At 45.0% G+C, this 286,159-nt stretch overlaps 3 protein-coding genes, 4 long non-coding RNA genes and 5 pseudogenes across 17 annotated transcripts, besides 18 other annotated features; 5 read left to right on the top strand and 7 right to left on the bottom strand.

The window, feature by feature from the left end:
- Window positions 1-50,574: 50,574 nt before the first annotated feature.
- ZKSCAN2-DT (ZKSCAN2 divergent transcript) lies at window positions 50,575-54,064 on the bottom strand. The gene has a single exon (NR_170220.1). It is a non-coding gene; the product is annotated as a ZKSCAN2 divergent transcript (long non-coding RNA).
- Window positions 52,935-53,014: an enhancer, noted in NCBI's record as "active region_10608". NCBI's record gives its function as "activates an Ori minimal core promoter by ATAC-STARR-seq in GM12878 lymphoblastoid cells {active_cell/tissue: GM12878}" and the evidence as "EXISTENCE:reporter gene assay evidence [ECO:0000049][PMID:35858748]".
- Window positions 53,135-53,454: an enhancer, noted in NCBI's record as "active region_10607". NCBI's record gives its function as "activates an Ori minimal core promoter by ATAC-STARR-seq in GM12878 lymphoblastoid cells {active_cell/tissue: GM12878}" and the evidence as "EXISTENCE:reporter gene assay evidence [ECO:0000049][PMID:35858748]".
- Window positions 53,665-53,864: a silencer, noted in NCBI's record as "silent region_7296". NCBI's record gives its function as "represses an Ori minimal core promoter by ATAC-STARR-seq in GM12878 lymphoblastoid cells {active_cell/tissue: GM12878}" and the evidence as "EXISTENCE:reporter gene assay evidence [ECO:0000049][PMID:35858748]".
- On the top strand, window positions 53,796-75,640 carry ZKSCAN2 (zinc finger with KRAB and SCAN domains 2). 2 transcript variants are annotated; one of them, NM_001012981.5, is made up of 7 exons: window positions 53,796-54,912; window positions 56,249-56,435; window positions 58,604-58,695; window positions 59,606-59,732; window positions 64,251-64,934; window positions 67,365-67,856; window positions 70,903-75,640. In NM_001012981.5, exons 1-7 carry the CDS (start codon window positions 54,514-54,516, stop codon window positions 71,823-71,825), a joined length of 2,904 nt encoding a protein of 967 aa, NP_001012999.3. In that variant the 5' UTR covers window positions 53,796-54,513; the 3' UTR covers window positions 71,826-75,640. The 2 variants fall into 2 exon arrangements, with proteins under 2 accessions (NP_001012999.3, XP_016878689.1); XM_017023200.3 differs by lacking the exon at window positions 53,796-54,912 and having other exon boundaries at window positions 56,334-56,435; window positions 59,595-59,732.
- Window positions 53,870-54,430: an enhancer, noted in NCBI's record as "H3K27ac hESC enhancer chr16:25268532-25269092 (GRCh37/hg19 assembly coordinates)". NCBI's record gives its function as "activates a minimal SCP1, AML or CMV promoter by ChIP-STARR-seq in primed H9 embryonic stem cells {active_cell/tissue: H9 hESC(primed)}" and the evidence as "EXISTENCE:reporter gene assay evidence [ECO:0000049][PMID:30033119]".
- Window positions 53,945-54,184: a silencer, noted in NCBI's record as "silent region_7295". NCBI's record gives its function as "represses an Ori minimal core promoter by ATAC-STARR-seq in GM12878 lymphoblastoid cells {active_cell/tissue: GM12878}" and the evidence as "EXISTENCE:reporter gene assay evidence [ECO:0000049][PMID:35858748]".
- Window positions 77,675-77,794: an enhancer, noted in NCBI's record as "active region_10606". NCBI's record gives its function as "activates an Ori minimal core promoter by ATAC-STARR-seq in GM12878 lymphoblastoid cells {active_cell/tissue: GM12878}" and the evidence as "EXISTENCE:reporter gene assay evidence [ECO:0000049][PMID:35858748]".
- On the bottom strand, window positions 82,709-94,694 carry AQP8 (aquaporin 8). Of its 3 annotated transcripts, none has more exons than XM_011545822.3 (6): window positions 94,584-94,694; window positions 94,196-94,446; window positions 90,058-90,184; window positions 87,065-87,279; window positions 84,439-84,573; window positions 82,709-83,197 (listed from the first exon to the last, which is right to left on the bottom strand). In XM_011545822.3, exons 1-6 carry the CDS (start codon window positions 94,593-94,595, stop codon window positions 83,149-83,151), a joined length of 789 nt encoding a protein of 262 aa, XP_011544124.1. In that variant the 5' UTR covers window positions 94,596-94,694; the 3' UTR covers window positions 82,709-83,148. The 3 variants fall into 3 exon arrangements, with proteins under 3 accessions (XP_011544124.1, NP_001160.2, XP_011544125.1); NM_001169.3 differs by having other exon boundaries at window positions 94,196-94,443; XM_011545823.3 differs by lacking the exons at window positions 87,065-87,279; window positions 90,058-90,184.
- Window positions 126,103-126,388, top strand: RN7SL557P (RNA, 7SL, cytoplasmic 557, pseudogene; annotated as a pseudogene).
- On the bottom strand, window positions 133,413-199,899 carry LCMT1 (leucine carboxyl methyltransferase 1). 6 transcript variants are annotated; one of them, XM_011545864.2, is made up of 12 exons: window positions 199,645-199,899; window positions 185,515-185,677; window positions 183,075-183,166; window positions 179,118-179,239; window positions 171,394-171,470; window positions 160,026-160,087; window positions 150,437-150,539; window positions 146,923-147,043; window positions 142,428-142,529; window positions 140,836-140,927; window positions 136,607-136,704; window positions 133,413-133,640 (listed from the first exon to the last, which is right to left on the bottom strand). In XM_011545864.2, exons 1-12 carry the CDS (start codon window positions 199,661-199,663, stop codon window positions 133,618-133,620), a joined length of 1,074 nt encoding a protein of 357 aa, XP_011544166.1. In that variant the 5' UTR covers window positions 199,664-199,899; the 3' UTR covers window positions 133,413-133,617. The 6 variants fall into 6 exon arrangements, with proteins under 6 accessions (XP_011544166.1, XP_047290153.1, NP_057393.2 ...); XM_047434197.1 differs by having other exon boundaries at window positions 199,873-199,899; NM_016309.3 differs by lacking the exon at window positions 185,515-185,677.
- LCMT1-AS2 (LCMT1 antisense RNA 2) lies at window positions 162,609-171,070 on the top strand. Its single transcript, NR_039998.1, has 3 exons — window positions 162,609-162,935; window positions 163,402-165,393; window positions 170,783-171,070. It is a non-coding gene; the product is annotated as an LCMT1 antisense RNA 2 (long non-coding RNA).
- Window positions 185,250-185,492: a silencer, noted in NCBI's record as "fragment chr16:25137470-25137712 (GRCh37/hg19 assembly coordinates)". NCBI's record gives its function as "represses an EF-1alpha promoter that drives an FKBP-Casp9 reporter gene in an ReSE screen in HepG2 liver carcinoma cells {active_cell/tissue: HepG2}" and the evidence as "EXISTENCE:reporter gene assay evidence [ECO:0000049][PMID:32094911]".
- Window positions 199,592-199,751: an enhancer, noted in NCBI's record as "active region_10605". NCBI's record gives its function as "activates an Ori minimal core promoter by ATAC-STARR-seq in GM12878 lymphoblastoid cells {active_cell/tissue: GM12878}" and the evidence as "EXISTENCE:reporter gene assay evidence [ECO:0000049][PMID:35858748]".
- Window positions 199,842-200,171: an enhancer, noted in NCBI's record as "active region_10604". NCBI's record gives its function as "activates an Ori minimal core promoter by ATAC-STARR-seq in GM12878 lymphoblastoid cells {active_cell/tissue: GM12878}" and the evidence as "EXISTENCE:reporter gene assay evidence [ECO:0000049][PMID:35858748]".
- Window positions 199,842-200,476: a biological region, named in NCBI's record as "H3K27ac-H3K4me1 hESC enhancer GRCh37_chr16:25122486-25123013".
- Window positions 199,949-200,476: an enhancer, noted in NCBI's record as "H3K27ac-H3K4me1 hESC enhancer chr16:25122486-25123013 (GRCh37/hg19 assembly coordinates)". NCBI's record gives its function as "activates a minimal SCP1, AML or CMV promoter by ChIP-STARR-seq in naive H9 embryonic stem cells {active_cell/tissue: H9 hESC(naive)}" and the evidence as "EXISTENCE:reporter gene assay evidence [ECO:0000049][PMID:30033119]".
- Window positions 200,086-211,077, top strand: LCMT1-AS1 (LCMT1 antisense RNA 1). Its single transcript, NR_120306.1, has 3 exons — window positions 200,086-200,245; window positions 208,000-208,290; window positions 210,956-211,077. It is a non-coding gene; the product is annotated as an LCMT1 antisense RNA 1 (long non-coding RNA).
- Window positions 204,120-204,619: an enhancer, noted in NCBI's record as "H3K27ac hESC enhancer chr16:25118343-25118842 (GRCh37/hg19 assembly coordinates)". NCBI's record gives its function as "activates a minimal SCP1, AML or CMV promoter by ChIP-STARR-seq in naive H9 embryonic stem cells {active_cell/tissue: H9 hESC(naive)}" and the evidence as "EXISTENCE:reporter gene assay evidence [ECO:0000049][PMID:30033119]".
- Window positions 204,416-204,615: an enhancer, noted in NCBI's record as "active region_10603". NCBI's record gives its function as "activates an Ori minimal core promoter by ATAC-STARR-seq in GM12878 lymphoblastoid cells {active_cell/tissue: GM12878}" and the evidence as "EXISTENCE:reporter gene assay evidence [ECO:0000049][PMID:35858748]".
- Window positions 204,620-205,121: an enhancer, noted in NCBI's record as "H3K27ac hESC enhancer chr16:25117841-25118342 (GRCh37/hg19 assembly coordinates)". NCBI's record gives its function as "activates a minimal SCP1, AML or CMV promoter by ChIP-STARR-seq in primed H9 embryonic stem cells {active_cell/tissue: H9 hESC(primed)}" and the evidence as "EXISTENCE:reporter gene assay evidence [ECO:0000049][PMID:30033119]".
- On the bottom strand, window positions 216,461-218,230 carry LOC100421173 (thyroid hormone receptor interactor 11 pseudogene; annotated as a pseudogene).
- Window positions 239,617-240,120, top strand: LOC100421169 (thyroid hormone receptor interactor 11 pseudogene; annotated as a pseudogene).
- On the bottom strand, window positions 241,340-242,069 carry SCML2P2 (SCML2 pseudogene 2; annotated as a pseudogene).
- On the bottom strand, window positions 242,686-244,754 carry LINC02175 (long intergenic non-protein coding RNA 2175). 2 transcript variants are annotated; one of them, NR_135196.1, is made up of 2 exons: window positions 243,981-244,754; window positions 242,686-243,862 (listed from the first exon to the last, which is right to left on the bottom strand). It is a non-coding gene; the product is annotated as a long intergenic non-protein coding RNA 2175 (long non-coding RNA). The 2 variants fall into 2 exon arrangements; NR_135197.1 differs by having other exon boundaries at window positions 243,995-244,754.
- Window positions 244,462-244,851: a silencer, noted in NCBI's record as "silent region_7294". NCBI's record gives its function as "represses an Ori minimal core promoter by ATAC-STARR-seq in GM12878 lymphoblastoid cells {active_cell/tissue: GM12878}" and the evidence as "EXISTENCE:reporter gene assay evidence [ECO:0000049][PMID:35858748]".
- Window positions 255,799-255,928: a silencer, noted in NCBI's record as "silent region_7293". NCBI's record gives its function as "represses an Ori minimal core promoter by ATAC-STARR-seq in GM12878 lymphoblastoid cells {active_cell/tissue: GM12878}" and the evidence as "EXISTENCE:reporter gene assay evidence [ECO:0000049][PMID:35858748]".
- Window positions 261,819-262,113: a silencer, noted in NCBI's record as "tiled region #2109; HepG2 Repressive DNase matched - State 3:PromF, and K562 Repressive non-DNase unmatched - State 2:TssF". NCBI's record gives its function as "represses a minimal TATA promoter and a strong SV40 promoter by Sharpr-MPRA in HepG2 and K562 cells {active_cell/tissue: HepG2 | K562}" and the evidence as "EXISTENCE:reporter gene assay evidence [ECO:0000049][PMID:27701403]".
- LCMT1P1 (LCMT1 pseudogene 1) lies at window positions 278,864-279,900 on the bottom strand (annotated as a pseudogene). The gene has a single exon (NR_038379.1). The product of NR_038379.1 is annotated as an LCMT1 pseudogene 1 (transcript).
- Window positions 279,995-280,174: an enhancer, noted in NCBI's record as "active region_10602". NCBI's record gives its function as "activates an Ori minimal core promoter by ATAC-STARR-seq in GM12878 lymphoblastoid cells {active_cell/tissue: GM12878}" and the evidence as "EXISTENCE:reporter gene assay evidence [ECO:0000049][PMID:35858748]".

Below are 286,159 nucleotides of genomic sequence, written 5' to 3'. Positions count from 1 at the left end.
CTGTGTGGATGTTGCCAATAGAGATTAACATTTGAGTCAGTGGGCTGGGGAAGGCAGATTCACTCTTAATCTGGTGGGCACAATCTAATCAGCTTCCGGTGAATATACAGTAGGTGGAAAAAAGTGAAAAGGAGAGACAGGCCTAGCCTGGGTGTGGTGCTGGGTATGGTGGGTGTGGTGACTCATGCCTATAATCCCAGCACTTTGGCAGGCTCACTTCAGGCCAGAAATTCAAAACCAGCTTGGCCAACATGGCAAAACCCCAGTTCTACTAAAAATACAAAATTCAGCTGGGTGTGGTGGTGGGTGCCTGTAATCCCAGCTATTCTGGAGGCTGAGGCATGAGAATCATTTGGACCCAGGAGCCGGAGGTTGTAATGAGCCAAGATCACGTGACTGCACCCCAACCTGGGTGACACAGCAAGACTCTGTCTCAAACAAAAAAGAAAAAGAAAAAGTAAGAGGAGAAGTTAAAGTGTAGATTATTTTTATGCAGTTGAAGAAAAATGCTATTAGTTTAAAATAGACTACTATAAGAGGTTTTATACAAGCTTTATGGTAACCACAAAGTAAAACCTGTGGTAGATACATCAAAGATAAACAGAAAGGAATAAAAGCATACAAAAATAAAAGTCATAAAGGAAAATAGCAAGAGAGAAAGAAACTACAAAACTGTCAGAAAACAACAAAATTGCAATAGTAAATCCTTACTGATCAATAGTTAATTTAAATGTAAATGGATTCAAAGCAAAGGCAGAATGGCTGAAATGGCTGAATGGATTAAAAAAAAAATTCCAACTACATGCTGCCTACAAGAGACTCACTTTAGCTTTGAGAACACACATAGGTTGAAGGTGAAGGGACAGAAAAAGATATTTCATACAAATGGTATCCAAAAGAGAACGAGGGTGGTTAAGCTTATATCAGACAAAATAGACTTTAAGTCAAACTGTCATAAGAGACAAAAAGGTCATTATATAATGATGAAGGGGTCAATTCAACAAGATAATATAACAATTGTAAATTTATATGCACCCAACATCAAAACATCTAAATACATAGAGAAAATATTAACAGAAATAGAGAGTAATACAACAATAGTTGGGAACTTCAATATCCCACTTTTCCTAATGAACAGATCATCCAGACAAAAATTCATTAAGGAAACAGCAGACTTGAATGACACTATAGAACAAATACCTAACAGATATACATAGAATATTCCATACAATGGCTACAGGATACACATTATTTTCATGTACATAAAGAACACTCCAGGATAGATAATATGTTAGGCTGCAAATCAAATCTTAAATTTAGGAAGATTGAAATTATATCAGTTATCTTCCCAACCATAATGGTATGAAACTAGAAATCAATAACAAGAGGAAAAAATGCAAAACTCACAAATACATGAAAATTAAACAACACACTCCTGAACAACCAGTAGGTCTAAGAAGAAATCAAAAGGGAAATCAAAAAATATCTTGGTACAAAGGAAGATGGAAAAACAACGTATCAAAACTTACGGGATACAGCAAAAGAAGTTCTGTGTGTGTGTGTGTGTGTGTGTGTGTGTGTGTGTGTGACGGAGTCTCACTCTGTCGCCCAGGCTTGAGTGCAGTGGCGCAATCTTGGCTCACTGCAACCTCCACCTCGCAGGTTCAAGCAATTCTCCTGACTCGGCCTGCCGAGTAGCTGGGATTACAAGCACATGTCACCATGCCCAGTTAATTTTTATAATTTTAGTAGAGACAGGGTTTCAACATGTTGGCCAGGCTGGTCTCGAACTCCTGACCTCAGGTGATCCACCCACCTTGGCTTCCCAAAGTGCTGGGATAACAGGCATTAGCAACTGCTCCCAACCAGCAAAAGCAGTTCTAAGAGGTAAGTTTATAGCAAAAAAAAAAAAAAAAAAAGGCTATGTTAAGAAAACAATATATCTCAAATTAACAACCTAACAACCTAACTTTATATTTCAAGGACCTAGCAAAAGAAAAACAAACTAAGCTCAAAGTTGGCAGATGGAAAGGAATAAATATTAGAGAACAAATAAATGAAATAGACTGGAAAAGCAATAGAAAAGATTAATGAAACTAAGAGTTTGTTTTTTGGAAATAAAACAAAATTGACAAAAGTTTGGCTAGACTAAGAAAGAAAGAGAAGATAAACAAAATTATAAATGAAAGAGGAGACATTACAAGTGATACCACAGAAATACAAAGGATCATAAGGAATATAAGAAGCAATTATATACCAACAAATTGGATAACCTGGAAGAAATGGGTAAATTCCTAGAAGTATAACTTAACAGGACTGAATCATGAATTGAAAATCTGAACAGATCAATAATGAGTAAGGAGATTAAAGCAGTAATCAAAAACCTCCCACAAAAGAAAAGCCCAGGATCTGATGGCTCCACTGATAAATTCTACCAAATATTTAAATAAGAATTAGGCCGGCCGCAGTGGCTCACACTTGCAATCCCAGCACTTTGGGAGGCCGAGGCAGGCGGATCACTTGAGGTCAGGAGTTTGAGACCAGCCTGACCAACATGGTGAAACCCCGTCTCTTCTAAAAAGACAAAAATTGGCTGGGCATGGTGGCTGGTGCCTATAATCCCAGCTACTGGGGAGGCTGAGGCAGGAGAATCACTTGAACCAGGAGGCGGAGGTTGCAGTGAGCTGAGATCATGCCACTGCGCTCCAGCCTGGGAGACAGAGCAAGACCCTGTCAAAAAAAAAAAAAAAAGAAGGAAGGAAGGGAGGGAGGGAGGGAGGGAGGGAGGGAAGGAAGGAAGGAATTGATCTTTCTCAAACTCCTCCAAAAGTTTGAAGATGACAAAACACTTCCAAACTCATTTTATGAGACCAGTATTACCCTGATTCCAAAGCCAGGGGAGGACACTACAAGAAAAGAAAACTGTAGCCCAATATCCCTGATGAACATGGTGTAAAACTTTTCAACAAAATACTAGCAAATTTATTTCAACAGCACATTAAAAAGATCTTACACTTGATCAAGTGGGATTTATTTCTAAGATGCAAGGATGATTCAACATATGCAAACTAATAAATGTGATAAGCCACATGAACAGAATGAAGGATAATAGTCCTTTGTTAAAATATCTATACTGCCACTTTGGTCTACAATTTCAATGTAGTCTCTATCAAAATTCCAATGGCATTTTTCACTTGAAATAGAAAAAAAAAAAAAAACCTTAAAAGTTATATGGAACCACAAAAGTCCCCAAAAAGCCAAAGCAATTCTTGAGGAAGAAGAACAAATCTTATTATTCTCAGTGAAAAGAAAATTTTATCACTTAAATATGTTAAATAAGTGAAATAATACAGTATGTAACATTTTGGGGGGTTTGAGGGTATGTTTGTTTTGTTCATTTATTTGTTTGTTTCTTTGTTTGTTGAAACAGGGTCTCACTCTGTCTCCCAGGCTGGAGTGCAGTGGCGCAATCTCGGCTCACTACAACCTCCGCTTCCTGGGATCCAGTGATTCTCCCACCTCAGCCTCCCAAGTAGCTGGGACTACAGGCACCTGCCACCATGCCCAGCTAATTTTTGTATTTTTTGGTAGAAACAGGGTTTCATCATGTTGGCCAGGCTGGTCTCGAACTCCTGACCTCAAGTGATCCACCCACCTTGGCCTCCCAAAATGCTGGGATTACAGGCATTAGCCACCACATCTGGCCTCTCACAATATATACATATATCAAAACATCATATTGTACACCTTAAGAATATACAATTTGTATTTGTCAATTATAGCTCAGTATAGCAGTGGCAGAAGGAGAAGGAAAAAAGAAAATTTTGTCGCTTAAAAATGTTAAATAAATGAAATGATATAGCACGTATATCATACTTTTTGAATTAGCTTTTTTCACTCAACATAATTCCCTAGATTCATCCAAGTTGTAGTGTGTACCACTAGTCTGTTCCTTTTTATGGCTGATGTGAATTCCATGATTTGGAATACAAAGCAAATCATGGTTTGCTTAGTCATTCACCTGTTGAAGGACATCTGCGCTGTTTTAAATCTAGCAATTCAAGATCTGGAAATTTATCCTTCAAATACAGTACACAAAGGCAAGGAAATGTTTACAATAGTAAAGAACAAAAGAAATGCAAAGTTTATCAATGGGGGCCTGGTTAAACAATGTGCATTAATTCACACAACGTGTATTTATATATAGAGAGAGAGATTCCATATACATACACGATATATATGTAAAAGTAATTTCATATATATGTTGTATATAACTGAGTTACAAAAGAGTAAATGCAGTATGACTGGAAGCAAGGAAGGCAGAGAACAATGTTTTCATGTTTCAGTTAATAAAATTCTGCAAATTCTATATTCCTGTCCAATATTTATCTCTCACATATTTCCTCTTATTGCATTGGCTAGGCCCTCATTAGAATTGTGATTATTGGTAGTCAAAGCAAACATCCATGTGTTGCTTCTCATTTGAATGACAATGTTTCTAAAAAATTCAGCATTAAGTGCAACATTTGCTGTATATTTATGGCAGACCCCTTTACAGTTATTTCTAGTGTGTCTAATTATGAAAGGATGTTGCATTTTAATAAATGTCTTCCTAGTATCCATTGAATGATTTTCTCCTTTGATCTGTAAATACAGTGAGTTACACTGATATTTACATTGATTCCCAAACTTGAATTTATTAGATAAATCCACTTGATCAAGATATATTATTCTTTTAATGTACCACTAGATTCAATTATCTAGTACTTTTTACAGTTTTTTGCCTCTATATTCAAAAGTGCCTGTAATTTTATTTTGTCTTGATGTTGGAAATAAATTTGCCTTATAAAATAAGATTGGTTGTTCCCCATATTTTTCAATGCTCTGGCATGTAAAATAGAGTGGGCTCTTCCCTGGAATTTGGTAGAACTTACCTATGTAACTACAAAGGGCTTGTGTCCTGGATGACAGACAGGGAGGGGCACATTGGTAGATGGGCCTTTAACTGCCATTTCTAATTTTTTTTTTAATGAGTGTTTTCTATTGCTTTTCTTGGACCAATTTTGGTAATTTATATTTTCCTTGACATTTTTGTCCATTTCATCTAAGGATTTCAAATGGATTGGTATAAAGTTACATAGTTGAATCACATCATCCATACATTTATTATATGTGGATTCAACTGTACATGCCCTATTAAATTTTTTATATATTTTTAAAGAAAGGAAAAAAGGAGGGAGGGAAGCCAAACAATGTAAACCACATGGGCAATTCCTCCTGTTATTCCAATTAAAGAGGCTATGCCTCACATGAGCAAGATGTGAATCTGCTGCTCAGGCTGTTAGTTTCTGTCAAGCATCTCACCTCTCCAAAGGTGATCGTATGGTTTAGAAGTAAACTATACAATCATATAAGTTGGCCACTAATTTAAAAACAATGATGATGTTTTTCATATAAGTTGGCCACTACTTTCAAAACAATGATGAGATGCAAAGATGAATTTAAAAAAAAATAGTTTTTGCAAGAATATATCCACCTTTGATATAGGTATGACTTACAAAGTAATTTCAATGGCATTTTTTTATTATAAGCAGTTACTGTTTTAACCTCTGACTTTAGCAAAAGTGCTGTACAAAGTAGCCTCCTAATTTTAAAAATCTCTTCTGTATCCATACTCTATCTCCTTCATCATTCCTAATACCATTTGGATCCTCTCTCTTTGCCTTGATTAGGCTAGCAGAAACTTTGTGTGTTTTATCATTCTTTTAAAAAAAAATCCAGTTTTGGGTTTTATTGATCATCTTTACTCTTGTTTTTTCTGTTTCATTTATTTCTGCTTTGGTTTTTATTAACTTGATCCATCTATTTTATTTGGGTTTCTTTTGTTTTTCTCTTCTTGCCCAGTGCTGCTGGAGTGTAGTTTGAGGTTTCAAAGGGAAATTTAGCAGTGCTTTTTTTAGAGAAGCACATACTTTCTGACCCAGCAAATTCACATCTCGGAATCTATCCTGGAGAAGGATTCACACATTTGTCCAAGGATGCTATATTAAAATTTCCTTTTCACACTATTGTTTGTAACCCAAAAAAAGCTAAAAGTACATCAATATGAATATAAGTTATGCTATACTGAAACTATGGAACAGTATATAGCCAATAAGAAGGAAGAGTAAATTTTCCTAAATAACCTACAAATGCTGTTTCACTTCTTTTTTCTCCATATAGCTATCCAGTTGTCCTTAAACCACTTACAAATAACCTGTCTTTTCTCCCACTTAGATATGTTCAATCTTTTTAATACACTAAATCCCCATCTATTCTTGGATATATTTCTATACTTCATTACATGCCATTGATCTAACAGTCTGTTCCTGCATCAGTAGTCTGGTGTTATAAATTTCATTATTTTATAATGCATTATACTACATGGTGAAGCTGGTTATTTCTCATTACTCTTCTTTTTAGAGAAGGTTCCTGGTAATTGTGACAAGTTCCAAGAAAAAGGTACTATTGAAATTTGATTGAAATTGCATTGAATTTATAGATTTATCTAGTAAGAATTGACATCTTTACAATTTTGTCTTCTTATCCAAGTGCAAGGTTTGACACGCCATTGATTCAAATCTTCTTTTATGTCCCTCAATAGAGGTTTATAGTTTTATTCATATAGATCCTCCACATTGCTTGTTAAGCTTGTCCCCAGATATTATATGAGTAGTGTCTCACAAGCATATGGATTTCAGTATGCCTAAAACTAAACTTTTAATCTATCTCCTCAAATCTGTTCCTTTGCCAGACACCACTTCCCCAGCCCCTATTGCAAGTAAGGTATCTGTATTCACCCTAGTGCGATTGTCAGGAATCTGAATCATTCCTGAGTCCTCTTTCAAACTTACATCCAACTCGTGACTAAGTCTGACCGTCTTCAAAACATACCTCAAACACACTGGCTTCTCTTCCTTTCTACTACTACTACCCTCCTTGTCTAAGCCATACTGCTATCTGAACTTATTGCAACAGATTTCATTGGTCTATGTCTTCTCTTTTCTTCTTCCAATTCACCCTTTCTACAACAGGATCTTTTTAAACATGTAAATTGATCATATCACCTCCATGCTTAAAATCTTCCAATGGCTTTGTATTCCATTTAGATGTAATTCAACATCTTCAGTGAGACCAGCAAGGCCCTAAATGATCTATCCCCTCTGTCTTTGGCCTTATACCCCACCACTGTCCTTCTTGTTCATGACACCCAAGCCCCATAGGAATTAGTTCTTCAGATTTCTGACTATGTTTTATTAGATTATTTTTTCTAATTCTTCATTTCCTCCATGTTATAGAATTACACATCTTTATCTCATCAAATTGGACTTGGCCATGTGATTTGCTCTTACCAATGGAATGTAAACAAACAATGCAAAGAGAGGCTTTAAATGTGCTTGCATGGTTTGGTTTAGCTGCCTGCACTTCTGCCATCTGGGAGAAGAGCATGCTGATTTGCTGCTGGTCCAGACTGAGAGATACGTGGAACAGGCCTGAACCCAACCCATAGCCTAAAGCAGCACTGTCCCCAAGCAACTTGCACACTGTTGAGCAGAACAATAGATATTTATTGCTTTAAACTACTAAGATTTAAAACAATTAAGGGATTGTTTGTTACACAGCATTCATCAAAGCAATAGCTCACTGATGCACTAAATTCCCTCCATCAGGGATTTTGTTTAATGTATGCCCACTTCTTTAGACTATAAGTTTCATGAGGGTAAAGCCTCTGTCTGTTCTGTATACCTCTATTTAGCTGTGGCCTAGCATAATACTTGCTATGTGGTAGTGGCCAAAATAAATATTAATGAAATAAATTATTGTTGGGGCCAGGCACAGTGGCTCACGGCTGTAATCCCAGCACTTTGGGAGGCAAGGCAGACAGATTGCTTGAGGTCAGGAGCTTGAGACCAGCCTGGTCAATATAATGAAACCCCATCTCTACTAAAAATATAAAATTTAGCCGGGCATGGTGGCATGTGCCTGTAGTCCCAGCTACTCGGGAGGCTGAGGCATGAGAATCATTTAAACCCGGGAGGTGGAGGTTGCAGTGAACCAAGAACGTGCCACTGCACTCCAGCCTGGGTGACAGAGCAAGACTTTGTCTCAAAATATATATATATATAATTGGTATTATAAATGCTGTCTTTGATTTCATTAACCTTCACAAGTAACATTGTAGGTACAATTAGATATATAATCTATAATATCTAATTATATGTATAATATATATGAAAATATATCTAAATATATATGGTAATATATAGTTAACAATTTGTTGTTTTTAATCTATTCTGTTATCCATTATTTAACTAAATGCTCTTATCATTCCTAATCATTTTGTGGTTGATTCTGTTATGAATCTATAACTAAAGTCTTATTATCTATCATGGTAATTTGTTAAATTGTTGTCCCAATAAACCACACCTCCTGGTGTTCGCACCCTTGTGTAGTCTCTTGCCCTTGGTTCTAGGCTGGGTCTGTGGCTTGCTTTTGATTAATAGAAAGGAATCGAAGTGACGTTGCGCCTAATCCTTAAGAAGCCCAGCAGTTTATGCTTTTGTGCTGTTGGGAACCCTAATCCACCTTGCAAAAAGTCTGATTCTATTGCGGGAAAGACCACGTGCAAAGGCCATAAAGAGAGAAAGATGGAAAAACCCATCCAAACTGGCAGAATCATGAGCAAATAAAATGGCTGTTATCTTAAGCCACTCAGTTTTGGGGTAGTTTGTTACACATCAATAGATAGTTGAAACATCTACAAATAACAACAATTTTGGGTCCTCAATTAAGATTGTTATTCTACTTTATATTCTTTTCTAAGTGTGTTGACTAGTTCTTTGATCCCATTTTGTGACCCATCCAAAAAAATGTAATAAATCTTAGTATTTTCTTAGGAAAATAAAATTAGGAGAAAAGGCATCAAACGATTGAATTGATATTTTAAGAGCATGCAATTATAGGGAGGGCTTTCACTTTTTATTATGTTTTTCTGAGAAGTTTAAATTTTATAGTATAATATGCTTTACTTGTATAATTAAAAAGATATTAATAATTGTGATTGCAGCCCTCATTTAATTTCTTGCTTTAGTAGGAAATGTTTCAACATTTCACCCTTAAGCAAAACCCTGGCTTTTTTTGTTTTTCTTTTTTCTATGTGTATAAATGAGTGTGAATTTTATATTTTTATATGAAGTACATAAATGTATATTTATATATTATATATTTTAATATCTTTTGTCATGTTAAGTATGTGTCCACCTATTATTATGTAACTAAATGTTTAAAATCAGCATGGGACTTTAAAATGTATTGAATATCTGTTTTTGCATTTATTTAAATGATATAGTTTTTTCTTTTTTGGCCTACTAATATGAAAATTTACATTACAAAATATTAAATCATACTGGCATTACCGATTGTCTTTTTTTTTTTTTTTTGAGGCAGAGTCTCACTCTGTCACCCAGGCTGGAGTGCAGTGGCGCAATCCCAGCTCACTGCAACCTCCATCTCCCAGGTTCAGGTGATTCTCTTATCTCAGCCTCCCGAGTAGATGGGATTACAGACACGTGTCACCTGCCCAGATAATTTTTGTATTTTTAGTAGAGATGGGGTTTTGCCATGTTAGCCAGAGCTGGTCTTGAACTTCTGACCTCAGGTGATCTGCCTGCCTTGGCCTCCCAAAGTGCTGGGATTACACGTGTGAACCTCTGCGCCCAGCCTGACTGTCTTGATGGAAGAACGATGCTCTTAATACAGTAGGGGCTCTGCCACAGGAGAAATTCATGAGGAAGAATTGAGGCTTCAGAGAGAAACAGACCAATGTCCCCAAATCCCTCCCACAAGCTAAGCACTGTCTACATTCTTTAAGGGAAAACTCAGTTACACTGCATATTCCCCACACCAAATTCCCTGTCACCATAATCCACATTCACTGCCTGAGCCACATTGATTTTCAATTATGCTGAAAGAACCACACTTCAATCCAGACAACCAAATAGTTGAGGCAAACAGCATGAAACAGAAGGTAGTAGGCTGAATAAACAGAGGAGCTAACACCAAATGAAGTACAGTTAATACAAAAATCAGAAGAGACTTCTCAAAGAAGTATGGTTAATATAAAGAGATATTTGAGTAGATATCACATTCTTAAATCGAAATGAGGATGCCAACAACACAAAGGAACCGAGTCCTTGTAAATTTAAAGAAATAGTTGCCAAAATTAAAAGTCCAACAACAACAAATAAAGCAAAGGGCAGGACAAACACATATGAAGATAAATTTCGTGAGCCAGAAAATCGATATCATTTATTGTCCAGATTGCAGTGTTAAAGTAAAAGAATTTTTCTATCCTTTAGGCACTCCCTCTCTTTCTGATGCAGCTTTGGAGAATTTGGAGGCAGCTGGATGAGTAAGGCAAGAGGAGGAGAAGCCTTGCCAGGCGTGGTGGCTCACGCTTGTAATCCCAGCACTTTGGGAGGCCAAGGCAGGCGGATCACCTGAGGTCAGGAGTTCAAGACCAGCCTAGCCAACATGGTGGAACCCCATCTCTATGAAAAACACAAAAATTAGCCAGAAGGAGTGGTGGTCACCTATAGTCTCAGCTACTCTGGAGGCTGAGGCACACGAATCACTTGAACCCAGGAGGAGATGGTTGCAGTGAGCTGAGATTGTACCACTGCACTCCAACATGGGCGACAGAGCCAGACCCTGTCTCAAAAAAAAAAGAAAAGGAGAAACCTGGACCAGGAAACAGAAAGAGATGCCCAAGCCCTTCTTTCCCATCGTGGGCTGCCAGCCCAAAGCATGCACTACCACAGGACGAGAGAGGCTTTCATTCCCTTTCAAACCTCTTTAAATGAAATTTAAGGCCTTACATACATTTGCCGAAATGAGACTTTTCTATGTACAGCTTGAGGTGCCTGGAGAACCGAGTGACTAATAACAGCCGAGAAAGGCATTGGGGCTTCCCAGGAATTTTTCTCAGGGCTGCATAACAGGTTTGAACACACAGTGAGAAACAAAAATAAAATTGCTGAATGATTATCCCTACAGTCCTGATGGTTCCAGCAAATGGCTCCATTTGGTTTTCAAACTATATAGGATAATAAAATCAGAAACTCCAGGGGAGCTTGTTAAAAATAGATCCTGAGGCCCCAGGTCCCAGAAAGTCACACTCACGAGGTCTGCAGAGGATCCCAGCAATCAGCATTTTAAACAAGACCTCCCAGATGATACCAATTAAGTTAACCCACTCCCCACACCTTCAATAATTCTCTTCAAACCCACAGCCCAACCTCTAATCATTTTCCTCTGTGACTTAAGGCAAGCTTTTTATGTCTCCTGAAAATCTCCGCCTCCATTTCAACAGCCAGAAATTACTTTTTTTTTTTTTTTTTTTGCAAAGCTCTCCTGGATTTCTTCCAAGCTTCTGTGCTCCCATTTCCTTCCCTTACTTGGGATACTTGCAATATCCCCCCAATTTTAGCAAAATTAAAAAAATTAAAAGTGTGGACTTTGGAGTGAAATAGACTGGGGTTCATGTCCCAGCTTTGCCACTTGCTAGCTATGTAACCTTGACTCTGAGCCTCACTTTTCTAATCTGTGAAATGGGGGTAGTGTGGATGGAATTATATGATGTCTGGAATTTTCTTCTTAACAATCCAGGTGAGAGAAGCAGACAGGGGTATGAATGAATCAAAAGTGGCCATAGGTTGATAATTGGTGAATGTATTAGTCCGTTTTCACAATGCTAGAAAGAACTTCCTTGAGACTGAGTAATTAAAGGAAAGAGATTTAATTAACTCGCAGTTCCACATGGCTGGGGAAGCCTCAGGAAACTTACAATAATGGTGGAAGGGGAAAGAGAAGCAGACACCTTCTTCACAAGGTGGCAGGACAGAGAGAGAGCACACAGGAAAAACTACCTTTTATAAAACCATCAGATCTAGTGAGAATTCATTCGGTATCATGAGAACAGCAGGAGGGAAACCGACCCCATAATCCAATCACTTTCCTCCCTTGACACGTGGGAATTACAATTTGAGATGAGATTTTGGTGGGGACACAGAGCCAAACCATATTAATGCAGTTAGATGATGGATATCTAGAGGTGTATTATATCATTGGCTCTATTTTGTATGTTTGAAGTTTCCATAGTATAAAACTTAGGAAAGTTAATTTAAACAGACAAATACCCCATCATGAAAATGGATAATCAAAAGGAACTCTTGATAATGAAAGAACTAAAAGTGGCCAGATGTTTTCAAATGCTTAGCTTTACTACTAATTCTTCAATGTTAGTTTTACAAACAAAGATGATACCTCTTGCTGGGCACAGTGGCTCACGCCTGTAATCCCAGCACTTTGGGAGGCCGAGGTGGGCAGAGCACTTGAGGTCAGGAGTTTGAGACAACCTGCCCAACATGGTGAAACTCCGTCTCTACCAAAAATACAAAAATTAGCTGGGTGTGGTGGCTGTAATCCCAGCTACTCAGGAGGCTGAGGCAGGAGAATTGTTGAACCCAGGAGGCGGGGGTTGCAGTGAGCCGAGATTGCGCCACCACACTCCAGCCTGGGCAACAGAGTGAGACTCCATCTGAAAACAAAAAAACAAAACAAAACAAAACAAAAAGAGATCTCTTAAGTGATGACCAAATGGAAATAAATAAAATAATGTATATTAAGTACTTATCGAAGTATCTGCCACATAATTCTCAATAAAAGTTAGATGTTTTCATTTCTTCTTTACATCAGGCAATGTGTGTGCATTACCTCTCCCCTGCTACACTACACGCTGAACTCCTAAGGGGAGAAACTGTGTTTCCGTCTCTGTCACATCCATAAGGCTTAGTGACTGCACTTGGCCCAAACTAGGTACTCAGTAAATATTTGTGGACTGAGTCTTATTTATTCAACAAACATTTGCATGACACACACTGTGATTGACACTACTTTTAGCACTTTACAAATATAAGTCCATTTAAGTCCATAGGCTATTCCAATGAGGCCCTCTGCTTTCAAGTTAAGATAGAAACAGCGAGATAAGTAACATGTCCAGGACGATACAATAGTTAATGGCAGAGCTGAGATCTGAACTACATATGCACTTGACATGGACCAGAATCCACATGCCTGATAATTACATTAGGCTGTTTCTCACTCAGCTATGAATGCCACCTTCACCTCAACCCTGAACTCCTCTTATGGGAGCTGCAGATGGCCCACGTAAGAATGAGGTAATGAAATCAGCAAGGGGGTGGAGATGTGGGTGCAGATCACATCCACTGGGTCCTGGAGCTGGCTCATGATTTCTGAGAGCCACTGTGCACACCTGCAGTGACTTCATATTGGTGACTTCTAATCAACTGTGGTAGGAGTATTTATACCAGAGAAATCAGCAAATAAAACATTTGTAGTGATCAGAAATCACTACAAATAAAACATTTCTTCATTTTTTTGGCAAGCTGATTGTCAAGCACTTCCCAGCACACCCCTGGGTCTATTTCCGGTGATCAGGTAATCTTTTTTTTTTTTTTAAGACAGAGTCTCTCTCGGCAGGCTGGAGTGTACTAGCATGATCTCCACTCACTGTAACCTCCGTCTCCTGGGTTCAAGCGATTCTCCTGCCTCAGCCTCTCGAGTAGGTGGGATTACAGGTGCATGCCACCACACCAGCTAATTTTTGTATTTTTAGGAGGGACAAGGTTGCCCTGTCTGGTCTCGAATTCCTGGGCTCAAGCAATCCGTCACCTGGGCCTCCCTCGTGCTGGGATTACAGGTGTGAGCCACCGCGCCCAGCCGTGATCAGGTAATCTTGAACATCAAAATTTGTGAGTCGTGTTTGTTGATAGACAGGTTCACGGTACATGGGTAGAACAAGCTTGCTTTTAGGGCCTAGGGGGAGAGAGATGAATGAATGCATGCATGCATGAATGCATGAATGAATTCTCCTGAAGGGATTCCTAATGTGAACTCCTAAAGTAGAGGCATTATAAGCAATTTTGGTAATTGCACCTTTTCAGGTGGCAAACGAGAGAGGCATCCCCTACAGACTGAAGTCATCTAAGTACTCAAACCTCATTATTCAATCATAGACATCTTTTCATGAAGCATAGTAAATAGACATTTTCAGGCATCAAGCCAATTTTGCAACATCCTTCCCCCTTCAGCAAGGAGAGTGGTAAAGTTCATGATGGAAGTTTCTCCACTGAAAGAAACAAACATGGATTGGACTCTACCAGCGGATGCAGATTCACCAGCTGCTTCAAGATCAAATACACAAACAGGAAGCTAGCACATCTCAGACCTCAACTGTCTCTCCATCAAAACTGTTGCAGTTGATCAAGGAATGCGTTAGTAATTGTTAACATCTACACAGGAAGTGATGTTTTGGTGTACAGTTAACTTGGACCAACGCTGGATTACAAATTAGCTGTGAGAGCTAACAACATACTCTCTGCCTCTTTACCTAATCTGTAACAGTGTAGTCAACCAAAAGCAATGAAAAAGCATAGCCTGGCTGGGTACAATGGCTCACTCCTGTAATCCCAGCACTTTGGGAGGCCAAGATGGGCAGACTACTAGGTCAGGAGTTCGAGACCAGCCTGGCAAACATGGTGAAACCCCGACTCTACTAAAAATACAAAAATTAGCTGGACAGGGTGGCAGGTACCTGTAGTCACAGCTACTTGGGAGGCTGAGGCAGGAGAATTGCTTGAACCCAGGAGGCGGAGGTTGCAGTGAGCCAAGATCATACCACTGCACTCCAGCCTGGGCGACAGAGCGAGACTTGGTCAAAACAAAAAAAAAACAACAAAAAAAAAAACATAGTCTGAACAAGTTCTGGCATATGCTTTAAAAAAAAAAAAAAAAAAAGGAAAGACTGAGGGACCTACATAGACTCCTTGACTTACTTTGAACTTTCCAGATTTCACATTTGGAGAAGTCGCTGTATAACCATGATGAGTATTTTTACTAGGTACTTTAGAAGCCCTGAGAAAATGTGACTATGTCATTTAAGATATCTATTATCAGAGCAACAAGGTAGTAAGATAGCTGCTAACAGAGCATGACTAATTGCAATACTCAGCACTTAATAGGTGCTCAATGAATACTTGACTAGATGCAAGGGAGTTATTAGGAGAAAGGCAGGGAGTTTATAGGAACATGCCTCTTAACCTTTTCCAGCTTACAAGAAAAAGAAAATTTGATTAGTGAGGAATGAGACATTCTCCTTCTCAGAAATAAGACTTGAAAAGGTAAAATGAGCAGCATGCTATTGGCACTGATACTATTAGTAATAAGGAAACTAGGAAGCAAAATAAGCCCTTCTCATCAATAAATGAAAGCAGACCATGGAGGCTTCTTGTGAAATGTGAAGACACTCTGCTGTAAGTACTGTGGACTTTAGAGATACTCTGAAGTGCAAAACCACAGGAGCTGAGCCCCATTTGGGGAAGAACTCCTGAAAGTTTTGGAATTACCCTTCTCCTGAGCCCTAGCAGAAGAATGAGGACCAAATTAGATGCCGACTATGGCCAGACATGGTGGTTCACACCTGCAATCCCAACACTTTGGGAGGCAGAGGTGGGAGGATCACTTGAGGTCAAGAGTTCAAGACCAGCCTGGGCAACATAGTGAGACCCTATCGCTACAAAAAAATTTAAAAATCAGCCAGGCGTGATGTTGTACCTACAGTCCCAGCACCTCAGGAGGCTGAGGTGGGAGAATCACTTAAGCCCAGGTTTTTGAAGCTGCAGTGAGCTGTGATCGTGCCACTGTACTCTAACCTGGGCAACAGAGTGAGACCCCATCTCAAAAAAAAAAAGATAACAATGTTGACTACGAACAGTTGTACTTTACAAAGAAATGTGCTAAACCATATTTAGATGTTTATATTTCTTAAAATTTTGCTCATTTAAAAAAAATTTTAGTGCTTCTATTAGTGGTCAGTTGATTATGATTTACTTTATTTAGTCTTTTTTTTTTTGAGATGCATTCTCGCTCTGTCGCCAGGCTGGAGTGCATTGCTGTGATCTCAGCTCACTGCAACTTCCGCCTCCCAGATTCAAGCGATTCTCCCATCTCAGCCTCCTGAGTAGCTGGGACTACAGGCGTACACCACCATACCCAGCTAATTTTTGTATTTTTAGTAGAGACGGGGTTTCGCCATGTTAGTCAGGCTGGTCTGGAACTCCTGACCTCAGGTGATCCACCTGCCTTGGTCTCCCAATGTGCTGGGATTACAGGCATGAGCCACCACACCCAGCCCAGAGATAGTTTTTGTTTTTTGTTTTTGAGACAGGGTCTCACTCTGTCACCCAGGCTGGAGTGCAGTGGGGCAATCATGTCTCACTACAGCCTGGACCTCCCAGATTCAAGTGCTCCTCCCACTTCAGCCTCCAGAGTAGCTGGAACTACAGGCACACACCACCACACTCAGCTATTTTTTTATTTTTTGTAGAGACCGGGTCTCACTATGTTGCCCAAGCTGGTCTCAAACTCCTAGACTCAAGCGATCCTCCTACCTCAGCCTCCCGAAGTGCTGGGATTACAGCCATGAGCCAACACACCCAGCCAGTTTTTGTACTTTTGCTCTGGCTCAGCAATTTCTCAGAAAGCAAGCCCACGGGGAAATGAATTGCTTTGTCTCATCCAAGTATAAAGTACAGCTGGACTTTAAGTGCCTTGTTCAAGTCCTGCCTCCATCTCTTGCTGGCTGTGGGATCTTTTTTTTTTTTTTTTTTTTTAAATTTTTTTTTTTTATTATACTCTAAGTTTTAGGGTACATGTGCACATTGTGCAGGTTAGTTACATATGTATACATGTGCCATGCTGGTGCGCTGCACCCACTAACGTGTCATCTAGCATTAGGTATATCTCCCAATGCTATCCCTCCCCCCTCCCCCGACCCCACCACAGTCCCCAGAGTGTGATATTCCCCTTCCTGTGTCCATGTGATCTCATTGTTCAATTCCCACCTATGAGTGAGAATATGCGGTGTTTGGTTTTTTGTTCTTGCGATAGTTTACTGAGAATGATGGTTTCCAATTTCATCCATGTCCCTACAAAGGACATGAACTCATCATTTTTACTATGCAGCCATAAAAAATGGCTGTGGGATCTTAGACAAGCTCCTTCACGCCTGTAGGATCAGTCTCCTCCTCTGTAAAATAAGTCAGTTCCTTCCTGTAAGAGATAGCTATGTATACGAGAAGCACTTAGGAAAATGCCTAGCACGTAGGGAACACTCAAAAACTGTTAGGTATTAAGGGAAGCATCTGCTTACCTGCCTTCCCTGGCATGAATGGCATCCTTCACTTTCAATCAGATCTATAATTTTATTCATTTTTTCCTTCACTTCATAAACACTTTTTTGTTTTCTTTTTTTGAGACAGAGTCTCGCTCTGTGCCCAGGCTGGAGTGCAGTGGCACGGTCTCGGCTCACTGCAAGCTCTGCCTCCTGGGTTCACGCCATTCCCCTGCCTCAGCCTCCGGAGTAGCTGGGACTACAGGCGCCCACCACCACGCCCAGCTAATTTTTTGTATTTTTAGTAGAGACGGGGTTTCACCACTTTAGCCAGGATGGTCTCGATCTCTTGACCTCGTGATCCACCCACCTCGGCCTCCCAAAGTGCTGGGATTACGATCATGAGCCACCGCGCCCGGCCAACACTTTTTTTTTTTTTTTTTTTTTGAGATATAGTCTTGTTCTGTTTCCAGGCTGGAGTGTAGTGGTGCAATCTCAGCTCACTGCAACCTCCACCTCCCAGGTTCAAGCAATTCTCCTGCCTCAGCCTTTGGAGTAGCTGGGATTACAGGTGCATGCCACCACGCCCAGCTAATTTTTGTATTTTTAGTAGAGATGAGGTTTCACCATGTTGGCCAGGCTGGTCTCAAACTCCTGACCTCAGGTGATCTGCCTGCCTTGGCCTCCCAAAATGCTGGGATTACAGGTGTGAGCCACCATGCCTGACCCAGTAGTTCATTTCTAAAATGTAAGTCAGAGCACATCACTCTTAGGTTCAGAAAAATCCAGTGGTTTTCCATCTCTGCTTCAGCCACACTCACTTTTTTACCAATCCTTGAAATAACCTCAGGGCCCTTGCACATACTGTTCCCTCCTCTAGATCCCACGTGGCTTGCTCCCTCAATTCCTTCAAGTCGGGATTCAAACATAACCTCCTCAGTGAGGTTTTCCCTGAACACTCTCCTTTAAGAATCCTCCCTTTCAAGAGAGAGCCCCCCCACCTCCTGACTCCCTTCTTGCTTTGTTTCTCTCCGCTGTATTTACTGCCTTCTGCTATGTTCTGTCTCCCCAATGAGAATGAAGTTCCATGCGGTGGGGGCTTTTGTTTCTGTTCACTACTCTATTCCCAGTGCCAGGAAAGAACAGTGTCAGGCCTTTGATCAATGTTTAGTAAATGAATGAATGTGGTGGCACACCAAACAGCTAAAGCAGAAGAGAAGTTGTCACAAGACTGATTACAAGGGTCCTGTGGGTTAAGAAGACTGAACCAAAGCCTAAATCCTGTGAGGAGCCCCAGAGGCACTCAACAGAGCACTTTCTGATCAGATTCGTGCTTTAGAACCATCTCACTGGGTGAAACATGGATTCGAGACTGAGGGAGACCAGGAAGTGCAGCAAGACCACTTCAGAGATTAACGCTGTGATCCAGATGAGATGTTATGAAGGCCCTAATGAGGACAGTGGCCATGGGGTAGGGCAGAGGAACAGAGCAACAAGTGTCTAGAGCAGGGGTGTCCAATCTTTTGGCTTCCCTGGGCCACATCAGAAGAAGAATTGTCTTGGGCCACAGCAGCCAAGGGACCACCATTGGCAGCAGCACCAATAAAACAGGAGCTGGGCCAGGTGCAGTGGCTCACACCTGTAATCCCAGCACTTTGGGAGGCTGAGGCGGGCGGATCACCTGAGGTCGGGAGTTTGAGACCAGCCTGGCTAACATGGTGAAACCCCATGTCTACTAAAAATACAAAATTAGCTGGGCATGGTGCTGCGCACCTGTAATACCAGCTACTTGGGATGCTGAGGCAGGAGAAGAATTACTTGAACCCAGTAGGCAGAGGTTGCAGTGAGCTGGGATCGTGCCACCACACTCCAGCCTGAGCTGTGAGTGAGATTCCGTCTCAAAAAAAAAAAAAAAAAAAAAAACAAAGAAAAACAGGTGCTGCAGCAGCAGTTCCCACTCAAGCTGCACAGGTCCCAGGAAGGGTCTGAGATGAGAGAGACAAAGTCCTAGCCAATACTAGATACCCAGAGAGGGCAAATAGAAAGCCTACTTTCTTGGCTGGGCGCAGTGGCTCATGCCTGTAATCCCAGCACTTTGAGAGGCTGAGGTGGGCAGATCACAAGGTCAGGAGATCGAGACCATCCTGGCCAACATGGTGAAACCCCGTCTCTACTGAAATACAAAAAATTAGCTGGGCATGGTGGTGCATGCCTGGGGTCCCAGCTACTCGGGAGGCTGAGGCAGGGGAATCATTCGAACCCCGGAGGCGGAGATTGGAGTGAGCCGAGATTGTACCACTGCACTCCAGCCTGGTGACAGAGTAAGTCTCTGTCAAAAAATAAAGAAACAGAAAGAAAGAAGAAAAGAAAGGAAGGAAGGAAGGAAGGAAGGAAGGAAGGAAGGAAGGAAGGAAGGAAGGAAGGAAGGAAGGAAGGGAGGGAGGGAGGGAGGGAAGGAGGGAAGGAGAGAAAGAGAGGAAGGAAGGAAGGGTCCAAACCCACTGCCTGAAGCAACACCTGCTGCCTGCTGCAGGGTCCATCATTCAATCGTTTTAACAGTGACACTAAAACTAGATGGGGAAAGTGTGACAGTCAGTATGTAGAGGTAATTCAAACTCAAACGCAACAGCTCAAATTGATGAGCAGAGAAAGCACACCAAGTAGGTACACAGGTGGTCTCAATGAATTCATTTAGATAATATACGGGACTTTGGAACAGGTCCAAGGTCATGATGCTTGCACATTGCTCCATGAGTCTTAAAGATGTAGCCTTCTAAGTTGAACATCTGATATCAACCTATAATATGTTCCAAAACCTTCCCAAGACCTACTCTTCTGGGGCCAACTTTATCACCTAGTGTTGAAATAGTGTTTTTCAATGAATTCTTTATTAAACTTGTTTCTTGACATATGACCTGTCAACCAAGCGGGCTGCTGTCTCCTAAAATATAGATCTGGCTTTTCTAAGTCCCACACCTTGACTGGGCACTGCTTTGGGAAAGGTTTCTCTTTTGATGGATATTTTTTTGCTGAAATAGATCAAGTCCTTTCAGTCTGTCTTCTTGTCATCCCTGAAGCATTTATGCCTTGCTTAAGCCCTTCATTATAATCAGCTGTCCTTAGCTTGCTATTTCCTGCAAGGGCTTTGCCTCAATCATAGATGCATTAGAACAATTGCCCTTTTAGCTGTGGACCAAGTTATCTTTGGGGTGCCCTATGTAAATGAGAACACTTGAAAATGCTAATTTATAATGAGCCAAAAATTGATAACAATATCTCTATGAGTGAACTGGTGAGAAGGCCAAATGGATGGACGAGAGAGAACGTGGCTGGGAAAAAGGAGTGAGCTCATCAAAAGCACGGACAGGAAAAAAGTGAAGACAGAGAAACATGGGCAGGTCATGATTGCCACTGGGGGGTGGTTCGAGGCAGGAGAGCAAGAGAAAAAGAATAATGTTTTGTTACTGTCCTGACAGCCATGTAACGAATATAAGACTTGAAGTCCCCAAGGGGAAAAAGTGGATCTGATTAGAATAACTGATGTGATAAAGGATGGGGAAAAATTGTGTACATAAGAAAAGCACAGCCGAGCGTGGTGGCTTGCACCTATAATCCCAGCACTTTAGGAGGCCGAGGTGGGTGAATCACCTGAGGTCAGAAGTTTGAGACCAGCCTGGCCAACATGGTGAAACCCTGTCTCTACTAAAAATGTAAAAATTAGCTGGGCATGGTGGTGTGCCCCTGTAATCCTAGCTACTTGGGAGGCTGAGGTGGGAGAATTGCTTGAACCTGGGAGGTGAGCCTGCAGTGAGCTGAGCCTGGGCGACACAGCAAGACCCTGTCTCAAAAAAAAAAAAAAAGAAAAAGAAAAGCAGGCCAGGTGCAGTGGCTCACTCCAGTAATTCCAACACTTTGGGAGGTTGAGGCAGGTGGATAGCCTAAGGCCAGGAGTTCGAGACCAGCCTGGCCCACATGGTGAAACCCCATCTCTACTAAAAATACAAAAATAAAAAATAAAATTAGTCGGCCATGGTGGCAGATGCCTGTAATCCCAGCTTCTTGGGAGGCTGAGACACGAGAATCACTTGAACCCAGGAGGCAGAGGCTGCAGTGAGCCAAGATCATACCACTGCACTTCAGTCTGGGCAACAGAGCAAGCCTCTATCTCAAAAAAAAGAAGAAAAGAAAATAGTACAAAATTAAAAGGAAGAAGACATTAAGGCAATTAGAAATCCTGGGGAGTGTGAGAGAAGGAAAGCTTTCAAGAAAAAAATATAATCATAATACATCTGTTGGCTCTTCGGTGAACAATATTTACCAGTGACATAATTATAAATAACCGTATCATTGTATGAGAAGGATGGGAGACAGGCAGTATAAGAGAGCTAAATCCACCACCATTGTTTCAGAATGTAAATAGATAATATCTGAAACTGATGCATCTAGAAATACATGGCCAGGCACGGTGGCTCATTGCTGTAATCTGAGCACTTTGGGAGGCCAAGGTGAGTGGATCACTTGAGCCAAAGAGTTAAAGACCAGCCTGGGCAACATGGCAAGACCCTAACTCTATAAAAAATTTTTTTAAAAAATTAGCTAGGCCTGCTGGCATGCGCCTGTGGTCCCAGCTACTTGGGAGACTGCAGTGGGAGGATCGCTTGATCCTGAGAGCGCAAAGCTGCAGTGAGCCTGTTTGTGCTACTGTGCTCCAGCCTGGGTAATGGTTGGAGACCCTGTCTCCAAAAAGAAAAGAAAGGAAGGGAGGGAGGGAAAGAAGGAAGGAAGGAGGGAAGGAAGGAAGGAGGGAAGGAAGGAAGGAAGGAAGGAAGGAAGGAAGGAAGGAAGGAAGGAAGGAAACATAAGAAAGAAAGAAGGAAGGAAGGAAGGAAGGAAGGAAAGAAGGAAGGAAGGAAGGAAGGAAAGAAAGAAAGAAGAGAGAGAAAGGGAGAAAGAGGTAAAGAAGCTTGTGATTTATTCTTTTAACTGATCAAAGAGTTTAAAATTTTTACCTCCGCTGGTCATCCCAGCTAGTCAGGAGGCAGAGGCAGGAGAATCGCTTGAACCTGGAAGGCGGAGGTTGCAGTGACCCGAGATGGCGCCACTGCACTCCAGGTGGGCAACAGAGCGAGACTCCGTCTCAGAAAAAAAAAAAAAATTTTTACCTCCAGAGAGCAGGAAAGGAGGGGAAACAAGACATTGTTGCTTTTATTACAAGGTTTTTGGTGCCGCTTAATTTTTTTTTTTTTTTTTTTTTTTTTAGTTAGCATAGAATTTAGTGTCAGAAAAAAATTTTACTGAGCATTTGCACCATGCTAGGTATTTTCTACACATTCATTTAAATCTCACAACCACAACAACAAAAACACTTCCCTAGTGCTTACTATGTGCCAAGTACTGTTCTAAAAGCTTAACATTTATTATCTCATTCCATCTTTGCAATAACTTTATGTTAGTCTTATTTTGCCCACTGAACCAATGAGGAAACTGAAGCACAGAGGGAACAAGTAACTTGCCCAAGGTCATGAGATTGAGAGTCGCGGTGCTGGGACCTGAGCCTGGGTAACCTGGCTCCAAAGTCTGTGTTCCTAACCTCTACACGCTGTTGTGTTGTCTAGCAAAGCCAAGGCATAGATATTATTGTTGGTTTGTTGTTGTTGTTGTTGTTGTTGTTTGAGACAGAGTTTTGCTGTGTCGCCCAGGCTGGAGTGCAATGGCGCAACCTCGGCTCACTTCAACCTCCAACTCCCAGATTCAAGAGATTCTCTTGCCTCAGCCTCCTGAGTAGCTGGGATGACAGGCGCCCGCCACCACGCCTGGCTAATTTTTTGTATTTTTAGTGGAGACGGGATTTCACCATGTTGGTCAGGCTGGTCTCGAATTCCTGAACTCAGGTGATCCACCTGCCTTGGCCTTCCAAAGTGCTGGGATTACAGGCATGAGCCACCACGCCCAGCCCGGGCATAGATAGTATTATCTAATCCTTGAAGGTGAGGAAACATACAGAGAGAAAGCCACTTTTCTAAGATCACATAGATAGTATGTTGTGAGATCTGGTTTGACCATGGGTTAGATTGATTTTGACACCCATGCTTAGTCTCTCCATTGCATCATACACAACTGTGTTTACAAGAATGAGCTAATTGGGAAGAAAAGGAGGCCATCCACCCTCACCACTGCTATTCAACATAGTGCTGGAAGTTCTAGCCAGTGAAATAAGGTTAAAAAAAAGAGAGAGAGAATAAAAAGCACACTAATAAGAAGGGAAGGAAAAAAATGGTCCATATTTGCCAATGGCATAGCAGTCTACACAGAAAATTCCAAGGAATCTATAGAAAAACAACTGGAACTGGCTGGGCACAGTGGCTCACACCTGTAATCCCAGCACTTTGGGAGGCCGAGGTGGGCGGACCACCTGAGGTCAGGAGTTCGAGACCAACCTAGCCAACATGGGGAAACCCTGTCTCTACTAAAAATACAAAAATTAGCCAGGTGTGGTGGTGGGCACCTGTAATCCCAGCTACTTGGGAGGCTGAGACAGGAGAATCACTTGAACCCGGGAGGTGGAGGTTGCAGTGAGCCGAGACTGCACCATTGCACTCCAGCCTGTGCAAGAAGAGCAAAACTCCATCTCAAAAATAAATAAATAAATAAGTTCAGCAGGTTTACAGGATACAAGAGAAAGATACAAAATTATTTGTGTATTTATGTATTAACAATGAACACATGAAAACTGAAATTAAAAATATAATGCCTTTTATAATTGCTCAAAAGATGAAACAATTATGTGTAAATCTAACTAAATATGTATATGAATTACAGGCCAAAAACTATTAAATCAAAGATCTAAATATACAGAGAAACATAACATGTTCATGAGTAGAAGACTCAGTAAAGATGCCGATTCCCCCCAAATTGAGATGCAAATGTAACAGAATTCCTGTCAAAATTTCAGCAAAATTTTCTACAGATACAGACAAAATTATTCTGAAATTTATATGGAAAGGCCAGGCGCTAGAATAACCAAAACAATTTTCAAAAGACATTGATAAACGTAGAGGAATCACTCTACCTCATATCAGGACTTATTAGATGTAACTACAGTAAGGCCAGGCATAGGGACTCACACCTGTAACCCCAGCACTTTGGAGGCTGAGGAGGCTGGATTGCTTGAGGCCAGGAGTTCAAGACAGGCTTGGCAACATGGTGAAATCCCGTCTCTAAAATCTTGTATCTAAAAATAAAAGAAGAAAAATTAGCCATGTGCAGTGGCGTGCACCTGTAGTCCCAGCTACTTGGGAGGCTGAGGCAAGAGGATCACTTGAGCCTGGGAGGCAGAGGTTGCAGTGAGCCGAGATTGCACCATTGCACTCCAGCCTGAGTGACATAAATAAAACCCTGTCTCAAAATATATATATGAATAAATAAATAAATAAATATTAATAGAGGTAGCTACAGTAATAAAGACTATGTGATAATGGCAGAGGGAGAGACACAGAGATCAATGGAAATGAATAAAAAACCTAGAAATAGTGCCACATGAGTGCAACCAACTGATTTTTTAACACCCCTCTGCTTTTGCATCAACCAACTGATGTTTTACAAGATGCAAAAGCAACTCAATATAAGAAGTGTAATATTTTCTCCAAATGGTGCTGAAGCAAAAAAAAATTTTTAAGTACTCTGACCTACATCTCACACCTTATATAAAAACTAACTGAAAATGGATCATAGACTTCAACATAAAATGTAAAACTATAAATATTTTAGAAGATAACAAAAGGGGAAATCTTTGGAGCACATGAAGAACTCTTAAACATGACACCAGAAGTGTAATTCATAAAAGAATAAATTGATAAATTGGACTTCAAAATGAAAAACTTTTACTCTGTAAAAGACTTCATTAAAAGGATAAAAAGATAAGCTATAAACTGGAAGAAATTATTTGCAAATCACATATCTAACAAAAGGCCACTTTGGAATAAAGAACTCTCAAAACTGAACATTAAACAAATAATAATAATTCAATTAGAAAATGGGCAGCCGGGTGCAGTGGCTCACGCCTGTAATCCCAGCACTTTGGGAGGCTGAGACAGGCAGATCACAAGGTCAAGAGATTGAGACCATCCTGGCCAACATGGTGAAACCCCGTATCTACTAAAAACACAAAAATTAGCCGGGCGTGGTGGTGCGTGCCTATAGTCCCAGGTACTCAGGAGGCTGAGGCAGGAGAATCGCTTGAGCCCGGGAGGTGGAGGGTGCAGTGAGCCGAGATTGCACTGCTGCACTCCAGCCTGGTGATAGACCGAGACTCCTTCTCAAAAGAAAAAAAAAAAAAGAAAATGGGCAAAAGGCGCATTTCACCAAAGAGGATATACAAATGGCAAACAAGCACAGGAAAAATGTTCAACATAATTTGCCATTAGGAAAATGCAAATCAAGACCACAATGAGCTATCAATACTCATCTATTAGAACATTTGAAATAAAAAACAGTGACAGTATCAAATGCCAGCAAGGATGTGGAGAAACTAGATTTTTTGTATATTTCTGGAGTGTAAAAATGGTATAGCCACCATGGAAAAATAGATTGCCACTTTCTTTAAAAAAAAAAAAAAAATACACTTACTATATGACCCAGCAATTGTACCCACCCCTGGGCATTTACCCCAAAGAAATGAAAACCTATGCCCACACAAAAACTGATCTGTGATTGTTCGTAGCAACTTTATTTGTAGTAGCCATCTTTACATCTATGAGCATATTTATCTCCCACTTGTAAGTGAGAATATGTAGTCTTTGGTCTTCTGTTCTTGCATTAATTTGCTTAGGATAATGGCCTCCAGCTGTACCCATGTTGCTGCAAAGGATGTGATTTTGTTTGTTTGTATGGCTGCACAGTATTCCATGGTGTATACATCTTCTTCATTCAGTCCACCACTGATGGGCACCTACACTGATTCCATGACTTTGCTGTTGTGAATAGTGCTGTGATGAACCCATGCGTGCATGTGTCTTTTTGATAGAACAATTTATTTTCCTTTGGGTATATACCCAGTAATGAGATTGCTGGGTCGAATGGTAGTTCTGTTTTAAGTTCTTTGAGAAATCTCCAAACTGCTTTCCATGGTGGCTAAACTAACTTACATTTCCACCAAAAGTGTACAAGCATTCCCTTTTCTCCACAGCCTCACCAACATCTATTATCTTTTCACTTTTAACAAAAGCCATTCTGACGGGTGTGAGCTATTAATTGGTCTCACTGTGGTCTTGATTTGTATTTCTCTGATGATTGGCAATGTTGAGCATTTTTTTACGTCTGTTGGCTGCTTGTATGTCTGTTTTGTTTTGTTTTAGATAGAGTTTCACTCTTGTTGCCCAGGCTGGAGTGCAATGGTGTGATCTTGGCTCACTGCAACCTCCGACTCCCAGATTCAAGCGATTCTCCTGCCTCAGCCTCCTGAGTAGCTAGGATTACAGGCGCCTGCCACCATACCTGGCTAATTTTTTGTATTTTTAGTGGAGACGGGGTTTCACAACGTTGGCCAGGCTGGTCTCAAACTCCTGACTTCAGGTGATCTACCCACCTCTTTTGAGAAGTGTCTGTTCATGTCTTTTGCCCACTTTTTAATAGGGTCATTTGTTTTTTTGCTGGTTGAATTGTTTAAGTTTCATATTACACTTCTTTTGGATGCATAGTTTGTTAATATTTTCTGCTGTTCTCCAGGTTGTCTGTTTACTCTGTTGATAGTTTCTTTTCCTGTGCAGAAGCTCTTTCATTTAATTAGGTCCCATTTGTCAATTTTTGTTTTTGTTGCAAATTTTTTGAGGACTTAGTCATAAATTATTTCCCAAGACCAACATCGAAAATGGTGTTTCCTAGATTTTCTTCTAGAATTTTTAGTTTTAGGTCTTACATGTAAGTCTTTAACCCATCTTGAGTTAATTTTTGTATGTGGTGATAGAGGTCCAGTTTTATTCTTCTGCATATGGCTAGCCAGTTATCCCAACACCATTTATTGAATAAAGGGTCCTTTCTCGATTGCTTATTTTTGTCAACGATCAGTTGGTTGTAAACGTGTGGCTTTATTTCTGGGTTCTATATTCTGTTCCATTGGTCCATGTTTCTATTTTCATACCACTTCCATGCTGTTTTTGTTACCGTAGCCTTAGAGTATAGTTTTAGGTCAGGTACTATGATGCCTCCAGCTTTGTTCTGTTTTGCTGAGGATTGCTTTGGCTATTGGGGCTTTTTTTTTTTTTTTTTTGGTTCCATATGAGCTGTAGAATAGTTTCTTCTAGTTCTGTGAAGAATGGCTTTGATAGTTTGATAGAAATAACATTGAATCCATAGACTGTTTTGGGCAGTATGGCCATTTTAACAATATTGATTCTTCTAGTCCATAAGCATGGAATATTTTTCCATTTGTGTGTCATTTATGGTTTCTTTCAGCAGTATTTTGTAGTTCACCTTCTAGAGATCTTTCTCCTCCTTGGTTAGAGGTATTCCCAGATAGATATTTTGTTTTTGGTGTGGCTACTGTAAATGGGGTTGCATTCTTGATTTGGATCTCAGCTTGATCATTATTGATGTGTAGAAATGCTACTGATGTTTGCACATTGATTTTTGTATCCTGAAACTTTACTGAGGTCATTTATCCATTCTAGGAGCCTTTTGGTAGAGACTTTAGGATTTTCTAGATATAGAATTATATCATCAGGGAAGAGACATAATTTGACATATTCTTTCCCTGTTTGGATGACTTTTTTTTTTCTCTTGCCTGATTGCTCTGGTTAGGATTTCCAGTACTATTGTTATTGGAAAGTGGTCCCAATCCATATCCCAAGAGAAGGTTTTTGGATCTTGCGCAAGAAGGAACTCAGGGCAAGTGCATAAAGTGAAAGCAAGTTTAATAGGAAAGTGAAAGAATAAAAGAATGGCTACTCCATAGACAGAGCAGCCCTGGAGGCTGCTGGTTGTCCATTTTTATGGTTATTTCTTGATGATATGCTAAACGAGGGGTGGATTATTCATGCCTCCCCTTTTTAGACCATATAGGGTAACTTTCTCACATTGCCATAGAGTTTGTAAAATGTCATGGCGCTGTTGGGAGTGTAGCAGTGAGGACAACCAGAGGTCACCCTCGTGGGCATCTTGGTTTCGGTGGATTTTAGCTGACTTCTTTGCTGCAAATTGTGTTATCAGCAAGGTCTTTATGATCTGTACTTTGTGCCAACCTCCTACCTCATCCTGTGACTTAAATGCGTTAACTGTCTGGGAATGCAGCCCAGTTGGACTCAGCCTCATTCTACACAGCTCCTATTTAAGATGGAGTTACTCTGGTTCAAATACCTCTGACACTATGTTGAATCGGAGTGGTGAGAGTGTTGGCCCATAAATTTGTACAAATAAATGTTCACACTGCTCTGTGAAAAATAATAATAATAATAATTTGCACCCACCAAAAAAGTGCTGCTGCCTAAGCCTTAACAGCAAATCAACTCTTAATAAGCTAGAATCTCTGCGCATGGAACTCATGCATCAGATCCTCTAAGAAACGCTTACATGTGGAGATCGGGGGGAAAAGGAGGATCAAGCAAAAGAAGATTGGAAAGAAGTGGACCATGATAGAGGAAGGAAACCAGGATATGTGGCTCCTGGAAGCTGAGAGGGGGCTGTTTCAAAAGGGAGATAAGATACTCCTGCACTAGGATTTTGTGAGGACTGAAAGAATGCATGCCTATGGAAGCACTTTGTAAGCTGTTAATTGATGAACAAATACTACATGAAGTATTACTATCATCTTAAGGAAAAAAAATCATTCCCCCCTAGTCCAACATCTCTGTGCTTAGAGAAAGAACTTAGAAAAGCGCTGGGAGGGGTGTCCATCCCCAGCACTTATACTTATGAGAATTAACCAAAAATCTTTACAGTTATGAGGCTTAAACAAATTAATGTCCATTATGCTTAACTCAGTGCCTAGTACATCATCATCATCACCATGTAATAATAATAATGATGATAGCTAACACTTACATAGTGCTTCCTATGTGTTAGGCAATGTTCTAAGTGCTTTATATCTATTCAGGTAGCATTCAAGAATGATGAGCTATTGTTGTTTCTTTTGTTATTATTACTAATTCCAAATGGTTTGGTTTCCTTAGTGGGCATTAAGGGAGGGTATAGATGCTGGTTTGGCATTCCAGAGCCACTACTGTTCCGATGTGAGGTTAATGATGTCCCATGAGACCTCTCTGGAAGTAGCAGAGAAAGTGGGGAGGGGGCTTCCCTAGAACAGTCTACGGGTCTCCAGAACTGTGTGTCAGTTCTAGGGCCACCTGGCAGACAGCAGAACCGTCCTATGGGAGGGCTGTGCCCCACTGTGATAGCTGAATTCCTTCATGGAGGCTGTGCTATAGATCCGTTCAGAGCTATATGTGAAGGCATCTGGACATGGTGAGAACTTTATCTGGGCTCTTCAACTCAACTGTTATTTACTGACCACTCATAGGCACCAGTGTATTTAAGCCTGTCATTGACTTTGAGAAGTAGAGATGGTTATCACCATTCTCCAGGTGAGGAAGCTGAGGTTTACAGAGGTTAAATAACTTGCCCAAATTCACACAGCCAGTTAGCATCAGAGCCAGGACTGAAACTGGAATACCCTAAATTCAAGTTCTGACTTCGTCTCCCATGCATGCCACTTTTTTTTTTTTTACCAAGTTTTGAGGAGGTAGGGCTATGGCCAAATTTTAAAAACCAAAACCAAGACCTAGAAAGACTTCACCTTCAATATGCTAGTAGGGGAAGGGAAATAGGCAAAGGACATAGGAAATTTGCAGAAGAGGCACACAAACGCCAAAAAAAAAAAGTGAATAAATGCAAATATAACACACATTTAAAAATATACACACATCATTTTAAGCCCATCAGATTCATTTTTTAAATGTATAAAAGTCAGAAAATAACAAGCCTTGAAAAGGACGTGGGTAACACAACCCCAAGACACTACTGTAGATTTGTGCAATGACCCCAGAGAGCAAGGTAATTGTATCTTAAAATGTTCAAGAACTGCTCACTCCTGAATCGTTTGAACGCAAGAGGTGGAGGTTGCAGTGAGCCGAGATCACACCACTGCACTCCAGCCTGGGCCACAGAGCAAGACTCCGTCTCAAAAAAAAAAAACCCTCACTCCCTACAACCCAGCAATTCCACTCTAAGAAAAGTCCACAGAGAAACTTCTCTCACTTGTGCGCAAGGAGAAATATACAAGGATATTTCCAAAGGTAACGGGAAACAGGAAACTATTTAAATGTCCAATATTAGAAAATGGATACATAAAATGAGGTAAATTCCTACCACATACTCTCTAGCAGTTAAAGTGAATAGACTACATCAAAATATACCATATATGAATAGATATGAAATAGGCAGACTTGATGGGAAAAGGCAGGTTTGCAGAACGATACATGGACTATGATATCATTGACTAAGAGAAGTGATTTGTAGGAAAAGTATAGGTTCTTGAACTAGCACAGAGTGAAGAGGGGGCAGAGGATCTGTGGTTCAAACTTCTCAACACGTTTGTTTCAAAACTCTCCCCATTTTTTTCCAACTCCCTCCTCACTACTGTCTCCCCCTCCCTCCCTTCCTCTTTTCTTCTCTTAGAATCTCCTAATCTAGGTTCCATGAGTGGGTTTCAGAGAAACTGTAAATCCCCTAACATTTTAAGTAAAAATTTGTGTTTATGAGTATTTTTCTGGGGAATGGGTCCATGTCTTTCATCAGATTCTCAGAGAGGTTACAGTCCCACAAGAAGATTAAAATTCATGGAAAAAAATGTTCAGAGCATAAATGTAGCTTTGATGCAGTTTTACTAGTCTATCATGCCTTGGGAGTAGGAGTTATTTCTCATCAGAAGGAAAAAAAAATAGAGAGAGAGAAAAAAAATGTAAAGTGATTTGTTCTGACCCTGTTTCCACTCATCCTGTGCCCTGGGAGAAAATGCCCTGCCTTAAGAAATAGAAACATCTCCATCCTTCCTGGCCTGCCGGGCCGCTCATCCATCATCTCAGGCAGGCTCTGGGCAAATTCAGCCAGCTTCCTTTTCTGCCATTCGTGACCCTTTCCATCAGATGTCGGGGTCTGACTCTGGCCAGAGTGTTGATAATTATTAAGATTTTTCTAACCCAGCCCAACAGCCTCTGCACCATCAGAACACTCCAGCTAAGGAAACTACAGGAGATCAGGAAAGGGTTAATAGTTTTATAAAGGATGTCCCAGGAGCGTGTCCAAATTCATAGGTCCAAGCACAACAACAGGGAGTCCCCAGGGCCTGAGGATGCTGGGATTGAATTAGGCTCCTCCATCATCTAAGAGTTGTGGGATGCCATTTCTCTGCTCTAAACTCACAGGTCCTCTGGGGAGACCAGTGAGATGAAAGCAATCAATGCACAGATCTTGGGGCAGCTGATGGTCAGCCAGGTGGCTCTGCTGATCCTGGCTGGCTTGCTCTCGTGTCCAGGTGTCAGCTGGCTATCCAGGCACCTGGACTGGCCTCTGCAGGGTGGCTGGGCTGCTTCAGCTCTCCTCGTGTCTCTCATGCTCCAGCACACTAGTCTGGGCATGTTCTCATGGTGATGGCAGAGGGACAAGAGACAGCAAGCGCCAGCGCGCAAGCCTATTTCAAGCTTCTGCTTGCATCACATCTGTGAATACCATATTGGCCGAAGCAAGTCACAGGACGCAGCCTGGAGTCAAGGACAGGTCTTGATGCCCTGCCTACAGTGAGAAAGCATGGCAAGCCAAGTGAGAATTTGCAATATTTTTAAAATAATTTCACCTTTTATTTTAGTTTCAGGGGCTACATTTGCAGCCTTGTTACATGAGTACATTGCATGATGCTGAGGGTTGGGGTATGCTTGATCCCATCACCCAGGTAGTGAGCATAGTACTCAATAGCTAGTTTTTCAACCCCTCCCCTCATCTCTTCCTCCCCACTATAGTACCCCCAGTGTCTGTTGTTCTCATCTTTATGTCCATGAGTACCCAACGTTTAGCTTCCACTTATAGGTGAGAATATGTAGTCTTTGGTTTTCTATTCCTGCATTAATTCGCTTAGGATAATGGCCTCCAGCAGTATCCATGTTGCCGCAAACGAAATGATTGGGTTATTTTTTTATGGCTGTGTAGTATTCCATGGTGTATATACACCATAACTTATTTATCCAATCCACCACTGATGGGCACCTAGGTTGATTCCATGTCTTTGCTATTGTGGATAGCGCTGCAATCAACATTTCAGTCCATGTGCCTTTTTGGTAGAATGATTTATTTTCTTTTGGATACATACCCAGTAATGGATTGCTGAGTCAAATGGTAGTTCTGTTTTAAGTTCTTTGAGAAATCTCCAAGCTACTTTCTACAGTGGCTGAACTAGTTTACATTCCCAACAACAGTGTATAAGCAAGAACCTGCATTTTGAGGTCAAGCTCTACTTCTTACCAGCTACACTGATGTCTTTCAAGTTCTCTGAGCAAATAAGACACTATTTTTCATCTATCTGATTAGTGAAGTTTTGTTAAATGTAATAATACACAGTGCATAATACAGCAAAGAAACAGGCAACTGAATATGTTCTTGGTGGGATTTTATTCTATTTTTCCAAGGGCAACTGAATCATACTTATGATGGTGGGTTGCAAAAATACCCCCTAATTCTTCTCATCTTTGTATGCACTCCTGTTTGCAATGTTACTTAGCAGCTCCTACCTCCATGAATCTGGGTTAGTCATGGGCCTTGCTTAGGCCAAGGAGAGAATGGGAAATATAATGCAAACGGGGGCTTGTACATTGGAATTGCCTCCCTTGCTGTGCTTGGAAGCCTGAGGCCACCATGTGAATGAGCCCAAGCCAGCCTGCTATAGAATGAGAGGCCACGTGGAGGAAAACTGAGGTGCCTCAGCTGACCTTAGAAGCTTGAGCATGCCCAGTTAAGATCAGCTAAGCCTGGTCTAGAACAGAAAAGCCAACCACCTGAGCCCACCCCTAATTGCCAAATCCCAGAATTATGCATGAGGTAGTAAAAGATGCCAATTCATTTTATCACATTCTCATAAAGGTCAGCATCTTTCATAAGCAGAGCTGTGTTGTAGCTTCATTTGACAAATATTTATTAAGCCTATTATTACATGCTAGGATTGTCTAGGCACTGATGAAATAAAATGAAAAAAATAAAAATAAAAAAAAGTTTCTGCCCTCATGAAGCTTACATTCTAGAGGTAAGAGACAGAATGTTATTTTGTTTTTTTGAGATAGGGTCTTGCATTGTCACCCAGGCTGGAGTGCAATGGCACAATCATAGCTCACTGCAGCCCCCACCTCCCAGGCTCAGGTGATTTTCCCAGCTCAGCCTCCTGAGTAGCTGGAAGTGCAGGCCCACTCCACTGTGCCCAGCTGATTTTTTATTTGTTTGTGGTAGAGATGAGGTCTTGCTATGTTGCCCAGGCTGGTCTCCAACTCCTGTGCTCAAATAATCCTCCCACCTCCACCTCCCAAAGTGCTGGAATGACAGGCATGAGCCACCATGCCCAACCACAGAATTTTTTTTTTTTTAATTACTAAGTGTAACAGATTGAGCAAGAGTGATGAGTGCTCTGGAGAAAAAGAATAACACTATGTATAACCCTATGATCCAGGAACTTTTCAAATGAGGGTGTAGAGTGTTGAGAGGGGCTGTAATAGTAAATGAGAAGACCAGATAAAACCTCTATAAGGAGATGATCAAGTGAAGATCTGAAGCAGGTAAGGGAATGAGCCTCATTGATATCTGGGGAGGAGTCTTCCAGGGCAAGGGAACAGCGAGAACAGTTTCTGAGGATGCGCTGGGGCCAACAAGTGTATAGGATTCAAAGACAGAGAAGTAAAAGGGGGGCCTGATTGCGTAGGGTCGTGTGGTGACTCTAAGGAATCTTTTGTAAATTCTTGTGTAGATTTAATATTTTAACGACGCGTGTGGTTGATAATTTTAAAAAACATATACAGATCAAAAACAGGCTGGGCACAGTGACTCACGCCTGTGATACCAGCACTTTGGGAGGCCCAGGTGGGTGGATCACCTGAGGTCAGGAGTTCGAGACCAGCCTGGGCAACATAGTGAAACCCCGTCTCTACTAAAAGTACAAAAATTAGCCAGGCATGGTGGCGGGCATCTGTAATCCCAGCTATTCAGGAGGCTGAGGCAGTAGAATCGCCTGAACCCGGGAAGCAGAGGTTGCAGTGAGCTGAGATCGCGCCGTTGCACTCTAGCCTGGGTGTCAGAGGGAGACTCTGTCTCAAAAATATATATATACGTGTGTGTGTGTGTGTGTGTGTGTGTGTGTGTGTGTCAAAAACAAATAGCAATCCTGAGCTGCACCCGTGGATTGCAGTATTAGTGGACTCTACATGAATTTTATTATAATCCCTGGCCCCATATTCACAGAGCTTGCTGGAGACAGCAAGAGTGATGTCATTTTTGGGCACAAACTGCCCTCTGCTGTTCACTTTTGGATTAACAGCCACCATTATCACCTGAAGAAGCAAACGCTGTCCTGGTAGAAAACAGATAATCAGTTATCAGGACACCCCGTCTTCCTTGCCAATAAGTTTGACTATTTCCAGAAGCTCTTAAAAAACAATATAAGAGGAAAGGATATCTCCCAAATCTTCGTCATTCATTTCTATCCAAATATTACATTATCTCTTTCTTTTCTTTCTTCTTTCTTTTTTGTCTTGTCTTTTGCCTTGCCTTGCCCTGCCCTGCCCTGCCCTGCCCTGCCCTGCCCTGCCCTGCCCTGCCTTGCCTTACGGGTCTTGCTATCTCACTCAGGCCAGAGTGCAGTGGCGTGATCATAGCTCACTGCAGCCTCAAACTCCCAGGCTCAAGCGATCCTCCTGCTTTAACTTTCCAGGTAGCTGGGACTACAGGTGCACACCACCCTGCCTGCCTAATTTTTTGATTTTTTGTAGACAGGGTCTCACTATATTGCCCAGGCTGGTCTTGAACTCCTGGGCTCAAGGGATCCTCCCGCCTCAGCCTCCCAAAGTGCTGAGATTACAGTAATGAACCACCAGCCCAGGCCTATATTTTTTTATTTTTATTTTTTTGAGATGGAGTCTCACTCTGTCGCCCGGGCTGGAGTGCAGTGGCACAATCTCAGCTCACTGCAACCTCCACCTCACAGGTTCAAGCAATTCTCCTGCCTCAGCCTCCTGAGTAGCTGGGATTACAGGTGCCCACCACCATGACCAGCTAATTTTTTTCTATTTTTAGTAGAAACAGAGTTTCACTATGTTGGCCAGGCTGGTCTCGAACGTCTGACCTCGTGATCCACCTGCCTCAGCCTCCCAAAGTGCTGGGATTACAGGCATGAGCCACCACACCCGGCCTTATTTTTTATTTTTTTAAGATTTTTTTAAAAACAGTTTTAGGGTCATAGCAACATTGTGAGGAAGGCAGAGAGAATTCCCATTCACCCCCTTCCCTACACATGCACAGCCTCCCCCATGATCGACATCCCCCACCAGAGTGGTACAGTTGTTGCAACTGAGGCACCTACCAGTACTGATGCGTCATTATCACCAAAGTCCCTAATTTACATTAGGGTTCACACTTGACATTGCATATTCCGTGGGTCTGGACAAATGTATAATGCCATGTATCCACCATTACAGTATCACACAGAGTATTTTCACTGCCCTAAAACCCTCTGTGTTCTGCCTATTCATCCCTACCCACCCACCCCTAAACCCTGGCAATCACTAACCTTTTTGTTGTCTCCATGGTTTTGCCTGAAAATCTGAAAAGGCTGCATACTGTATGATTCCAACTATATGACCTCCTGGAAAAGGCAAAACTGTTTAAAGATCTAAAATATTCACCAACTTGTTCATGTGATGCTCTGCAAATGCCTGTGAGGTGAGCTGTGTGGGCATTGTTAGCCCTTTTTGCAGATGAGAGAACTGAGACTTTGGAAACTTGTAGAACTTGCATTTAGTCTCATTAGCCAGTGCATGGTAAAACCAGGATGACAGTCAGAACCTTCCAACTCAGCTGGGTGCGGTGGCTCACACCTGTAACCCCAACACTTTGGGAGGCCAAGGTTGGAGGATCGCTTGAGGCCAGGAGCTTGAGACCAGCCTGGGAAATATAGTGAGTCCCTCATCTCAACAACAACAAAAAAATTTAATTGGCTGGGCATGGAAGCACACAGCTGTAGTCCCAGCTACTCAAGAGGATGAGGCTGGAGGATTGCTTAACCATTGAGTCTGCAGTGAGCTATGATTGCATCACTGTATTCTGGCCTGGGCGATAGAGCAAGACCCTACCTCTTAAAAAAATAAAATATGGCCGGAAATGATGGCTCATGCCTGTAATCCCAATACATTTGGAGGCCAAGGCAGGTGGATACTAAAAATACAAAAATTAGCCAGGCATGGTGGCAGACACCTGTAGTCCCAGCTACTCAGGAGGCTGAGGCAGGAGAATGGCTTGAATCCGGAAGGCGGAAGTTGCAGTGAGCCAAGATCACACCACTGCACTCCCGCCTGGACAACAGAGTGAGACTCCATCTAAAAAATAAATAAATAAATAAGAACCTTCCAACCCACTTTGGTACAACTGAAGTGCAAAGAGTGTAGACGACTTGCTCAACATCACACAAATTTTAAGCAACAAATCCAAGATAACAAGCCATGAGTTTTCATCACTTTAACCACAGACATGTCCAAGGAAAAGCCCAGATAAAGACCCAGGGAGGAGACGGCCATCTACAAGTCAAGGAGACCTCAGAATCAGCCCTGCCAATACCTCGATCTCAGGCTTCTAGCCTCCCGAATTGTGAAAAAATACATTTATATTGTTTAAGCCACCCAGTTTGTAGGACTTTGTTATAGCAAATTACTACAAAGGGTCTCCTCTTCTTGATAATGATATGATCATTATGATATTAGAAAAGTCATACAAATGAAGTGAACAGAGCAAACAGTAATTACAGTCAGAACAGCATATGCGCCAACCAGTTCTACCTCGGCGGAAGTTCTGGGAGGTTGTTCTGGAGGCTTTTGAACAGTGGACTGAGTTTAAGAGTGAGTGATGGGCTTAGGGTGTAAATTCAAGGGATTGGGCTGCAGCTGGGAGCTCGGGACATTCTTGGCTACTGCAGCCCTACTTTGCCTTTCACTGGCATGGTCATAACTTAGGTAGAAAATGTTGATTATTTAATCGTGTTGCCTTGCTTTTTGACCTGATAACCATTGATCAGTGGAAAGAAACACCTGCACAAGTCAAAGCAGGGCTCATTCCTCTGACGGCTTTTTGAATTGGCTTAGCAGCACTCAGCTCACTGCCTTCTTTGCTTTCTTTATCCCTTGCTGTTACTGAGAAAGATTTGGCCTGATTAGAGAAATTAGGATATACAGAAGGAGTCAACAAACTGCATCAATAATCTCCAATTAAAAGACAAGGACTCAACGTAAGGATAGACAAACCGATCAATGGAACAGAATAGAATACAGGAATAGACCCATACATATTGAATCCACTTATTTTTCACAAAGGTACCAGGTCAATGCAATGGAGAAAGAGAATTTTTTAACAAAATGATGCTGGAACCATTCGATATCCATATAGAAAAAATATAAAAGAATTTTCACCTCTACTTCATATAAAAAAATGAATTAGGGCACATGTTCTCAGGGTTTCCTGAGGGCTGTGTCATGGGCAAAAAATTTTTTCCAATAAAAAAATTTAAAGGCCGGGCACGGTGGCTCACACCTGTAATCCCAACACTTTGGGAAGCTGAGGCAGGTGGATCACCTGAGGTCAGGAGTTGGAGACTAGCCTGGCCAACATGGTGAAACCCCGTCTCTACTAAAAATACAAAAATTAGTCGGGCGTGTTGGCAGGTGCCTGTAATCCCAGCTACTCAGGAGGCTGAGGCAGAAGAATCACTTGAACCCAGGAGGTGGAGGTTGTAGTGAGCCGAGATCGTGCCACTGCACTCCAGTCTGGGCGACAGAGCGAGACTCCATCTCAAAAGAAAAAAGTAATGAATATTAATTATTAATGGAACTAACATTTACAGGGTTAGGTCCCACATTGTGATAAAAAGCCTCATGTACATTGTGTTATGTAATCCTGGGAGATGGGTGTTTGTACTGATTACATGGGAACATGAAGCTTAGTAAATTTAAGTTAGTGGCTCTCAATGGCATGCTAATATCATCTTGGGAGATTTTATTTTTTTAAAAATTCTGATGATTGGGCTTCATCCCAAGTCTACTGGATTAGAATCTCTGTGGATGGTGTCCAAGCATCTGTATTTTGTAAGTGCTCTCAGAGGTGACACTGATGTGCAACCAGGGCTGAGAACCAATGTGAATGTTAGAGAGACTGGAATTCAGGGCTTTACTGCCACTTCATTTACAGAAGACGATATAGATATAGATGTTGATAGTGATATCAATATATGTAGACATAAGTACAGATATACATATACCTAGTGTATTAGTCCATTTCACACTGCTATAAGGAACTAACTGAGACTACATCATTTATAAAGAAAAGAGGTTTAACTGATTCATGGTTCCACATGGCTGGAGAAGCCTCAGGAAACTTACAATAATGGTGGAAGGAGAAGGGGAAGCAAGGCACATCATACGTGGTGGCAGGAGAGAGAGAGAGCTAGGAGGGAAGTGCCACACTTTTTCTTTTTCTTTTTTTTTTTTTTTGAGACAGGGTCTTGCTGTGTCACCCAGGTTGGCATGCAGTGGTGTGATCTTGGCTCACTGTAATCTCCGCCTCCCAGGTTCAAGTGATTCTTGTGCCTCAGCCTCCCAAGTAGCTGGGATTATAGGTGTGCACCACCACACCCAATTAATTTTTGTATTTTTAGTAGACACAGGGTTTTGCCATGTTGGCCAGGCTGGACTCGAACTCCTGATCTCAAGTGATCTGCCTGCCTCAGCCTCGCAAAGTGCTGGGATTACAAGCATGAGCCACCGAACCCGGCCTACACTTTTAAACCATCAGATCTCATGAGAACTCACTCACTATCACAAGAACAGCTTTGGGGCTGGGCGTGGTGGCTCACACCTGTAATCCCATCACTTTGGGAGGCTAAGGCAGGTGGATCACCTAAGGTCAGGCGTTCGAGACCAGCCTGGCCAACATGGTGAAACCCCGTCTCTACTAAAAATACAAAAAAAATTAGGCAGGTGTGGTCGTGGACACCTGTAATCCCAGCTACTTGGGAGGCTGAGGCAGAATAATTGCTTGAACCCAGGAGGTGGAGGTTGCAATGAGCTGAGCTCGTGCCACTGCACTCCAGCCTGGGCAACAAGAGTAAAACTGTCTCAAAAAACAAAAACAGCTTTGGGAAAACTGCCCCCACGATCCAATTACCTCCCAAGTCCCTCCCTCAACATGTGGGGATTGCAGTTTGAGATGAGATTTGGGTGGGGACACAGAGCCAAACCATACCAACTAGCATTGAATTTGTTTTCAATTATTGATGAAGAACATCTCATGTATAAAACAGACTGGCACTGTTTCCTCTCCTCACTCCTTTCAGTACATCCATCCTCGTGTTGCTGCTTTCTCTTGTGGTCACTGAAACTCCTGAGCAGTAAGAGTCCTGACAGCACAGAAACTGACCAATCAGAATGGACACTGGACTTATCGCTGGAGCAGGATTGAGACGTTAACGTTTTGATCACTGGATCCGGAAGAGTGTGGCTCCCAAGGGAGGGCAGCAGTGGGGAGCCACTCAGAGGGTTCAAGAAAGCAGCTGTTTTCCAACTGATATGGAAATAGCTTAATATTTTAACAAGTGTTACAGTAATGCCAGTGTCTGCCTGTGCCTTGATCTAAATAATAATTGAAAATACCTACTATTTATTGAGAATTATGTGGCAGATACTGTGATACATACTGAATAAACATTATTTCATTCCATTTGGTCATTGTTGAAAACATTTCCTTTTTTTTTTAGACAGGGTCTCACTCTGCCACCTAGGCTGGAGTGCAGTGGTGCAATCAGCTCACTGTAGCCTCAAACTCCTGGTCTCAAGCAATCTTCCCATCTCAGCCTCTTGTGTAGCTAGGACTACAGACATGCCCCACCACACCTGGGTAATTTTTTTTTTTGGGGGGTGGGGGGGCACTGACAGGGTCTCACTATGTTGCCCAGGCTGGTCTTGAACTCATGGCTTTGCCTCAGCCTCCCAAAGTTCTGGGATTACAGACATAAACCACCATGTCCAGCCAGGTCTGAGCATCTATTACATGTCTCTACTCAAGGATTGCTTCTTACGCGTTGGGAAGAAAAGGAAGAAGCTAGCAGGCAGTCTGCAGTCCACACCGGGCTGCCCCCACCAGCTGTTGTGTGCCTGGCAGCGCTTTCAGCCCCATTCATTTCCAACTCCAAGGGGTTTGTCACTTTGCCGGTTGTTGCCACATTTCCATCCTGAAGTGGCAGCTCCAGTTGTGTTTCCCAGATAATTTCCAAGATGCTAATTGCCACCTGCTGATTTCCTGTAAACACTGTACTGTACACATGTGATTAATCAGAGAGCTGTGGACTGTTCCAAGGAAGTGTGTGTGCATGTGTGTGTGTGCGTTTCATTACGGTGGTGGATTTAAATCACAGGCAATGTTTGCTCACAAAGCTGCATTAGCAGAACGGCAGGGAAAACAAAATTATAAAATACCATAAACTGCAAGTTCACAGACTGTATACACAACAACTCAAGTCAGCCCAATAATTCCCTGACTAAATTCTGGAAGTGAGCAGCAGGAAGGTAGCATCTCTAAAGGAGACTTTGAACCATTTCTTCTTCAGATTCAAGATCAACCTTGTGCCAGACCTTAGCTTTTCACTGCAAGTTACCTGCACCTTTAAAACTCCAACTCCTCATCTGTAAAAATGGATAATAATTTCTGAGTCACAGAAGATAACATGTAATATGTTTATTTTGTATATCAGTCAGAACTGTGTGGGTTGCAAGTGACAGAAATTGAATTCAAAGTGGCTTAAGCAAAGCAAAGGAATATATTGGCTCAAAAACCTAGAGACAGGGGTCTAGTTTCAGGTGCAGTTGCATCTAGGAGCTCAAATAATGACTTCAAACTCTGTGGCACCCTCTGCTTTTTTATCTTGCCTCATTCTTGGAAGACTCTCCTTACAGCAACCTAGTAGACTAACAACAGGTCCAGGCATATATTTTATCTTCTCAGCAACCATGGTAAACTAGTGTAGATAGCATCACACTTGGGAAATGACCCACTAGTGTAAGAGTTAAAGAGCAAAGAAACATGAAAAGCAGCTTAACATTCAAAGTCAGTTTCTTTTGGAGAATAAACCTGAGGGGTTTCTGACCAGTTTTGATCGGGGGCACTCTCTCTTACAGACTAAAGATGTTTAAGGATATAGGAAGTGGGGAGCTTATCGTAGGTTCGCAATGTTTCGATGTGAGGGAAAGTTTATCATGGGGTTGGAAAGTCTCTGGTTGGAGGTGAAGCTATCTTGGGGTCGGCATGTTTCTGGTTGGAGTGGCGTTTATCTTAGGGTTGGAATGTTTCTGGTTATGCTAACATTAGCCATTAGGCTGATGTTTGGGGGCTGGATTTAGGCAGGTTTTTTTTAATCAAGGGGAATTTAAAATGGTGGGGTTTGTCCAAGATAGCAATGCTCCTGCTCTGTCCACTAGCCCATTCTCAGACCTCCTGATTTGGGTAGTTAATTGCCTACTTGCTTACACCTACCCAAACTCCCAAGACATGCACAGAATCAGCCACATACATGAAGACACTGCCAGACCTCTGACCCCCAAACCAAACCAGATGGCTGGAGGGACAGCCTGGCACCATCTGACAGTGTTCATAAGAGAAAAAAATCGGGGATTCCAACATCAGGATATGGATTTCACGAATGATACTCAACCTCCCATACGAACTCATGTGCTGAGCGACAAGAGGGAGAAGTTTACTTAACTTGGAAATAACCGGTCAGCCCCTTTTACACATGCTTGTTTCAGTCCTGGGCCAACAGTGGAAAATGGGCAGTTCACAGACTCAAATCCAGGCACATCTGGCCAAGGTCGCTATTTGCCATTTTCTGTTTCTAAGCCACTCCAAGTCTCTATGGCTTTTTTTTTTTTTTTTTTTTTTTTTGATGGAATCTTGCTCTGTTGCCCAGGCTGGAGTGCAATGGCGCGATTTCAGCTCACTGCAACCTCCGCCTCCTGGGTTCAAGCGATTCTGCTGCCTCAGCCTCCCGAGTAGCTGGGATTACAGGCAAGCACCGCCACATCCAGCTAATTTTTGTATTTTTCATAGAGACGAGGTTTCATCATGTTGGCCAGGCTGGTTTCAAACTCCTGACCTCAGGTGATCCACTCGCCTCGGCCTCCCAAAGTGCTGGGATTACACGCATGAGCCACTGCACCTGGCCTCTATAGCATTTCTTATAGGAAATACTCATAGAATCCCAGCCTGAGATTCTGGTCTTGAAGTATAGAACCCATGGCTCTACCTAATCACACAGCCCCTTTATCCCATCCTATTGGGGCAAGATCCTATCCCCTAACCCCTTCATTTCCATTGTTCCTCCTCTTCAACTTCTTTCCTAGCGGGAAGAAGATAATTAGTATAATACATGAAAGTTATCCTATGAGAGTTGACCAATATTAGCCATAGAGGTTTCATGGTCTTTGGGTACCCTGCTCTGAAAAATGCGAGAACTCGGGGAAAATGGGTCTTATCAAGACAGATAAAAAGGAGCAGGTGCAGATAAAGGCTGGAGCCCTTGTTAGAAAATAATAGAGGGATGGAAATCAAGATAAAGGGAATTTCCTTGTGTCTACAAAAGGCAAACTCAGCCTGACAGGTAATGCACAGAACAAAGAGATGCTGGCAGCAGCCTCTACATTCTCAATCTATTCCTGACTAGCAATGATGAGCATTAAGTCCTTTCTGATAATTAAATGAGCTTATTTGCCTTCTTTTTCAGTCATTGTAAGTTAAAATAACAGGGTTAGATGCAGCATAAAGTAATGGTTAAAAGCACAAACTCTGGAGTCAGGTCACGTGAATTTGAATCCAGGATCCTCTACTCAGCAGCTAGAAGAACTCGGGCATGTTACTTCCCTTTGCTTTAATTTTCTTGTTAGTAAATGGGAATATTGATAGCATCTACCTCCCAGTGTTGGCATGAGAACGAAATTAGTTATTGCATATAAAATAGTCAAAATCATACCTGGCTCATAATAAAAATTCAATACATTTTAGCTATTAGACAAGTAGCAACCTGGACTTCCCTGCCTCCAGGGAAATTCCCTTGTCTACACGCACATGGTTAATTGGGTGAATCCCCCAAGAGGAACACTGGACCTCTCTAGGGACTCACAGAGGCAAAGTGGGAGCACCCAATAAAAGTGTGGCTTGCACATAAGGAACTTTGATTTCCTTGCAGCTGTTCCTTGCTTGTGCTTCACTTGATTTTTTTTTTAGATTTGGGGGTACATGTGCATGTTTGTTACAAGGGTATTACATGCATAATGGTGTGGGTTGGGCTTCTAGTGGACCTATCACCTAAATACCAGACATTGTACCCAATAGGTAATTTTTCAACCTTCACCCCCATCCCACCCTCCCCATATTAGGAATCCCCAAAATCTATTCTCTCCATGTTTATGTCCATGTGTAACCTTTGTTTAGATCCCACTTATAAGTGAGAACATGCAGTATTTGATTTTCTGTTTAGTTCACCTAGGATAATTGCCTCCAGCTCCATCCATGTTGCTGCAAAGGACATGATTTCATCCTTTTTATGGCTATGTAATATTCCATGTTATAGATCTGCCACATTTTTTTTTCTTTTTTGAGACAGGGTCCCACTCCACCAGCCATCATAGCACCATCACAGCTCACTGCAGCCTCCACTTCCTGGGTTCAAGTGCTCCTCCCACCTCAGCCTCCCTAGTAGGTGGGACTACAGGTGCATGCCACCACACCTGGCTAATTTTTTATTTTTATTTTTATCATTATGTTGCCCAGGATGGTATTGGCCTCAAGCAATCCTCCTGACTCAGCCTCTCAAAGTGTTGGGATTGCAGGCATAGGCCACCATGTCCAGCCCACCACATTTTCTGCCTGTCAACCACTGGCAAACACTTAGGTTGGTTCCATGACTTTGCCATTGAAAACAGCTGCATTTGCTCTTCTGATTAAGAGGGATTTTTCTTCTGTTTGACAGTGTTGCAGCAAGCTCTCCCAAGGCTTTACTCTGAAAATAGGGAAAGGCCTGCAGCATATTTTCTGTGTCCCAGGCTAAAATGACTTGGCACAATCAACTACAAGGGGTGAACCGGATTGGTCACAGGAGGGCATACATGGACATTAGACTTTTCCAATAACTAGAAGCCTCATCACAAAGTAGGCAATGAGGTCAGTAAGAGGTGTTCCCAGAACTCCAGAGACAAAGGCCAGCTAGAACCCAAAGGGCTATCCATGCATCACAGACAAGAATAAGGATTAGACCACAGGCTGGCTCAAGCAAATTTTGTCAAAAGGTTTGCTTGCAACTCTCTTGGCCAAGGTTATCCTATCAAGGTAATCAAAGTTCTGGCATTTGCAACCTCTCTCCCTTCACCAACTACCCACTCAGTTCACCCTGGTCCATTGAATGTACTCTAGTCCTGCCCACCTCTAGAACTCCTCTTATCAATTCCTGCCCATTCCTCAAGCTTAACTAAATTTCAGTCTCATCCATGAAGTTTGTTTTGACCACTTCCAAAACATCTGAATTGACAGCTCTAATTGCCTGATATAATCATATGGAATTATGTACGGTTTTATGACACCTCTTCTACTAGGGCCTTGAGGGAAAGTGAACATCCCTTCGTTTTACCTGTATAGCATCCTTTATCCCTTCTTCTGGTAGTAGCAATTTTTCTTTAGGAAAATTTTTCTTTAGGAAAAATGGACCACTCAATTTTTCTTTAGGAAAAAAAAAAAAAAAAAAACCCTTCCAAACTCTTGGACCAGGCGGCTCAGAAAGAGCTGACAACACACCGCAGCTCCAGAGTGGACATGTGACCCAGGCCTCACCAATCAGGAATTCCCTCTCCCTGGTCACAGTGATTGGTTCAGGATGGGCACATGACCCAAGTCAACCCTATGAGGGTCAGCCCCAGGACATTTGCTGAAACTACTGGGGGTTCAGGGAAGTGTACTCTCTTTCAGAAGACCAGCAGCTACTACATGGGGAGAACCTACTGAAAATAAGGTTGATTCAGGAAAAAACAGAGCTGAAAATAGAGGGGAATCAATTGCCTGAGGATATCATCTGAGGACAGAGCAAGACACCGTCTCAAATTTTTTCCACTTTACTGTAACACTTTAAGTAAAATGGTCATGTCTTATGTATCTGCCTATCCCATTAGTGCCTGGCATGATGCTTTATAAAGAGGCATGTAGCTTAGTTAAGGAATCATATTTGAAAATATTAATACTATGTCTGAAGTAGACACCAGTACACACATACCCAATCTTCTCATTTCTACTTTTCAATTTTTAAGAAGTAGATCAGATTTGGCATAAAAGAAATGAAAAGGCTGGGCACGGTGGCTCACACCTGTAATCCAAGCACTTACGGAGGCCAAGGTGGGTGAATCACTTGAGGCCAGAAGTCTGAGACCAGTTGGCCAACATGGTGAAACCCTGTCTCTACTAAAAAAACAAAAAAATACAAAAATTAGCCAGGCATGGTGATACACATCTATAATCCCAGCTACTCGGGAGGCTGAGGCATGAGACTCTCTTGAACCTGAGATGTGGAGGCTGCAGTGAGTCAAGACTGCACCACTGCACCCCAGCTTGGGTGATGGAGGGAAGGAAGGAAGGAAGGAAGGAAGGAAGGAAGGAAGGAAGGAAGGAAGGAAGGAAGGAAAAGAGAAAGAAAGGAAAAGAAAATAAAAGAAATGAGAAATAACCTGGCACGGTGGCTCATGCCTGTAACCCCAGCAGTTTGGGAGGCCGAGGTGGGCGGATCACTTGAGGTCAGGAGTTCGAGACCAGCCTGGCCAACATGATGAAACCTCATCTCTACCAAAAGTACAAAAATTAGTTGGGCGTGGTGACATGTGCCTGTAATCCCAGCTACTTGGGAGGCTGAGGCAGAATTACTTGAACACAGGAGACAGAGGTTGCACTGAGCCAAGACTGTGCCACTGCACTCCAGCCTGGGCAACAGAGTGAAACTCTGTCTCAAAAAAAAAAAAAAGAAAAAGGAAAAAATGAAAAAAAAATGAGAAATAACAGGCATTACTAAAAAATTCTCTATCTTGGAGTTTTTATTTTTTAACTAACATATGCACAGATATAATTTCTTAGGACTTTAATGCATATTTAATATTCACGTTTACAGTGACCCTAAATTAGATCCCACTAGCCAACACCAAGTTATAGTTCATCAGCCTGCTGGCCAAAAGGCTGGTGGCTCAGCACCATGGACAGAGGAATCTGGTGCAAAAGTTGGATCTGCGCCTATTTAGAAAATAACAGCTGTGATATATGATGTTCTACCAAAGAAAGATTAGTGTGAACATTGTTCTTGGCATCAAAGAGAGTGGCTCTGGGTTTGGATCAACTCAGAGGATTGGGGTCTTGAGAAAATAACCACTTCTTAAAAATACCTCAGAGTACCATGACCTGCTTCATTTACTGACCTACATATTGATCCACTACTTCTTCAACAATCTGCTTTTCTGTTCCCAAGACACCATTTTCATGCTGAACTAAATGTAAACACCTAGTTAGCAAATGTGGAGGACATCTGTTCTTTTTACATGTCCAGCATCTATAACCCTTTTATCTTTTGCAAACGAATTAGCTGTCCTGAGTTTGCTCTTTTTGTTGTTGTTGTGTTGTTTTTTGAGGAAACAGTCTCACTCTATCACCCAAACTGGAGTGTAGTGGTTCCCTCATGGTTCACTGCAGCCTCGACCTCCCGGGCTCAAGCAATTCTTCCACCTCAGCCTCCTGAATAGCTAGCACTACAGGTGTGTGCCACCACACCTGCTTAACTTTTATCTTTGTAGAGATGAGGATCTCACTATATTGCCCAGGCTGGTCTTGACCTTCCGGCCTCAAGCAATCATCCCCCCCTTAGCCTCTCAAAGTGCTGAGATTACAGGAATGAGCCACCATGCCTGGCCCAAATTAGCTGTTTCTTTAAATGGTATTAAGGAATTGTTGATACAATTGAGAAGAGCTTATGATGATATTGAAGCTATGTTTAAAATAAGAGTTCCTGGCCAGGCACAGCACTTTGGGAGGCTGAAGCAGTCGGATCACTTGAGGCCAGGAGTTCAGGACCAACCTGGCCAACAAGGCGAAACCTACCTCTACTAGAGACAAAAAGTTACCTTGGAGTGGTGGTGCACGCTTATACTCCCAGGTACTCGGGAGGCTGAAGCAGGAGACTCACTTAAAACTGGGAGGTGGAGGTTACAGTGAGCCGCGATCGCATCACTGCACTCCAGCCTGGGCGACAGAGCAAGACTCTGTCTCAAAAAAAAAAAAAAAAAAAAGAGTTCCTGTCTTTACACAATACATTCTGATAGTTTCAAATAAAAAATATCATGTCCAGAATTTGCTTCAAAATAATCCAGGATCAGAGCAGGTGAGACAAGATTGGCCATGAATTGCTCATTGTTAAAGCTGGAGGACAGAAACGTGAGGATTCTATTTTATGTTCGAAATTTTCCATTAAATATATACATATGCAAAAAATATATATATATACACAGACATATGCGTATATATGAGTCTGTGTGTGCGCACTTGTGTGTGTTACTGAGAGGCTACCACAAAATTGTAACAATTCCTGAACAACTTATGATCCTGCACCTAAGAAATAATAAAGAGCAAACCTGATTCCCTCTGCACCCTGAGGAGCTTTCAGGAGGCAAGGTTCTAAATGCCCCATGCAGACCTGAGATTTTTCTCTTGCTCAAGTCCATGTGATGGAGTAGGAAGTTCAGATGTCCAGGGATGATCACTTTCGCAAGATGTCTCAGGACAGCAATTTCTAAGAAATGAAACCTTTTCATGCACTTTTCCCTGACAAGCAGCTGGGAGCAGGGGCTGGGCCAAGAGTAAGTGAAAGTATACCTAAGTGTGGTCATGGGCCCCAGGTCAATACATAAAGTCTAGGTGAGAACCAAAGCAACAACAAAATATTAAATATAAAATGGGCTGGATAACTAGAGGGAGCCAAGGTATAATGCCAGGCACATTAGGATGGAGAAAATGTAAAATACAAAGAGGGCGGAAAGGTACAAAAGGAAGGCACAACTAAATATTTCCCTGGGGAGCCTTTCCGGGGACTTTTCCTGCAGCAGCCGCATCAGGACAAATGAGGTGCCAGCTGAAAAACTGGTGGATAAAATAATGACCATAAAACTGCTTCAAAAACTGTGAAACCATGCGCACAAGGGAGGAATCGCTCAGAGGCTACATACCACAGATGAGGTTGAGTGCTTACTATGCGTAAGGCACTTTATAAGCTCCCAGTACACAGTGGTTAAAAACATAAAATGTCCTGCTTCACTGAGTTAACATTATAGTGAGGCAAACTCATGTAACTGCCAATTATTTAGAAGTGTGATAACTTCACCTAAAAATACTGCCAGCTTCTTTTTAGAAATCAGAAGATCTAGGCCGGGCGCAGGGGCTCACGCCTGTAATTCCAGCACTTCGGGAGGTCAAGGCAGGCTGATCACTTGAGCTCAGGAGTTTCAGACCAGCCTGGGCAACATAGTGAGACCCTGTCTCTGAAAAAAATATATAAAAATTAGCCGGGTAGTGGCATGTGTCTGCAGTCCCAGCTGCAGTGGGCTATGATTGCACCACTGCACTCTAGCCTGTTTTTTGAGAAGGAGTCTCGCTCTGTTGCCCAGGCTAGAGTGCAGTAGCGCGATCTCGGCTCACTGCAAGCTCCACCTCCCGGGTTCACGCTATTCTCCTGCCTCAGCCTCCAGAGTAGCTGGGACTACAGGCGCCCACCACCACGCCCAGCTAATTTTTTGTATTTTTAGTAGAGACAGGGTTTCGCCATGTTAGCCAGGATGGTCTCGATCTCCTGACCTTGTGATCTGCCCACCTCGGCCTCCCTAAGTGCTGCAATTACAGGCGTGAGCCACCGCGCCAAGCCCTCAAAATAATATCATCAGAAGATCCAGCAGGGCTTGGTCTGTAATCCTGCATGGCAACAAGAGACTGGAACTAGTGGCTGCTTCCTTTAGACAGGAAATGTGGCCTTCAGCTCACCACACTCCCCACCATCCCCTATTGTCTTACACTCTGCCCTACTTCACTCTATGCTATCTGCCTGAGCTCTGCAGGCTTTCAAGTTTGTGATTCCTGCTCCCTCATGTCCCCAAGCTGTTTGTGATACTTGCCTCTCCTAAAACCACCAAATAGCCCAAGGAGAATATAAAGAACCCTACTCTTATTTGAATCTGAATCCTGGGTTGCCATTTAATCTGATGTAACCTTGGGCAGTGACATCACCTTGCTCAAGTCTCAATGCCCTAAACTCTAAAATGAAGGTAATCATATCTGGTTTATAGGATTTTTGTGAGGACTAGGCTTTGCCTAATTAGCTCTTCTCCTTTGGATCTCACCCCTAGCACTGCTTCTTCAAAAAAACCTTTCCAGACCTCCCAAATAGATCAAATCCCTCTGACAGACATAGGTTCTCAGCACCATGTCTCTTCTTGGTGGCACCCATCTCCCTTAGAATTGTACTTGAGTTTGTGGATTACTTATTTAATTCCTGCCTCTCCCACCAGACTGAAAACTCAATAATGGGAGGGGAATCCTGCTTTTGCTCCCTACCTACCACCATATCTGGCATTAAATAGGTCCTCAATAAGTATTATTTAAAAAGAAAAATGAGCTGTGTAAGGATGCTGATACAACCCCTGGCATATACGAGGTACCCCACTGATTCTCTCTGCCCCACCCTCAGGTAATGCCTGTTATGTACATGGTACCCTAAGCTTCTGGGGCTAAAATTGGCTCAATTTTTAACATTTGGGAAACAAGTGATTAGGTTGTGTTTTCTAATAAGCTATCTACCTCCCAGAATAAGGATTTTTGTTTTGCCCACTGACATACATGTAGCCGAACTGGTGTCCAGGCCACTCGTCGCCTGAAAGCCAAAAACTCAAAAGACAAGCTTTGGTGAAAGCAAAGTTAGCTTTATTCGAGAAACCAGCAACCTGCAAAAGGCAGTGCACTAGCATTCAAAGACCACCTTTCTCAGTTGTGCCTCTAGATCCAGGGATTTTAAGGAAAATTAGGAGAAATAATGATCAAAACATTCTTGTGGGCCAGGAGCGGTGGCTCATACTTGTAACCCCAGCAATTTGGGAGGCCGAGGCAGGTGGATCACTTGAGGTCAGGAGTTCGAGACCATCCTGGCCAACATAGTCAAACATCATCTCTACTAAAAATACAAAAATTAGCCAGGTGCGGTGGCACACGCCTGTAGTCCCAGCTACTCAGGAGGCAGAGGCTACAGCGAACCAACATCACTGCACTCCAGCCTGGGAGACAGACCAAGACTGTCTCAAAAAACAAAACAAAGAAACATTCTTGTGAATCATGCGCAGTCTCAGATGGGCAGTTAGTCATTACTTTCTTGGTCAATGCCTTGTGACTAGACTGTGCAGGGGCCATCAGCCTGTTCCCAAAGCTGCGGGTCTGTGTGTTTTATCTGTTGAAGAAGGTCCTGTTTTTTTCTGTGGCTGTTTTTAGTGAATAGTTTACAAACTCAGGCAAAACAATAATTATACTCAAGCAAGCAAGCTTTTCTCTAACATAGAGTCAGTACTGCTGTTACCCGTTGCAGGGCCTAGGGGACTTAGCTGGACGCCTACCTGGCTTTTGTTACCCAATGCAATGCCTCCATGACATAGCTAAATTCCTACTCAGATTTAACTCTGCTTATTTTTAGAAAACAGGTTGTCTGTGGTCATAGGTTCCTTCTTAGCTTACTCGACCTCTGAAGAACCTCTAGCTTCATTCTAATCCAACTTCAGTACTAAATGACATTCCCACTGGTTGCCATGACAGTTGACAATCACCGTGATGACCCGAAGAGACCAAAAAAAGGACAAAAAAAGGGGCAGCTCCTTGATTCCAGGAAAATCTACCTCCCTTCCCAAGAAAAAACATGAATATTCCTCCTCTTGTTCTTAATTTTTATTTTTTTTAGAGACAGGGTCTTACCATGTTGCCCAAGCTGGTCTCCAATTCCTGGGCTCAAGCTTTCCTTCTGCCTCCTCGCCTTGCTCTTAATGCCCAGCCCCTTCATTAAGGACACCTGACGACTAAGCTCTGATTCTTTTGTTTTTTTTTTCTGTTTTGTTTTGTTTTTGACACAGAGTCTCACTTTGTCAACCAAGCTGGAGTGCAGTGGCACAATCTCAGCTCATTGCAACCTCCGCCTCCCGGGTTCAAGTTGAGTCTCATGCCTCAGCCTCCCAATCAGCTAGAATCACAGGCGTGTGCCACCATGCCCAGCTAATTTTTGTATTTTTAGTAGAGACGGGGTTTCGCCATGTTGGCCAGGCTGGTCTTAAACTTCTGACCTCAAGCGATCCACCTGCCTTGGCCTCCCAAAATGCTGGGATTATAGGCGTGAGCCACCACGACCAGCCTAAACTCTTGATTTTTTTAATCCTGCCCAAATTCCTATCTAAGGGATCTGGGGAGTCATGACCTACAAACCATAAATTCTCATCAGATGGGTTTTATTTAATCCTATATATGATGACTTACTTTCCATTCTGACTCTGGCATAACATTACGTGACAAAAAGAAAGTCAAAATATTTTACCCCAAAACATGTTTCCTTGCCCTATTTTGCAATTTCTTCCATAAAGGACAGCATTTTCCCCCAAAAGCTATCCTTTGTGGGGTAAAATGTGCATCTGTAAAGAACATCTATTAACATAGCTAGATGTTTTTCTTCCAGGCCCTCCCAATCCTAAACGGATTAACTAAAAGTCTAACACCTTTTGAAGATCTGAATAGGAAACATTTGTCATCTATTATCTCTAAGAGCAGCCACCATAAGACTTCAAAAGAACCTTAGTCTCCACTATCTTTTATCTTAACCTGAACACTTCCTTTCTATCAATCCCAGGTCTTCAGACAAACTCAACCAATTGTCAACTAGAAAATATTTAAATTTACCTATAGCCTGGAAGCCCCCACCCCCACCCCTTTGCGTTGTCCCGCCTTCCTGGACCAAACCAATGTATTTAATGTATTTGACTGATGTCTCATGCCAACCTAAAACATAAAACCAAGCTGCACCCCGACCACCTTGGGCACATGTTCTCAGGGCCTCGAGAGGGCTGTATCACAGGCTGTGGTTACTCGTATTTGGCTCACAATAAATCTCTTCAAATATTTTGCACGGTTTTACTTTTCGTCAACACTCCCTATTACCTGTAACTTCTCAGTTTCCAAGAGCTGAGAGCTTGATTTGCGAGCTACCCTCCCACTTCTCCAATTCCATGGCCACTGAATGAAGGCTGCACTGCCTGATACTCACACTTGGTCTCATGCGCTGGCTCTGCAACAACGGACAGACAAGAGTTCCTTTGGGGGAAACCAGCTTCCCAGGTGACACTGTTGCCTCTGCTACATGCGCAAAGCGCAGCCTGGCACATAGTAGGTGCTCAAGAGAGGGAAAGCCGGGTCTATGAATTCAGGGACAGGGGCAGCACCAGAAGAGAGCAAGCTGGGGCCTGGCTGGCTGAACCCTGGCCCCGAGACCCCTGTGACCCCCCTTCTCATCAGGATGCACCACATGAACCTCCCCAACGCGAGGGCCAACAAGTGGCCCCAGATGAGACCGCGCCGGGAAGGGCCTGGGGCCACGCACAGATACTTCCGCCAGAAAAACACCACGCCGCGCCGTGCACCTCCGCCAGAGGAAGAAGGTCCCGCAGGGTCGGGGTAACCGCTCCATCCCCGACCGCAACCCTGGACCAGGTACAAGGAACAGATCCCTCCACCGGAACGCCGTGTCCCTCCGCCAGACACAGGAGTCCCCGCTCCCGTGCTCTCCTTCCCCGGCAGCCAGGCCCCGGTGCCGACTCCTCCGCCTCAGGGAGGCCCCGCCGCCGCCTAGATTCTCCGCCTGAAGCGGGACTCGCGACGGCAGGTTCCCTAGAATCCCTCTGTGTCCCTCCGCCCCGGGGAGGACCCTCCGCGCCCCTCTACAATCTTAAAGTCCCTCAGCGACGAGTCACCGCGCCGCGCGCTCTCGCGAGAGTCCACCGCACGGCCCCCCCCCCCTCCCCCAGCCCCTCGCCCGCCAGGACGCCTCGCGCGGGCCCCGCGGCGCTCGGTGGCAGGCGGCGCATGCGTGACTGCGGTTCCCAGCGCCCCCCGCGCTCTCCGCGGGCCGAGTGGACGAGGCCGAACGCGAGCAGCCTGCCGCTGCCCCCTGCGAGCCCTGGCTTCGCCCCGCAGCTCTTCTCCCTTCCGGGCGGAACAGTTTTTGCGGCCTTTCCTCGGCGGCAGCGGTTTCCTCAGGACGGTCGGGGCCGTCGTGGGCCCGAAAGAGCCCGGCGCCGCTCTCGGAATCCGGCGGCCCCAGCGGCACCCGCGGCGGCCTGGACGTGCTGCGGTGACCCGAGCCCGGAACCTGGCGCCGGGCGGGGCCTGCACATCCGGCCCCACCCACTCGGGGACTCGCCTCTCCGCGCCCGACCCGGGAGTAGCGGACACACCCCCTCCCGGCCCGGCTGTCCGCCTCCGCCCAGCCTTTCCTCAGCCTGCTTCATTTTTCTCCCAGTCGTCCAGCCTCCCGGTTTCCGACTTTGCACTAAGAGGGATGCACTCTGGAAAACCACATTGCGCGGTCACATCTTGTTTGGAGAAGAGGCCAGGCTTTTGCATCTTAGAGTATACGTTCACCTTTTCAAGGGCCTGGCATAGATTTGATTAATCAGCCTGGAATACCCTGTTCCTGCCGACCTGGCCGTTTTTACCTCCGTACCTTATCACACTCCCAGGAACATTAAGCAGGGAGCGCTTGGAGTCTTCTTTGGGTCCCCACCTTGAGCTAGACGTGAAGTTGACCCCTGGGCTGCAGCATGGCTGTCGCCCTCGACTCTCAGATCGACGCGCCCCTGGAGGTTGAGGGATGCCTAATAATGAAGGTGGAAAAGGACCCTGAGTGGGCATCAGAGCCCATTCTGGAAGGATCGGATAGCTCTGAGACCTTCCGCAAATGCTTCAGGCAATTCTGTTATGAGGATGTGACTGGACCCCATGAAGCTTTCAGTAAACTCTGGGAACTTTGCTGCCGGTGGCTGAAGCCAGAAATGCGTTCCAAGGAGCAAATACTTGAGCTGCTGGTGATTGAGCAGTTTCTCACCATTTTACCCGAGAAGATTCAGGCTTGGGCACAGAAGCAGTGTCCGCAAAGTGGAGAGGAAGCGGTGGCCCTGGTAGTGCATTTGGAGAAAGAGACTGGAAGACTAAGACAGCAGGTGAGAGAGGATTTTCCAAATTTTTGTACTTAGAAAAAAGGGAATGGGAAAGGCATGTGGGCAGGGATGTATTGCAGAAAGACGTGCTCTTCAGAGAAAGATAAATGGTACTAATAAAAGACCCTATAAGGGGGTCTTTTCACTTTAAGTGAATCCACTTAAAAGGGGATCAGAATTTCACATGAAATAGAAAAATAAAAGCTTTGATTGAAATATTATCTTACAATGGAAACCAGACATTATTCACCTAAGCATTTATCGTCATCTTTGGCATAATGTTTGCAACAAAACAATATAAGAGAACAATATGGTTTTGCGTCACAGAGGTTCACTTACGCATTTTGATCAAAAAAGGCTATTCTGTTCCCCCTTTAAAAAAAAAAAAAAAAGACTTCATCCGTTATCCCAGAGCCGTCTCCAAGCGTTTTACTGTTGCACTCAGTGTCTTCTGAAGTGCTCTCATGCCTTCATTTCTGTCACTCTCCTCCAGTCTAACTGCCACATCTTCATTTCTCAGTGGCTTGCATGCTCTTCTAGTTGTTCTTCAACCTCACTTTCATGAACCTCGTGAAATCCTGCAGCATTTGCAAGATTTGCGGTTTCACCTTGCATCAGACTTGCATTGTGTAGAGATCTATCAGCAGGTTGCTGTATTGGTCAGGGATAGACAGATAGATGTGGATATTAATTTTGTAAGTTTTCATTTCACTACTGTATATATTCATGTCCTGGTAACTTCTTTGCGAACGTAACAGATATAGAGTCAAATAATATCTATTCTAGCAACAAGGAGGCTCTTTCACTCCTGACAGATTTCCTTCTCTGTTTAGTATTAAATATTATTCTGGCCAGGCGCGGTGGCTCACATCTGTAATCCCAGCACTTTGGGAGGCCGAGGCATGTTGATCACCTGAGGTCAGGAATTCGAGACCAGCCTGACCAACATAATGAAACCCCATCTCTACTAAAAAAATATAAAATTAGCCGGTTGTGTTGGTGCATGCCTGTAATCCCAGCTACTTGGGAGGCTGAGAGAGGAGAATCGCTTGAACCTGGGAGGTGGAGGTTGCAGTGAGCCAAGATCGTGCCATTGCACTCCAGCCTGGGCAACAAAAGTGAAACTCTGTCTCAGAAAAAAGAACACTGTTCTGTTACCTTACACCCAGACTGCTGGACAGTACTCTCAGCCCAGCGCTCTCAGAGACTCCACTGGGAATGGAGTGGAATTTTCATTCCTTCTCATGTCTCTGTCCTTCTTTGATGTCTTTCCTGGGAGAATTTCGCCCTGATATGGGCCTGTTTTACTCCCTCTTATGGTATTGACTTCATTTCTCAGGTCAGCAGTCCCGTGCACCGGGAGAAGCACTCCCCACTTGGAGCAGCGTGGGAGGTGGCAGACTTCCAGCCAGAGCAGGTGGAGACCCAACCCAGGGCGGTGTCTCGGGAGGAACCTGGAAGCCTCCACTCAGGACACCAGGAACAGCTGAACCGAAAGCGAGAACGTCGGCCCTTACCCAAGAATGGTAAGAGGGAAGACTCGGAGCACGCCTAGTGCAGAGGCTGGGGCAGATTTCCGCAGTACCCCAACGCTGTGAATGTGCAGTGGAGGGCCTCCTTGATACATATTCAGAATAGGAGAAAGGTTTCATTCACTTCAAGAATTAGGAACATGTGCAATATAAGTGAAAAGGTATCATAAAGATGGAAACTGAGTCTGGGCAACATGGGAAAACCCAGTCTCTACAAAATCGCAAAAAAAAAAAAAATATTAGCCAGGTGTGTTGGCGTGCACCTGTGGTCTCAGCTACTCAGGAGGCTGAGTCAGGAGGATTGCTTGAACCCAGGAGGTTGAGGCTGCAGTAAGCCGTGATCACACCACTGTATTCCAGCCTGGGTGACAGAGCGAGACCCTGTCTCAAAAAAAAAAAAAAAAAGATCCAAACTGGGGAAACTTAGATTGCCTGGGCCAGCTATGAGATCCTGTGGTGGTAAACTCTCCATGGCTGGACACAGTGACTCACGTCGTAATCCCAACACTTTGGGAGGCCGAGGCAGGCGGATCTCTTGAAGCCAGGAGTTCAAGACCAGCCTGGGCAAGATAGCGAGACAAACACATTTTCTCTACAAAAAAATAAAATAAGATCTACATTCTACAATCATCATGTGTTTTTCAGTCCTGCCATGTGTATGTGCTCTTGGCTGACTATAAATAAGTCAAAAAGCTGTTTGAAAGGGAACAAGGCATTTGTGTTCAAAGTTTGACTCACAGGCCATCACAGAAGTGGCATACAAGAGAGATAAACAGTTAAGATTTCACAGGGAAGGGACCACTGACATTCATAGCTGCCCTGCACATTAATGACTCAGGTCAAATGCTAGGAAATGAATACCCTGTCCTTCCCAGTCCACAGTGATCTCTCCATCTCCTGAAGTGTGGCTTCATCTCAGTCTTAAAGAGAGGAATGGAAACATCACTAAACCTGCCGTCAGAAGTCTTCTGTTTATATCTTGTCTCTGCCACCTTCTGTCTGTGATCTTGGGCAAATAATATGAAAAGACGCATGAATGCACAGAGGCTAAGAGCTTAGGCTTTAGAGACAGACAGACCTAGATTCAAAACCTAGCTCTGCCATTTTTTTATCTATGTGGCCTTGGTCAGGATACTTAACTTCTCAAGCTTTCCATTCTCTCATCTTTATTTTATTTTATTTTATTTTATTTTTTCTTTGAGGTGGAGTCTTGTTCCAGGTTAGCGTGCAGTGGCACGATCTCAGCTCACAGCAACCTCCGCCTCCCAGGTTCCAGCAATTCTCGTGCCTCAGTCTCTCGAGTAGCTGGGATTACAGGCGTGTGCCATCATGCCTGGCTAATTTTTGTATTTTTAGTAGAGATGGGGTTTCACCATGTTGACCAGGCTGGTCTTGAACTCCTCACGTTAGGTGATCTGCCCGCCTTGGCCTCCCAAAGTGCTGGGATTACAGGCGTGAGCCACCACACCCAGTCCTCTCATCTTTAAGAGGGAAATAGCAAGGCTATTTGTGCAGATTAAATGCGGCAGCATGAAGGAGCCAGTGCATAATAGTGCTCAATAAATGCTAGTTTCCTTTCCCCCAGAATGGCACAATTATTTTTAAACCTCAAGTCTGTCTGATTTACCCAGCCCTTCACTGAGAGGCAAGATTCAGTACTACTATACTGTTTTATGCCTCCCCAAATTTATATTATGATGGAATGCATTGCAAATGTCCATGATTGAGAGAGACAGAGAGAGAGAGAGAGAGAGAGAGAGGAAGGGAGAAAAGGGAAGGGAGGGGGAAAGGAAGGCTGGGGAAGGGAAAGGGGGTAGGGAAGGAGGGAAGGTACCACAGCCATAGTCTCACACTGAGACATGAGCGGGACCTGAGCATTGGCATTGGCAGTGCCCTTTCAATCAGATGTGTGCTCTCCAGTTCCCACAGTCCTTACCTGGTCCCCTTCATCCTGTATTTACTTGCTTACCCCCGGAAAGCATTTGAGGCTGTGATCCCAGCTTTAGGGTACTGTGTTTTTGGGGATTGTTCTGAACTCACAGATAAAATGGTGAATTTATATTTGTTGGTGTTTCAATACATACTCATCTCTTAAAAAGAGAGACAGCATGAATTAAAGGGTCAAAGCCCAGATTACTAATCGTTTCTTTCTATTCTTACAGCTCGGCCTTCTCCCTGGGTTCCTGCCCTTGCTGATGAATGGAATACCCTAGATCAGGAAGTGACAACCACACGGCTTCCTGCTGGGTCCCAGGTACATTGTAATTGTCTTTTTTTTCTTTGAGATGGAGTCTCACTCTGTCACCCACGGTGGAGTACAGTGGCGCAATCTCAGCTCACTGCAACCACCTCTGCCTCCTGGGTTCAAGCGATTCTCCTGCCTCAGCCTCCTGAGTAGCTGGGACCACAGGTGCATGCCACCACACCTGGCTAAGTTTTAGTATTTTTAGTAGAGACAGGGTTTCACCATGTTGCCTAGGCTGGTCTCAAACTCCTGACTTCAAGTGACCCGCCCGACCCGGCCTCCCAAAGTGCTGGGATTACAGGTGTGAGCTACCATGCCCTGCCGTAATTATCTTCTCTGGCCTTCCTTACTAGGGTGTTTAGGCGCAATGCTTTCTGTGCCTTCACTGTCCTCAAATTTTTATACTCCCGTCAAGAGTATAAAAGTGTATTTCCCCCTTAGTCCTTTACTTATACTTACTTTAAATATACTTATACTCCCCACAAGAGTATAAAAGTATATTTCCCCCTATTCCTTTACTTATACTTACTTTAAATATAATTACTTTACTTACCTTAAATATACTCCCCACAAGAGTATATTTCCCCCTTATTCCTTTACTTATACTTACTTTAAATATACTTACTTTACTTACTGTAAATACACTTATAGTCCTCACAAGTGTATAAGTATATTTCCCCCTTATTCCTTTTCCTGAAAAGATGGGACCCAGTCTTCTGAGTAATGAGACTCCTTGCTGGATCATCTTGTTTATCTTGTCATCTTATGATTCTTTCTCTTCTGCTTCATTTGGCGCAAACTATCCACTTGTTCCTTGATTTCAGTTCTTTAGGGTTCTTCTCTGCCTCATCTGTGATTGCTCATCCTTTGAAGACCTGTGCAGTTATCTTGGTAGTCATTGGTGTTAGTGTCATTACAGGAACCAGTGAAAGATGTCCACGTGGCCAGAGGCTTTTCCTACAGAAAGAGTGTGCATCAGATTCCTGCCCAAAGGGACCTCTACCGGGATTTCAGGAAGGAGAATGTTGGGAACGTGGTCTCCCTGGGTAAGGATTCCTTCCCTTTCCAAATATAAGACTTGGAGCTTTCTAATGTATTCATTTCTACTGATTAGAAGATAGGCAGATAGAAATGTTAACACTTAAAGGATCTCTAAGGATTGTCTAGTGTAATCACTTAGCCAGGTTCTCTTCCCTCACCCACTCCTCCTTCCAGTAAAAAAATAATAATAATAATTTAGTGATTAAAACATTGGAGAGGAGTTACATATGACTATCATATTTGTATTACATAAAATGGTGTAGTACAGTAAATGGTATTATTCCTTAGGAAACTGAGGCTTAGAGAGCTTAAGAAACTTCCCCTGGTCAAAGTAAAGTAAGCAATGTAGCTAGGATTCAAATTACGACATGTTCATCTCTTTTGTATCATAAGCTGGCAAATTCTCAATTTGCTTTCTGTTCTTAACAGCTCTTTCCTATTAACCTCACCAAAATGTCTTCAGAAGTTTTTTTTAATTAATGAAATATTTTATTAATGAAATATTTTGTTTTCAATAAATACTTACGAAAATATATCTGTACCAATAATTTTCAAATGTGAAGTCACAGATTATTTTTCCCCTTCATGTAATAGAAAAGTAGATTTCAGACTCTTTTGAGGAGAAAGACATCTTTGACGTGTCTCAGGACCACAAAGCTATAATAAGATATAAGGCTTTTTTTTGCCCACCTACCCTCAACCTCCTTAAGCAAAACAACTCAATTTTATTTCTTTGATATATGTATTTGTGGGTTCCTGTAAGTTTTGTTTGGAAATTAGGTTCTTCTACCAAATTTTTTTCGACTTTATTGGGGTACAAATAAATTTAATATTTATTTATTAAATATATGTAAATAAGGCCAGGCACAGTGGCTCATGCCTGTAATCCCAGCACTTTGGGAAGTCAAAGCAGACAGATCACCTGAGGTCAGGAGTTCAACACCAGCATGACCAACATGGTGAAACCCCATCTGTACTAAAAATACAAAATTAGCTGGACATGGTGGAACATGCCTGTAATCCCAGCTACTTGGGAGGCTGAGGCAGGAGAATAGCTTGAACCCAGGAGGCGGAGATTGCAATGAGCCAAGATCACACCATTGCACTCCAGCATGGGCAACAAGAGCAAAACTCCATCTCAAAAACTACATATATGTATATATATGCAAATAAAATTGTGTATATTTAAGAATGTCATATTGCAACTTGATGATTTTATGTACATATACATTGTAAAATAATTACCACATTTGAGTTAACACATCCATCACCTTACATAGTTATGTATGTGTGTGTTGAGAACACTTAAGATCTACACTCTCAGCAAATTTCAAGTATACACTATAATATTATTAACTGTAACCATCATGCTGTATACATTAGAATTTTTTAATCTTATAACTGAAAGCTTATACGCTTTGACCATCATCTCCCCTTACCCAAGCCCCTGGCAACCACTGTTCTCTTCTCACTTTCTCTAAGTTCAGCATTTTAGATGCCACATGTAAGTGAGATCATATTTGTGTTCCTCTGTCTGGTTTATTTCACTTAGCACAATGCCCTCCAAGTGTTGTCACAAATGGCAGGATTTCCTTCTTTTTTTTTTTGAGACAGAGTTTTGCTCTCACCCAGGCTGGAGTGCAGTGGTGCAATCTCGGCTCGCTGCAACCTCTGCCTCCTGGGTTCAAGCGATTCTCCTGCCTCAGCCTCCCGAGTAGCTGGAACTACAGGTGCATGCCACCATGCCCGGCTAATTTTTGTATTTTTAGTAGAGACGGGGTTTCACCATATTGGCCAGGTTGGTCTCGAACTCCTGACCTTGTGATCCACCTACCTTGGCCTCCCAAAGTGCTGGGATTACAGGTGTGAGCCACTGCGCCCAGGCTCCTTCTTTTTTATGACTGGCTAGTACTCCATTATATTTTTTTTCCTATATTTTCACATTTTCAATATTCATTCATCAGGAGGTACTTGGGTTGTTTCCATGTCTGGACTATTGTGAATAATGCTTCATTGAGCACGGGAGTACAGCTATCTCTTCAAGATGCTGATTTTGTCTCCTTGGGATATGTACCATAAGTGGGATTGCTGGATCATATTGTAGTTCTGATTTTTTGAGGAGCCTCCCTAATGTTTTCCATAATGGCTGTACCTGTTTACATTCCCACCAATAGTGCATGACCATTCCCTTTTCTCCACAACCTTGTTATCATTTGTCTTTTTTTAATTGACAGATAATAATTGTGTATATTTATGGGGTACAATGTGATGTTTTGATACATGTTTTCGTTGGGGAGTGATTAAATCAGCTAATTAACAAATCCATCACCTAGGCAGGGCATGGTGGCTCATGCCTGTAATCCCAGAACTTTGGGAGGCTGAGGTGGGCGGATCACAAGGTCAGGAGTTCAAGACAAGCCTGGCCAACATAGTAAAACCCCATCTCTACTAAAAATACAAAAATTAGCCAGGTGTGGTGGTGGGTGCCTGTAATCCCAGCTACTTGGGAGTCTGAGGCAGGAGAATCTGTTGAACCCAGGAGGCAGAGGCAAGTCGAGATCGTGCCACTGCATTCCAGCCTGGGCTCACTCTGTCTCAAAAATAAAAGAAAATCTACTCTTCTAGGAATTTTGAAATAGACAAAGCATTACTACATATTATAGTCACTATATAATAGATTACTAAATTTATATAATAGATTACTAAAGTTTATTCCTCCCATCTAACTGAAATTTTGTACCCTTTGATCAAATCTCCACTTTCCCCATCTTCCCTCCTCCTCCCCCAGCTTCTGGTAACCATCTTCTACTCTCTACTTCTATGAGTTGGACATTTTTAGATACTGCCAAAAAAGTGAGGTCATGTGATATATGTCTTTTCTGTGCCTGGCTTACCTTAGTTAACATAATGTTCTCCATGTTCGTCCATGTTGTTGCAAAAGGCAGAATTTTCTTCTTTTTTAAGGCAGAATAATATTCCTTTGTGTATATAGACCACATTTTCTTTATCCATTCAGCCTCCTGGTTGCTTCCGTATCTTAGCTGTATGTGAATAATGCTGCAGTGAACATGGTAGTGCCTCTTTGGCCTACTGATTTTAATATTTTTGCATATATACCCAGTAGCAGGATTGCTGGATCATATGGTAATTCTATTTTTAGTTCTCTATGGAACCTCTGTACTGTTTTCCATAATGACTCTTCCCAATTCACAGCTCTGCCAACAGTATTCAGAGGTTTCATTTTCTTCTCACCAACACTTCTTATTTTTGTCTCATTGATGATAGCCATTCTGAAAGGTATGAAATGATACCTCATTGTGGCTTTGATTTGCATTTCCCTGATGATTAGCAATGTTGAGCACCTTTTCATGTACCTATCTGCCATTTGTATGTCTTCTTTGGGAAGATGTCCATTCATATCCTTGGCTTATTTTTTAATGAGATTATTTGTTTGGTTTGTTGTTATTTTGCTATTGAATTGTAGGAGTTCCTTGTATATTTTAGTTATTGACCCCTTAGCAGATGAGTGGTTTGCAAATCTTTTTTTCTATTCCATAGATTTTTTCATCACTTTGTTGACTGTTTTTGTTGTTGTTTTGGATTAGATTTTTTTTTTTTTTTTTTTTTTTTTGCTGTATAGAAGCTTTGTAGTTTGATGTAGTCCCACTCATTTATTTTTACTTTCATTGCCTGTGCTTTGATGTCATATCCAAAAAAATTATTGCCCAGACCAGTGTCAAGGAGCTTTGTCCCCTGTGTTTTCTTCTAGGAGATTTATGGTTTCAGGTCTTATATTTAAGGCTTAATCCATTTTGAGTTCATTTTTGTGAGTCGTGTAAGACAGGGGTCCAGTTTCACTCTTTTGTATCTGGATATCCAGTTTTCCGAGCACCATTTGTTGAAAAGATGATCTTTTCCCAGTGATGTGTTCTTGGCACTCTGTCAAAGATTATTTAGCTATACATGTGTGGACTTCCTTCTATGCTCTCTATTCTGTTCTACTGGTCTTTGTGTCTGTTTTCATACCAGTACCATACTGTTTTGATTACTGTGGCTTTGTAATATAGTTTAACAAAAAATTCTTGGCTTCTTTTCTCTTATAGTCCCAGTGCCTATATATGTATGTATGTTATGTATGTTGGGGTGGGCATGGAGGGGAATGTGGGGAAAAGATACACTTTATTTTACAAGTAACAAATACTGAGTAGGAGCATACCCTGAACCTAACACAACACTGGCTACTGAGAGAGAATCAAAGGTTAAAAATATATATTCTTACCCTTAAAGGTTTTCCTGTAAGAACTAGCTAGGAAAAGAAATGGTACATATATGAGAAGTAAAATGATCGTGTAAGTTAGTAGATGTTTGTACCAAGGAAGTCATGTAAAAATAAATGTGCAGTGTCACAGCTGAGGAAGGTTTGGGTGTGAACAAGTGGCCCAGGAGAGCATGTGACAGCAGAAGATTGAGGCATGCAGTAATGACTTCTATGTCTACCATGAAATATGTTTATTTTACTGTAGGAAGTGCAGTGTCTACATCTAACAAGATAACCCGGTTGGAACAGAGAAAGGAGCCATGGACTCTAGGTCTGCATTCCTCTAACAAGAGAAGTATCCTACGAAGCAACTACGTCAAGGAAAAGTCAGTTCATGCTATTCAGGTCCCTGCAAGGAGTGCAGGAAAAACATGGAGAGAGCAGCAGCAGTGGGGTTTAGAAGATGAAAAGATAGCAGGTGTGCATTGGAGCTATGAGGAAACAAAGACTTTCCTGGCAATTCTCAAAGAGTCTCGCTTTTATGAAACACTTCAGGCCTGTCCCCGAAATAGCCAAGTGTATGGTGCTGTGGCTGAATGGTTGCGAGAATGTGGCTTCCTTAGAACCCCAGAACAGTGTCGAACCAAGTTCAAAAGTCTCCAGAAAAGCTATCGAAAGGTGAGAAATGGCCACATGCTAGAACCCTGCGCCTTCTTTGAGGACATGGATGCTTTGTTGAACCCTGCAGCCCGTGCTCCGTCCACTGATAAACCAAAGGAGATGATACCTGTCCCCAGACTGAAGAGAATTGCCATCAGTGCTAAGGAACACATCAGCTTGGTGGAGGAGGAGGAAGCTGCAGAAGATTCTGATGATGATGAAATAGGCATCGAATTTATCCGCAAGTCTGAAATCCATGGTGCCCCTGTCTTGTTTCAGAATCTCAGTGGTAAGAATTGTGCTTTGTTTCTCTGGTAGGAAAACAGATGTGTGATCTTGTGGAAAAAGGAGTAGACCAGAAGTGGCCAAACCCGGGGGGTGCTGTCACACACACCTCACCACTTTCACTGTGGTGTGGCCACATCACTGAAGTACTCTCAGGTGCTTGCTGCTGCCCCCATTGCAGTCAGAGTAACAGCTCCAAGTGGCCGTGGAGAAGTCGTTTTCACTTTAGAGCACAGCATGGATTTTGAGTGTTTGGGTCCTTGTGGAAGGAAGACAAATGGAGTTACAGGGTTCTAAGGATCTTGTATTATCTGATAATTGGCATAAAGCAATCAATTGTATTGCATTATAAGTCAAGCATGCATTATTACGTTATCTAAAATAACCAGTACAAAATTTTGTAACAGTTTCAACAGGTTTTCATTAAAAATAAAATAAACATTTTTTGTGTAATCTAAAAGAAGACAAAGGAGAGAAAAAAGAATACAAAATAGATGAGTCAGATGGAAAAAAATAAGATATAAATCCAAATATATAATTAATTACAAACTTAAAGAACTAAGATTATCAGACATTAATTGCTTATAAGAGATCCACCTTAAATATAATACAGAGACATTAAAATTAAAAAGGCAGACAGATACACCATGCAAAAGAGAGCTGGTGTTAAATATTTTGTGACTGAGACATGCAGAATTAAATCGCCAATTAATAACTGTGTGACAGTAGACACATCACGTAACTACTTTGAGCTTCAATTTTCTCATCCGTAAAATATGGCTAAGAATACCTCATAGGGTTGTTATTAGTGTTAAATAGGATAATATAAATGAAGGCACTGTGAAAATGCTAAAATATAATACAGCATTGCCTGGTATCACTGTTATTAGTAATGTTTCTTTACTCCAGCTAGAGATAAATTCTTTTTTTTTTTTTTTTCCGAGACGGTGTCTCACTCTGTCACCCAGGCTGGAGTGCAGTGGCGCAATCTCGGCTCACTGCAACCTCCTCCTCCTGGGTGAGTTCAAGCAATTCTCCTGCCTCAGCCTCCTAAGTAGCTGGGATTACAGGCACCCACCACCACGCCTGGCTAATTTTTATATTTTTAGTAGAGACAGGGTTTCACCATGTTGGTCAGGCTGGTCTCAAACTCCCAACCTCAAATGATCCACCCACCTCGGCCTCCCAAAGTGCTGGGATTACAGGCATGAGCCACCGCACCCAGCCTATAAATTCTTACATAGAATGGAAAACTAAATCAGGCTAGGGAATGTATCCATGACTAAACCCATTCAAAAGAAATATCTGGCTGGATGTGGTGGTTCATACCTGTAATTCTAGCACTTTAGGAGACTGAGATGGGAGGATCCCTTGAGGCCAGGAGTTTGAGAGCAGCTGGGCAACACAGCGAGACTCCGTCTTTACAAAAAATAAAACAATTAGCCAGGCATGGTGGCACACTCCTGTAGTCCCAGCTACTCAGGAGGCTGAAGCGAGAGGGTCGCTTGAGCCCTGGAGTTCAAGGCTTCAGTGAGCCATGATTGTGCCACTGCAGTCCAGCCTGGGCAACAGACTGAGATTCTGTCTCAAAAAATAAAAAATAAACATCTGCTAAGATGGGAAGATGCATTATGCCTAGACAGGTCTCACCAATCTGAAAATCCATCAACATGAGGCTGGGACTCTTGGGGTGGTCTCAAATATGGGAATCCAGTCATAGGCCTGGAAGAAACCACCTAGTAAGATAGAGGATAGAGATTTTTCCTACAATAGATTACAAAACATACAAAAAGCATGTTTTACAAATTATATTTAGATATGCCCTGAAAAGTTTTATTCTGCTATAAATGCAGAACATAGTCTTGTCTTACAGATCATTTCATCTCAAAGTAGAGGATTCAATGACATCCAAAAACTACTCTGAACATAGTTCTGCTCCTCAAGGAAGACTGCTTACAGAAGTGGTAGGAAATTTGAGGGGGAAAGTTCCTATTGGAAATTCTAGTCATTATTCTTAACCACTTTGGAAAGAGACTTCTAGAGAACTAAATCATTTAGTTAATCACCATAGCAATGGCAGATTTGGGGGACTGCATTTTTATTCTTCCAAATAAGCTTTGAGATTAGTTTACCGATTTCAGTTTTAAAAATCTGAATGGGATTTTGACTATAGATTCATATGAGAAATGATATCTGTACACCTTGAGTCTTCCTATTCATAAACAGTGTCTTGTCATTTTTTCTAGTTTTATGATATTACACATTTTGATATAGACCTTCTCATTTCTTGCAAAGCTTATTCCTAGGCATATGTAGTTCTTGTTGCCACTGTGAATGGGATTTTTTTTTACCTCTACATTTCTTAATGTATATAGTATAGAGGCTAGAGACTCCTTTTCTTTGTTACATTGTGAACTTTATCCCCAAATGGCAGGCGTGCACTGGGGCTATGAAGAAACCAAGACTTTTCTTGATATCCTCCGTGAGACTCGGTTTTATGAAGCGCTTCAAGCCTGTCATCGGAAGAGCAAATTGTATGGGGCTGTAGCTGAACAGCTTCGAGAGTGCGGCTTCCTCCGGACACCAGAACAGTGCCGAACCAAGTTCAAAAGCCTTCAGAAGAGTTACCGCAAGGTGAAAAATGGCCACGTGCTAGAGTCCTGCGCGTTCTACAAGGAGATGGATGCCCTGATTAACTCTCGGGCATCTGCTCCTTCCCCCAGCACCCCAGAGGAAGTCCCATCACCTTCAAGGCAAGAAAGAGGGGGTATTGAGGTTGAACCCCAGGAACCTACAGGCTGGGAACCTGAAGAGACCTCACAGGAGGCAGTAATAGAAGACTCTTGCAGTGAGAGAATGAGCGAGGAGGAAATTGTGCAAGAGCCAGAGTTCCAGGGACCTCCAGGTCTACTGCAGAGCCCAAATGGTAAGGTGCAAAACCAAGGAGTTTTAGTCCAAAAGAGGAATAAGTGTGATTTACTGAAAAATGAGTAGATCTTGCACATAGCTCATGAATATTCCTTCATTCAAGAAATATTTGAGTGCCTGTGCTACTTGAAGAACAGGGGATATAGCAGTGATGTTCTTGGCATGGTGGCTCACACCTGTAACCCTAGCAGTTTGGGAGGTTGAGGCGGGTGGATCACCTGGGGTCAGGAGTTCAAGACCAGCCTGGCCAACATGGCGAAACCCTGTCTCTACTGAAAATACAAAAATTAGCTGGGTGTGGTGGCGGGCACCTGTAATCCCAGCTACTCAGGAGGCTGAGGCAGGAGAATCACTTGAAACCTGGGAGGCGCAGGTTGCAGTGAGCCGAGATCGTGCCATTGCACTCCAGCCTGGGTGATAGAGTGAGACTCCATCTGAAAAAAACAAAGTTCCTGTTCTCATGGTGCTTCTATTCAAAGGAGGAACTCACGTTAGAGTGACTCAGTCCTTGGGTTCTCAGCCTTGGTTTTTGTTGGTATGGGTCAGACAGTGTTTTGTATCTCCTGGAAGTACCGTGGGGAAGAAAAACTTGGAATTACACATGAGAAAAAACTTGGATGAAGAAAGTGTTTCAGTAAGCACAAAAGAAGAATATCTTATGGTTATATGGGGTGTGCAAGACAAAAAAGATAGGCAGAGACTAAATAAAAGACTTTATTCTGGTCCTGAGCTCCACCTGCATGTTTCCCACTGACTTACGCCCTCGTGGGCCTGTCACTAGTAACTCAGGCTTAAGATGTTCAAAACTAACTTCACCATCTTCCTTACCACACCACGGCTCTTCCCTGTGGGCTCCCGCCCTCATCCAGACTATCACGTCTATCTGTCCCCTCTTCAGTTACCATTAGCCACTGTCTAGTTCAGTCTTCTCTCTCTCTTGCCTAGACTGTTGTAAAAGCCTCCAAACCAGTTTTCTCCACCCACACTTTTATTAAGGTTTCACAGCCATTTTTGATCTGAGCTCATCTTACTCTTCTAGTCTACATGTCAGCATTTTCCTTCCTCAACTCTGCTTATTCAGAGCGGAACTACTGGCTATTTCCTACATGCACCTCAAGCTCTTTCACATCCAAACTTTAGCTTGCGATGTTCCCTCCACCTTGAATGTCCTTGGCTCTACATATCTCCATGTCCAAATTCTCTCTCACCTCCCATACTTTGTCTGTCTCTGTCTTATGGCACTGAACACTTTGTATGTAAGATCTCCCAGACATGGTGAGCTCCTGAAGGACAGGAGCTCCGTCTTCCCATAACACTAGATTAAGCCCTCGGCAATCAGTTGAATATGCAGGGTAATTCAGGACTAGTTTATTGAAGCAAGTGACTCTAGCTTAGTATATATATGGGAAATTATAGTATGAAGGCTTGAATTAAGTCCTGTAGAACCCTGGCTTTGATAACTGGAAACAAAGTCCTTGTGAATCTTGTTTTTAAAGTGAGCTCCAAACCTATCATCAAATTATCAAGCTTTCTCTGAGCCAACTCCTAGGTTGTGACTTCCTCCAAATCGCAGAACAATGTTGAACTCAATCAGAAAACTTCAAAAGAAGTACTGACAGGCCAGGTGTGGTGGCCCACACCTGTAATCCTAACACTTTGGGAGGCCAAGGTGGGAGGATCGCTTGAGCACAGGAGTTTGAGACTAGCCTGGGCAACATACACCCCATCTCTACAAAAAATAAAAAATTAGCTGGGAGTGGTGGTGTGCACCTGTAATCCCAGCAACTTCTGGGGTTGAGGTGGGAGGATCACTTGATCCTGGGAGGTCAAGGCTGCAGTGAGCTATGATCATGCCACTGCACTCCAGCCTGGGTGACCAAAAAAGTACTAATAAGTGAAAGATGGAATTGTTAGGGCTTTTTACTTAAGTGTCTAGATTGATTGATGGCTGCCCTCCTCTCCCCATCCCATGCCACAGCCTCCACACTTGGGATTGAGAGTTATCTGTGGTTTCTACTGAATGTGTGGAAGGAAAGTAATGTTGAAACTGGCAGTAGAAACAAGGCAGGAGAGCAGATGCTTAAGAACAAGGATTAACCTGAATTGGGCCTAAGTTGCACAGCTTGTGAAATGTTTATGGATGAAATAACGTGATGTCTGGAATTGGCTTCAAAGTAGTCTGGATGGAGGGAGCAGGGAGTATGTGGGCGTGGAAATGAAATGAGATTGGCCATGAATAGGTCATAGTTAAATGTAGGTAAGTGGTTTGTGGGAGTTCATTATACATACTGTTCTCCAGACTTTTCTGTGTTTGAATTTTCCATAAGTTAATACAAAAATCACACAGTTAATAACTCACCAAGATGGGACCAGACTCAGAGCCGTGTAATTCCAAAACTTGTCTCTGTTCACCATGTCATGCTCTCTGTCCAGAAAACTTAACAGAAAATCTGGATCCAAGATGTAGTGAACGTGGGATGTAGGTGAAAAGAGTGAGAAAATAATCCAATTTGGGTAACAGTGAGAATTAAGATTTCATTTAGTGTGGTTTATGGGACAGCCTGAAAAACAAAGTGAGAAGAACATTTGAAAAGAAACAGGTACCCTTGGGTGGGATATGATTAGATATGTAGAGGAATTTAGTTCCTGAAGTCCCTCGAGGAACTTGGACTTAGTCAGAATCTAATCTAGAGATCAGTGTGGTGTAGTGTGCTTTAGTATAGAGGTGAAATTATGAAAATAGGATGAATTAGAGTGGAACCTCAGGGAGATAAGCCAGGTTGCACCCTTGTTAATCGGGATATGGATGGGGAATGATGGCTTGGATTATAATGCAGGAAACATTTCTTAAGGCCTACTCTGTACTGGCTGTTATTGGCCTGTTTATGAATGGAAAGAAATATAGCAGAATGAATCAGGGAAGAGTCACAGGATCTGAGGTTAGAGAAGTGTATGGAGAGCAAGCGGATCAAGCCTTGCAAGCCAGGTTGTTTATGGTTAATATCAGACTTGTATAAAATTTGTATTGTCTTTCATTTTTTCAGATTTTGAAATCGGAAGTAGCATCAAGGAGGATCCAACACAGATAGTATATAAGGACATGGAACAGCATAGGGCATTAATAGAAAAGTCTAAAAGAGTTGTTTCCCAGAGTACCGACCCCAGCAAATATCGCAAAAGGGAATGCATCTCAGGAAGACAATGGGAAAATCTTCAAGGAATTAGACAGGGAAAGCCGATGTCTCAGCCTAGAGATTTAGGGAAAGCCGTTGTGCATCAGAGGCCTTTTGTGGGGAAGAGACCCTACAGACTTCTCAAATATGGAGAAAGCTTTGGAAGGAGCACTCGTCTGATGTGCCGGATGACCCACCACAAGGAGAATCCTTACAAGTGTGGTGTCTGTGGGAAGTGCTTTGGTAGAAGCAGGAGCCTGATCAGACACCAAAGAATCCACACAGGCGAAAAACCTTTTAAATGTCTTGACTGTGGAAAAAGCTTTAATGACTCCTCAAATTTTGGTGCCCACCAGAGAATCCACACAGGAGAGAAACCCTACAGATGCGGAGAGTGTGGAAAATGCTTTAGTCAGAGCTCTAGTCTTATTATACATCAGAGAACGCACACCGGTGAGAAGCCCTATCAGTGTGGAGAGTGTGGGAAAAGTTTCACCAACAGTTCTCATTTCAGCGCCCACCGGAGAGTTCACACTGGGGAGAATCCCTACAAATGTGTGGACTGTGAAAAAAGTTTCAATAACTGTACGAGATTTCGAGAACATCGGAGAATACACACTGGAGAGAAGCCCTATGGATGTGCCCAGTGTGGCAAACGTTTCAGTAAGAGTTCTGTTCTTACCAAACATCGGGAAGTTCATGTGAGAGAAAAGCCTCTGCCACACCCTCCATCTCTGTATTGCCCTGAGAACCCACATAAGGGAAAGACTGATGAATTTAGGAAAACTTTTTGATGATGATCTTCTCTTCCTAAATGCCCCCTTAGCCATTTTACCCTAATCTCATTCTTGGAAGCAATCTTTTCTTAGCTATGAAGTGTAATTTCCAAGATAAACTTGAGAATATAAATAAACTAAACACTTTCATCCTGTTCTCACCTCTGCCTCTAACTTCATCAGTCTGTTCCTCCTCTTCTGTGTGTCTCAGCTTCTCCTTTAAGAATGTGGCGAAGATACATTGTCCGAGTTCAGAATGAAATACCCTTCAGTACATTGAGGCCACTGCAACTGGATTGCTAAGTTCGGCAACATTCAAGATCTTCCATATGGGTGAGAGTTGTCTTCAAGGATATAAAAAATGCCAAAAGTTTTTTTGTTGTTATTACCTACTCCGTGAGATCCTGGATGAAACTTGATAACAGATTTTCACATTTAGATAGAACTTTGAGGAGTCTGATCGGAACTACATCAAATCCATCTTGGTTTTGAAGAGATCCACAAAAGAAGAGTGAAGATTTTATAGCTTTCCTCAGAAGTCTGTTACAGTGTACCTTTTTTTTTTTTTTTGTCAAGAAGTTGATCCAAATAGCTAGGGCAGAATCCCTGTATTGTCACTGAAATCCTGTTACTAATGCCTTGCCCTCCATGGAGGTGAGAAGCAATTGATCACCCCTCATCCTTTTCTGTACCCGAAGACTTAAATCCCCTGGCTGCTGCTTCTCCAGCCTATAAGTAATCCCAGGTCCTCCTACTGTTTCTCATAGCCCTGCACTTGCCTCTCAGTTGCTCTGGGTGCTCCTGCCGGCCTCTTCCGAACTACCATGCCCTCCTCAGATAGAATAGGAGGCCTGCTCGTGGTGTGTCTCACTAAAGCAAAGTAGGATTTCAGATGCGTTCTAGTTCTATCCTCTAACTTCTCTGGCTCTTATCTAGAACATGACTGGCATGTTGGCATATTTCGTACCTCCCACCCCTGCACTGCAGTATAATATTATAATAGTGTTTCTAAAACTTTAAGGGGATAGGGAAGAGGTAATAGACACCTGAAGCATTTCTAAGACCAGTTGGACTCCTTTGGCCTGCTGTCGATCAGATAGCCACCTCAGCTTAGACCAGCGCTCTCAGGTCTGGCTGTTAAATCTCCCAGTCTCTTTTCCTGAGGCTTCTAGTCCCTGTTCACCGCATCAGAAACCTAACTGTAGTGTGCCAAGTAACTTAACACAACTCTAGAGCTCACTGGGTGAAAAGTGGGAACATTTATAAAAACTTCAATCCAGAAATCCAGAACACCGTTTTTGTTTTCCTCATTTACTTGTTTTGTCTGAAAAATCTCTTTGAGAACCCCCGGCAGTAACCCAGTAAACACTGAAGGAAAAGTTCTGATGGGGGATGGTTAATTGACTTTTGAAGTTACAGATGAAACCCAGAGATTTGATTTTCCATGGCCAGTTGCTTCAGGATGGAGTCAGTGGCGTTTATTCCCTTAGTATGTAGGTGACCCAGGGTGGCTTTGCTTTGGCAAGGGAGAAGTCACAAGTTTAATGGGAAGGGAACCGGAGTTAGGGCTGTTTGTGGGTGATTATTTTGCTCTTCTCTCTCCCTTTCTTTGTCAAATGCTCTTATTTGAAGCCATCTGGAAATGATATTTTTCCTTTTGGTATGTTTCAATCTTTTGAAACTTGTTCAGCAAAGTACCTAGGAGGGTAGGCACTGTAGAAAGAAATCTAATTTATGGTGCCAGAATAGGGTGTGGCCTGTTGGAAGGCAGGTGACTCAGGTAGACATTGATAAATGTTTCTGATTTACATTTGTTGGAAATATTATGACTGTTCACATCTCAATAGGTTGATTTTTCTGTGTTGTCCAAGTTATAGATTTCTAATGCTAAGTACAGTTCCATGTTGGTAGTGTGCGTAGCACAGTAAGATGTTTGTGGTGCCAGTGGGCTTGTGTTTATATTGTGTAGATGTTCTGGAATTCCAGCTCTAGAGAAGATGTAAATTAATAGAAATCACCACTTAATAATATGTACACAGGATTGATATTATGTGGAAGCATGATTCAGGAAAGTAGATGACTTATTCATAAATATGAAGCACTGTTACATGTAAGGCCATGTTCTAGCCACAGTGAATGATAGAAAAAGGAAGGAAGGGGCATGGTGCCTGGGCTCAAGGAACTCACAGTTTGATAGAGGAAGCATCACAGCAAAAGTTGGGGCCACTTACACCATGGCAGTTACAGAAGGCCAGGAGCTCAGTCATGAGAACATCACCTTCCCCTGCAGAAGAGTTGCGCTAAGTTGCCCAGAATCATATTCTGTACCTTCATCTCTCAACCTTCCCCAGTGGCAGGAAAGGGTCAAGCAAGACCCATTCCCTCTCTAGTGGGACAAACTGATTCTGTTTAACTCTCATATGCCTGGGAGCAAGCTGAGGTGGAATTTGGGTTCCCCTATCTCTACTCCTAATTGTAAATGGGCTGTCTAGACATGTGTTACATTAATTTGATGAACTTTGTTCTGAAGAAATGGAAGGTCTCCCCCCCATTTTAGACCAACACTACCTGTCTCCCTGCATTTTATTTGTTTTCACCTGGTACATGTAAGTCAAAATGAATAATCATGTTCTGACCAATGTGTCTTTTAGATCACATAACATTGCCTTTATGAAGATTCATAGAAAAAGGTTTTTTTATCTAGATCTCAGTGCCAAGGAAAGCTCTGATCCTAAGCGCAGTATGTGTACACACACACGTCTACATGTGTGTGTAGATCTGTATGTATGTATTACAAACACTGTGATTTTTGTAACTTAAGCTGCTTTTTCTCTCTTTGTTCTGGCTGCTGGAAAGTTCAACAAAACTTACAGCCCACCTCAACCAACTACCCCAACCTATATTTATTTAATTTCATCTTATTTCCTTGTAAATTGTGTCAAATCCTGTTTTTGAAAAGCAGCATAGACTGACAACTTTTCACTATCATCTTATCGAAGGCATTTTGGAAACTGGGGTCGTATGTCCCACCTAGGCTTGCTTTGTTACTGCCACAAATACCTCCAGTTCTTACCAGTGATGTTATTATGCATTCAACCTAATTCATTCATCTGGAAAGAAACAGTTTTTTAAAAAGGGAAACCTCACACGTAAATGGCTCAGGGCAGCCTGGCCTTGGTGGAATGAGCATGAGACTGGAAGCTGAAAGAAGCAAGTTTTAATCTTGTCACTAAATGAGTGTTGTTTGACACATCATAGCCTCTCTGGGCCTCGGCTCCTCATCTGAAGAGAAGTTGAACTTAACTGCTAAGTTGCTCTGGCTCTAATGTTTCATGAGGCTGTGGAGCGTGATATAGATGCGGAAGAGGTTAGAAGACCAGGCTGCCGGCCCAGCTGTCCTGTGCCTGCCACATCTGGCCATACCAAATCCATCGCATGCTTCAGGAAAGGGAGGGGATGCTGTGACAGCAAACTCAGCCCAGGAGCTTGTTGGGGAAGGAGAAAGGGCAAGTCCCTCGTGGTCCACAGCAGGCACCCCCCAAGCACCTCGATAACCAGTGGCAGGTAGGCTGAAGTGAAGGAAGCCTCTGTCAGGAGGTCTGGCGCCCAGTGACAGACAAGACAGCTGTGAGGGAGCTGGGGCAGCCCTGGCTAAAGGAATGTCTGAGTAACTTGTGAAACTGGAAGCCTCTGCCTCTGAATGCATTCCAAGACCTGGTGCAAATGGATGTCCATTCATTGTTTTGTATCAGTGTTCACTTAGATGTCTTCTTGAAAACTTGTTTGTGGAATAAATGTCTAAAATAAATGGCTCCCACTGGTTTCTGCCATAATTTGAAGGGCGTCATTCTATTAAGAGAAAATATAATGTACCAAGAAGTTGATAAAAGCTGATCTTACCAGCCAATGAAAAGAATTCCAGTCTCATTCTAGTTCAGTGTTGTCCCCCACAAGTAGCAGGGGTCTTTTGTGAGTCCACAGCTGTGTGCAGCCGTCCTCTGGTGGTTGTCCCTGCCATTGTCCCAGTAATGGTCATCTCCAGTGCTAGGAGGGAATTAGCCTTGGATACACGTGCTGCCTGTGTTTCTGAGGCACTCCCCCATAGCCTAATGGTGGAAGAAGTCTTAAAAGTTTCTTCGAAGATACAGTAACAGGAGAGACAAAACTTTACTCTTTTAGGGTCTCAGGCTAGGCCTGAGGATTAAAGTAACACAAAACAGATAAACAAGAGAAAAGCATACATGGGAGTCTCCACAAGAAATGAAGACCCGGCCAGGCGCCGTGGGTCATGCCTGTAATCCCAGCATTTTGGGAGGCCGAGGCGGGTGGATCACGAGGTCAGGAGATCGAGACCATCCTGGCTAACATGGTGAAACCCCGTCTCTACTAAAAATACAAAAAAATTTAGCCAGGCGTAGTGGCAGGCGCCTGTAGTCCCAGCTACTCCGGAGGCTAAGGCAGGAGAATGGCGTGAACCGAGGAGGCGGAGCTTGCAGTGAGCTGAGATCACGCCACTGTGCTCCAGCCTGGGTGACAGAGCGAGACTCCATCTCAAAAAAAAAGAAAAGAAAAGAAATGAAGACCCAAAGAAGTAGCAAAACCTAACTGTATTATGGATTGAACAAAGAGTCAGTTGTGAAAAAGTACCTAAAATATATGGGAAGACCAAAGGAAGATAAGGATTATTTTAACAAGGTCTGTACAGATTCCCTCGGCCTTGCCTCCCCATCTTGTGATAAGAACGTTTCTTTCTTCCCAGGACAGGGAGGGCATCTTTCACTTGGGGGTTCAACTCCTGCTTTCAGGGAGTAAAAGAGGAGTGAGAGTGCCCTGTGGCACCTGCTGTTTCTCAAGTGCCTTTAACTCAAGATAATCATTATTCCCAAAAGTGGCACATATGGGGGTGGCATCTTCTGTCATCCTTGAGCGTTGCTTTTGATTGAAAATTTTGGCATACAGGAAGTGTTCCAGTGGCTTCCACTTAGTTCTTCCTACCATAACTCCAGCTCCATGGGTTGTAAAGGCAGGGTAGAGATTTTAGCACTTGCTGAGGCACTATTTCCAACTACACCATCAGGAACTGTAGAGAGAACTATAGGATGCGTTCCAAGAGCCAGTCCACCTAAACATGAGGTCGATTCCAGACAAAGTATCTGTCACATGGACTTGATAAGCCTCTGCTCTATGCAGCGTGCTTCAATGGGACCCAGAGACCTCAGGAGGTGTAGCTGCTCAGAGCCAGTGTCTGCAGAGTATCCATAACTAGAAGAGTCCCCCTGTATTTTCCTTGAGTAAATGGCCACAAACCTTTTTGGTGAAAGCCAAGATAAAAGCTCATTATCTTCACAGGCCGAATTCCATCAGGGTTCTTCCGCAGGGTTACCGGACCTCCCATTCCTTCACAGAGACTTAAGTCTGTGAACTCACTCAGGTCTGGGAATTGGATGAGAGACTTTAAGTCTCTGAGGGGAAAAAAAATCTCTAAGGATTACAAATTTTCAATTCCTAAAAATCAGTTGAGGCAATTAGACATTAAGGGAGGAGAATGAATGCTTTGTGTTCCAAGCACTAAAAGGAGCATTGCTCATCATAACCCCCAAACTTTATGATGAGTCCAGGGACTTGGAGGGGGAACAGTGGCTTTGGGTTCCAAGACAAGTAAATATCTTACTCACTCTGAGGTGGTCGGACTCTGGAGGGAAAATGATGTTGACGGTGGTGGTGGGTATAGGGCTCTAGGTAGGCCAAGGGGAGAGGAGGTACCTGAAAGGCCATAAGCCTTGCTTGGATACATGTGCAGAGTCCATGGCGCATGCAAGTGTGCTTGGCATGGAAGTTGTGGAATTATCAGTAAAGGAGCCCTCTTTGAAGACACCAATGTGACTTGGCTATAGCATACAGCATCTCTGAGAACCTCTTCCAACAGCGGCACCATGTGGCAGCGGAGAGAACAGCAGCTGCGGCACGAAGTAAAATTTTCCCTACGACATCATGCAAGGTGTTATGTTTCGTTTTGTTTTGTTTTGTTTTGTTGTCTGAGATGGAGTCTCACTCTGTCACCCAGGCTGGAGTGCAATGGCGCCATCTTGGCTCACTGCAACCTCCGCCTTCCAAGTTCAAGAGATTCTCCCGCCTCAGCCTCCCAAGTAGCTGGAATTACAGGCGTGCGCCACCTCATCTGGCTAACTTTTGTATTTTTAGTAGAGAAGGGGTTTCACCCTGTTGGCCAGGCTGGTCTTGAACTCCTAACCTCAGGTGATCCACCCACCTCGGCGTCCCAAAGTGCTGGGATTACAGGTGTGAGCCACCGCGTCCAGCCCATGCAAGTATTAATAAAAGATTGGTACACTTCCCTTTTGGCTTGCTTAAACCCCCAGGGTTCTTGGAAAATATAATCCTAGTAGGGATACTAGGATTCCCAACAACATGGCATGTGAGGACCTCAACACAATTCTGGCAAAAGGAAATGGCTCGGTACTTGTACCCCAAGGGTCTGGAGAATTAAGTACACACATGTTGCAATAGAAAGGGCACTAGATGTGTGTCCAAGATCGTGGATTCTAATTGAGCTCTGCTGCTAGACAACTCTGTAATTAAGTCAAATTATTTAGCTTCTCTGGGTTTTGAAATTTGACGTTGGACGGGATGAAGAGGTTCCAACCTTTTTCACTTGGGAGGCCCTAATAGTCCCTATATGAGAATACTTGACTGAGAAAATACATATGTCCCAAGTCCATTTAGAAGTTACTTGCCAAGGCTGGTAATCACGCCTGTAATCCCAACACTTTGGGAGGCCAAGGTGGGAGGACACTTGAAGACAGGAGTTCAAGACCAGCCTGGGCAACACAGTGAGACCCCATCTCTACAAAAAAATTTTTTTTTAATTAGCCACTGTGGTGATGTACACCTGTAGTCCCGGCTACTCAGGAGTCTGAGGTTCGAGGATCGCTTGAGCCCAGGAGGTCGAGGCTGCAGCATGCTGTGATTGCACCACTGCACTCCATCCTGGATGACAGAACGAAATGCTGTCTCCAAAAAAAAAAAAAAAAAAAGAAGAAGAAGTTCCTTGCCAAACCCCACCTTATTCTTATTCTGATACCTGCAAATTGCAAAACCTTTGATAATAAATATAAGAGCTAACACATTGTGTACTTACTATATACTGGGCATTGTGCTAATGCTTTATAAACATATTGTCATAAGCAGTCTGAGGTAGTAGTTGCATTTTATAGATGAGAAAGCTGAGGCTAAAGAATTTCAATAGCTTCTTCAAGCACATACAGCAAAAAGGTGACAGTTCTGAAATTAAAACTTGGATCTTCCTCAGGATGTAAACTTACAGCCACCATATTTTACTACTGTAATAGAGTTTCTAGCTCTAACACCCCAAAATTCTGTGACTTCCTTGTTACTGAGGAAAAGGGAGCTGGGATAGAGATGAACCTGGTGATCTGGATCAGTTTTGGATTCCACTCTGTAGGGTCAGAATGAATTTGGGAATCACTGGGATCAGCCTATGCCATTCTTCCAGTCAGTGAGTACTGAGTCCCTTCTGGCCAGGCACGGTGGCTCACACTTGTAATCCCAGCACTTTGGGAGGCCGAGGTGGGCCGATCACTTGAGGTCAGTAGTTCAAGACCAGCCTGGCCAACATGAGGCAGGAGAATCGCTTGAGCCCGGGAGGCGGAGGTTACGGTGAGCCAAGATCACACCGCTGCACTCCAGCCTGCGCGGCAGAGCAAGACTCCGTTTAAAAAAAAAAAAAAAAGAAAAGAACTGAGTCCCTTCTATTCAGCAAATGCCAAACACATAATGTACAGTTATTTAATACAAATATGAATTTATATCCATCTTGCTCTTGAGAGCTTATGGTCTAGAAATTGAAATGAAAGCCACAACTTAAAATCCAATTGCAAGTTTGAAATGAGGAGTTAACAATGAATGTCTTTCTGTCCTCCTTTTTTTTTTTTTTTTCCAGACAGAGTCTTGCTCTGTCACCCAGGCCGGAGTGCAATGATATAATCACAGCTTGCTGCAGCCTCGATCTCCCAAGCTCAAGCGATCCTCCCATGTCAGCCTCCTGAGTAGCTGGGACTACAGGCACGCGCCACCATGGCTCTGTCCCCTTTTTAATGAGGAACTAATAGGCAAGTAGGAGACTAGGCAGAGGACATAATATTGTCGTTTATTCAGAAACAGAAACGTATGATGACAAAGATCATGGACCCTGCAGCCAGATATACCTGACCTTCTACAGTTGCCCACCAGTGCACTAACCATGCAGCTTAGCATTAACACCATCCTTTAGAACCTCCACTGGCTCCTCTGCAGAATGAGAATAATGAGAGAATCTATCTATTCGTTTCCTGGAACTGCTCGAACAAACACCGCAGACTTGTGGCTTAAGATGACAGAAACTATTCTCTCTCCGTTCTGGAGGCCAGAAAGTCTGAAATTAGAATGTCAGCAGAGCCAGGCTTCCCACGAAGGTTCTAGAGGAGAACCTTCCTTCCCTCCCCCTGCTCCTGGCGGCTCCTGGTGCTGTCTTTTGGCAGTATAACCCTAACCTCTGCTTCCATCTTCACGTGGCCTTCTCCTTTGTGTCTCTGCGCCTCTTTTACTATCTCTTACAAGAAAAGGGCACCCTAATCCAGTGGGATTTCGTCTTGACCCGTACCTTAATTGCATCTTCAAAGACCCTATTTCCGAATAACGTCACACTCTAAGACTGTAGACTGACACAGATTTCGGGAGGACACTATTCAACCCACTGTACTATCTCATAGGATTGTCGTAGGGAGTAAACGACATAATACGTGTAAAGCATTCAGCACAGTGCCTAACATGTAATAAACTCTCCATAAATGTTAGCTATATACATATAAGTATATATATGTATGGATGTATATCTTTTGTTATTTACTAGATTAATCAAAGATTTATTTCATTATTTCACCAAACAAAATAGTAACTTTTAATATTTTTTACTCTTCTTTTACTTTATTTTGTGGCAGGGTCTTACTCTGTTGCCCAGGCTGGAGTGCAGTGGCATGGTCTTGGCTCACTGCAACCTCTACCTCCCGGTTTCAAGCAATTCTCCTGCCTCAGCCTACCAAGTAGCTGGGATTACAGGCACCCGCCACTATGCCTGGCTAATTTTTGTATTTTTAGTAGAGAAGGGGTTTCACCATGCTGGCCATGCTGGTCTTGAACTCCTGACCTCAAGTGATCCTCCCACCTCAGTCTCCCAAGGTGCTAGGATTACATGTGTGAGCCAGAGCGCCTGGCCTTTTTTTTTTTTTTTTTTTTTTTTTGAGACAGGATCTCACTCTGTTGCCCAGGCTGGAGTGCATTGGTGCTGTCATAGCTCACTGCAGCCCCAACCTCCCAGGCTCAAGCGATCCTCCCACCTCAGCCTCCCAAGTAGAGGAGACTACAAGCATGTGCCACCTGCCCAGCTAATTTTTTTATTTTTTGTAGTTACAGGGTCTTGCCATGTTGCCTGGATGGTCTCGAACTCCTGGCCTGAAGCAATCCTCCGCCTTGGCCTTTCAAAGTACTGGGATTACAGGCGTGAAACACCATGGCTGACCCATTTTGAACTCTGTAAATGTCCTAATTTGCTTGTTTCTGATTGTATCATATTTTTTCCTCCCCTTTTCTATTCTGTCGGGTTGTCATCGTTATTCTTGTTTGTTATTCTCCTTTTCCCTGAGAATGGTTTGGATGTGTGGCTATATCGTGAATCTATTTCCTCCATGGACAATCTCTTATTGTAGTGGTGATTTTCTTCATTTTTGCTCAAGTGAGCATTTTGCTCATCTTGTTGAAGTGGGTGAGTTTTCGGTTGTTGTTGAGAGTGGTTTCTCCCTGGCCCTTCTTTCTGGTGTTATAATGATCATCTTCCATAAATGACCCATCGATTCTTATGGAGAAGACACATACTCTACTTCGAAGGGGTGACTTCCAGGGTGTGTCTTTCCGTCCTTTCTTATCTGTTATACTCCTATCTTCCACCCAAGTGCCACTGGTTCTTCAGGCCTGTACTGTGTCACTTGTTCAGGATTCTATTATGTTAGCACAAAAGTAATTGCAGTTTTTGCCATTGAAAGTAATGGGCTGGCTGGGCAACTGGCTGGGCACTGTGGCTCACGCCTGTAATCCCAGCACTTTGGGAGGCCGGGGTGGGTGGATCACTTGAGGTCAGGAGTCCAAGACTAGCCTGACCAACATGGTGAAACTCCGTCTCTGCTAAAAATACAAAAATTAGCTGGGCATGGTGGCATATGCCTGTAATCCCAGCTACTTGGGAGGCTGAGGCAGGAGAAGTGCTTGAACCTGGGAGGCAGAGGTTGAAGTGAGCTGAGATCATGCCACTGCACTCCAGCCTGGGTGACAGAGCAAGACTCTGTCTCAAAAAAAAAAATTTTTTTTGCACCAACCTAATATTTCCTCAGGAAATTCTTGCAGCCCATCCCAATCCCACCCACCCCCCCACCTCCCCACCTAGAGTGAATGAATGGGCTGACCCATGTCCTGGACAGCACCAAGCACTCGAGTAGGGACAGCACTGGGCACTCAGCCAGACCCTGGACTCTGCCTGGGGGTTTTCAGCAGGGTCCTGAGGTCTGTGATCTGGAATTGACTCTGACTAGACTCCAAGTTGGACTCAATATGCACTCTGAGCTCCAGACAGAGCTCCAGGATGGGCCCGTCCAAGTGGAGACAGGCTCTGGTCTGGCCTCAACTTCAAGAGCCTGCCATGGCCCAGGACTCTGAGCTGGGCTGTGGGATCAGCTCAGGCCTAACCCCAGCCAAGGCCTAACCCCAGACTTTTTTTTTTGCTTGCTTTCTCCTCAGCAGTGCCCATTTCTCAAATGAAAGGCAAGCCAGTGAGCACGTGGAAGGAAACACTGGACTATTTATTGCAAAGTGAGAATTGTCAGCTTGAGAAGCAAGGAAGTGGCCAGGCCCCCAACAAAGCAATCAAGCAAGAAATGGGGTGCGGGAAATGAGCTGATGTGCAGAAACAGCCTCCTTGTCCAACTCGGGGACATTCCTCTCAAGAAACACGCTCGTGTTGTGGTGTTTGCACTGCTCTCTGGGCAGTGCGGGCAGCGTGTTCCCCAGGCTGGGGTCTCTGATGAGCACAAAGGAATTCCAAGAACCTAGAGCCTCCTCAGCAGTCAGTCTATCTGAGAAAGCAGGCCCAAGCAGTGGAAGCAGGGGGTCGCTCCTCTGGGCCTCTGCCCTGGCAGGAAATGCAGGAACTCCCCTGTCCTCAGTCTGGGACAGGTGAGCTGAGGACACCTGGAGCAGCAGGAATCCCACGAGCTCTGCTTCACCGAGCCTTCAGGATGAGGCGGGTCTTCCCATCTCCAATGAAGCACCTGCAAGAAAGATGACCCAGTAAGGTCTCTGCCCCGGAGGTGAGACCCAGCCCTTCGTCATGTCTCCAGGCTCAGAAGTCTCCAGAAAGATGACTTCCTGAGCCTCCCCAGCCTTAATAGCCAGATCCCCTTGCAGAGAGAGAGACAGTTTCCTGCTTGGTTTCTTTTTTTTTTTTTAATTGAGACAGAGTCTCACTCACCCAGGCTGGAGTACAGTAGCATGATCTCAGCTCACTGCAGCTTCCACCTCCTGGGTTCAAGCAATTCTCATACTTCAGCCTCCCGAGTAGCTGGGACTACAGACAAGCACCACCACACCTGGCTGATTTTTGTATTTTTAGTAGAGACAGGGTTTTAACCATGTTGGCCAGGCTGGTCTCCAACTCCTGACTTCAAGTGATCCACCCACCTTGGCCTCCCAAACTGCTGGGATTACAGGCGTGAACCACATGCCCGGGTCCTGCTTGGTTTCTAACCCTTTTCCTGAAGATGCTCATTGCTGCCACTCTGAAAGCCCAGAATTAAATGAAGCCGGGTGCAGTGGCTCACGCCTGTAACCCAGCGCTTTGGGAGGCAGATCACTTGAGGTCAGGAGTTGGAGACCAGCCTGGCCAACATGGTGAAGCCCCATCTCTACCAAAAAAATCACAAAAACTGGCTGGGCGCGGTGGCTCATGCCTATAATCCTAGCACTTTGGGAGGCCCAGGCAGGTGGATCACATGAGGTCAGGAGTTCGAGACCAGCCTGGTCAACACGGTGAAAACCCGACTCTACTAAAAATATAAAAATTAGCTGGGCGTGGTGGCGGCGCCTGTAGTCCCAGCTGCTTGGCAGGCTGAGGCAGGAGAATCTCTTGAACCCGGGGGCGGAGGTTGCAATAAGCCAGAATCACACCACTGCACTCCAGCCTGGGCAACAGAGGGAAACTGTCAAAAAAAGAAAAGGAGAAAGACCAAGTCCTAAAGACATTGTTTGAGCGCCACCTGAAACCACTGCTACCTGTGAAGTTTTTGATGATGTGAGCCAATGAATTCCTCTTTATGACATAAGCTATTTTGAAATAGATCTCTGTCACTTGCAACCAAAGCTCCTAGATGGAGCCATTTTCTTTGCCTCTAAAGAGGCTCCCTCTTTTCTCTTCCAAACCCAAGTGAGAGCCTAGCCCTCTAGTCCCGGACTCTCTGGGAGATGTTGCCAAGTGCCCATCCAATGGGCCGGTGACCCTGTGTCACACTCCTACCTAATGAGCAGTCCAACAAGCAGGCCAGCCAGGAGTGGGCCCAGCCAGTAGATCCAGTGGAAGTTCCAGTGGTTGGCCACCACCGCAGGTCCAAAAGCACGGGCGGGATTCATGCAGCCTCCAGACACAGGGCCCCTGCAAACACCCAGGCACCAAGGTCACCAGGATCCCAGCCAAACCCCACCTCACCTCACACTCATGTCCCCAACTAGGCCTAGTCACACACCACCCAGAAACCCTCTCTAAACTCCTACATCATGAGCTCCTGGGTAGATCCTAAAGAAGGCAGAGGGGCTATTAGCACCAGGAAGCAGAAGGCATGGCTCCCCGCTGGGCGTGCAGTCCAGCACTCCCCACACACTCCTCTAGAATGCCCAGCAAAAATGCCTACTGGGTGATGGCAGGAAGAGAAGCTGGAGCTACATTTGCTCCAAAGTCTACAAAGGAAAGTCAATCAGTTTCAATCCTTTTGGAGTCAAGCTGACCTAGATTCAAAACCCAGCCCACACATTATAAAATAACAAAAAGTGTATCATAGGATTGTTCGTGACCCAAAGAATAAATGCTTGAGGGGATGAATACCCCGTTTACTTTGACGTGATTATTACACATTGCATACCTGTATCAAAACATCTCATGTAACCTCAGCCAGACACAGAGGCTCATGCCTGAAATCCCAGCAGTTTAGGAGGCCAAGGCAGGCAGATCACTTGAGGTCAGGAGTTAGAGACCAGCCTGGCCAACATGGTGAAACCCTGTCTGTATTAAAAATACAAAGTTAGCTGGGAATAGTGGCACACGCCTGTAGTCCCAGCTACTGGGGAGGCTAAGCCAGGAGAATTGCTTGAACCTGGGGGTTGGAAGTTGCAGTGAGCCATGATCATGCCACTGCACTCCAGCCTGGGTGACAGAGCAAGACTCTGTCTCAAAAACTAAAACTAAAAATAAAATAAAATAACGAAGAGTATAAGTGGATTGTTTGTGACACAAAAAATAAATGCTTGAGGGGATGAATACCCCATTCACCTTGATGTGATAATTATGCATTGCATGCCTGTACCAAAACATCTCATGTAACCCAGAAATATATACACCTACTAGGTTCACCCACAAAGCTTTAAAAATATACATATAAAGAAAGAAAAACCCCAGCCCAGATAGTTCTAGGTGTGGGAACCTCCATGAACCTCTCTGTGTTCAGGTGAGGTGAAAGTGACTATCCCATAGGTTGTCATCAGGAGTGAATGAGAAAATGCAAATGGAGCCCACACCTCGAATATAATTAATGTACAAAAAGCATTAACTAATCTAGCTGGTCCAGATGAGGCCCTTGTTGCACCACAAGCTTAAGACCCAGAATCCTACAGGGAGACTCTTCCCCAGGTGCACTCCTCTCGTTCTGGGGCTCTGTCTTTACCCCATTCTCTCCAGCTGGGGGCCTGTAGACCTCATCCCCACCCTGTGTCCAGCTTCGAAGTCAAAAAGCTTGTAAGTAGGCGGGGCGCGGTGGCTCAGCCTGTAATCCCAGCACTTTGGGAGGCCAAGGCGGGCGGATCATGAGATCAGGAAATCGAGACCATCCTGCCTAATACGGTGAAACCCCGTCTCTACCAAAAATACAAAAAAAAATTAGCCGGGCGTGGTGGCGGACGCCTGTAGTCCCAGATACTCGTGAGGCTGAGGCAGGACAATGGCGTGAACCCGGGAAGCGGAGCTAAAAAAAAAAAAAAGGGCTTGTAAGTGAATCAAAGACCACTAGGGGGCAGCAAAGCATGGCCACAGCTTTACACACACATTCCCCAGCCTGCCCCAGGCTCCACCTCCCAAAGTTGAGGGAGAGCTGACCCAGGAGAAAGGTTAGACTTGGTTCTGTGTCCAAAAGAAAGGAAAGAGTCAGACATTAGGGAGGGGCTCCCTGGGCTGGGCACTGTGGCTCATGCCTGTAATTCCAGTACTTTTGAGAGGCCAACGCAGGAGGATGGCTTGAAGCCAGGAGTTCAAGACCAGCCTGGGCAACAGAGCGTGACCCCTATCTCTACAACAAAAATTAAAAGGGTTCACTCAGCCTCTTGTCCCAAATCTATCACTTAATTTGCCACTGCCCACTGACCTTAAATAAGTCACTTCTGTCCTCTCTAAGCCTCAGTTTCCTTATCTATAAAACGGGAGACATCATCCCCAATCTTGTCTACTTAATCCCTTCCAAAGCCTGCTGGGAGTCTAAAAATAAATGAGACAACAGCTACACATGCTCTTTGTAAGCCTGAGGCTAAAACCCGGCTGCCCGCTGACCGAATGAACACAGTTCACAGAAATGTTGTATTTACGCTACCAACATTGGAAAACATCACATACAGATTTAAATTTCTGACTTCCTTTGAATGAAAGCATCAGCCCAGACCCATGTACCCAGCAATAATTGACAAGAGCTGAACTGACTGCAGCACCTCTGACACTGCAGTCCCCACCACTCCCTGTTGTCTGCCTGATGCCAGCCCCCCTCCCCATTTGCAGCACCTTCCTGGCCCCTAATAGCAACTGAATCTGTGACCCTCAGGCCTGAAATCCCCCAGAGCTGAACAGCACAGATCTGGGCATGGTCACCCCACTGCCAAGGGACACTCACCCAGCCAGGATATCCACGGTGACGGCAAAGCCGATGGAGAACGGGGCCAGAGGGCCCTTTGTCTTCTCATTGATGGCACCCATGCATACAGCCAGGGCCAGCAGCGTCGTCAGGATGATCTCTGCCACCAACGCCCCTGCCACCTGCCCCTGCTCCTGGACTGTCACAAAGGCCGCCCCAGATGCATTCCAGAACCTCTCCTCAGGACTCACCGCCTGCACAGAGAAGCTGCTGAGCCTCACAGTGGGGCAGAGAGACAGCTGGAAACTGAGGGGAGAGGGCCTAAAAAACGCATGCTACCCACCTTAAGAGCCAGTGAAGGGTTATGTCCAATTTCAGTTAGATATACCTGCATCCACATCCCAGCTCTGCCAGATTTTACTGTGCGACCCTGCGTGAACTACTGAACCTTTCTGAGCCTCACTTTGTTCAGCTGAAAAATAGTAATGGGGCTAGGCGTGGTGGCTCACGCCAGCAACCCCAGCACTTTGGGAGGCTGAGATGGGTGGGTCACTAGAGCCCAGGAGTTTGAGACCAGCCTTGCCAACATGGTGAAACCCCATCTCCACTACAAATACAAAAATTAGCGGGGTGAAGTGGCAGGCACCTGTAATCCCAGCTGCTCAGGAGGCTGAGGCACCAGAATCACTTGAACTCTGGAAGCAGAGGTTGCAGTGAGCTGAGATCACACCACTGCACTCCAGCTTGAACAACAGAGCAAGACTCCGTCTCAAAAAAAAAAAAAAGAAAAAGAAAAAGAAAAATGGGGATAACCCAGTCATGGCTCCAGGTTACAGACCTAAAACTTATGTAACTTAGATGATCCTCTTTGAGAAAAAGAACATAAACTATCTTTTTATTTTTCTTTGACACAGAGTCTAGCTCTGTCACCCAGGCTGGAGTGCAGTGACACGATCATAGCTCACTGCAGCCTGGACCTCCTGGGCTCCAGTGTTCCTCCTACCTCAGCCTCTCATGTAGCTGGGACCACAGGTACATACCAACCATGCCCACCTAATGTTTTTTTTAAAATTTTTTGTAGAGATGGAAGGTCTTACTATGTTGCCCAGGCTGGTCTGGAACTCCTAGGCTCCAGTGATCCTCCCGCCTCTGCCTCCCAAAATGCTGGGATTACAGGCACCAGCCGCCATGCGTGGCTAAAAATACCTTACTCTTAGAAACTTTACAAACACATATGATCAGGTGAACTCATTGCTAAGCCCCCACAGGACCGTGGAAGGGGCATGTGCAGGAGAGCCCTGAAGCCTGAGCTCAATTATTTCTATGGGCGATCGGCCTCAGGGCTATCACAGCCCCGAAGGGGAAAGACAGTGCAGTGCACAAGCTTCTGGACTCTGGATCCAGTCGGGGCTGTGCTGCTTACAGGCACGTCTGAACTTGAGCAAGTTACCTGCTTCTCTGCACCTCTGTTTTCTCATCTATAAAATAGGGATGATACTGACAGCTCCCAGCTCACAGACAAGGCCGTTGGTGTGCCTGGCACAAGGTAAGCGCTCTCTATGAACTGACTATGGTTTTTCATAAAGTTGCTGGGAGATGAAATAAGAGAATATGTGTAAAACATTTAGCAGGAAGAATGTGCTTAGGGAACCCTGCTGCCCCGCAGCTGTCAGAACCATGTTTGACAGGTTTTAAGTGGCAGGGCTTGAGCTCGAGTCTGGCCACTGCTTTTCAGAGCAGAAGCCGAGAAGGAAGGTCCCGGGCGTGTTCCATAGACAGGGGAACAGGCTGTGGCTCTCAAATTGGGACATGGAGAGACCACAGCAGGGGATGACAGTAAAGTGAGGCTTGAGAACAAAGTCTGCGGTGGGTCAGCACTTACAGCTTCAGACCCTATCACAGCCAAGCTGACAGAGCTCCCCCATCCACCACCCCCCACACACACACCAAGCAAGGCCCACATCTTGAAGGGCTTGAAGTATCCCTGGCTGAACCAAGACTTAAGGGCAAAAGAAAAGAAAGAAAGAGAGGGAAAAAAAAGAAAAAGAGGGATGAAGGGAGAAAGTCTATCCATGGATTTATGCATAAAGCTATGAAAACTCTGTGGCTGGCCAGGCTCGGTGGCTCATGTCTGTAATCCCAGCACTTTGGGAGGCCAAGGCAGGAAGATCACTTGAGGCCAGGAGTTGGAGGCCAATGTGGTCAACACAGCGAGAGCCCACCTCTACAGAAAAAAATTTTTTTTAATTTATTTATTTTTTATTGATAATTCTTGGGTGTTTCTCACAGAGGGGGATTTGGCAGGGTCATAGGACAATAGTGGAGGGAAGGTCAGCAGATAAACAAGTGAACAAAGGTCTCTGGTTTTCCTAGGCAGAGGAAATTAGTTGGGTGTGGTGACACACACCTGTAGTCCCAGCTACTCAAGAGGCTGAGGCAGGAGGATCACTTGAGCCCAGGAGGTCGAGCCTGCAGTGAGCTATGATTGCACCACCACACTCCAGCCTGGACAACAGAGTGAGACCCTATCTCTAAAATAAAAAAGAGAGGCCGGGCACAGTGGCTCATGCCTGTAACCCCAGCACTTTGGGAGACCAAGGCAGGTAGATCACTTGAGCTCAGTAGTTCAAGACCAGCCTGGCCAACATGATGAAACCCCGTCTCTACTAAAAATACAAAAATTAGCTGGGCATGGTGGCATGCGCCTGTAATCCCAGTTACTCAGGAGGCTGAGGTGGGAGAATTGCTTGAGCCCAGGAGGCAGAGGTTGCAGTGAGCCAAGATCAGGCCACTGCACTCCAGCCTGGGTGACAGAGCAAGACTCCATCTCAAAAAAACAAACAAATAAAAAATACAATAAAATGCAATAAGAAAGAAAGAGAGAAGAAAAACGTCCACCAATTCCACTGGCAGAAACAAGCAAAAGATTGGACATTTCCCCACTCCCCACTGTCCCACACACACACCCACATATGCACCTCCAGCAGCCCCATCAGAGAGGAAGACTAGCCCAGCCCCTGGGGTTTACCCACCTTGGCCAAGGCAGCCCCGAGCATCCCCCCGAGCAGCTGTGAGACCCAGTACGGGAGGAGCATCACCAGGTTGAGGCCTCCGATCAGCATGGCTGCCAGGGACACCGCAGGGTTGAAGTGTCCACCACTGTAACCCACAAGAGCAGAGGAAGTCATGAGCCCAGGGCTGACCACATGGCTGGCACTTGAGACAGTGTGTCCCAGCCAACCCACCAGGCTGGCCTCTCAGGGCAAGAGTCAGTCCGGGGCCCAGCTCAAATACAAAGAGGCACCAAATTGCTTCCATTTTCCCTGAGATGCCAGGCAGAGGGTAAGAGATAAAGGGCAGCCTCTAAGTCCAAAGCCCAGCCCCCAGGATGGCCCTGGAGGAAGAGCGTGTAGGGAGACCATCCCTTAACTCCTCCCTGACTCCCTCCAAGCCTCCCTCCAGCCCTTCAGAGATGTGGCCACAGGTCAGATTGAGATACCAAGGCTCCAAGTTAGTAGCCCAAGAGCGGTATCCAGGCCTCCCCTTATGATTTGTTTGATTTTACGAGACGGAGTCTTGCTCTGTCGCGCGGGCTGCAGTGCAATGGTGTGATCTCGGCTCACTGCAGCTTCCACCTTTTGAGTTCAAGCAATTCTTCTGACTCAGCCTCCTAAGTAGCTGGAACTACAGGTGTGTGCCACCACGCCTGGCTTATTTTTGTATTTTTAGTAGAGACGAGGTTTCACCATGTTGGTCAGGCTGGTCTCAAACTCCTGACCTCAAGCGATCCACCCACGTCGGCCTCCCAAAGTGCTGGGGTTACAGGCACGAGCTACCGTGCCCGGCCCGGGTCTCCCTTTATGAGTAGCTAGGCCCTGAATAAGACCTCCTGATTGGTTGAACTGCTCAGCCAGTGAAAACCCTACTTGTGGTCTGAAAGTGTGATGGGTGTAAAATGCAGATTTGGAGTTCAGGCTGAAAATGGCATTGAGAATCACGGGGTGGAGTTGGAGGTTCATGACCAGGTTAGGGATTGGGATTGGGAGTTTGGGGTGTGGAAGGGAATTAGACAAGTCAGAACCTGAGGTCAAAGGGCAGGTTGCAGTTGATCAGCCACCCCCTGGCTCATGGGTAAAGAGCCTTCGTGTTCACCAAGATGTTCAACCAGCCCAGGCCCCAGAGCCAGGGTGGCTGCACTCACATCAGTGTCCCAACCAGTCCCACTCTGATGGAGGAAATATTGTCACAGTTTGGCCTCCTGAATCCATCTGGTTTCCAGGAATGGATACTCCCCAATGAGAGAGAAAGGGACCCCAAGACTCCCCATGTCACTTGAGAACCAAAGTGCCCCCCTAATGTAAAGAGCCCACCAATGAGCTTACCCATCCTCCAAAGGACATAGGACATTCAGTTGAGACTGGGCAGAGGACCTCAGCTCTGCCCAAAAGGACTTTGTCCAACACCCTGATAGCTCGAGACCAGCTACCCCAACTTGTCTGGCTCAGCTCTGGGCCCAGGCCCTCAGATAAGCTCCATGCACGGTTTGATTTGATTTGTTTTTTGTTTTTTGTTTTTTTTTTTGAGACAGGGTCTCCCTTTGTCACCCAGGCTGGAGTGCAATGGTGCAATCTCGGCTCACTGCAACCTCCGCCTCCTGGTTTCAAGCGATTCTTCTGCTTCAGCCTCCCAAGTAGATGGGATAACGGGGCTGCCACCACGCCCGGCTAATTTTTGTATTTTTGGTAGAGACGGGGTTTCACCATGTTGGCCAGGTTGGTCTCGAACTCCTGACCTCAGGTGATTCACCTGCCTCGGCCTCCCAAAGTGCTGGGATTACAGGCGTGAGCCACTGCGCCTGACCTCCATGCATGGTTTGAAAGCACCAGCCAGTGCTCAGACTCCACAGGTTGGGAAGAGGGGCAGCCAGGCCTACTTGGCCTCAAGTAGCTTAGCCTGGGCTCTGCTGAGATACACAGATGAAGTCAGGGTGAGGCGGCTTCCCAGGGGAGCCCCAAAGGGGAGAGAAACTGTCACCCAGAGCATGGCTCTATCAGGAGGGCCAGGTGACGAAAACCACACATTTCCTGGTTTACACTCATTAGCAATAAAACAATCAAGACACATTCATTCATTCATTCATTGTTCACTCAGCATATATTTCTCTGACACTTACTGTGTGCCAGGGGCTGTGCTGGGTGCTTATAACTTACATACATAGCTTATCCTGGATCCAGTGAACAACCTCAAAGTCAGTGTCTGGCACGCAATAGGTGCTGAATAAATATTTGTCAAAAAAGCCAAACAGAGAGGCAGTATTTGCAGTGCCAAAGAGATGGTCTTTCCAGCCAGCTGGCCTGGGTTCAAAGCTCAACTCTGCCACTGAAGAGCTGTGTGGCATTGGCAAAGTTACATAACCTCTCTGTGCCTCAATGATCTCTGCCTGATAAAGCTATTGCAAAGATATTAAGAATTAATATTTGTACAGCCCATAGTAGTATCTATGTAGTTAGCATTCAAAAAACATCAGCTATTATTATTACTCATATTTATACCACTGCACACAGAGGCTTCAGCAACTTGCTGTGGTCACCCTGCTAAGAAGTGATAAAGGTTGCCTTCAATCTCAGATCCGTCCAAAGGGAAGATCATGTACTTTTTGTTTCACTTGCAGCCTCCCTTGGACGTCTAAAGAGATGTGGTTTGTTTTTTGTTTGTTTGTTTGTTTGTTTGTTTTTTGGAGATGGAGTCTCACTCTGTTGCCCAGGCTGGAGTGCAGTGGCACAATCTCGGCTCACTGCAACCTCTCCCTCCCAGTTCAAGCAATTCTCCTGCCTCAGCCTCCGAAGTAGCTGGGACCACAGGTGCCTGCCCCCACGCCCAGCTAATTTTTGTATCTTTAGTAGAGACAGGGTTTCACCCTGTTGGCCAGGCTGCTCTCCAACTCCTGACCTCAGGTGATCCACCCGCCTCAGCCTCCCAAAGTGCTGGGATTACAGGCGTGAGCCACTGCACCCGGCCTAAAGAGATGTTAAAGCTCTTTTCCATTCTGGTTTTCTCAGAAATAGTATTTCTGTTTCCTCATTCAGATCTATTTTTTGAGTGAGATTTAATACAGACCAACCATGTCCCAGATCACCCTGCCAGGCACCCCACTCAAGATCTTCGTCGTGATGGCTGGCTCTCCTGGGAACCAGCAGCCATGTCCACAGACCTCCCCATTGAGCCTCTACCCAGACGAGAGCTAAGCCAGAGAAGCCTGTCCCTTTCCCTGCCCCTCCTTCTTGATCACCTCTTGACAAGCCAGGACCACTGCAGATCTCTGCATACCCAGGTGGGAAAACCTGGCTCAGGTCTTCTATGCATTTCTGCTTTCCCTAAAACCCCCTTCTAGTGGTAACAATAACACAGCAACCAATGCCTGTTGTATGTTTGGTGTGTGCCAGGCGCTCTACTTCATTTAATTCTCATGACTTCCGCATGAGGCACTTGGATTTGAGCGCTGGAGCCAGACAGCTTGTTCTTGACTCCCGCCTCTGCCACTTTCTGGCCCTCTAAGCTTGGACAGATTACATGGCCTTTCACTTTTGCAGCTGTACAATGGGGCTAATAACAGGACCTACCCCACAAGGCTTTTGTGAGGATTAAATAACTAATATCTATAAAGTAATTAGACTAGTGCCTGGTACATGGTTAGCAATATAGATATGTTGGCTTGAAAAAAAAAACATTTAAAAGCTACTATTCCCATTTTATAGGCGGGGAACTTTGGGTTTAGAGAGTAACTTGCCAGCCAGGCATGGTGTCTCATGCCTGTAATCCCAAAACTTTGGGAAGCCAAGGCAGGAGGATCGCTTGAGACCAGGAGTTCAAGACTAGCCTGGGCAACATAGTGAGACCCCATCTCTACAACAAAATTTAAAAATTAGTTGGGTGCTGCGGCGCATGCCTGTGATCCAGCTACTCAAAAAGAGAATGACTTGCTCAAAGTCACAAGCTCACAGGCTGCGGGGTCTGGAGTTGACCCCAGTCTGACTCCCAACCCCATAGTTATCCAGAGCGCTCCTTGAAATCCCGAATACGTATGCGCCCAGGGGTCCTTGACAACGCCTTTGCTTTCCACACCCAGTGCCCCAAGTCAGCATCAGGCTGAATCCTCAGAGCTGGTCTCACCTGATATTCCCCAGCGTGGCAATCACGAGCCCCAAAGCCAGCCCGTGGGCCAGGGCCGGCTGCAGCAGCCCAGTGTCCGTCCCATTCTCAATGACCGACAGGCACCCGATGAAGATGAAGAGAGCAGAGCCCAGCAGTTCGACCAGACATGGCTGCACAAACCGTTCGTACCAGGACACTCGCCACCTGCCACCCACGCTCGGCTCCCTGGCCTTGTCATTGCCAAATTCAGGCTCACACATGGCTATCTGCCGTAGGGAAAAAGGGACAGAGGACACGGGTGGGAGGCAAGTCCAGATATAGAAGGCCCCGACCCCCAACCTTGAATTAATTCACAGCCCCCCTTGCTCTGCCAGCCTGGAGAGGAAGATGCCGACAGAGGGCTCACCTCTCCAGACATCAGGATCAGATGGCACAAACATCGGACTCTTGCCTGAGCTGCTGGGAAACCTGCACCTGCTGTGCAAGATACTCTTATCTCCTAGGGACAGGACCTGCTGATCACACTATGGGCTCTGCCCCTTTTAAAGGGCTGCAGAGGCTCAATGCTGGTGCAGAGAAAGCAATAAACCTCAGGTAGGAGGCGGCTCTGAGGCCCAGAAGAGGAAATTTTTTTAAATCTCAACAGGGCAGGGTGAGGGAGTCAGGGATTGCTGAACTTTCCGCCAGTGAGGGAAAAACACGCCAGCTTGGCTGTGTCATCTGGGAGCACACTCCAGGCTGTAGAAGGTGGGAGATGGGTCCAGCACCCCAGCTCCCCACGGTCCAAAGCAGAACAGCACATGTTAGTGGGCCCCACTGGGTTGGAACCTCACATGTTAAGAAACAGCAAACAGCCAGGTGCAGTGGCTCACGCCTGTAATCCCAGCACTTTGGGAGGCCGAGGCAGGTGGATCACGAGGTCAGGAGATTGAGACCATCCTGGCTAACACGGTGAAACCCCGTCTCTACTAAAAATACAAAACTCAGCCGGGCGTGGTGGTGCACGCCTGTAATCCCAGCTACTTGGGGGGCTAAGGCAGGAAAATCATTTGAACCTGGGAGACGAAGATTGCGCAGAGCCAAGATTGTGCAACTGCACTCCAGCCTGGGCAACAGAGCAAGGCTCTGAAAAAAAAAAAAAAGGAAAGAGAAAGAAGAAAGAAAGACAGAGAAAGAAAGAAAGGAAAGAAAAGAAAGAAAGAAAGAAAGAAAGAAAGAAAGAAAGAAAGAAAGAAAGAAAGAAAGAAAAAGAAAGAAAGAAAGAAAGAAAGAAAGAAAGAAAGAAAGAAAGAAAGAAAGAAAAAGAAAGAAAAAGAAAGAAAGAAAAGAAGGAAGGAAAGAAAGAAAGAAAGAAAGAAAGAAAGAAAGAAAGAAAGAAAGAAAGAAAAAAGAAAAAGAAAGAAAAGAAGGAAGGAAGGAGAAAGAAAGAGAGGGCGTGTTGGTGTTTGCCTGTAATCCCAGCTACTCAGGAGGATGAGGCATGAGAATCACTTGAACCCAGGACCCAGAGGTTGCAGTGAGCCAAGATCGCGCCACTGCACTTCAGCCTCAGAGTGAGACCCTGTCTAAAAAAAAAAAAAAAAAAAAGAAAGAAAGAAAGAAAAAAGAAAAGAAAGAAACAGCAATCCCATTTTCAATTATTTTTCCAATGAGTCCCACAGCTTCAAACACCTGCAGTCACCGTGACAGCCTGAGCCAGGACTGAGTGTATAGATGACGATCCTTCACAGACAGAGGCAGCAGAGACTGGCAAGAGGTAATGCAATGCAGCGGCAAGACCCATGAACTTTGGAAATAGGCTGCCTGGCGTTCAATCCCAGCTCTGCTGTAAACTAGCTATGTAACCCTTGGGCACATGACTTGGCCTCTCTGGGCCTTTGTTTTCTCATCTGTTAGGTGTGGATGTTAGTGGTTTCACCATGTCATAGGGTCGTTGGGAAGTTTAAATGAGATAATACGGGTAAAGTGCTCAGGACAGTGCTAGACACACAATACCAGTGTCCACTAATTTACAATACATGCTTAGCTGTAACTAATAGCTAATAGTGAGCACTTTCTATGTGCCAGGCACTGGGGCTAAGTGCCTTCTATTATCTCATTTAAACCTCACTGCCACCCTGTGAAGCAGGTACTATTATTACAACCATTTCACAGACGAGGAAGTGGAGTGTCAGGAAGATTGAGTTTCCCAAGATTACACAGCTTATATGATCACAGAACTTGTGGGCTGTCACAAAAGGATAAATACTGTATCTGATTCCACTTGTATGAAGTACCTAGACTAGTCAAATTCATAGAGACAGAAGTAGAATGGTGGTTTCCACGGCCCGAGGGGAAGGGAGAATGAAGAGTTTGTGTTTAGCGGGTACAGATTTCCTGTTTGGGAGGAAAGTTTTGGGATGGATGATACAGTGGCACAACAATGTGAAGTACTTAATGTCACTGAAATGTACACTTAAAAATGGTTCCAAATGCTGGGTGTGCTTGGCTCACACCTGTAATCTCAGCACTTTGGGAGACCAAGGCAGGAGGATCACTTGATTTTAGGAGTTTGACACCAGTCTGGCCACATGGTGAAACCCTGTCTCTACTAAAAATACAAAAATTGGCTGGGTGTGGTGGTGCACGCCTGTAATCCCAGCTACTTGGGAAGCTGAGGCAGGAGAATCGCTTGAACCTGGGGGGCAGAGGTTGTAGTGAGCTGAGATCACACCACTACACTCCAGCCTGGGTGAGAGGATGAGACTCCATCTCAAAAAAAAAAAGGTTAAAATGGCATATTTTATTTTATGTGTATCTTGCCACAATTGAAAAAAAATACTTGTGAGCTAACCCACTACACTCTACTGCCTTTCTAAGAGAGATGGATGGATGGATGGATGGATGGATGGATGGATGGATGGATAAGTGGATGGATGGGTGGATGCATGGATGGATGGGTGGATGGATGGATGGATAGATAGATGGTTGGGTGGGTGGGTGGGTGGATGGATGGATGGATGGATGGATGGATGGATAGATGGGTGGGTGGATGGATGAATGGATGGATGGATGGATGGATGGTTGGAAAGAAGGGAAGAAAGAAAGGAAGGGAGGGAGGAAGGAAGGGAGAAAGGAAGGAGGAAGGAAAGAAAATGAGATGAGTTCCTTATTCATTCATTCACTCACCAAACATTTAAATAGCTGCTGCAAGCCAGTCACTGTTCTAAGCTGGCTGGAGATGTAGCAGTGAACAAGACAGGCAAAATCCTGCTCTGTCTCATAGCTTTATCTTTGAGTGTTTGTATGCACTGATAGAGAAGTCAAGCTAGAGCTAACGGAATTTTAATGCTCATTTCTGACATTTCTCAACTACTCACTACATCTCCAACACCATGCTAAACACTCGGTATATATTCGTAAACCCCTTTGAGATAAGTCCTATCACTTATTATCACCATCTTCAGATGATAAAAACGAGGCACAAAGAAGTTAAGAACTCACCCATGGCTGTGTACATAAAAATATCTGCTTCAGGACAGAAGTGGACATATCTAGAGAAGAGCGTGACAGTTTGTTGACAGCCCATGTCAGCGAGAGGCCCAGGAATACAGGGTCTCTGCCAAATATCTGCACCTCTAGGAAGGTTATTTTTAGCCCTGTTCTCTACCTCCTCCATATCCCACAGCACATCATACAAGATGTTTCTTAGACCCTTCCTTCCACATCCTATAAATAGCAACATAAGATAGTCTGACCCAAGGCTTCCCCATCCCCCTCATTATTTGCTCAAATCCTGCCAGTACTGCTTCCAGAATAATTCTCTCTTGTTTTCACCCATGCCTTCATCTGTTCTTGCTTAGTCCCTTGAACAAAGAAAAACTAAGCTGGATGCACTGGCTCGCACCTGTAATCCCAGCACTTTGGGAGGCCAACGCGGGCAGATCACAAGGTCAGGAGTTCAAGACCAGCCTGACCAACATGGTGAAACCCCATCTCTACCAAAAATACAAAAATTAGCTGGGCATGGTGGCACACGCCTGTAATCCCAGCTACTCAGGAGGCTGAGGCAGGAGAATCGCTTGAACCTGGAAGACGGAGGTTGCAGCGAGCCGAGATCACACCACAGCACTCCAGCCTGGGCCACAGAGCGACACTCCATCCCACCCCCCCACCCCCCAAAAAATGGATTCTTTGCTCACATAATAGTCCATGACAGGCTCGTCTCCAAATGGTGACTCAGGGATCCAGGCCACTTCCATCTTGGAGCTGCCCCATCTAGGTCCTCAGATCTTCTCCAGCAAAATGGGAAAAAGAGAATGTGGAGGGCTGTGCAGGAAATTATTATGGGCTAGGCCTAGAAATACCATATATCCCTCTCACCTATATTTGATGGGCTCAAACTCAGTCACGTGGCTTCACCTGACTGCAATCGAGCCTGGGAATTGTAGTCTAGCCCTGTGCCCAGGAGGAAAAAGAAAGGCATTTTATGAATATCGAGCAATTTCTGCCACATACTAGAAATTGTTGCTTTCCCAGAGACCATGGTTCTAGTTGAGTTTTTCCCTGAATTAAATCATTCAGTGTGTCCCATGGTTCCAAGACAAACCCAGACTCCCTTAGCTAGCCACAGAGACTTCAGTTCCTAGCCCCTGAATCATCTCTTGCCACATGAACCCTAAACAATTTATCAGATAAGCTATGTACCCTCACCCGGCCTTGTCCATGCCAGTCCCTCTGTTTGGAGTCCTTGTTTGCCCTCTTGGCCAACTTCTACTCCTCATTCAGATCTCAGATCAGATATTATGTCCTCTCTGATGCCTGGGCAAACTACCTATTGGTCCTCTAAAAACACCCTTCCCTTGCTCAAGGCAAGGTTGGATTCCATAACTCCAAAACTAGGCCAGTGCAGCGGCTCATGCCTGTAATCCCAGCACTTTGGGAGGCCAAGGCGGGTGAATCACAAGGTCAGGAGATCGAGACCATCCTGGCTAACACAGTAAAACCCCATCTCTCCTAAAAATACAAGAAATTAGCCGGGCATGGTGGCACGCGCCTGTAGTCCCAACTACTCAGGAGGCTGAGGCAGGAGAATTGCTTGAACACGGGAGGTGGAGATTGCAGTGAGCCAAGATTGCACCACTGCACTCCAGCCTTGGCAACAGAGCAAGAGTCCGTCTTAATTAAAAAAAGAAAAAAAAAAGGAAAGAAAAAGAAAACTAGTGGCTTCCAGGGAAAACCTGAATGCCATTCAGACAAAACAACATATTTCCACTACATGAGAGTTTTAGAGTATGTCCTGATGTCCTCATACACAATATACTGTCTCTCAAAACCACTGAAAAACCTAGTGGGCTAAGGAGATACTGTCTTCCTAAAAAATTCTTTGGCTGGCAAACTTCCTAGTTTTCCAAATCCAGGTCTGGTTAACAGGACCAAGGCTTCTAATCTTTATCCCTGTTTGGTTGGCAAGACTTCTCTGCATCTATACCTGTCTGCCATCCCCCACCAGGTCCAGATGGAGTGTAGAAACAGGTCACATTTTACCCTGGCATCTCACCTTTCCCTTCTCTCTTGCCTTGATGGCTGCACTGTTGTGCCAGATGTGACGCTGCTGCTGTGGCAGCCATCTTGGACCGTATATATAGGCCAGATGTAGTGGCTCACCCTTGTAATCCCACCATTTTGGGAGGCCGAGGCAGGTTCATTACCTGAGGTCAGGAGTTTGAGACCAGCCTGGCCATATAGTGAAACCCCGTCTCTATTAAAAATACAGACATTAGGCCGGGCGCGGTGGCTCACGCCTGTAATCCCAGCACTTTGGGAGGCCGAGGCGGGCGGATCACGAGGTCAGCAGATCGAGACCATCCCGGCTAAAACGGTGAAACCCCGTCTCTACTAAAAATACAAAAAATTAGCTGGGCGTAGTGGCGGGCGCCTGTAGTCCCAGCTACTTGGGAGGCTGAGGCAGGAGAATGGCATGAACCCGGGAGGCGGAGCTTGCAGTGAGCCGAGATCCCGCCACTGCACTCCAGCCTGGGTGACAGAGCGAGACTCCGTCTCAAAAAAAAAAAAAAAAAAAAAAAAAAATACAGACATTAGTGGGGCGTTGTGGCACACACCTGTAGTCCCAACTACTCAGGAGGCTGAGGCAAGAGAATCACTTGGACCTGGGAAGCAGCAATTGCAGTGAGCCAAGATCACATCATTGCACTCCAGCCTGGGCAACAGAGCAAGACTCCATCTTAAAAAAAAAAAAAAAAAAAAAAAAAAAAAATATATATATATATATATATATATATATATATATATATATATATATAAAATAAAATAAATATATATATAATATAAAATATATAGATATAAAAATATATATATATATGATTGTAAAACCTAAGACCAGTACTTGAGCTATTCTGCAGACCCTGTACTTGATGGATCAGCTAGCACCACCACCTAGATGGATAAACTGGCTCATGTGATCTTGTGGGCTCCCTCAGGAACTGACTCAGCGCAAGGAGACAGCTTCAACTCCATATAATTTCATCTCTGACCAATCAGCACTCCTGACTCACCGGCTTACTCCCACCCACCAAGTCGTCCTTAAAAACTCTGACCCCTGAATGCTTGGGGAGACTGATTTGAGTAATAATAAACTGGTCTTCTGCACAGCCAGCTCTGCGTGAATTACTCTTTCTCTATGGCAATTTCCCTATCTTGATAAATTGGCTCTGTCTAGGCAGCGGGCAAGGTGAACCTGCTGGGAGGTTATGTAATTATTTAAGAATGAAATACAAATATAAATAAAATATGTTTTTAATGTACTTGTCTTATTCAGTGTATGTGTATTATTGTCTGTACAATATATGTGAATGTTTTGTGTACATGTGGGGTTTTTTTACAAATGGCTACTAAGTTGTTAGAACATAAGAACTTTTTAAGTGTTTTGCACCTAATTCCTTAATAAATAGAGCTATTAGGTATTTTTTTTGGGGGGGGCCTCCGCACAGAGTGAACCAAGAAAGTTTGGGGTCCTCTGAATTAAAGAATTTATGTTCTTGTATTTCAAGTACTTGCAGAAGAGAACAGTTCTTGCAGATACATCATCCCCAAATTCCAGAGATACTGGGTTTCAGGTTAATAACTTCTCAAAGCTAGACACCATTTATAATGCAGAGACTTGACAATTTAGGCTGTGCTCTGTGGACAACCACAGAAACTTAAAGCAGAACCTGTCATTCTCTTCTGAAACTGCTTTCTTTCCATCTCGGTAGATTTGCAATTGTATTCAATGTATTACCACTTGGAGCTCAGGGCAACTAGCCATTGGAAGTAAGTCTAGTTTTCACCTTTCTGTCTTCTCAAACTGCAAGATTGAGAAGACATTTCTCAACTACTCACTACATCTCCAACACCATGCTAAACACTCGGTATGTATTTGTAACCCCCCTTTGAGATAAGTCCTATCACTTATTATCACCATCTTCAGATGATAAAAACGAGGCACAAAGAAGTTAAAGAACTCACCCATGGATGGATGGATGGATGGATGGATGGATGGATGGATGGAAGTTTGCACCTGAGCAACTTCCTTCCTCAGAGAAGTCACCAGCTCTTTCTATTCTCCCCTGCAGTGTCAAGGTCAAGGTGTTGAACGTCTTTCGAGTCACGAGTAACCAGTTATATTGGCTATTTCAGAATGCTTTACAGCCAAAAAGTCCTTGAACGAAGGAAGAAGTCCACTAAGTCTCATCAGCAAGGGTCCAGCTTCTCTTCATCTGCATGTTTTGAACAATAAAAATGACTACCACTTTCTGAGAACCTACTGAGAGCTTGGCACTCCGTCTTCCTTTTCTATCTCTTTTATCCTTTTTATCTACATCCAAATTAAATAACTCTACAGAAGAAAAAATCCAAATGATCAATAAACAGACAAAAAAAAACCTTAATCTCTGCAATAGCCAGAAAAAAATTCAAATTAAAGCAACAGAAATAACATTTTCACCATTAGATTGGTAGAAAGACTTTTTTAACTGATTAACATACAGTGCTGACAAAGAAGGGGAAAACAGGCCAGGCGCAGTGGCTCATGCCTGTAATCCCAGCACTTTGGGAGGCCGAGGCTGGCAGATCGCCTGAGGTCAGGAGCTCAACACTAGCCTGGCCAACATGGTGAAACCCTGTCTCTATGAAAAATACAAAAATCAGCCAGGCGTGGTGGCTCACGCCTGTAGTCCTAGCTACTTGGGAGGCTGAGGCAGGAGAATTGCTTGAACTTGGGAGGTGGAGGTTGTAGTGAGCCGAGATTGCATCACTGCACTCCAGCCTGGGCAACAGAGTGAGACTCCATCTCAAAAAAAAAAAAAAAAAAAGAAAAAGAAAAGAAAAAAAAGATGGGGAAACAGGAAAACTTATACATTGCTGGTGGAAGTGGGAATTGCTACAATATTTTGTAACACCATCTTGAAATGTTTATTGTTAAATACTTAGATATACACACCCTTGACCCAGCAAACCTCAAACTGGGAGTTCTAGCTACAGAAATAAAAGCTCCAGTAGGTGAGAATATAATTACAGGTACATTGTCTTCATCTTTTTATTTATTTATTTATTTATTTTATTTTTTTGAGATAGGGTTTCACTTCCATCACTCTGGCTGGAGTGGAGTGGTGTGATCTCGGGTCACTGCAACCTCCACCGCCTGGGCCCAAGCATTCCTCCCACCTCAGCCTCCCGAGTAGTTGGGACCACAGGTACACACCACCAGGCCCGGTTAATTTTGTTTCTGTATTTTTTGTACAGACAGGGTCTCACTATGTTTTCCAGGCTGGTCTTGAACTCCTGAGCTCAAGCAATCCACCTGCCTGGGCCTCCCAAAGGGCTAGGATTACAGGCATGAGCCACTACACCTGGCCAACTTCATCATTGTTCATCATAGGAAAAAAAAAAAAAAAAGATGAATGTCTACTTTCAGTGTCCTGAACATCCCATAGTTTCTCCCACTGTTCAAGTCTTCAGACAGTCTACTTCTTTTACCCAAACTGCTCCCTAATGCTGATGACAACCTACCCATCTTTCAAGTCTCAACTAAGAAAAAATAATTTTTGGGGGCTGGGCAAGAAAGTGAGACCCCATCTCTACAGATTAAAAATTAAAAAGCTGGTCAGGCTTGGTAGCATGTGCCTGTAGTCCCAGCTACATGGGAGGCTGAGGCAGGAGGATCATTTCAGTCCAGGAGGCCAAGGTTGAAGTTAGCCATGTTTGGGCCACTGCACTCCAGCTTGGGTGACAGAGTGAGAGCCTGTCTCAAACAAAAAACAACAACAAAAAATATATATATATGATTTTCTTGTTTTTTTTCTAATAACTTTATTGAGACATAATTGATATACTGCACATAAGATAAAAGGATAAAAAGATGATGATTTTTTTCTTTCTGAGACAGAGTCTCACCATATCGCCCAGGCTGGAGTGCAGTGGTGCGATCTCGGCTCACTGCAGTCTCCGCCTCCTGGGTTCAAGCGATTCTCCTGCCTCAGCCTCCCGAGTAGCTGGGACCACAGGTGCCCACCACCATACCCAGCTAATTTTTGTATTTTTAGTAGAGATGGGGTTTCCCCATGTTGGCCAGGCTGCTCTCTAACTCCTGAGCTCAGGAGATCTGCACATCTTGGTCTCCCAAAGTGCTGGGATTACAGACCAAGAAATGATAATGTTTTGAAAGGGAGAAAGAGAGAAAGCATCATGGGAAATGCAAATCACGTGTATTGGTTAGCAATTGGATGGATCTCACAAACATAAAGTGAAAGAAGCCAGACACAAAGGAGTACATACTGTGGATTCTAAAACCCAGAAAGAAGCAAAGCTGGCCACACTACTAGCTTTAGGAGTTAGTTACTGCCCAGGGCACATGGAGAGTTTTGGGGTGCTACCTCTATTTCTTGGTGCGGATGCTGGCTACGTGGGTGAGTTCACTTCGTGAAAATTCATCTAGCTGTTACAATATGTGTGCTTTTCTGTGTGTATGGTACATTTGAATAAAAAGTTAAAACCAAACTGTTCTCAGACAGTTACCTGCTGGACATAAGAGGAAATCTGTAGGTGACTCATTGGTACCAAAGAAGAGAATGCTGAAGATAATACTGAATTCAAACTTCATGCTGTCAGCTTTAACATTTTATCACCATGAAATATAAATATGAGCCAGTCGTAGTGGCTCATGCCTGTAATCCTAGCATTTTGGGAGGCTGAGGTGGGCGGATCACTTGAGCCTAGGAGCTCAAGACCAGCCTGGGCAATATGAACATGGCAAAACCCAGTCTCTACAAAAAAAATAAAAATAAAAAAAAATTAGACTGGCCTAGGGGCAGACTCCTGTAGCCCCAGTTACTGGGGCTGGGGGTTGGGGCTGGACTGAGGTAGGAGGATGCAGAGAGCCCTGATCATACCACTGCACTGCAGCCTAGGCGACAGAGTAAGACTCTGTGTCTAAACAAATAAATAAGCACATTTGGAAATTGCCTCTAAAAACCAGAAGCCTTGGCTGGATGTGGTGGCTCATGCCTGTAATCCCAGCACTTTGGGAGGCCGGGGAGGGCGGATCACTTGAGGTCAGGAATTTGAGACCAGCCTGGCCAATATGGTGAAACCCTGTCTCTACTAAAAATACAAAAATTAGCCTGGGATGGTAATGGGCGCCTGTAATCCCAGCTACTCGGGAGGCTGAGGCACAAGAATCGCTTGAACCCGGGAGGCGCAGGTTGCAGTGAGCGGAGATCGAGATGGCGCCACTGCACTCCAGCCTGGGCCACAGAGCAAGACTCCTCCTCGAAAAAAAAAAAAAGAAAAAGAAAAAAGAAAAAAAATCAGAAGGTGGGGCGCGGTGGCTCACGCCTGTAATCCCAGCACTTTGAGAGGCCTAGGCGGGCGGATCACAAGGTGAAACCCCGTCTCTACTAAAAATACAAAAATTAGCCGGGCGTGATGGTGTCCACCTGTAGTCCCAGCTACTCAGCAGGCTGAGGCAGGAGAATCTCTTGAACCCGGAAGGCAGAGGTTGCAGTGAGCCGAGATTGCGCCACTGCCCTCCAGCCTGGCAACAGAGCGAGACTCCGTCTCAAAAAAAAAAAAAAACAGGAGCTTCTACTATGCTCTTTGTAATGACAGCAATTGAAATTGTTATCAAAGACAATAAAGGTTAACATGCAGTTAAGTCCTAGCCCAGGCCTTGCACAGAGCATTTAACAAACACCATCCTACTTACTCCTCGTGACAAACCTGTCACGTAGGTATTGTTCCCATTTTGCAGGAAACTAAAGTTCAAAGACCTGGTGACTCACAAAAGGTCATATATTATATAATTAGGATCTGAATCAGTTTGCAAACTCTGAAAATTTTGCTTTTAACAGGTAAAATATCTCTACAGGAGAGAAACCACCGGAAAACAGGAACAAGCAATACCTTTTGACAAAGTCATTTGGTTCTATTTCACTTGTGAAAATTGACTTCTGGATGAAAAAAACCCTGGGCAGAGTTTGGGAACAGATGTTGGTCTTAATTAAGAATCTTCTCCAAAATTATTTCATTCTCCTTCTTATTCTCCCAAATTTCTTCTTTTTTTTTTTCTTTCTTTTTTTGGAGACAAATTCTCACTGTTGCCCAGGCTGGAGTGCTGTGATGTGACCTCAGCTCACTGCAGCCTCCACCTCCTGGGCTCAGGTAATTCTCCCACCTCTGCCTCCCGAGTAGCTGGGACTACAGGCACATGCCACTACACCCAGCTATTTTTTTAATTTTTTGTAGAGATGGCGTATGGTCATGTTGCCCAGTCTGAAAGAATTTCTAATGTCTTCAGAAAAAACAAATAATTTAGTCTAATTAGAAAAATATGCTTTCATCAAAAACTCAGAGGCATATTTGACCCCAATAATAGGAGAAAAAGATTGAATAGTGAGCTTAGAGATAAGGAAACGTTAGTAATTTTTTAAATTAAATGTTAAGTATTAAGACTTTAAAAAAAGATAATAGAATAAGGACATAAAAATTCTATTCAGAACTTAGAGAAAAACATTCAGACTTTTATTTATTTATTTATTTTTCCTTTTTGAGACAGAGTCTCACTGTATTGCTCAGGCTGGAGTGCAATGGTGCAATCTCGGCTCACTGCAACCTCCGCCTTCCGGGTTCAAGCAAACCTCCTGCCTCAGCCTCCCGAGTAGCTGGGATTACAGGTGCCTACCACACACCTGGCTTATTTTTGTATTTTTAGTAGAAATGGGGTTTCACTATGTTGGCCAGGCTGATCTCATTTCCTGACCTCAAGTGATCCACCTGCCTCGGCCTCCCAAAGTTCTGGGATTACAGATGTGAGCCACTGCACCTGGCCTATTTTTTAATTTATTTTTTGAGATGGAGTCTCACTCTGTTGCCCAGGCTGGAATAAAGTGGTTCAATCATGGCTCACTGCAACCTCTGCGTCCTGGGTTCAAGCAATTCTCTTGCCTCAGCTTCCCGAGTAGCTGGGATTACAGACATGTGCCTAGCTACTTTTTTTGTATTTTTAGTAGAGATGGGGTTTCACCATGTTGGCCAGGCTGGTCTCGAAGGCCTGACCTCAAGTGATCTGCCCATCTCGCCCTCCCAAAGTGCCGGGATTACAGGCGTGAGCCACCGCGCTGGCCCTAATGTTCACAGTTCTTATGAACATTACAGTTGAGACCCTCTAAGCTAGACTAAAGGAAAGACAGGAAAAAAAAGAAAGAAAGAAAGAAAGAAAAACCTGTCCGGTCATCTAAACCATTCAATAAGTATAAAAGAAAGGGTGGAAAATTATGCAGTGCTCCTAGTTGTTTACAAGGATTATTTCTATGGGTTTTAAAATATTCTGTATAAGATGTTTTATTGTTTTGATTACTAAGCCAAATACATATGACAGCACCTAGCATAGAACTTTAACAACTCTTTATACTATATGTTCAATACATATTTGTTGAATTAGAATGTACATCTTGCTTAATCAGAGCCACATGTATTCTGTTCTTTGAAAAATTGTAGAAAAGACTGGCCAATTTGGCATTTTTTGTTGGAATCCTATTGAATAACTATCGCTCTTATACTTCTAGTCATTGGTCTAATGGAGTGGGATTTTACAAACGTAAGTTATATAGTCATCCATAAGTTAAATGTGTAATTCTATTATATTTAATGTAACAGAAAAAAATGTAAATACACAATAGTATACATTTAAAACCTAGAGGTATTGGCTGGGTGTGGTGGCTCACGCCTGTAATCTCACCACTGGGAGGCTGAGGCGTGTGTATTACTTGAGGCCAGGAGTTCAAGACCAGCCTGGCCAACATGGTGAAACCCAATCTCTACTAAAAATACAGAAACTAGCTGGGCGTGGTGGTGGGTGCCTGTAATCCCAGCTACTCAGGAGGCTGAGGCATGAGAATAGCTTGAACCAGTAGGTGGAGGTTGCAATGAGCCGAGATCGAGCCACTGCACTCCAGCCTGGGTGACAGAACAAGACTCAAAACAAAACAAAACAAAACACCTAGGGGGAAAAAATTTGCCAAGGCTAATTCATCCACCCAGAAGCTGTCTGGATACAAAACATTTAAAAGTAGAGAGAGGGGCCAGTGTGGTGGCTCATGCCTGAAATCCCAACACTTTGGGAGGCCAAGGAGGGCAGATCACCTGAGGTCGGGAGTCTGAGACCAGCCTGACCAACGTAGAGAAATACCATCTCTACTAAAAATACAAAATTAGCCTGGCATGGTGGTTCATGCCTATAATCCCAGCTACTCGGGAGGCTGAAGCAGGAGACTGGCTTGAACCTGGGAGGAGGAGGTTGCAGTGAGCCGAGATCGTGCCATTACACTCCAGCCTGGGCAACAAGAGCGAAACTCTGTCTCAAAAAAAAAAAAAAAAAAAAAAAGCAGGGAGAGGAATATGTAGAGTAATTGGATTGTTTTGCTTTTGTTTTTATTTTTCTGACTTTGTCTCACAAAAAGAATTTTTGTCAATCAAGTAGAAAGTTTAACTTCTGGCCTGATAAAAAGTGTCAGACTGCAACATTCTGTAAGTTAAACCACCTCTCGAGAAACACAGAAAGGCCAATATGTATTCGTTTTTTAAAATAAAACTGTATGATTTTATATATATATATTATATATTACATATATTATACTATATATGTAATATATATTTTATATATGTATGCAGTTTTATTATATATATAAAATCATACAGTTTTACTTTACATATATACATAATATATAATTTTTTTTGAGACAGCGTCTTGCTCTGTTGCCCAGGCTGGAGTGCAGTGGCACGATCTCAGCTCACTGCAACCTCCGCCTCCTGGGTTCAAGCGATTCTCCTGCCTCAGCCTTCTGAGTAGCTAGGACTACACCACACCTGGCTAATTTTTTTGTATTTTTAGTAGAGACAGGGTTTCACCATGTTGGCCAGGCTGGTCTCAAACTCCTGACCTCAGGTGATCTGCCCGCCTTGGCCTGCCAAAGTGCTGGGATTACAGGCACAAGCCACTACACCTGGCTGTATGATTATATTAAACATATTTTTTCAAACAGCATACATTTCCCTTCTTTACCCCTTAATCCTCCTTGCAACCTCCAGAAAGTCTGTTCTGTGTGTTGCACCTGATTGGTGATCTACATCTGTGTGTTGAGGTCAGGATGGTTCAGTGGGGCCCAGCTGGGCGGGAGAGGGCATTGGTCCTTATTGTTGGTGCTATGGGTGCATCTCAATGCCCCTCCCTTTCCCTTCCTCTTCCTGCCCGTACCCTTTCATGCAGAATCCCAAGCATGGGATTAAACCCAAGGCAAATTTATTACGTGGCCCTTTGCTGTAAAGGATATTGAGTAAGAAGTTAATTTTAGAAGTGTATTTTTATGCTGTAAACTTCTTGTGATTCATTGAAAATTAACACAGACCACGAAGGTACCTAGGAGGACATAGGTGAGGGTGTGTGTGTGTGCACGTGTGTGTTTGAGCTTTTGGACAGGTAAGAGGACTTCCCGGGCGGGCTTGGCCTTGGCAACTATTGACATTTAGGACTGAATAACTTTGTTTTGGGGATCTGTCCTGTGCATTCTGACATGTTTAGCAGCATCTCTGGCTTCTATCCATTAAATCTCCCTGCTCCCCCAGTTATAACAACCAAAAATTGTAATCCCAGCTACTCAAGAGGCTGAGGCAGGAGAATTGCTTGACCCTGGGAGGTAGAGGTGGCAGTGAGCCGAGATGGCACTGCTGCACTCCAGCCTGGGCAACAGAACAAGACTCCATCTAAACAAACAAACAAACAAAAAAAGTCTCTAGATATTGCCTGATGTGCTCTATGGGCAAGAAGGGTTGAGAACTGAAGGGGATTTGGGCTATTTGGGGAATGCTGACAGCCACATGCTGATGATCAGGTCTGCGTGAGACAATGTGGAGGTTCCCACAAAGACTCAAGCATTAGGGCCATGATGTGACATGTGGAGGATAATTTTTGTTTGTTTGTTTTTGGTTTTGGTTTTTTTTGAGACAAGAGTCTTGCTCTGTTGCCTAGGCTGGAGTTCAGTGGTGGGATCTCGGCTCACCGCAACCTCCGCCTCCCAGATTCAAGTGATTCTCCTGCCTCAGCCTCCCAAGTAGCTGGGGCTATAGGTGCACACCACCATGACTGGCTAATTTTTGCATTTTTTCTAGTGATGGGGTTCCACCGTGTTGGCCAGGCTGGTCTCAAACTCCTGACCTCAGGTGATCCGCCCACCTCAGCCTCCCAAAGTGCTGGGCCAGAGGATGATGATCTTAACATTTGCTCAGAAATTATTGCTGGTGGCCTGGCAAGGTGGCTTACACCCGTAATCCCAGCACTTTGGGAGGCCGAGGTGGGTGGATCAGCTGAGGTCAGGAGTTTGAGAACAGCCTGCCAACATGGTGAAACCCCGTCTCTACTAAAAATACAAAAAATTAGCTGGGCATGGTGGCGCACGCCTATAGTCCCAGCTACTTGGGAGGCTGAGACAGGAGAATTACTTGAACCCAGGAGGCAGAGGTTGCAGTGAGCTGAGATTGTGCCATTGCACTCCAACCCGGGCAACAGAGCAAGACTTCCTTTCAAAAAAAGAAAAAAGAAAAGAAACTATCGCTGGCTTCGTGATGGGGGCAGAACATCTCAAGTTGCTTTATTGATATATCCAGGAAATTTTTATTTATTTATTCTATTTGCAGGGCACTGCACTAGACAAAGTCTGAGTTAAGTGTATTGCCAAGAAGGTGTGGGGCAAATGGCTTTCTTCCTCTCAGTCCCAATAGCAATTGTTTCTTTCTTTTAATTTAATTTTTATTGTGGGAAAATATACATAATATAAAAATTACTACTTTGACCATTTTTAAGTTCAAATCAGTGACATTAAATACATTCACATTGTTGTGCAACCATTGCCACCGCCCACCTCCAGAATTTTTTCATCTTCCCAGACTGAAACTCTGTACCATTAACTCCCTAATCCTCTTCCCTCAAGGCCCTGGGAACCACTGTTCTACTTTCTGTCTCCATGAATTTGACTACTTTAGGAGAATCACACGATATATACTTTTTTGAGTCTGGCTTATTTTACTTAGCATAATGTCCTCAAGGGGCACCTATGTTGCAGCATGTGTCAGAATTTCCTTGCTTTTGATGACAGAATAATATTCCATTGTAGGTATAGACCACATTTTTTGTTTGTTTGTTTGTTTGTTTTTGAGATGGAGTCTTGCTCTGTTGCCCAGGCTGGAGTGCAGTAATGCCACCTTGGTTCACTGTAACCTCCACCTCCCCGGTTCAAGCAATTCTCCTGCCTCATCCTCCCAAGAAGCTGGGATTACAAGTGTCCACCGCCATACCCGGCTAATTTTTGTATTTTTAATAGAGATGGGGTTTCACCGTGTTGGCCAGGCTGGTCTCGAACTCCTGACCTCAGGTGATCCACCCGCCTCAGCCTCCCAAAGTGCTAGGACTGTAGGCGTGAGCCACCACGCCCAGCCCTTGTTTATCCATTTATCTGTTGATGAAAATTTGGGTTGTTTCCCCCTTTTGGTTGTGGTGAATAATGCTGCTATGAACATCCATGTAATAACTGTTTCTTTTTATTTTCTCCTTTTTAAAATATGAGATGGGGTCTCCCTATGTTGCCCAGGCTGGTCATGGACTCCTGGGCTCAAGTAATCCTCCCACCTCAGCCTCCTGAATAGCTAGGACTATAGGCATGCACCACCACCCCCAGCTAATTTAAAACTGTTTTTGGAGATGGGGATCTCGCTATGTTTCCCAGGCTAGTCTCGAACTCCTGGGCTCAAGTGATCCTCCTGCCTCGGCCTCCCAAAGTGCTGGGATTATAGGCATGAACCACCACGCCCAGCTCTGTTTCTTGATTACTAAAACAAGTCACTTTTCTTCTTAAAATTACAAAATTCTCTTTCTTTCCCCTGTGTCAGTGGTTGGCTTCCCTAACGGTCCATCTGGCTCTGGCTCTCCCTCTCCCTCTCTGATGCTATGTCTCTGGCTATGTCCCATGGTCCATGGATATCTCGCATGAATATCTGCTCAAGATCTCATTCCTCCTTCCTTAGGTGACAGCATCTTGATTTTCCTTGGGGAAGCCACCATTCCTCCACTCTAAGTTCACATGATTTGGGTAGAGCAGATCCTCTTCCCCACCATCATTCAGCTCCCCAACCTCAACCGCCCTGCCCTTTCGAAGGCTGCACATCAGACCCGGGTCCAGCAATCAGACACTCCCTCTCCCAGGCCATACTTCATACTTCAGAGATGGGCACGTGATCAGGGTCAGGCCAATCTGGGAATCTGGAGACTTTGAGGAGTTAGACATACCCCCGCCTTTTTTTTTTTTGAGACAGAATCTGGCTCTGTCATCCAGACTGGAGTGCAGTGGTGCCATCTCGGCACACTACAACCTCTGCCTCCCGGGTTCAAGCAATTCTCTTGCCTTAGCCTCCTGAGTAGCTGAGACTATAGTCACCTACCACTGCACCTGGCTAAGTTTTGTATTTTTATTTATTTATTTATTTTGAGATGGAGTTTCATTCTTGTTGCCCAGGTGGTAGTGCAATGGCACGATCTCTACTCACTGCAACCTCCACCTCCCAGGTTCAAGTGATACTCCTGCCTCAGCCTCCCAAGTAGCTGAGATTACAGGCATGCACCACCATGTCTGGCTAATTTTGTATTTTTAGTAGAGACAGGATTTTGCCATGTTGGCCAAGCTGGTCTTGAACTCCTGACCTCAGGTGGTCTACCGGTCTCAGCCTCCCAAAGTGCTAGGATTACAGGTGTGAGCCACCGCTTCCGGCTAACATACCCTTTCAATGGGATTGCTGAGGGTGAGGATTTAGACCCGAGGCTGCCAGCCACCATGTTCACCACCAGAAGGGATGGGCCGGAAGAGAAGGGAGCCAGTCAGAGAAAAACAGAGCTGAGAGGTGGAGCAAGACTGATGAATCCATATTGTGACCTGGGTCCAGTTGTGCCTGAACTAGCCCTGGTCTTTATATATATATATATATATATATATATATATATATATATATATATATATATATATATATATATATATATATTTTGTTGTTGTTGTTGTTGTTTGAGACGGAGTCTTGCTCTGTCGCCCAGGCTGGAGTGCAGTGGTGCGATCTCTCCTCACTGCAAGCTCCGCCTCCCGGGTTCACGCCATTCTCCTGCCTCAGCCTCTCGAGTAGCTGGGACTACAGGCGCCCGCCACCACGCCGGCTAATTTTTTGTATTTTTAGTAGAGACGGGGTTTCACCCTGTTAGCCAGGATGGTCTCAATCTCCTGACCTCGTGATCCGCCCGCCTCGGCCTCCCAAAGTGCTGGGAATACAGGCGTGAGCCACCGCGGCCGGCCTAGCCCTGGTCTTTTTCAGGTTTTTTTTCTTTCTTAAGCCAGTTGGAGCTAGATTTTTGTCCCTTACTCAAAAAAGAGAATCCTGCTTGCTGAACTCCCTTTTCTGCCAAGATACCATTTGCTTTTTAGATTTCAGAATTCCTAGGAGATGCTGGACCAGAGACACCACAGCAAGAAGACATGTCCTTGGTGTTTCTGAAGCCCAGGCTTTTGCTCGTGAATGTGGACAGGGCAATACTTTAGTCATCTTATGACACGCCCAGAATATAGATGAGTAACAGATAATGTCACAAAGACTTTACAGTCAAATCGGGGAGATGTGTCAGATGCATCAGTAACTATCCCATAAAAGCAGAACGTGAAGGCAAAAGCCACATTCCAGTAAGCTGCCCTGGGGTTTATGTGGCCACCACTGATGACCCAACTCTGGTCCAAGAGATAGGGTGTACCTGTCTGTTAACAATGTCTTTTTGTCACAATGCCAGAAATTCTGACAATAGAAGGAGTCATTTGCATTCCCAGTCATCCTCTTTGGGAATGCAATTGTCCCAGTGAGAATTAAGTATCCTAGTTTTCTACAAGACCCGCTAGGACCTTGATACCATAGGCCAATGAGAAGAAAACAGTGGCATGATTAAGTGGGACCCCAGCCATCAGCCCAGTGCAGAGGGCGCTGCATTGCTAGCCTCTGGCTGAAAGTACAAAGTCATACCCATAGGTGGGCAGGACGTTCTTAGCTAGAAGAAGAAGGGAAGTCTAGTGGCACCAGCTTCTCATGGGAGCAGTGGGATCCCAGACAGGAGTCATGGATGGGGTGGACAGAAACAAGGCAGAGGGTTAAGACTTCAGCCAAGTGACTGTGTAGTCAGGAGCTGGCTCATTAAATAAAAAACAGAAGCTGATGTCGGGCATGGTGGCTTACGCCTGGGGGAGGCTGAGAGGGAAGGATCACTTGAGCCCAGGAGTTCAAGACCAGCCCAGGAAACATAACAAGACCCTACCATCCATGTAAAAAAAAAATAAAATAAAATTTTGGCCAGGTGTGGTGGCTCACATCTGTAATCCCAGCACTTTGGGAGGCTAAAGCGGGTGGATCACTTGAGGTCAGGAGTTCAAGACCAGGCTGGCCAACATGGTGAAACCTTGTCTCTACTAAAAATTCAAAAATTAGCGGGGCATGGTGGTTCATGCCTGTAATCCCAGCTACTTGGGAGGCTTAGGCAGGAGAATTGCTTGCACCTGGGAGGCGGAGGTTGCAGTGAGCCAAGATCACGTCATTGCACTCCAACCTGGACAACCGGAGCAAAACTCCATCTCAAAAAAAAAAAAAAATTTAATTTGCCGGGTATGGTGGTGCATACCTGTGGTCCCAGCAACTTGGGAGGCTGAGGCAAGAGGATCGCTTGAGTCCAGGAGTTTGAGGCTGCAGTGAGACATGATCGCACCAGTGCACTCCAGCCTGGGCAACAGAATGAGGCCCTATCTCAAAAACAATAATAATGATAATAATAATAATAATAATAATAATAATAAGGCCACCCAGAAGCTGAAAGCTAATTGAAGGTATCAGTGTGAGTTGGGGTGGGGTTTAAATTAAGAACACAGGTCTGGATGTCAATGGTAGCCCCAGGAACAGTGGATTCTGGCTTTATTTTATTTAGTCCACCCAACAACTGTGTGAGGTAGGGATCATAATTATCACCCCCATTTTACAGACAAGGGAGCTGAGACCCAGAGAGGTAAAGGACCACACACATGAGTAGTGGAGATGGAATTCAACCAAGCCTGTAAGTCTGTTTTCACAGCCAGTACTGTTTTTTTTTTGAAATGGAGTTTCACTCTTGTTGCCCAGGCTGGAGTGCAATGGTGCGATCTCAGCCCACCGCAACCTCCGCCTCCCGGGGTTCAAGCGATTCCTCTGCCTCAGCCTTCCGAGTAGCTGTGACTACAGGCGCCCGCCACCATGCCTGGCTAATTTTTGTGTTTTTAGTAGAGATGGGTTTTCACTATGTTGGCCAGGCTGGTCTCAAACTCCTGACCTCGTGATCTGCCTGCCTCAGCCTCCCAAAGTGCTGGGATTACAGGTGTGAGCCACCATGCCCAGCCCCAGTACCTTATTTCTTTTTATTCTTCAAACGTGGTAAAATATCATCTTAATATATATATATATATATGTTTTATATATATAGGTTTTTTATATATATATATTTTTGGTTATATATATATACATATTTTGGTTTGGCAACTCACTGCAAACTATTTTATTTCCACAATCATGATTACACATATATACAGATAGAGTAGAAATGCACATTAGTATAGCTATATGTCTAAATTCTAAATAATCATATCCTTCTGTTTAGGGGAAATACAAACAATCCTGTTGACCTAAATCATAAGAATTTTTTTTTTTTGAGACAGGGTTTCATTCTTGTTGCCCAGGCTAGAGTGCAACAGCAATATCGGCTCACTGCAACCTCCATCTCCTGGGCTCAAGTGATTCCCCTGGCTCAGCCTTCCAAGCAGCTGGGATTACAGGTGCCTGCCACCACGCCCAGCTAATTTTTTGTATTTTTAGTAGAGACAGGGTTTCATTATGTTGGCCAGGCTGGTCTCGAACTCCTGACCTCAAGCAATCCGCCCACCTCGGCCTCTCACAGTGCTGGGAGGTGTATACAAATTGCTACTGGTGTATATTACAGGTGTATACAAATCACTACTGGGTAAAATAGTTTCCTCTTAAAGATAAGGCATACCTTGTTTTTTTCAAGTGATTCTTCATTTATGGCCAAGAGTGAATACTTCGCAAGAATCAAAATACACAGTTCTTTGATAACCCATAGGTTTTTTAAAGGAGTCCTTTTAGACTCATACACTCACATGGAAATTTATATTGATGTTTACACTCGTGAGTTAAAGATGTCTAAATAAGGCCAGACATGGTGGCTCATGCCTGTAATCTCAGCACTTTGGGAGGTCGAGGCCGGTGGATACCTGAGGTCAGGAGTTCGAGACCAGCCTGGCCAACATGGCGAAACCCCGACTGTACTAAAAATACAAAAATTAGCCGTGCGCGGTGGCACATGCCTGTAATCTCAGCTACTGGGGAGGCTGAGGCAGGAGAATCGCTTGAACCTGGGAGGTAGAGGTTGTAGTGAGCCCAGATCGTGCCACTGCATCCCAGCCTGGGCAACAGATTGAGACTCCATCTTAAAAAAAAAAAAAAAAAAAAAAAAAAAGATGTCTAAACAGTTGTTGGAGCTCAGAAAATGATACCCTAAAATGAAGGCCTCAGAAATAAAAGTTTTTCTCTGCCCTCTTGCCCTCCTGTCTCTGGCCCCTCTTCCTCCACCCGAGGCAAGTCATAGAAACTAGAATCCTTCTTCCCTAAGGCTGGTGATAGAAACCAGATCCCCTTTTCCCCCAAGCCAGCCATAAAACCTAAAAGTGTTACTCTATATTTTACTCTGCCTTTCGGTATTAAAACTGACCCAGAATTTATCTGACCTCTCTTGTTAGAGTGTAGCTCATAAGACCCCCATTCCAGAGAGGGTCGCGCCCCACATCAACAAGGAAGGAGCTGCTCAGAGAGGCTAAGGAGAATCCGGACAGACAGGCCGTGCAGGGTTTCCCCACTCAGTGTATTAGCAGTACATCAGACCCTTTTTGTCCAACCCTATTTCTATACGGCTGTCCATACTTTGTTGAACCTAAGCTTAAAAATGGACAATTGCCCCTGTATCTTTGGGTCTTCATTCCGCAGGCTCCCATGTCACATAAAGCGATGATCAAATAGCTGTATATGCCTTTTCCCCTACTCATCTGCCTCTTGTCAGTGATTTTCAGCAAACCTTCAGAGGGCAAAGGGGAAGTTTTCCTTTGGCCGCTACATCGTGTTAGGAAAACTAGGTAACCTCATATAAAAAACAAACAAAAAAAACTAAAGTTGGATCTCTGCCTCCTTCTTTAGCTCAAAATAAATTCTAAATGAACCAAAGGTTAAAATGTAAAATAGGGACCATAAAAGCACTAAAATAAAACATGGGTGGATGTCTTTGTAGTCATGAGAGGGAGAGGCTTGACATGAATACTAGACACTTCTCATAAACAGAAGGATTGATCATCTGAACCAGAGAAAATACAGAATGCTAAATGACGAGTTGATGGGTGCAGCACACCAACATGGCACATGTATACATATGTAACAAACCTGCACGTTGTGCACATGTACCCTAAAACTTAAAGTATAATAATAATAAATAAATAAATAAATAAATAAATAAAAAGAAAATACAGAACACGGGGCCAGGCCCGGTGGCTCATGCCTGTAATCCTAGCACTTTGGGAGGCCAAGGCTGGCCACCATGTTGGCCAGGCTGGTCTCAAACTCCTGACCTCAAGTGATCTGCCCGCCTCAGCTTCCCAAAGTGCTAGGATTACAGGCGTGGGCCACTGCACCCAGTGATAGTTTTTTTTTTTTTAACCTACACATGACAAAATAAATAAAGCAGTAACGGATTATAACCCAAGGTATACAACAAGCATCCATGAATCCATACTGATAAAAATAAATTATTGAATAAATTTTTAAATGAGGGGCCAGGAGCGGTGGCTCATACCTGTAATCCTAGCCTCAGCCTCCCAAAGCACTGAGAATACAGGTGTGAACCACTGTGCCCAGTCAAAAACATTTTTCTATTTTTTATTATTTTTTTTAAGACAGAGTCTCTGTCACCCAGGTTGGAGTGCAGTGGCCCAGTCTCAGCTCACTGCAACCTCCGCCTCCAGGTTCAAGTAATTCTCCTGCCTCAGCCTGCCAAGTAGCTGGGAAGAGCGCACTACCACACCCAGCCAATTTTTGTACTTTTAATAGAGATGGGGTTTCGCCATGTTGGTGAGGCTGGTCTCAAACTCCTGACCTCAAATGATCCGCCTGCTTTGGCCTCCCAAAGTGTTGGGATTACAGGTGTGAGCCACTGTGCCCAGCCAAAAAAATTGCTTTTTATTTTAAAGATAAGATTTTATAAAAATTCTAAAGCAGCTATAGATGAAAAAAAGCCGACACACACACAATGATAAAAGACAGAAAGTCAACTAGGAAAATATTTGCCACACATATGACAGACATAGTTCTAATTAATTTCTTAACTGACAAAGAGTATTCATATATTATTAAGAAAAGGACAACCCCAGCCGGGCACGGTGGCTCATGCCTGTAATCCCAGCACTTTGGGAGGCCGAGGCAGGCGAATCACGAGGTCAGGAGATCGAGACCATCCTGGCTAACATGGTGAAACCCCGTCTCTACTAAAAATATAAAAAAATTAGCCGGGTGTGGTGGCGGGCACCTGTAGTCCCAGCTACTCAGGAGGCTGAGGCAGGAAAATGGTGTGAACCCGGGAGGCGGAGCTTGCAGTGAGCCAAGATCGCTCCACTGCACTCTAGCCTGGGTGACAGAGCAAGACTCCGACTCAAAAAAAAAAAAAAAATCCAAATGTAATAGAAAAATGCAATCACAAAGGTAACTTTGAACAAACATTTCTGAATAATTCTGTATTCTAACTTATGAGTACAAGAAAATGTTGGTATGCTATTTGTACTTTTTTTTTTTTTTTGAGACGGAGTCTCACTCTGTCACCCAGGCTGGAGTGCAGTGGTGCGATCTCATCTCACTGCAACCTCTGCCTGCCAGGTTCAAGCCATTCTCCTGCCTCAGCCTCCTGAGTAGCTGGGGCTACAAGCGTGCACCGCCACACCCGGCTAATTTTTGTATTTTTAGTAGAGACGGGATTTCACCATATTGGTCAGGCTGGTCTCGAACTCCTGACCTCATGATCTGCCTACCTCAAGCCTCCCAAAGTGATGGGATTACAGGCTTGAGCCACTGTGCCCAGCCGCCTGGCTAATTTTTGTATTTTTTAGTAGAGACAGGGTTTCAACATGTTGGCCAGGCTGGTCTCGAACTCCTGACTTCAAGTGATCCACCCACCTTGGCTTCCCAAAGTGCTGGGATTACAGGCGTGAGCCACCATTCCCGGTTCAGTCCTTCCAGATTTTCTAAATTCTACTCTGTCATTAAATCCAGCTTCCCAGAGCTAAATAATCAGACCGCATTGCTTTGGCCTCATAGAATCACCTTCATGGAATTTCACTTCGGCATTAAGTCATCAGTTGCATCCAAGGACCCTGGGGCATCAGCTACAAACCCAGGTCCACGAACATGCGAATCACAGGGATCTCACTGAGGGTTTCTGGGTGAAGCTTCTCCAGGGTCTCCTGCAGGAACAGCTGTGCCTCTCTTGAGCATGTGGCTGGCTGTAATTTTATGGAAACTGAATCATGTTTCAATCCTTGAGAGGGAGGACTTGGGGGAAGTCAAATTTATGGCCCACTTCCAGCATCTATGCGAGACAATGAAATGTGCACATCCGTGGGCTAATAACTCCTGGCATTTAAAACAAAACAAAATGAACAAACAAAAAAAGCCTCATGTTCAAACTTCCCCGAGCATTTGTTTGTTTGTTTGTTTTTCTGTTGTATAGTTTTTTTTGTTTTTTTGTTTTGTTTTGAGACAGTCTCGCTCTGTCGCCAGGCTGGAGTGTGGTGGCACAATCTCAGCTCACTGCAACCTCCATCTCCTGGGTTCAAGTGATTCTCCTGCTTCAGTCTCCTGAGTAGCTGGATTACAGGCAGTAGCCACCACCCCCGGCTAATTTTTTGTATTTTTAGTAGAGATGGGGTTTCACCATGTTGGCCAGGATGGTGTCGATCTCTTGACCTTGTGATCCGCCTGCCTCAGCCTCCCAAAATGCTGGGACTACAGGAGTGAGCCACCATGCCCATCCTGTTGCTGTAGTTTTATCAGGTATCTCAATTCCCCTTGTAGAACAAGGAGGGATATAAAGAAATAAACCAAAATATAAATATATCTCCTGCCCATAACAGATGCTTTATTCATGATCAGATATCCACTTCTCCCACCCAAAAATGAAAGGCATAAAAGCCTCTAAGATGGAATCCCTTGAGTCAGGAGTTTGAGGATGCAGAAAGCTGTGATTATGCCACCGCACTCCAGCCTGGGTGAGACAGTGAGACCCCATCTCTTAAGAAAACAAAACAAAAAATAACAATAAGATGAAAAAATATCGTTTGACCCTGCCTCAAACTTCATAAATTTTCTGACGTTATAGAAACCTATTCTCAGCTGGGCACGGTGGCTCACGCCTGTAATCCCAGCACTTTGGAAGGCCAAGGAGGGCAGATCACTTGAGGTCAGGAGTTCGAGACCAGCCTGATCAATATGGTGAAACCCCATCTCTACTAATTATACAAAAATTAGTCAGGCATGGTGGTTGGCACCTGTAATTCCAGCTACTCGGGAGACTGAGGCAGGAGAATCGCTTGAACCTGGGAGGAGGAGGTTTTGGTGAGCTGAGATTGCGCCACTGCATTCCAGCCTGGGCAACAGAGGGAGACTCTGTCTCAAAACAAAACAAAACACAAAACAAACCAATTCTCTGCACGCTACAGTGAACACAACCAAAATGACTTCACACTGGGTAGCCGATGATCTAAAAGTCCTGTGTATTTTGCCCATCTTGTATTATAAAAGCTCGAAAGCCAGATATTCTATTTCCCACCGTCTCTTCCAAATAGATTTAGTTCTAGGGTTGCCAGATTTAGCAAAAAAAAAAAAAAAAAAATACAGAACGCCCAGTTAATTTGAATTTCAGGTAAACAACACATAATGTTTTTAGTGTAAGTATACTGCAAATTTCAGGTAAACAACACATTATTTCTTTAGTGTATGCATGTGCCAAATATTACATGGGTCCCAGTTATATATTTTTTTAATTATGTGTTCTTTACTGAAATTCTATTTAACTGGGCATTCTGTATTTCATTTGGCAACCCTACCCAGTTCTTAGCATGAGATACAGAGGGAAGTCTATTAGGCATATTTGGGAACAATTTTATTCTGGATAAAAAAGACAGAAACCACTGAAAAAAAAAAAAGACCCATCTTTTTTCCTGCCATGAATGCAGTTATGATGCCTGGCACTCTGGGAGCTACTTTGTGATCATGAGGCAACAAGCTGAAGATGAAAAGTCAACATGCTGTCCAGGCGCAGTGGCTCACCCCTGTAATCCCAGCACTTTGGGAGGCCGAGGCAGGTGGATCACTTGAAGCCAGCAGTTCGAGACCAGCCTGACCAACAGGGTGAAATCCCATCTCTACTGAAAAATAAAACAAAACACACACAGAAAAAACAATGAAAATTAGCTGGGCATGCTGACGCATGCCTATAATCCCAGCTACTCAGGAAGTTGAGGCACTTGAATCATGTTTCAATCCTTGAGAGGACTTGGGGGGAAGTCAAATTTGTGGTCTACTTCCAGCATCTGTGCGAGACAATAAAATGTGCACATCTGTGGGTAATATAACTCACCGATTATATTAGGGAGGCAGAGGTTGCAGTGAGCCAAGATCACGCCACTGCACTCCAGCCTGGGCGAGAGAGTGAGACCCTGTCTCCAAAAAAAGAAAAAAAGTCAACATGCCAAGGAAGACAGAGCAGAAGGCATGAATCCAAGCTCTTGGTGGCATTCATCAATTAATGGCGTATTCCTGAAACCATTTAGATAGTGCATTTCAAAAGCCGTTTCTGCAACTAAGTATTCAAAAGCCTCACTAAGAACTGTAAGACTTTTGAGGAGAGGGTCATTCTTCATCAACAGCATCAAGGGGTGCCCAGAAAAGGAGAAATAAGCCAACCTGACAAATGGGAAGAAATGAGACCCCACACCTTCATGTAATGGTGGTGCTGGGGGAAAAGAAAAAGATTTTATGTGCTATTAAGGGCAGGGAGAAAGGAGACACATATAACATAGCAGTCAAAAGCACAGGCTCTAAAGCCAACCTGCCTGGTTTCAAATTCAGTTCCATCATTGATTGGCTGTATGACCTTGGACAAATTACACAATTTCCACATACCCTTATTTCCTCATGTTTAAAATGAGAATAAGGCTGGGCACAGTGACTCACGCCTGTAATCCGAACACTTTGGGAGGCCAAAGCAAGAGGACGGCGTGAGCCCAGGAGTTCAAGACAAACCTGGGCAACACGGTGAGACCCCATCTATACAAAATATAAAAAATCAGTCAGGCATGGTGGCATATGCCTGTAGTCCTAGCTAATTAGACTTGGGAGGTTGAGGTGGGAGGATCCGTTGAGCCCAAAGTGGTTGCAATGAGCTGCGATTATGCCACTGCGCTCCAACATGGGTGACAGGAGTGAGGCCCGGTCTCAAAAAAAAGTGAGGATTAAAACAAACTGACGTGGAGTTGTTATAGGGACGGAATAAATTAACACAAGCAATTAGAAGCACAAATATGCAATTGGTTAGTAATGACGGAAGACACGGGTATACAGGCATGCTCTCTTGCGAATGCGAATCCATCTGCCTAGGGGACTTTGTATGACAGTCTCAGGAAAGCTTCCTCGGCCAGCTTAAATGGAAAAGCTGCTTCTCTTTTTTTCTTTTTCTTTTTCTTTGAGACGGAGTCTTGCTCTGTTGCCCAGGCTGGAGTGCAGTGGTGCGATCTCAGTTCACTGAGAGCTCAACCTCCGCTTCCTGGGTTCAAGTGATTCTCGTGCCTCAGCCTCCTGAGTACCTGGGATGACAGGTGTGCGTCACCATGCCGCGCTAAGGCTAGTTTTGTTGTTGTTGTTGTTTTTGAGGCAGAGTCTCACTCTGTCGCCAGGCTGGAGTGCAGTGGTGCGATCTCGGCTCACTGCAACCTCCACCTCCCGGGTTCAAGCAACTCTCCTGCCTCAGCCTCTGGAGTAGCTGGGACTACAGGCACGTGCCACCATGCCCAGCTAATTTTTGTATTTTAGTAGAGACGGAGTTTCACCATGTTGGCCAGGATGGTCTCGATCTCTTGACCTCATGATCCACCCGCCTCGGCCTCCCAGAGTGCTGGGATTACAGGCGTAAGCCACCACGCCTGGCCTAATTTTCTTTTTTTTTTTTTTAATAGAGACAGGGTTTCACCATGTTGGCCAGGCTGCTCTCGAACTCCTGACCTCAAGTGATCCGCCTGCTTTGGCCTCCTAAAGTGCTGGGATTACAGGCATGAGCCACTGCACCCAGCCAATAAGCTGCTTTTGTTAGGTGAATCCATGGCTTTCCCACATAAAGGTTGCCATACCTTACAGTAAGGCATATTTGACAGTCCTCCAAAAGAATGAAAGCTCCTTAAGGGCATATGTCATGTCTGTCTTGCTTATACAGTAGGTGCTTATCTTTCATTGAATAAAATAATAAAATAATGAAAGGAGCCAGGTGCAGTGGCTCACACCTGTAATCCCAGCACTTTGGGAGGCCGAGGAGGGCAGATTGCCTGAGGTCAGGAGTTCAAGACCACTCTAGCCAACATGGTGAAACCCCGTCTGTACTAAAAATACAAAAATTAGCTGGGTGTGGTGGCGCACACCTGTGATCCCAGCTACTCAGGAGGCTGAGGTAGGAGAATTGCTTGAACCTGGGAGGCAGAGGTTGCAGTGAGCTGAGATCATGCCATTGCACTCCAGCCTGGGCAACAGAGCAAGACTCCATCTCGAGGAAAAAAAAAAAATGAAAGGGTCAAGGAAGTTTGCATTTGGGGTGGGCTTTGAAGGTGGGCAGGGTTGCAGGCATGAACTCTGGGGAAAGCACAGGCCAAGGAGAGAGGCTGGCATTAGATACAGCCTGGCGGCACCTGGTTTTTTGACTAGAAAATAAGACTACATGTAAGATGAGGCCCAATCACAGAGCATCTTCCTTGCCTTGTTAAGAGTTGGGCGTTCAGGCATTAAGCAAAGAGGCAGCTTTGACAGTCTTTGGTCACTGGAATGATGTGCTCAGGGCTTCAGGGGACAGGTTTGTTGTCTACAGGAATGCAGGAGGCTGAGAACAAAGGCCAAAAAGATTCTTGTGAGACAGAAGACTGAGTCTGGGTGGCAGCAGTACAGTAGAGACAGTTATGATAAACACGCTGATTGAGGAAAAGGAACCAAACATGGCCTCCTAGCCAGTGAGGAGAACAAGGAGAAGCAAGGAGTCGATGACTCTGAGGATGCTGAGTGGAGTGGAGGTCCTGCTGGGAAGGAATTCAAAGCTCATTAAAGAAGAGCTATTTAGGGCCAGGCGTGGTGGCTCATGCCTGTAATCCCAGCACTTTGGGAGGCCAAGGAGGGTGGATCACCTGAGGTCAGGAGTTCGAGAGCAACCTGGCCAACATGGCAAGACCTCATCTCTACTAAAAATGCAAAAATTAGCTGGATGTGGTGACTCATGCCTGTAATTCCAGCTACTCAGAGGTTGAGGCAAGAGAATCGCTTGAACCTGCGAGGTGGAGGCTGCAGTGAGCTGAGACTATACCACTGCACTCCAGCCTGGGTGACACAGCAAAACTCCGTCTCAAAAAAAAAAAAAGAAAAGAAAAGTAAAGTTATTTAGGAGAGGGGGAAAGATGTATTTGGTTTTAGAAATGTTGTTTGAGAAGCTGGTGAGTCACCTAAGAGGAGGTTAAGATAGGCTCCTGGGAATTCCATCTAGGAGACATCAGACTTTTCCCTCTGTTTGGTTAATTAGGGTTAAGATCCAGGTTTCAGGCCGGCCACGGTGGCTCACACCTGTAATCACAGCACTTTGGGAGGCCAAAGCGGGTGGATGACCTGAGGTCAGGAGTTCGAGGCCAGCCTGGTCAACATGGAGAAACTCCATCTCTACTAAAAATACAAAAATTAGCTCGGCATGGTGGCGCTTGCCTGTAATCCCAGCTACTAGGGAGGCTGAGGTGGGAGGATTGCTTGAACCCGAGAGGCAGAGGTAGCAGTGAGCTGAGATTGTGCCACTGCACTCCACCCTGGGTGACAGAGCAGGACTCTGCCTCAAAGAAAAAAAGAAAAAAGATCAAGGTCTCAGATAAGCTTTGGAGTCTGAAGCCTATGGTGAGAACAGCTAGAGAGAAGATGAATAAGGAAACAGAGGACAGGAACAACACTGTGAACAAACTGGACCTAACAGACATGTGCAGGACACTCCACACACATGCAGCGAATGCATGTTTAATTAATACCAATTCTTCTCAAACTAATTCAAAAGAAAAAAGAAAAAGGAGGAAACACTTCCTAACTGATTCTAAAAGCATGGCCCCAGTACCAAAGCTAAATGAAGACCCTGGAAGAAGATTACAGACTAATATCTCATATAAAGATTGAGGCCGGGTGTAGTTGCTCACGCCTGTAATCCCAGCAGCACTTTGGGAGGCCGAGGCAGGTGGATCATTTGAGATCAGGAGTTCAGGACCAGCCTAGCCAACATGGTGAAACCCCGTCTCTACTAAAAATACAAAAATTGGCCAGGCATGGTGGCTCACGCCTGTAATCCCAGCACTTTGGGAGGCCAAGGCGGGTGGATCACTAGGTCAGGAGTTTGAGGCCAGCCTGGCCAACACAGTGAAACCCCGTCTCTACTAAAAATACAAAAAATTAGCCAGGCGTGGTGGCGGGCGCCTGTAATTCCAGCTACTCAGGAGGCTGAGGCAGGAGAATCACTTGAACCCAGGAGGCAGAGGTTGCAGTGAGCCAAGATGGTGCCATTGCACTCCAGCCTGGGTGACAAAAGTGAAACTCCATCTCGAAAAAAAAAAATTAGCCGGGCGTGGTGGCACATGCCTGTAATCCCAGCTACTCAGGAGGCTGAGGCACGAGAATCGCTTGAACCTTGAAGGTGGAGGTTGCAGTGAACAAGATTGTGTCACTGCACTCCAGCCTGGGCAACAGAGTGAGACTCTGTCTCAAAAAAGAAAAGAACATTACTAGGCTGGTTGTGGTGGCTCAAGCCTGTAATGCCAGTACTTTGGGAGGCTGAGGCAGGCAGATTGCTTGAGTTCAGGAGTTTGAGACCAGCCTGGGCGACATGGCGAAACCTCATCTCTACAGAAAAAATATCAAAAAAAGCCAGGCATGGTGGCAACATGCCTGTCATCCCAGCTACTGAAGAGGCTGAGGTGGAAAGATCACTTGAGCTGGGGAGTTGGAGGCTGCAGTGAGCCGTGATCAAGCCACTGAACTCCATGCTGAGCGACAGAGTGAGACCTTGTCTCAACAACAATAATAAAAAAGATGGATACAAAAATCCTCAACGAAAATTCTAGAAAACTGTCGCTCAGCGTGGAGTTCAGTGGCTTGATCACGGCTCACTGCAGCCTCCAACTCCCCAGCTCAAGTGATCTTTCCACCTCAGCCTCTTCAGTAGCTGGATGATAGGCATGTTGCCACCACGCCTGGCTTTTTTTGGTATTCTAGCAAACTGAACTCAGCAGTATATTAAAAGAATTATATGCCATGACCAAGTGGAATTATTCCTGGAGTGGCCCAATGTACAAAAATCAACCGATGTAATGTACCACATTAACCAAAGGGGAAAAAAAAACACACACACACACAATCATCTCAATTGATATAAACAAAAATTTGAGAACATTTATATCCTTTCATGATTTAAAAAGCACTCAACGAAATTAGAAATAGGAAATTAATTCAATATAATAAAGACTATTTATTTATGAGGCAGGATTTTGCTATGTTGTCCAGGCTGGAGGGCAGTGGCATGATCATTACTCACTGTAACCTCAAACTCCCGGGCTCAAGCTATCATCCTGCCTCAGCCTCCAAGTAGCTAGGCATGCACCACCATGCCCAGCTAATTTTTTAGTTTTTTGTAAACAAAGAGTCTTCCTATGTTGCCCAGACTGATCTCAAACTCCTGACCTCAAGCAATCCTCCCACCTCAGCCTCCCAAACTGCTGGGATTACAGGCAGGAGCCACCATACACAACCTGACCATATAAAAAAACCCACAGCTAATATCATACTCAACAACGAAAGACTAAAAGCTTTTTCTCCAATAGCAGGCATAAGACAAGGATGTCCACTTTTTACTACTTCTATTCAATATCGGATTGAAGGTAGACAGAGAAATTGTGCAAGAAAAACAAAGAGAAGGCATCCAAAATGGCACAGAAGTAACATTATGTCTGTCATGATCTTATATATAAGAAATCCAGGCCGGGCGTGGTGGCTCACGCCTATAATTCCAGCACCTTGGGAGGCTAAGGCAAGCAGATCACCTGAGGTCAGGAGTTCGAGACCAGTCTGGCCAACATGGTGAAACCCCGTCTCTACTGGAAATACAAAAATTAGCTGGGTGCGGTGTTGTGCACCTGTAGTCCCAGCTACTCGGGAGGCTGAGGCAGGAGAATCGCTTGAGCCTGGGAGGCGGAGGTTGCAGTGAGCAGAGATCGCACCATTGTACTCCAGCCTGGGCAACAAGAGCAAGACTCCATCTCAAAAAAAAAAAAAAAGAAAAAGAAAAAGAAAAGAAAAGAAAAGAAAAAAAGAACAAATATTGTTCTTTCGAAAGATTTCACGTACAGGAATATCTGAGAGATATTGCAGGTTTAGTTCCAGATCATCTCAATAAAGTGAATATCACATGAATTTTTTGGTTTCCCAGTGCATATAAATGTTATGTTTATGCTATACTGTATTCTATTACGTGTGCAATAGTATTATGTCTTTAAGATGTGCATGCCTTACTTTAAAAATACGTTATTGCTTTAAAAATGCTAATGATCATCTGAGCCTTCAGCAAGTCATCATCATTTGGCTGGTGGAGAGTCTTGCTTTGATGTTGATGGTTGCTGGTTGAGCAGGGTGGTGGTTACTGAAAGATCAGTGAATGGCTGTGCAGACAACAATGAAGTTTGCCTCATTGGTTGACTCTTCCTTTCCCGAAAGATTTCTGTGGCGAGAGAGGCTGTTTTACAGCATTTTACTCACAGTAGAACTTCTTTCAAAATTGGAGTCATTCCTTTTAAACTTTGCTGCTGCTTTATCAACTAAATTTGTGTAACATCTTAAATCCCTTATTGTCATTTCAACAATGTTCACAGCATCTTCAAGGATGTAGGAGTAGATTCTATCTCAAGAAACCACTTTCTCTGCTCATTCATAAGTAGCAATTCCTCATCCGTTGAAGTCTGATCATGAGATTGCAGCAATTCAGTCACATCTTTATGCTCCATTCCTAATTCTAGTTACCTTGCTATTTCCACCACATCTGCAATTCCTTCCTCTACTGAAGTCTTAAATGCCTCAAAATCATCCATGAGGGCTGGAATCAACTTCATCCAAACCCATTAAGGTTGATATTTCGACCTCCTCCCATGCATTACTAATTTTTTTTTTTTTTTTTTTTTTGAGACGGAGTCTAGCTCTGTGGCCCAGGCTGGAGCGCAATGGCGTGATCTCGGCTCACTGCAACCTCCGCCTCCCGGGCTCAAGCAATTCTCCTGCCTCAGCCTCCTCAATAGCTGGGATTACAGGCATGTCCCACCACACCCGGCTAATTTTTGCATTTTTAGTAGAGAAGGGGGTTTCACCATGTTGGCCAGGCTGGTCTTGAACTCCTGACCTCAAATGATTTGCCCATCTCGGCCTCCCAAAGTGCTGGGGTTACAGGCATGAGCCACCGTGCTCGGCTACTAATGTTCTTAATGGCATCTAGAATGGTGAATCCTTTTCAGAAGGTTTCCAATGTACTTTACCCAGATCCATCAGAGAAATCACTACCTATGGTGGCTACAGCCTTACAAAATGTATTTCATTATTATTTTTTTTTTTTTTGAGATGGAGTCTCACTCTGTCGCCCAGGCTGGAGTGCAGTGGCGTGATCTTGGCTCACTGCAACCTCTGCCTCCCAAGTTCAAGCGATTCTCCTGCCTCAGCCTCCCAAGTAGCTGGGACTACTGCCGCCCGCCACTGCGCCGGGTTAATTTATGTATTTTTAGTAGAGACGGGGTTTCACCATATTGGCCAGGCTGGTCTGGAACTCTTGACCTTGTGATCCACCCACCTCGGCCTCCCAAAGTGCTGGGATTACAAGCGTGAGCCACTGCACCTGGCCTTACAAAATACATTTCTAAATAGTAAGACTTGAAAGTCAAAATTACTCCTTGATCCGTGGGGCTGCAGAATGAATGTTGTGTCAGCATGCATGAAAACAGCATTCATCGCCTTGCACATCTCTGTCAGAGTTCTTTGGTGACCAGGTGCACTGTCAATAAGCAATAATATTTTGAAAGTAATTTTTTTTCTCAGTAGTAGGTGTCAACAATGGCCTTAAAATACTCAGTAAACCACACCGTAATCAGATGTGCTGTCACCTGGGCTTTGTTGTTCCATTTCTATAGCACACAGATTTGGCACCTTTTTTTTTTTTTTTTGAGACAGAGTCTCACTCTGTCACACAAACCGGAGTGCAGTGGCACAATCTTGCTTCAGTGCAACTTCCACCTCCCAGGTTCAAGCAATCCTCGTGCCTCAGCCTCCCAAGTAGCTGGGACTACAGGCATGCACCACCACACCCAGCTAATTTTTGTATTTTTTAGTAAAGATGGGGTTTCACCATGTTGGCTCGGCTAGTTTCGAACTCCTGGCCTCAAGCAATCCGCCTGCCTTGGCATGACCCACTGCACCCAGTGGATTTAGCATAATTCTTAAGGGCCCTAGGATTTTCAGAATGGTAAATAAGCACTGACCTTAACTTAATGTCACCAGCTGCATTTCATACTAGACACTAAGAAGTCAGGCTTTCCTATGAAGTTTTGAAGCCAGGCATTGAATTCTCCTCTCTAGCTTTGGAAGTCCTAGATGGCATCCTCTTGCAAGAGAAAGCTGTTTTGCCTACATTGAAAATCTGTTGTTTAGTGTAGCCACCTTCCTTCATCAATGATCTCAGCTGGATCTTCTGGACAACTTGCTTCAGTTTCTCCATCAGCACCTGCTGCTTCACCTTGCACTTTTATGTTATGGAGACGGCTTCTTTCCTTAAACCTCAGGAACCAACCTCTGCTAGCTTCCAACTTTTCTTCTGCAGCTTCCTCTCCTCTCTCAGCCATCACATAATTGAAGAGAGTTAGGGCCCTGCTCTCGATTAGGCTTTGGCTTAAGGGAAGGTTGTGGCTGGTTTGATCTTCTATACAGACCGCTCAAACTTTCTCCATATCGGTAATAATACAGTTTCGCTTTCTTATCATTCATGTGTTCACTGGAGTAGCACTTTTTCATTTCCTCCAAGAACTTTTCCTTTGCATTCACAACTTGGCTGTTTGGCACAAGAGGTCTAGCTTTCGGCCTATTTCAGTTTTTTTTTTTTTTTTTTTTTTTTTCAGATGGAGTCTCACTCTGTCACCCAGGCTGGAGTGCAGTGGTGCCATCTTCGCTCACTGCAACCTCTGCCTCCCAGGTTCAAGCGATTCTCCTGCCTCAAACTCCCAAGTAGCTGGGACTACAGGCGCCTGCCACCACACCAGGCTAATTTTTGTACTTTTAGTAGAGATGAGGTTTCACTATGTTGGCCAGGCTGGTCTCAAACTCCTGACCTCAGGTGATCCGCCCACCTCGGCCTCCCAAAGTGCTGGGATTACAGGCATGAGCCACCACAGCCGACCCTATTTCAGCTTTTGACGTGCCTTCCTCACCAAGCTTAATCATTTCCAGCTTTGATTTAAAGTGAAAGGCATGTGACTCTTTGTGACTCTTCCTTTCACTTGAGCATGTAGAGGCCATTGTAGGGTTATTAACTGGCCTAATTTCAATATCAAATTTGGAATAGGACGGATGGGAGGATCACTTGAACCCGAGTTCAAGACCACCCCTGGCAACATAGGGAGACCCTGTCTCCACAAAAAAAGTTAAAAATAGCCAGGCTTGCTGGTGTGTGCCTGTGGTTCAGTTACTCAGGAGGCTGAGGAAGGAGGATCACTTGAGCCCAAGGAGGTTGAGGCTGCAGAGAGCTATGACTGCACTACTGCACTCCAGCCTGGGAGATGGGGCAAGACCCTTTCTGAAAACAACAACAACAAAAAGTAAACATTGTGGGGCCAGGCACGGCGGCTCACGCCTGTAATCCCAGCACTTTGGGAGGCCGAGGCAGGTGGATCACGAGGTCAGGAGATAGAGACCATCCTGCCTAACGTGGTGAAACTCCATCTCTACTAAAAACACAAAAAAAATTAGCTGGGCATGGTGGCGGGCTCCTGTAGTCCCAGCTACTTGGGAAGCTGGGGCAGGAGAATGGCGTGAATCCGGGAGGTGGAGCTTGCAGTGAGCTGAGATCGCGCCACTGCACTCCAGGCTAGGTGACAGAGCAAGACTCCGTCTCAATAAAAAAAGTAAACATTGTTTCTGCTAATGCTATACATATACCAGAGTTACCCCTTTCCTGTGGTTTTGTTTTCCAAGGTTTCCGTTACCTGAGGTCAGTTGAGGTCCAAAAATAAGTGAGTATAGCTAAGATATTTTCTTTTTTTCCAAGATGGAGTCTTGCTCTGTCATCCAGGCTGGAGTGCAGTGGCGCAATCTCGGTTCACTGCAACCTCTGCCTCCTGGGTTCAAGCAATTCTCCTGCCTTACAGATGCCTGCCACCAAGCCCGGATTTTTTTTTTTTTTTTTTTGTATTTTTAGTAGAGACAGGGTTTCACCATGTTGGCCAGGCTGGTCTTGAACTCCTGACCTTGTGATCTGCCCATCTCAGCCCCCCAAAGAGCTGGAATTACAGGCGGCGGGGCGGTGGGGGGGGGGTTTCACCATGTTGGCCAGGCTGGTCTCGAACTCCTGACTTCAGGATCCACCTGTCTTGGCCTCCCCAAGTGCTGGGATTACAGGCGTGCACCACTGCACTCGGCCAGTTAAGATATCTTCAAAGACCACATTCACATAACCTTAACATATTGCTATAGTTGTTCTTTTTTAAATTGTTGCTAGTCTTACTGCACCTAATTTATACATTTTATCACAGGTATTTATTGATAGGAACACATCCCATCAACTGGCATGCCACTAGAGGTGCAGGGCCCACACTCTAGGGGACACTGATTTAAGGATTCTGAATGGTAGAAGAGAGGCTGTTACCTCTCCAGCAGAGGAGAGCGCTGGGGACTTCTGCAGTGCCACCCTGCACATGCAGGTTCAGGCTCGCAGCGCCAGTCACATAACTTAAGAAGTCCCTGTAGACAAGGTCTACCCATCACTCAGGGAGTTCAGCAGACAGGTATGGGACAAGCCTTATGTTTCTGAAATATGAGGTCATCACTCAGGGGCCCTATGAACCTGTCTCATAACTGCATTGACTTCTAGTTGTGGCTGTAAGTTTAAGCCCCCAACTTGGTGGCTCAAAACACCACAGATCAGTCTGGGCACAGAGGCTCATGCCTGTAATCCCAGCACTTTGGGAGGCCAAGACGGGCGGATCACTTGAGGTCAGGAGTTCGTGACCAGCCTGGCCAACATGGTGAAACTCTATCTCCACTAAAAATACAAAAATTAGACAGGCATGATGGTATGCACCTGTAATCCCAGCTACTTGGGAGGCTGAGGCGGAAGAATCACTTGAACCCGGGAGGCAGAGGGTGCAGTGAGCCGAGATCGCGCCACTGCACTCCAAGCCTGGGCAACAGAGCAAGACTCCATCTAAAAAAAAGAAAAAAAAAAAAAAAAAACCACCACCACAGATGTATTCTCTTACGGCTCTGGAGGTGAGAAATCTGAAATCGATTTCTCTGGGCTAACATCAAGGTGTTGGCAGGCAGTTCCAGCTGGAGGCCAAGGGAGGGTCTGCTGCTATTGCCCTAGGTAGCATCCCCTGGTTGCCCCTGCTTCTTGTCTGGGCCCCTCTGACTCTGACGCCTCGTCTGTCCCTCTAATGAGGACCCCGTGATCCTATCAGGCCCACCTGGATAACCCAGGACCACCTCTTCATCTCAAACCCCTAATCCCATTTGCAAAGCCCCTTTGCCACAGAAGGTAACACACACTCACAGGTTCTGGGGATCAGGACATGGACACTTTAGGGGCCATTCTTCAGCCTGCCACCATGACCAAGATGAAGGAGGCAACTGAGCAGGCCAGTGTGGCCAGGGCGGAGACAGGAGCCCGAGAAGAGCACTAGCCTCACATCTGGTGGAGGACAAGGGTCAGGGAGTGAGGCACAATGTCATGTGCTGCAACAAACAGCATGTGAGGGAGTAGATCCTAAAATGGACTCAAGGTCATGGGCCGGGTGTGACTCACAGGGAGTAAGCCAAGGTCAAAGCAGACTTGGGGTCCTTGGCTTTAGCTAACACAGAGGTGAACCCTGGCCCGCCCAAGCCATGGGGCACGGAACGAGCAGCGGCAGCCAGCAGAGGTCCAACCACAGGCGACTGGTGGCAAGTGAGATTTATTTAAACAACGACATGTCAACAGGAACAGGAAGAGGAACATGTGCGACCACTGTAGTGACCAAGGCTTCTCAAGAGTGTGGGATGAGACCTGCGGACGAGGCCCGCCCACCGCTCAGGGAGCTTGCAGGTCTCCTCCAGGAGGGCAAGTGGCTTCGGCTTCTGGCTCGGCATAAGCCTTCGACAGATTAATAAGTTATCTCCTTCAGCCCTGAGGGGAGAGACACACAGACACCATTAGGAGACTCTGGTGGCCAGGAGCAGAGGCCCCTAGAGGACCCCCAGTGACCGGCTCAGGGGCACCAGCCACACTGCTGACCACTGTAGCACCGCCCTCCTGCTACATAAAATGAGGTTTCGCAAGGAAACAAAAGGTTGGGTAAGACTGTGTTTATGGGTGGTTTTAAAATGATTAAGAAAACATTATAACAGTTTATGGACTGTCTGCAGTTAACGCCAAAAATCTACCCTTTATGTGCTGAACTTTGAGCAAAGGCAGATACGGATCTTCCACACACACAGACAAGCACTGATGTCCCAAAGCAGTCACGGGTCAGTGGGGACAAAGTAAATTCCTGACATTAAAATGCTCAATATATTGTTCCTTTGTGAGAACTAGAGTTCACTTAAAAGTATTACAAATAACCTACATTTCCAAAAATATGGAAATATTAATTCAGCCATAGTGACATAATACAATATTATAAAGCCATTACAATTATGCTCATTGAGCATTTTTAATTGCCAGGGGGAAATGCTAATGTTATAACATTAAATTGAAAACACTTGAAATCAAAGTTGCATAAATATAAAAATTCAACTCTTATTATAAAAACAAACAAAACACTATTTAGAAATAGAGGGGAAGGGAAAAGTCACAAGAGGTCATCTCTGACTGACAGGCATACAGGTGGATTTTCTTAGTCATACTTTTTAGAAGCTTTTAAGTTTCCTACTAAGAAGTATTTTTTAATATAATTAAGAGGAGGATAACATACAAATACCCCAATAAGTGACTTTTTTTTTTTTCTGGAGACAGAGTCGCGCTCTGTTGCCCAGGCTGGAGTACAGTGGTGCCATCTCAGCTCACTGCAACTTCTGCCTCCCGGGTTCAAGAGATTCTCCTGCCTCAGCCTCCCAAGTAGCTGGGACTACAGGCATGTGCCACCACGCCCAGCTAAATTTTGTATTTTTAGTAGAGACGGGATTTCACCATGTTGGCCAGGCTGGTTTCGAACTCCTGACCTCAGGTGATCTGCCTGCCTTAGCCTCCCAAAGTGCTGGGATTACAGGCATGAGCCACTGCGCTCAATTCACAATAAATGACTTTAAATCCAAAAGGAATGTGAAGGCCAGGCACAATGGCTCATGCCTATAATCCCAGCACTTTGGGGGGCCGAGCCAGGCAGATCACTTAAGGTCAGGAGTTCGAGACCAGCCTGGCCAACATGGTGAAACCCCATCTCTACCAAAAATACAGAAATTAGCTGGACATGGTGGTGGACGCCTGTAATCCCAGCTACTCAGGAGGCTGAGGCAGGAGAATCACTTGAACCCAGGAGGCGGAGGTTGCAGTGAGACGAGATCATGCTACTGCACTCCAGCCTGGACAATGAGCAAGACTCCATCTCAAAAAAAAAAAAAAAAAAAAAAAAAAAAAAGCCAAAAAAAAACAAAAACCAAAACCAAACAAAACAAATGTGAAAGGATTGTGTGGGCTGAGCTGCATAGCTAGGCAAATCTGTGTGGAATGACAGGTCCAAAGGGGCTGATTATCAGTCTCATGTCAACCTGGAATTTTTGCATAGGGAATGGTCCTTGCCTCTGTCAAGTTCTGTTTCGGATCAGCTGCCCGCTTGTGACCACATGTCATGTGGATTACATCTGCGGGAAGCTTGAAGGGCAGCTATTCCACTGAAGGCCGGAACTGGGATCTAAAGTGGCCTCCATCGGGCTGGAGAGACACTCAAAGCCTAACCACTGGGGGAGGCAAGCCCAGCAGGGGGCAGCTGAAAAGGAGCTGGACCAGGACAAAGGTAACAAGAAACAGAGATAGATCCACGCCTGTTCTCCGTGGCCCTACTCGGCCACAGACAGGCATGTGCACCTTAATGAGAAGAGGGAAAATTCAGCCCCTAGCTGCATGGGTTTGTAAGCAAGATGTACTGATCTGTGCGTTTAACATCCAGTGAACCTGGTTGTAAGTGGATGGAAAAGACAAACGCCGGTTACTTTTCTAGAGATTTTTAAACTCTCAAGCTCTTTTACCTTCCAGCTGTGGGAACTCCACAGTACATCTCTCAAGGGTTGTTTTGGGCTACAAGGCTTAAACAGTTCTCTTGGTTTTTGTGCTATAAAAGCACAAAAGATATAACAGCAAGTTCTCTGGATATGCTCACGGATACATGTACATCATCCTCTAGTTCTTTCTGGGCCCAAAGTTCCAAATACATCTTTCATTTTGGGAAGAAGAAAAGTTCCGGCCAGGCACAGTGGCTCATGCCTGTAATCCCAGCACTTTGGGAAGCTGAGGCAAGAGGATTGCTTGAGGCCAGGAATTCTTTATTTATTTATTTTTTGAGACAGGGTTTCGCTCTTCTTGCCCGGGCTGGAGTGCAATGGTGCAGTCTCGGCTCACTGCAACCTCCACCTCCCAGGTACAAGTGATTCTCCTGCCTCAGCCTCCCAAGTAGCTGGGATTACAGGTGCCTGCCACCACGCCTGGCTATTTTTTTTTTTTTTGTATTTTTAGTAGAGACGGGGTTTCATCATGTTGGCCAGGCTGGTCTCAAACTCCTGACCTCAAGTGATCTGCCCACCTCAGCCTCCCAAAGTGCTGGGATTACAGGTGTGAGACCCCGCGCCCAGCCTACTTGAGGCTAGGAATTCAAGACCAGCCTTAGAGAGACCTCTACAGAAAATTAGCCAGGCTCCTGTAGTCCCAGCTACTCAGGAGGCAGGAGGATCACTTGAGCCCAGGAATTGAAGGCTGCAATGAGCTATGACCGTGCCACTGCACTCTAGCCTGGGTGACAGAGCGAGACCCTGTCTCAAAACAAGAAAGAAGGGACAGAGAGAGAAAGAGGGAAGACAAAAAACAGAAAGAGAAAGGGAAAGAATAGGAAAAAGAAAAGTTCACTATTTCCAGGTCAAGGCAAGAAAAGTACAATCACGCACCAAGCTCATTTCCTCCTTTGGTTGCCCAGCAAAGGCAGTAATGCCGCATGAGCTGCTCCAGCAGCTCCATTTCATCCAGGAATTCAAGTGATTCTATCCTGTGGAAAGAATTAAAATAGAACGATGCAAGTGTCTGCATTGAAAATGAAGATCATGGCCCATAGCTACGGATATGAAAAAATGTTTATGATAGATTAAGTGGAAAGAAGGCGGCTATAAAATAGTAATTATGGTGTGGCTCCATTTTAATGTCTTTTCACTGAAAAGAAGAAAAAATACCATAAACAAAGTCAAAATACAAATGCCAAACTAGAAACATATATTTGCAATTCAAGTGGCAAAGGGCTGAGTTCCTTATTATATAAAGAGCTGTTAAACTTCAGTAAGAAAAACTAGTGGCAACTGGAGGAGACAGGCAGAGTAAATTGAAGCAGATTCATACTGTCAAAACAGGACACTATGCAGCCATTTTTAAAAATGGGGTAGGTCCATACGTATTAATATGCAATAACCTCCAAGACATATATATCATGGAATTTAAAAAGCAAGTTGCGTAATTTAAAAAGCAAGTAATGTGCATATTACACCACTCTCTATGTAAAGAAAAAGTGAGACAAATTTGTCTGTATATGTACAGACTTTTGGAAAATACAGAAGAAACTAGAAATGGTAGTTGTCTCTTAAGAGAGAAGGTAGTAGACCAGTAGTGAGGAGGGTTGTTTTTACTCTATACTACTTCATTTTGGTTTTGTAAAAAATTATATGCATGTATGACTTTTCCCAAAAAGCCTTTTAAATGTAAACTTTTAAACATACATACACAGGTTGGGTGAAGTGCCTCACGCCTGTAATCCCAGCACTTTGGGAGGCCATGGTGGGTGGATCTCCTGAGGTCAGGAGTTCGAGACCAGCCTGGCCAACATGGTGAAACCCCATCTCTATTAAAAATACAAAAATTAGCCTGGCATGGTGGTGCCCACCTGTAGTCACAGCTATTTGGGAGGCTGAGGCAGGAGAATTGCTTGAACCTGGAAGGCGGAGGTTGCAGTAAGCAGAGATCGCGCCACTGTACTCCAGCCTTGGTGACAGAGCGAGACTCGGTCTCAAAAAAATAAAAATAAATAACTATATACACACACAGAGAAACATGCACAAACATATGGAAATAGCGTTTTAAAAAAGTTTCTGTTTGCCAGGAGCAGTGGCTCACGCCTCTAATGCCAGAGCTTTGGGAGGCCAAGGTGGGAGAATCACTTGAGGCCCAGAGTTTGAGACCAGCCTAGGCAACATAGCAAGACTCCATCTCTATCAAAAAAAAACAAAAAAAAAGTTTCTGTCAAAATAGGTACACACTATGGAGGAAAAGTCCGGCATTTTCAAAAAGTATACAGAATAAAATAAAAAAAGAAACAGGATCCATATTCCTACTATTCACAATAGCCACTGCTAACATATGAATCCTGCCAGTTGCCCAGGCCTTGTCTGTTATATGTGTGCACGTACACCCAGGTGTGAACACGTGTGTGTCTGTGCATGTTTCTGTATTTGTGAGTTCATTCCCGTCTTGGTATGCAGGCTTCAGGACCAAATCTGAAGTAAGAATGCCTACACATAAAGTAATGTGGTTGTTTCCCAAGTCATTCTACCAGGAGACATCCAAAGCAGATCTGATACCAAGTTCTAGAAAAATCCAGTACCATACTGAAGGCTCCAGGATGGTTATTACCAAGAACAGCTATCAGGAGACACTACTAATTATTAAGCTGTTCACTAGAATGAGCACTCCCAAGGGCAGGAATGTCTTTTGTCCTGTTTTGATCATTGCTGTATCTCTGGTGCTTAGAAAAGTGCCGGGCACACAGCAGACACTCAACTCAGCATTTGTTCAATGAACAGGCTCGCCTTAGACTTCCTATTATACTCTACAGTTTCCGGCAAAAGCAGATACAAACTACGTGGCATTCACAGAGCTGGAAAGGCTGTTCGACCTGGCATAGACAAAGGCCTTCCAATCTCCTTACCCGCCTCCCCCGTGAGGGTTACACGCTGCTATCTACAGAAGGTCCTGGAAACATGAGACAAATGACTGCCTGGAGGCAAGAGACTTTCCTTGTGGTTGATGCTAGTCAGAGGCTCCTTTCTGGGCATCTAGAAGCAGTGCCAGAGCATCCCCATTTCAGGGGCCAGATCAGGGATGTTCAAAACAGTCGTCTTGACATGTAGCAAATGAAAACCAGCCTGTGGGGAAGGATGCTTCTGGAAGAATCCAGGAAGCATTGACCTGATCACGTGGAGACAGCACTTTCTCAAACCCTCTAGGCTTTCATTGCCAATTATTCATGTACATATTTGGGAAAAACAGTGATATGCCTAAATGTTAATAAGTTATATGGAAAAGCAAAGCCAAAATTCTTCTCATGATCTTGTAAGAGACCAAAGGCTATTGATCTTAGGTCTCCAAAGGCAAGAAGGAAGCATGAATCAGGAAGCACAGAGTGATTACAAAAAAAAGAGCTGAAGTGCGCACTAGCGCTGTACACAGATGCACGTTGGTGATGTTCTCTCCAGTGTTGTTTATAACAGGCAAATGAAAACATGATGAATAAACAAGACACCGCAACTAAATGCCCAGCTACAGACATTTTTAATTACTTAAAAATTATCATCAATATACTGTATCTGCGTAAATCAATATAAATACTATGTACCCTATTTTTTTTTTTTTTGAGACAGAGTTTCGCTCTTGTTGCCCAGGCCAGAGTACAAATGGTGCTACCTCGGCTCACTGCAACCTCCGCCTCCCAGGTTCAAGCAATTCTTCTGCCTCAGCCTCCCAAGTAACTGGGATTACAGGCGCCCGCCACCATGCCCAGCTAATTTTTTGTATTTTTAGTAGAGACAGGGTTTCACCATGTTGGCCAGGCTGGTATCGAACTCCTAACCTCAGGTGATCCACCTGCCTTGGGCTCCCAAAGTGCTGGGATTACAGGTGTGAGCCACCGCACCTGGCCCTATGTACCCTTAAATGGGATATGGCAACCCTCAATATTTTGATATGTAAAGGCAAATACAATCTATTGTTTTCAAAAAGGATGGTGGTTTACAGACCAGTATGTGTAGTATGAATCCACAGATTCAAAAAATAGAAATCTATGTATCAATAAATATTTATCTATCTATGTAGGAAAAGAATATTCCCCAATATGTTAAGAACTGCTACCTCCCAGGTGTGACTACAGAATGGACAACTACTTTATACTTCATGCACTTTAGAATGCTTGAGGAACTTTTTAGAACAAGAAGCATAGATTTCCTTTATAATGGGGAGAAAAGTCCATTTAAAAACCCGCCAGCCCCTTATACGTCCTTGAACAACGTCGTTTTCCTCCCTCTCCAAAGCAGGGATTATGTAAAATTTCCACTGCCAAGGTTGCTCTGGGAGTTTTCCAGGTGTCATTGCTTGTTTTCACTAAAATAATCAGTTTGGGCATAAGCCCTATCTCAGCTAATAGCTAATGAGTTACTTTCAAGCTGCTATCAGTGTTTAACTTGTTTCAAAATAGGTCTAGTTAGGGTCTTGTTTTTTGGGGTTTTTTTTTGTTTGTTTGTTTGTTTGTTTTTTTGAGAAGCAGTCTTGCTCTGTCGCACAGGCTGGATACAATTGCACATCTCAGCTCACTGCAACCTCCGCCTCTTGGATTCAAGTAATTCTCCTGCTTCAGCCTCCCTAGTAGCTGGGATTACAGATGTGTGCCACCACACCCGGCTAATTTTTGTATTTTTATTTATTTTTGGAGACAAGAGTTTTGCTCTTTTGCCCAGGCTGGAGTGAAGCGGCACGATCTCAGCTCACTGCAACCTCTGCCCCCGCCCCAGGTTTAAGTGATTCTCCCGGCTCAGCCTCCCAAGTAGTTGGCATTATAAATGTGCACCACCCTACCTGGCTAATTTTTGCATTTTTAGTAGAGACAAGGTTTCACCATGTTGGCCAGGCCGGTCTCGAACTCCTGACCTGACCTCAAGTGATCTGCCCGCCTATGCCTCCCAAAGTGCTGGGATTACAGGTGTGAGCCACCGTGCCTGGCCTTGTTTTTTATTTGTTTGTTTGTTTTTTGTTTTTTAATGAAATCTCCACATATTGTTCTGTTTTTCTGCATGAAAGAATACAGGCAATCATGCCTTGAGTTCACAATGAATGCCCATCAAGCTGACGCTCACCAACCCCATACCTGCTCACTTCAGCTCGAGGTAACCTGTTGTACAACTCCATCATGTCGACGGCCGATGCTGTTTCCCACCCATTCGACAGGAGCCGTTCTTTCTAAAATGTGCAACGAAGAGAAATGGAGAACTAGAGAACTACCAGGCACCGGCTTACAAATCTAAGACACTGTTTTGTTTTAAAGAGACAAGGTCTCATTCTGTTGCCCAGGCTGAAGTGCAGTGGTGTGATCACAGCTCACTGCAGCCTTGACCCACCGGGCTCAAGCGATCCTCCCCGCTCTGCCACCCAAGGTGCTGGGATGAGAGGTGTGAGCCAGTGTGCTTGGTACTGAAATGCTCTTAAGCACACCAGACCTCCTCTGAGACGACTCCTTTCTCAAAAGCCCATCCTAGACCCTAACACCTTTTTTTAACTTTCCAACTTTCCATATTGAACAAGCATTGTTATAATGGGGGGAAGTTCACTAAAGTACTTCCAAAGAGAAATAAAGGAAGAACTTTTCTATGAGTGACAGTTTTTTAAAGCACTCTAATTGTTATGTGACAAAAGATATGTAAAAATGAACCTATTTATTTATTTAATTTTTTTTTGAGACGGAGGCTCACTCTGTTGCCCAGGCTGGAGTACAGTAGTTTGATTTTGGCTCACTGCAACCTCCATCTCCCAGGTTCAAGCAAATCTCCTGCCTCAGTCTCCCAAGTAGCTGGGATTACAGGTGTGCACCACCACACCCGGCTAATTTTTGTATTTTTAGTAGAGATGGGGTTTCACCATGTTGGCCAGGCTAGTGTCGAACTCCTGAACTCAGGTGATCCGCCCGCCTCAGCATCCCAAAGTGCTGGGATTATAGGTGTGAGCCACCGCGCCCGCCCAAAAAAATGAACCTACTTATATGGGGGCGGGGTGGGAGGTGTTATGAGAAAAAATAGATGACTTTTTTAAAGGGAGGGGGCATTAACATAGAGTCAAAGAGGTTTAAGGGACATATCAATCATCTGCAAAGTGTGGACAATGTTTAAATCCTGATTCAAACACATCAACTATAAAAAAAAGGTTTTTTAAACAACTGGGGAAACTGAACATGAACTGGGCATTAAATGCTATGAAGGAGTTGTCAACTTGTATGATCTGTGAAATGGTATTATCATCATCCTGGGAGAAGAAAGTCCTTATTGGAAGGTGATTCACATGTGTATTTAGGGGTGAAATCATGTGCTGTCTGGGATTTGCCTGAAAATATTCCAACATCTACAAAAAAATTGTGGGGGAATATAGGAAATAACACTGATAATATAAGAAATACTGAAGTTAGGTGATGAGACGTGTGTGTTTATTTCACCATTCCCTCTACCTTTATGTTTGTTTGAAAATTTGCGTAATACAAAGTCAAAATAATAGGGTGTAGGAAATGTGATGGTGAAGCAGGACTTGGTCTTCCCAGCATCATGAACTAGCGGCCCACATGGAGGCTCAGCAGCCTGTGCTGCTGACAGGCACTGAACAGGGCTTCTCCATGATCACATCTGCAAAGAAAGACCTTTATATATCTTGGTTGACTAAGGGTCCAAATGGATATCCCAGTCCCTGCTCTCTGACCTGTGACTCTAATGACTTGCAGGTCTCCACTCCCGCCAGGTCACACTGGCGTCTCCGCAGGTTTTCAATCATGATCTGCCCAAACCGATCACCCATGTTCACCTAGGAGGGAAAGAGAAGGTAAGATATTACTCTAAGGGTTTCCTAAATATGCAAAATAAAACATCATTCATCCTATTTTTAAGCAGCCGAGGCTGACGCTTGATGACGCACACCCAGCATAGGAAACGGACTGAGGGGCGGGCACCAGCACGGTGCTGGCGGGAGCATAAACTTGGGTAGCCCTGGAAGGGAAACTGGGCAGGATACAACCATTTTAAATGCTCAACTTGTGATCCACCAATTCCACCAAAAGCAATCTATCCTACAGACACACTCCCACATGTATGCTAAGATGCAAGAATGTTTATCACAGCATTAGGTATAATAGGAAGAATCTGGAAATAACTCCTGGCATGTTTGTATAATGAAATTATATATAGCCATGAAAACAGAGAAGACAGATATAGACATGAAATGACCTCTAGGGTAAACTCTTGAAAAGTGAAGTACAGAGGAATATGGATAGTATGAGCCCATCTGTCTTCAAGGAAAAAAAGAATCTCTCTATGTACATAGAAAAATTCTGGAATGTGGCAGCCTTGCTTCCCAGATTAGAGGACCAAAGTCTGGGGCAGGAGAGAGATTTACTTTTCCTTGTCTACCCTGTTCTATTTTTAATTTTTGTACTCTACATATGGTATTACTTTTTAAATTACAAAAACTAATCTAAAAAACCCAAAATTATATATGAAAAAGGCCAGGAAACAATATTAGTGTACACCATTGTAGTATATACACTATTGCTTTTTCAAAAACTCACTTTAGGCCAGGCATGGTGGCCATGTCTGTAATCTCAGCACTTTGGGAGGCTGAGGCAGGTGGATCACTTGAGGCCAGGAATTCAATACCAGCCTGGCCAACATGGTGAAACTCCATCCCCACTAAAAATACAAAAATCAGCCAGGCGCAGTGGCACGTGCCTGTTATCCCAGCTACTCAGGAGGCTGAGGCGGGAGAATCACTTGAACCCAGGAGGCAGAGGCTGCAGTGAGCTGAGATTGCGCAACTGCACTCCAGCCTGGATGACAGAGCGAGACTCTGTCTCAAAAAAAAAAGGCTGGGTGCGGTAGCTCACGCCTATAATCCCAGCACTTTGGGAGGCCGAGGTGGGCGGATCACTTGAGGTCAGGAGTTTGAGACCAGCCTGGCCAACATGAAACCCTGTCTCTATTAAAAATACAAAATTAGCTAGGAATAGTGGCACACGCCTGTAATCCCAGTTACTCAGGAGGCTGAGGCAGGAGAATCTCTTGAACCTGGGAGGTGGAGGTTGCAATGAGCCAAGATCGTGCCACTGCACTCCAGCCTGGGTGACAGAGTAAGACTCCATCTCAAAACATAAATAAATAAATAAATAAGTTAATATATGTAAAATTCATAGAATAGTCCCTGCTATATAGTAAGCAAAATCTAAGAATTTGCTACCACTGCTTTAGAATTATTATTGAAATTATTATCATCCATGTAGTTTTGTCATCTTAAACTACTAATTAGGCAACAAGCTGAGCATGGTGGCTGATGCCTGCAGTCCCAGGGCTTTGGGAGACTGGGGTTGGAGAACTGCTTGAGGCCAGGAGTTTGAGACCAGCCTGGACAACATAGCAAGACCCTGTCTCTACCAAAAAAATAAAGTCAAGAGTGGTGGTGTGCACCTACAGTCCTAACTAATGGGAGACTAAGGTGGGAGGATCACTTGAACCTGGGAGCTCAAGACTGCAGTGAGCTATGACGGCACCACTGTACTCCAGCCTGGGCGACAGAACGAGACCCTGTCTCTAAAAAAAAAAAAGACCAAAAAAAAGGAAAAGCAAACAATGTAAAGCATGTGAGCAATTAATACATGGTTTGTGAGGGTGCTGGTCATTTTGCGTTTGTTAGGAAACCACTGAATTAACTTAAATGTTCATTATTCACCAGGTGAGGGTGGTGGGTGGGAGCAGAACCAGTCTAGGGACAGCTATGGACAACGTTTTGAAAACTGGCACATTCCCAGGCTTGCTCCAAAGTGACAAGATCTCTGGTCAGAATTCACTGAATCCATCATCTCTCATATGATGTTGAATAAACACTTGTTCAACAAAAGAATACACAAACTAAGGAAAGGGAAAGCAGCAGTACAAATCCAAAACATGTGGAGTATGGACAGTGGAATGTTTCCCCAGATGTGGTTATCCTGAAAGCAAAGATGGGTCTCCAGGATTTATTCACATCAAAAGAAAAGACCAGTGAGGCCAGCTTCCATTACATCCATCCATCAGGATAGAAGACAGAGTCTGAGGAGCGCTCCCAATTAAAGAGAGGGAAGGATGCAAAATCAACCAATCGAGAACCATCTACACAGGAACCTGGGCAGGAAAGGACCTGGGGAGGAGGCTGAGAGACCAAGGGCTAGCCCTAGATCTGTCCATAATTACGTGACACTGGGCAAGTCCCCTGATGGCTCTTATGTGTGATAAAATAAAAAAGAAAAGGAGATTTAAAAAATAAAACTGACCAACCTGGGCAACATGGCGAAACCCTGTCCCTACAAAAAAAATTTAAAAATTAGCTGGGCATGGTGGTGTGCACCTGTGATCCCAGCTACTTGGGAGGATGACCTGGCAGGATCATCTGAGCCCGCGGTCGAGGCTGCAGTAAGCCATGATCCCCACCACTGCACTCCAGCCTGGGTGATACAGTGAGACCCTATCTCAAACAAACAAATAAATAAAAAGCAATAAACAATAAAAATAGTGAGCATGTATCAGTGCTTATGATGTGATAAGCCACTGACCATCATCTCAGGAATCCCCATAATAATCTGGAGAGTGGGTATTTCTTTCTTTCTTTTTTTTTTTTTTTTGAGATGGCGTCTCGCTCGGTCACTCAGGCTGGAGTGTAGTGGTGCAGTCTCGGCTCACTGCAACATCCGCCTCCCTGGTTCAAGCGATTCTCCTGCCTCAGCCTCCCAAGTAGCTGGGATTATAGGCGTCCGCCACCATGCCTGGCTAATTTTTGTATTTTTTGTAGAGACAGGGTTTCACCATGTTGGCCAGTCTGGTCTCAAAACTCCTGACCTCAGGAGATCTGCCCTCCTTGGCCTCCCTAAAGTGCTGGGATCACAGGCGTGAGCCACCGCACCCACCCAGTTCAAAACAAAGAACTGGGGCTCAGAGAGAACAAAAAATAGCTGATGCTTACTTACAGTTGGGCAACACTGTCAGTGCTTTTGAATACATTAACTCATTTATATCTCACAACAATGCTATGAAGTAGGGACTATTATTTTCAGATGAAGAAACAGGCACAGAGGGTCAGCCGGGCATGGTGGCTCATGCCTGTAATCCCAGCACTTTGGGTGGCCGAGATGGGCAGATCACTTGAGGTCATGAGTTCGAGACCAGCCTGGCCAAAATGGTGAAACCCCATCTCTACTAAAAATACAAAATTAGCTGGGTGTGATGGTGCACGCCTGTGATCCCAGCTACTTGGAAGGCTGAGGCAGGAGAATCGCTTGAACCCAGGAGGCGGAGGTTGCAGTGAGCCGAGAGTGTGCTGTTGCACTCCAGCCTGGGCAATAAGAGTGAAACTCTGGCTTAAAAAGAAAAAAAAAAAGAAAAGAAAAGAAAGAAAGAAACAGGCACAGAGGGGTTATGTAACTTGCCCAGGTCACACAGCAGGAACGCCCAACTCCAGAGAATGGACTCCCAATCACTAAGCTGTGCTGCCTAAGTTCACATAGCTGAGAGCACAAGCCAGGGCCAGGATTCAACCCAAGCTATTCCAAAGCTCTAAAGCAGAACTTTTTCTGCAATAAATCAGAAGAAGTAAACAGGCAGCTGGTAAATCATACATGGTAATTTTAGAAATTAGAATATTTTACATTAAAATCCTGCATTTCCAACTTCTTTCAAAAATCAGGAGTTCTGGCAGCTCTAGGCTCACATGCCTACATGATAACAACTGGCTGTAAATGGGCAGTGGCCACTCCTGTGAGATGGGACGTGGGTGCTCCGTTTCACCAGTCCCCAAACCCTACACTATTACACCTGGCTGACTTCCTCCACTGACCCCACCTGCCTGTCCCTGACAGCATCTGAGTTGCTACCCCAAAATGCTGGTAGCCAAAATCCTCTTCCTCATGTTCTATGACTCCATGGTACATGTAATGATAAAAATAAGAACTTGAAAATCTTTTGTAAAGGCTAAGACAGAAGTTCTAATAACTGGCTAAAAGTCTGCAGGAGGTCAAGAGGTCAGGAGTACTAAGATTGCTGGTTGGTGAATAAAGGAGATATGTGAGAGGCTGGAGGCAGAAGGAAAAGGATAAGGGAAGTTATCCTAAGGGTGCTGGGAGAGGGAAGCCACCACGGCGATCCTGTATGGAATCCAGTTCTCCTGTGCTTCCTTTTACCTGTTCGTAGTTTATGAACATGGCTCTCTCAAAACTGTTGGCTGCCCACTTCAGGAGGTTTGCGGACTGCTCTGGAGTCATGTAAACCAGCACACATTCAGCTATCAGGAGTGTTGGCAATCTTAAAGATAAGGAAAAAAAGGCACATAAATTTGTTATCATCAAGTCAGGACCCTCTAATTGTACACATGTTGCAGTATTGGTGGGGCGGTCCATGCCCCAGGGAACTCAGAAGGCCTGAGCAAGCACAGCCCCAGTCAGGACAGGAATACATGTGGAATACCGTCACAATCCGAGCTTTCTACTGTGAAAAGGTGAGCAGTGAGAAATGATTTGTGTGGCAATGAAAACATGTTGAGCATGTGTGGTGGATTGTAAAAATGGTTTCAAGTTCTCCCCTGCTGTGCACTCACACCACGCCAACATAACAATGCAGCTTCCCCCATTTGAGAGGTGTTTATTCTTCTACCCCTGGAATCTAGGCTGGTCATGAAACTTTTGCTTTGGTCAACAGGACAGTAGCAAACATGATGCAAGCAGAAGCTTTAAAGTCACTTGCACATTGGTGCTTGCTCTCTTGCTGCACTTGGAAAACTGAAACCACTGTGTGAAGGAACCCAAGCTAGCCTGCTATAGGGGGAGAAGACCTGTGGAAGAGAAGAAGGCATCCCAACTGACAGCCAGCCAGACCCTAGCTGGCCTGCCCACTGTCCACCTGACTGAACTCCAGAATATCAGCTAAACCCAACCACAAGCAGAACCATCCAGCTAAGCCCTGTCCAAACTGCAGAAGAACCTCCAGCTAAGTAAGGCCAACCCAAACTGCAGAAGAACATCCAGCTAAGCCCAGCCCAAACTGCAGAACACCCAGCTAAGCCCAACAAGAAACTGGTTGAAAAGAACATGGTATGCCCTACCCAATGAACTGCTATGCAGCTCATAAGTATGATGTTTCAGGGACTGTATTTATTGACACAAAAGCTATCCATGGTCCCCAGATTCAAGTGGCCTATCAGATGCTTCCCGGCACTTCTTCAAAGCAGATACCCCAAGAGTAATGAAACAATCGAATGTCATTAGCTATTTTATATTTCTTTTCCTTACACGATAATGTGTAAGCTGTTTTGTTCATAGTGAGTACCTGTACTTGACAGAATCTCGATTATTTGCTAAATGAGTGAATAGACAAATGAATGATTGTATGTGTACATATACACATATATATTAGATTCTTTTTTTTTTTTTTTTTTTGAGACAGAGTCTCATTCTGTCACCAGGCTGGAGTGGAGTGGCACGATCTCAGCTCACTGCAACTTCCGCCTCCTGGGTTCAAGCAGTTCCCCTGCCTTGGCCTCCCGAGTAGCTGGGACTATAGGCACACACCACCACGGACCCACCTAATTTTTGTATTTGTAGTAGAGACGGGGTTTCCCCATGTTGGCCAGGCTGGTCTCAATCTCTTGACCTCGTGATCCGCCCATCTTGGCCTCCCAAAGTGCTGGGATTACAGGCGTGAGCCACCGTGCCCAACCGATTCTTTTAAAAGTTCCAAAACTGGCTGGGTGCAATGGCTCACGCCTGTTAATTCCAACACTTTGGGAGGCGAAGGCAGTTAGATCGCTTGGGCTCACGAGTTCAAAACAAGCCTGGGCAATATGGTGAAACCTTGTCTCTACAAAAATTAAATGGGTGTGGTGGTGCACTGCTGTGGTCCCAGCTACTCAGGAAGCTGAGGTGGGAGGATCACTTGAGCCTGGGAGATTCATGCTGCAGTAAGCACAGATCACGCCACTGCACTCCAGCCTGGGTGACAGAGTAAGACCTTGTCTCCAAACAAAAAGTTCCAAAATTATACGCATAGCATAATCACATTTTAAAGAAAAACATATATTTACAAATTTTGGGATAAAATCTTTTAAGGTGGTTATCTCTAGGTATTGGGATTAGGAATTATTTTTATCTTCTCTTCGAGGAACCATCAAAATCATCAGCAACAATTAAAACTACAGAAATGAATAGCATTTCTCAGAGATTTCAGCATCTTCAACTGCTAACACTTACAGGTGGGTTCTATTAGTATTCACATTTTCACATTTTTCTTTTTCTTTTCTTTTCTTTTTTTTTTTTTTTGAGATGGAGTCTTGCTCTGTTGTCCAGGCTACAGTTCGATGTCATGATCTTGGCTCACTGCAACCTCTGCCTCCTGGGTTCAAGTGATTCTCCTGCCTCAGCCTCCTGAGTAGCTGGGGTACAGGCGCCCACCACCACGCCCAGCTGATTTTTTGTATTTTTAGTAGAGATGGGGCTTCAATATGCTGGCCAGGCTGGTCTCGAACTCCTGACCTCAGGTGATCTGCCCACCTCGGCCTCCCAAAGTGCTGAGATTACAGGCATGAGGCACCACGCCCAGCCTATAACTCACATTTTTCCGAAGAGGAAACAGATGCAGAGAAGTGAAGTAAGTTATCCAAAGTCATGGTCTAGTGCATATTCCTGTCAGGATTCAAACCTGTGCAGCTGGACTCGGTTCCCAGACTCATGAACTACAATGAACATCCTCCTTATGCATATATGCAAGATCTTCTCAAGGAGACACCCACGAAAGTGGAACTGCTATGTATGGTACACATACTTACAATGTTACTAGATACTTTCAGATTGCTCCTCACAGTAGTTGTACTGTGATAATGCCAGCAGTGGCATTATCATTCCCTATCCCCCACATCCTTGTCAACACTTGATATTGTCAGCTGTTACATTTTTGCCAACTTGGTGACAGTAAAATAGAATTTCATCTGATTATCACTGATGCCCAATACCTGTTTCATATGATATTCAGTTTCTTCTTTGAGCTGCCTGGTAATCTATATTTTGCCCATTTTTCTGAGGTTTTTTTTTTTAATAGTAGCTGTTCTTTATATATTCTGGATGCTAATCTTTTCTTTATATGTTACAAATATGTTTCTATCCATAAATTATCTTCTCTCAAACTTTTATATGAAATTAGGCACTAGTATTTTTACAAAGTAACACAGGTGATTCTGATGTAGAAACAGACTTGAACAGTATTGCTTTAAAAATTTCAGAAAACTACCCAGCACTTTGGGAGGCCAAGGCAGGCGGATCACCTGAGGTCGGGAGTTTGAGACCAGCCTGACTACATGGAGAAACCCCATCTCTACTAAAAATACAAACTTAGCCAGGCATGGTGGCGCATGCCTGTAATCCCAGCTACTCAAGAGGCTGAGGGCAGGAGAATCACTTGAACCTGGGAAGTGGAGGTTGCAGTGAGCTGAGATTGTGCCATTGCACTCAGCCTGGGCAACAAGAGCAAAACTCCACCTCAAAAAAAAAAAAAAGAATTTTTTTCAGAAAACTAGGTAGCAATGAAATGATAAAACTCTTAAAGAATAAAAAATGGAACATGAATATCATGCTGTACTTCCGACTGGCCTTATCTCATAATTAGCATAAAATCACAAATGCAGAAGAGGTTTAAAAAAAAAAATCTCACTGTGTATTCATGTTACATTTCTTTAGCTTCTCTTCCAGTTCAGACAGGTCTCGGAGATCTGCTCCAATAACGGCATATCTCTTTGAATCCAGTATGTGTCCATCTGCAAATGCAATCAGAGGCTATAATTTTAATGAATATGTCTTTTCCAAAGTTATAGTAGCCTTATGGTTTTTCCTTACTATAAAAATACATGCATCATTGTTAAAAAAAAAAAATACGTAAGAGGAGGGTAAAAATTAACCAAAATCCTATCTTCCAAAGATAACTATTCGTGTTTTGGTGTGTAACATTTCAGCCTTTTGTCCTATGTGCTTAAGTTATTATACACAACAAAAACACATCCCCTCTCATGCACATGGTGCGCACACACATACACACATCCTGAATAGAGAAAAGAAAATGGGACCACCCAATATGTGGTTTGAAAACTGCTTTTCCTACGTAACAACAGCATCAGGGACATCCTTCTGTATAATGATTTCATAGCATTCCATTGACTGGATAAAACATAACTTATTTAGCCAATCCCTCACTATGAGACATGGTATTTCTAAGTTTTCCCCATCTAGGCATTTAAGCACCCTTGTATAGACATCATGAAGCATCTGTCCAGTTATTTCTTTAAAGTAGATAGTATGAGTGGAATTAAGAGATCAGAGGGTAAGCCTATTTAAATATGGGGACCCATTAGCAGGCTGCTCTCTAAATGTTACGCCAATTTGTGTTATGTTTTAAAAAAGACAGTTTATGTACTAATGTATTTACAAATAAAATGACAGCATTTGCTTTGAAAGACTCCAGCAGAGGTGGGATGAAATGGTTATCTATAGTGATTATTCTCAGGCTTCAGTGGTCATCAGAATCAACTGGGTGGCGTGCTAAACCAGATTGATAGGCTCCACCCCAAATTTCTCATTCACTACATCTTTCACTAGCAGAAATTTACATTTCTATTGGCTGGGCACGGTGGCTCACGCCTGTAATCCCAACACTTTGGGAGGCCAAGATGGGTGGATCACAAGGTCAGGAGATCGAGACCATCCTGGCCAACATGGTAAAACTCCGTCTCTACTAAAAATACAAAAATTAGCTGGGTGTGGTGGCGCATGCCTGTAATCCCAGCTACTCTCGAGGCTTGAACCTGGGAAGCGGAGGTTGCAGTGAGCCGAGATCATGCCACTGCACTCCAGCCTGGGCGACAGAGTGAGGCTCCATCTCAGTTAAAAAAAAAAAAAGTTAACAAATTTTTTTTTAAAGAAAGAAAATTGCTTGATTTTATTATTCACTCAACTTCCAGACATTATTCACTCAACTTCCTTGAGGGTACAAACCATTGCAGGAGCTGAAACATCAACAGCTACCCATACTACTGCTAATAATTCAGGTTCTCTTGGCTCTGAGAACTTCAGCAAAAAAGCTGAAAAGGCTAACCTATAACATGTAAATAGGTTCTCATTTATCATCTTGATAACTCCACTTGGCTGATTCAAATACATATGGCTACACACCATAAGCTAAAGAAACACCTCCTAAGAGCCTGCTAGATGTCAGGAAAGCAATAAAGGGCAAGCAGGGAACCCAAAGTTGGCCCCAGGGTGTCACGAGTCAGGAAAGTAATATAAAGAATATGGCATGTATCTGGGTGCGGTGGCTCACGCCTATAATCCCAACAACTTGGGAGGCCCAAGCAGGAGGATGGCTTGAATGAGGAGTTCAAGACCACCCTGGGCAACACAGCAAGACTGTCTGTACAAAAAAATTTAAAAAATTAGCTAGGTGTGGTGGCATATGCCTGTAGTCCCAGCTACTCCGGAGGCTGAGGTGTGATGGCTTGAGCCCAGGAGCTCAAGGCTGCAGTGAGCTATGATCGTGCCTCTGCACTCCAGCCTGGGCAACAGAGCAAAGACCTTGTCTCTACAAAATAAAAGAATACGAAGGTAGTTGCCTACCCTATTAGGAAAATAATTCCAAAATGCCTGTGTAACTTCTTGCAAATAACAAATATATTAATAATAAGCACATTTGGAATGAGTTTTTCCATCCCTGGCCAAACAACAACAAATAATACACCAGAATATTAACACATGAAGTCTAGTACCATGTAGTTCAGGGGAGATCTCTCTTACTCACATTAGGATCTAACATTAGCATGTAAAGCAAAAATCACACATCATCATGATTATTCTTGTAAGTTGTACACAAGGTACATCTGAGCTGAAGGGAGTCAGTGACTTGAGGCTCACCCGCCACTCTGCAGTGGCCCAGCCGTATGTGGTGGCATACTGGTATACCACATGGGAAGCACTGGACAAGACGACCTTGAGATCCCTTTGAATGATAGAATTTGATGACTTGAGTAACTCACACCAGCATCCCATGATTCAGTTGCTCTTCTTAAGTCAGGGGCTACTCAAGCTGTAGGGAAATAACAGGTCCATTATCTGTCCTTGAAGGATGCTTTATCATTATTTTGTAGGGAACTGAATGTATTTGTGGAGGACAGGCTCAGAGCAAGTTTCGAAGGAGTTTTATAATTCTGGGAAAATAAAGCCATTTGTATAAAATCTAGCACTGGCAAGAGGCCATGAGAACAGAAAAATCCTTATCTGTCTGGAATGCTTCTGAGAGCTGGTGGGAAAGATAACTTGGTTGCCAAAATGAGATCTACAATCCCTTCTTTTCCTACATTCTATTTCGTGAGAGAAAAATGTAAGGCAACTGAAATCATTTTGTGTGATACTTACAGAACTTTCTAAAGAAACAGACCGGCCGGGCGCAGTGGCTTATGCCTGGAATCCCAGCACTTTGGGAGGCCAAGACAGGCGAATTGCTGAAGGCCAGTTCGAGACCAGCCTGGCCAGAATCTCTACTAAAAATACAAAATTAGCCAGGCGTGGTGGTGCACACCTGTAATGCCAGCTACTTGAGAGGCTGAGGCATGGGAATTGCTTGAACCCAGGAGGCGGAGGTTGCAATGAGCTGAGAGTGTGCCACTGCACTCCAGCCTGGGTGACAAATCAGAGCAAGACTCTGTCTCAAAAAAAGAAAAAAGCAAGTATTGTGCCAATGTGGATGTGGAACACAGGGGTGGTGTCCAATCTGATTCCAAGGTGAAGCTGTAAAGTGCCCTACAGGGCACGCATCTCAGGAAGCAATTCTGGGTGTTTAAGAATGAAGTAAAAATGGTATTTTTATTTCATTTTATGTGTACTTTTTTTTCAAATGACTAATAAGTTGTTAGGACATAAATACTTCAGCTGTTTAAACCCAACTAATTAAAAAGAACTGCTGAGTGTGTTTTTTGGCTCAGGGGTACTATGAAAACATTACTGAGACAAATTACTGGGAAGCAAGAAAGGTGGGGACCCCCTGGCCTAGCCCAATGCCTGCTACACAGCAGAGGTCTTCTGTGAAGATGACCACAAGTGATTAAATCCAGGCAGGTGCTGGAATGAGCCCAGCTGAGAAGTTCCACCTGAATGAACCCAACCCAAAGAATTGTGAGCTAAATAGATGGTTGTTGTTTTAAGCCACATGCTTTGCAGCAGTTTGTTACAGCGCAGAAGCTAATGGATACAAGCTTTAATTATCTGCCTCATTAAGTTTATATACTTTATCGTCCTAATCAGTTTTTTTTTTATTGTTGTTGCTGGTTTTTTTTGAGACAGCGTTGCATTGTATCACCCAGGTTGCAGTGCGGTGGCACGATCATGGCTCATTACAGCCTCGACCCCCCAGGCTGCCTCAGCTTCCTGTGTAGCTGGGACCACAGACGTGCACCACCATGCCTGGCTAATTTTTTTTATTATTTGTATAGATGGGGGGTGGGCGGGTCTCCTTATGTTGCCCAGGCTGGTCTTGAACTCTTGGGCTCAAGGGATCCTCCTGCCTCTGCCTCCCAGAGTAATGGGATTATAGGTGTGAGCCACCAAGCCAGTCTTAAACACTTTTAAGAGGTGATTAGGTCATGAGGTGAAAAGGCATGAGAAAACTGAAGACTTACACAATGTAACACAGTAGTTAAACACATACACACACACACACACACACAAGTGCTGGTGTATCATATGACTAATAATCTCTTCCATCACCGCCAGGTGCATTTCGAGAGATGTGTTGGATCTGTAGTGAACCCCATCAATCCCATTCATGGTATCTTCTATGACAAACTAATTATCATTGTTGATAAGCATTGCAAAGTGACCTTTTAGGTTCACAGATTTTCCTAGGATCCTTCAATTAAAAAAAAAAAAAAAAAAAAGGTAAAATGGAGACAGCCTCAGGCAGATTTCCGGACTGTACAGAGGATTAGTTTGTCTGACCACCCAACTGACACTCATGGGGCACTGAGCCAAGTCCTGGGAATAACTGATGAACAAGAAGACATGGTCCCTGCCCTCATGGGGCTTAAAATCCAGTGGGAAAGAGAGAGAACAAGGGCAAGTGTGGTAAGTTCTACAGAGAAGTTCAGGGTATTGTGGGGCATGTGAAACAGGCTTCTGACTCCCTTTAGAATGGAGTCCAAAATTCTCAGCCGGCTTTATGATCTTTCTCAATCTTGAAGCACGCACCTCCTGCCACCCGAGCCCCAGCCACACTGGCCTTCCCAGCTCTTCCTTCAGTGTGCCCTGGCTGAGATCATCTGTTCCCTAGGTAGTAGGGTCTCCTCCTCACGGCCCAACTGAAATCCTGTTCACATTCTGAAGTGCTTTCACTTGCTGTTCTTTTCTCTTTCTGCCTAATTTCACCAGAGTTGAAGCGGATTACAAAAACACAAACACATTCATCCATTCAAGCAGTCACGTGAGTATTCATTCAACACTGTCTGTGCACTAGGCACTGCTCTTGGTGCAGAGATTACAGTGGTAAACAAGACAGAAGCAGTCCCTGTTCTCAGGAAGCTTACATGGCAGAAGAGGGAGAAAGTGAATCATTAAATAAATGAGTAATCAAGAATATATCAAGGAGCAGTCAGTACCATGAGGAAACTGAAAGAGAAGAGTGTGACATAAGGCGGCAGGAAGGGGGTCTGTCTTTAACCTCGTAGTCAGGGAGGGCCCCTCTGAGGAAGCGGCAGCTGAGCAGATGAGAAGGAGCCCATCAAGCAAAGAGGAGAGAGGAAATGAAAAGGACTGAGGGGAAGAACATTCTTGGCACAGTCAGAGAACAGTAAGATATCTGTGTGGCTAGATCATAGTTACTGTGGTCAAAGGGAAAATCAGGAGCAGGTGCGGGGGCTCACGCCCTTAATCCCAACACTGAGAGGTCGAGGCGGGAGGATTGTTTGACCCCAGGAGTTTGAGACCAACCTGAGCAACATAGCGAGACCCTGTCTCTCCCCAAAAAATTTAAAATCATCTGTGTGTGGCAGCACACAGCTGTAGTCCCAGCTACTCGGGAGACTGTGGCAGGAGGATCACTGGAGCCCAGGAGTTCAAGGCTGCAGTGAGCTGTGACCAATTGCACCACTGTCCTCCAGCCTGAGCAACAACAGAGTGAGACCTTGTCTCAAAAAAAAAAAAAAAGAAAGAAAGAAAGAAAAGAAAGTAAAATCAGGAGGCACGCAGAGGCCTAATGAACAACATGGGTCCTATCCGATAGGGAGTTTTAAGCAAGGAGGTAACAGAACCCAATTTCCCTTTTTCACTCTTTTGAGAGAAAGGGTCATGCTCTGTCACCCAGAATGAAGTGCTGTGGTGCAATCACAGCTCTCTGTAGCCTACAACTCCTGGGCTAAAGGTATCCTCCTGTCTCAGCCTCCCAAGTAGCTAGGACTATAGGCGTGCACCACCATGCCCAGCTAGTTTTTTTTTTATGTTTTTGTGACAGGGTCTCACTAGGTGCCCTCAGCAATGCTCCCACCTCAGCCTTGTGAAGCACTGGGATTACAGGTGTGAGACACCACACCCGGCCTTCCTTTTTAAAAACACCTTCTGACTTTTCATTGTGTGCCCATTTGTACACTTTTGATTTTTTACCCTAGGCAGACTTTAGCTTAAAAAAAAACATCATCAATTCTAAGATGCATCCTTTCACATTTTAACATTCCTGAAATCAGGATGCATCTAACAGTTGGTGATGTGTCAGCTTAAGTGTCGGCACTTTTTCTTTCTTACTGATAAAGAAATAATGGTGATTCTCACTGTCAACAGCCTTGTAGGTTTGATAAAACAAGGTCATTTTTAAACAAATATTTTTTGTCAGTTTTAAGATCACGTATCAGTTCGCCCAAATTTTCATTCACATTTTTATTTCATTTTTATTCAAATTCTCCTTTCTCAGCACAATCAAAAACTATAAAGAACCAGAGTAAAAAATTCACCGATGAGACACAAAGTTAAAAGATAAGTAAAAGAATGAGAAAAAAGTTCAATAAAAAAAAGTTGACAACAGACCTTTATCAAAGAACACATCTGGCCGGGTGCAGTGGCTCACACCTATAATCCCGCACTTTGGGAGGCCGAGGCCGGTGGATCACGAGGTCAGGAGATCGAGACCATCCTGGCTAACACAGTGAAACCCCGTCTCTACTAAAAATACAAAAAAAATTAGCCGGGCGTGGTGGCGGGCACCTGTAGTCCCAGCTACTTGGGAGGCTGAGGCAGGAGAATGGCATGAACCCAGGAGGCGGAGCTTGCAGTGAGCTGAGATCGCGCCACTGCACTCCAGCCTGGGTGACAGAGCAAGACTCTCAAAAAAAAAAAAAAAAAAAGAACACATCCATGTGTTATGAAGCGTTCCTATAAACTGAAAAGGAAAGAAACTACAAACTAATGGAAAAAGGAAATAAAAAAATTTACAAGAGGTCCCAAAGTCCAATAAAACGAAGGAAAGATGCTCCATCTCACTAGCATTCAAAGTTACATAATTTTTTTTAAATAATAGGGCATCAGCCAGGCCCAGTGGCTCACGCCTGTAATCCCAGCACTTTGGGAGGCCGAGGCAGAGGATCACGAGGTTAGCAGTTCGAGACCAGCCTGACCAACATGCTGAAACCCTGTCTCTACTAAAAATACAAAAAAAAATTAGCCAGGCGTGGTGGCGCGTGCCTGTAATTCCAGCTGTTTGGGAGACTGAGGCAGGAGAATCGCTTGAACCCAGGAGGCAGAGGTTGCAGTGAGCAGAGATTGAGCCACCACACTCCAGCCTGGGTGACAGAGGGAGACTCCATCTCAAAAAATAAAATAAAATAAAAATAATAGGGCATCATTTTGGCCTACCAGACTGGTAGAAATTTTTTCTTTTGGATAGACTCTCATCTCATGCTGTCACTCAGTCTGGAGTGCAGCGGCATGATCTCGGCTCACTGCAACCTCCGCCTCCCAGGTTCAAGAGAGTCTCCTGCCTTAGCTTCCCAAATAGCTGGGATTACAGGCGCCAGCCACCACACCCAGCTAATTTTTGTATTTTTAGTAGAGACGGGGTTTCATCATGTTGGCCAGGCTGGTCTCGAACCCCTGACCTCAGGTGATCCACCCGCCTCGGCCTCCCAAAATGCTGGGATTACAGGCGTGAGCCACCACACCTGGCCAGACTGGTAGAAAATTTTTTAAATCACAATATACCCAGTGTTAGGGTGTTATGGTTTGAATGTGTCCCTCCGAAGTTCGTTGTGTTGGAAATTTAATCCCCCATGCAACAGTGTTGAAAGGTAGGACCTTTAAGAGGTGATTCAGTCCCAATGAATGAATTAATGCCACTTGCTTGGGATTGGGATTGGGATTGGGAGTGTGTTCTGAGTCTGCACCCCTTCACCTCTCTCTCACACAGTCATGCTCTCTTGCCTTTCTACCTTCCTCCATGGGATGACACGGCAAGAAGGCCCTTGCCAGATGTGGGCCCCTCAACCTCAAACTTCTCAGCTTCCAGAACTGTACTAAGTCTCTGTTCTTTTTATAAAGTACCCAGTCCCAGGTATTCTGTTATAGAAGCACAAAACAAGCTAAACCAGAAAACTGGTACTGAGAAGCTGAGAAGAAGGGCTGTGGCTGTTAAGTACCTGAAAATGTGGAAGCAGATTTGGAACTGGGTAATGGGTAGAGGTTGGAAGAATCTGGAGGAGTGGGCTAGAAAAAGCCTAGACTCCTTGCCACCCCCGCCTCAGAGAACACTTTCCCTCCTCTCATGTCCCTGCTTGTTGTAATAAACCTGGCTCATCTAGTCACCTGATGCCCACGGTGTTACCTGTGCTGACTACTGGTGAAGGCTGTCCTCTCTGCACGATCTCTGACCTGAATTACTAATAAACCCCTTTAACTTCTCTCAGACAAAAACTGAAAACAAAGGAAGACTGTGGTAGAGACTGACCCATAATTTGAAAGGCTCAGAAATGAGAAAAGCATTGTTAAGACACAGTCATAATTAAAAGTTGAGGGAAAAAACGGAGAAAATTGACTGCCAGGGCCAAACAGGTAGCAGAATTGAGTGAAGCAGATCAAGTGTAAGATACCAGAGAGTCGTGGGGACAGAACTGGAGGATGGGCAACTCCTCTAACTGAGGCAGCCACTATTTAATTGTTCCCATGTAGAAATCGTGGTAATATTACATGGCCTAATGTTACCACGTCTTCTAGTTTTTTCCAAGAAAAGCTAGAAATCGAGATTTTTCATGAGAAGTCTATTTTTGAAATGTTGGCAACTAACTCAAGGTCTTTACAGAATGACTGAAGATTAGAGACCTAAGGACATCTAAAAAGACTCATTTAGAAAGTCGTTGAAAATTCCTTCATGGTAACCCCAAGTTTAAATGTATCGGCAAAAGTCTACTATAGACTAAAAATAAAATTCTAAGCTCCCCAGCCACCTGAACCAAGGGGACCCCAGAGTGACCTTGAAAACTGAGTTCTTGGCCACGTCAGGATGGGAGGTCAGATGCCTTCTCAAAACCCTTGCTCACTAACTGCCTGTAGGCGTTCTTCCCTAAGGGCTAAACAGCAACCAGCCCTTTCAAAAGACTACTGCTGCTGTCATCCAACCCAACTGCCTGACTGCTGCCCCTCTCTTTGGCCACTTTGAAATGGTCAACCAGCATTCCTTCCTGATGAGACCACAGAACAGGGAGTGGTTCTGGCCAGTCTCCGAAAGATGTGGGTTTTTGTGTCCTCTGCTTCACCTTTTGATGTCAGAGGGCCAAAACCTCCACCCTTGGATCATGCTAACACTGCCATTTTTTTATACATGGGACCTATGATGGGATGTGAAGCTCAACTGCACACATACACAGTTCGCCCTTCATAAATATTCATGATGACTCCTATAGCTTATTAAATATGTATGTTCACCCACCTGGCTGAGCATAAATTCCTCCTCCTTTTGCCCCTCCTTCAAAGTGTCTGTTGTTGACTTCTAGCAGGAGGCTGTGCTTCCCAGCCTGTTAGAATGGCCACCCTGCAGGCTCAACCCTGTCTGAGAAAGCAAGCTCTCCTTTCCTAATTTATGAACCTCGTCATTCTTCAGTTGACAATACATTGTATAACACCACACACACACACACACACACACACACCCAACACAAACCCCATCTTCAAAAAGGGGGTGGGAAGCAAAAATACTGATACAGTCCATTTTGCATTAGCTTGATACTTGCCCATCTGAAGTGTGTCCTCTGAATGCAGTTCTAGAATGGGGCTGGATAGGGGAGGCTTGCATCTATGGGAAGATGGGAAAGAGGAGAAAAATGAGTCTATTTGCTCCTCAATTTACTCATGAGCTCATTTACTGCACAAATGCAGACACTCACTACCAAAATGGCAAATATATATTTGCTATTGTTCAAAGCAGGGGCCCCTCTAAAAAGGGCTTCAGTTTAATTACTTTTGACCCTAAGCACATACGGTAAAACTTCAGTGGACACAGGTCTCAGGTGACATTGGCTAAGCATTACACTCAGCATTTGATGTCCAAATCACAAACTGATCATGAAGTATTTAGACTTAGAAATAGCTAAAGATAACCTAACAAGAATTTTTCAAATGTTCCAATGTTTTTTTGGGCCATCTCTAGTTTGCTGCCTATTCTCAATCAAACTTTTAAAGATACTTGTTATTTGTAACAGGTAGCCAGAAGAATTGACTCTTACACAAACTTGAAGTTCAGTAACATTTATGTGGGAACTACCCCAATCCAGAATAGGCAAAAAATCAGAAATCAGACACGCGTCAATATCCCAACAACCATAATCAAACACCAACACACTTTCTGTCCCCGGAAACCATCTCTGGACTTAACCTAGAGCCAGTTACTCTTATTCCACTCAGAGTTCTAACCAGCCAGTACTTTGCAGTTCCCAGAGCATCAGAATTGCCATTTATCACTTAAAAAGCATATTTAATATAAAATTAAATATATCAGGAAAGGGTGATCCATTATTTTCATGGATCTAGAAAAAATAAAGCTTGAAAATTATTTCCACTTTATAAGGATCAGACTTTTCTAAAGGACAGCTGAAACACTTAATGTTTACTCACATTTTTTTCAATATAAGAATTAGGGTTTTATTTAAATGACTAATTTAAAAGGGGGGATGGGGAGGGACTGTAGTTAAAACTATTAAGATGCGGGCCAGGCACAGTGGCTCACGCCTGTAATCCCAGCACTTTGAGAGGCCAAGGCAGGCAGATCACCTGAGGTCGGGAGTTCAAGACCAGCCCGACCAAAATGGAGAAAACCCGTCTCTACTAAAAATACAAAATTAGCCAGGCATGGTGGCACATGTCTGGAATCCCAGCTACTTGGGAGGCTGAGGCAGGAGAATCGCTTGCACCTAGGAGGCGGAGGTTGCGGTGAGCTGAGATCGTGCCATTGCACTCCAGCCTGGGCAACAAGAGCAAAACTCCGTCTCAAAAAAAAAAAAAAAAAAAAAAAAAAAACCAGAAAACTATGAAGATGCCTTGATCTTGAGCTTGAAGTCACAGTTTGAATCTCAGCTCCACCCTTTCCTAGATAAAAGACTTTGGGCAAATTAACTTCTTTAAGCCTCAGTTTCCTTATCTGCAAAAAGGGGATAACAGCAGCACTTAATTCATGAGTGTGCTGTAAGGACTGAATGAAAACAATCCAAGTGAAGCACTTAACATGGTACTAGGCTATGAAAGCTCTCAGCACACATTAGCAAACCTGTCATCTGCAACTCTGTAAACTCCTTGATACTAGACTCGGAATGGCCCCCATAATATGTCATCTATAATAACTAACTTCAGTCTTCCATTCATTCATTCATATACACAAAAACCCACTTACTGCACATCTATTCTGGACCAGGTAACCTACTTTTTTTTTTTTTTTTTTTTTTTGAGACAGTCTTGCTCTGTCACCCAGGCTGGACTGCAGTGGTGTGATCATAGCTCACTGCAGCCTCGACCTCCTGGGCTCAAGTGATCCTTCTATCTCAGCCTCCCAAGTAGCTGAGACTATAGATGCACCCAACATGCCTAGCTAATTTTTGTATTTTTAGTAGAGACGAGGTTTCACCATGTTGCCTGGGCTGGTCTCGAACTCCTGGGCTCAAGCAATCCACCAGCCTTGGCCTTCCAAAGTGCTGGGATTACAGGCATAAGCCACTGTGCCTGGGCAAGGCCAGGTAACTTTCTACATGCCCTCGGAATAAAGTAGTAAACAAAAGACATAAAAATTCAGATTATGAAAATATGGGGTCACTTTTTAAATGTTCCAGGCAACTACATTAATGGATGGAGAGTCATAATGAAAAAGAACAGGAATGGGATACGGCTCCTTCTTCATGTTTAACCAGACCTTCTACTTAAAGAATCCCAGGAACTAGCCTTAGGAAATCTAAATATCAAACCAAGGTGGTGGAGTGTCTCATCCCAGGAAGGAACACTGAACAACTGATTTACAGCAGGGGTGTCCAATCTTTTGGCTTCCCTGGACCACACTGAAGAACTGTCTTGGGCCACACAAAATACACTAACAATAGCTGATGAGCTTTAAAAAAAATAAGTCACAAAAGAATCTCATGTTTTAAGAAATGTTACGAATTTGTGTTGGGCCACATTCAAAGCAGTCCTGGGCTGCATGTCGCCCCGCCCGCAGGCCTGGGGTTGAACAAGCTTGATTACAGCCTTGTTGCCTCTGGCCAGCCCACCAGGTGGTCCATTAACCAAGATAACCATCAGCCACTAGATATGCTGACCCGCATTCCCTACCCCTCACATGCTTTGCCCAGCTCAGCCTACATGCCCTCTCCCGATGTCAGTTACCAGGCTTTGCTAATAAAACGTCTCTCCCGGCTCTTCCAGAGAGCCAGCCGCAGAGTCTCTGCCGTCTCCCCGTGCGCTCAAGCACAAGCCCCCAACTAAAAGCCTTGTCTGGAAAATCTGCTTGGTGCCATAACAGATTATCTGGTGAGCCAGGTAGGAGCACAAGGAGTAATTTCCCTCCCTGCAGGGGAGGCTTGTGAGCCTGCGAGCCGGAGGGAGGCCCCACTGATTCAGCGCTGCCACCGCGACTGGCGAGTTTTCCTCTAGTCTCGCGACTGGTAAGTTTTCCTCTGGTCTCTGCAAGACTCCTCACCACTCCTGCCCCAGACAATGTTTTCCCTTCCCTCGCGTCCCCTATTTGTTGTCTTTTTCCTTCTTCCTTTCTGCTTTCCTTCCTTCACTTTTAACTTCATTGGCTCGAACTGAACAGACACCCGTGCAGGACGGACTGACACGGCTGGAAGGAACTACTGGGTGCCCTGGCTTCAGACCCAATAGTTGACAATCTTCAAGTCTTTCAGTGCTTTCCCTCCCTTTGCCACACCTGTTGGGAAGGGAAGCCTGTGAGCTTTTCTCTGTCTGTTCAGTGTTTGAGCCTACGGACTCTGGGTGCTGCCTTTATGCGGGGAGAATTGACGGCACATGGGGCTGGAGTTTGCCTAGCTCATGCCCTGATCTGTTTTTCCTTTTTGTATGTTTAATTCAACATCTTATTGACTGTCATTCGGTTACTACCAAATGCAGGACACTGGTCAGTAGAACCTGGACCTGCTGTAAGGCTGAAGAAGAAAAAGAAACCATCCAAGCTGGCACTCGGTTTTGGGGAGTTCTCTTCACTGCTCACGCCGGCCCTCTTGTGTGACCTGTACTGTTGTGCTGTGTGGGGCTGGGAGCCAACTCTCTTTTCGTCGCCTGACACCTGTGCTTGCACCCTGCCCCTGGTCCTTTAATAAGACAAGCAGACACAGGGGCTACAGTCATGGGCAATGCCCCAGGCATCTTCCAAGACTCACACCTGGGATGTATCATTTCTAAATGGAAGGAATCCAAATCAGATGGTTTAAAGAAAAAGAAACTCCAGCCTGGGAAACATAGGAAGACTCCACCTCTACAAAAAACAGGAAAAATGAGCCGGGTGTGGGGGTGCCTTCCTGGGGTCTCAGCTACTCAGAAGGCTAAAGTGAGGATCGCTTAAGTCCAGGAGGTTGAGGCTGCAGTGAGTTGTGGTAATACCATAGCACTCCAACCTGGGCAATGGAGTGAGACCCTGCCTCAAAATCAAATTTTTTTTTTAATTAAAAAAAAAGAAACTGATTTTCCTCTGTAATACAACCTGCCCTAGTACACATTAGATCAAGAAAAATGGCCATGGGCAGAAGTGGATCTCCTAGTTTTAACACTATCTTACCGCCCGACCTATTCTGTGAATGGACAGAGAAATGGGGAGAGATACCTAGCTACAAGCTTTTATGAAGTTATGCTAGGACCCAGAGCTACTGGATTCTTGTCAGGTGTGTGTGGCCCCTATTTCCAGGTTCCTCCTGAAGGAACCTGAAGAAGCGGACCTCCACAGCCTCAGGCCCCGAGCACTCCCTCCCTACCCTAAGCAGGCCTCCTGGGGAGGGGAGCCCCTGTGCTGTCCCCAACAGCGCTCCAATCGGACTCCAAACAGGCACCCTCTTTTGCTTCCCCACTGGCCCAGGGCTGTTTTCCCCTCAGAGAAATGGATGGAAACGGGGGAGTGACAAGGATCCAAGTTCCTTTTTTTGGTGGTGGATCTAGGACTATGTAAAAAACACTTTGGTAGATTTTCAGAGGATCCTGGTAAGTTTAGAGATGAATTTGTTAAACTAAATCTTGCCTTTTCATTGACGTGGCAGGATGTTATGGTCACTTTGCAGTACTGATGAAAAGCAACACATATTTGGAAAGGCTAAGGAATATGCCAATAGCCAGGTGGTCACTAAAGACCAATATGCAGTCATCTGTTTAGGGGGAGATGCGGTCCCAGGCATAGTCTCCACGTGAGTGAGACTATGGAGAAAACCTAGAAAAAGCTAGAATGAGCCACTTTGTCACCTGCCTGACTGAAGGAAGAAGGAAATGTATAGTAAAACCTGTACACTATGACAGGGTCAAGAAAATTACCCAGAGAAAGAAGGAGATCCCAGTAGTCTTCCTCAATCGAGTCCCTGAGGCCCTTGGGAAATGCACCCATGCAGACCCAGAGGCAGCAGAGGGGAAGCATCGCGTGCCATGCATTTTATCCTTCAGTCAGCTCCGGACATTAGAAGGAAATTACAGAAAATTTGGAGGCCAGACCCCAGACCCTGCTGTTGACTTTGGCAGAGGCGGCTTTTAAGGTTTTCAATAACGGACAGGACACAGATGGCAGGTAAGAAGAGGAGACTGACCAAGACAGCACAGCTTCTGGCTGCCCTAATTCATCCACCATCTCAGGGTGACCCTAGGATTCTCAGGAGACCAACTAATCGAAGACAGCCAACCTTGGATGGAGCCAATGTGCCTACTGCAGGATGGAGGGGGTCACTGGAAGAGAGGCTGCCCTGACCTCCTTAAAACAGGACAGCCGGCAGGCAACCCTGGCCAGCCGCCACTCCTCACCAAGCTTTCAGATGAGATTGATACACACCGCCTGACAGCACCCTGGCTCTGACTGCAGCACACTCCATCGTCATCACACCACGGAGCCTCAGGTCACCCTTGATGTGGCAGGTAGGAAAACAGTTCCTCGTGGACAGCAGAGCTGCCTGCTCGGTCCTGACCCAGCCTATTTGCCTCCTCTCCAATTGCAATTGCAGGGTAATGGGAATAGACAGGTGTCCTAAGGTAAGAAAATTTACTTTCCCTCTTGCTTGTGAGGCCATGTCTAGGCTTTTTTCTCCTCATTTCTGTATGCCCCCCGGAATGTCCTACTCCATTGCTGGGTAGAGACTTATTAAGCAAAATGGGAGCCACCATCTCCCTGGAAGAGGACAGACTGCAGGTAGAGGCAGAGCCAGAACAGGGAATCCACCTGCTAGCACTCTTAAATGGACAGGAACTTGAGACCCAAAACATACCCAAAGAAAGCAAGGATCACATCACCCCTTCCCTATCGGACACTTCAGTCCTAGGACAGGCTAATAAAGTTCCGCCAGTAAAGACAGACCTGAAGCCTGGGATGGGCTATCCATGGAGGAAATCATACCTCCTAAAACCTGTGGCACTGAATGGGGTTCAGCCATTACTCCACAAATTCCTATAGCAAGGGCTAAACCCTGCCAGTCCCCAGGCAACACCTCGGTCCTCCCTGTTAAAAAGCCTAATGGAGAATATCAGTTTGTGTAGGACTTGAAGGGGGTTAATGAGGCAGTCATTCCCATCCACCCAACACTGGTCCCAAGCTTGTCTGTGCTCAGATACCTGGAGATGCTCAGTTTTTCACTCTACTACACTTCAAGGATGCTTTCTTTTGTGTAGCCCTCTCCACCCAGAATCCCTGTATCTTTTTGCTTTGAATGGAGAAATCTCTGATACCCAGAAAGCCACATAGTACACATGGACTGTGCTTCCCCAGGGCTTCTGGGAAGGCCCCCACCTTTTTGGGAATGCAGGGAGCTAAGCCTACAGAATGGGACTTTTATTACAATATGTGGATGACTTGTTCATTGTCAGCCAAACATGGCAGGATTCAGATTTTAATATCATTAAAACCTTGAATTTCCTGGCTGAGCGGTGATACAAGGTCAGCCCCATCCAAGGCCCAGATTTCTTTACAGAAGTTCCGATATCTGGGGTTCATTCTGACCCCAGGAGCCCGAACACTAGTTGTGGACTGGAAAAAGCAATCACTTCATTGCTGGTCCCACAAACAAAAAGGCAGCCCCAGGGTTTCTTGGGAATGGTGGGCTTCTGTAGTATTTGGATTCCAAATTATGGCCTGACGGCTAAACCCCTATGTGAGACCCAAAAGGGGGAAGAAAGAGAGCCCTTGTACTGGGAGAAGAAATGTCAACAATCTTTTGAACCTCTAAAAACTGAGCTGGGTCAAGCCCTTGTCCTTGGACTCCCTGAGAAAAACCACTTACCTTGTATGTTTGTGAGAGACTAGGAATAGCTTTGGGAGTCTTAACTCAAAGGTTAGGACCTGTTCAGAAGCCAGTGGCTCATTTTTCGAAACAGACAAATCCAGTTGCACAGAAGCGGCCTGGCTGCTGGAGGGCAGTGGCAGCCACTGCCCTGCTGTTTAGTGAAGCATCTAAGCTGACACAGGGACAATATACAGAAGCTATGACTCCCCACCAGGTTCAGACTGGGTTAGAAGTCAAGGGACACCATTGGCTCACTGCAGGGAGGCTGACCAACTACCAAGCTCTCTTATTAGACACCCTGGATATTACTTTAAGGGTATGTCAGACTTTGAACACAGCAACCTCACTCCCAACCACAGATGATGAGGACTCACAGCATCAATGCACAGGGCCCACAAAACAGACTCCAGCAGGCCTAGCTTGTGAGATAAGCCTCTTGAGAATGCAAAGACGGAATGATATCCTGATGGCAGTAGCTTTGTGGAGGGAGACCCAAAAGGCAGGACATGCAGTAGTAAGCCTGAAGGAGACTACAGAAACTAAAGCCCTTCCTCCCCAAAATGGCACAAAAAGCAGCACTAGAGGCCTTAACAGAGCCTCACAACTGGGAGAAAGGGAGGGAGTAAATTTATACACCAACTCAAAGTATAGGTTTCTCCTGCTGTGTGCCCATGCAGCCATATGGAAGGAAAAGGGAATGTTAACAGTTAAAAATTCCCCAGGCAAACGTAAGGATCCAATCCAACTTCTCCTGGAAGCGGCACAACTTCCCTGCCAGGTGGCAGTCATTCACTGCAAAGGCCACCAGAGGGACTGGTCCCTCATCAGCCAAGGAAATAGGGCCACAAAACAGGCAACCTGGTTATAGGAATCCAGCAATGTGTTGGCCTTAATGACAGACCCTACCAACCTTCCTAATCACCTACAATACTCACAACAAGAGCAAGAGGAAGCTAAGGGGCAGGGGTACCAGGAAAACAGTGCTGGATGGTTCACAGATGGTGACAAGTTTTATTCCAGGAACTGACCAGTTGAAAGTTACTAAGCATCTCCATGATGCCACTCATTAATGGAGACATGTTTTATGGAATTCTGTCCATAAAATATTCACCAGAAAGAAACTAAGAAAAAGTGTAAAACAAGTAACCTTTGTCAGTGAATTGTGTTCCCGAAATAATCCCCACACCCATCCAATTCCCCCTTCTTGACTTAAACTGGTTCAACACAGGGGAACTTATCTGGGAGAAGACTGGCAGGTTGTTTTAACCCAAATGACTCCAAATCTAGGGTACAAATATCTCCTGGTGTTTGTGGATACTTTTACTGGACGGGTCAAGGGTTTCCCTACCTGTACAGAAAAAGCAGTAGAAGTCTGTAAACCTTCACTAAAGGAAGTAATTTCTCAATTTGGACTCCCCAAGTCCCCTCAGAGTGGTAACAGGCTCTCCTTCATGGGTAAGATTACTCAGAGCCTCTCCACAACCTTAGGAATAGATTATGAACTGGCACCCCAATCATCAGGGAAAGTTAAGATGAACCATACACTTGAGACGACTCTAGCCAAACTCTTTCAGGAGACGCACGAGTCCTGGGTTAAGATGCTCCCAGTCTTCTCAGGGTCCGCAGGGCCCCTTCGTGCAGCCTAAGACTTAGTTCTTCTCAGATGATCTACCAGAGGCCTTTCCTCACCACTGACCTCCTGTTAGGTGAAGAATTACATAAAAAATTACAGTATCGATTTAGGACAGATTCAAAAGGTGACTTCAGAATATGGAAACAAAATCCTGCCAGTCCCCACTAAGGATGGGAAAACCCCTTTACAAGTTAATCCAGGGGACCAAGTCCTCCTAAAGGCTTGAAGGGCAGGCTCCCCGGAGGACCACCCCTTGCTTAAATGGGAGGGCCCTTACTGGGTGATCCTGACCACTCCAACTGCAGCCAACTCACAAGGAATCACTAGCTGGGTACACCTCTCCCGATCAGAAATGCTTTCTCCTAAATGTTTCCAGACTCGCCCAGATGGCCCATTTTACTCCTGAAAACCTGTGGAAGACCTCAAATTCAGGAGAGCCAATTCATCATCGGAGAAGTAATGTGGTTAGAGATCTTGAGTCCAATACTTTTCCTTGTATTACTAATTGGTTTACTATTATTCTGTTGCTTTGCTCAGCCTCCTCCCTCAGGTAAAGACTTCGTTTGTCCCTGCTGGGTATAAAGATGCTACTCTTTACTTTGTTCCTACTCCTCCCCATCAGGGCACAGGGTAGGCTAGGCCTACTAAAATGAGAAACAAACTCTCTTGACAACCTTTCCGGCATTATAGCTTCAGGTAATAATTTGTCCAACTGCTGGGTGTGCTACCATCATCCCCAGGCTCAGAGGGGCTGCCTCTTGCACTCCCTAAAAGCTCAACTACCAACTTCACAAAAGAGGTATGGAAACCTAAAATAACCTCTGCACCTCTTATGGTGGACCTAAGTGTCTCCCTTTCCTTTGAATGTATAAACCTCATTGGGCTGCTAAATGCTTTGGTCACCAAAAAGGGTGGAAAAAAGAGAAGTTGGACTGCCTACTTTGAAATCCCACCGGGTTTTCTCTTAGCAGTAAAGAAAAACCCTAATCAAACTTGGGCTCAGGAAGGCTATCTTTTCCCCCATGCCAAAACAGTCATACCTCTCTCCACAGCTTAGCTGCTCACCTGAACTCCTCTCGCCTTGTGTAAGTTTGTGCACCCATGGGGTATTCTGTTCCTTTGTGGACACCCAGACTGCCATCTGATCAACAGCTACCCTTCAGCCAATTTCACCTCTCTGTTACTTGCACTAGCGTGCCCTTGTGTGGATAATGTACAACGCAATAAGGAATGCATGTTAGGTACTTTAAGTCCCAGTAGAATAACAGTTCATAATATCACACATGTGGTGAAATCTAAAAAGGCAATAGGGCTAATTTTGGCAGGAGTTGGAATAGCCCCTTGGGATGGCTTTGCATACTGTCAGACAGCTTTGAGAAACTTTCAAACCCTTGAAACACTGGCAACTAGTACAGGCAGAGCCATAAAAGGACATCAAGCCTCCCTGCACTCCCTAGCCAATGCTGTCTTGGATAACAGATTTGCCCTGGAATATCTTCTGGCTGAACAAGGGCGGGTATGCACAGTAATAAACCACATCTGTTGTTCTTACATTAACAGTTCAGGATTGGCTAAACTGCAAGTTCAAAAGATTTACCAAGACCAGGCACAATGGTTCATGCCTGTAATCCCAGCACTTTGGGAGGCCAAGGTGGGTGGATCGTTTGAGCCTAAGAGTTTGAGACCAGCCTGGGCAACATGGCTAAACCCCATCTCTACAAAATTACAAAAAAAGAAAAAAAAATTAGGTGGCCTTGGTGGCATGTGCCTTTATTCCCAGCTACTCAGGAGGCTGAGGTGGGAGGATTGCCTGAGCCCAGAAGGTTGAGGCTGCAGTAAGCCATGATGGCACCACTGCACTCCTACCTGGATGACAGAGTGAGACCCTGTCTCCAAAAGAAAATAAAAGTAAAGATTCACCAAGAGGCTACCTGGCTACATAATCGTAATGACTCTACTGCTCAAACCATCTGGGGCTCCATCAGTGGATACCTACAAAGTATGACATGGTTTTTACCTTTCTTCGGACCCTAAGTGGTCATTTAATTGCTATTACTTTTGGCGTATTGTGTTTTTAACCTTTTGGTAAAGTTTGTGTCTTTCAGGTTTCAATAGCTCCAAGTCAAGCTAATGATGGCCCAAGAATTCCAACCCATAACATCCCAGGAGCACCCCAGTCCCTACAGGTCTTTAGGACAGCCAGTGAGAGATTTCCCCACCCCCTAAAGTTAGGCAGGGACGACATCCCTGTTCAGCAGGAAGTCGCTTCAGAAGATGAGATCTTCAGCCCTTTCTCCTTAAGAATAGAGGGTGAAATCTCTCAGGGGGAAATAGAGATAGAACAGAAATGGAATGGGGTTGCTTCTTCATAATACTTAACCATGCCTTCTACTTAAAGTTCTAGGAACTGGCCTTAGGAAATCTAACTATGAAACCAAGGTTATGGAGTATCCCACCTCAGGAAGGAACACTGAACAACTGATTGACAGTCTTCTTGCCGCCAGCCAGACCACCAAGTGGCCCATTAACCAAGAGAACCAGCGCAACCAGATACGCTGACCCGCATCTCCTACCTCTCATGTGCTTTGCCCAGCCCAGCCTGCATACCTTACTCATGATGTCAATTCCCAAGTTTCGCTAATAAAAACATCTCTGCAAGCCTCTTCAGGGAGCCAACAAGACAGTCCTTGTGCCTCTGCTGTCTCCCTAGTACTTGAGTACAAGCCCCAAAAACAAAAACCTTGTCTGGGAGATTTGGTTGGCCTCGTGTTAATTGTAATTACATGGGGAGCCATAGAGCCTGTGATCTGTAATAAGGAAATGTATATTGCATTTTGCAGACTGTAGAACATGCTGGAATGAGTGCCAGGGCAAAAAAAAAGTTGGTGGGGGGCAGTGAACGGAAGGCAACACCCTAAAGTGAAGTCTCTGGCATTCAGATCTGCCATCTCTTGAGAGCTGGATCTGAATTCTCGCTGGCTTTTGTTCTTCTGGCCATGCCACACTTACTTGATACTGTGCAGCTTTCTCGTGACAATCATTGGAAAGTCAACCTCAAAATATTTACTTGGGAGAAGATCTTCATCCTGGGGAAAAACACACAATACTTTTTATTTCTTTACTCTTACATGTGCTGATCATCTTCCACATATCAAGCACTAGGCACCTAAGAGCAATAGTGTTTAAGGATTTTTAAATCAGGGGACTGATATGGGCAGACGTGTTTTTCGAATTACTCAAGAATAGATTTGAGGGAAGCAAGCACAGATGAAGGTAAAAAGTCAGGAAGCCAGAGGAGTCAGCCAGGTAAGAAGGTAAGGTCCAGGAAGGAGCCTGAGCTAGCAGGTGGCAGCTGGGATGATGGGGAGGAGCTGAGAGGTGCTTTGGAAGTAGAATATACTCCGTATTTTCAAAAGGCAGCTTGAGGCCAGGTGCAGTGGCTCACGACTGTAATCTCAACACTTTAGAAGGCTGAGGCAGGAGGATCGTTTGAGGCCAGGAGTTTGAGGCCATCCTGGGCAACACAGCGAGACCCTGTCCATGCAAAAAAATTAAAAAGTTTAAACGATTTAACAACAACAAAAAAGGCAGCTTGAGCTCCATTAGGAGGGTCAGGAAATCAATGTAGTAGGTTTTGACGAGCATTATTTTTTGGGTGAAATAGGTTAAAACAGCCAGTATCAAAAGCATCACATATATTAAGGGTATTATTTTCTGATATATTTTTCATTTTTTTTTTCTTTTTTTGAGACGGAGTCTCACTCTGTCACCCAGGCTGGAGTGCAATGACATGATCTCAGCTCACTGCAACCTCTGCCTCCCGGGTTCAAGCGATTCTCCTGCCTCAGCCTCCAGAGTAGCGAGGATTACAGGTGCCCAGCCTCTGATACATTTTTCTCTGTGATAGTGAAGTATGATAGATTAAAGAACAGGCACTCTTGGAGCTGGAGTGGCTCAAACCCCAGCTCCACCACTTACATGCTGTAAGGTCTTGGGAAAGTCAGTAAACTCACTGGGCCAGGATTTACTTGTTTGAAAAGTGAAGAAGCCGGGCACCCGTGGCTCACGCCTGTAATCCCAGCACTTTGGGAGGCTGAGGCAGGCGGATCACAAGGTCAAGAGACCGAGACCATCCTGGCCAACATGGTGAATGAAACCTCATCTCTACAAAAAATACAAAAAGTAGCTACTCAGGAGGCTGAGGCAGGAGAATTGCTTGAACCCGGGAAACGGAGGTTGCAGTGAGCTGAGATCGCGCTGCTGCACTCCAGCCTGGCGACAAAGCGAGACTCCGTCTCAAAGATAAAATAAAAAAAAAAAGAAAAGAGAAAAGTGAAGAAAATGCTAACACTTTATGGGGTTGTGAAGATTAATGAGGCAATACATGTGGGGCTCACAGGAAATGGCCTGACCTTAGTAAAATTATCACACGGGGATCCAAAGAGCTTGTGAGCTGTAACAATAAGGGAAGGTATACTGCGTTTTGAATACTGCACAACGTGCTGGAAAGAAGGTGCCAGGGCAAGAAGGAAACTAGGGCGGGGATCAAAGGAAAGCAGCACCCTAAAATGAGGTCTCTAGCATTTGAATCAACACGTGTGTGCCTTTATTGTTACAGACACAGGTATAGAGATGGGGGCCCTGGCTCAGGATGTAACATTTATTTCTTCTTGTGGCCTGCAGTCAAACAAATATGAAAGACACACATACACACACACACAACCACACACACACACGCACATGCGCACACACAGCCCTGGGTCACCTGGCTTGCTTGGTAGCTACACCCTCCCTACCCAGTCACGCACACATCATCCTATCATCCTAGTGTTCTCTCGGTGCCCTCCTCGCTATCCAGCCACCCAGTACTTCAGCCCTGCTGATGCCTCTGGAATCCCTTCACTCCTCCTGAGCTCTGTCACCTCCAGCCCAGACTGTCCCAGCACCCCCTCTGGTGTCTCAAAGCTGCACGCTGCTGTGTACTGCACTATCTACTGCAGGTGGCCTTCTGCAGCTCTGCACACTGCTAAAACTCAGCAAGAAACAAGGCACTCTATAGCCTGGCCCACCTGCCCAGCCTCTCCCCCTCTCCACTTATCCCAGAAATACAGAACTACTTTTTTAAAACAAAGAAGACTGCTGACATCCAGAACCTGGTGATGGCTTCGCTGGTAGAGGATGGGATGGAGGAAAAGGAAAGTTAGGGTGACACCTTGTTTCTGACTGGAGCAACTGGGCAGGTAAGAGAACCATTCATGGAGACAGTAACAAGAGATGGAGCACAGGTATAGAGGGACAGATGAATCCCGGGGGGGTGAGTGCGGCATAGCAGACCTCCTGTGGACAGCATGATGGGGGCAGAAATCACCAGTAACCATATCCTAGTAGGTGAATGACCCTTAAGAGCAAACATCAGGGCTGAAAGATACAGCACCCTCCCACATAAAGACCAGTCCTCTGCTGGAATCCCAGGGGACCCAGGCTGGGATTTATCTTTTTAAAACAAAAAAGGACGCCAAGTACAGTGGCTCACACCTGTAATCCCAGCACTTTGGGAGGCCCAGGCAGGAGGAGTGCGTGAGCCCAGAAGTTCGAGACCAGCCTGGGCAACACAGCAAGACCCTATCTCTACCAAAAATACAAATTAGCCAGGCATGGTGGCTTGCACCTGTAGTCCCCAGCTACTTGGAAGGCTGAGTTAGGAAGATGGCTTGAGCCTGGGAGGAGGAGGCTACAGTGAGCTGAGATCATATCACTGCACTCCAGCCTGGGAGACCGAGCCAGATCCTGTCACAAAAGAAAAAAAAAGAAAAAGCCATCCAAGGAGACTTGGGCTCATGAATCTGAGCTGATCACACTTAGAGGTATAGCCCATGCCTGCTGGGTAGGGTTATGCAGAAGCTATTTCAAGATACTTGAGGGGGGCCAGGTGCAGTGGCTCACGCCTGTAATCCCAGCACTTTGGGAGCCTGAGGCAGGTGGATCACCTGAGGTCAGGAGTTCGAGACCAGCCTGGCCAACACTGAAACCCTGTCTCTACTAAAAATACAAACTATTAGCTGGGCATGGTGGTAGGTGCCTGTAATCCCAGCTACTCGGGAGGCTGAGGCAGGAGAATTGGTATGGGTAGGGGGATATGGAAATAACTTTCACTAGGAATTTCAATTTCTACAACACCTTTTAAGAACTTTTACTGACAGCATATGGGAAGTTAAGGATCACCTAAAATTCCAGAAGACAATGAGAACAATTAAAGGTATATAAATGAAAGACAGCATAGTGCCCTGCAGCTCTTATGGGACTTCTTCCTTTTTAAAGAGCTTTCCCATGCATTAGAACCTTGTAAAACTTCTGAATAAGAAGTCAGAGCAGAGAAAGCTTACAAAAGGCACACCCGGAGCGCTTAAGAAAGACATCCTGTGGGGCGCGGTGGCTCACATCTGTAATCCCTGCACTTTAGGAGGCTGAGGGTGGTGGATCACTTGAGGCCAGGAGTTCAAGACCAGCCCGGCCAACATGGTAAAACCCCATCTCTACAAAATAGCCAGGCACGGTGGTGCGCATCTGTAATCCCAGCTACTCGGAAGGCTGAGGCAGGAGAATCGCTTGAACCTTGGAGGCAGAGGTTACAGTGAGCTGAGATCACACCACTGCACTGCAGCCTGGGCAACAGAGTGAGACTCTGACGGGTTGATGGGTGCAGTAAACCACCATGGCATGTGTGTACCTATGTAACAAACCTGCACATTCTGCACATGTACCCCAGAACTTAAAAAAAAAAAAAAGATATCCTGTTTCTTGAGAAAGGGGCAAAATGGCTGTGACAAGTGATGCTTCAACTTCTTCTTCTGTGATTCTTGATGGCCCTTTTGATATTTCACTCCAAATAGCCTGCATGCAACTGACTGGTATGGAAGACACCGAGACTGGGAACAGCTGCCACAGGGCAGGAGGAATGGGGCACCCAAAGGGGACTCGACATGGCTGACCACCTCACAGACTGCCAAAATTGACCCTGCTTCCCTCCACAGGGAGATGGAGAAAAGTAGGCTGTAGGGATCCATTGGTTCCATGGAAACAGAATTCTGGAGACACCAAGAAATGGAGGCCCCTTAAAGGGTTTCACTCACCCATTATTCCTTTCCTTTTTTTTTTTTTTTTTTTTTGAGACAGCATCTCGCTTGGACACCCAGGCTAGAGTGCAGTGGCACGATCTTGGCTCACTACAGTCTCGACCTCCGGGGCTCAGGTGATCCTCCCACCTCCACCTCCCAAGTAGCTGGGACCACAGGTGTGCACCACCATGCCTGGCTGATTTTTTTATTTTTTGTAGAGATGGGGTTTTGTCATGATGCCCAGGCTGGTCTCAAACTCCTGAGCTCAAGCAATTCAACCACCTCGGCATCCCAAAGTGCTGGGATTACAGGCGTGACCAACTGCACCTGGCCCCTTTATTCCTTTTTTGTGACAAGACTAACTCTTCTTTGTCCTGTTCCTGCTCACTGCCAGCAGATGGGAGTCTTTAACTGTACAGTCTTGGGCTCCTGAGATTTTATGGAATAAGCTCACACCCATGACTCACAGCTAAACCTCTGCTGGTGCAACCTAGGAACCATTCCGGCTGGAAGGTGCATGAGACACTAAGACCCACAGACAATGTTTTCGCTACACTTTTAGAGACACACACATACCTCTAAAACAGAGATTGGCAAACTGCTTCTGTAAAGAGCCAGAAAGTAAATATTTTAGCCTTTGCAGGCCAGATGGTCTCTGTTGTAACTACTCAACTCTGCTGTTATAATTGTCATATGGCTGCTGAAGCACAATATGCAAACAAATGGGAGTGGCTGCCTTCCAATAAAACTTTATTTACAAAAACAGGCTGTGGGCCAGATTTGGCCCTGGGCTACAGTTTGTAACACCTGCTCTAAAAAAGCAAACAAATGTTATATATATATATATAGATATATATTTTAAAAGAAACTTCAGACCAAAAAAAGGCCTTCAGCCCAATATAATTACCAATCAAAACCAAAACATTTCCACAAAGAACTTTCAGACACTATACAGTCTTCCTTCCTCACTACTGACTGACTGCCTTTTTCTTAGGAGGGGTACGTAAGCCTCAGGTTACTTTGCTCATAAATAAGAGGCTCAGATTTATTAATTATTAATCCATCTACAAGACGGGAGAAAAAAAACAAATTGCGTGACAAGTCAACGGGGTCTCAGGTCCAATGGCAGGATCTCTCCAGCGGCCTGTTAACACTGACATAGCACATTCTCTCACACTGTACTGTGCTCTGGTTCCTCACACCACACCATGGGACAACTCATTACAAAAACACAACAGGTCAGCCGAGCATAGTGGCTCATACCCATAATCTCAGCACTTTGGGAGGCTAAGGCAGGTGGACCACTTGAGGCCAGGAGTTCAAGACCAGCCTGGCCAACACAGTAAAATGCTAGCTCTACTAAAAATACAAAAATTAGCTGTGCATGGTGGTGAACGCCTGTAATCCCAACTACTGGGGAGGCTGAGACAGGAGAATTGCTTCAACCCGGGAGGTGGAGGTTGCTGTGAGCCAAGATCACACCATGGCATTCCAGCCTGGGTGAGAGAGTGAGTAAGACTCTGTCTCAAAAATAACAATGACGGAAAAACAAAGATACAACAGATCTACAGAAAAGGGAAGGTCACCCTCCTGAAAAACCACAGAGGCTGTGTGCAGGGGAAAGAGGAAGAAATCCGGAGTTTAATGGGCAGATAACAATGCTTGATCCCTGCCCCAGAGCCTCTGGCTGCAGGATCCTGGAAGACAATCTTGCAGTCTCATTTCCCTCATCTGTGTAAAACACCCTTACAGAGTTCTCGTGTTAATTCATGAGGTCATATATGTAAAAACACTTCATGATGTTAGTGATTATATCTTGAGAAGAGAATGCAGAGGCAAAGAAATACCCACACTCTGTTGAAGTCACTGATTTCTCACTTCAATAAGAGAAGGGTTGAGAGCTCTGATGACCAAAGACCTTCATATCAGGTGAACTGATTAGGGGACAAAACAGATAAGTGGGTCTTGGTCAACATCCGCAAAAAATCTGGAGAAATGCACGTTCCCATTACTGTCACATGACGGACCTGACAGAAGAACCAAGCAAAATCTGTACAAACCTACAAAAAAAAAATGCAATTAGTGAGGACTTTTTTTTTTTTTTTTTTTAAGAGACGAAGTCTCACTCGTCGCCCAGGCTGGAGTGCGGTGGCATGATCTCGACTCACTGCAACCACAATCTCCTGGGTTCAAGCAATTCTCCTGCCTCAGCCTCCCATGTAGCTAGGATTACGGGTGCCCACCACCACACCCAGCTAATTTCTGTTTTTAACAGAGACAGGGTTTCACCATGTTGGCCAGGCTGGTCTCTAACTCCTGACCTCAAGTGATCTGCCCACCTCAGCCTCCCAAAGTGCTGGGATTACAAGTGTGAGCCACCATGCCCGGCCAATTAGTGAGGACTTTGTAGGGAAACGGTTTGGCTATTAAAATCTAAGCCCAGGAGGCCAGGCACGGTGGCTCACGCCTGTAATCCCAGCACTTTGGGAGGCCGAGGTAGGCAGATCACAAGGTCAGAAGATTGTGAGCAGCCTGGCCAACACGGTGAAACCCCGTCTCTACTAAAAATACAAAAATTAGCCAGACATGGTGGTGTGCACCTGTAGTCCAAGCTATTCAGGAGGCTAAGGCAGGAGAATCGCTTGAACCCGGGAGGTGGAGGCTGCAGTGAGCCAAGATTGTGGCATTGTACTCCAGCCTGGGCAACAGAGGAGCAAGACTGTCTCAAAAAAAAAAAAAAAAAAAAAAAAAAAAAACCTAAGCCCAGGAGCCAAAGACCACACTCCAGTTTTCTTTCCCTCTGAGAATGTAATTAGACCTGCATTCATACTCTAACAGAGCAGTTAAGAGACCAAATCAGAAAAAGATTACAAAATGGCTTTGCAACATATTATCATCACCCAGCCATATGAATCTCCAAATTTTACCCAAGAAGCCATTATCCTGACAAAATCTTAGTTACTGTCAAAATTACAAATATAGGCTGGGCGCAGTGGCTAATGCCTATAATCCCAGCACTTTGAGAGGCTGAGGCAGGAGGATCGCTTGAGGCCAGGAGTTCAGGACCAGCCTGGGCAACATAGTGAGACCGCTGTCTCTACACAAAAACTTAAAAAATTAGCCAGATGTGGTGGCGCATGCCTGTGGTCCCAGCTACTTGGGAGACTGATGTGGGAGAATTGCTTAAGCCCAGCAGTTCGAGGCTGTAATGAGCCATGATTGTGCCATTGCGTTCCAGCCTGGGTGACAGGGCAAGACTCTGGCTCAAAAAAAAAAAAAAAAAGTTACAAATGCATGCATGAGCTCTCCATTCCAGCAATTCTACTGGTAGAATTTCTCCTCCTGACATATTTCTACTCATACTGAGGGAAATATAAGGATTTTTATTATAGCTCCATTTGTAACAACAATTAGAGACAACCTAAAATATCTGTCACCAGGGCCCTGGTGAGATAAAACAGGACTGAGAGTCGTAGGGGCATCTAGGCAGATGGGACAGGGGTGGGAGACAGGCTTTCGCTGCATAACTTTTAATATATGTTTACATTTCGAATTAGGTGAAAATCTAACGAAAAAAATCTAAACACTTGGGGAGGGAGGAGGGGAATTTGAACATACCTTTAATCTCCAGAAGGTGGTATCCATGCCTGCCCCAAGGTTGACAATTTGACAATGACATTCTGTCTTCCGTAGAAATGCCTTTATAAGCTGACTGACACCATGGACTCGAGCAAAATATCCTAGGGGGGAGGGGAGGCACAGAAACAAGCTATCACCCAGTGATGACAGAAATTATCCCTGTGAAGCCCACCCCAGGAGAAGAGCAAAACAGAGAGCATGCGCCCTTCTGCAGTGTCAGAGGTTAATCTGCAGACTCTATGGGAGAAACAGCAACTTTCAAATTTTTTTTTTTTGGTTAAAGGCATCTGAACCAAGGTAAGTATAATCTATTTCATGAAGCAATTAACTACCTTTGAAAAAATGAGCTATAGTTTTATGTATGAAAAATAAGTGTTTTACATTGAAACGTCTAAAGTCCATCTTGGAAATGTGCCTTTCATGGCTATAATGAAAGCCACTCTGGACTCGGGTAAACCTGAAAATTGTGAGATCATATGAAAAATAATAGTATGGGTCAGGAAACTGAGCAGATGAATGTTAACACAAAGGAAGCTATATTTGTTATCCTGTTCCCTTCACCTCCACCCTGAATGGGTTAGTCTCTATGTAAAATGGGGGTCGCAGAGAAGACCAGCAAATTGCTGCCTAATAAAATGGCTTGCTACTAAAAACACAAAAATTAGCCAGGCATGGTGGTGCACAACTGTAATCCCAGCTTCTTGGGAGGATAGACCACAAGAATTGCTTGAACCCAGGAGGCAGAGGTTGCAGTGGCCCAAGATTGCGCCACTGTTAAGTTTTCGGGTGGAGGGTTGGGGAAAAGGAGATGGAAATAAAGAAGAAAAGATCACAAGGTCTGTCTGTGCTCTAAAACTATGCTGCTCAAAGTATGTGCATGGCTGTTAACAGTATGTGACTATTTTAAGAAAAAAATCTGATAGCATTTAGAAACTTTATTACAATTTGACAGAGAAATTTCAAGTCTGTTCAATCTACTAATAAATGATTTGGAATTGTACATTGTATGTCATTTTCATTTTATTTTTCTAGATCATTTCTATTGTATTTTACAGAGATATCATCCGCGATGGATTGGACACTGGGGGAAAAATGTCCTCACCATACACCATTTGGGAGGCACTCTCCAATCTGGCTGCATTCTAAAGGTTCAAATACAGGGTAGAAGAGAGGGGTGCCGCCAGGGCGTGGGGTGGGGGTCTTTGCCTGTGCAGCATTTGTTAGGAAATCTGCCTCAAAAGCAGGGGAGGGAATGCAAAATAAAATTGCATGTCCTTGTTTTCAGAAACCACCACTTTAAAATTTCTTGGCATTTCTTATAGAACCCACCTACAGGATCCAACTTGAGAGCCAAGATTCCCTGCACACACAAGAATTATAGTCATTTGGTCAATTTCTCAATCTGGCTGAGAATAAGGCAGGCTCCTGTCTCAAAGCCTTTGACTTCCTTGATGGAAATTATCTGCAGAGCCTAATAGTGTCATTAACACTAAAATAAGGCATCAAAAAGTAATTCTCCATCTCTTCCCTCTCAGGCTTTACACTGCTAAGCCAGAATGGAGCTGAATGACTACCTTTCCTGCATACTCTGCTGTCTGGGAAAGAGAAACTGGGGACTTAACACATTCAGGCTGCTGCCAATCAAATGTTGCACATGGCACATGCACATCCAGATACAGACTTCTCTTTACGCTCTGGAGTTTCTAAGGGGCAGGCATCTGAAACCATATTCTAGCTATGTTCTGGAACAAGTTACCTGTTGGTGCGAGCTTCAAAATAAATAAATACTTAAATGGCCAACACTACTCATACTGTGAGCCGGGGAGGAAAATAAATCTACTGAAGATTCTTTTTTTTGAGACAGGGTCTCGCTCTGTCACCCAGGATAGAATGCAGTGGTACAATCCTGGCTCACTGCAGCTTTGATTGCCTGAGCCGATCTTCCCACCTCTGCCTCCCAAGTAGCTGGGACTACAGGCACATGCCACCACACCTGGCTAATTTTTTATTTTTTGTAGAGACAGGGTTTCACCATGTTGCCCAGGCTGGTCTTGAACTCCTGAGCTCAAGTGATCAACCTGCCTCGGCCTCCCAAAGTGTTAGGATTACAGACGTGAGCCACCGCACCCAACCCTGTTGAAGAATTTTTTTTTTTTTTTTTTTGAGATGGAGTATTGCTCTGTCGCCCAGACTGGAGTGCAGTGGCGTGATCTCGGCTCACTGCAAGCTCTGCCTCCCGGGTTCACGCCATTCTCCTGCCTCAGCCTCCGAAGTAGGTGGGACTACAGGCACCCGCCACCACACCCGGCTAATTTTCTGTATTTTTAGTAGAGACGGGGTTTCACCGTGTTAGCCAGGATGGTCTCGATCTCCTGACCTCGTGGTCCGCCCGCCTCGGCCTCCCAAAGTGCTGGAATTACAGGTGTGAGCCATCACGTCCAGCCCTGTTGAAGAATCTTAAGGGCCAAATCTCCTAAGCCTAGGCCTACTGCTGTCAGCACCTCTGAGCCCTCCCTCATCTGAGAATTACCAGGTCTCACAACACTTTCCCTCCCACCCACAGTGAGGAACATCAACAAAGCTGTAAAAGACCCACGTCCTCTAGACTTAAAACCCTCAAGCTGCGCAACTGGGCAGAAATCCTCAATTTCCATCCTTAGGGAAGATTCACATACACAGACAAGAGGCGTGAAAACTAAGATATGCTCAGCCTGAAATATACAAAAGCCTTTGGAATGTCTCCTTATAGAAAAACCCAATTAAATCCACATAATTAGTCCAGACACCTAGATGAGCCATAGGCAACCAACCAACCAGAGGAAAAGTCTGATGTAAATTCTAAGAGACTCTCCTCCTCATACCTGTACTATAAAGCAGTTTCTCCATATTTATCCAATTAGTGTAGGAATACACATGTGAAAAATAAAGCTTTATGTATTTTTCTCATTGGGGAAAAAAAAGTGATTCCTGATAGGGACAGTTTACAGTGAAAGATATTTAAATGGGCTTCAAACACATGAAAATGATCCTCAACGTCACTTATAAATAGGAGAAACATTTTTAAAATTGCAGTAAGATACCATTTTTCACATGACAGATTAAAGAAGATTAATACTTTTTTTTGAATTCATTAAATTTAATAAAATTTCAAAAACTATTGTGATTTTAATGTGGAAGTAGATATTGTGTTCTTTTTTTTTTCTTTTTTACTCTAAGTTCCAGGATACATGTGCAGAATGTGCAGGTTTGTTACATAGGTATATATATGCCATATATATATGCTTATTTCCCCAGATCTTCACCAACACAGTGTGTTATAAAACTTGTTTGCAGCCATAAAAAGGAATGAGATCATGTCCTTTGCAGGGACATGGATGAAGCTGGAAGCCATTCTTAGCAAACTAACAGAGGAACAGAAAACCAAACACCGCATGTTCTCACTCATAAATGGGAGTTGAACAGTGAGAACACATGACACAGAGAGGGGAACATCACACACTGGGGCCTGTCACTCATCAACCTGTCATTTAGATTTTTAAGCCCTGCATGCACTAGGTATTTATCCTAATGCTCTCCCTCCCCTTGCCCCCCACCCCTGACAGGCCCCAGTGTGTGATGTTCCCCTCTCTGTGTCATGTGTTCTCACTGTTCAACTCCCATTTATGAGTGAGAACATGCGGTGTTTGGTTTTCTGTTCCTCTGTTAGTTTGCTAAGAATGGCTTCCAGCTTCATCCATGTCCCTGCAAAGGACATGATCTCATTCCTTTTTATGGCTGCAAACAAGTTTATAACACACCGTGTTGGTGAAGATCTGGGGAAATAAGCACTTTTGCGCACAGCTGGAAAGGGAGCACACCACGACTTCCTTCAAGAATGAACCCCTAAAACCTCAGGTAGCTGATGAGGTGCTGTTGGGGAGGGAGATGGTCACTTGCCTCTGTTGATTTCAGGGGCTTTCCTCTCTTTAGACAGTCTCACAAAGTGCTGTATGTAAGGGTCATGCCAGTAGCCAATGCTTACTGCAAACCTGGAAGGGAGAAAAAAGGAGGAAGGTGAGTAGAGATTGAGTAGGTTCAGACCAAGGTCCACTGCCAAGTTCCCAGGAACCAGATCAAGGAACTCGACGAAAACCAACCATCCACCTCAAAAGGCCAAGTGCACATTTAGTGCCCTGTTACACAAGCGAAGACGCAGCCATCCATTCATCTTTATGTTCACGTTACACCACCCATCACATTTTCCACAGTGGGCCTTCTCACTCCCTTCCCTCATATTGCTAATTCACTTCCCAGGACCCTACATAGCAAATAGCCTCACTTCATGCTTCATACAGAAGATGTGCAGCCATTTATTCACTCTGCAAACTCATGGCCAGAGCTAGTCAGTTAATTCCACTAAATGAAAAAGCCTGTGCCCAGAGGAAGGGAGACTTAGAAACACTTGACAAACAGCATGAATTAACCAAGTGTTTCTCCTGACTCTGTATTAGGTGCCAATCATTTCACTCTTCTTAGGGAGGTCATAGTGGGGAAACTAGGAAGAAATGAACAAAGCAAGCACGAACAAAACAATGTGGAAAATGCCACAGTAGCCTTAATTCTCTCTAGCCAGTCTATACTACAAGGAATTAAGGCTTCATCTAGCACAGGAAGCCTTCTTGCAACCATGAGTAGAACCAGCTTTAGGATGACTGAGGACTCATGAAAAGAAGCGGGATCCCGAAGGCCATGCTCAGCTGCTGTGGGCCTGCAGACTGCTCTACCTCTGAACATCGATTTTGTGAGATAAGTGCCTTCACCCTTTTAGCCAATTTGAGTCAGGCTTCTGTTACTTGCAGCCCAAAGCATCCTAATGATACCCTGAGTAATGCCCCCATTTCTTGTTGCCTGCTAAGTAAGGTGAAATTAAGGGTATGGGTGTGTCATGTCTCTCAGCTTCTAGAAGTAAATAATACAGCTTTAAATCTGCTACTAAGGCTTACCTCTGGCCTGACTACAATAAGTGTTGAATTCTGCACAATCTCCCAACCTCTTCCATCCATAGACACCCAAAAGGAAGCACATGTTCAGCTGCTCCATGCAGCAACTCACCACAGAAACATGGAAAATACTCACTAATGGACACGATCTGTTATACAAGCCCAGACTGTCCAAGGAAAACAGCATACCCACACAGTTTTATAACAATATACTTAAAAAAATGGTTTTCAGTTAGTCATGACCCATTAATACAATAAAATCAATTCATTTGCAAACCTGCATTACTTTTTTAAATGTTGAACCAAGTAAAATAAAAAATAGGATGCATTACATATAGTAAGGATTAAGACATTTATGATGCTTACTCTTGGCTTCAAGTGATTCTCCAACCTCCGCTTCCCAAGGTGCTGAGATTACAGGCGTGAGTCACCGTGCCCAGCCTACTTTTGTTTCAAGTGTGTGTTGAGGGTGTAAGTGCAATGAAAAATGTATTTCCTCTGTGTGGTTGGCAGTTTGGGAAACACTGATTTCAAAGAAATCATATAGTGTCATCTAGTGGTAAAAGCTACATCTGCAGTTGAAACAAGAATGGTAGCCCAGCAACCCACAGATGAGAATACTCATCCCACAGTTTTAAGGATCAGAAGGGACCTTAGAAATGATCTCATCAACCCTAACATCCCGTGCAAGAACCAAGGCAGCAACATCAAGTCACTGCTTGACTACTAGTTCCCCAAGGAAGGCACTCGCCCCGCTGCTAAGCAGCTCTGTTGAAAACCTGATCAATTTGCCTCCCTCTGGAAGCCATAACTTGCTGGACTCTTGGATAATAAAGAGCAGGTTCTATCCTCTCACCTCCAGATTCTTTACACTGTTCAATACGACTAGTGTAGCCAAGGAACATGTGGGTGTCTGCCAAGTGCTAGGCACTGGGGGTACAGTGGTAAACAAGGAGAGAAAGGAGAGGCAGATAATTACAAGATGATGAGGAATGAAGGCAGTGACTCGTAGAGAGGAAGACGGTCACGGGGGAGGCCTCTCTCAGAAGGGGATGGCCGTGGCGAGCCCTGGAGAATGGGAGAGTCAGGTGTCCAAAAGGCATTCCAGACAGAAGGAAGGGCAGGCAGAAAGACTCGGGGAACACACCTGAGCCTCCAGTACAGAGAGGAGGCAGGGAGGCCGGAGGACAGTAAGAAACTGGGGAGGAGGCCAGAGGGAGAAGCAGGCTCAGGACGCAGGGTCTGGAGGGCATCTGGGACTGACCTCAGGAGCACCCTGTCCGTGGTCACAGTGGTGCACAGTGGTAGAGAGTGGTGAGATGCACGGGTCCATAATGCAAACACACCCAGCCAGCAACTCCCACCGGCTCCCACCTCCTAGTGCCCCTAACACTTTCCTCCTCCCACTCCGCAAACCCAGGTGACTGCAACAGGTTTCCATGCGCCCTAGGAAGAAGGACCTCACTGTCCAGCCTATCAGAGTGGCCAAGATGAAAAGATTTGCCACCCAGTGTTGGGCAGTGAGGAGGAGAGTGCTGTCGGGCGCTGCTGATGGCAGTTCTGAAGGGAGACAAGCAGCAAGTTTTAGGATTTATAGGACATCAGTTGGAAAGTAAGTGAACCAACTGCTGAACAAATTGGCAACAAAACTATTATTATTATTATTATTATTATTATTATTATTACTATTAGAGATGGAGTTTTGCTCTTGTTGTCCAGGCTGGAGTGCAATGGCGTGATCTCGGCTCACTGCAACCCCCGCCTTCCAGTTTCAAGCAATTCTCCTGCCTCAGCCTCCCGAGTAGCTGGGATTACAGGCACCCGCCACCACGCCTGGCTAATTTTTGTATTTTTAGTAGAGACGGGGTTTCACCACCTTGGGCAGCTGGTCTCAAACTCCTGATGTCGTGATCCGCCCGCCTCAGCCTCCCAAAGTGCTGGGATTACAGGTGTGAGCCACCGCGCCCGACCCAACAAAACTATTATTTAATCTAGCTTGGCTTTGGAGAGGGATAGGGAAGAGGGCACTCAAGCTGCCGGAACCTTAAACTGGCACAATCACACTGCAAGGCACTGCGATGACAAGTATAAAAGGCCTGAAACACATGCGTACACAATGACCACACAATCCCATTTCTAGGATTTAATCCTAAGAAAATCAAGTATGGGCACAAAGATTTCTCTGCAGGAACACTGAACACAGAGTTATAGTATCAGGTGAACAAACCTAATCACAAAATTGTATGTGTAGGATGTTCCCAATTTTGTTAGAGAATACATACACATGCAAGGCTGCCCACAGCAGACACCAAAGTGTTAATACACTGTTATCTCTGCACCCTGCATGACACTGTGCATCTAGTTCTGCCTGTCAATTTCCATTACACATCTCTGCTCCCAAAACCCAGAGAACATCACTTCTATTTGTATATCCTGATTTCATATTCAAAGCCTAGATTCAAAAAATCAAACATCTCAGATTTGGAAAGACCTCAAAGATTTTCCCAGTCTTCTTTCAATCCATAAATGCTTTCAGTTTCCATGACATTCACATGCCACCTGTTCAATTTAGTGTGTCTTTAAATCACTCACTTTTTAAAAATACTTAGGTTTGAGGTGCTGCCTAACATTTTCTAACACAACACTGTAATAAATAGCTAACTACAAAAATGATAAGCATCTGTGTAACACCTAAAATCATCTCACTTTCCTCCCACGGGAAAGACAGATCTGGTCCAACCACCTAATGCTTCATTCAAGAAGCATTTACTGACTGAGACCTGTCTCCACGAGCGTCAACTGGAACAATGGGGCCTTCTTCTGAAAGGTGTGAAATCCCCTCCAACAGGCATTTCCTCATCTGAGGCATCAAAGAATGAAAAGGGGCCTCCCTGCTCACCTGGCCTATAAGGATCAAGCCTGGTGCCTCATTGACTTCTTTAATCAAGTCACCAAGTGCTTACTATGTGCCAGGCATTATTCCAAATGCTTGACCAAATATGAATACATACAAATAGGAACCCCCATAAGATCCTACAAGGCAGGCTTGACTTTACAGACTGAAGTCAGTTACATCAGCTGTGGAACTTAATTCTATAAACATAGAGAACTGAAGGTTTAATGTAGGTGTTCAAATTTACTCACCTGGATTTAAATCTGCCCCCCATACACACTTGTTTTTTCCCTCATAACACCTGAGTTGCTTAAATGATGTGTGTGTGTTTGTCTGTATACATGTACACGTAAGTCATGTGTTGCTTAAAGATGAGGATACATTCTGAAAAACATGTTGTTTAAAAATTTAAACTTTTTCAGTGTTTTACTGTTTTATAATAACAGGTCTACTGTGTAGAGTTTCCTGAAAAGATACTGCTTTCCTGATGAAAGGAAATGGACTCTTGAGAGACAGATGTCCTTTCCTAGGATTCTTTCTTTTTCTTCTTCCCTCCTGGAGCAAAGCTACTCAAATGGACTAAGAATACTCAGTAATTCCCTGGTAAAAACCTATCCTTACCCCTGCGAAACAAGTTGTGGGAACTCTGACTCAATTTACAACTAAAAACCTTTGGAAGTCAACATTTTGAGCTATCAACTTGAAAGAAAGGAAGCAAATTAGGCCGGGTGTAGTGGCTCACGCTTGTGATCCCAGCATTTTGGGAGGCCGAGGCGGGCGGATCACCTGAGGTCAGGAGTTCGAGACCAGCCTGGCCAACATGGTGAAACTCCGTCTCTACTAAAAATACAAAAAATTAGCCGCATATGGTGGCTCATGCCTGTAATCCCAGCTACAAGAAAGGCTGAGGCAGGAGAATCGCTTGAACCCAGGAGGCAGAGGTTGTGGTGAGCCAAGATTGCGCCACTGCACTCCAGCCTGGGTGACAGAGCAAGACTCCGTCTCAAAAAAAAAAAAAAAAAAAAAAAAAGAAAGCAATTTAACGGGAAGTCAAGCATGAAACACACATTGCAATGTTAAAGTGTAAATAAGAATTTGGCATATAAGGCTGAGTGCGGTGGCTCACGCCTGTAATCCCAACGCTTTGGGAGGCTGAGGCAGGTGAATCACCCGAGGTCAGGATTTTGAGACCAGCCTGGCCAACATGGCGAAACTCCATCTCTACTAAAAATACAGAAATTAGCTGGGCATGGTGGTGCATGTCTGTAAACCCAGCTTCTCAAGAGGCTAAGGCAGGATAATAGCTTGAACCCGAGAGGTGGAGGTTGCAGTGAGCCAAGATTGCACCACTGCACTCTAGCCTGGGCAACAGAGCAAGACTCTGTCACAAAAAAAAAAAAAAAAAAAGAAGTTATATATAATACAAGTGTTGTCTCAAATCAATGGGGAAATACAGACCATTAAATAGTTGGTATGGGGACAAATGGCTAATGATGTGGAATAAAATTAGCACTGCAAACACTAAAAAAGACAGATGAACAGGCCAACCATAAAACCAAAGCCAGAAAAATGCTAAAAGATACGTTAAATAATTGGAAATAGCCTAAGCATTGCCCAAAACTCCCAACCTATAAAGGTAAAGATTGTCAGATTCTGCATCACAAAGATTTAAAACTTCTGAAGCTGGGCACAGTGGCAAGTGCCTATATCCCAGCTACACAGGAGACTGAGGCAGGAGGATCACTTGAGCCCAGGAGTTTGAGACCAGCCTGGGCAACATGGCAAGATCCTGTCTCAAAAAAAGAAAAAAAGATTTACAATTTCTGAATTATGAAATGTACTGTACAAGTTGAACCAAGAGACAAGCATCAGCTTGACAGAAAATACTGCAAGCAAAGCAGAGGCACAGGATAACTACGCCTGAAATAAAAAGTTCTTACAAATCAGCAAGAAAAACACAACCAAACAAGACATGACAAACAGTCCAACAGGAAATAACAAGGGCTGGAAGCAGTGGCTCGCACCTGTAATCCCAACACTTTGGGAGGTCAAGGAGGGCAGATCACCTGAGCCCAGGAGTTCAAGACCAGCCTGGGCAACAAAGTAAGACCCCATCTCTATAAAAAATAAAAAAATAAAAATAAATTAAAAAAACACAGCCGGGCATGGTAGTGCACGCCTGTGATTCCAGCTACTCGGGAGGGTGAGGTGGGAGGATCGCTTGAGCCACCAGGGAGGTCAAGGCTGCAGTGACCCAAGATTGTGCCACTGCTCTCCAGCCTGGGCGACAGAGTGAGACTGTCTCAAACAATAATCATCATCATCATCATCAGGAGAGAGGATTCACATAAGAAATATCAGTGACAATGAGCAGATTTTAAGTGCTCAGCCTCATGAGTGATTATAGGATAGAAATTAAAGAGACAGCCTATTTTCTACCCAGCAGCTGGTAAACAAGGAAAGAGACAGACTACTGAATAATTAGCATTGCATTCACCATGGGTAGGTACAACTGATATAACCTCTTTCAAGAAGCATTTTGCAGAAACTTCTCCCTGGGAATCTATTTCACAAGAAAATTCACACACATGTGCAAAAATGCTGATCACAACACTATTTTCAGAGCAAAAACCAGAGCCACCTAAATGATGAACAACAGAAGAGTGGCCAAAGTACGAAACTGCAGAACACTGTGCAGCCATTAAAAACAATGAGGCAGATCTCTGTGAAATGACATGGACAATATGCTCCTACTATGCCACTGATATGGTTTGGCTGTGTCCTCACCCAAAATCTCACCTTGAATTGTAATCCCCATAATCCCTACATGTCAAAAGCAGGACCAAGTGGAGGTAACTGGATCATGGGGGCTGTTTCCCCCATGCTGTTCTCATGTCATGAGATCTGATGGTTTTACAAGCGACTGGCATTTCCCCTCCTAGCACTCACTCCACCCTGCCACCCTCTGAAGAAGGTACTTGCTTCTCCTTTGCCTTCCGCCATGACTAAGTTTCCTGAGGCCTCTCCAGCAATGGGAACTGAGTCAATTAAACCTTTTTCCTTTATAAATTACCCAGTCTCAGGTATTTCTTCATAGCAGTATGAGAACAAACTAATACAGCCATTAAGGGGAGAAAAAAGAACTCACTCTTCTGTGATTAAAAAATTAACCTTTTAAGAGAAAAAAATAATTTGAAATTGATATCTTTTTCTTTTTCTTTTGAGATGGAGTCTCACTCTGTCACCAGGCTGGAGTGCAGTGGCATGATCTCGGCTCACTGCAACCTCCAACTCCCAGGTTCAAGCAATTCTCCTGACTCAGCCTCCCAAGCAGCTGGGATTACAGGCTCCCACCACCACCCCCAACTAATTTTCGTATTTTTAGTAGAGACGGGGTTTCACCATGTTGGCCAGGATGGTCTCAATCCACCTGCCTCGGCCTCCCAAAGTGCTGGGATTACAGGCGTGAGCCACCACGCCTGGCCAAAATTGACATTCTTGATGTAAAAATCATCAACTTTGGCAAACACATCCCAAAATTTAATCTGCTCCTTAAAAAAATGAAAACAAGGCCAGGTGTGTTGGCTCATGCCTATAATCCTAGCACTTTGGGAGGCCAAGGTGGGAGGATTGCTTGAGGCCCAGGAGTTTGAGACCAGTCTAGGCAACACGGCAAAACCCCGTCTCTACAAAAAAAAAAAAAAAAAATACAAAATCAGCCAGGCCTGGTGATGCACTCCTACAGTCCCAGCTACTCGGGACACTGAGGTGGGAGGATCACCTGAGCCCGGGGAGGTAAACGCTGCAGTAAGCTGTGAATATACCACTGCCCTCCACCCTGGGCCACAGAGTAAGACCTCATCTCAAAAAAAAAAAAACAAAAAAAAAAAACAAAAAAACAAGGCCAGGTGCGGTGTCTCACGCCTGTAATCCAAGCACTTTGGGAGGCCAAGGCAAGCAGATCACATGAGGTCAGGAGTTCGAGAACAGACTGGCTACATGGTGAAACCCCGTCTCTACTAAAATACAAAAATTAGCCGCGTGTGGTGGCACATGCCTGTAATTGTAATTCCAGCTACTTGGGAGGCTGAGGCATGAGAATCGCTTGAACCTGGGAGGTAGATGCTGCAGTGAGCCGAGATCACACCACTGTACTCCAGCCTGGGTGACAGAGCGAGACTCTGTCTCAAAAAAAAAAAGAAAAAGAAAAAAAAAGAAATCAAAAACCATAGAATTTAAATTAGCTGGGCGTGGTGGCGCATGCCTGTAATCCCAGCTACTCGGGAGGCTGAAGAAGGAGAATCACTTGAACCCGGGAGGCGGAGGTTGCAGTGACCCGAGATCGCACCACTGCACTCCAGCCTGGGCAACAAGAGCGAACCTCCATCTCAAAAAAACAAAACAAAAAAACCCATAAAATTTCACTTTATTGATGGACAAGGTTTTTTGGGGTTTTTTTAAATATTTTTTTCAGACAGAGTCTCGCTCTGTCGCCCAGGCTGGAGTGCAGTGGTGTGATCTTGGCTCACTGCAACCTCCACCTCCTGGGTTCAAGTGATTCTCCTGCCTCAGCCTCCCAAGTAGCTAGGATTACAGGCGCCCGCAGTCACACCCAGCTAGTTTTTTGTATTTTTAGTAGAGACGGGATTTCACCGTGTTAGCCAGGATGGTCTCCATCTCCTGACTTCATGATCTGCTTGCCTCAGCCTCCCAAAGTGCTGGGATTACAGGCATGAGCCACCGTGCCTGGCCTGATAGACAAGTTTTACAGCTAATTTATGTTTAACAGAATGTTCTAGCTCTGAAGTGGCATGTCTTCTCTGGGGATGGAAAGCAGCACCTGCCTTGAAAATATTTCAGATCACAATCTCGACCTTACTCTCTGGGGCATAGCTAAGAAGATGTCATCAGGATGCCGGAAAGGCCCTGGGCTAAGCCGTGAGGAAAAACTTGGCTTTGTGGAGAGACCTTGTGACCTGCTAAAGGGGAGAACATTTTTCCATGCAGCTGAAAATGAGATTAAGTTCTATAATTTTCACAATGAAATTTCAGCCTTATAAGCCCCGGTCTGCTTTCTAGAACACATAGACCACTAAAAGTCAGTAAAATAGAAAACCAGAACGTTAAGACCTCATCAGGAAATACAATCTTGAACATGTGCGCTCAGTTCCCGTCACTGTGGCCAAGCTGACAAATACAGCTCATGTGGCGCAAAGGTAGGAATGGTCTGTGCTCAGTATCGCGTCTATTCCAGTGGCAGAGATGAACACTAGGCACTTTCTAAATTACAACTGGGCCGATGACCACCAAGAAGATGAACAGGGTGTTACGAGAACATTTAACAGAAGCTAGATCTTGTCTGTGAGTGTCAGAGAGGCCTCTTGGAGTGAGCCACATTTGAGCTAAGCCAAAAACCTTGGAGTCATCTTGGGCCCCTCAGTCTTGCCCCACATCCACTCTGCCAGAACATTCTATCAACTCCACCTTCAAAATGCACCCAGAATCTGATACATTCTCAGCACCTCCATCACCACTATCCTGATCCAAGCACCAGCCTGTCTCACAGGGGACACCCCCACAGCCGACTAACTGATCCTGCCTCCGTCCTTAACTCTGCAGTCTGCTCCTAACAGAGGCTGAAGCAATGCTATTAAAACCAAGTGAGACCACCTCACTCTTCAGTTCCAAATGCTCCAACAGCTCCCACCCCACTGAGAGGAAAAGTCGGGTCCTTACAAGAGCCTCCCTCGAGTGACCTGCAGCATCTGCCCCCGCCTCCTGCACCCATGCTCTCCGAGATCTATCCTGCACTCATCCCCATCCCTCACCCTAGTCTTGGTGCTCCTGGAACAGGTCAGGCCGGCTCCTGCCTCAGGACCTTTCTACTCTCCTGCTTCTCTCTGCTGGACATTGCTTCCCCAGACACCCAGAGGGCTCACTCCTGCCCCCTGCAAGCCTTTCCTCTGCACTGACCTCAGTGAGGCCTTCCCTAGCCACCCCATCTCAGATGACAACTCCTTCCAACACACCCACTGCATCTCCCACCGTCTCACACGACACATATTGTGCTGATTTGTTTCCTGGCTATTCCCTACCCACCCCCACTCCAGGAACCAATGCTCCATAAGAGCTGCATCCTGTGTTTGGCTCACTTCTGCATTGGCAGGGTCTAGGACAGCACCTCCATAACCGAAGCAGGCGCTCAACAAAGAATGTGGAGTGAATGCACTCACCTAGGAGATAATGTGGAACTAAGCAGGCAAGGGAGGGTGGAGGAAGCGTTCCAGGCAGAGGGAATGGCATGCTCCAGGGCCCCGAGGATGGAAGAAATGGGGCATATTAGATGAACTGAAAGGATGGCGGTGACGGGGGAGGGAAGTGTGGTATGAAGTGAGGCTGGGGAAGTACACAGAGCAGGCTGGGCCCTATAGCCCACGTAAGAAATGCTGGTCTTTTTCTAATGGCAACAGGAGGCCATTAAGCTAGGGAGTGACAAGATCAAATGGGCCTTTTACAAACCTCTGGCTTCAGTGTGAGATACAGATTTCGGGGAGGTAACAGAGATCGGGAGAGCCCATTTGGGAGACTAGTACCATAGTTCAGATCACAGACGGCAGAAACAGAGGTTAAGGAAAGTTGATTCCTTTCCTTACTTAGCCAAATAATTCCCTCATCCCCTAAATACTTAGCAGATAAAAGTTAACAGGTCTGGGTGACTGCACAAGAGGGAAAATAAAGGGGCAGTTCCAAGATGATGTCAAATTTTTTTTTTTTTTTTTGAGACGGAGTCTCTCTCTGTCGCCCAGGCCGGAATGCAGTAGCACGATCCCAGTACTCTGCAACCTCTACTTCCCCAGTTCAAGCGATTCTCCCATCTCAGCCTCCCAATAGCTGAGATTACAGGCGCACACCACCACGCCCAGCTAATTTTTGTATTTTTAGTAGAGATGGGGTTTCACCATGTTGGCCAGGTTGGTCTCAAACTTCTGACCTCAGGTGATCCACCCATCTCGGCTCCGAAAGTGCTGGGATTACAGGTGTGAGCCACCGCACCAGGCCTTAACTTGTGAACTGAATAAACCATGGCACCATTCACTGAGTTTCAGGTTGGGAATGGCAGGGAGAACACGAGGAGCTGATATGAAGCAGTTTTGGAAATAGTGAACTGGAGGTAATACTGGGACATCCAAGTGGAGATGTCCAGCCGGCGGCCTATCAGGCTAGAGTGAGCAGATCATGAAAAGGTACAGTATATATGTCACACAACAAAGTGCAGATGTTTACCTTGCAGCTGATGGGGAATCAAAAGGTTTTTAGGTGAGTGACAGAATAAGATTTGCGATCCTGACAATCACCCTGGCCAGCAGGTAAGAGTGCACTGCAACAGATCAGGTGAGTCAGGAGAGCCAAGCAAGGGCTATGGTTGTGGAAAAGAGAGGAAGATGTCCCTTGTGTCACCAACCCTTCTCCCACACAGCTGCTAGGAATTTTTCTAAAACACAAACCAAGATCATATCAGTTCTGCACTCAAAATCCCTTAGGATAAAACCCATACTCCTTGGGACCTTCCACGATTCACTGCCTGAGCAGCTTTCTAAATTCTAACCTGCTACCCACTCCCTACTCTCTGTCAAGTTCACCTAATACACCACTCTACTCCAGTCTCCATGCCTCTGCTCCTGCTACTGTCTTCTGCCTGGCAAACCCCAGTTTCTGGTTTATCTCTTTTTTTTGTTTTCTGAGACAGGATCTCATTTTGTCACTCAGGCTGCAGTGCAGTGGCACAATCTCAGCTCACTGCAGCCTCGACCTCCTGGGCTCAAGTGATCTCCCACACCAGCCCCAAAGTAGATGGGACTACTGGCATGCACCGCGACACTGGTTAATTTTTTGTATTTTTTTTTTTTTTTTTTGTGGAGAGGAGGTTTCTCCATGTTGCCCAGGCTGGTCTTGAACTCCTGAGCTCAAGTGATCCGCTTGGCTTCTCCAAGTGCTAGGATTACCAGTTTATCTCTTTAACACCTCCTCCACTGTGGAAAAGAGAAGAGTGGCACTGACCTCCAGGACCTGGTCTGGTGCTGTGGGCCAGGCCCTAATGTTGTTGGAAGCTGGCTGGCACCCATAGGAAGGCCATGTTGTTCTCCTGTTGGACATAAACAATCGCGCAGACCACCCACACAAGGGCACTCTGCACCACTGATGACAGGAGATGAAACGAGACCACCTCATCATTTTGTCTAAGCAGAGAAAAAAGCAAGGTCACTGTGCCACCCACGGAATACCAGACATCTCTTTCTCCCAGCTGATAGAAGTGACTGTGGCTTCTTTACATGTTACAGCTTTAGCCTTACTCCAGCCAAATCTCCTTCTAGAAAAGACAGAGCTACTGGATAGAATTTTCCCACCTGCTTTCAGTACTCAACACAGAGAAAATCCCTTGACCCTCCCCCAAATCACCCAGCCAAAGCCCATATCCTAAAGGTCTAACACTCTCTTACTGATGTGCCCCACAGCTCCTCATAGTGTGAGTCTTCCCTCCTTGCAACAAGTAATAAACCCAGCTTGTTTAACTACAGGTGTGTTTCTGGTGGTCTTTATTGGAGGAATTCACAACTGTAAAAGTGAAAAAGGATGATTACATTTCTTGGGGGAAGGCTGGGCGTGGTGGCTCATGCCTGTAATCCCAGCACTTTGAGGGGCTGAGGCAGGTGGATCACCTGAGGTCAGGCATTCGAGACCAGCCTGACCAACATGGTGAAACCCCTTCTCTACTAAAAATACAAAAATTAGCCGGGTGTGGTGGCAGGCACCTGTAGTCCCAGCTACTCGGGAGGCTGAAGTGGGAGAATTGCTTGAACCCGGGAGGGAGAGGTTGCAGTGAACCAACATCGCGCCACTGCACTCCAGCCTGGGCAACAACAGCCAAACTCCCTCTCAAAACAAAACAAACAAAGTTTCTGGGGGAGGTTAAGGGAGTTTCATTCTAAGGGTTCCCATTTTCCATGTTGAGCAATAGCTGATATTATCTTGAGAATGAAAAAGGAGTGGGGTAAATCAGAAGTCTGAAGAAAGGGGAAAATGTCTGAATTAAGTATCCGGAGAAAGGGAGAGTGAGTTGATCTGAGAAACAAACTAGGATAGTCAGGTTCTGTTAAGGGCACAGTTGAGGTTGGCTGACATGATCGTAGCGGCACCAAGCCACCCTACTGTGTGATTTCTAGCACCTGTATTCAAGGCAAAAATGGATAGTTTGGTTAAACCAGCATTTTGGGTCTACTAAGACCAAAGGGCAAGGAAGATAAATGCACTGTCAACAGAATTACCGAGGGATGAAGGATGAACTCTAAGTAATCAATTAAGAGGTAACAGCAGAGGGAACATCTAAAAGACAGAGAGAACCACTGAGGTGCTAAGAAGAAATGGGCACAGCATGGGAAATAGAAAATAACTGGTCAAGCAACTTGGAAAAAAGGGGTCAGAGCTGGAGAGTGTTGCACTCTCATCTGTGAGGCAGTGCAGCATCAGGATAAAAGCACAGGGTGTCACGGTGGGAATGGGTGACAGAATCAGATAGGAAGAGGTGATCACTGCAGACCAGGTGTTCAAGAAAGTGAGTGCCTCGTGCATAGGCTCCATGTGGATGCTGAGGTCACCTAAGGTGAAGTCATGAACTGAGGTAGAGGACACTCTGGGCCAGGCACCCCAGTCTTCCATGAATGAGGTGAATGATCAGGAGAGCTGAACAACAGCAATCAGGAGGGCTCCAGTTGGGCAGGAAGGCTCTCCATGGAATGAGACGCGGGAGACACACAGGAGGACACAAAGCTCAAATCCCTGATCCTGAGATACACAGGGCATGAGAAGGAGGAGGAGCCACGGGAGAGGGCTTCAAGAACAGGATATCCCTGAGGAAAGGTCAGGGTGAAGGCAAAGGGAGGGAGGGAATGGCTAAGGAGAGGCTAACAAAATAGAAGCTGATGTTGATTATCAGGTGGTAACTGCAGAGGACATAGTGAGGGGTTGGTGGGATGGTTGGGTCACAGGTAAACAAAAGAGGGGAGAACAGACTCAGTGGCATAGCATGATGGACATCATAAGGAGAGCAGAGAAGGGAAGGAGAGTGGGCTACCATGAAAAGTGCTCAATTGATACCTATTGAGTCAAATGGAGTTAGTGTAAACCTAATATATCCAACCAGAAAACTTCTGATACCACAAGTCCAGGATCACAATGATGATAATGATTTGATGACAATGAGGGGGGTGGTGATGACTGTTAACTACCAATTCTGAACACCTCCAGTATGCCAAGCACTGCTGCAAGCACTCCACATTTCACCTGCACAGCAATCCTCTGAGACAGATAACATCCTACTTATCCGCAGAAGGACTCTATACCAAAGGAAGAAGCAAACTAAACAGAAGTAAAAGATTTACAGGTACCCAGAAGGCTGACTGGCTTTTTATTTTATAGCCATAACTCACTCAGGGCAGCAGGAACCACCCTAACTCATAGCTACTGCACATTCAGCAACTTTAACTAAACAATATTCAGCCTGGAGGGAAGTCAAAACTAGCAATAATAATTTACTGAGGGCTTCACTTTGTGTCAGATCCTCTGCATCGATAATCTCATTTAATCCTGACACCCATAAAGGTTACCTTTATTATCACTGTTTTAAAAATGAAAAGACTAGGCTGGGTGGGGTGGCTCATGCCTGTAATCCCAGCACTTTGGGAGACCAAGGCGAGCGGATCACTTGAGTTCAGGAGTTCGAAACTAGCCTGGCCAACGTGGTGAAGCCCTGTCTCCACTAAAAATGCAAAAATTAGCTGGGCATGGTGGTGTGTGCCTGTGATCCCAGCTACTTGGAAGGTTGAGGCAGGAGAATCACTTGAACCCGGCAGGTGGAAGTTACCAGGAGCCAAGACAGCTGTGGCCAATAGCAACTGAAAGCCACAGAAGAAAAAGCTGAGTATAATCCACTCAAATTCACAAATTTCATAAGGGACTCTCTCTAAGACTTTAATACTTGTGTATTTATTAATTTAATCAATCACCACTTACATGGACTACATGCCAGACACTGCTCCAAGTGCTCTACTAATATTAAATATCATTTTTGTCCACACCCACCTATGATGCGTTATTATACTCCCCATTTTACAGATCAGGAAACTGAGCCACAGAAAAGTTTAGTAATTTCCCCGACTTTATACTGCCAGTAAGTGGCAACGCTCAGTTTGACAGAGTCTAGCTCCAGAATCCATGCTCTGAAAGTTTAGTCCCCAAGAACCTATAAAAAGTGCAAGGTTTAATCCAACACACTGGTTTTCCCCACTCTACAATCACTACGTGGCCTCAGCCTCCTTCTCCCACCTTTAAAGCATTTTTTGAGTTCCTCTAACAGTTCACACTCCTCTGAACACTCTCCTACAACTTTCCTATTTTTCAAGCCTTTTCTTCTCACTTTTTTTTTTTTTTTTTTTTGAGACATAGTCTCGCACTCTCATCCAGGTTGGAGTGCAATAGCGTGATCTTGGCTCACTGCAACCTCTGCCTCCCGGGTTCAAATGATTCTCCGGCCTCAGCCTCCCGAGTAGCTGGGATTACAGGCGCCCGCCACCACACCCAGCTAATATTTGTATTTTTAGTAGAGATGGGGTTTCACCATGTTGGCCAGGATGGTCTCGAACTCCTGACCTCGTGATCTGCCCACCTCGGCCTCCCAAAGTGCTGGGATTACAGGCGTGAACCACCGCGCCCAAACTCTTCTCACCTTAAACATCACTGACAAAATTACAAACTCTAATGGCACTGCCGTATTTGTCAGCACTCAACACAAAAAAATCATAATTATATATTTCATAGGTAATTATTTGCTTCCTGTCTCTCTTTTCCAACAAAGCTGTGAGTTCCAGTATGTCTGACACCATGTCTGTCTTGTTCTTGGTGTATTTCCACCATCGAATTCCTACTAACCACTGCAAAGTAAAGGCCTGGCACAAAGTAAGGTCTCAAAAAATTTTGTTGAATGAAAGAATAAATGGTGGACATTCAAGCCTCAAGCTTTCTCTTTCTCTGACACGTACCTCTGCTGGCTACGCCCCCATCCCCACCACCACACCCTTAACAGTGGAGACTTAGTGCGGTACTGGCTCTGCAAAGAGATATTACTTGGCTCTGGGTGGGTTATTTCCCCTCGTCATCCTGAGTTTCAGGTGCACAACAGGGATCACACCAACCCCCTAAAGAATGCAACCTACAAAAGAGAGAGAACCTACACCTCTCATCCTCGTAACCCATCGAGGCTGGAGCTACTATTTGCTTCATGTCTGTCTTTCCAGCAGCGTTTAGCTCCAAGAAGCCCAAGGCCTCGTCTGTCTGGCTCAGGGGCCTGCTCCCATCGACGATACCCAGGCTGGCCCCCTGCCTGGCTCACAGCAAAAGCTCAGAAACGATTCGTTAAATAAATGAAGCCCTGCTCCGTGCACTTCACAGGTGGGAAGCGAGGGTCGTGCGAGGCGGGGGCTGCATCCCTGCCAGCCTTGAGCGTATTCTTCAGATGCAGGCCCACCTCCCACCTAGGCCCGCGCCCCAGATGCCGGCCCCGAACCCCGCGCCCGACAGGCACCTCTTGCACAGGGAAGCATCTTCGCAGGTGCCGCGCACGCCCTCGTCGTCTGCGTCGCAGCTCGAGGTGGAACAGCAGGAGGTGATAGAGGATTCCCTCTGCCTAGTGGCCATGGGCGTGGAGGTTCCTGGGAGCTGTGTCCGCCAGGGACATGGAAGCGGGGTCGACGGGCGGCGGGGGACGGCGCGAGCCACAGGGAGAAAGCAACAGAAGAGGGTAGGGCCCTACCTGGCTCAGCTGGCGCGGCTCAGTGACGCCGCCCACGCCGGCTACCCCAGCAACCTCTCCGCTTATTGGCTCCTCTTCCGAGTCGCTCATTGAGCAATTCTCCTGCCCGCTCAGCCTACGAAGTTGCTCATTGGATAATTATTTTGGCACCGCCCACATAACCCGGAAATTTGACGATAGGAAAAAGAAACTAAACAGTAGGAGAGTATCGCAATCCTTTCTGGGAAGCGTAGTCTTAGGTGTCTGGAGAAGTCGCCCGGTTTCTGCTTGCTGGTCGCGAAATTTTATAGCTATAATTAACTCAGGGCGGAACAGCTAGCAGAATCCTCAGCGTTCGGGCAAAGGGCAGAGAATCCAGCCAGAAGCAACATGTGTAAGTTGTTACATTCAGTCCGGGCTCAGTGTCATTCAATTTTACAAAATTTTGTTGTGTGCTGACTCTGCCAGCGACTGTGCTGAGGGCTTTGCCCCCAAAATTGCCTTCGAAATGTAGTGAGGGGGGCGGGCGTAGTGGCTCACTCCTGTAATCCCACCACTGTGGGAAGCCGAGGCGGGCCGATCACCTGAGGTCAGGAGTTCGAGACCAGCCTGGCCAACATGGTGAAACACCGTTGTTACTAAAAGTACAAAAATTAGCCGGGCGTGGTGGCGGCCGCCTTAGTCCTGGCTACTCAGGAGGCTGAGGCAGGAGAATCGCTTGAACCCGGGAGGCGGAGGTTGCAGTAAGCCCATGTGGCGCCACTGCATTCCGTCCTGAGCGACAGAGCGAGACTCCGTCTCAAAAAAATAAATAAACAAATAAATAAAAGAAAGAAAGAAAAGAAATGTAGTGAGGGAAGTAGTGTGTGGAAAAGTAATACAATAGGAAGCCATGTAGCAGCGATCATAAATGAACTAGAGCTACCAGGTAGCAGCATCAATGGCTGAATCTCAGAAACACGATGTTCAGTGAAAGAAGGAAGTCTAACAACACTTTTGTAAAGTTCAAACCAAGTAAAACTAATGTTGTTTAGAGAAACGTACATATATGGTAAAATACTGTACAGAGAAGGCAAGACATGAGAAAAAAAAATAAAAAAGAATCAGGATATTGGTGATCTTTAGGGAGCCGGGAGGGTAGCACACAAGAGGGGGAGGGAGAGGCAGGGAAGGAGCACATAGACACATCCTCAGTTTCTCACGTGGGAGTGGGTTCACGTGTGTCTGTTTCATTATGAGGCATATTCAAGATGTTTTGGATTTATTTTGTACTAAATCTAGTACAAAATATATGTATAAATTCAAGATGTACTGGGGAAGTCGCCTGGTTTCTTGCTGGTGATGAAATTTTATAGCTATAATTAACTCAGGGCAGAACAACTAGCAGAATCCTCAGTGTTCGGGCGATTGGCAGAGAATCCAGCCAGAAGCAACCCTTGTAAGTTGTATATGTATAATAATGTTTAATATACATTATAAATTAAAAATGTCTTTGTATATTCCATTTTGTTATCTGTCAGTTGTTGGAAGCAGGAAACAGATATACTTTAAGAACTTTGAATTGCACTCATTTTTTTAAAAAGAAAATCAACAACAGAAACCCAGAATACACACCTTGGAGTGAGGTCAAATATCAAATGCTAGCTCAGTATTCTAATGGAGGCACAAGATCTCATTGATAGCCACAGTAGAAATGACAAGAGGGGAATGACTAAGGGTGGAGAGCTTTGCCAGGGGGAATGCTGATGGGATGAAATACACCATTTTCTTGGAGTGGTCCTTTGCCAAAAGGGTAATACAAACTATTGCACAAGCATCATCTCCCAGCTTAGCAGTGTCCACATTCCACGGGTGTTAGTGGATAGTAAGTGTTAACAGCAAGTACTATACGGTGTTAATCCCACAGGTCTGGACAGTGAGACTGGGGGTGACTGGAAGAAGGCGGAGGCAGATGGGTTTATACACTTTTGTTGTTGGATGAGCCTTTGATTCAAAATAGCTGGTGATTCAGAGGAATTTGGCCATCTTCCAGCTGACCTCCAGGGCCAGCTCATTCCATGTAAGTTCCTGGTTGAGGATCTGAAAGTTTATGACAGCGTGGAGTCTGGAGATTGCAAGCTTAGCCATCTCAGGCTAAATGATACCTTAATGCAAGAGACAATGCTGGGGTAGTCTTTGAGCCATATCCCAGCCAGAGAAAGTTCACTGCCAACTAGACTGCATCTTTTGACAAAGTCAGGAGAAGAGTTGTGGAAGTGTAAAAGCTCTTGGACATTAATATTGTGGGCCAAAAGTTAGGCATTCACCATGGAATCTCTCCCCAAAAGGCTACAATGGACAATTGTTGCTTTGGCTCTCCAGTATCTCTTTCTTCTATAAAAAATAGCTAGAGTGGGCTGGGCGCGGTGGCTCACACCTGTAATCCCAGCACTTTGGGAGTCCGAGGTGGGTGGATCACCTGAGGTCAAGAGTTTGAGATCAGCCTGGCCAACATGGTGAAACCTCGTCTCTACTAAAAATACAAAAATTAGCCAGGCATGGTGGCAGGCGCCTATAATCTCAGCTACTAGGGAGGTTGAGGCAGGAGAATCACTTGAACCCGGGAGGTGGAGGTTGCAGTGAGCTGAGATCGTGCCATTGAACTCCAGCTTAGGGGACAAGAGCAAAACTCCGTCTCAAAAAACAAACAAAAAGCTGGCATGGTGGCTCATGCCTGTAATCCCAGTACTTTGGGAGGCCGGGGCAAGTGGATCACCTGAGGTCAGAAGTTCGAGACCAGCCTGACCAACATGGTGAAACCCCATCTCTACTAAAAATAAAAATTAGCCAGGCATGATGGCGCATGCCTGTAATCCCAGCTACTCCGGAGGCTGAGGCAGGAGAATTGCCTGAACCCTGAAGGCAGGGGTTGTGGTGAGCCGAGATTGCGCTATTGTACTCCAGCCTGGGCAACAAGAGCGAAACTGTCTCCAAAAAAAAAAAAAAAAAGCTACAGCTTCTTATGGAAAACTAAGCTTCTCTCCTGGCCAGGCGTGGTGGCTCACACCTGTAATCCCAGTCACCGAGGCGGGATTTGGGAGGCCGAGGCGGGTGGATCATGAGGTCAGGAGTTCAAGACCAGCCTGGCCAACATGGTGAAACTCCATCTCTACTAAAAACACAAAAAATGGCTGGGCATGGTGGTGCGCGCCTGTAGTCCCAGCTACTCAGGAGGCTGAGGCAGAAGAATCGCTTAAACCCAGGAGGCAGAGGTTGCAGTGAGCCGAGATCGTGCCACTGCACTCCAACCTAGGCAACAAGAGCGAAAGTCTGTCTCGAAAAAAAGAAAAAGAAAAAGAAAAAAAAGCAAGGCTCCTTGCCTGACTCTAGGGGTGGAAACTTGCCAAGGTCTGGCCAATTGGCACCCAAAATCACCTTGTCATGCTTCAGAGGGTGGTGGGGATTGGGGGAAGGGCTAACCAGGTTGTTCCAATCAGAATGAATCCCAGGAGTTGAATGGAAGTTGCTCAGTTTATTAGCAGAGCTCTCTTTTTTGCCACACTTGAACTTGGTAGGTGCCATCAGGTGTGGCCTGTGTGTCCGCCACGTGGTCTCTGAGGCTCCCACCTGGGGGCAGCAGCAACACAACATCCTAACCAGTGGGTGCTTGAGTTCTACTCACTGATGTTCAGATTAGAACTCTTTGGTCACTGCGTCTAGCCTTGTGACCATCACTAGCTGCTTGGGACAGCCATAGAGACACTGTTAGGAAAGTGTGCCCCCAGCACAGTCATGGGAACAATCCTTTATGTTGTTTGTGGCAAGGAAGGAGACCATCACCCATCACCCCAGGAAGATTTAGGAATGGCTCCCTGCCTGTGTCCTAACAGTAATTGTTCTAGCAAGGGTAGTGATGTTTCCTGTGGCACTGTTGCGCTGCTGCTGCTCTCTGTTCTTCTGACCCCTAAGAAATGCACATCCCTGGCAGTCAGTGGCCTAGTCACTGATGATGAAAAAAATAAAATGGACAGGGAATGGCATTTGTTGTTCAACTTCTCTCTCGATGGAAAACCCCAAACTGACAACCCTGGGCTTTGCTTCGCAGTGTTGCTTGCATATTTGGTCAAGGGGTTCAATGGCCCCAGCTGGACCCTAAACAAAATGAACTTACCAGGAGAGGACCCCAGCACTGGGGAGATTGCCTGGCACTCCCGTGGGGAGGAGGATGGCCACCCACGGGGCAGGCTGCTGGTCTCCCTTTCCCCATAACTTCCCTGAAGATCCACACCACGAGTGATCTGATGGAGACGAAAACCACGTGACTTGGAATTTGGAAGAGTGGAGGGGACCCTTAAAATACATGAGAATCCCACTAAATTTCAATGTGGTAAATATTTGACTATTATAGCTAATATGTTCTGCCTGTTTCAAGGACCTCTCAGCCACCATCTGCCAGAGGGCAGGTGGATGGCGTCGCTGAACCTGAGGTACCAAGGGCTGGGGCAAAGTCACGCAGAGGCCACTTTGCTCTGCGCCCTGGTCCTCGCGATCTTTGCCAGATCGGGCTCGTCTGGGCTCGGCTCCGATCGGTCCAGCTGGACTCGGCTCGACTGGCCTCGGCCCCGAACGGTCGGCCAAGAGGGCGGGTGGACGGCGCGCCGGAAGTGACGCGAGAGAGCGAGGTCAATGGCCCGGGTAGCTACAGCAGCCGTCGCAGCCACCGGTCACCTCAGCTGTGAACCATGTAGGAGCCGTCTGGGTGTAGCCCTACCTGCCAGGCGGCGCCCCGCGGGCTGCCGCCGCCGCTGCCTTGAAGAAGCAGTTCAACCTCATCAGCAGGTGGCCGACCTGACTATGGGCCGGTCGGCTCTGGACCGAACCACAGCCCAGCCCGAGGCCAGCGGGACGCCCGCTGCCGCTCAATCGCCCCCTGGTCCTTGGCGACCATCTGGGACGGGCCGCTGCCTCCTCTGTAGCAACCCCTCGGGTGCCCCCTGCCCATTGTCCCTACCCCGGCGAGCATTGCCCTGCGAGGACTACACCCGATGCTTCTCCTCTCTTCCGGAGGACACAGCCAGCCTGGGACCGCTGCCCTGTGCTAAAACTCCGATGACTTCTGTCCCTAACGCTGTGCCGAGCGCTGTGCTGTGGGGGGCAGCATTGTCAGACTTTCCGGGTTGACCCGCTGTTGGGAGTCCTTTAAGTGCATGGTAGCAAGAAATAAAGGGATATATGAAAGCCAGTCGGATTTGCTTAGTGAATTTCAGAACGCCTGCGAGGGAATTCGGAGGTGGTGCAGTCTCAGAAACCAGTATTCCTAGGAACTTGACTGCTGCTGCAAGTTCTTGACATTTAGAAATTTAGAACTGGGAGACACCTTGTGCCAGTTTAAAAAGTCTTCTTCCTCTTGGATTTGGAGACAGCTACTTCTCCATGTTCCTTTGGTACTGCTTGAATGCTTGAAAAGAAACATAGGCAAACAAAAATAATTTATATACGGAAGATGTGTGCTTATGGAGGGATAGCTAATGCACTGAACAAAACCTAGCTGTCATTAGATGGAGGGAGGTAACAAAAGCTACCCAGAGATGAAAAATCTGAGCAGAGACTTTGTCATCCGTCTTTAAACACTGCTTTCAAATACTACTTGTATTGATTAGGTCTCTTGGCCATAAAGAAAACCTAAAACTTCTTCAAGCAAAGATAGGAATTAGTTGTCTCCTAAGTAATCACAAGAGTCCAAGAGTAGTGTGGCTGCAGATTTGGCTACATCCAGGGGTTTCACTCTTTGGGCAGGTCCAAAGAGAGACAGTCCACTGGGAGAGTTCCCAGTCTTCCGAGTCCCAGAGAGAAAGAAAACTCTTCTCCCAGTCACTGTGACAGAGTACCAGGATCGGCTCTGAATTATTCTGGGTCCTATACCTTTCCCCAGAAATGGACTTGAGTGAGCACCACTCAAGCCATATGGACTGAGGTGGAGGAGTGCTGGTTCCCTAAGGTAAACTTGGGCACTGTCACCAGCAGGCAGGGAGAATGGATGGTAATCAGGCAAGCAATAAAGGTCATGGTGGGCCTTTCGTTCGTAGTCCTGCTGAAAAAAGATAAGTTACTGTTTTGTTTTTTTTAAGACGGAGTCTTGCTCTGTCGCCCAGGCTAAGAGTGCAGTGGCGTGATCTCAGCTGACTTCAGCCTCCACCTCCCGGGTTCAAGCAATTCTGCTGCCTCAGCCTCCCAAGTAGCTGGGACTACAGGCATGCACCACCACGCCCAGCTGATTTTTGTATTTTTAGTAGAGGCGGGGTTTCACCATGTTGGCCAGGATGGTCTTGATCTCCTGACCTCATGATCTGCCCACCTTGGCCTCCCAGAGTGCTGGGATTACAGGCATGAGCGACCGCACCCGGCCTAAAAGATAAGTTACTGTTTCTTAAAAACCCTTAGATGCAGATAATCCGGTGGATACAGTTGGTATTTTGGGAGAAGTGATAACCCAAATAGGGAGAAAAGAATACACTGGGATGAGGAGCTTGAAGGTATGAGGAGAAAGTGTCAAACAGAAGGAATTTGAGGAACATAACTAAGAGAGCATAGTGCCTAGGCTCTGGTGGGGAGTGTGTCAGGCGGTATTGATTTCTTCAGTGATCGAAGTTTCCTCTGGAGGTCCAACTGCTTTTCCAGATGGTTGTTTTTAGAAAGCCAAGGATATAAACACAAACTCCTAGAGGGCCAACCTAGTAAAATCAGTGACTTGGGCCAGATGAGGATCTCACGGGACCTGGAGGACCAGGACCTACCAAAGTGGCTCTAGGCCCGGTGTGGACCACCTTTGTAATTTTCAAGAAGGGCCTGAAATCTGCATTAAGCAACTACCCTTACACTCCATGGAACTAAACAAAATATGTGGGTCACCGGTTGGCAACTGCTTGTCTGGAAGGACTCAGAAATTAACAGTTCCTGTTATTTTATTTTTCCCTGTAACGTACCCTGATATTACTACATTTGCAGCATTTTCAGTTATTTGCATTTGTGGAAGAGCAGCTCATCATTCCCTTTACTGAAATCTTTTTTTTTTTTTTTTTTTTTTTTTTTTTTTGAGACGGAGTCTCGCTCTGTCACCCAGGCTGGAGTGCAGTGGTGCCATCTCAGCTCACTGCAACCTCTACCGCCCAGGTTCAAATGATTCTCCTGCCTCAGCCTCCCAAGTAGCTGGCACTACAGGCACCCGCCATGACGCCCGGCTAGTTTTTGTATTTTTATTAGAGACAAGGTTTCACCATGTTTGCCAGGCTGGTCTCGAACTCCTGGCCTCAAGTGATCCTCCCACCTCGACCTCACAAAGTGCTGGAATTACAGGCGTGAGCCACTGCACCCAGCCCCTTTACTGAAATCTTTAAAAGGTATAATAGTAATACTCATCAACATTTCTATGGTGGTTTGGTTTACAAAGTGCTGTGCTAAACCTCCTGGCTTGGTTCTCACCTACTGACAATGATCACTTCTTTCTTAGAAAGAAGAAAACGTAACTTGCCAAATTAGATAGCTACTAAGTGGTTGAGGCGAAACTTGAATCAGGGTTTTTTGTTTTTTTGTTTTTTTTTGGAGATGGAGTCTGTCGCCCAGGCTGGAGTGCAGTGGTGAGATCTTGGCTCACTGCAGGCTCTGCGTGCCAGGTTGCATTCTCCTGCCTCAGCCTCCCGAGTAGCTGGGACTATAGGCGCCCGCCACCACGCCCGGATAATTTTTTGTATTTTTAGTAGAGACGGGGTTTAACTGTGTTAGCCAGGATGGTCTTGATCTCCTGACCTTGTGATCCGCCCGCCTTGGCCTCCAAAAGTGCTAGGATTATAAGCGTGAGCCACCGCACCCGGCTGTATCAGTGCTTCTAAATGGTGGCTCTCATGTCATTTTGAGTACAGGAACTGGGCTGCCTCTTCACCAGGGAAGGATGAATGTTTATTAAACATCTGTGCTTATGAAGGTGCAGGGCTAGGTGCTTTGCATACATTTATCTCACTCCTTTCTCACAACAAGCCTCAGACGTGATGTTATTTATTCCTGATTTAACAGAGGATGCCAGCGATTAAAGGGGTCATCGAGCTAGTAAATGACAGAGCTATGGACCTAAACCCAGGTTTCTCATTCTGAAACAGCTGTAAATTCTCATTACAGAGATCTAATGACCTTCTCCAGGAGTCGAGGACCCACTACCTCGCTGAATTCTCAGAGTCAAAATGCGTCTCTACCTGCTGGTCCCAGAACAGTCCCCTGCTGCTGCATTGAATGAATCTCATCTCACTTCCTCGAGTCAGCCCTACCTATATTTGATGATCACAAACCTTATCCTTACGTTGCCAGCAGTAACATTCTGCATCCCTCACCCACTCCACTGTGTCCTTTTCCTCCCACTGATCTTCACTCTGCCTTTTCTAGGGGAACTCTGAACAGTATTTCTGAGAAGGGGTAGGTAATGTGCGCTTTGCTTCAGTCTGAGTGGATTCCATCAACCTCTGCATAGAGCAGGGGTGGAAAGAAATCCTGTGTCATTGCAGCTTCTTTTCGATCTAAGCTTTCATGGCCTTATTATGTAGTTTACATGTTTTTGTCAGACAACAGGATGTTTTGCCTATATCATTCTATTTCCCTTTCTCAAATGTTGGAGATGCCATAGTAATTAATGAAGTACAAATCCATTTTAAAATATCTTACTCCTGGCCAGGCGCAGTGGCTCACTTCTGTAATCCCAGCACTTTGGGAGGCGGAGGCGAGCGGATCACTTGAGGTCAGGAGTTTGAGACCAGCCTGGCCAACGTGGTAAAACCCCGTCTCTACTAAAAATACGAAAATGAGCCGGTGTGGTGGCAGGCGCCTGTAGTCCCAGCTCCTCCGGAGGCTGAGGTGGAAGAATTGCTTGAACCCAGGAGGCAGAGGTTGCAGTGAGCCAAGATCTTGCCGCTGCGCTCCAGCCTGGGTGACAGAGTGAGACTCTGACTCAAAAAAATCATGCTCCTCTCTGCTTGGTGTATGTGTCTTTCCTTAAAGTTAGATATTAAAAGTACAATAGAGTCACAGTCTCTTATCTGGAAGTTTTGGGGTCAGATAACTTTCAGAATTCAGATTGTTTCAGATTTTTCTAAAAGTAATAATGCACGTATGATGTGGTTATATAATGCTCTGGGCTCTGGGACAACACCCGATAGTCAAACATATTATTGTTACTATAGCAAAATGTATGAATATTTTCACACTTCATGGATGCGTAAAGATTATACATAGCTTCATGTCGACTCAGGTCAACTTTTGTTGCCAAATAAGTTACAAAAAAAACTTATTTTGTAGAGCTTTTTGGATTTCAAAATGGTAGATAGGGATTGTGGACCTGTCTTAGTATAAGTACCTATTGAGAGTCTGTGAAATTTTTTTACTTTAAAGAATATTTTCCATATTCCAAAAGGTTGGAAACCACAGTTATATTGTATAAGCAGGGGTCACAAACTCAAGTGCAAGGGCCAGTAAAATAAATAAGTGGGAGGCGGGTATAGGACAGTAGGGAATGGGGGGACTGTAGTGAACCGGTGAGTACGTGTTCATTCAAAGGGGAACATGGCCACGTATTGTCATGGTGAATGTGGGAGTAGTGAAGCCTCATCTTCCATTTTTAATGATACTCCAGAATGCTGAATTCCATGTGAAGTTTCTTGATATTTAAATATTGGCAACCAAAAAGAAAAAAGAAACTCACTGTATTAGCCAAATAAAACATAATCTGCAGGTTTTATCTGGCTGCAGGCTGCCTGCTTTACTTCTGATTTGCAGATTAATGCCGATGGTATGAAAAGTTGTCAGTGTTTTTGGTAATGAATTACTTCTTGAGATGTGGATGGATACATATGTTTTGTAATTATTCATTACACCCCATATATATGCTGTATGGTTTTTGTGTATAAAATATTTCATAATAAAAAAACCTAGACAGGCCAAGTTGGGTGGATCACCTGAGGTCGGGAGTTTGAGACCAGCCTGGCCGATATGGAGAAACCCCATTTCTACTAAAAATACAAAAAATTAGCAGGGCATGGTGGCACATGCTTGTAATCCCAGCTACTTGGGAGGCTGAGGCAGGAGAATCACTTGAACCCAGGAGGCGGAGGTTGCAGTGAGCCGAGATCGCGCCATTGCACTCCAGCCTGGGCAACAAGAGCGAAACTCCGTCCAAAAAAACAAAAAAACAAACAAAACCTAGACAACTTGCTAGTCACTTTATTTTAGACCTGCCTCATTTTCTGGCCAGTGGGAAGTTTCCTTCTTATCTACAAATTTGAAACTTTAAATTTTTTTATCTTGGAAAAGGGAATGAAAGCCCCACTTTAAAAATGGGAGCCCTCCTTAAAAGTAGTTTAGTGGCCAGGCACTGTGGCTCATGCCTGTAATCCTAGCATGCTGGGAGGCCAAGATGGGAGGATCACTTGAGGCCAGGAGTTTGAGACTAGCCTGGTCAATATAGCGAGACCCCACCTCTCTCTATAGATAGATAGATAGGTAGATAGATAGATAGATAGATAGACAGATAGATAGATAGATAGAGATATAGATATAGTAAAAGTAGGAGTTTAAAAAGGTTAGATTGTAGCTGAGCGTGGTGGCTCACGCCTGCAATCCCAGCACTTTGGGAGGCCAAGGCGGGCAGATCACGAGGTCAGGAGATCGAGACCATCCTGGCTAACACAGTGAAACCCCATCTCTACTAAAAAAAATACAAAAAAAAAAAAAATTAGCCAGGCATGGTGGCAGGCGCCTGTAGTCCCAGCTGCTGGGGAGGCTGAGGCAGGAGAATGGCATGAACCCAGGAGGCGGAGCGTGCAGTGAGCCAAGATCGCGCCACTGCACCACTGCACTCCAGCCTGGGTGACAGAGCAAGACTCCATCTCAAAAAAAAAAAAAAAAAAGGTTAGATTGTAATCTTTCTACCTTTCCAGGGCCATAGTGATCCGAAGTAACATTAGGTATCTGTCCTTATATTGGGACAGAAAGATGTCCTTCGTGTCCTCTCTTTTGAGATCTTTTCCCTGGGTCATCTCAGCTCCATAACTGTCACCTCATGATTGATGACTCTGTTTTATGCTTCCAGTGCTGGCATCTCTTCATCCCTAGAGTGATGCTGCCATCTCCGTCTTGAATGTCTCTGCTGACATGACCTGCTAAACTTGAACTCATAGGCGGGGCAATCGCTTGAGCCCAGGAGTTCAAAACCAGCCTGAGCAACAGAGGGAGATTTCATCTCCATTCTTTCATTTTATTATAAAAAAAATTCAAAATAAAATGAAATTGAACCCATGAACTTCATCCTCAAATTGGCTTCATTTCCCCCTGTCCCCTAGTCCATAAGGCACCAAACTTTGGCCTGCAGGGTAAATCCAGCCCATTGCATGTTTTATACAAAAGGTTTATTGGAACACAGCCACACACTACAGCAACAGGGTTGCCTAGTTGGAATAGTGATCCATACAACTCACAGGTCCTATAGTATTTACTCTCTGGCCCTTAATAAGAAGTATTCTGACCCCTGCCCTAGGGTATTGAATGCCCTCATGTTACTCACCATACACTTGGCAGTCCCCCTGTTTCTCCTCTTTTTTTTTTTTTTTTTTAAGACAGAGTCTTGCTCTGTCGCCAGGGTGGAGTGCAGTGGTGCGATCTCGGCTCACTGCAACCTCCACCTCCTGGGTTCAAGCAATTCTCCTGCCTCAGCCTCCCAAGTAGCTGGGATTACAGGCGCACGCCACCACACCCAGCTAATTTTTGTATTTTTAGTAGAGACAGGGTTTCACCGTGTTGGCCAGGATGGTTTAGATCTGTTGACCTCATGATCCGCCCGCCTTGGCCTCCCAAAGAGCTGGGATTATAGGCATGAGCCACTGCACCCAGCCTCTCCTCTGTCTTCTATACCCTGGCTATTACTGTGATCTGGCCGTGCTACCTCCTTGGTTATCTTTTGACTCGGTCTCTCCTTCTCTGTGGCTGTCCTTCCTGTTACCTTCATCAGGTGCTCATTGTTTCTCACCTGCACTCATAATTGTCATCCAGCTGGCTTTGCTGGTTTGAGCTGGATTTATCCCTTTTGTCATCTAGCTGTCACTTCTGTCTGATGTGGTAGTCACCATTGTTACGATTATATCTGTTCTATCCTAAATTATTTTTTTCCAATGAATTCTGTAGAGTTTAGAATTCCTACATTTAGAGGAAATTAATATTTATTTTTGACAGTAATTCCAAATTTCCTAAGATGATAATGCTATCATTTAATTTATTCTCCAGAAAGCGATGCTGCACTATAATGCATGTCATTATACACGACGTGATGAGTATCGCCTTTTGCCACCACCTTAGTTGCTTACGTATGTTTTAAAAATTTGCTAGCTATTTAAATTTTTTTCATTAAGGTGGAAATGAATGTGTCCTTATATTTGTATTTCTTTATATGTGTTTTCTGTATGTGTCATTTGTTTATTTAATTGTTATGGAATTGTTTAGTTATGAATTGAATTATTCAATTACCAATTCCAGTCAACAAATGTCTATTAAGAACCTGTCAGTAAATTTTCAGGCCTGGCATGGTGGCACGCCTGTAATCCCCCAGCACTTTGGGAGGCTGAGGTGGGCAGTTCACTTGAGGCCAGGAGTTCAAGACCAGTCTGGGCAACATGGTGAAACCTTGTCTCTACTAAAAATACAAAAATTAGTCAGGCATAGTGGCATATGCCTGTAGTCTCAGCTACTTGAAAAGCTAAGGCATGAGAATCGCTTAAACCCAGGAGGTGGAGGTTGCAGTGAGCCAAGATCATGCCACTGCACTCCAGGTTGGGTGATAGAGAATCTGTCTCAAAAAAATGAGAAAAAAAAAAAAAAAAAGAAAGAAAGAAACTGTCAGATGTGGCTGAGGGGAGACCAGTCTGTAGGTCCTTAGTAAAGAGCAAGGATAAAAAGGCAAGGCCTCAAATATCCTGTTAAAGTTGGACTCCAGGCAGTGGGAACTTCATATAATTTTAAGCAGGGAAGTAACATTATCAGATTTTCATCCTAGGAAGTGGACCCTCACAGCAATGTGAACGGACTCAAGATGGGGCCAGTGGTGGAACCAGCAAGATCAGCAGGGAGTCAGCTGTACCAGTTGGTAGAGGGGACAGGAAGGAATGGACCACTGCCATGGGAACAGGAGAAAAAAGGAAAGAATTAGAAAATATCTGTTGGTTCATTGGATATGCAGTGGATGAGAGAGAGAAAGATCAATCATGATTCTGAGGGCTTATCCTTGGGTGATAAGGATATAATGGAATATATTGAGTTTCTTTTTAGACATGTTGATTTTGAGAAGCCCATGGACATCCTGATAGAAGTATCCAGCAAACAATTAGATAAACCAGTGTGGAATCAGGAGAAGGATGAGGTTAGACATAGACATTCAGAAGTCATTGGCATACCAGTGAAAGTTGAATCATGGGAGTGGATAAGTTTGTCCTGAGACTGCAAGCAGAGTAAGAAGATCCTGTTAGCTGATGATGGTATCTTGGAGAATATTCACATTTAAGAAGTGTCAGAACGGCCGGGCGCGGTGGCTCACACCTGTAATCCCAACACTTCGGGAGGCCAAGGCAGGCGGATCACCTGAGGTCAGGAGGTCAGGAGTTCGAGACCAGCCTGGCCAACGTGGTGAAACCCCATCTCTATTAAAAATACAAAAAATTAGCCGGGCGTGGTGGTGGGCGCCTGTAGTCCCAGCTACCCAGGAGGTTGAGGCAGGAGAATCGCTTGAACCCGGGAGGCAGAGGTTGCAGTGAGCCAAGATTGCGCCACTGCCCACCAGTGTGGTCAGTAAGAGCAAAACTCCATCTCCAAAAAAAGAAGTGTCAGAACAAGAAGCCACAAAGAGACTAAGAAAAAAGGTTCTAACATTAGGAGGGAGAGTGGTATCATTAAAAATGAAGAATGCAGAGAAAATGTAAAGAATGAAGATGTGGTGTTTCATATTTATCAGGCACTACGGAAAGGTTAAGTAAACAGAGTATGCATTGGATTTAACAGAAAATAGCTGGGGCATGAGTGAGACAAGATTTTGTAGAGCTTTCAAAAACAAGTCAATGAACAACGAGATGGTGATCTTTCAGAGGCTTGGCTGTGAAAGGTAGACAGATAAAGTGGTTGGTTGCTGGAGGAGCAGAAAGGAGAATGCGATGTGCCAGGAAAAATGGACATACTTGTGTGCTTAGGGATAGAGAGAGATGAAAGACAAAGCAGAATGGGAGATCAGTAGAATGAGGTCTTTGAAGAAGTCTGAATGGGTAATGCCCAGGGGACTGTTAGCCTTCAACTGCAAAGCTGGATCCCTTTTCCTCTGAGCAAAAGGGAAGGAGTAGAGATGAATGAAGAGAGGACGGTGGGATATAGGCAGGGGGTATGGGGGTCTTGACTGCTGGTCTTTAATGTCTGCAAGAGGGTAGAAGGCATGATCATGCCTGAGGAAAGTGATAAAGATTTGGAGGGGCCCTTAAGGAAATTGATCTCAAGGGAGCTGACCACGGACATTTGATAGCATTTGGGGCACAAACTGCTTACACGCTGATGAATAGGAGCTGTTGAAATGAATTGGAGGATATCTATAGGAAGAAATTCTACTTTTAAAAGGAATAAAATGGAGTCATTCACATTTTAAGAGATCTTCAAGGTGTAGTGATTTTTTTTTAGAAAGCATATCAGAGAATAATATACTATCATTAATACAGACATGCACATATTTTTAAAAGATCTGGAAAAAATACAGATTAATAATAGTTTTCTGGGAAATGGAAAAGAGTAGGACATAGCCAAAAAACAGAACTTCTACTTTTTTTTTCTTTGTTTCTTGAGACAGGCTGTCACCGTGTTGCCCAGGCTGGATTGCAGTGTTGTGATCACGGCTCATGGCAACCCAGACCTCCCAGCCTCATTTGACCTTCCCACCTCAGCCTCCTGAGTAACTGGGACTACAGGTGCCCACCAGCACACCTAGCTAATTTTTCTATTTTTTTTTTTTTTTTTGGAAACAGGGTTTCTTCATGTTGTGCAGGTTGTTCTTGAAATCCTGAGCTCAAGCTATCCATCCCCCTCAGCCTCCCAAAGTGCTGGAATTATAGGTGTGAGTCACTTCATGCTGAACTTTAAATTTTTTAATTTTTATGCAACTTATGCTTTTCTGCTGTTCATCTGTTTTTCTTATATACCAACTATACACTCGTGTATTTTACAATATTTGATCCTTAACACACATGAATATTTTAATTACCGAAGGCATACAAAAGTACCTGCTCCTTATAAAACACTGAAAGCATTATAAAACTACTTCAACTATCCCTCAAACACAACCTCAGTCTGGCCAACACCCAGCCTCACAAGAAGCAACCATAGTGTGAACTTGTGTGAATACCTTTACAGTTCTTCAGAGAGACTCTTTTTTTTTTCTTTTGAGATGGAGTCTCTCTCTGTCGCCCAGGCTGGAGTGCAGTGGCGCGATCTCAGGTCACTGCAACCTCTGCCTCCCAGGTTCAAGCAATTCTCCTGCCTCGGCCTCCCGAGTAGCTGGAATTACAGGCATACACCACCATACCCAGCTAATTTTTGTATTTTTAGTAGAGACGGGATTTCACCATGTTGGCCAGACGGGATTTGAATTCCTGACCTCAGGGGATCCACCCGTCTCGGTCTCCCAAAGTGCTGGGATTACAGGCATAAGCCACCACACCCGGCCAGTCCTTCAGAGACTCTTAAAAATTTTCCTTGCAATAGTTCTATTAAATTTAAAGAAAGTATGACTGAAAATGAAATGACTGTTTCCAAAAGGCCATTAGTGATAAAGTAGATACACAGCATGGCTTGATCTTTCATAGTCTCTGAGAATCATCTGTTGCCTTGACAGCCTATCAGCCCAGCTCCTGCACTCTGGCCAGGTGACATCAGCGGAGGTGCAGATGCGGGCAAAGCCTCTGCAGCAGCATTTGACAGATGATGCCCCGACCCACCAGGTCCAAGTCCAGCCAGGCTCCTAAGAGAGAGCAGAGGGGCAGGGATTGGCATCTGCTCCTCTGGGTATGGATGCTGGGGTGTTTCCTAAACTTTGTTGTACATTTTTAGCGAGTTTGATCTTTCCTGGAGAATTGTGAGGAGGAAGACTTGTTGGAAGAGTAGATGAAAGAGATTCTGTTTTAAGAAATTTAACAAAAAGTTCTGAAAAAGAACCATTAAGGGCAGGTTGCTGATTCAGCCCCAGTGGTGTTTTAGGGACACTTTTTGATCCTCCTTCAAGCCACCCAGTCATCCACCTGGTAGCAGTGCCATGCTCTTCCTGAAACAGTGGCTCCATTTCCTCCCTTGTGATACCCAGGATGCTTCCCATTGCCTGTAACACTTCATGCTGTTTGTGTTTTGGTGTGTGGAGATAACTAATGAAGAGGTTTCTCATTAGGAGTTTGTCGACTTTTGCTTCTGTGCTGCTGGCTAACTGTATGCATTTCCTTTGGAAACTATCCAGCCTTTCCTGTAGGACCACATTTTGGTTTTCAAGTTCTTTGATTTGTTGCTCCTGATATTCTATTTTCTTTTCCCTGGATGTTTCTGTGATTTTTTCATTGTCCTGTTTTAGTTCACCTGTATCCATTTCTAAAACTGATATTCTCTTCTTCAGATTTCTCACTGCCTGCCTCAAAAGTTCATTTTTATTCGTTTTTTTAGTGAGATTTTCTCTCAACGAATGTATTAGACTATTTTTGGTTCTGATGAAAAGGTTTTTTCCCTGAAGTAACCTATCTAAGGCATTTTGTTTCTCCTTCAGCTGCTGAATTTCTGAATGCATTTGCTCGTGTTCTTTTCTTTCTCGTTCTGCGATGGCAGCAATGGAATCAGACAGTCTTTGATTGTCTCCTTGGAGGGATCTAATGGTCGCATCTTTTTCCTGCAGTGATTTTCTCAGCTTCTCGATCTCTTGCTGGAGCAATTTAGAAGACTCACTTGATAGAGCAGACTCACTTGCATGAAGAGATTCTGCGGTGTGTGAAGAAAGTGCTTCTCTGGGGAGCTGGGGTAAAATATCCAGCTGTGGGAAGAGACTGTCTTTGCCGTCACAGAGCTGCCTGATGCTGTGCTGCGTGTGTGCTAACTCCTGCCCCAGGTTTTTGAGTTGAGTTTCACTCCCTTCATATTTTTGGATCAGATCTCTGTGGTTCATCTGACACTGAGAATCGTCATCACTGTCAATTAAAAGCTTTGCCTGAAGTTGACAAAGTTCCTCTTGGGATTGGGCTGCTCCCTGCTGCATATTTTGCACTGTGGTCACCAGCTTCTCTTTCCACACCTCCACTTTCTTAACTGGCTGTTTTAAGATATCGAGTTCTTGTGGAAGCCCCTCATACTGATTGTTAGTAACAGTTACAATGTTATGACCAGTGCTGGATGTTTGCAGAATTGTCGCTAAAGGCTGACATTTCTGACTTAATGCATCTGTTTCAATATCTTTTTCTTGATTGAGATGTGATGACTTCAGAACATTGTCTATAAACCTTTCCTGACCACTACTAGTGGGTGATTTTTTATTTTCCTCTTGTAGCTCACACAGGCCTCCTTCGTTGTCAGCAGTTACATCCATTCCATGGTGATACTCTCTTTCTAGATAGCTGTTTTCCCTAGCTACCTCTTTCCAAACAGCTGATAGTTCTTCTGTTTCCAAAGCAGGTGCTTGCAGTTGCTGCTGAAAGTGAGCAACACCCTTGGTGTCAGAGGCTGAAGCCGTTCTAGCCTGAAGGCCCGGCACCTCCACATCTTCCTGCTGGATGATGTGAGTGAGTTTGCCCACCTCACTGATGGACGGCTCATCCATCCATTTAGTTAAAGTCATATTCTTGTCATGTAGAACTTTAATCTCCAGTTCTTGTTCTTTTGTTCCTTTCACTAATCTTTCAGTTTCCAGTTTACATGAATCAGGCTTTTCAGTTCCATCTTCTGTATGAAGACACTCAGCTTCTGTTGTTTGAAAAACATCGTGGTCTGTTTGAATGTAGTCTCGTTTTCCACACAGGTGGGTTTTGATTTGTTGTTTTGCATTTTGCAAGTTCTTAATTTCTTCATCTTTGGCTGAAAAGCGCTGGGTGTGTGTGATATTCATTTGCTCTTGCTGGCATTTAAAATCATCCATTTCCTGTTTCTGGTCTTGTAAAGACCAAAGTAGTTGCATCTTACTGTGCAACTGCTCTTCAGTTATCTTTTGATATTTTATTTCTGCCTCAAAACTATTGTTGTTTCCTTTCAGTTGAGATACCTCAGTTTCTAGTTCCATAATTGGATCTGCTCTAGGCTTGGCCATAGGTGCGGTTTGACTATGTTGAAATGTCTCATTCAGTGGTTCTATGAAGACCACACATGCTTCAGTGTCCTTGATTTCACAGTTAGGGAACTCTTCCCCCTTATCTGTTCCCTGTATCAGCACATTTGAGATGTGGTTGATGAAGGAAGTCACATTGTTGCCCACTCGCGCCATGGAACGGCCTAAGCCAGAGCCAGGGCCCCCAAACCAGGAAGACATTGGTGGATCTTAGAACTGATCTGCTGTCCTTCGTGAAAAGCATCCAGTGCACTGGGATTCGCGTCCAGTCTGGGCAAGTCAGGGAGGCCCTGTCTTTTTTTTAAATTTTTTTTTTTTTTTAACTGAGACAAAGTCTCACTCTCTGTTGCCCAAGCTGGAGTACAGTAGTGCAATCGCGGCTCACTGCAACCTCTGCCTCCCGGGTTCAAGCGATTCTCCTGCCTCACCCCCCCAGTAGCTGGAACTACAGGCATGTGCCACCATGCCCGGCTAATTTTTGTAGTTTTAGTAGAGACGGGGTTTCACTGTGTTGGCCAGGCTGGTCTTGAACTCCCAACCTCGTGATCCACTCACCTTGGCCTCCCAAAGTACTGGGATTACAGGCATGAGCCACCGCGCCCGGCGGAGGCCCTGTCTTTAAAACAGACATTCACAATGAGGCGTTGCTAGGCAGCGCCTACTCAGAGGGTCACAAAGGGTAGGATGCTGCCTGGCAATGCACAGGCCTGGCCTGGGGCGTCACTAGGGCCAGACTGGTGCTCATGGGCCTCTGCTCATCCCCACACCTTCCCACCCTCAGGGTTGGCGCCCTCTCCCTCTGCATTAGTGACTTTCCTCTGTGCCACATGCAGCACCTGCCACCCAGCCACCAGGACAGCTGCTCAGAAACCCCAGATGCTTTTCCCTGAGTGTGAGTGTGAGCGTACATGTTAAGAAAAACATTGCCTTTCATTTTTTCTAAGTGGCACCGTACACTCCATATGTGTTCTGCATCTTGTGATTTTCATGCCACAGTTACTTTGTTAAATGGAGGTAAAAATTTACACTGTGCCACACACCCATCTTAAGAGTACAAATCAGTGGGTTTTGGCAAACGTCTACACCTGCACATAAGCACTACCCTAAGGAAGATAGTGAACATTTCCATCATCCAAAAAGTTCCTTGTCCCCTTTGAGATTCACCTTCACCCTTCTGCCCCAGCAAGCCTTGTTCTTGTCTCTGTTTCCATGGTTGAGTTTTACATGTTATTGAAGGTCACCACACAGAGTATCCTACGTGTACAATCCCTATACCTGGCTTTTTTCCACATGTGTTTCAGATCTCAGCAGGGTAGTGAGTTTTAACTCCCAAGCAATTGCTTCATTAATGAATGGATCCATCAGCCACAGTATATAAAGGTCCTAGTAGATTGCAAGGCACCAAGTTGGTGCCAAACACAAGGCCGATTTTCATACACTGCAATCAGCTAGAGGGTAGGCAGGTGGTGTGGGAGTGGCTGGAGGCCTGATGCCATTCGAGTATTGAAAAACTATCAGGCCAGGCGCGGTGGCTCACGCCTGTAATCCCAGCACTTTGGGAGGCAGAGGCGGGCAGATGACCTGAGGTCAGGAGTTCGAGACCAACCTGGCCAACATGATGAAACTCCGTCTCTACTAAAAATACAAAAAAAATTAGCTGGGCGTGATGGTGGGCACCTGTAATCCCAGCTACTCGAGAGGCTGAGGCAGGAGAATTGCTTGGACCCAGGAGGTGGAGGTTGCAGTTAGCCAAGATCGCGCCACTGCACTCCAGCCTAGCACACAGAGCAAGCCTCCGTCTCAAAAAGAAAAAAGAAAAACCATCAGTGGTTCTCTGTTGCTCCCTAGTTCCATGGCAGGCAAAGCCTTTCTTTGCAGCCACCTCCTGTTCTATCCCCTACTGAGTACACACTCCTCCCCAAACCCTTCTCCCCATGCTCTTTAGTTGTCCTGACTTATCTGAGGTCCACTTGGACTGTTTCCCTGCTTTCCTGGCCACACAGCTCATTGCTCTTCTATCTGTGCCCCCATAGAGCTCTCCTCAAGGATGACTGTTGACATCTCTGTCTTTCCCATGAGCTCCCAAAGGTGGGGACTGTGTGTCATTTGTCCCTCCTTTTTATTCCTTCCCGTTTCTTGACATTTAGCGTGAGCTCCATAAATAATGGCCACATTAACCAAGATCTGAGATCCTCAATACCTTGGATGAAGTCCATCCTAGGATATGTGGTTTATACCTGGGGACTTGCTTTTGCTCATCTATGAATGTTCAGCTGAGATCTGCTGGTGCAGGTGTTTCTGTAGCCTCATTAGCAGTGGTGGGAAGCCCAGCAGCTTAAGACGTTAGCTTCTGATGCAGGGTTCACTAACTCTCCACATATTCTGTCCCTGAGTTTCTGTTTATCGTTTGCCTGTGATTCTCTTTGGTGCCATCCCACACGGTGTTATCACAACCAATCCTGTGTTTTCATTGAACGTCCTGCGCTACTCCTGCTCTAAGTCTGACTAGCTTTTTGTCTTTGTGTGGTCTGGGCTCAACAGCCACTTTTTCCAGAGAGAAGCTACAACAGCTTGATAAGTTTGGAAAGGTCATTCTTAGATAAGACTTGGGATTTATCTGAAGGTTGTTATTATTTGTTGTAATTCTCAGAATAGCTAACACTCCATGAACCCTCACTAGGTGCCACCAAACACATTAAATGAAGTACATAACATGGTGTTCCTAAACAACCACTATGGTGGTGGTATCATTATTATTATTATTATTTTATGGTTATGAGTATTCCCATTTCACAGTGGAGGAAACGTTGCTTAGTAAAGCGTACCTGTGAGCATCTAGGCCAGGGATTCAGAGTCTGATTTGACTCCAGAGCCATTTCTTTCTCTTTTTCTTTTTCTTTCTTTTTTTTTTTTTTTTTTTTTTTGAGACGGAGTCTTGCTCTGTCACCCAGGCTGGAGTGCAGTGGTGCGAACTCGGCTCACTGCAACCTCCGCCTCCCGGGTTCTAGCGATTCTCCTGCCTCAGCCTCCTGAGTAGCTGGGATTACAGGCACGTGCCACCACGCCTGGCTAATTTTTGTATTTTTAGTAGAGATAGAGTTTCACTATGTTGCCTAGGGTCTGCAGCTCCAGACTCAGGAAGCCTGCCTCAGCCTCCCGAAGTTTCAGGATTAAAGGCGTTAGCCACTGCGCCTAGCCTCCAGAGTCATTTCTTATCACTCTGTTTCTTATCACTGAGTTTATTCTGCCTGAGGGCAAGAGAGTAAAGCCAATTTAAATCGTGCACTTCCGAGCTCCTTCTGGGCCGCCCTAGAATCAGGGCATTATCCCATTTTAAGTATACAAAATGATTCTTAGTAAATTTACAGAGTTATGTAACCAGCATCACTATCCAATTGTGGAACATTTTCATCACCTCAAATAAGAGCCCTCTTGCCCCTTCTAAAGTTAATCCCTGTTCCTAACCCTCCAGCTTCATGGCCAGCCACTCATCTACTTTCTACCTCTATAGATTCTGTCTCTATCGAGTCCCGTTTTCTGGCCATTTCATGTAAGTGGCATCACCTGTATTATTTTCAGAGGCCCCATGATCATCGTATGTAGCTCTGGTTAAGAACCACCGTTACCTCCTAGATCTTTTTTCACTAATTTTCTGAGTGGCTCGGAAAACTCAATAGGCCCCTGCCAGGGCTGTCTCTTAGATAATCTGTGAGCTAAATGAGTCCTTGTAAGTTGGACTGAGAACTTAATGATCATTTACAACCTGTTTTTATGGGGATGAGTTTGTCAAAGTCCAAACGTGCTGACCTAGTTTGGAAGGGAGCCTGCACAACCTGTCTTCAGACGCTGCGCGCCTCCCGAGCAGCCATCAGTCACAGCACTGAGTCAGAGCCCAGGTGTGGAGGGAGCCCCCCACCCTGTGTGGCCTGGCCTTGGGCACTTTTGCTTTAGATTTTCTTTGTGGCTTTTCAGCTCCTCCTAGCCCCTGGCTGCCTCACCAGAGCAATAAACTGGACTCCTCCTGAGCTCCCTTCTCTTTAGGCAGTAGCTCTATGTGGATGTACTGTCTGCATCACAGTATTTTACAAAATTTTCTCACATACTTTTGCCTACTTAAATACATTTGATATCTCAAACTCAGCTGCCTCCAGGTCCAAGCAGGTACCACGAGTGACCGGAGCAGGCTGGGGAATGAGGCACTTGGAATTTCTGGGAGGCCACTGAGGTGGTCGGTGGTGGAGAAGCAGTTTCCTTCAGACTTTGCCATGAGCAGGAATCTTTGCTGGAGCTTTGAGACAGTCCACATGGTTAGAGCAGGGATAGCAAATAGATTCCATTTCATGTGCCAGAGGGGAAAAAACCAACTGACCTACCAAAACGCCACGTGGATAAGCTTACATGTGCAGGAAAATGATAAACCTCAATTCAATTTAGGGTAAACTGTAACTGTTCATCTTAGTCACTGGAATTGAAATAATATTATCAAGATTAAGATTGAGAAGGGTTTTGTTACTGTTGTTTAAAGTAAGAAATAAATGTTATTACCATGTCTTAGAGAAGTTGTAAATATGTGGGCAAAATACCATCATTTGGGGAAATAATTCAGAGTATAGAACTATTAGACCTATTTTTCCCACACCATTGCCAAAATATTTTCTATTGAATCATTTCCCCCTGATAAGTATCCTTTTTCTTTTCAGTGTTATGCATGGGAACAATTTTTTCCCAATACCATTCCTTTAGAGTTCTTGAACTCTCTTATGACTTTTAAACTGCTTTGTGGCAAGTATAACAATTTTTTTTTTAAGTTTCAGAGGGTCCTTTATTATTTTATTTTACTTTATTTTTGAGACAGAGTCTCACCCTGTTACCCAGGCTGTAATGCAGTGGTGTAATCTCGGCTCACTGTCACCTCCACCTCCCAGGTTCAAGTGATTCTCCTGCCTCAGCCTCCCGAGTAGCTGGGACTACAGGCACACGCCACCATGCCGAGCTAATGTTTGTATTTTTAGTAGAGACAGGGTTTCACCTTATTGGCCATGCTGGTCTTGAACTCCTGATCTCATGATCCGCCTGCCTTGGCCTTCCGAAGTGCTGGGATTACAGGCATGAGCCACCGCACCTGGCCGAGTCCTTTATTTTTAAAATCCAATTAGGTAGATTGTAGATTCATCCCCAGAAATGTAAGAAGACAGCTAATCTAATGAGACAAAACAGTTAAAAACTCATTCAATAGTCCTCCAGCTCACTATGAAATCAAACTATTGCATCCAAACTGGGCTCAGAGGCTCAGGTGGATTTTGTAAATACTTGTAACGGGAGGTGACAGTGTTGCACAAAATCAGATTCCCAGCAGAATGAAATCCGTTGCCTAGCCCTGGGTGGGCTTAGGCTCTGTAATTTCACTGTGAATACAAATCACGTTGCACGCAGTAATGTTTATGTTGTTACCCTATATACAGTATTCAGATTTCTTGGTAGATTAGTCATAGTCTCTTATTTCTCAAAAATGCATTCAGATATTTCCTGGTAACCAGCATTGAAAATGAGTTCATTAAAAATTCTCTCCATGCTTCATTTTTTCATTTTAATTGACGTATCAGTCAGTGTGCAAGTGTAATAAAAGCCAGCAGAACAGTGATCTCTCATGTGAAATTGTAAACCAAAAACCAACAGCCCTGTGAGCCCAGGGGCAGTGGGAGCCATTGATGTTTGATGTTAGTGTTGGCGCCTCGGCCACATATTTGCTATCCTTGGGTGGGGGGTGCCCTTGGTGGTAGAAAGATGAGCCCCTGCTCTCAAGGCCCCAGAATGGCTGAAAGGATTGAAAAGGAGCAATTTGGCAAAGTCTTGAAAAGCCATCGTCTCTCAACCTCTGAAATGCAAGTTGGGAAAGCACAGAAATCCCCCTTCTGAGTAAGAAGAATTTGGATTTGGGAAGTGATTAAAAAGGACTAAAGTTTCATGGGAAAATGGACTTCACTTGTACATAGATCAGGGGTCAGCAAAGTCTGGTGTTGGGGGGAAATCTGGCGGCTGCAGGCTCAGAATGGTTTTCGCATTTCATTTATTTGGAGACCGTGGTCTTGCTCTGTCACCCAGGCTGCAGTGTAGTGGCAGGATCTTGGCTCACTGCAACCTCTGCCTCCTGTGCTCAAATGATCCTCCCGCTTCAGCCTCCCGAGCACCTGGTACTACAGGAGTGCGCCACCAAGCCAGGTGAATTTTTGTCTTTTTTGTAGATCTGGGGTCTGTGTTGCCTAGGCTGGTCTCAAACCCCCGGGCTCAAGCGATCTTCCTGCCTCAGCTTCCCACAGTGCTGGGATTACAAGCGTGAGCCAACGTGCCTGGCCCCAACTGCTGTTTGAAAAATACTGAGTATATCCTACTTCCAAAGCACCTCTCTGCCTCCTCTCAGATGCCACCCCCTTGAGCTCAGGCTCTTATCTGGAGCTCACCTTACCTGGCCATCTCCTGTGGCCTCCTAACTTTTCACCTTCATCTATCCTTCCTCAGTATTCTTCATGCTGAGACCAGAGTCATTTGAAAAACACATTTATGGCCATATTTGCTCCAATTTTAAATTCTTACACACCTGATTGCTCTTAGGTGTCTAGTGCTTGGTTCGTGGAATATGATCATAACATATGACTGGAGAAATAATTACAGATACTCTGTGTTTTTCCCCAGGATGAAGATCGTCTCCCAAGTAAATATGTTGAGTTTGACTGGGCACCGTGGCCCACACCTGTAATCCCAGCACTTTGGGAGGCCAAGGCGGGCAGATCACTTGAGGCCAGGAGTTCGAGACCACCCTGGCCAACATGATGAAACCCTGTCTCTACTAAAAATACAAAAATTGGCCCGGCATGGTGGCATGCACCTGTAATCACAGCTACTCAGGAGGTTGAGGCAGGAAAATCACTTGAACCTGGGAAGTGGAGGTTGCAGTGAGCCATGATCATACCACTGCACTCCAGCCTGGGTGACAGAGTGATACTCCGTGTCAATAATTAAATAAGTAAATAAATAAGTTGAGGTCAACTTTCAAATGATCGTCATGAGAAAGCTACACAGTATTAAGTAAGTGTGGTTTAGCCAGAAGAAAAAGAACCAGGTAGAATTCACACCCAGCTCTCGGTAGATGGCAGATTTCACTTTAGGGAACTGCTTTCCTTTGACCCCCTCCCCACTTGCTTTCTTGGCCTGGGATCCTCACTCCAGCATGTCGTGCAGTCTTCAGAATGCGATATCCTTTTCCTTACGACTCTTCTAGCAATTAATGTAATTTGCCTGAACATTTAAAAAATGACCTCTCATAATTTCATAATCTGAATCTTTATGTGTCTTTCTTGATCCCCAGGGCATAGAGAAGGTTACCTGGCCCAGACTAGATGTGCAGTAAATGGTTTTTGTATGTGTGAATGAATGGAAGACTGAAGTTAGTTATTATAGATGAGATATTATGGGGCCATTCCGAGTCCGGTATTCAAGGAGTTTGCAAAGTTGCAGATGACAAGTTTGCTAATGTGTGCTGAGTGTTCGTGCCTAGTAGCATGTTAAGTGGTTTGCTTGGGTTGTTTCATTCAGTCCTCACAGCGGACTCGTGAATTAAGTGCTGTTATTATCACGTTTTTGCAGATGAGGAAACTGAGGCTCAAAGAAGATAATGTGCCCAAGGTCACCTCGCTAGGAAAGAGTGGAGCTGAGATTTAAACTGTGACTTTAAGCCCAAGTTCAAGGCTTCTTACTAGTTTTAACTACATTCCCATACCCCTTTTAATCAATCATGTAAATAAAATCTTAATTCTTTTAAAAAATTAATATGTGTTTCAGCTTGTCCTGTAGAGAAGACTAATACTTACAAATGGGAAATATTCGTCAAGCTTTATTTTTTCTAGTTTGTCTTATGAAATTAAGTTTTTCAGCCTTTCCCAATATAAAGCTATATTTTATATTAAATATGCTTTTTATTTATTTTTTTGAGACGGAGTTTTGCGCTTTTTGCCCAGGCTGGAGTGCAATGGCGCAATCTCAGCTCACTGCAACCTCTGCCTCCCAGGTTCAATCGATTCTCCTGTCTCAGCCTCCCAAGTAGCTGGGATTACAGGCGTGTGCCACCAAGCCCGGCTAATTTTTGTACTTTTTAGTAGAGACAGGGTTTCACCATATTGTTCAGGCTGGTCTTGAACTCCTGACCTCGTGATCCACCCACCCTTGGCCTCCCAAAGTGCTGGGATTACAGGCATGAGACACTGCGCCCAGCCAAGTCTTAGTTATTTCTACATGTAAGTATTTCATGATCCGTTTGTGATTTGGACATCAAATGCTGAGCATAATGCTTCGCTGACCTCACCTGAGACCTGCATCCACTGAATTTTTACTGTATGTGCTTAGGGCCGAATGTAATTAAAGTCTTGTTTATTTACTTCTTTTTTTTTTTTTTTTTTTGTAAATAAGGTCTCCCGTTACGCAAGCTGGAGTGCAGTGGCAGGTTAATAGCTCATTGTAGCCTCAAATGTAGCCTTCCCAGTAGCTAGTGAAGGCCTTTTTAGAGGGGCTCTTGCTTTGAACAGTAGCAAATATATATTTGCCATTTTTGTAGTGAGTGTCTGCATTTGTGCAGTAAATGAGCTCATGAGTAAACTGAGGAGTACATGGACTCATCTCCTCCTCTTTCTTTTCTTTTTTTTTTGGTTCAACATATTTCTGTTGAACAAATGTACATACACACTGAACAGCTATATCCTGTAGTTCAGTATATTTCTGTTGAATGAATGAGTCTCTACCACTTGTTTATAAATATAAACATTTATGTAATTTTAATAGTGAATAACATACATGTTTTGTAACTTGCTCTTTTCATGTCAGCATATACAGATCTGCATCGTTATTTATAATTGCTTTATTGTACTCCTTTGTGGAAATTCCCCTCTATTTAATCTATTTAATCTTAATAGAGGGGAAATTCCCCTCCATTTAATCTGTTCCCTACTGATAATCACTTAGATTTTTGCCTTTTTATTTTTTGTTTTGTTTTGTTTTCTTTTGAAACAGGGTCTCACTCTGTTGCCCAGGCTGGAGTACAGAGACTCGATCACAGCTCACTGCAGCCTCAGACTCCTGGGCTTAAGTTGCCCAGGCTGGTCTTGAACTGAGCTCAAGCAGTCTGCCCACCTCAGCTTCCCAAAGTGCCGGGATTACAGGTGTGAGCCACTGTGCCCAGCCTATGTTTTTATATTAAACAGTGTTATAGCAAATACAAGTATATGTGCATGTTTGCAGGAATCGCTAGTGCAGAGTTTGCACATTATGAATAGCCACTGCCAGGCTTTTCAAGTCCTTTTTTTACCAATTTACAGTTTCACTGAATTGGGTGAGGAAATTTCCTGCCCTACACCCTCTGTCTCACTTTGTTTTGTGCTGCTGTAACAGAATATCTGAGACTGGGTAATTTCTAAAGAACAAAGATTTATTCTTACAGTTCTCAACGCTGGGAAGTCCAAGGTCAAGGGGCCCACATCTGGTGAGGGCCTTCTTGCTGCATCATCCCATGGTGGAAGGTGGACGGGCAAGAGGGCATGCTTGCCTGCAGGAGAGGAAGAGGGGGGAAGGGGCCTGTACTTATTCTTTTATCAGGAACCCCTCCTGCGATAACTAACGCTTTCATGAGGGCAGGGCCCCGTGACCCATCCCCTCTTAAAAATCCGCCCCCTCAACACTGCTGGATGGGGAATGAAGTTTCCAACACATGAACTTTGGGGAACACAGTCAAACCATAGCATTCTGCCCCAGCCCCCCAAATTCATGTCCTCTCACATGCAGAGTACATTCATTCCATCCCAACAGGTTTAATGTTTTCATTTGTTCCAGCACCAAGTCAAGAGTCCAGAGTCTCATTTGAATCAGATACAGGTGAGACTTTGGGCAAGATTTCTCCTAAGGCAGATTCCTCTCCGCCATGGGCCTGGGAAATTAATGTGCTTCCAAAATATGATGGTGGGTCAGGCATAGGACAGCAATTCCCATTCCAAAGGGATTCGTTTCCTGTTGTTGCTGTAACAAATCACCACAAAGTTAATGGCTTGAAGAATACAAATGGATTATCTCACATTTCCGGAGATCAGAAGTTCGAACCAGATCTGCCTGCACTACAATCAAGGTGGCAGCAGGGCTGATGAATGCCTTCCTGGACACGTGAGGGGAGCATCTGCCTCCTCACCTTTTCCAGCTTCTTGGGTCTGCCCATGTTCCTTGGCCTCTTCCTGCATTTGTCAAAGCCAGCAGCATTTATGCTGTGCCTTTCTTCCAAAGTTGTGTCTTCACGGACTTCCTGGGCAACTATGAAGGACCTCTGTGATTACACTGGGCCTGTGGGGATAATCCACGCTAATCTCCCTTTATGCTGATTAGCAACTTTCATTCCATCTCCAACCTTAATTCCCCTTTGCTATGTAATCTAACACATTCACAGGTTCTGGAGATTCAGAAATGGACATTACTGGGGAGGGGAGAGCATTTTTCTGCCTACTCTAGATCCAAATGTCAACCCAAGGCTGAACAGCCCTGATTTCAAAGGACATATGCACACATGACACATATCCACACGTACATGCATTATACACACATACCTGTACACATTTAGACAGATATGTGGAGCATCTTTACAGGTCAGAACACAAATATACACCTCTACCTCCTTTTTATGGCTGCAGAGTAAGCCATTCTGTGGATATACCATGTTCTACTTAACTGCACGAAAGCAAGGCAGCACCACCAAACCCTCCAGCCTCATATTCAATCTAACTGAACTGTGGACTGAAGACAGCTCAAGACCGTCAAACCTCCACATCACAAACGGTTCCTCCAAGGCTGTAGGGATCTACTTGAGCCTTCATAATAGCCAACAGTAGCAGCCATATTTGCTAGGTGCTTTCTATGCCCCAGACACTCACTGGGTTGACACCTACATCTATTCTAATTCTCAAACCAGGCAAATCGGATAGGATCCACTATTACTCCCATTTTACATATAAGGAAAGTGAAACTCCAAGAGGTAACTTGCCCAGGACCCCAGCACTAATAAGTGGGATTGTGGGATTCAAACCCAGAGGGCTTGACTAGCCACCCCTAGACTTAGTTTATTTAAACCAGGGAGCAGACTACACCTGAAGGCTCAATCCAGCTCACTGCCCATTTTTTATGGCCAGAAAGCTCAGAAGAGTGGTTATTTTTAAATGACTAGAAAAAACCCCAAAAGAATAATAATATTCGGTAACACGTGAAAATTATATGAAATTCAAATTTCAGTGTACATGAAAGTTTTATTGGAACACAGCCAGGCTCCTGTGTTTATGTGCTATCTATGGCGGCTTTCAGGCTACAACAGCAGAGTTGAGTTGTTGTGATAGATACCGCCGTGTGATCTGCAGAGCTCAAAACTGACTCTCTAGCCATTTATCCTTTCTCCAGTCACAGAGAATCTGGTCCTCAATCTTTCTGACTGCTTCACGCTGAGAAGGGGCATTGTGGGATAATGACGAAGAACGAAAACGTCATGCCTATAGCTGAAGTACTCACAAGTGCCTGGCTGGCATCCAGCTTGATGGAACATGGTAATATGGGTCCTTTTATCTTGGTTTTAGAGCAACATTTCAAGCCATGCTAAGATGATTAATAACATAGATAACATCCGGATGCGGTGGCTCACACCTGTAATCCTAGCACTTTGGGAGGCCGAGGTGGGTGGATCACAAGGTCAAGAGATCGAGACCATCCTGGCCAACATGGTGAAACTCCATCTCTACTAAAAATACAAAAATTAGCTGGGCATGGTGGCATGTGCCTGTAGTCCCAGCTACTCGGGAGGCTGAGGCAGGAGAATTGCTTGAATCCAGGAGGTGGAGGTTGTAGTAAGCCAAGATCACGCCACTGCACTCCAGCCTGGCAACAGAGCAAGACTATGTCTCAAAAAAAAAAAAAAATAATAATAATAATAATAATAGCCAGTGTGGTGGCACACGCCTGTAATCCCAGCTACTCGGGAGGCTGAGGAAGGAGAATCGCTTGAACCCGGGAGGTGGAGGTTGCAGTGAGCCGACATCACGCCACTGCACTCCAGCCTGTGTAATGGGAGCAAGGCTCCATCTCAAAAACTAAAAATAAAAAATAACATAGATAATAAAAATTTTAAAAATACCACAGAATATGGAGTGGATCCCTTGGGAAATCCAAGAGAAGACTCAGAGTTCTGTGTTCTCTGTATGGTTTCTTATTTCAGGTCTTTGGCTGGGCTTTGAATACTAACTTAAGGCCGTAGAAGGGTTCACACAACCATGAGTGTTTCCTCTAGAGGGATCCAAGAGGGACTAGTTTTACTCCAGTACGGTGAGTCCATGGGTAACACTGGCAAACTTGACGGATGGGTGGGTGGTCAGCAGCACCGCAAAGGAGCTGACCCATTGTGCTTGCAGCTGGTCTTGAGCCTGGTGGGACTGCCAGGTCTTCAGCATGACCTGGTTCCCCAGTTTCAAAGAATAAAGAGGCACAAGGAATTGGAACCTGTTAGAAGCAAACTCAGAGACTAGTTAACATACTTCCTAATGATTTTATATAAGAACTAGCTTCTCTTTCTGGAGAGGAAAAATCCTCAAGTATCAGGGAATCTGGAGAAATGGTCTCCTGTACAGTATTTCAAAGGGGCTAAGAGCCAACCCATTTCTGGGGTATTCATATCTTCAGCAGGGCAAGGGGCAAGACTTTTCCCCAAGTAAGATTTGTCTCCTGGCAACTGGGGTTCCCTTGGTCACAAATGGGTCTGTTCAGTCAATGACGGGCTTAGGACTTTATTTTTAGTTTGGCCCCTTTTGGTCAAGATATGCCAGAGGCAGCATCAATAGCCAAGCTTTTATTTTGTCCCATATCATTGCTGGGGTGGTATGGCTGCCTGCTCTGGGTCCATCCTATCTCTCAGTGGGACACTTCTATGGCCAAGGGACTCAGAATCAAAAGACTGATTTTCAATTAAACATTCTAGGCCAGATAGAAATGGCGGTGGGTAGGCACTCATTAATCCTGAAAACCTTTTAAGCAACACAAGGGTCAAAAAGCAAAATGTAAGATTAAAATTCCTGTCCTCTTAAAGCCAGGCCCCCATGGCTAGTGTACAAAGCATATCAGCTGCTTCATCTGAGGTGCTCCAGGTGGCATTGATAAGTGGAGTTGGGCAGTTCCACTTATCTGGGGTAAACAGATCTTACAGTGACTTTTATCCAGTCCACGCTCAGGAATAACCTCCTGTGTGTCTGAATTATATATCCTTCTACGACTGTTCAATTGTGAGCTGTGGGCCCTACATTAACCAGACATGCTCTTCCACTCTGCAGCATTTAAAACAAAAGACACTGCTTCCAAATTAGTTATTCTCACAATCCATTATTAGGAAAGGTGCCTCAAGGAAGCTGATGATACCAGTCTACAAAAGGGAACACTTCCTTCACATCACACCATTTGGCTTCAGTAGTTACTTCGTTTTGCCCTTCCCTACCTTGACTACCTTCTTGGAAACCACAGGTCTAAGAGGCACCAGAAACTACCTCTTTTGTGGGTGGCTTTGAGGCTAGTGATCTAAACTCAGACCCACATCTGAGCTTGGTCCAGCCTCAAGGCTTAATCCAGCACTCTTACTTTAATTTTAGCTATTATAGATAACAATAACTAAGGAATGAATATTTCACTTTTTCCTTATTAGTTTGGATTTCCTTATGCATCCAGTGATCCAACTCCCCAGGAATTTGATCCATCTTTAAATTCCACTGGTTCTTGCAATGGCTTTCTATTAAAAAGAAAAAAAGTAAAAAAAAATTAAAACAACAACAACAAAAAATTCCACTGGTAAACTTTACCTTTAATAACTGAATGCAGCATAGCTGCAGCTCCAGGTTGCCACCCAGGAATCATAGGTTAATGTAATAACAGGTATACTACAGTCTTCTTCTGAAACATAATTTTTCTCTGGCCAGTTCCCCATCTCTACCAAAGACAAATCATGGTAAGACCAATTTATTTGCAAATTAAGTTTTAGTCTTATTATACTTAGCCAGATTATTTGCATAAAGTACAGCAAGAATTATTGTCCATATAGGCTCTTTTAAGTTGGCTTTGCTGGAACTTCCCAAAAGGAATCTCAGATTCAACTTTTAAAGGCCTCTCAAGCTCAGCCAAGAATGTATCTGTGCCTGCAGATACCTGTACAAATTGGGTGAATTCCGCTCCTCTCAAGGTCTCAAAGTAACTTTAGATTCCTGGGCCTGTCAGAAAGTGACATTCGTTACTTAGCACAGGTCAGGAATCCTGCAAAGGAACTACATAGAGAGGTGTGAGGCCAGTCTTTCCAAGGGACATTTATCAGCTCTATAAAGTCAATCTCAATTCCTCAAAGCAGTCTGCTTATATCTAAAAATGTCATTCCAGTTAAACCCTTGGTCAAAAAACCAGTACCTCCAATTATGTGCTGTTATAAAAGAAAACATTCTTATTGAACTTATGCAAATAACTATATTGCCACAAGTTAAGAATATTCGCAAATAGTTTTTGAATTCTGGAGAAATCAAGCAGACAGCAAGAAATCTGCTTTAAATTTTATTTACAAGAGTATACTCAATTGTTAAGGGCTACAAATAGCTCAAGAGAAAAAAAATTTGACACTGAACAACAAAAAGAATCAGCAATGTTTCAAACCAAAAAAGCCACAAAAGAATCAGTTCAGTCCTCTATTAGCTCAGTCCATGCAATTAACTCTTGTTTTGCTTCATACTGGGTTAGCAATCTTTATGACCACATCAGCCTTTTAATTAGAGTCCTAGAAGTTTTCTGTCTAATCCAACAGCACAGTCTTTCTGACATCATCAGAAACCTGCATTCAGGAGTCTTCCAAGGAGCAAATTTTGGACTGTAGTTGACTGTAAGCCGCTTTTTGAGAAGAATCCAATAAAACAATAATTGTAGATGATAAAATTTTTAAGACATTCTAGTCAAAGACACATTAAATATACAATTGTCAAGGAAATCTGGTTATTTCTGTGGCATACAACAATTTAACATAATACACATATTACTAATGGCATATACTAAGACATATCAGGATTTTAGGAGTGCCATGTAATTTTGGCACACATCAATAACACATTTATATAAATATAACCCAAAGAAGGTTAAACACCATTTCATATTTGACAATGCTTCCTGTGTAATTTTAACATACCAAATAAGCCTAATATGTCTCTTTTGGACTTCAGGGGACCGCATATCTTTTTTTTTTTTTTTGAGACAGAGTCTCGCTCTGTCGCCCAGGCTGGAGGCTCACTGCAAACTCCACCTCCCGGGTTCACACCATTCTCCCGCCTCAGCCTCCCGAGTAGCTGGGACTACAGGCGCCCGTGACCACACCCAGCTAATTTTTTGTATTTTTTTAGTAGAGACGGGGTTTCACTGTGTTAGCCAGGATGGTCTCGATCTCCTGACCTTGTGATCCACCCGCCTTGGCCTCCCAAAGTGCTGGGATTACAGGAGCCACCGCGCCCGGCCAGAGGACCTAATATCTTTTAAAAATATATATTATTTTTTGTTTGTTGTTGTTATTGGAGACAGGGTCTCCAAAACTCTGTAGCCCAGGCTGGAGTGCTGTGGTGCAATCACAGCACAGCTCACTGCAGCCTTGATCTCCTGGGCTCAAGCAATCCTCCCATCTCAGTCTCCAGAGTGGCTGGCACTACAGGCACATGCCACCCTGCCCAGATTTTCATGTTTTTTGTTGTTGGGTTTTTTGTTTGGTTGGTTTTTTTTTTTTTTTTTTTTTTGTAGAGACGAGGTCTCACTATGTTGTCCAGACTGGTCTCAAACTCCTGAGCTCAAGTGATCTGCCCACCTCATCCTATCAAAGTGCTGGAATTACAGGTGTGAGCCACTGCATCCACCATTAATTTTTCTTTTTTTTGAGACAGTCTCGCTCTGTTGCTGGAGTGCAGTGGCACAATCTCAGCTCACTGCAACCACCACCTCCTGGGTTCAAGTGATTTCCGGCTAATTTTTGTATTCTTAGTAGAGACGGGGTTTCACCTTGTTGGCCAGGCTGGTCTCAAACTTCTGACCTCAAGTGATCCACCCACCTTGGCCTCCCAAAGTGCTAGAATTACAGGTGTGAGCCACCATGGCCAGCCTTTTTTTAAGTTAGCTTAAGGTCAAAGAGACTGAATTTACAACTTGATTTTTTTGTTTGTTTGTTTTAGACAGAGTTTTGCTCTGTCACCCAGGCTGGAGAGCAGTGGTGCAATCTCAGCTCACTGCAACCTCCGCCTCTCAGGTTCAAGTGATTCTCTAGTAGCTGGGATTACAGGCACACACCACCACACCTGGCTAATTTTTGTAGTTTTAGTAGAGGTGGAGTTTCACCATTTTAGCCAGGCTAATCTCAAATTCCTGAACTCAAATGATCTGCCTGCCTGGTCTCAGCCTCCCAAAGTGCTGGGATTATAGACATGAGCCACTGTAGCCGGCCAGAAGTTGAAATCTTGATGTTGGGAAGTTCATCAGTCGAATATCAAAAGTTTAAAACATTTGATGCCACAAAATAGGATCACGGTTCATTATAAAATAGTTATTCATTTAGCCAAAACGATAATTCAAAGATTTCCAAAAAAACAAAAAACCAAAACACCAAAGACCTTTACTCATTGATATGAAGGAGACTCAGTTTCCCCAACTGTAAGATCCAATGAAGACAGCAGGAAACCAACTAAATGTCTGTCTCTCTCCTTTTTTTTTCCTGTAGTTTACTTAAAAGGTAAACAAAAATCTTTGATCTCTTATTAATGTTTTAGGGGTATTATTAATGTTAAAGCTAATAAAACCTTATAAACAAATCTAATTTTAATCAGTTTGACCACGAAGTAAGATTTCCATACGCCTTGTATAACCTTTTACAATCTTCTATTAAAGAGTAGATCAGTGGTCCAGGAAAATTGTTATTCCGACACAGGGGCCAGACGCTTGCCTGGCCTCAGTGTGCCTTTGATATTAATGTTTACAAAAAAACTCTAATTTTATCCCTCAAAGTTGGCCCTTACAATCTCACACGCCCACCTCTTCCGCGATAGTCCCTGGGCCTAGGGGGATTGAATACTTGTAATTACTGGCCCTGCGTCTCATGAAAGCATTTCATTTCGATTGTCACCTTCTCCCAGGTCTGAAGATGAGGCTTTGACTGGCGTCAGTGTTCAAGATTTAGCAGGAATCTGTGCCTTTTTCAGACTCAGGAGTCAAAGCCCTGTAACTTAACGGCAGAAGGACTTTAGAAGCAATATAGAAAGTTACATGGATGTAAAAACCTTAATTCTGTTAGATTTATTTTTAAGCAATATAAAAACTAATGATGACATAAGAATTATCAATAAAACGTAAATCTGTTCGTTAGGCCAGTTACCAAAAGGCAAAGAAAGACTTTCTGCAGTGTAATTGCTTCTCCTTATGGGAAGCCCATTTAGATAACCTTGTTGCCCAGGCTGGAGTGCAGTGGCGCGATCTCGGCTCACTGCAACCTCTGCCTCCTGGGTTCAAGTGATTCTCCTGCCTCAGCCTCCCAAGTAGCCGGGCTTACAGGCTCTCAACACCACGCCCGACTAATTTTTGTATTTTTAGTAGAGATGGGGTTTCGCTATGTTGGCCAGACTGGTCTCAAACTCCTGACTTCAGGTGATCCCCCCGCCACGGCCACCCAAAATGCTGGGATTACAGGCATGAGCCACTGTGCCTGGCCCCAACTCCGTAATTTGAATCAACTTTTAGATAACTTCTGAGTTAGATATTATTCTTCTTCTCAGTAAAGATATAACTTCTGTGACACATTTTATATACGGAATTACATATTAACTAGAATTATTAGTAACCTTACATTTTAATGAAAAACCTAGGAAGCAAGAAATCCTGAACTGTTTACCAGATATTAGCATTTTAGATGACAACCTTCCATAGTTTTTTAAAAAATCTTTCCCCATATCATAACCCTTTCTTAATTTAAAATGACTCAGACATCTAATGAGCGCCAAAACCTCAAGATTTTTAAATTACAGAAAAAGTTCACATACATTTACCCCATTCCTATTTTATGCATTTTTAGCCATTTCTCTACATTAACTATGAGAACTGAGATATTAGACAAAGCCAGTCATTGCTTCCTTGATAATCATTTTTATAACCAATGAATATCAGGTGTTCACCTAATTAAGAACTTTAAAATTAAAACACATGGGTATATTTGCCAATAACTCAGAAAATTCAGCTGTTTTTATTAAACGACAACATTAGTCTTATTTATCAAAAACACACACACACACTAAGATTATTTTCTTCTTGGCTGGGTTTATAGTCTTATAACCTTTTCTGTCAAACTCTGACACCTTAACACATCTAGCAAATATAACACCCAGACAAAAAGGTAGGCTGACAAGTCCGAAGACATTTCTATTTTACCAATAATGTTAAAGTCAGCTTATTAAAGATTTACTTAAGTCACATGAACTTGGAAAATGACTGGACTTATTTACCTAATTTATGCACACTCTTTTTTATTTATAAGACAATTCGGTACCCTGTGAAAATGATACAGAACATCCAGAGACATATACACAAATACAAAGATCCAACAGCATTTACCCTGGAATTCTAGCCATTAGATAGCAATGCAAACTCACTGGTTTATGAACATGTTCACATGGCTAAACTTTGTTTGCCCCAATAGGTAATCCAGTGAAGGCTGTGAACCAAAATTTTGGGTAAATCACTTTCCATGGCAGTTTGATTTTTAAAGGCAAAACCTCCTCAGACTTTAAAGAATATTGGGGCCAAACAGTACCACTGAAGAACATCACAAGCAGCCAGGCCCAACCTTGCTTAGGACAGCAGCAGAAAAGCCTGGATACATGGAACTCCATCCTGCCTTCCCATCCAACAGAAAAATGAACGCAATTATAAGACAGCAAGCAGTACAATTCAAAGACCCTTGGAGAGTCCCGCCTCCCCTGACTTCAAAGAACACTGGAGCCAAACAGTGTTACAAAATAATATTATTTTCCTTTGTTCCATTGGCTCATAACTATATTCAGACTAATTCTAAAGAATGCACCCAGGTGGGCTACATTCTAAGATCAAATTCTGATTTCTTGTGACTATATCCACACACACACACATAAATAATTATGAAAATACAATCTAACCACAGTAGCGACTAACAAGCCCCCAAGACCATCCAAGCCAAAACAGTTGAGGTGCTTTCCTCTCACAGTCAGCTGGGCTTGTTCAACCTGCAAATGCAAATTCCTTCACAATTCCCCACCCAAATTGAGAGAAGCAGATCCTGCCATCTGGTACCCACAAAAGACACCGGTCAGATGCATATGTCACATTTCAAAGGCTGCTCTTCCTAGACAAATCAGGAACACAGTTAGAGTCAGCAGCAGTGGGGACAAAGAGAGACAGACAGAAATCCACCTTTGGCCAAAAAAAGGTCAGGCAGCTGCTTAGGAGGGCCTCTGAGACTCTCCCCATCTGTGGCCACCAGCCAGAGGCAACCCATTCCTGATTAGTGGACCAAAATCTGTTACCGAAATGCCAGGGGTTCAGTATAGGTTCAGTATAGGTTCTGCACAGAAAGCCAATCATTAAGAAAAGTAATGCCGGGGAAGAAAACTTTATTATATTATGGTTGACATCAGCCCAAGAGAACAGGAGATCAGTCTCAAATCCCTCTCTCCAGCTGACTAAAGCCGGAGGCATTATATAGCGGGGGGAAGGAATTTAATTATGAGCAGGAAGACAGCAATCAGGCAGGAGTAAGGCATCAATTGTGACGAATGAGGGGTCGGGAGTGTCAGTGTCTGCATGCAGCAATCAGGTGAGTTTCTATCCCTTGGTGGAGGAAGGAACTCCGATGAGACTCAACAGGGCTTGCTGGGGCCGGAGGGTGAGGGCGAATGGCAAACAGCATGGGGAACTTTTTGGATGATGGAAACGTTCAGTGTCCTCCTCAGGGTACTGCTTAGGCACAGATGCAGACATTTGTCATAACCCACTGATTTGTACTCAAGATGAATGTGTTTCACTGTATAATTTTTACCTGCATTTAAAAAAGCAATTGTGTGAAAACCACAAGCTGCAGGATACATAGGTACTGTATGTTACCACTTGGTAAAAAACTGAAGGGTATGAGCATTCTCCCTGACACACGCACTCATGCACACTCAGGAAAAGGCATTTGGGGGTGGCTGTTTTGGAGCCGGTGTCCTGGTGGCCAGCATCAGGCTGGCAGGAGCCACGCATGGCGCTGGGGAAAATCACTAATGCAGAGGGAGACGAGGCCAACCCAGAGATGAGGAAGGTGTAGGGAAGAACAGAGGCCTGCCCTGTTATTAGGGCTGTCACCGAAGACCAGCCCTAATGAGGCTCTAGGCCAGGCCTCTGCGTTTCCCGGCAGTGCCCTACCCTGGGTGGGCCTCTGAGCAGGCGCTGCCTAGAAGCATCTCATTGCGAGTTTCTCTCCTTTGTTTTAGAGACAGGACCTCCAGACTAAAGTCAGATCCAACTGCGCTGGATGTTTTACTTGGAGCCAACCAGATGACTTCTATGAACAATAGGGATGTCTTCCTGGTTTGGTGGCCTTGACTCTGGCTTAAGCTGTTCCTTGGAGCAAGTGGGCAGCAATGTGGCCACATCTCAAGTGTGCTCATAAATGGCACAGAAAAGGGGAAGAGTTCCCTAACGGTGAGATAAAGGAGACTGAAGCCAGTATGAAATTCTTAATATCAGAGAATGAGGGACTTCAAAATCTTTGTAGTGACCTCAGAGATACGTAGGAAGCATCAGAGCTTCAGATATGGCAGCAAACTACAAGTTATTGGCATCAATTACAACAGAAAGGCAGAAATGAGCGTTCCTGAAGCAAGAAAGCAAGCACTGCAGGATCGGTTGCAGGACCGGCAGCTATTGGCATCAATTACAACAGAAAGGCAGAAATGAGCGTTCCTAAAGCAAGAAAGCAAGCACTGCAGGATGCGTTTTAGGACTGGCAGCTATTGGCATCAATTACAACAGAAAGGCAGAAATGAGCGTTCCTAAAGCAAGAAAGCAAGCACTGCAGGATGCGTTTTAGGACTGGCAGCTATTGGCATCAATTACAACAGAAAGGCAGAAATGAGCATTCCTAAAGCAAGAAAGCAAGCACTGCAGGATGCATTGCAGGACTGGCAGCTATTGGCTTCAATTACAGCAGAAAGGCAGAAATGAGCGTTCCTAAAGCAAGAAAGCAAGCACTGCAGGATGTGTTTTAGGACTGGCAGCTATTGGCATCAATTACAACAGAAAGGCAGAAATGAGCATTCCTAAACCAAGAAAGCAAGCACTGCAGGATGTGTTTTAGGACTGGCAGCTATTGGCATCAATTACAACAGAAAGGCAGAAATGAGCGTTCCTAAAGCAACAAAGCAAGCATTGCAGGATCGGCTGCAGGACCGGCAGCGAGTCCTGAAGTCAACACATTCAGGGAGGCCAGAGGTTCCCATCCACACTGCATCCCCTCCATTCGGGTGGTACCCATCATGCTTCCGTGTTCCACGATGAGTACATGGGTTTTTGTGACATAATTTCATCACAGCAATAAATAGATAGTCCAATGAAGTTTTAAAACACAAGTTTCCAGTTGGCCACTGAAGGCATATTGCTCAGACTTCTAAAGTAGAAGGAACAATTAGCTTTGATGAAAATGAAATCTACAAACTACAAACACCAGATACCATCCAGGAGCTCAAGCAAAAGAGAAGTCAGGATACTGATGACCATCCCCTGCTCTGACAGCACTTGAGAACTATCGAGGAAAATAAGCCATTAGACTCCAGCACAATGGCGACCCCACAGGGAAGTGCAGGGTCCCCCCAGGTTGTCACCATCACCACGGCTCACGTTTATTGAGCCCTTATCAATAAGAGCCTGCCACTGTTCCAGGTGCTTTGCAAGAAATAGTTGCCTAAAAGTTTACAATAACTCTATATTATCATCCTCATGTTACAGAGATGTGGATAAGATGTGGCACAGAGAAGTGACTTGCCCAAGGTTTCCTGGCTCTGCTCTGAATCTCGGCAGTATTACTTCAGGTACCCTGTCCTTAACCTACCTGATACATGCTTTACAAATATTAACCCACCTAATCCTCAAGACAACTATGAGACTGATACTACTATTATACCCATTTTAAAGATTAGAAACCTAGGCACAGAGAAGCTCATTAAATTGTTGAGCATTACAGACATGACAGGAGGGGCCCTGAACACAAACCCAGGGTACCAGAAAGAGATCCTGAAACTGGTGATGGCTTCTGAGACCTACTAGATGAGTTGGAAACCCGGAGACTGGATATTACAAGGGCACTCAGGGCAGGGAGAAGAGAGGGAAGAGAGAGCAGGGAGGAGCAGACACAGCTGACATGGCTGGGGGAGAACCCCACCCCATTGAAGCTCAGGTACACGGGGCCTACTGAAGTCTGTGAGCAAACTTACTTGCCCACAGGGTGGGCAGGATTGCCGAGGGCCAGCCCAATTCCAGGCCATCAGGTGTGCAGACCCCGCTGAAGGACTGCAGAAAACATGGAAAGGAACTCTGCTGGACTCCGGGCCTCCAAATGAGTACCAGACAGCAAATGTAAAAAAAAAAAAAAGATCTTCAGAAAGGCTGTTACATGCATTTAAAGAAAAGAAAAACAGGCTTAGCAAACCATGGCCACCCCACGCTGAGAAAGTATGGTGAGACCCAATGGATGGAAACTACTGGAAGGCTGATTTAGACTTGATTGAACAGCGTCTTCCGGAGGATTAGCAGTGCCAGAGTAGATACCATTGAACTAGAGTGTGTGAATGGCAAGGAGGTTTCACCTCTGAATCGGGGGAAGACAGAATGTTTTCCCCATTGGAGAAGTCAGCGACCATATTTCCACTATGGAGGAATCCAAGAACGGTCCGGCTTGGATGGCACAATCCACATGGTTCTGCATGACCTGCCACAGCTCCACATCCATGGGGACCAACCAGGGCCTGGGCAGCTGCTGGGCTCTCTTCTGATGTGGACAGTGTCTTGCTCTGTCACCCAGGCTGGAGTGCAGCGGCACAATCATAGCTCACTGCAGCCTCAAACTCCTTCAAGGGATCCTCCCCACTCTGCCTCCCAAAGCATGAGGAATAGAGACATGAGTCATTACTCCCAGCCATTGTAAACTTCATCTCCTTTAACACTTCCAATAATTGCAGGACAGACCAGATAATGGTTCTTCCTATCTATTGCTTCAAGTTTCATTCTCATTTTAAGTGATTTAAGGTTGGCTTCTGTGATTCTTCCTTAAAGTAATGTTAAAGGTGTGACTTCAGTTTCATTTAGAGTTCATAAGATGACTCTAAATGACTAGCCAAGATGACACATTCATCTGGAACCCCAGGGAAGACGGAAGTAAAACCCTCCTTTTTCTCCTAAATATCCCAAAAGGTTGGGTGCCCTAGGTCCAAGGGATCTGCAAGCCTCCTAAAGAAATTTCCATTGTCCCTCCCGGCTGGTGTGAATTGTAATCTGGTATCTATATCCCAGGAACATTTAACAAACATTAAAGAAACACCATAAAGCTAACAAGCTGTTACCAACTGTGAAGTCATTAGCTAGAGGAATCTTGGATTGTCCAAAAGACTGAAAAAGCCCAGGCAGATCCCATCTCTTCCTCATAACTGTTCCACTGGAAATTGTCATTTTTCACAGGAGACTTTTCGTTTTTTTGGTGACAAGGTCTGGCTCTCTGTCACCGAAGCTGGAGTGCAATGGCACCATCTTGGCTCACTGCACCCTTGACTTCCCATACTCAGGTGATTGTCCCACCTCAGCCTCCTGAGTAGTTGGGACCACAAGAATGCACCACCACGCCTAGCTAACTTTTTCTTTTATTTATGTATTTTCAGATAGGGTCTTACGCTGTTGCCCATGCTGGAGTGCAGTGGTGTGATTATGGCTCACTGCAGCCTCCAACTCCTGGGCTGAATCTATCCTCCTACCTCATCCTCCCGAAGTGCTGGGATTACAGGCATCAGCCACCATACCTTGCCTTAATTTTTAAAAATTCTTTGTAGAGATGGAGGTCTCTCTACATTGCCCAGGCTGGTCTTGAATTCCTGGGCTCATGCAATCGTCCTGACTCAGCCTCCCAAAGTGCTGGGATTACGTGCACGAGCCATCATGCCCTGCCTTAATTTTTAAAAATTAACTGTAGAGACAGGGTCTCCCTCTCTTGCCCAGGTTGACCTTGAACTCCTGGGCTCAAACTATCCTCCTGCCTCAGCCTCCCAAAGTGCTGGGATTGCAGGCATAAGCCACTACACCCAGCCTAACATGAGGCATTCTTTTTATTTTTTTTTGAGACAGGGTCTCACTCTGTCATACAGGCAGGTGGGTGGTGACAGCGACCATGACCACGGGTCAACCTGGGCCTCAGACACTGGGGAAAGGTGGCCATGTCCAGTTTTCTCAGGAAATTAGGAGGCAGGTCATCCGAGGAGAGAGGGTGTGTCTGGGGTAGGGTGGAGTAGCTTTCAGAAAAGTGTAAGTCTGGCAAAAGCACTCAGGAAAATGGGACAGAAAATGAGCCAAGCGCTGGATGGCAGCGTTCATTCAGCCCAGCTGAGCTTGGAGGCCATGAAATGCTGGCAGCCCCACACTGCAAGACTGCAGGGTCTTTCTGGGCCACGCCCCGAATCCCAGGTATGGAAGTGAAGGACCCAAAAAGAGGAACGAATCAGGCTGTTATTCTGCAGAACAGGTGAAAGAAAAAAGCCAAGTAGACAGAGCCTTGGAAGTCAAAGAGTCACCCACATGCCTGACCCAGTCAGAAGAAAGGGGACCAAGCCAGGGCGGGAGGGACTGTGTGGGAAAGAGGAGGCTGAAAGGAGGAGAGACCGCGGGCAGAGGTGGACAAGGGACCAAGGTGAAGACCTTTGAGGTGCTTCTTGAACCACAGTGGTGAATGTCTTTCTGGACAAGAGTGCCAGTGCCCACCGCCATCACAGGACACAGCCCCATCCGCACTCCCGGGACAGCAACATCTCATTGTCCCAAACTCTGCCAATTTCATCAGTGAAAAGTGGAGCCTGGAAGCTTTGCATTTCTTCAATGACTTCGAATTTTTTAAAATGGTCTCACAGATTTCCTGGTCATCGGTATTTCATCTGAAAAGTCTCTTTCTGTGATATCTGCTCATTAGAGCGGAGTTCTTAAAATTATTAGAGAGTGTTATACATTCAGTATATTCACCTCTGTGGTGGTTGCTCTCAGTTTTGTCCAGTTAGTCATTCATCATAAATTTAACTTTGATATCATAATAAAACAGACAAAAGTGTAGTTATTATGTGCTTAAATCTACAGGTGCTTTTTTAAAAAGTTCTTTTTAGAGACAGGGTTTTGCCCTGTCGCCCAGGCTGGAGTGCAGTGGCGCGATCTTGGCTCACTTCAGCCTCCACCTCTTGGGTTCAAGCCATCCTCCTGCCTCAAACTCCAGAGCAGCTGGGACTACAGGTGAAAATATCACAATTATATGTTAGAGAGAGAGAGAATGAATCATTGTAAAACAATGAAAAGGTGAAGAATGTCTGTTACCTGTGTAAGTAACATCTACATCAACCCTCACCTGAAGTTCCTCACCTCTTCCCTTGCTCTTTTCTTCAGCCCAAACACGGTGTTCAACGTTCTTCCCAGTCACCGCCCAAGGCCGCTGTCTTAGCCCTGCCGTCATCACCTCTCTGAGCCTACTGCAGTAGCTTCCTATCTGGGTTCCCTTTCCATTCCTCCCGGGTCCCGACTCCATCGGCTGCCAGTTGACTTCCCACAGCACCAACTTTTCTCAGCCTTCTGCCTATGAGAGCTCCCCAAATTCTACCACGGGAGCCCTCAAACCATGATCCTCCCCAAAACGTGAACAGCAGCTTCTCGAACCATGGACAGATGGCACAGATGACAACCGAAGCCAATCACCACTGCCTGTCCCTGGAAGTGGACGCTCCGGGTCATGGGTGGCCATGTATCTCGGTCCTGCTATCCTGGGTGGTTGGAGGAATTCTAGCAGTGAGAGTTGAAAACCGCTCGGCGCGCGGCAAGAGAGGATGAAGCCCGAGTCTGACCTGGGAAGGGAGCTGCTCCCCGGGCAGTGGACCCCAGGGCTGGCGGGGAGGCGGCCTCGGTCAGCCCAGTTGGTCTCGGGCCGCTGGGCCTCAGCCCCCAAGCCTGGTGCCCGCTGGCCCCGGAGGAGCTGTCCCGCCCCCTCCGGCACTCGCCTTCCGGGGCTTGGTCGGCTAGCTGCTTCACGCGCGCGGGCTGGGGGCCCCAACGGCGGACGAGCGCTGCTCCCACCGCTCCAGCGCCCAGACTGTAGCGGCTCCGCCTCCGCGGTCCGTTGGCCCCGCCCCCACGTCTCTTCCGGGGCCCCGCCCACCCCCTTCGGGCCCGCCCAGCACGGCCTCCCCTTGTGGCCTGGAGCCCCAGGCCGAGGGCGCAGAGACCAGAAGGCCGAGCTGGGCGGCGACCCCCGTTCTTGCCCGGTCACTTCCTGCGGCGCCGCCTGCCCGCTGGCAAACTGTGGCTGGGAGACCCTTTAAATAGAACGTATTAGCCAAAACTAGAAGAGCAAAATATGTACCATGTTTCAATTTAATGGGATTGCCAGGTGTTTTAAGGGTCCGCCGCAACGGTCCCTCGAGTCCCGGGGTTTTTGTCCCCATCAGATCATTCGTGGTGTGGATCTTCCGGGAGGTTATGGGAAAGGGAGACCAGCAGCCGGCTCCGTGGGCGGCCATACTGCTCCCCCAGGAAGGCCAGGCAAATCTTCAGTGCTGGGATCCCCCTAGTACGTTCATTTTGTCTAGGGTCCAGGTGGGGCCATCGAGCCCCTTGCCCACAGGATTGGTCCTTTGGCATGCAGATAAGCAACACCGCCAAGAAAAGCCCATGGGGTCTTTAGGCTGTTAGGAGACCACCAGGGAGCCATTCCTAAATCTTCCCAGGTGATGGTTCCAAAAACCCTGGTGTTTGGGGAAAGGAAAAAGGGTTATCCACAGGACTATGCTGGAACACTTTCCCAAACAGTGTCTGCCTGGCTGTCCCAAGCAGCCGGTGATGGAGCGATGGTCATGAGGCTAGACCAAAGACCACAGAGTCTAGCCTCACTCTAGTGGAACTCAGGCACCCACCCGTTAGGATGTCGTGTTGCTGCTGCCCCCAGGTGGGAGCCTGGGAAACCACCTGGCCGACACGGGCCACACCTGATGGGACCTCACAAGGAGATACAGTCCATTAACGTTCGTCAGGGTGGGAAGAAGTGGCAACACCTACTGAGATAACAAAACTCATTAGCTGAAGGGCAAGCTGGCCAGCAACTGGCAGTGATGTTCTCAATAGTCCTGGCCGCCTTATAAAACCAGCTACTTAGGCCGGGCACGGTGGCTCACTCCTGTAATCCCAGCACTTTGGGAGGCTGAAGTGGGTGGATCACAAGGTCTAGGAGTTCAAGACCAACCTGGCCAGTATGGTGAAACCCCGTCTCTACTAAAAATACAAAAATTAGCCTGGTGTGGTGGTGGGCGCCTGTAGTCCTAGCTACTTGGGAGGCTGGGGCAGGAGAATCGCTTGAACCCGGGAGGAGGAGGTTGCAGTGAGCTGAGATCGCGCCACTGCACTCCAGCCCGGGAGACAGAGCAAGACTCCGTCTCTAAATAAATAAATAAACAAACAAACAAAACCAGCTACTTAGTAAAGGAGCAGCTAGTTAAAGCTAACCAGGGGTCCTCAATCAAGGATGGGCCACACTGTTTGTGATGCCAATCGTTTTATTCACACTCTTTACTCCATTGATGAAAGAGGGATTCCTTCCCCCCACGCTCCTGCCCCCGCCCCTGTCCCCACCCCCAGAGATACGGGGATGGCCGAACACACAACACTTGATGCAGGACGGATGCAATCAACAGCAGCTGACTGGTCACAGATACTCCAGTCCAGGGGAGAAGGACCCTGCACACTATGCAGGGCAATGTGGAGGCTACACTCCGGAACACGGTAACAAGGAGGGGCTGCTGGAGGCAGGCTTTGTAGTAACAAAAGTGCAGAGTGAGCCCTGGTTCCCACGGGAGGGTGTGACTGGCTTGTCTGAATAATTCGTCCTTGAGCTGGCAGGGAACTGAAGCCTACTGTTTGGGGATAAGCAGGCTCTGTGTCTGATCCCTAAAATAAGGAGAGTGTTTAGCCAGAGAATTTCATCTGCGGAAGCAGACAGGGAGCGAGGCTTGGAGTTCAGCCATTTGAGGCCCTCTTGATTTAAATGGATGTAAAGACAGAATTTGATATGAATCCTAATTTCAGGCCTTACACCACAATACACTATTAAAAAGTAAGTTTTCCGAGAACTAGTCATTGAGTTCAGTGTCACAAGATTTTAAATAAACATTCTAAACTCAACTGTGGCATAGTGGTTCACGCCTGTAATCCCAGCACTTTGGGAGGCCAAGATGGGAGGATTGCTTGAGCCAGAGGTTCGAGACCAGCCTGGGTAAGATGGTAAGGCCCTATCTCTACAAAAAAAATATATAAATTAGCCAGGTATGGTGATGAGAGCCTGTGGTCCCAGTTCCATGGGAGGCTGAGGTGGGAGGACCACTTGAGGCTAGGAGGTCAAGGCTGCATTGAGCCATATTCACGCTGCTGGGCTCCAGCCTGGGTGACAGAGTGAGACCTCATCTCAAAAAATAAAGAAAGAAGATAATTTCACCTATTGCTTAACATAGAAAATGGGAGCCCTCAGAATGAGACTCCCTTAACTTCCCCAAGAAACTTAACCATCCTTTTTTACTCTTACAGTTGTGAATGTCCTCCAGTAAAGACCACATGAAACACTTTGTAGTTAAGCAAGTTGGGTTTATTACTTGTTGCAAGGAGGGAAGACTCACACCATGAGGAGCCTATCAGTAAGAGGATGTTAGACCTTTAGGATCTGGGCTTTGGCTGGGTGATTTGGGGGAGGGTCCAGGGGTTTGCTCTGGATCGAGTGCTGATAGGAGGTAGGAAAATTCTATCATCCGGTAGCGGTATCTTTTCTAGAAAGAGGTTTGGCTGGAGTAGGGCTAAAGCTACAATGTGTAAAGAAGCCACAGTCACTCCTATCAGCTGGGAGAAGGGAATGTCTGGTATTCTGTGGGTGGCACAGTGACCTTGCTTTTGTCCTTACACAGAATGATGACGTGGTCTCGTGTCATCTCCTATCATCACCACTGCAGAGTGTCCTTGTGTGAGTGGTCTGCATGATTGTTTATGTCCAATAGGAGAACAACATGGCCTTGTTGTGGGCACCAGCCAGCTTCCAAAAACATACGGCCTGGCTCACAGCACCAGGCAAGCTCCTAGAAGTCAGTTTTGCTTTTCTGTTTTTCACAGTGGAGGAGGTGAGCCTTAAAGAGATCGATAAGGGTTTGCCCGGCAGAAGAAAACAGCGTGAGCAGAGGCATGGAGTCTGCAGTAGAACTGCATGTTAGGTGAACCTGATATAGGGTCAGGAGGGGTAGCAGGAGAGATTTCTGGACAGGCTTTCACACAGTGAATCGTGGAAGCTCCCCCAAATCACCCAGCCAAAGCCCAAATTATAAAGATCTAACATCCTCTTACTGATATGTTCCTCATGGTGTGAGTCTTCCCTCCTTGCAACAAGTAATAAACCAAACTTGCTTGACTACAGAGTGTTTCTGGTGGTCGTTACTGGAGGACATTCACAACTGTAACAGTGAAAAAGGATGGTTAAGTTTCTTGGGGGAAGTTAAGGGAGTCTCATTCTGAGGGCTCCCATTTTCTATGTTAAGCAATAGGTGAAATTATCTTATTTATTTTTTGAGTACAAGTTTTATCCTGAGGGATTTGAAGTGAGGAACTGACATGACCTGGGTTTGCATTTCAGAAAAATCCCCAGCAGCTGCGTGGGAGAAGGCTTGGTGACAAAGGGGAAGCCTCCTTTTCTTTCCCACACCCACAGCCCCTGCACCTGCTGTCCTCGCTCATCCGATCTATTGCAACACATCCTTATTCTACCTTTGGCCAGGGTGATTTTTCAGAATCACAGATCTTTTCCTGTAACTTCCTTAAAACCTTTTGATTCCCAATCAATTACCAGTGAAAAATCTGCACTTCATTGCCTGACACACAAACTGTACCTTTCATCATCTGTTCCCTCTAGCCTGGTATCTGGCTTTGCATTAGTTAATTCTTGCACTGCTAAAAAGAAATACCTGAGACTGGGTAATTTATAAAGAAGAAATGTGTGTGTGGTTTGTTTTTTGTTTTGTTTTGTTGTTGTTGTTGTTTTTGAGACAGAGTTTCGCTCTTGTTGCCCAGGCTGGAGTGCAATGGTGCAATCTCAGCTCACTGCAACCTCCGCTTCCCAGGTTCAAGCGATTATCCTGCCTCAGCCTCCCAAGTAGCTGGGATTACAGGTGCCCGCCACCACACTCAGCTAATTTTTTGTATTTTTAGTAGAGACAGGGTTTCACCATGTTGGCCAGGCTGGTCTCGAACTCCTGACCCTAGGTGATCCACCCCCACCCCCCACCCCCACCCCCGGCCTCCCAAAGTGCTGGAATTACAGGCATGAGCCACCACGCCCAGCCAAGAAGAAATGTTTAAATGGCTCACAGTTCTGTTGGCTGTACAGGAATTATAGCAGCTTCTGCTTCTGGTGAGGCCTTGGGAGGCTTCTAATCACGACGGATGGCAAAGGGTGAGCAAGGCATCTCACATGGTGGGAGCAGGAGCCACAGAAAGCAAGGGGTACGGTGCTGCACACTTTTAAACAACCAGAACTCCTGAGAACTCACTATCAGAACAGCACCAAGAGGATGGTCCTAAACCATTCATGAGAAATCCACCCCCATATTCCAACCACTTTCTACCAGGCTCCACCTCCAACACTGGGGACTACAGGCTGGGCGTGGTGGCTCATGCCTGTAATCCCAGCACTTTGGGAGGCCGAGGCAAGTGGATCACCTGAGGTCAGGAATTTGAGACCAGCCCAGCCAACATGGTGAAACCCCATCTCTACAGACAATACAAAAAATAGCCAGGCATTGTGGCGGGCGCCTGTAATCCCAGCTACTCGGGAGGCTGAGACAGGAGAATCGCTTGAACCCAGGAGACGGAGGTTGTGGTGAGCCAAGATCGGGCCACTGCACTCCAGCCTGGGTGACAGGGTGAGAAACTCCGTCTCAGAAAAGAAAGAGAAAAAAAAACAGTGGGGACTACATTTCAACATGAGATTTGGTGAGGACCCAGATCCAAACTGTATCAGGCTGCCAGCTGGCATCTCCACTTGGGGGTCTCAGTACTATCTCAGATTCACTATTTCCAAAGCTGTGTTCAAGATCACCTCCCCAATCTCCTCCCTGCTGTCTCCACCTCCCAACTTAGCAAACAGTGCCATGGCTCCTTCAGTTCAAAAGTAAAAAAGGTAGGCATCATCTTGGAACTACCCTTTTTCTTTCCCCTTATGCAATCAGTCCCCCAAATATGTTGATTTTATCCGCTAAGTATTTCTGGAATCTACTTTTCTTCCACCTCTCCTTTTGGTATCTGTGAAGTGAGCTCCCCCAATCACTCTGACTTTACCCAAATCCATATCTCACACAGAAGCCAGAGGTTTGTAAAAGGTCTGTTTGCTCCTGTCACTCCCTAGCTCAACTGCTTTCTGTTGCTGTTGGGAAAAGACCAGAGTGTCGCCAGGTGTGGTGACTCACACCTGTAATCCCAGCACTTTAGGAGGCTGAGGCAGGAGGATCACTTGAGGCCAGGAGTTCAAGACCAGCCTGGGCAACATAGTGAGACCTTGTCACTACCAAAAAGAGGCAGAAGGATTGCTTGAGCCCAGGAGGTCGAGGCTGCAGTGAGCTGTGATCGCACCACTGCACTCCAGCCTGGGTGACACAGTGAGACCCTGCCTCAAAAAAAAAAAAAAAAAAGAAAGAAAGAAAGAAAAGAAAAGAAAAGAAAAACAAAAAGACCATAGTTCCTTATATAGTCTACAGGGCCCCACCTGCTCTGTCTACTTCCCCAGCCTCACTTCATACCACTCTGTTGCAGAATGTTAAGAGCCAAATCTTCTGAGCCTGGTAAGCTTACTGCTGTCAGCACCTCTGAGACCTCCCTCATCTGAGAATTACCACTTCCCCTTCCTTCCACAGTAAGAGATATCAACAAAACTGTAGAAAACCCTGTCCTCTAAAATTGCAACACTCAAGCTGTGCAGCTGGGCAGCAATCTTCAATCTCCATCCTTAGGGAAGGTTCAGAAGCACAGACGAGGTGTGAAAACTCAGATATGCTCAGCCTGAAATATACAAAAGCCTCTGGAAAGTCTCCTCATAGAAGAACCCAATTAAATTCACATGATTAGAGGCTGAGACAGGATAATCGCTTGAACCCTGGAGGCGGTGGTTGCAGTAAGCTGAAATCACGCCACTGCACTCCAGCCTGGACAAGAGCGAAACTCCATCTCAAAAATAACAATAATAATCCACATGATTAGTCCACACACCTAGATGAGCCATAGGCAAAACAGAGCCCTTTCTCCCTCTACCAAAACAAAGGAAGAGTCTAACGTAAATTCTAAGAGATTCTCCTCCAAATACCAGTATTATGAAGCAGCTTCTCCATACTGATCCAATCAGTATAGGAGTACACGTGTGGAAAATAATGCTTTATTTGTATTTTTAACTGAAAAAAGTAATTCCTGATATGGACAGTTCAGAGTAAAAAGATGTAAGTGGGCTTCGAACACACGAAAATGATGCTCAACCACCTATAAATAGGAAGAGTAAAAAATAAAATTACAATTAAATACCATCTTTCATATAAAAGATTAACAAGTTTTCCTTTCTTTTTTTTTTTTAAGACCCAGTTTCGCTCTTGTTGCCCAGGCTGAAGTGCAATGGTGCTATCTTGGCTCACCTCAACCTCTGCCTCACGGGTTCAAGCGATTTTCCTGCCTCAGCCCGCTGAATAGCTGGGACTGCAGGCATGTGCCACCACGCCCAGATCGTATTTTTAGTAGAGACGAGGTTTCTCCATGTTGGTCAGGCTGTTCTCAAACTCCCAACCTCAGGTGATCCACCCGCCTCAGCCTCTCAAAGTGCTGGGATTACAGGCGTGAGCCACCGCGCCCGGTGATTAACAAGTTTTATAACAAACTGTGTTGGTGAGAAAATAAGCAGTTTTGCCACAGCTGGAAAGGGAGCACGCCACAACTCCCTTCAAGAATGAACACCTGGGCCAGGCGCGGTGGCTCACGCCTGTAATCCCAGCACTTTGGGAGGCCGAGGCAGGTGGATCACTTGAGGTCAGGAGTTCGAGATCAGCCTGGCCAACATGGTGAAACCCTATCTCTACTAAAATACAAAAAAAAAAAAAAGTAGCCACTTTGGGAGGTTGAGGCGAGCGGATCATGAGGTCAGGAGATTGAGACCATCCTGGCTAACATGGTGAAACCCCGTCTCTACGAAAAATACAAAAAATTAGCCAGGCGTGGTGGTGGGTGCCTGCAGTCCCAGCTACTAGGGAGGCTGAGGCAGGAGAATGGCGTGAACCTGGGAGGCGGAGCTTGCAGTGAGCAGAGATCGTGTCACTGCATTCCAGCCTGGGCGACAGAGCAAGACTCCGTCTCAAAAAAACAAAACAAAAAAAATGAGCTGGGCGTGGTGGTGTGTGCCTGTAATCCCAGCTGCTTGGGAGGCTGAGGCAGGAGAATCGCTTGAACCTGGGAGGTGGAGGTTGCAGTGAGCGGAGATTGCCCTACTGTGAGAGGTGACAGTGTGCTGGCAGTCCTCACAGCCCTCGCTCGCTCTCGGCGCCTCCTCTGCCTGGGCTCCCACTTTAGCGGCACTTGAGGAGCCCTTCAGCCCACCACTGCACTGTGGGAGCCCCTTTCTGGGCTGGCCAAGGCCGGAGCCGGCTCCCTCAGCTTGCAGGGAGGTGTGGAGGGAGAGGCGCGAGCGGGAACCGGGGCTGCGCGCTGTGCTTGCGGGCCAGCTGGAGTTCCGGGTGGGCGTGGGCTTGGCGGGCCCCGCACTCGGAGCAGCCGGCCGGCCCTGCGGGCCCCGGGCAATGAGGGGCTTAGCACCAGGGCCAGCGGCTGCGGAGGGTGTAGTGGGTCCCCCAGCAGTGCCGGCCCACCGGCGCTGCGCTCCATTTCTCGCCGGGCCTTAGCTGCCTTCCCGCGGGGCAGGGCTCGGGACCTGCAGCCCGCCATGCCTGAGCCTCCCACTCCCTCCGTGGGCTCCTGTGCGGCCCGAGCCTCCCTGACGAGCACCACCCCCTGCTCCACGGCGCCCAGTCCCATCGACCACCCAAAGGCTGAGAAGTGCGGGCGCACGGCACGGGACTGGCAGGTGGCTCCACTGGGTGAAGCCAGCTGTGCTCCTGAGTGTGGTGGGGACGTGGGGGAACCTTTATGTCTAGCTCAGGGATTGTAAATACACCAATCCGCACTCTGTATCTAGCTCAAGGTTTGTAAACACACCAATCAGCACCCTGGTCTAGCTCAGGGTTTGTGAATGCACCAATCGACACTCTGTATCTAGCTACTCTGGTGGGGCCTTGGAGAACCTTTATGTCTAGCTCAGGGATTGTAAAGGCACCAATCAGCGCCCTGTCAAAACAGACCCCTAGGCTCTACCAATCAGCAGGATGTGGGTGGGGCCAGATAAGAGAATAAAAGCAGGCTGCCCGAACTAGCAGTAGCAGCTTGCTGGGGTCTCCTTCTACTCTGTGGAAGTTTTGTTCTTTTTGCTCTTTGCAATAAATTCTGCTAGTACTCACTATTTGGGTCCACACTGCCTTTATGAGCTGTAACACTCACCGCGAAGGTCTGCAGCTTCGCTGCTGAGCCAGCAAGACCACGAACCCAACCAGAAGGAAGAAACTCCGAATACATCCAAACATCAGAAGGAACAAACTCCAGACATGCCACCTTTAAGAACTGTAACACTCACTGCGAGGGTCCGCGGCTTCATTCTTGAAGTCGGTGAGACCAAGAACCCACCAATTTCGAACACAACTTCACTCCTGCCTGGGTAACAAAGTGAGGAAAAAAAACATGAATGAACCCCTGAAACTTCAGGTCTCTTGGCTGATAAGGAGCTTTCGGGGAGGGAGATGGTCACTTACCTCTGTTGATTTCAGGGACTTTCCTGTCTTTAGACAGTCTCACAAAGTGGTGGATGTAAGGGTCGTGCCAGCAGCCCAACCTTACTGCAAGCCTGGAAGGGAGAAAAAAAGAGGAAGGTGAGTAGAGATTGAGTAGGTTCGGGCCAGGGTCCGCTGCCAAGTTATCAGGAACCAGGTCAAGGAACTCGACAAAAACCAACCATCCACCTCGAAAGGCCAAGTGCACATTCAGTGCCCCGTTACACATGCGAAGACGCAGCCATCCATTCATCTTTATGTTCACGTACCGCCCATTACATTGCCCACAGTGGGCTTCTGACTCCCTTTCCTCATAGTGCTAGTTCACTTCTCAGGACCCTACATAGCAAATAACCTCACTTCATGCTTCATACAAAAGATGTGCAGCCATTTATTCACTCTGCAAACTCATGGCCAGAGCTAGTCAGTTAATTCCACTAAATGAAAAGACCTGTGCCCAGGGGAAGGGAGACTCAGAAACACTTGACAAACAGCATGAATTAACCCAAGTGTTTCTCCTGACTCTGTATTAGGTGCCGTCCTCTTACTCCCCTTACAGAGGTCAGAGTGGGGAAACCAGGAACGAATGAACAATACGTGTACAACTTGGGAAATGCCATGGGAGCCTTAATTGTCTCTATTCTGGTCTACAGTACAAGGAGTTAAGGCTTTGTGTTTCAAGGCTGGGAGCTGAAACCCTGATTAGCACAGGAAGCCTTGTTGCAATCATGAGTAGAACCAGCTTTAGGACGACTGAGGAGTCATGAAAAGAACCTGGATCCCGAAGGCCATGCTCAGCTGCTCTGGGCCTGTGGACTGCTCTATCTCTGAACGTATATTTTGTGAGATAATAAGTGTTTTTACCCTTTAAGCCAATTTGAGTCAGGCTTCTGTTAACAGCCTAAAGCATCCTAATGATACCCTGAGTAATACCCCCATTTCCTTGTTCCCTGCTAAGGTAAAATGTAGGGAATGTGTGTGTGATGTCTCTGAGCTCCTAGAAGCAGATAATATACCTTTTCTTTATATCTACTGCCAAGGCTTACTTCTGCCTTGACTACAATAGGTGCTGAATTCTGTACAAACACATCTCCCAATCTGTCATCCATAGACACCCAAAACACATGTTCAGGTGTTCCATGCAGCAATTCACAGAAACGTGAAATATTCACTAATGTGCACAATTTGCTATACAAGCCCAGACTGTCCAAGGAAAACATACTCAGTTTTATAACCATACACTTACTCAGTTATCTAAAATAGTGCTTTTCAAACAGTAAGTGGTGACTAATTAATATCATAAGATCAATTAGTTTGCAAACCTGCTTTTTTTTTTTTTTTTTTTAATGTGAGGCTGGGATGGTGGTTCATGCCTGGAATCTCAGCACTTTGGGAGGCCGGGGCAAGCGGATCACTTGAAGCCAGCAGTACAAGACCAGCCTGGCCAATATGGTGAAACTACTAAAAATACAAAAATTAGCTGGGCATGGTGGTCCGCGTCTGTAATCCCAGCTACTCAGGAGGCTGAGGCACAAGAATTGCTTGAACCCGGGAGGCGGAGGTTGCAGTGAGCCAAAATTGCACCACTGCACTCCAGCCTGGGCCACAGAATGAGACTCCAGCTCAAATAAAAAAGAAAGAAAGAAGAAATGGAATAGAATAAAATAAAAAATAAGATGCATTACACATAGTGTTAAGACATTTGTGAACCTTTTGTTTCTAATTCTAATTTTTAATTTTTTTGTAGACATGAAGTTTTGCTATAGCTGGTCTCGAACTGCTGACCTCAAGTGATTTCTCCCATCTTGGCCTCCCAAGATGCTGGGATTACAGGTGTGAGCCATTGCACTTAGACAACTTTTGTTTCAAGTGTGTGTTGAGGGTATAAGTGCAATGATAAAGGTTATTTTTTCACTGTGGGTGGCAGTTTCATAAACAGATTCCTTTTTTTTTTTTTTTTTTTTTTTTGAGGCAGAGTTTCGCTCTTGTTGCCCAGGCTGGAGTGCAATGGCACAATCTCGGCTCACTGCAACCTCCACCTCCCGGTTTCAAGCGATTCTCCTGCCTTAGCCTCCCAAGTAGCCGAGATTACAGGTATGAGCCACCAGGTCCCGCTAATTTTGTATTTTTAGTAGAGACGGGGGTTTCATCAGGTTGGCCAGGCTGGTCTCGAACCCCTGACCTCAGGTGATCCACCCGCCTCGGCCTCCCAAAGTGCTGGGATTACAGGGTTGAGCCACCGGCCTGGCCTTAAACAGATTTCAAATGAATCCTCTAGTGCCATCTAGTGTTAACAGTTTTATCTGCAGTTGAAACCCACAGATGAGAACACACCCCACAGTTCTAAGGGTTGGAAGAAGCCTAATCTTGCCAACCCCAGCATCCAGTGCAAGAACCATTGCAACAATATCACTACGTGACCACTCCCCTGAGGAAGGCACTCACCCCACTGCTAAGCAACTCTGTTGAAAAGCTGATCAAAATGCTTCCCTCTGGAAGCCCTAACTTGGTAGACTTACAAAACTACTCTCTTGCATAATAAAGAGCAGGTTCTTCTATTCTCTCACCTCCGGATTCCTTACACTATTCAATACGACTAGTGTAGTCAAGGAACATGTGGGTGTCTGCCAAGTGCTAGGCACTGGGGGTACAGTGGTAAACAAGGAGAGAAAGGAGAGGCAGATAATTACAAGATGATGAGGAATGAAGGCAGTGACTCGTAGAGAGGATGAAGATGATAGGGGGAGGCCTCTCTCAGAACGGGATGGCCGTGGCGAGCCCTGGAGAATGGGAGAGTCAGGTGTCCAAAAGGCATTCTAGACAGGAGGAAGGGCAGGCAGAAAGACTCAGGGAACACACCTGAGCCTCCAGTACAGAAAGGAGGCAGGGAGGCCGGAGGACAGTAAGAAACTGGAGAGGAGGCCAGAGGGAGAGGCAGGCTCAGGACGCAGCGCCTGGTGGGCATCTGGGACTGACCTCAGGAGCACCCTGTCCATGGTCACAGTGGTGCACAGTGGTAGAGAGTGGTGAGATGCACGGGTCCATAATGCAAACACACCCAGCCAGCAACTCCCACCGTCTCCCACCTCTAGTGCCCCTAACACTTTCCTCCTCCCACTCCGCAAACCCAGGTGACTGCAACAGGTTTCCATGCGCCCTAGGAAGAAGGATCTCACTGTCCAGCCTATCAGAGTGGCCAAGATGAAAAGATTTGCCACCCAGTGTTGGGCAGTGAGGAGGAGAGTGCTGTCGGGCGCTGCTGATGGGAGTTCTGAAGGGAGACAAGCAGCAAGTTTCAGGATTTACAGGACATCAGCTGGAGAGTAACTGGACAAATTACAGTGTATCCATTCACTGAAATACTAACCCATCATTTAAAAAGTAAACTAGAAAATCAGACATGGCAAAACATTCCAGATATAATGTTAAGAGAAAGAGGTAAGGCCAAAAATATATGTACCACATGTGCCCGTAAATACATACATATGTATCTATATTACACAGAGAATTACTAGTGGATTGATACCTAAATACTGAAAATGATTATCTCTCTGATTTCTGGGTTTATCCTTCCTAAATTTTCTACACTAACCATATGACGTATTTCATCAAATAAGAAGGCATCAATCCTAAGATGTACTCCCAAGAAAGAAAAAACACTGCCAAATAATTGTAACTGTGAGTTTATTGGAAAAGTTCTTTTGGACTTATTAAAACAGACTGGTATCACTTCTCTCTCTTGCACACATATGAAAAGGAAAAGATCAATGGGAAAGGCTGGTTGTCTTCAGTTTCAGGATGTCTGAGTTTCCATACAATATGGACTATTGTGCTTTCAAGGGCTTTGGTGATATGGCATTTCTTAAGAGATCTTTAGGCCAGGCACAGTGGCTCATGCCTGTAATCCCAACACTTTGGGAGGCCGAGGTGGGCAGATCACAAGGTCAAGAGATCGAGACCATCCTGGCCAACATGGTGAAACTTTGTCTCTACTAAATATACAAAAATTAGCCGGGCGTGGTGGCGCATGCCTGTAGTCCCAGTTACTCAGGAGGCTGAGGCAGGAGAATCGCTTGAACCCTGGAGGCGGAGGTTGCAGTGAGCCGAGATCGCACCACTACACTCCAGCCTGGGTGACAGAGCAAGACTCCGTCTCAAAAAAATTTTTAAAAAAGAGAGAGAGAGATCTTTACTGTCCTCTCTGAGATTGTCTTCTGAGCCCTGGCCCTCGCTCTGTAAGTTTTAATGCTGGCTCTTTCTTCATCTCATCAGAAGTAATGAATAGACAGTTTTTGAACAACAATCAGGATTTGTGCTCCTTCTTCAAATGGTCCTTAAGTGGTATGAGGACTAAAGCATCCAGGGGCTGCAGTCACAGCTGCCCAGCCATGCCACCAGGAATAACAACCACGTAAGCATGCACAGGTAATGACAACTGACAGTGACTGCAGGACACAGAGAACCAATCACATCTGATTTCAAAGAAGTTAAATGGGCCAGACATGGTGGCACGTGCCTGTAGTCTCAGCTACTCTATAGGCTGAGGCAGGAAGATTGCTTGAGCCCAGGAATGTAGGTCCAGCCTGGGCAACAAAGTGAAACCCCCATTTCAAAAAAATAAAAAATAGAAATAAAGTTTAAGGCTGGGAATGGTGGTCCTTGCTTGTAATCCTAGCACTTTGGGAGGCTGAGACAGGTGGATCACCTGAGATCAGGAGTTCGAGACCAGCCTGGCCAACATGGCAAAAACCCATCTCTACTAAAAATACAAAAATTAGCTGGGCGCACACCTGTAATCCCAGCTACTCGGGAGGCTGAGGAAGGAGAATCGCTTGAACCTGGGAGGTGGAGGTTGCAGAGAGCCGAGATCGTGCCACTGCACTCCAGCCTGCGCAACGGGAGTGAGACTCCATCTAAAAAATAATAAATAAATGAATGAATAAATAAATAAATAAAGTTTATAAGAAGATAAATGGTTCATTAGCCTTAAACAAATTAAATGGAAGAGCAGGTGTGTCACAGAATGAATCAAATATTTACCTTTACAACAAGAAATACAGTAAGTGTGAATATCACAAGCAAACATGAAAAGCAAGTATTAAACTAGGAAACACAGGCTAGGCATGGTGGCTCATGCCTGTAATCCCAGCACTTTGGGAGACTGAGGCAGGAGGACTGCTTGAGCCTAGGAGTTTCAGACCAACTAGGGCAACATAGCAAGACTCTATTGCTACCAAAAAATAATAAATAAATAAATAAATAAATAAATAAATAAATAAATAAATATTAGCCAGGCACGGTAGTGCATGCCTGTAGTCATATCTACTTGGCAGGCTGAGGTGGGAGGATTGTTTGAGCCCAGGAGCTCAAGATTATAATGAGCTAGGATTGCGCCACTGCACCCCAGCCTGGGTGACAGAGCGAGACGGTCTCTAAAATAAACTAGGAGAAATAACTAACATGTCACAAAATACTAACATCTTTACATTATGAAGGACTCTTAAAAACAAATAAATAAAAAACCCTAAAATCCCAGAGGAAAAAATTAAGACAAAAGGCAAACTTGGGGGCAGTTCACAAAAGAAACACAACAGATCAATGAACACACCAAAAGCTCAGCCTTATCAATAATGTAAAAAACCCGAAATGAAAGTAAAAACAGAGAGTTATATTTCTCCTATCAAATTGTCAACAAAAGTATTGTTTAATCTAACTTGGCATTGGCCAAGACGAGGAAGAGGGTGCTTGAGCTGCCCGAAGCTTAAACTGGCACAGTCATACTGCAAGGCACTGCGACGACAGGTACAAAAAGCCTGAAACACACACATATACAATGACCAAATGATCCCATCTAAAACTGAACACAGAGTTACAGTATCAGGTGAACCAACCCGATTATTGTTTGTATGTATAGGATGTTCCCAATTTTGTTAAATGATGTATACACACGCAAGGCTGCCCACAGCAGACACCAAAGTGTTAATACACTGTTATCTCTGCACCTTCCACGAGGCTGCACATCCAGTTCTGCCTGTCAATTTCCATTACACATCTCTGCTCACAAAACCCAGAGAATATCACTTCTATTTTTATATCCTGATTTCATATTTAAAGCCCGGATTCAAAGAACCAAACGTCTCAGATGTGGAAAGACCTCAGAGATTTTCCCACTCTTCTTTCAATCCACAAATGCTTTCAGTTTCCATGACATTCACATGCTGCCTGTTCAAGTTACTGTGTTTTTAAATCACTCACTTTTTAAAAAACACTCAGGTCAAATGTGCTGCCCAATATTTTCTGCTAGCACAATGCTGTAATAAATATCTATTAACATGTAAAACATCTGTGTACCACCCAAAACCATCTCACATTCCTCCCACGGGAAACACTGATCTGGTCCAACCACCTACTCATTCAAGAAGCATTTACTGACTGAGTCCTATCTCCAAGAGCTCAATTGGAACAATGGGTCCTTCTGAAAGGTGTGAAATCCCCTCCAATAGCCATTTCCTCATCTGAGGCTTCAGGGAATGAGACGGGGCCTCCCCATTCACCCAGCTTATAAGGATCAAGCTGGAGCCTCATTTACTTCTTTAAGTGACACCGTGTGCTTACTATGTGCCAGGCATTATTCCAAATGCTTGACAAATATGAACACACACAAACCTCGTAGGACCCTACAAGGCAGACTCAGCTTTATAGATCTAGGTTGAGGCAGTTTCCTCAGCTGCGGAACTTAATTCTATTAACTAGGTAACTGAAGGTTTAATGTATGTTTTCCTTCCTTTTTTTTCTTTTCTTTTCTTTTCTTTTCTTTTTTTTTTTTTTTTTTGAGACAGGATCTCACTGTGTTGCCCAGGCTAGAGTGCAGTGGTGTGATCACAGCTCACTGCACCCTCAACCTCCCTGGGCTCAGGTGTCTCTCCCACCTCAGCCTCCCAAGTAGCTGGGACTACAGGCACACACCACCACACCCAGCTAATTTTTGTATTTTTTGTAGAGATGGGGTTTCATCTTGTTGCCCAGGCTGGTGTTGAATCCATCCACTGCCGCTTCCCAAAGTGCTGGGATTAGAGACGTGAGCCATAATGTGGGTTTTGAAACATACCCACCTGGATTTAGATGTTCCTACCCCTGAACATTTGTTTTATCCCTCATAACACTTGAGTTGTTTAAATGATATGCGTATGTGTACGTGTGTGTATCTGTTTGTGCGCATAAAGTCATGTGTTGCTTAACAATGGGGATGCATTCTGAGAAATGCATTCTTAGGTGATTTCGTTGTACAGACAGCACAGAGAGCACTTACGGAAACCTAGATGGTACAGCCCACTACACACCCAGGCTACATGGTATAGCCTATTGCTCCTGGGCTACAAATCTCTACAGCACATTACTGTATTGAATAATGAAGGCAACTGTAACACAATGTTAAGTATTTGTGTATCTAAACACAGCTAAACATAGAAAAAGTACACTACAAATACAGTATAAAAGGCTAAAAATGATCCACCTCTATAGGACACCTGCACTGAATGGAGTTTACAGGGCTGGAAGTTGCCCTGGGTGAGTCAGTGAGTGAGGGGTGAGTGAGTGTGAAGACGCAGGACATTACACTGTGTAAACTTTAAAAGCAGTGTATGCTAGCCAGGCACAGTGGCTCACGCCTGTAATCTCAGGACTTTGGGAGGCTGAGGTGGGCAGATCACAAGGTCAGGAGTTCGAGACCTTCCTGGACAACATGGTGAAACCCCGTCTCTTCTAAAAACACAAAAAATTAGCCAGGCATGGTGGCACATGCCTGTAATCCCAGCTACTCAGGAGGCTGAGGCAGAAGAATCGCTTGAACCTGGAAGGTGGAGGTTGCAGTGAACTAAGATCGTGCCACTACACTCCAGACTCTGTCTCAAAAAAAGAAAAAAAAAAGAAAAAAAAAACTAAGACACAATCACATACATTATCCTAGGCCTACACAGAGTCAGCACCATCAATATCACTCTCCACCACCTCTACATCTTGTTCCCCTGGAAGGTCTCCAGGGGCAATAACATGAATGGAGCTGACATCTCCCAAGATAATGATTTCTTCTTCTGGAATATTTCCTGAAGGACCTGCCTGAGGGCTTTTACAGTTAACTTTTTGTTAATAAGTAGTTGCTCTGGGTGAGTCAGCAAGTTGTTATTCTAAAATAACAATAAAAAGTACAGCATAGTAAATACATAAACCGTTAACACAGTTTTTTATCATGATCAAGTTTCATGTATTGTACATAATTGTATGTGTTACACTTTTATAGGACAGGCTGCACGGTAGGTTTGTTTACACCAGCATCCACATAAGCTCATGAGTGATGTACCGTGCTAAGACATTAGGACAGCTACGTCACTAGGTGATAAGATAATAGAGCTGAAAAATTCCCGTGGGACCGCCACCACCATATATGCGGGCAGCTGTTACCCGAAGGCATCACTGTACATGTATTTGAGATTGCAAAATTCAACTATGTTCAGCATTAAAATCTCAGATTTAGAATTTCAACTGCATGCTGCTTGTGGTCTGTAAGATATGGCACTACCTCCAACTTTAATTCTATTGTTCTTTTATACCTTTTAGTTTCATTTTTAGTTTCTATTTCCTGTTGGTTTTATTATTGGTTTATAAACGGAAGGCAGGAAGCAAAATCTTTTTTTTTTTTTTTTTTTTTTGAGACAGACTCTCATTCTGTCGCCCAGGCTGGAGTGCAGTGGCATGATCTTGGCTCACTGCAACCTCCATCTCCGGGGTTCAACTGATGCTCGTGCCTCAGCCTCCCGAGTAGCTGGGATTACAGGCACCCACCACCATGCCCGGCTAATTTTTGTACTTTTAGTAGAGACGGGTTTTCACCGTGTTGCCCAGGCTGGTCACAAACTCCTGGCCTCAAGTGATCCGCCCGCCTCAGCCTCCCAAAGTGCTGGGATTACAGGCATGAGTCACCACGCCTGGCCAGGAAGCAAAGTCTTAAGGGCAAAAGACGCTGTACTGAAACAGAGCTAGGCTTCGTCTCCCTTCCTCCTTTCAGGGCTGTTGCTAGTATACAGCTAATGTGCCAGGACTTAAATAGTAGCTGGGATTACAGGCACCCACCACCATGCCCGGCTAATTTTTGTATTTTTAGTAAAGACGGGGTTTCACCGTGTTGCCCAGGCTGGTCACGAACTCCCGACCTCAAGTGATCCGCCCGCCTCAGCCTCTCAAAGTGCTGGGATTACAGGCATGAGTCACCACGCCTGGCCAGGAAGCAGTCTTAAGGGCAAAAGACGCTGTACTGAAACAGAGCTAGGCTTCGTCTCCCTTCCTCCTTTCAGGTCTGTGGCTAGTATATAGTTAATGTGCCAGGACTTAAATGCTGAGTCACCTAAAAAGCTGAGCCTCAATCCTCAATAACCAGGAAGACTCATATAGGCTGCAATTCCCTTCCAGAGGAGACTGCCCGTGTTGCCTTTTGCTTTCATCTAATGTCTCTTTACTTTACAAAGAATAATATGATCTAAAATCTGTCTCTGTTGTAAGCAGTCACTGAATATTGGGCAAAGCATAAATGGCAAAGGGAGCAACATTCACACGAAGGTAAAAGAAATGGGGAAACCCAATCAGAAAATTCTCTTGGATCAATGTTCTGTATCTAACTCAACAAAAAGCCAGTAAATACAGAATATCATGCAAGATGCCACAGACCTGAGTAATACCAAAGTACTTTGGGAAAAGAATAAAACCCTTACCACGTATTGCAAATATTATATGGTTTGCCTGTACATTTTCTTAATGTATTTATTTTTCCTTTGTAGTAAGTGCATTTTGTGTTCTACTCACAAAATATCTGCCCACCCCATGGTTGCAAAGATATTCTCCCATGTTTTCATGTGTAAGATTTACGATTCTAGCTTTTATGTTTAGGTTTATGAACAATTACCAACTAATTTGTGTGTATGGCATGAGATGGGGTGAAGGTTAATTTCTTTCCTCATGTGAATATCCAGTTGATCTAGAATTATTCATTAAAAATAATTTCCTGGCTGGGCAGTGGCTCACACCTACAATCCCAATACTTTGGGAGGCTGAGGTGTGAGTACTGCTTGAGCCCAGGAGTTCGAGACCAACCTGGGCAACACAGTGAGACCCTGTCTCTACAAACAAAAAACAACAAAACATTAGCTGGACATGGAAGTACACACCTGCATTCCCAGCTACTTGGGAGGCTGAGGTGGGAGGATCACTTGAGCTCAGGAGGCTGGGGCTGCAGTGAGCCATGATCATACCACTGCATTCCATCTTGGGCGACAGAGGAAGACCCTCTCTTAAAAAAAAAAAAAAGAAATTAAATGACTTTCCTTCCTTCCACCAGAAAATTGACTTACTCGCTCTGGGCAAAAATCAACTGACAGTACGTATGCAGGTCTATTTCTGGACTCAGTTTCACTGATATATTTGTCTATTGTGATGTCAAGACCAATGTTTTGATTAGTGTAGCTTTATAGTAAGTCTTAAAATTAAGTGGTATAAAAAATTAGCAGTTTAAGTTCTCCAACTTTGCTCTTTTTTTTTTTTTTTTGCTATTCTAGATATTTTGCATTTCCATATAAATTTTAGAATCAACTTGTTAGTTTCTTCAAAAAAAAAAACAAATAGGATTTTAACTGGGATTGCATTGACTCCATAGATCAATTTGGGGAGAACAGACATCTTAATATCAGGTCTTCTAATATATGAACAAAGTAACCTCTTCCTTATTTAAGTATTTATTAATTTCTCTCACCAATATTTTAGTGAGAGAGTAAAAGTATTCTCTCACAATACTTTTCTGGTAAAGGTGTTTTCATGTCTTTCATTAGAGTTATTCTAATGATTTTTGATGCTACTGTTTTTATGCTGTTTTTCCTTTTTTCTTTTTTTGGGACAGGATCTCTCTGTCACCCAGGCTGGAGTGCAGTGGTATGATCACAGATCACTGCAGCTTCAACCCTCCCAGTCTCAAGCTATCCTCTCACCTCAGCCTCCCAAGTAGCTGTGACTACAGGTACTCGCCACCATACCCAGCTAATTTGGTTCACTTTCTTGTAGAGACAAGGTCTCACTATGTTGCCTATGTTGCTCAAAGTCCTGGGCTCAAGGGATCCTCCCACCTTGGCCTCCCAAAGTGCTGGGATTACAGGTATGAGCCACCGTGCCTGGCCTGATGCTATTGCAAATGGTATTTTACATTTTCATATATATATATGTTTCATGTATATATGTGTGTGTGTGTGTATTTACAACATATATATATCTGATAAAAATATTCCAGGCTGGGCGCAGTGGCTCATGCCTGTAATCCCAGCACTTTGGGAGGCCGAGGTGGGAGGATCGCCTGAGGTCAGGAGTTCAAGACCAGCCTGGCCAACATAGTGAAACCCCGTCTCTACTAAAAATAGAAAAATTAGCCGAGTGTGATGGTGCATGCCTATAGTCCCAACTACTTGGGAGGCTGAGGCAGGAGAATTGCTTGAGCCTGGGAGGCTGAGGTTGTAGTGAGCCGAGATTGCACCACTGCACTCCAGCCTGGGTGACAGAGTGGGACTCCATCTCAAAAAAAAAAAAAATTCCTATCCAGAATATATAATACACTCCAACAAATATAAAACAACAGTATCACCAACAAAAATGTGCAAAACAGACAGTTCACAAAAGATGACATGGGAATGGCCAATAAGTACATGAAAAAGCGCTTATTAGTCGCCAGGGAAATATGACTTAAAACCATGAGATGCTATTTCACACCCACGGACAATACAGAACGTTAACAAGGATATGGAGAAACTGCAAGTTCTGCTATGTAGCTGGTGGGAAGTGTCAACTGATAAATCACTTTGGATATTAGTGTGGTAGTTACATATGTCCCCACCCTATGACTAAGCACTTCCACTCCTAAACATTTATCTAAGAGAAATAAATTAAGAATGTTCATTGCAGCCAATTTACACTGGTCCAAAACTGGACACAACCCAAATGTTCATCAAAAGGTGAATGGATGAACAAATCCTATATTCACACAACTCAAAAAGGAGCAAATGACTTTCCAATGGCAAAGACTGTCTCCTTGACCAAACTCTAGCCAGCTCCTCTGACCCCTCTTCTCAACTAGGCCTTAACCTTGGCCTATAAAGACTTGAGCAAGGTTGGGCATGGTGGCCCGTGCCTGTAATCCCAGCACTTTGAGAGACCGAGGCAGGAGTGTCACTTGAGCCCAGGAGTTCTAGACTGGCCTAGGCAACAGAGACAGGCCCCAACTCTACAAAAAGTTTAAAAATTAGCAGAACGTGGTGGTGCATGCCTGTAGTCCCAGCTACTAGGGAGGCTGAGGCAGGAGGATCACTTGGGTTTGGGGAGGTCAGCACTGCAGTGAGCTGTGATCACATCACATCACTGCACTCCAGCCTGGGTGACAGAGCAAGTCACAAAAAAACAAAACAAAAACAAAAACAAAAACAAAAACAAAAAAACAAAATCAAAAAAGCCAATAAATAAACAAAAATCAGGCTGGACACGGTGGCTCACACCTGTAATCCCAGCACTTTGGGAGGCCAAGGCAGGCTGATCACCTGAGGTCAGGAGTTTGAAACCAGCCTGGCTAACATTGCAAAACCCTGTCTCTATTAAAAATATGAAAATTAGCCGGGTTTGGTGGCACAAGCCTGTAATCCCAGCTACTTGGGAGGCTGAGGCAGGAGAATCACATGAACCCAGGAGGCAGAGGTTGCAGTGAGCCGAGATCACACCACTGCACTCTAGCCTGGGTGACAGAGTGAGACTCTGTCTCAAAAAAAAAAAAAAAAAAAGACTTGAGCAAACACTAACATAGTTTCTTTTTGTTGTTATTTAAACAAATTGTTGGCTGGGTGCCATGGCTCACGCCTGTAATTCCAGTACTTTGGGAGGCCGAAGCAGGCGATTACTTGAGGTAAGGAGATCGAGACCAGCCTGGCGAACATGATGAAACCCCATCTCTACTAAAAATACAAGAATTAGCCACAAATTACAGGTGTGGTGGCTCACACCTGTAATCTCAGATACTCAGGAGGCTGAGGCATGAGAATCACTTGAACCCGGGAGGAAGAGGTTGCGGTGAGCCGAGATCGTGCCACTGTACTCCAGCCTGGGTGAACCAGTGAGACTCCATCTCAAAAATATAAAAATAATTATTTATTTTGTAGAGAGGGAGGTATTACTATGTCACCCAGGCTTGTCTCGAACTCCTGGGCTCCAGTGATCCATCCTCCCACCTTGGCCTCCCAAAGTGCTGGGAGCCACCGCACCTGGCCTTTTTTGTTTGTTTGTTTTTTGTTTTTGTTTTTGTTTTGAGACAGAGTCTTGCTCTATTGCCCAGGCTGGAGTGCAGCAGTATGATCTCAGCCCACTACAACCTCCACCTCCCAAGTTTAAGCGATTCTCCTGCCTCAGCCTCCTGAGTAGCTGGAACTACAGGCGTGTGCCACTACATCTGGCTAAGTTTTGTATTTTTAGTAGAGATGGGGTTTTGCCACATTGGCCAGGCTGGTCTCGAACTCCTGACCTCAAGCAATCCACCCGCCTTGGTCTCCCAAAGTGCTGGGATTACAGGCGTGAGCCACGGCGCCCAGCCTAAAAACATGGTTTCCAATAGTTCAAGGTTGCATCCTTTGGATGACCCAGCCCCCAGTAAGCTGCCTGTCTGAGAAAACTCAAAGCTGCCTATAGAATTTACTGTGTTTCAGCCAACACTACTGAAGACAGGGCCTGCCTCCCACTCTCTGTGGGAGGGCAGAAGCCTAACTTCCTTAATGGCCAGTTACCAAACCCAGATGGGTTTCACAGGACCAACCCTCCCTCCCCACTTTTTGTGATTTTTCACTTCCCTGACTCTACTGAGCCCCTTTCTCATTCTCCTTGTAAAACACCCTGTCCTGTCTATGCAAATTGAAGTTAAGCTCAGTTCACACTGGATTGAATTTGGCTAAACTGCAATCGTTATTACTGATGAAAATTGGTTCTTACCACTTCAGTGTCCAGCTTTATCTTTGACAACACACACAATACAGATGAATCTCGAAGAACATGTTGAATAAAAGACACACAGAGGAATACATTTGTGTGATTCCATTTATATGACATTCAAAAATAGGCAAATCTAATCTATAGTAGACAAAATCAGAAAATGGCTGCAAAGTAGGGTTAGGAAACTAGAAAAAGATAACAAGAGAGGCTGGTTCACGCCTGTAATCCCAGCACCTTGGGAGGCCGAGGCAAGAGGATCGCTGGAGCCCAGGAGTTCAAGAAAAGCCTGGGAAACAAGGCAAGACCCCATCTCTACAAAAAATAAAAATTAGCCAGGCATGATGGCGTGTGCCTATAGTCCTAGCTACTCGGGAGTCTGAGGCGGGAGGATCACTTGAGCCTGGGAGATCCAGGCTGCACTGAGTTGAGATTGTGCCACTGCACTCCAGCTTAGGAGACAGAGGGAGACCCTGTATCAAAAAAACAAAACAAAAACAAAAGTAAAAATTGTCAGATTTTGCATCAAAGATTTACAATTTCTGGAGCCGGGTATGGTGGCAAGTACCTGTATCCCAGCTACTCAGGAGGTGGAGGCAGGAGGATCACTTGAGTCCAGGGGAGAACCAGTCTGGACAACACAGTGAAACCTCAACTCAAAAAACAGATTCATAGTTTCTGACTTATGAAGTGTACTGTACAAGTTAAACCAACAGACAAGCATCATCTTGACAAAAAAATACTACAACAAATAGTTAGCCAAGGATACTATGCCAACATAAAAACTTCCTACAAATCGGTAATAAAAATATAAATAACCAAACAAGAAAAAGACATACAGCCCAACAGGAAATGATATGAAGAGAAGGTTCACATAAAAAATATCAGGCTGGTGTGGTGGCTCATGCCTGTAATCACAGCACCTGGGGAGGCTGAGAAGGGAGGATCATCTGAGCTCAAGAGTTTGAGACCCACCTAGGCAAAATGGTGATACCCTGCCTCTACAAAAAATTTAAAAATAAGCCAGGCATGGGGGCCTGTGCCTGTAGTCCCAGCTACTCAGGAGGCTGAGACAAAATGATCACTTGGGCCTAGGAAGTTGAGGCTGCAGTGAGCGGTGATCATGTCACTGCACTCTAGCCTGGGCAACAGAACAAGACCCTGTCTCAAAAAAAAAAAAAAAAAATCGATGACAGTGAGCATACTGAAAATGGTCAGCCTTTGGTGAGGTTGTGGAGAAAAGGGAACACTTATACACACCGTTGGTGGGAGTGTAAATTAGTTCAACCTTGTCGAAAGCAGTGTGTGGCGATTACTCAAATTCCTAAAGACAGAAATACCATTCAATCTAGAAATCCCATTAGTGGGTATATACTCCCCAAAACATAAATCATTCTACCATTAAGACGCATGCATGTGTGTGTTCATTGCAGCACTATTCACCATGTAAAATCATGAAATCAACCTAAATGCTAATCAGTGACAGACTAGATAAAGACAATGTGGTACATATACACCATAGAATACTATGCAGCCATAAAAAAGAACAAGATCATGTCCTTTGCAGGGACATGGATGGAGCTGGAGGCCATTATCCTTAGCAAACTAATGCAAGAACAGAAAAACAAATACTGCATGTTCTCACTTATAAGTGGGAGCTAAATGATGAGAACACATGGACACACAGAGGGGAACAACACACTCTGGGGTCTGCTGGAGGGTGGGATGAGGGAGAGGATCAGAAAAAATAACTAATGGGTACTAGGCTTAGTACCTGTGTGACAAAATCATACAACAAACCCCATGACCCGAATTTACCTATTCAACAAAGCTGTGCATGTACCCCTGAACCTAAAAGTTTTTTGCATTTTTTTTTTTTTAAGACAGAGTCTCGCTCTGTCGCCCAGGCTGGAGTGCAGTGGCACAATCTTGGCTCAGTGCAACCTCTGCCTCCTGGGTTCAAGCGATTCTCCTGCCTCAGCCTCCCAAGTAGCCAGGATTACAGGCGCCTGCCACCACACCTGGCTAATTTTTGTATTTTTAGTAGAGACAGAGTTTCACCACGTTGGCCAGGCTGGTCTCAAACTCCTAACGTCAAGTTATCCACCTGCCTCGGCTTCCCAAAGTGCTTGGATTACAGGCATGAGCCACTACACCCTGCCCTAAAAGTTTTTTTAAAAAATGTTCAGCCTCAAGAGTGATTATAGGATAAAGGGAGATTATTTTCCACCTGCTAGGTGGTAAACAATTAAAGAGATTGAGAATATTCGATACTGGCATCACATTCACTGTGGGTGGGAATGGAAACTGACACAACCTCTTTCAAGGACTACTTTGCAGAAACTTCTTCCCTAAAATCTATTTCATAGCAAAACTCACGCACATGCAAAAATGCTGATCCCAGCACTATTTTTTTTTTTTTTTTGAGACAGGGTCTCACTGTTACACAGGCTAGAGTGCAGTGGTGCAATTATAGCTCATAGCTCATTGCTGCCTTGACCTCCTAGGCTCAAGCGATCCTCCTGCCTCAGTCCCCCATGCAGCTGGGACCACAGGTGCTCATCACCATGCCTAATTTTTTCTTTTTGGCAGAGAAAGGTTCTCACTATGTTGCCCAGGTTAGTCTCAAACTCCTGAGCTCAAGCAATCTTCCTACCTTGGCCTCCCAAAGTGCTAGGATTACAGGCGTGAGCCACAGCATCCAGTCTATTTTTTATTGAGACATGAAGTCTTACTGTGTTGCCCTGCCTGGTCTCCAACTTCTGGACTCAAGCAGTCCTCCCACCTTGACCTCCCAATGTGCTGGGATTACAGGCATGAGCCATCGTGCCCAGCCTTGCACTCTCAACAGCAAAACCAGAGCCACATAAATGATGAACAATAGAAGAATGGCCAAATAAAGTATTAATACTACTATGCTGCAGAACACCCTGTAGCCACTAAAAAGAATAAGGCAGATCTATAGGAAATATGTTTAAATTATTAAGTGGAGGGAAAAGTTATTTTTGTCATTAAAAAAATTAAGCATTTAAGGGAAAAAATGACGTGAGATTGACATTCCAGATCTAATAACATTATCTTTAGCGAATGTTTCCCAAACTTTAATTTGATCCTTAAAAAGAAAAACACAAGCACAACCCCATGATTTATCTGACTTTATTGATGGGCAAGTTTTACAGCTAATTTATGTGCAACAGAATGTTCTAGCTCTGAAGTGGCATGCCTTCTTTGGGCATGAAAAGCAGCACCTGCCTTGAAAATATTTCAGATCACAATCTCGACCTCATTCTCTGGGGCACAGCTAAGAAGATGCGATCTGGGTGCCGGAAAGGCCCTGGGCTAAGCCCTCGGGGAAAAGCTGGTTTTCCCCAGAGGTGACCCTGTGACCTGCTTCTATGTCAAGGGGGAATATTTCTCCTTTCAGTTGAGAAATCAGATTAAGCACCATAATTTTCACAATGAAATTTCAGCCTTATAAGCCCTGGTCTGCTCTCTAGAACACATAGACCATTCAGAACCAATGAAACAGAAAACCAGAATTTTAAGACCTCATCAGGAAATACAATCTTGAACATGTGTGCTCAGTCCCTGTCACTGTGACCAGCTGACAAATATTTATTTGTGCATGTGGCATAAAGGTAGGCATGGTCTGTGCTCGGTATTGTGTCTATTCCAGTGGCAGAGATGAACACTAGGCACTTTCCTATTTATTTATTGTGATGGAATTTTGCTCTTGTTGCTCATGCTGGAGTGCAATGGCGGGATCTCGGCTCACCGCAACCACAACCACCTCCACCTTCCAGGTGCAAGCGATTCTCCCGCCTCAGCCTCCCGCGTAGCTGGGATTACAGGCGCCTGCCACCATGCCCGGCTAATTTTGTATCTTTAGTAGAGATGGGGTTTCTCCATGTTGGTCAGGCTGGTCTTGAACTCCCGACCTCAGGTGATCTGCCCACCTCAGCCTCCCAATGTACTGGGATTATAGGCGTGAGCCACCACTCCCAGCCCACTAGGCACTTTCTAAATCACAACTGGGCCGACGACCACCAAGGAGACTCACAGGTGTTATGAGAACATTCAACAGAAGCTAGGTCTTGTCTATGGGTGTCAGAAAGGACTCTCGGAGTGAGCCACGTGTCAGCTAAGCCAAAAACCTTGTAGTCATCTTGGCCGCCTCAGTCTCGCCCCATATCCACTCTGCCAGAACATTCTATCAGCTCTACCTTCAAAATGCACCCAGAATCTGACATATTCTCAGCACCTCCATCACCACTATCCTGATCCAAGCACCAGCCTGTCTCACAGGGGACACCCCCACAGCCAACTAACTGATTCTGCCTCCGTCCTTACCCCTGCAGTCTGCTCCTAACAGAGGCTGAAGTGATGCTGTTAAAACCAAGTCAGGCCACCTCACTCTTCAGTTCAGCCTGGCCAACATGGTGAAACCCCGTCTCTACCAAAAATACAAAAATTAGCTGGGCATGGTGGCACGTGCCTTTAATCCCAGCTACTTGGGAGGCTGAGGTTCGAGAATCACTTGAACCTGGGAGACAGAGATTGCAGTGAGCGGAGATCACGCCACTGCACTCCAGCCTTGGCGACAAAGCAAGACTCTGACTCAAAAAAATAAAAAAATAAAAATAATAAAATAAGAAGTCTGGGTAACTGATTGCACAAGGCAGATATTAAAAGGGCAGTTCCTGGGCAGGCACAGTGGCTCATGCCTGTAATCCCAGCACTCTGAGAGGCTGAGGCAGGTGGATCATTTCAGTCCATGAGTTCAAGACCAGTCTGTGCAACACGGCAAAACTCTGCCTCTAGAAAAAAATACAAAAATTAGCCAGGTGAGGTGGCACACACCTGTGGAAGTTGAGGTGGGAGGACCGCTTGAGCCCAGGATCGAGGCTGCTATGATTGTACCACTGCACTCCAGCCTGGGTGACACAGCAAGGCCCTGTCTCAAAAAAAAAAAAAAAAGGAGTTCCAAGATGACACCTACCTTTTAAACTTGTGAACTAAATGAACTATAGAACCATTCACTAAGTCGGGGCTTGGACAGGGCAGTAGAACATGGGGAAGTGATCGTAAGCATAGTTTTGCAAATAGTAAATGTGAGATAATTCCGAGACATCCAAGTGGAGATTTCAAGTTGGTAGCCAGATACCAGGCTTGAGGGACCAGATCATGTAAGGCACAGTATGTATGTCATGTAACAAAGTACAGATTTTTAACTGGTAGGTGATAGGGAACTGAAAGGTTTTAGTAAGTGACAAGATAAGATTTGTGATTCTGAAAAATCACCCTGGCCACAGGTGGAATATGGATGTGTTGCAGATCAGATGAGCAAAGACAGCAGGTGCAGGGGCTGTGGGTGTGGGAAAGAAAAGGAGGCTTCCCCTTTGTCACCAACACTTCTCCACACAGCTGCTGGGGATTTTTCGAATACAAATCCAGATCATGTCAGTTCCCCACTTAAAATCCCTCAGGATAAAACCTGTACTCCTTGTGACCTTCCACGGTTCACTGTGTGACAACCTGTCCAGAACTCTCTCCTGGTACCCACTCCCCACCCTGTGTCAGGTTCGCCTAACACACAGTTCCGCTTCAGGCCCCATGCCTCTGCTCATGCTGTTGTCTTCTGCCTGGCAAGCCCTCGCTTTGGCACCCACAGTGAGGCCGTGTTGTTTTCCTGTTGGATATAATCTTGCAGAGCTGCTCTGCCTATGGAGTAGCCACCCTTTTATTCCTTTTCTTTTTTTTTCTTTAGACAGAGTCTTGCTCTGTCACCAGGCTGAAGTGCAGTGGCATGATCTCAGCTCACTGCAACCTCCATCTCCTGGGTTCAAGCAATTCTCTTTCCTTAGCCCCCTGCGTAGCTGGGACTACAGGCACGCGTCACCACGCCCAGCTAATTTTTGTATTTTTAGTAGAGACGGGGTTTCACCATGTTGGCCAGGATGGTCTTGATCTCTTGACCTTGGGATCCGCTCACGTCGGCCTCCCAAAGTACTGGGATTACAGACATGAGCCACCACACCCGTCCTATTCCTTTACTTTCTTAGTAAACTTGCCTCCACTCTAAACCCTCCCCACCAACACACACACACAAACACACAAAGTCACACAGAACACCCACACAAGGGCCTGCAACAGTGATGACGAGAGACTAAACAAGACCACATCATCATTCTGTGTAAGCACAGACAAAAACAAGGTCACCGTGCCACCACGGAATACCAGACATCCCTTTCTCCCAGCTGATCAGTGACGTTGCTTCTTTACACATTACAGCTTTAGCCCTACTCCAGGCAAACCTCCTTCTAGAAAAGATACAGCTACTGGGTGATAGAATTTTTTTACGTCCTATCAGCACTCAATCCAGAGCAAATCCCTGGACCCTCCCCCAAATCACCCAGCCAAAGCCCAGATCCTAAAGGTCTAACATCCTCTTACTGATAGGCTCCTCATGGTGTGAGTCTTCCCTCCTTGCAACAAGTAATAAACCAAACTTGCTTAACTACAAAGTGTTTCATGTGGTCTTTACTGGAGGACATTCACAACTGTAACAGTAAAAAATGGATGGTTAAGTTTCTTGGGGGAGGTTCATGGAGTTTCTATCTGAGGGCTCCCATTTTGTATGTTGAGCAATAGCTGACATTATCTTGAGAATGAAGAAGGGGTGGGGTAAGTCAGAAGTTTGAAGACAGTGGAAAATGTCTGAATTAAGTATCCTGTAGAAAGGGAGAGTGAGTGGAATGAGAAACATACTACAATGACCAGGTTCTGTTAAGGGCACAGGTGCGATTGGGTGACATGAATTCACAGTGGCACCAAGCCACCTTGCTGTGTGATTTCTACCACCTATATTCAAGGCAAAAATGGACAGTGTGGTTTAGCCAGGGTTCTGGCTCTACCAGGACCAAAAGGTAAGGGAGATATAAAGGCACTGCCAAGAGAATTACTGAGGGTTGGAGGATGAGCTCTAAGATCAATTGAGAAGTGATAGGAGAGGGAGTATCTAAAGGATACAGAAAACCAACAAGATGCTAAGGAGAAATGGGCACAGCATGGGAAATGGGAAAGAACTGGTCAAGCAACTTGGAAAAAGGGGTCAGGGTTGGAGAGTGTTGCACTCTCATCTGTGAGGCAGTGCAGCATCAGGATAAAAACATAGGGTGTCAAGGAAAAAAGGGGTGACAGAATCAGATGGGGAGAGGTTATTGCTGCAGACCAGGCCTTCAAGAAAGTGAGTGCCCCATGCACAGGCTCCATGTGGACACTGAGGTCACCTAGGGTGATGTCATGAATTGCGGTAGAAGACACTCTGGAGCAGGCACCCCAGTCTTCCATGAATGAGAGGAATGACCAGGAGAAGGCGAACAACAGCAACCAGGAGGGCTCCCGCTGGGCAGGAAGGATCTCCATGGAATGAGATGGGGGGAAACACACAGGAGGACACAAAGCTCAAACCCCTGATCCTGAGATACACAAGGGATGAGAAGGAGGAGCCACAGGAGAGGGCTTCAAGAACGGGATATCCCTGGGGAAGGGTCAGGGTGAAGGCAAAGGGAGGGAGGGAATGGCTAACGAGAGGCAGAGGAAACAGAGGCGGCTACTGATTATGGAGTGGTAATTGCAGAGGACACAGTGAGGGGGTAGTGGGATGGTTGGGTCACAGGTAAACAAAAGTGGGGAGAAAAAACTCTGGGGCACAGCATGATGGACATCATAAGGAGAGGAGAGGAGAGGAGGGTGGGGAAGTCGGCTACCACGGGAAGTGCTCAATTGTATCTGCTGAGTCACATGGATATAAACCTAATGTATCTAATCAGAAAAACCCGACCTCATCGCATAAGTCCATGATGATGATGATGATGTTGATGATAATAGTTTGATGACAATGGGGGTGGTGATGACAGTAACTACCAATTCTGAACACCTCCTATATATGCCAAGCACTGCTGGAAGCACTGACATTTCACCTTGGCAGCAACCCTCTGAGACAGGTAACATCCTCCTTATCCCCAGAAGGACTCTGTACCAAAGGGGGAAGCAAACTAAACAGAAATATCAGTGCCCTCGGAGGCTGACTGGCTTTTAAAATGTTATCTTAGGGATTTTATGGTTGTAACTCACTCAGGACAGCAGGAACCAGCCTGACTCATATTTACTGCATATGCAGCAACTTCAACAAATAATATTCGGCCTGGAGGAAAATGAAAACATGCAATCATTTACTGGGGGCTTCGCTTTGGGCCAGATCCTGTGCTAACTGCTCTGCATCAATTATCTCATTTAACCCTCACACCCGAAAAGCAGGTTACCCTAATAATCCCCATTTTAAAGATTAAGAAACTGAGGCAGAAAGAGTAATTTGCCCATGATTCGTGCAAGCAATCCTTATTTAACATCATGACTTTTGGACAAGATCTAAAGGTTCAATACATTACAGAACCTGAAAGACACAGAGTCCTGCAGAATGTCTTAAACCATTAACTTCTCACAATCTCTTTGCATGTTTTTTTCAGGCGAGGCAAAATGTAGTGCAAAAAAAAAAAAAAAAAAGCCAGACTCGGTGGCTCATGCCTGTAATCCCAGCACTTTGGGAGGCCAAGGCAGATGGATCACTTGAGGTCAGGAGTTCCCAACCAGCCTGCCCAATATGGTGAAACCCCTTCTCTACTAAAAACACAAAAATTAGCCAGGCGTGGTGGCAGGCGCCTGTAATCCCACCTACTCGGGAGGCTGAGGCAGAGGAATTGCTTGAACCCGGGAGGCAGAGGTTGCAATGAGCTGAGATTGCACGACTGCACACCAGCCTGGGTGGCAAAGCAAGACTGTGTCTCAAAAAAAAAAAAAAAAAAAAAGCTGTTATGAAATGCACCAAGATGGTGAACACCTGTGGTCTTTATTATCCTGGACTTGACCCAGAAGATTCTGATTCATCGGGCTACAATAGGCCCTGAACATCTGAATTTTTCTTAGGTCTCCCAGGCTATGCTGCTCAGGTTAGGAAGGGCTGCTTTATATTCTCTGCAGCTCCAAACCAAACCTTACCCTATTATGTTTAGATGTTTGTAGATCCAGAGGGCATCAGAAACTGATACAGAGAAAACCTGAAATTATCAAAACTATCCAACAGAAAGTCAATGAAAGGCATGCTCTATTTCTCTGTACCTTTCTTTCTGTTTGAACTATTTTATAACTTACTATTGTTATGTAAGCAAGTTTGCAAAAAATATTACCAACAAATATGCTAACCCTAATGTGCTACTAAACAGAATTTTATTTCTGACAATTTTGATGTCACTTCAGATTATCTTAGCAAATAGCAGTTAATATGAGAAAAATTATTATCATTATTATTATTATATATATATTTTGGAGACAGGGTCTCACTCTATCCCCCCGGCTGGAGTGCAGTGGCACGATCTCGATTCACTGCAATCTCCGTCTCCAGGGCACAAGCGATTCTCAAGTCTCAGCCTCCCAAATAGCTGGGATCACAGGCGAGCACCACCATGCATGGCTAATTTTTGTATTTTTAGTACAGACAGCATTTTACCATGTTGGCTAGGCTGGTCTCAAACTCCTGGCTTCAAGTAATCCACCTGTCTCGGCCTCCCAAAGTGCTGGGATTACAGGTATGTGCCACTGCACGTGGCCAGGAAAAAAATTATTTCTAATTAATCAGTGGTACAGGCCAGATGCGGTAGCTCATGCCTGTAGTCCCAGCACTTTGGGAGGCTGACACAGGAGGATAGCTTGGGCCCAGGAGTTTGAGACCAACCTGGGCAACAAAGTGAGGCTCCGTCTCAACAAAAAAATTGAAAAATTAGCCAGGCGTGGTGGCATGAGCCAGTAGTCCCAGCTACTTGGAGGGCTAACGCTGAAGGATCACTTGAGTCCAGGAGGTTGAGGCTGCAGTGAGTCATGATCACGCTACTGCATTCCAGCCTGGCTAAAAGAGCTAAACCCTGTCTCAAAAAATAAATTAATTAATTGATAAAAAATAAACAGTGCTATAGTGTGGCCAAATAACAAATGAAAGCTAGAGATGAGATAAAGCTGATCGTAATCCATTTAAGGTCACAAATTTCACCAGGGACTGCCTTTAATGCTTATGTATTTATCTATTTAATCAACCACTGCCAACAACTACATGCCAAATACTGCTGTAGTGCTATACTAACATTAAATATCATTTAATCTTCACAACCACTTATGAAGTACGTAGTATCATCATCCTCATTTTACAGATCAGAAAACTGAGGCACAGAATGGTTTAGTAACTTCCCCTATTTTTTTTTTTTTTTTTTTTTTTTTTGTGACGGAGTCTCTCTCTGTCTTCCAGGCTGGAGTGCAGTGGCGCGATCTCGGCTCACTGCAAGCTCCGCCTCCCGGGTTCAAGCCATTTTCCTACCTCAGCCTCCCGAGTAGCTGGGACTACAGGCGCCCGCCACCACGCCCGGCTAAATTTTTTTTTTTTTTTTGTATTTTTAGTAGAGACAGGGTTTCACCGTGTTAGCCAGAATGGTCTCGATCTCCTGACCTCGTGATCCGCCCGCCTCGGCCTCCCAAAGTGCTGCGATTACAGGCGTGAGCCACCATGCCCGGCCTGTAACTTCCCCTATTTTACACAGCCAGTGAGTGGCACTAAGTTTGACAGAGTTTGGTTCCAGAATCCATGCTCTGAATGACAACACTTAGTCTCCAGGAACCTACAGAAAGTGCAAGGCTTAATTCAAAACTTTGGTTTTCCCCACTCTATAATCCCTACGTGGCAAGCCTACGTCTCTCGCCTAGAAGGCATTCTTTGAGATCCTCTAACAGTTCGTACTCCTCTCTTGTGTTGTCTGAACACTCTCCCACATTACTATTATTATTATTGTTGTTGTTGTTGTTGTTTTGACACAGAGTTTTGCTCTTGTTGCTCAGGCTGGAGTGCAATGGCGCGGTCTTGGCTCACCGCAACCTCCGCCTCCCGGGTTCAAGCGATTCTCCTGCCTCAGCCTTCTGAGTAGCTGAGATTACAGGCGCCCACAACTATGCTCGGCTGATTTTTGTATTTTTATTAGAGACGAGGTTTCACCATGTTGACCAGGCTGGTCCCAAACTCCTGACCTCAGGTGATCGGCCCACCTCGGCCTTCTAAAGTGCCGGGACTACAGGCATGAGCCACCGCGCCCGGCCTACACCCCTGTTTTTTAAGCCTTTTGCTCTCAGCTTAAATATCACTAAATTACAAACTCTAATGACACCGCGGTATTTCTCAGTGCACAACACCAAATTTTAATTATGTATCTCATGGATAATTATTTCCTGTCAGTCTTTCCCAACTAAACCGTGAGTTCCAGTATGTCTGGCAGCACGTCTGTCTTGTTCTTGGTGTATTCCCATTACTGAATCCCCACCAACCAGCCCAAATAAGGCCCTGGCACAAAGTAAGCTCTCCATTTTTGTAGAATGAATGAGTGAATAAATGGAGGACACTCAAGCCTCATGTTTTCTCTTTCTGACACATACCTGTGCTCCCTACGACCCCACCCTCACCATCACACCCTTAATAGTGGAGACTTAGTGTGGTACTGGCTTTTCAAACAGGTATTATGTGGCCCTAGACAGGTCATTTCCTTCACTGAAAGTCATCGCCTGAGTTTCAGGTGCACAACGGGGATCATACCTAAAAGAGAGAGAACCTCCACCTCTCATCCTCATAATCTACGGAGACAGTAGTTAGGTGCATCATGTTTGTCTTTCTAGCAGCGTTTAGCTCCGAGAACGCCAAGACCCCGTCCGCCTGGTTCAGGGGCCTGCTCCCATCCACAGTACCCAGGCTTGCTCCAAGCCTGGCTCACAGCAGGAGCTCAGAAACGATTCGTTAAATAAATGAAGCCCTGTTCTGTGCATTTCACAGGTGGGAAGCGAGGGTCGTGCGAGGCGGGGGCAGCAACCTGCCAGCCTCCGAGCGTATTCTTCAGATGCAGGCCCGCCTCCCACCTCAGCCCGCGTCCCAGATGCCAGCCCCGAATCCCGCGCCCGACAGGCGCTTCTTGCACAAGGAAGCATCTTCGCAGGTGCAGCCCACGCCCTCGTCGCCCGCGTCGCAATTCCAGGTGGAAAAGCAGGAGGTGAAGGAAGACTCCCTCTGTCTAGTGGCCATGGGCGTGGAGGTTCCGGGGAGCTGTGTCCGCCAGACATGGAAGTGGGGTCGACGGGCGGTAGGGGACGGCGCTAGTCACAGGCAGAAAGCAGGAGAGGAAAGTAGGGCTCCACCTGGCTCAGCTGGCGCGGCTCAGTGACACCCCGGAGGCCGGCTGCCCCAGCAGCCTCTCCGCCTATTGGCTCCTCTGCCTAGTCGCTCATTGGGCAATTATCCCTTCCTCTCAGCCTACAAAGGTACTCATTGGATAAGTTTTTTGGCCCCGCCCACCCAACCCGGAAGTTTGCCGACGGAGAAAGGAAACTAAAAGTCAGTGGCGGAGTACCGCGATGCTTTCTGGGAAGTGTAGTCTTAGGTGCCTGGAGAGGCCACCAGGTTTCTTCTGACTCGTCACGGAATTTTAAGGGCAGAGAATCCAGCCAGAAGCAAATGTCAGCTGTTACGTTCAGTCTGGGCTCGTTGTCACTCAACAGTTTAACAAAATTTTGTTAAGTGCTGTCCATGCCAGGGACTGTGCTAAGAGCTTTAGAGACATAATCGCCTTTGAAATGTAGTAAAGGAAGTAGCGTGTGGAAAAGTAATAGAATGGGAAACCACGTGGCAGTAAAAATCAATGAACTCGAACTCTCAGGTAGCATCAAGGGCTGAATTTCAGAAACGTGATGTTCAGTGAAAGAAGGAAGTCTAACGACACTTTTGTAAAGTTCAAACCAAGTAAAACTAATGTTGTTTAGAGAAACATACATATACGGTAAAATACTGTACAGAAAAGCCAAGACATGAGAAAAAAAAAAAAGTCAGGACATTGATGACCTCTAGGGAGTGGGACGGTAGCATACGAGAGGGTAGGGAGAGGCAGGGAAGGAGCACATAGACACATTCTCAGTTTCTCAGGTGGGAGTGAGTTCACGTGTGTCTGTTTCATTATGATGCATATTCAAGATGCATCTATTTTTACTAGTTTTGTTATAAAATATTTTATAAATAAAAGAAGAACTATGCTACTGTATTCCACTTGATTATCTGTCAGGTGTTGGACACAGGCAATGGGTATACTTTAAGAACTTTGAATCACACCTATTTAAAAAAGCAAAATAGCTCTCTCTCTTCTGCCGCCACGTAAGATGTACCTGCTTCCCCTTCCACCATAACTGTTAAGTTTCCTGAGGCCTCCCCAGCCATGCAGAACTCAACATCCTTGCGACTGGGGGCCATTATCTTAAGTGAAACAACTCAGACACAGAAAGTAAAATATGCATGTTCTCGCTTCCCTGCCTACAAGCTGAGCAGACGCCAGCACCATGCTTCCTGTAAAGCCTGCAGAACCACGAGCCAATGAAACTGCCTTTCTATATAAGTTTTTTTTTTTTAAAGCAAAATAACAGAAACCCAGAATATACACCTTGGGGTGAGATCAGATAGCAAATGCTTGCTTAGTATTCAGTGGAGACACAAGATCTCATTGACAGTCAAGGCAGAAATGACAGTGGGGAATGGCTGAGGTTAGGAAGTTTTGCCAGGGATAGCAGCAATGGGCTGAAATACACCATTTTGTTGGAGCATTCCTCTACCAAAAAGGTAATACAAACCACTGCGCAAGCATTGTCTCCCAGCTTGGCAGTGTCTAAATTCCATGGGTGTTAGTGGATAATGTCAAACAGTAAGTAGCACAAGATGTTAATCCCACAGGTCTGGACGGTGAGACTGAAGGTGACTAGAAGAAGGTGGAGGCAGATGTATTGGCACACCTTTGTTATTGGGTGAGCCTTGATTCAAAACAGCTGGTAATTCAGGGAAATTTGGTTAGTTGGACTCTAGACAAAGTGAACTTACTGGGTGTGGACCACGACACTAGTAGATTGACTGGCATTCTCTGGAGGAGGAGGATGGCTACCCATAGAGCAGGCTGCTGGCCTCCCTTTCCTCATAACCTCTGAGAAGAGTCACATGTGATCTGATGACAAAAAAACCCTGTAACTTGAGGGAATTTGGACAGGGGTGGGGATACCCTTAAAACACCTGGAATCCAGCCAGGCACGGTGGCTTATGCCTGTAATCCCAGCACTTTGGGAGGCCAAGGTGCACGGCTCACCTGAGGTCAAGAGTTCGAGACCAGCCTGGTCAACATGCTGAAACCCCATCTCTACTAAAAATACAAAAATCAGCTAGGTGTGGTGGCGGGTGCCTGTAATCCCAGGTACTCAGGAGACTGAGGCAGGAGAATCACTTGAACCTAGTAGGTGGAGGTTGCAGTGAGCCGAGACCGTGCCATTGGACTCCAGCCTGGGTGACAAGAGCAAAACTCCATCTCAAAAAAGAAGAAGAAGAAGAAGAAGAGGAAGAGGAAGAAGAAAAAGAAGAAGAAGAACCACCTGGAATCCCACTAAATTGAAACATGGTACACTGTCAGCCCAAGTGGCTACACTTCAGGCAGTAAGCACTGAATGGCTATCTTAGTCCATTTTGGCTGCTATAACAAAATATCATAAACTAAGTGACTTATAAACAAAAGAATGGCTGGGCACAGTGGCTAATACCTATAATCCCAGCACTTTGGGAGACTAAGGTGGGAAGATCACTTTAGCTCAGGAATTCAAGACCAGTCTGGGCAATGTGGCGAAACCCCATCTCTACAAAAAAATTTAAAAACTAGCTGGGTATGGTGGAGTGTACCTGTAGTCCCAGCCTTGGGACTGGGCTGAGATGGGGAGGATCACTTGAGTCTAGGAGTTCAAGACTACAGTGAACTATGATTGCACCACTGCACTCTAGCCTGGGTGACAGAGAGAGACCCTGTCTCAAAAAATAAATACATATATACATACATAAAAATAAACCACGGAAATTTATTTATCATGGTTCTGGAGGCTGGCAAGTCCAAGGTCAAGGCAGATTCTGTGTCTGGTGAGGGCCTGCTTTCTGACTCATAGATGATGCTGTCTTGCTGTATCCTCACTTGGTCAAAGGAGCGAGGTGTCTCTCTCAGGTCTCTCTTATAAGGACACTAATCACATTCATGATAACTCTGCCCTCGTGGCCTGATCGCTTCACAAGAGCCCCACATCCTAATACACTGGGAGTTAAAATTTCAGCATTTGAGTTTCAGGGAGACAGAAACATTCAGACCACAGCAATGCCCTAGCCAACAAATGACTCCATCTCCATATTTATAGCAAACTCTTGGGCCATTGTCTAAGAATTGTTCCCTTTGTGCTCATAAAGAACTCTGGGAATCTCTTGCCTCATAAATACTGAAAATATAAACCGAGGTAATAGATAACTCATGTTTTTAAAATGGTCGGGTGTGGTGGCTTATGCCTATAATCTCAGCACTTCGTGAGGCCAAGGCAGGAGGATCACTTGAAGTCAGGAGTTCGAGACTAGCCTGGCCAACATGGCAGTCTCTACTAAGAATACAAAAATTAGCTGGCTACCTGGGAGGCTGAGGCATGAGAATCACTTGAACCCAGGAGGTGGAGGTTGCAGTGAGCTGAGATTGTATCACTGCACTCCAGCCTGGGCGACAGAGTGAGACTCTCTCTCAATTAAAAAAAAAAAAAAAGATATCTCTACATCTACGTATACAAAGGCCACAATATAAGGTCTCACTGTGGCACTCCATATACTCTTGGAAGTCCTACACATTACTGGTAGTGATCAGGGTACTTATTTCACATCTCAGAATCCACAGTGCCTCATGGGCTCTTGGAGAAGGCATTAATAGAACCTTCCACTTCTCTGATATCCCCAAGCAGCAGGCTCGAGAGGCATACGTGCTCCTGGAAGAACTCTTATTTAAGTTACAAAGTGGAAAATGCACATCATCCCTTCACACCTCCACTCCTGTTTCCCTGTCACCACAGTCATCGATTAGTCACACCTCAGCGGGGACCCACAATTCCTATGCCAGTGCCACACAGGTCCCTCAATTGCCTGTATTGGCCAGCCTGGGGGACATCTGTAAAGCTCATGTTTTTGAAGACTACCTCGCCCTGTGGTCCTCTTTCTCGTGGTTAGGTGCTAAACCCAGGAGGTGGAGGCTGCAGTGAGCTGAGATCGTGCCCCACTCCACTCCAGCCTGGGTGACAGAGGGAGCCTCTGTCTCAAAATAAATAAATAAATAAAATAAAAGTAAAATGTTTCTAGTGCAAACTTTGTTGAAGGCATCACCCTGCTATGATTAGGCTTATGGGTTTAAAGTTATTTGGGTAATAGTCTGTTTGGGGTTTGCAAGAAGTGACACGTGGCTGGAGGGTGGTCTATGAGTAGAAAGCAAGGCTCTAAAGGCAAGTCCTCAAATACCCTGTTAAAGTTTGGACTCCAGGCAGTGGAAACTCCTGAAATAATTTAAAGTAGGTAAGCAACGTTATCAGATTTTCATGCCAGAAAGTCCACCCTCATGGCGGTGTGGGGAATGGATTCAAGGGAGGCCAGGAGTGGAACCAGCAAGGTCAGTAAGGAGTCAATTGCCCCAGTCCATATAAGGACAGGAAGGAATGGACCACAGACATGGGGACAGGGAAAAGAGGAACAAAATGTGATATATTCATTGGTTCATTGGATATGAAGGGGGTGTGAAAGAGAGAGAGAGACACAGCACTTTGTTAGGCCGAGGAAGGCAGTTCACCTGAAGTCAGGAGTTCGAGACCAGCCTGGCTAACATGGTGAAACTCCGTCTCTACTAAAAATACAAAAAATTAGCCAGCTGTGGTGGTGCACACCTGTAATCCCAGCTACTCAGGAGGCTGAGGCATGAAAATTGCTTGAACCTGGGAGGTGGAGGTTGCAGTGAGCCCAAGTTGCGCCACTGCACTCCAGCCCAGGTGACAAAGTGAGACTCTGTCTCAAAAATACAGGGGAGAGAGAAAGAGAGAGATCAGTCATGGTTCTGAGGCCTCTTCCTTGGGTTATAAGAAGGCTATAATGGAAGATATTGAGTTTCTTTTACTTTTCTATTATTATTATTATTTGAACAGGGTCTCACTCTGCAGCCTCTACCTCCTGGGCTTAGGAAATCCTCCCACTTCAGCCTCTGGACACACCCACATGAGTGTGCCTAGCTGAGACTACATGCATGTGCCAACATGTCTAGCTGATTAAAAAAAATTTTTTTGTTTTTGAGTTAGAGTCTTGCTCTGTCGCCCAGGCTGGGTGGAGTGCAGTGGCATAATCTTGGCTCACTGCAACCTCCGCCTCCTGGACTCAAGCTATTCTCCTGCCTCAGCCTCCCAAGTATCTGAAATTATAGGTGTGCACCACTACGCCCGGCTAATTTTTTGTATTTTTAGTAGAGATGGGGTTTCACCACATTGGCCAGGCTTGTCTTGAACTCCTGAACTCAAGTGATCCACCCACCTTGGCTTCCCAAAGTACCGGGATTAAAGGCATGAGCCACCGTGCCTGGCTAATTTTTTTGTAGAGACAGGGTTTCCCTATGCTGCCCAGGCTGGTCTCCAACTCCTGGGCTCAAGCAATCCTCCTCCCCAAAATGCTGGGATTACAGGCATGATGCTTCTTTTTTCTTTTTTTTTGAGACAGAGTCTTGCTCTGTTGCCCAGGCTGGAGTGCAGTGGGGCTATCTCAGCTCACTGCAACCTCTGTCTCCCGGGTTCATGCCATCCTCCTGCCTCAGCCTCCCGAGTAGCTGAGACTACAGGTGCCCGCCACCACGCCCAGCTAATTTTTTGTATTTTTAGTAGAGACGGGGTTTCACCGTGTTAGCCAGGATGGTCTCGATCCCCCGACTTCGTGATCCACCCACCTCGGCCTCCCAAAGTGCTGGGATTACAGGCATGAGCCACCGTGACTGGTGATGCTTCTTCTTAAGACATGTTGACTTTGAGATGCTTATGGACATGCTGATAAATGTGTTCAGCAGACAATTAGATAAACCAGTGTGGCATCAGGAGAATGAGGTGGTTAGACATAGACATTCAGATGTCATTGGCATACCAGTGAAAGCAGAATCATGGGAGTGGTTGAGCTGGCCCTGACACTGCAGGGAGAATGAGAAGATCCTGTTAGTTAAAGATGGTACCTTGGAGTATGTTTATAGTTAAGAGGTGTCAGAAGAAGCAGCCACAAAAGAGACTGAGAAAGAAGGGTCTGGTGTGAGGAAGGGAACCTGAGGAGAGTGGTATCACTAAAAATGAAGAAGGCAGAAAGAATTTAAAGAATGAGGCTGGGCACGGTGGCCTATGCCTATAATCCCAGCACTTTGGGAGGCCGAGGTGGGCGGATCACGAGGTCAGGAGATCGAGACCATCCTGGCCAACATGGTGAAACCCCCATCTCTACTAAAAATACAAAAAAATTAGCTGGGCTGGTGGCAAGTGCCTGTAATCTCAGCTACTTGGGAGGCTGAGGCAGCAGAATCGCTTGAACCCAGGAGGCAGAAGT

The sequence above is a fragment of the Homo sapiens genome, chromosome 16, assembly GCF_000001405.40.
Source record: "Homo sapiens chromosome 16, GRCh38.p14 Primary Assembly".
Taxonomy (NCBI): Eukaryota; Metazoa; Chordata; class Mammalia; order Primates; family Hominidae; genus Homo; species Homo sapiens.
Note: the sequence above shows the minus strand (reverse complement) of the source record. Positions and strands in the feature narration are given on the sequence as shown.

What these genes read in the sequence shown, in the direction of transcription:
- ZKSCAN2 (NM_001012981.5), top strand. Translation starts at nt 54,514, where the DNA reads ATGGCTGTCGCCCTCGACTCTCAGATCGACGCGCCCCTGGAGGTTGAG. An exon ending in TCGGCCCTTACCCAAGAATG is followed by an intron (nt 56,436 to 58,603) that starts GTAAGAGGGAAG and finishes CTATTCTTACAG; the next exon opens with CTCGGCCTTCTCCCTGGGTT. An exon ending in TCTACTGCAGAGCCCAAATG is followed by an intron (nt 67,857 to 70,902) that starts GTAAGGTGCAAA and finishes TCATTTTTTCAG; the next exon opens with ATTTTGAAATCGGAAGTAGC.
- AQP8 (XM_011545822.3), bottom strand. An exon ending in GCCACGCTGGGGAATATCAG is followed by an intron (nt 90,185 to 94,195) that starts GTGAGACCAGCT and finishes TGTGGGTTACAG; the next exon opens with TGGTGGACACTTCAACCCTG. An exon ending in CTTGTTGGACTGCTCATTAG is followed by an intron (nt 83,198 to 84,438) that starts GTAGGAGTGTGA and finishes TCTTTCTTGCAG; the next exon opens with GTGCTTCATTGGAGATGGGA.
- LCMT1 (XM_011545864.2), bottom strand. An exon ending in AGAAAGCTGCACAGTATCAA is followed by an intron (nt 160,088 to 171,393) that starts GTAAGTGTGGCA and finishes ATCTTCCCATAG; the next exon opens with ATGCAAGCCTCCCCTATCCA. An exon ending in TGTTCATAAACTACGAACAG is followed by an intron (nt 142,530 to 146,922) that starts GTAAAAGGAAGC and finishes TTTCCCTCCTAG; the next exon opens with GTGAACATGGGTGATCGGTT.